The sequence below is a fragment of the Papio anubis genome, chromosome 2 (assembly GCF_008728515.1).
Source record: "Papio anubis isolate 15944 chromosome 2, Panubis1.0, whole genome shotgun sequence".
NCBI lineage: Eukaryota > Metazoa > Chordata > Mammalia > Primates > Cercopithecidae > Papio > Papio anubis.
Window position 1 is genome coordinate 188719311 of NC_044977.1, and position 288358 is coordinate 189007668.

The window sequence follows — 288358 nt, forward strand, 5'->3', positions numbered from 1 at the left end:
TTAAGTAATAGCTTATAAATCCCCCCTGATCAAAAAGTCAGCCATGTATAATGTTAAAATTATAACTCCAGCCTTAAGGCACTGTATTCTGTGCTTGAAACAGAAGTGATTTTAACCAATCTTCTGAACTTCAGAAGGACAGACTGGTTAGTAACTCAATGGTTTGCTTAAATTTCAGATAAGAAAAGGTATTGGACTACATCCCATTTCTACCCCTCTCAACATCTGAGCCAAAAGTCCTGCGTTATGGTACCAATAGGAAATTCCAGGAATTGTTTAAAGGATTTTTAAATTACTAGAGCCCAGAGGCCTTTGGACCTTTTTTGATAAGTTTAACCAAGAATTTGTACAGTGATCTTCACTAGGACTAGAAGTGGCAAAAACAAAACAAAAAACAAAACAAAACAAAACCAGGGTCAAGAGGATCTTTGAAACCAGTTTTGTTTTTTTTTTTTTGGCCTGTAATGGAATTTTATCTGAAAACACGGCACTTAAAATATTGCAAATATTGCTAAGTGTATGTGAGACACCAGTTCAGAGAATAGTTACGGTAGTTTATAGTTTAAAGGAACAGTTGCTGTAATATGCTTGCTACTTTGATGGTTTATAACTATTTTAATCTACAAAGTGTAATGTAATGGTCAAAGTATGATACATTTTTAACAGGCGTTAGCAGAAGCATAGTTATTATAGAGGCTTTTTTAATTAATCAAATCGGATAGCATAAACTAGCTCTTAGATAAAATACATGGTAACCCTGATACCTATCCCAAGAAAGAAAAGAGGCACACGACAAGTGCAATAGTTTAAATATACTGAAGTAGTTTGGTATACCAGTTTAAATATTTTGATGAGCCAACTTCAAACTGGCTAAAATAATTTAGGTGTTGACTCATTTCACTAGGAAGTCTAGAGGAGGAGAGATCTAAGACTTGGAGGGTGTGGTGGGTCATGTTTTAATTCCCAGCTCCCATAACGCCATCCAATGTCGGCGTCATCCTAAAGCTAGCTCTAGTCAAGATTGCCTGATACAAGCTTAGAAAACCAAACGCCGCACGTTCTCACTCTTCAGTGGAAGTTGAACAATGAGAACACATGGACACAGGGAGGGGAACATCACACACCTGGGCCTGTCGGGGGGTAGGGGGCTGGGGGAGGGATAACATTAGTGACGGGTTGATGGGTGCAGCAAACCACCCAGGACGTGTGTGTACCTATGTAACAAAACTGCACGTTCTGCGCATGTAACCCAGAACTTAAAGTATATGAAAAATAAATAAATACATAAATAAATAAAGATTGCATGATCGTTGTCAGTAGCAAAAGAATCCAAATGCTTTCTCTTCGGTATCGGGGAGAGTGTATGTTTCTGTCCCGGCATTCCAACTTGGAACGCTGAGCATGGCCCTGACTGGAGCGGCTTACATCCTGTGTCCCTTGCTCATGTTGTGGCCAGGGAGATGCTTTGTGCAGATCGGCTTTTCCAATTATGATGCGTTTCCAGTGCTGGGGATGAAATCATTTCCTGAGAAGGACAAGGATCATGTGGAGGATTGACACTAGTAGTCAAACTGGAGAACGAGGAAGACTGAATGTTGGATGTTCACTATATGGACAACTGGTCTGAAAGACACTAGCAAGCCCATGGCAGTATTTATTGAAAACTGCTGTTAGTATAATACTAATGAGAAAATATACTAATATATAAATATACTAATATAATACTAATAAGAAAATAATTCCCAGATTACAAACGAACAACAACAACAAAATTTCAAGGCCAGTATGTTTCCTTTTTTATTATTATTTTTGTGTTTGACTTAGATGGTTGAATGTTTTCATTTTCATTTATAAGCATTACATTAATTTCCATGCAAAAACCCAAGATCGCATATGTCTGATTTCAATTGGCCGAAATCCAACCCATGAGTTTGGATATTCAAGACCAAAATGAACACATTGCTTGACCTTTCCATGAGTAGACATCATGGGTGTCCTTTGAAAGATCAGCAGGCCTCCTGACCTCTTAAACACCAGTTTGCCATGAGTCCATACGAAAACAGGGAGCCAATGCCTTACAGCACCGAAATCAGGCAAGTAACTTCATTCATGAAGACAGGACACCTCTAGACCAAGGATTGCACCCACAGATATTTCCTGGTTCCTGCTCTATAGCGATACCTGCTTTTGAACAAACGTGGTACCTTCTATTTGGGGATTATAAGTTCTTCCCGCCCGTTTTCCTCAAAACTCTCAGGAAGAGTTAGAGATTTTACAAAAAAAGCTTACCTCGACGACCCCAAAAGGAATAAATACAAAGACACCTACTTTATCCAGTATGTATCTTCCCCAGCTTTAGATGGAGTCAACATGTATAAAGCTTTAAAAACTTCTCTCAGTAAGACAGGAATCAGGAATATCAAAGAGGGTAAAACAGGACCCCACTATTGAAGGAGAACGAGGCAAATGCAAAGAAGCATTCCACTGATCGAGAGAAATGGGCAAAATGAAAAAATGATAGAATTTCAAGAGTGGTTGTTAATTTATACTGAAACACACTTTGCAGTTCTGACGATGGCAAAGATTAGTGCAAATAATAATTATAATGGTATGTTCTTTAACAGGATTTAAATAAGGCTTCAAATAATTACATATGCTAAAACTAACATTTGGAAACCGTAATTCTGTTTGGAAAACTCAAACACACCCTTCCAACCACCCAGTGTTCTCTGATTTGAGGACAATTACATTCAATGAAGTTGCTCCAAAACACAATTTGTAGTATTATCACTTTCAAAGTTTACATTGTTTGGTGGAAAAGGGGGAAGCTACTCTGGTCACTGGTCAAAATAAATAAATCCAGCTAACACGCCAGGTAGTTCCCAGGTTCATATGATTCTCAAATATCAGTAGTGGTGAAAGCTCGCAAAAGACAAAAGCAAAATAATAAAAATAATACAATAGAATCGTTAAGCATCAGAGATTTGTTTCCTCATACCCATGAACAAATCTGCACCAAGCATGAAACAGAAAACAGCAAGAGGACTCATGGGCATTTTCATCTATGGCTCAAGATCTCCTTAAAAAGAAAAAAAACTCCAACAAACCAAAGAGCATGACAATAACCACAAAAAGTAAACAATGAAATCAGAAGCAGAATATGAAATAGTAATACACTGTTTCAGAGCCTGCACCATCCTGCAGAACCAGGAAACTTAAAATTTGTTCTTAACAAATCCAATCTAGGCTGGATATGTAAAAAACAGAAAGATAGCATCATAAACCAACATGACACATTATCAGAGTTTAAGAACCAGGAAAAAAAAAAAAAAGTCAGCTAACACTCAGAAAAATTTGTCATCAATTCTGAAATGGGGCCTTGTGACATCGTCAGGATTGATAAAGACAGAGATGGACTTTCCCGGGTTCTCAGTCACTAGCTGCTGCAGTTTTTTTGCCAAACGGTCATCAGGCTGGTTGGGGTCCCCTCCGTCGGACTGTGGGGAGGGGATGCTGGTGGTGCTACCTCGCCTCTGGAGCTCCAGTGTCAGCCGGTTGGCTGCCTTGACATGCTCAATGGCAGTGCGCAAGTGCTCTGCCGGGTCTGAGCGCACAGAGGACAGCTTCCGGGCGTGAAGCATGACTGTCTCCTCGGACAGGTGTTCCAGCATGTTGCACTGAGGGATGAAATAATTGGGGCACATCTTGTTGACCAGACAGTGTTGCAGGTCATCGATAAGGCCCAGCAAAAAGTGGGCTGCATAGTCTTCTTGCGCCAAGTAGTTGGCAGGAAGTCTGTCGCAGGCCCAGAGCATCATGCTCCGCAGGTGATAGGGGCTAATAGCCTTGGGCCGGGACAGCAGTTTAATGATGATGGCTTTGCAGGCCTGATAGGCCTGCATGAGGCTGCTGGAGATGCACTTCTTCAACTGCACCTCGCTCCTGGCAAAGGACAGCCGCCATTCATTGTCCTTCTTACCCTTGTAGGAGCAAGCAGGCACCAAGTAAAACCCACTGATGACCTCTTCCTCAGTAATCTTCCCATCCCAAAAGTGGTTCTCCATGAGCCAGCTCTGGGCCACCGCAGGCCAACCTTTGAAAGATACCACAGGGACAATATCATACAACATGCGGCTACTCCCTACACCCAGAATGATGGAGATGATGGTCCCATTTTTTTCTACCTTCTCCACTTTTGGCATCCCTCGCTGGGGTTTCTTCTGTATTTCTGATAGGACAATGCTGATAGAATCATAGAACCAGTCAGCCACTTTGGTAGGTGAGAAGAAGTAGTTGGTGGCACCATTGATGTGATCTACAATGGTGCAGCAGTCTTTCCATTTACTGATTGTCCCCTCATCAAAGAGCCGAAGGCTCAGCCAAGAGTGGCACAAGGCTGAGTGGCGCATGTCGAGTGTCACAGGCTGATTACGGTCATGCAGCTTGAGGGCTGGCACCAAGAGGGTAAAGTCCATATCATAGTCAGTCCCCCGGGCATAGACATTAAGCTCGTCTAAGTCCAGGTCCACCACGCCTTCCCGGACACCTCCAGAGAGCAACAGGTACTCATTAGCCACTGGAAGCTTTTGGTCCAGCTTTTGCACCATTCCTAGAAATAAAAAAGGGGAAAAAAAACAACATTATTATAGGAAGCACAGACATAAAGAGTCTTATGCATGAATACAGAATGTTCTGAGGTTCCAAGAACCAAAATTCATTATCAGTACAAAATCAGATCTCAGGCTGCTGCACAGATCTGGTCAACAGTACTTTTACACTAGTGCTAGAATCCACCCTTTTCCAAATGGAAGAATTATGATAGATTTTTCTCTCTTAGTGAAAAGCAGTATATCATTTTCAATAATAAACCAGGGCCCTTCTTCCCCCAGTCATCATCTCAGTTAACGGAACTGCCATCCACTCAGTCGTGCAGACTGAAAACCTCAGTACATTTCAACTCTTTGCTGCCCTTCTACTGCCAAATCTTTTCCATGAAACCTCTGCCAGGGTTCTCACCTCCTTCCCTGTTCTCCATCTCTCCTGCCATCATAGGAGGTTCGGCCTTTTTTATCTCTTGCCAAAGCAGTTTTCCTTCCCCAGGCTCTTTGCACTTCACTTTTCGTTGTACCAGCGGTTCTCAGTGTGGGCTGGAGACATTTTCAGGGGTAATGAGTTCATAACTCTCTTTATAATAATACTTACACATTGTTCGACTTTTTTTTTTAAGAGACAGGGTCTTGCTATGTTGCCCAGGCTGGTCTCAAATTCCTAGTCTCAAGCAATTCTCCTACCTCGTCTTCCCAAAGTGCTGGGATTACAGGCATGAGCCACCATGCCCAGTCTTGTTTGACTTTTTTACTGTGTTGCCATTGTACTAATGGCACAAAAACAAAGGAGGATAAAACTCCCAGTGCTTTAGCAGCAGCCAAGACACTGATGCCAAACTGTACTAGCAGTCAGTAGATTCTTTACCACTGACATGCATTAGCAATTTTTTTAAAAACCCAGTTTTACTTAAGAAAATCCTTGATGAAGAAAAATAAGTTATTTTATTGAATCTCAACCTTTGAGCCATTAGAAAGATTATTTTCCTAATAGTCTGTGTGAGGAAATGAAAGTAACCATAAGACCTCTCTTCCTTATACTGAAATGGGAAATCTGTTTTCAGGAAAAGCACTCACGTAACTGAGTTGTGAGCTGAACTAGCTTCTTTGTTCATGGAACACCATTTTTACTTTAAAGAACAATGGAAAACTATGGGCTATTTAGATTTGGGTATTTGGCAGACATTTGCTTCAAAAATGAACAAAATGAGCCTGGCTTCAAGGAAACTACTGACAACATTTATTGCCAATGATAAAACTGAAACTTCTAAGAGAAAATTAAATTTAGAAAATTCCGCACCATGAGCGTGACATCTTCCCGAATTGTATACGTTTCTGATTAAACTGGCGGTGATATTAACGAATGTGATTTCTGATGAGATTGTGAGTCCTTTTGAGAACCATGTCTCATGTATTAAGCAGGCATAGAAGACTCCGCGCATGCAGTAGGAACATAATTGAAGCTATGACTAAATGATAAGGGAACGAATGCATGAAATTAATAGGTGGATAGCATTAATAGATAGAATTAACATAAATACTTAAAGGCTAGACTTAAATGACTGTTCCATAAACAACATATACGTTTTCCCTCCTTCATTATATATGTGCTTATGCTTGATTATCTGACAAACTACCAGCATCATCCTGTGATTTATTTAACAGCGTTTCCCCAAAGATCATAAAGACCTACCACAAATGATTATAATATTTCATTATTCATTGTAATTCATAGTTTGCTCTTCATAGGACAATCCCAAATCAAATAAACCATATGCACGTGTTTTGTTACTATTATCGTTATACTCTGAATGTTTGTGCCCCCTACTCACATGTTGAAATCCCAACTTTCAATGTGATAGTATTAGGAGCTGGGGCCTCTAATAGGTGGTAGGTGATTAGGCGTGAGAGTGGAGCCCTCATGAGTGGGATTGGTAGCCTTATAAAAGAAACCTCAGAGCGCTTCCTCACCCCTTCTGCCATGTGAGGACACAGCGAGAAAACAGCCCTCTATGAACCAGGAAGCCATCCCTCACCGGACAATGAATCTGCAGGCACCTTGATCTTGGCTTTCTTGACCTCCAGAATGGCGAGAAAGAAATCCCTGTTGCTTATAAGCTACTCAGTCTAGGTCCTTTGATATAACAGCCTGAATGAACTAGACAATTATACTTTAAAATTTAACGCTCACTTATTAAATTGTGCTCTTTTTCACTCTTTAAAATCCTATTTTCCAAACCACATGAACCATGAAAAAGTCTTTTATTTAGTACCATTTCCTTACACACAGAAATATGGCACGTTACCATTTTCTTTTTAAAACCGTAAGTGGCACGTTACCATTTTCTTTTTAAAACCGTAAGTTAGCCAACATTATAGTGTCAACGATTCACCAGAAAGAACATCCAGCAAACCTGACTTCTTGGCTGTTTCTCACACTATCTGCACTGTGATATGGCATCCAGGTCCCTCTTCAATAAAGGACTTATCCCAGCTGCTTAAATGCTATCCCTTAAGGATTGTCTCAGCTGCAGAAGGCCGTCTTCACCAGGTCAGGTCCTGTGGCTGGGATGGTGGTTGCAGGTGCACATCGAGTAAATGATTGGTGTGGGAGTGTCCCAGCTCAGGATACTCTGAAGGGCCATTCAAACTGAGTTCCCAGTGGGGTTGGCTGTGGCGAATGATGCGCCTGCAGGGAAGCTCAGCTTCTCCTACTTGAACCTGCTTCCTTCCCCACTTCGACAGGTGTAGATCCCAAGGGTGCTGCCTCATAAACATCCTAACTCCATTTCAGAGGCTGCTTCCTGAGAAACCCAGCATACTAAATACTATCTAAGCAAAACAGAAGATACTACCTACTACCCAAGCAAAAACTGTCTTCAGCATGGAAAATATGTTTTCTTTTTAAGCCAAAATTAATCTGGATTGAGAGTTCTTATAAATGCCAAGACAAAGATCCGTTTCTCAAATGTCATTATCTTTTAATATTAACCTCATCTTTGCCAGGTAAAGAAATACTACCACCCTACGTTTTGGTTATTGCTTTAAAGGATAAAATTGATTTCTCAGATTCAGGTCAGGTTGTGAAAATCATTTTCATTATTTTATGAACTCACATGTCAGAACAGTCAGTTTCAGTGAGATATATTTGATAATGAAACAGTGTACTCTTCATTATTTCAAACATTCTTTCATTCTAGCATTCAGAATACCATAAATATACATGAGAAACACTGTGAAATGCTGTGTTGTGGTTAGTAAATAAGATCTGAATCTATTAAAGCTATATTGTTATTTGAGTACCACACTGTTGCCTCCTCTTAGGCACAACTAACTCAAAATCCTATGTATCCTTTTGTCCTGGACAGAAGAAAACTGGTTTTGAGCCCACCAGCTAAGACTTGTCTATCTAATCAGGGTAACTTGTGCATTAACAACCTAGAGATAATCTGTCTACAAAAGTGCCACTGAATTTTGCCTTGGATTGTCACAATTCTGTTTGGAGAGTCTTGGGTAAGCCATAGCTAAAACTCCCTTCTGCCCTCTGCTGGATATAAGAAGTTTTAATGTGTTTTCACTTGTCAATATATACACTAGAAAATTCCTGCCAATGATAAAATATTCTCTTTCCTCCCAACTGATGCTTATGCATCTCGTTAAAATGTTGATCCTTTATTCAAAGGAGTCAACATCAAGTATTTGGCTAAATTCTAATTTTCAGGAGGTAGGGTAATTTTGAACACTTCTTATTCCTTTTAAAGTGAAGAAAGCCCTTTAGCAGCAGAAAGAATACTGCAGACACACATTTACTAAGCCCCTGGAAGTTAGAAACAAAGTCCCTAAGGCCACACTGTTCCAGAAGCTAATCCCTTCTTACATCCACATTTCCATTTAGCCTCCCTGAGCGCATTAGTCTGCAATTTTACAAATGATACGGTAACACAACTGGAGCCTTCCCCAGCGTTATACAAGCCCAAATGTCTTCCTTGAAAACTTTCCTGGGCTAAGTTTAAGTGAAAATGAGCTGACATCAGCTATCATGGCAGATGGGTTGCCATGCAACCAAAACACAGGGCTGGAAGGGAAAAAGACAGAGGAGGGAAGCATTTCAACTGTACGCTTTGGCTGTACGGATCAGTTCCAACAAGTGCATCTCTGCAATGATCCAAGGTTTTTTGTGTAATTATGGGAGGATAAGATCGAGTGACCCTGGCTGTTTAGCTGTGAGATTATCCAAAGGCAGGCGTGGGAACAAAAGGAAGATGCACATACACCACTGAGCTTGTTAGCAGCAAAACAAAAAAAGAAGGATAGAGGAGAGCTAGTCCCTTGGGTGGGTCTCTTCTTTTCATGGAGGCACTGGCATATGCCTGCTCTTAAGTAAAACTGCCACTCAACCTCCTTTCCTGTGATTCTCCATTTCTTGGTTTTGATATATTTCAGAGTTTTTACTTAAGAATATCTTAATAGTACCCTTTTATATAGATACTCAAGTCCTAAGTTTAAGGAATGTGTTTCATGTCATGCTTTCAGTTATCTGCTGATTATCTTTAGAATATCAAGTGAAAAATGGAACTCTGTCCCTGACTTCTTTATGTTCTAGTGAATAAAACTATATCATATTCCACTAAATTGAAATTGCAAACCTTCATCATGCAAACATATAATGCCAGATTGCTAATACTAGAGCACAAAAACTAAGTATCATTTCTTGTTGTCTTTACAACCCCACTCCAGTAAGTCTGTGAAAGCTCAAATAGAGAGTTCAAGAAATACTAAGTAGATAAGTCAAAATAGTACTTGTATAGATTTCTTTAAAACACACACACACACACACACACACACACATTTGAAGGGAGAAAGATTTATAAAAAGTAAAATTTTTATGTCTTATAATTAAAGTTACAAAATTAGATAAATTTTATTTTTATATACTTTTGAAAATATATATATATATGCCTGAATATCTCAATATATTCATTGTTTCATATAAAAGAGCTTCCTTTTTTGGCTCCAACTCATGTAGCACACACCAGTAACAAACAGTGTCTTATTCCGGCAATGGGTTTTAATGGGAGGAAAGGTATAGGGTGGGATGATGTTGACAAAGTCCTTCTTTGATTCTGATGCATCCCCTAGGATAAGTCTCCTTGGTTGACAATAAACAATATAAAACCTTCCTATAAAAATATTATGGTTTATGTTTCCAGGGCAGAAGTATTTTCGTCAAACTTACTTGACATTCTGAGAAACATCTGAGAAGTGGGCATGGCCACCTTTTCCTAGAAAGTCACTCATCTATGAAATACTTAATGACCCCAGTTGGAAAAGGTTTTAGGCCTTTCCTCGTTCATGCCCAGAAATCATCTCTCTGAAGAAAAAACTGGTTCCAAGAAGAGAAATCACTCATTCGAGGTCATACGGCCTTAGTGACAGACTACCAGCATTGTTGCATTCCAACATTTGTGCGAAGATCAGAATGGCACATACGTACTGATCTCCCCACGACAATGCACAGTGGCTTCAGGGGGAAGCAGCAGACGTCTCAGGGCAACGTGCCGGCTTTGCATTTTTATTGGTCAAATCTTTAGCGGGACCTGGGACAAATGGCAGAACATGTCTGAGCATCCACACTTATCATAAGGAAGAAGGGGCCTGGCTTGCCTTGAGAGAGCCATTAGTATTCCCAAATAGACTGTGAGACCCTGGAAATACAGAAGACAAAAATGGAGCTTTCCAGTTTTTCAGTAATATTCTGAGTTATTAGTACTCACAATTATAGTATGTTTTATATGTCAAAGAGTCTGTTTTATTTTGCATAATTTGAGACAACTGCATATAATCTTACTTTTTAGAAAACTGATTAATTCACATATGGTAATGGCAATGCCCTACTGACCAAACTCTCTCTCTATATATATATACATATAGTAAGAGGGCTGATTCAAAAGATGTCTCTCAAAGGAGTCTTTCTTTGTATTTCCCTATTTTGATACTGATATGTATGCAAGAACATTGGACTCAAGACAGGCTTGGGCTTGGATCCTGGGCTTGTCATTTACTATTTAAGTGAGGCTGACAAATTAACCTCTCTAAGCAATTCTTTATCTATTAAAAAACAAACAAATTGATGAAAAGTAAGTAAATGCATATAAAAACCCACCCTTACAGGATTGCGATGAAATGTCTAAGCACATCGTCGATATTTAGCTCATTTTCCCCATATGTTCTTCCCTTTTCCTACCACACATAAAACTGGAAGAGCAAATAACGCAGATTCCACAGAGTTATTTCAAAGGTTTAATTAAACAAGATAATCTATTTAAAGCCTCTAGCACATGCAAGGCACACAAAACATGTCAGAGGAAGGGAAATGAATGAAGTATTCTCTCCCCCGGCTGTACCAAGACTGATGCTAGCCAAGGCTGCTTTCTCTGAGTGGATGCCATCGTGTGGCACGACACACAGGGTGGCAGGCAGAGGGCAGGCTGCATTCTAGCTCTTTCTTGTCCTCTCACCCAGGTATCCCACGGAATGAACACCCTGTACATCCTAGTGGAGGGTCTTGACCTGAACTCGTAAGTTAGCACTTTCGACACCTACTGTCATTGTGAGCTGTGTTCGTGGTATATCTTTCCTCCTAAACAAGATAACAATACACAATCATCCCTTGGTCCCAGGAATGCCTACATATGCCGAAACGTGTGCATACTCAAGTCCCATGGCTGACCTTGTGGAATCCGCTTACACAACAAGTTGGTCCTCTAAGTAGGTTTGATATCCTTTTCAAATAGTATATTTTCAACCCGCATTTGATTGAAAAATAGCCACCTATAAGTGGACCTGTGCAGCTCAAACCTGTGTTGTTCAAGGGTCAACTGTGAAGCATCTGGCACAGTAACTCACAAAAAGGCATGGCAAATGAAAGATCCTATCTTAGGCGACATCTATAACCTCCTTGTGGTCAAGATTTTTTTGCTGCATTGCTAGTGTAGACTTTAGATTAGAAGGCACCTGTTTTTTCTGTGTACCATTTCTTTCAATCAACTTGAATATCTCATTAACCATAACCTAGGATTATGGAATTTGCTGCACAATAGAATATGAAATCCTGTCAGCATATGTGTATAAAAGTGTTTACTAATAATCTAAAAGACGGGAAGAAAAAAATGCCTCTCTAATCTTCCATTATTTTCCTTCTTAAAAATTAAAACTGAAGGTCTTAAAAATGGGTGGGCTTTGTCAAAGTCTTACAAGCTATTTTAAACAGAATGAACATGAGTTAGACCTGGATTCAAGTCCAATTCATTCATGCCAACATCAACCACTGTGGACCTTGGTTTCCTTAAACAAAATTGTAGAATAACAACTGGTACAAGTTTGTTGGGTGGTCATGGGAATAAAATGAGAAAATGCACAACAAATTACTTAGTGTGTGGTTTTGTGCTTAGTTGGTAATCAGTAAACAGGGGTTGCTGGCACATGCATACACATACCAATATATTATCAATATTTTTTTTCCCATCAACTAAGTCCTGACCTTTCTTTCTTTTCAGTACTTAGGATAGTTTAAGAACTCATGGTTTTTGCCATTCAGAACTTACCGGCAAGACTCAAAAGAGAGTCGTATTAGCCCTACCTAGCAGCTTCCCAAAGTCACAATAGGGTACAAAAGTTACAGATTGACATTTTATAGGAATGGTGTTTGCTTGAGAAGGCTCATTCTTGAAAGGCCAAAAAGAAAAAAAGTGAAAAGCAAGAGTAATGCCAATATGGTGTCAAACAGCTACGTAAGGATACAGAAATGTATCAGGGATGACCACGTTCATGCTCCCCCGCTCTTCACAAGAACCCACAAGCTTGTGATGGAGATGTTCGGAACGAAGTCAACTGTACCCCATCACTGACCCTTTGCCCGGGACCAGCTGGGGCCGGTTTCCATTCCTTTCTCACTTGGAGATGTATACGTAAACATCTCAAATTACTCCGTATACATAAACATATTAATTACTCCGAAACTGGAAAGCTGTGTTTAATTGGGGAGGAGAAGGGGGAAGTCTACATTTTAGAAGAAAAATAATGAAGTAGGCCAAGTCCAAGAAATTGCAACAAAGATCAAGATAGGATTCAAACCTCAGATTTTACTTATTCACGCAGTAAGTATGAGCGTCTCCGATGAGCCAGTACTGTGCTAGACACTGAAGAGACAAAGGTGAAGAGAAACACACCACCCCCACTGCAGAATGCTGATTATTTAGTGAGAAAGCCAAGTGTTAACTGTGTCAATCAGGATGGGTGAAGTTACGCTGAGTAACAAAGCTAATACCTCAATGACCCGAAACAACCAAGTTTTATTTTTCACTCACACTAGATGACCCTCAAGGGTGAGTGGGGCAGGAGGGATTGGGGGTGCTTTTCTTTCCTTCATTGAGGACCCAGATGGGTAGAGCAAGCCATGTCTAGAAAGAACTTCACAGTCACTCTGCTGGAGGAAAAGAAGGTTCTAGAAGTTCTCTTTTTGGCAGTTAAATGCTCTGGCATGGAAATGACGTACATCATTTTCATACACAAATCATTGGTCAAACCAGTCACATGGTCCCATCCACACCCATGAAAGAAAGCACAATTTCTACCACATGCTGGGAGAACTGGGAATCTGCGACATGCAGCATGAACAGCTCCCACACTAATCAGATAATTACACACGAATCAACATATGATTAGAAACTGAGATAACAGCACTGAAGGAAATGAATAAGGTCCTAGCCAAAACGCATAACAGGAATAGGAGGAGTGAAAATTGTTTAGCCTGAAAAACAGAAAATTCAAAAAGGCTATGAGAGCCATCTTCAAATACCTGATAAGTTGTGCTAGTAAAGGAGAAATGGAATTTACCCATATGGTTTCGCTGAGTAGAACATACAGAGAAACGTTTTCAGTGTAATGTTGTGTACTCATTCATCCGGCAGAATTTTCTAGCAATGCTGCCTGTGGAGGCAGTACCTTTCCTATCCCAAGAGAGGATCAATCAGAATCTTCAGCAGGGATGGAGTCTCAGTATAGATGTCTTCCAAGGTGGCTGCCCATCCCAAGAACCTACTACTTAAGACAGACAACTGTAACGTAGACTTCTAGAGCCACCTATGACCATCCAGGGTGGGCCCAGTCACGGTGGCTGTAAGAAGACCATACTCTGAGCATTACACCCAAAGGCTGGATGCCGCCCTTCCTTCTCATCTGGCCTACCCTATGTCATTTGTAACCTGCAGCCCTGCTGCTGTCACATCCTCCAGGCGACTTCACCAACTTTACAAAGAGATAACTAGCACTAGCAATGACACACATAACAGCAAAAGAAGAGCTGAATTTATAGTACACGTTTGAAGTACATGCATCTCATGACAAGGACTCTCTAAGAAGGGCACAAACATTCATGCCACTACCATGCACTAAGGCACAGGCTGAATGCTTTACCTGTGTCATCTTGTTCAATCTTCTTGGCCCTTTCAAGTGGGCAATAGTGTCCCCCCTACTCCTTTTTTTAATGAGATGGAGTCTCGCTCTGTCACCAGGCTAAAGTGCAGTGGCGCAATCTCGGCTCACTGCAACCTCCATCTCCCGGGTTCAAGTGATTCTCCTGTCTCAGCCTCCCAAGTAGCTGGGACTACAGGTGTGCACCACCACGTCTGGCTAATTTTTGTATTTTTAGTAGAGACGGGGTTTCACCACATTGGCTAGGACGGTCTGGATCTTTTGACCTCGTGATCCACCTGCCTAGGCTTCTCAAAGTGCTGGGATTACAGGTGTGAGCCACCATGCCCAGCCTAGTGTCCCCATTTTACAGATAAGAAAATTAAGAAAAATAGCAGCCAAATAAATTGTTTATGGCCATGATAGCTGACCTGGGATCCAAATTCAAGTTGATCCTATGCTGCTTTCCTGTATTAAATGGGCTTTCCTAGGAGAGAATAAACAACGTAATACCTTGGGCCTTTAGAACTGCCACATAAACAGTATAGGAAACAGTAAATAGAAATTTATTTCTCCATCCAAAAATGGAACAAATTCTATTTTGGAGTAAACAGATTTCTAGAGCAGATTAAAGACGACTTTAGTCATCTCTGAGGAATAAAGTATATGAGCAAATGGGTCAAGGATCACAGGAAAGAGATGATTATAAATGACATTATGAAAAGATACTTAGTGCTGAGACACAGCTATGTGTGTGCACACGTGTGCGTGTGTGTGTGTTGCATACTTAGCTCTTGGACAACTTTCAAAGAACATTCCACCAGTGTTTTAATCACAACGGCATCCTTGAAATTCTTTCAGGCTCCCAGGACAAACTCTGAAAATATTCCCACGTATTCAGATGCGTAGTCTAAGATGTTATTTTAACCCAACATCAGAGCCTTCATTTGAAGGTCATACCCCCTAAGTTTCTACTACGAGATTGAGGAGGCTGGTGGAGGTAGCCAGGAACACGATTGCCAAAAACATACTAACCACAAGGCCAGGAGCTTTTACTGAACTCTGAGGCAAGAAAGTCTTTTCCCTTTACGGACACAGCAGTATCTATCACGGTCACATTATGTCTCTGTACAAAACTCTTATCAGGCACACTGAGATATGCAGAAAGAAACAAAGAATTCTGTGTCTTCTCTAAAAACAAAAACTGGTACCCATCGAACTGTGATAAGGGATTATGCTCCTTGTGACCAGCACCCTAAAAAAATGTGTCACTATCCATGTAAAAGCGACCCTGAATCGGTGATCTACAATACACATTCGAATTTGCTAAATTAGCTTAAAAATGATCCCAATTTATATAAAGAAGCCTCCTCCAAAGGACTTACAATCTATCATTGGCTAGTCAAAGAAGACCCTGTCTTACTTTAGACAAGTTTACTAACTTGTTTTACTGTTTACTTTAGAAACTTTCAAACATATACACTGGTAGGTATAACAGTATAATAAATTCCCACATATCCATCATGTTTGCCATTCTTATTTCATTTATCCTATTTTTTTTGCCTAATATGTTAAGGTAAATCCCAGACAATCTATAATTTTACCCATAAACAACACTTTCTCAGTTAGACAAAGACATTTGTCTAAAGACTTTTTAAGTATAACCACCACTCTCATATCTAAACAAAATTAATAATAGTTCCTTGTTATTACAGACCTCACTTGAATTTACATTGTTCCTAATATATGAGTACGCGTGTGTGTGCGCGCACACACACATGCATGTATGTGGCCTTGTTGATATCCTGCCCTGTGTCCCCAGCCCATCCCTGGGTCCACTTGCAGCTGTGACAGGCAGTCCCCCAGATGTTCCCAGTCCCTCTCCTCAAGTGCCAGTGACTCTGCCCCTTTGCCTAAAGGCAACCTCTCTCCAGCCACTGCCAGGAAGTGCAGGGGAGTTAATGCAAGAGAACTGATACCATTGGGGCAACTGTCAACCAATGGGGCAGAATCAGTAGATAAATGCCCTGGCTTCCCCAGACTCTGTGGGCGATTCTACATTGGGTTCTACACAACCTCTCAGATTAACCCGTTCAATTGCTCATTAATAGACAGAACCTTTATTGGCTTCTCTCCCTTCTGTCTCAATGGCTCTGTTCCCTCACTCCTCTTTCTTTGTGTCACCTCCCAAGTGAACCACCACAGCAAAGTAATTGTTGTTTCTGGAACTGTAGTGGGTGGGGGGTGTAAATCAGGGACAGACAGGCTCATGTCTGTTAATAATTCTTAATGAAATTATATTTCATATGGACAACTGGCCATGAGCCTGGAAGCCTAAGTTGTTGATAAGGGATGACTTCCTCCTTCCCACAACCAGTTATAGATCCATTACACGTCTTATAAAACTAGATCTGAGAACAATTCTCAAAAACAGTTCATTAGCCTTCTCAGAGCAGCAAGCTTGCTTTTCTGTGCATTTACAGCTGGCATCTTCCCTACTATTTCTTGCTTTGTTGTTATCTCAATTCTCACTTCCCAAGGGACATTTTTAAGACCTCTGGAAAGCTTTGGAGAGGTGAAAATCCGTATGTTCTTCAGATACAGGCATTTTTCCCCTTAAATTCCAAAGAGAACAATGGGGATTAAGGTTGGGGAAGGTGAATTAAAAAAAACAACTCACTCCAGGAACCAACCTTCAGAGTGGAGTTTTGTTCAAACAGCCTCACCTTACTCATACGTAAAAGCCTCAAGCCAAATTTAAAGACCAAAATGACGTTTCTCTTTCAGCCTCTGTTGACGATTATTCTGTCTCTATTCCTCTAAATTGTACAGAAATAATTCTAAATGATATGTTTAGTCTCTTTGTTCAATCACCTTTTGTCCGTACTTTCTTTTGTGTGTGTTTGGTTTTTTGGGGGTTTTTTGCATCATTATTATTATTATTATTTTGGAGATGGAGTCTCACTCTGTTGCCCAGGCTGGAGTGCAGTGGCACGATCTTGGCTCACTGAAACCTCTGATTCCCAGGTTCAAGCAATTCTCCTGCCTCAGTCTCCCAAGTAGCTGGGATTACAGACGTGCGCCACCACACCTGGCTAATTTTTGTATTTTTAGTAGAGACAGGGTTTCACCATGTTAGTCAGGCTGGTCTCAAACTCCTGACCTCAAATAATCCACCCACCTCGGCCTCCCAAGCTGCTGGGATTACAGGCATGAGCCACCATGCCCGGCCGTACTTTTTTTTAGTGTAGTGCTTACACTAATTATCAATTATGTGTTTACCTGTCAGTGTCCCTCTGATGGCTTGTGTATCTCCCACCCTAACACAAGAGAAGTTCAGCAGAGTAAGCTGAATCAATAAACAGATGGTGTAGCCTAATTACATAATTTGCTAAAATAAACTTTTTTTTTTTTTTTTTGAGATGGAGTCTCGCTCTGTCACCCAGGCTGGAGTGCAGTGGCACGATCTCGGCTCACTGCAAGCTCCGCCTCCCAGGTTCATGCCATTCTCCTGCCTAGGCCTCCTGAGTAGCTGGAACTACAGGAGCCTGCCGCCTCGCCCGGCTAGTTTTTTGTATTTTTAGTAGAGACGGGGTTTCACCGTGTTAGCCAGGATGGTCTCGATCTCCTGACCTCATGATCCACTGCCTTGGCCTCCCACAGTGCTGGGATTACAGGTGTGAGCCACGGTGCCTGGCCAATAAAGTCTATCTTTACAGAGGATAAAACCATCAGGTGCTATAGTTAGACTGACAACACTGTCATTGTCAGACATGATGAAAGGCTCCAGAGCCTCTCTATCTGCAAGCAAGGGAATCACATCACATGCTCAGAAGAGATGAAGGAGAAGCTAGCGGCTTGTTAATGAACTGTACTGTAACTACACAGACACGTCCCCTCTTGTTCTTTGAGGATAATTTAGCTCTAGGACATTCTCCAAAGCACCAATTTTTAGTCAACAATCTCATCAGGGAAGCAGGAGAAAAGTTACTATATAACTATAGTGTGATCTATGATCAAAGTCTAATACCTGATTTCTAAAAAGATTAAAACCATGTATTTTTTTCCCTTGATGTGTAAGTGGAGAACCTATAAATCAATGGATTCCTTACTAAGCCATTCCCAAAAACTGCCAGGAGATGGCATCCACACTCTACTCATTTACTAAGAGTTTCTAGCTGGGCTCCGACGTCTTACAATCCTAGAATAAAATCTTCGGGAAAACAAGCTCATCGATGGGCTAAAATATGATAAGCCTACATTAAAAGCATCAGTCCCAGGCCTATTTACTTTGAGGTTACACCCAGTGACTTACAACTTTTCTGTTTAGTTCCCCTGAGAAAATCCTCCTGATAATTTAGGAGCTGAAGGGATCATCTAGGTTGAGCCAAGACTGAAAGACGCTTTGTCTTGGCAAGCAACATGGCTGACAATGGGTTCCCAACGCATATTCAGGAGCTCTTCGCAAGGCAGAGTGGCCCGCTTGCACTTACTGCAGCTAATTTTTTTTTTCTTTAATGAATAAAGCTTCAGGTTCCAGGAACAAAAGAAAAAGAAGTCAGAGGAAACAGCCTTTGATGTTATGAGGTTAAGACACTACTCTTCCTTCTAGACTGTTTCATTCTGACTACAAGTGAATACATACACTGAAGACTTTAGGAGCTCATATGATTAATAAAAAGAAAAATTTTTAACCTGTCTTCAATCAAGTCAAAATAAACAATACATATACTGTGTGATGCTTTGCGGTTTCCAGAGAATGGCCACAATCATTTCCCATTTGCTCCCTATAATTACTTGAAGAGGAGCTCCAGAATTCCCACTGCAGGGACGTGGAGGCTGAGGCTCCTGGCCCTAAGTAACGAGTCAAGATGAGTACACAGAGTATCCACCTAGTTCTTTGGCCTAAACCAGACTAAAACTAATCTAGCCACACACAATTATGTTGAAGGAAAGATAGAGGATCATTTTTTTCCCCATCAAGTTGTCAATCTGTTGCAAGGTGGGAGAAAGGGCTCAAACTGTATAGCGTGCTCTATTGGGAGGAATCTATGACAGTTAGAGCCAGACTGCCTGGGTTACTGAGAAGATTCCCTTCTTTCCTTACCTATGCCAGTAAAATACACACACACTCTTCCTGAAAAATAACTTGTCTTTAAGTATCGATAGCCAAGTGCTTAATAGCTATTAATCAATTTTCCACACGGCTTATTCACAATGACCTCCTGCTTCTTCCACATGGTTTATTCACAATGACCTCCTGCTTCTATTGTTTTTGCCTTCATTTAAATAAGTAAATGTCATTTCAAATATTAATTTCCTCAATCTAGTTTTCAAATCACAAATCAGTAATATCCTAAAAACATGCTATTTTGAAAAATAATGAGTACATTATTAAGTCTTAGAAGTATTTCCATCGTGTAAAGCTGGAATGTTCGATACATCCAGAAGTTCGGATTAGTATAGCTACACCCATCACTGTAATTTAAGAAAGGACTAAGGGATCAAATGAGTTTTTCCAAGGAAAACAGACATAAAAAAAAAAAATACTGACAGGCTAACAGACTAATAAAGAGCTGAATCTACTGAGACAGAATTGCCCACCTGATAATTGCTTTCAGTATGTGGGTAAAAACATACTTTATTGTTTGAGCTTGAAAATGTTCAGACCAAAAGAAGTCAGACTTAAAATAATCAGCCAAAGCCCTCTGCAGAAGTTGAAATTTGCAGTTTAAAAGCACGGGTAGATCATTTAAGAGGGCAAAGCTGCAGTGTTTTTAAATCCACGCCTGCTCAATAAAAAAAGTCTTAGACAAAGGCAAAGATGAGTCTCGTAATGCTGACATGGGAGAGTCATATTCTGAGAGATGGCTTTTTTCATCTACTTTCCCCCAACCATCTAAAAATGGAGCAAGTCGGTGGATGAACAGTGGCATTCAAATATTCTAGCCAGAAATTATTAACCAAATTATGGCTACTAAGGGAGAAACGGAGCCAGAACTGACTTTCAAGGTTATTTATTCCAACTGCCATGGTACATATGAGGTTGCTAAGGCCCAAAAAGCAAAGGTGACACAGCACTGCACCTGGCACAGGTGCCAGAAATAGAACCCAAAGTCCTCGATTCTCAATCCAGAACTCTCTACTTCATATATGGCTCTCGAACCGCGAGGCTTGTTAAAAATGCAGGTTCCCATGTCTCACCCCACAAGGACGGAAGCATAATCTCCAAGGAGACATGTGTTTAAAACTAGCAATGTTGAAATGCTTTTAAAAATTGAGACTGCCTCTCTCTCAATTTCAAAGCAGAAAGTTTAACTGCATGAAATCAGTAAAGGCAAAGCTGTCAAGTTAGAGGAAGGAATTTACTGTCTCAGTAATTCTCTAAGATCTTGAAGAGCTGAGATTGGCTGCTCTTCAAATCAGGAAAGACAACTTTGGCGGGCTTTTGGAAACATGGTAGTAAATGAGATTCAGGAGGGATGTGGCAGGTCTCATTCTGTACCACCAGGGAATTCATTCATCTCTAACCACCCAGGTATTCATTTACTTTGAAAGAAAATGATGTTTTTGTGCTAGATTTCTGCTATTTTTTCAGGGCCTGTTATCTCCCTCTACCCATCAGATAGGGACGGATTTTTGTCCTCTATTCAACCTCAAGCATAGACAAAGTGATTGCATCACCAGCCGAATCCTTAAGGACAACTGGTGCTCATACCACACTTTGCATGGGAGCACATATGTGGGTCAGTGAGTATCAAGTGTCGAGATGACCTGGCAGCCAAGCAATAAACCTGCAGTGATGGGCACAATTACAGCTCAGCTCTCAAAACCAAAGATCACACAGTTTGAATAGAGGTATACAATTTCCAAAGCTATCAATTGTCCCAGAGTTGAATTTAGAGATGATAGATTAAATACAGACACCTGTATTTATACTGTGTCCCTTCCAAAAGTCCAGTTTGGGTTTTATAGTGAAGTGGCAAAAAGACTAAAGGACAATTTTTTTTTAAAGATGGTGCCGACTTGAAAAAGGTTATTAAAGGACTCAGGTGTGCTACGATTGTGAGATGCAAAAATCCCATTTTTAAGATAGTGACAAAAATGACATTTTGTACACAGACCCAAGTCTTGTTATGAGAGTAACTTTCGGATGAAAAATTCCGTAATTCCAGTCTAAAAAGAGGTGGTTTGAGGAGAAACTCGCCAGTAAAATCATATGAAGTTTTCAGTCTTTCCACTAGAGGTCATGCCTTCCTAATTTTTCTTTAGTTATTGGACTGGCTCCAATCCAAAAAGGCCTGAGGTTGAACATAAATTTTTAAAATTAATACCTGATTTTACTGGTATGCTTTCAAAGTGAGTCAGAACACAGTGCTTCTTGCTGGTGAATTTCAGATGCCCACATGCTGTTTGCAGCAATTCTGCTGTCATGATGGGATGTCACATCTGTCGTTGATAAGATTCACAGCTTTGAGGTGAACAAGGAAGACAGAAAAGAAGGATGCCAGAAGAGATGATGTGGATGACGTGATAGAAAGATTATTAATTTAGGATACAGGCAAGCTTGAATGTGGACCTTAGCTTCATGATTTATTAGCTGTGTGACATTTGGATAAGTTACTTGACTTTCTGAAACTTCAGTTTCCTCATTAAAAAAAAAATTGGGGGTAATATCAATCTTTCTCACAAGGTTCTTGTGACACTTGACTGAAATAGTTACATAAAGCTCCAAGTACAGTTTCTGGAACTTTGCAATACTGAGAAAATGTAATTGCATTTTTAAAATCATATTCTGTTCACACTTCTGTAAGTTAATGAATAACACTCTTCTTTATCCTGTTATTTGGGCATCTGACTTTTAAAAATAAATATTCTAATATTTTTTCTATCTATTCTACCACCTCCCTCCTTGTTTTTCTTTTAATTTTAGTTTTTAATAAGTAATGTAGTCATGTGGTTCAACATTCAACAGCACAGATGTGACTCTGGAGGGGAGGATCTGTGTTTGAGTCACCCCTTTATTACCAAGAGCTCCTCATGCAGTGCTTTGTAATGCAAGTAACTGTGTGTCAAGTAATGTGGGTTGAGTGGGTGAAACCTCTTGACAACTCTGTCAGCTTTGTAAGGGACAGAAAACACTTTGAATGAAAAATTACCACAAAGCACCTGGTAGATAGGAGAGAGGGAAGGAGGGAAGGAAGAAGGGAAAGAAGAGAGAAAGAAAGGAAGGGGAAAAGACAGACACACGGATTTAGCTTTATATCATCTTTTACAGGACTCAATGATGACAGCTAGCATCACTGCAAGCAGTAAATCTGTCATCATTAAACAGGTACCACCAGAGCCCTGCACCATCATTCAGGTGACAAATACTTCAGATTCTGTCCCTAAAATGTTTGTGGTGTAGTGTGCTCCCTGCACACCCCATGCCACTGTGTGTCCCTGTAACAGTCCAGCCAGGGTCCCCATGCCACTGTGTGTCCCTGTAACAGTCCAGCCAGGGTCCTCACATCTCTCACAGGGACAACTGCAGTACCTCCGAACTACACTCTGCTCCCACCAGCGCATCCAGCACGGGCTGCCAGAAGGAGCTTCTTGAAAGATGGGCTCTAATGACATCACTCACCTGCTCAAAATCCTCGCACGGTGCCCCCATCTCCGTAGCCAAGGCCTCCCACACTCTGAGGCCAACTTCCATTTTCGTCCCTGTCTTAACCGCTCCCCTATGTTCTGAATTGTCTCCAACCCCCAAATGGATCCCCCACAATATGCTAGTCCCCCAAATATGTCCAGTGCTTTCCAGTCCCCAAGCCTCTACTTGTTCTCTTCTGTGTACCCTCCCTCCTCCTTGCCTGCTGAAATCCTGCCAATTCTACCCACCTAAAAGCTTTTGCCTCCTCACCCTCCACAATCATACACATTATTTCCTGTCCCCCTTCGTACAGCATTTGTACTACAGCTATCTGAGCTCATTCTCATGTCTCACACAAGACCATGAGTTTTTTGAAGACAGGAATGGAGCCTGATTCACCTGCATCCCCGTGTGTTGTGTGTCTGAGGTTTAGGCCACTGAGATCTAGAAACAGTCTGACCTGCTACAGAATATGTCACGGTAACATGAACTGCTTATACAGGACTGGCAGACAGAAAAATGACGTCAGCACAATTAAAAGTTGTATTGCTTTCACATGCAGTTTTCCTAGAATGCTAATATTTTGTACAGTCAAGAACTAGCAGCTTTAAAAAATGTACTCAAACACAGAACACAGCAAGTCACAGAGTCCTCAGCTCAGACGGACATGTGGTTCTTGGTTCAGAAAGCATGTGGCGTTTCTTTTTGTACTGCTGCCTACTGTATCCTTGTCTCCAAAACTCAACAACTTAATCTCTTCCTTACAATCCATCAAGCCATCTTCAACCGTTTTTAAAGGTAAAGTCCTTTTTAGAGTAGTATTTCTTTTTTTTTCGTGTTTCTTTTGCTTTTGTTAATGTCCTGCTTACAAAGTCAAATAGGTTTTGGGTGATATGCTCATAAGCCTGCTTTTCCTGTAAGTCATGCTTGTTTTCAGAATGCAATTGTGCAGAATATGAAGATTTTAAGGAATATATATATTATATTGTTATATAAGTGCCTAGACCAGTGTTCCGTTGGAGATAGAAGGCCAACTGCTGGTCTTAATAAATGAATGATTACAAGGTCCCTCAATACAGTTCCCTTGAATGTCAATTGTTTGAGCCAGCTCTCACCTAACTGAATATCCGAGAGGCAGGAATGGAGCTTTTTTTTGCTAGAATCTGAACTGTCCATGGAAACGCTCTTGGGCAAGACAGGCGGACCTGACCTGGCACTGGAATATAAGTGACTCATAGTTTTCCTGGATAGCTGAGCATGTCTGAAGAATGCTAGGTCTCAGGGCTCCTGAAGAGGGAGAGGCCATCTGGGGGCAAAAGGGAAGGGAGAAGAAGAAAAGAGAGATAGGAATCCATGTTTACAGAGAATCTGCTAAGGCCCAGTTATATATTAAGATTTATATGCAAACATCTTTGAGACTTAATCCTCAATTGACATTTAGAAAGGCAGGCCCAGTGGTGAAGGGGTTTACCCACAGTGACTAACACAGGGTTGCCTGAATCCAAAACACTGGCTTTTCACGGCAATGGTGGTTTCCAAACCTAGCTCAAGGGCTGGACCTCCGGAGGAGCCCTGTAATAAGTGGAGGGTAGAGGTGGAAGATGAAGTGCAAGGAAAGAGTGTGAGAGTCAAGTGAGCAGAACCTGGGCTTCCTACCCCCGCTTCAACCACGTGGATCAGTTTTACACATTGGGCTTCCTCTTATGCTTCTATTTGAAGGAAGAGTCCTATAGTTTTAAAAGGGAGATGGGGAAAGGGTTAGAAAATCACTGCATCATATCGAGCTGCCTATTTCCCAATTCTGCCTGAGGCTGGCCCCTCAGCAGAAAAATAAATCAGTGCTTACAAAAGATCTTCTATGCAGACCACTGTTGGAGGGGTCCCCAAGTTCCTTCTCTAATCATACCAAAGCTGTCTAAAAAGACTTTACTTTTCAGCAACTATACTCACTCGTTCAACTATTTTTACCCATTTCCAGGTATTCCAGCTTGGGAGGCACCTGACATCCATCTGTAGAAGTGCAGGCAGCTTGGAGAGCAGGCCCTGCAGCTCCTGCTCTGGGGACGAGCTCTGAACCTGAAGCAGGACACCCAGGGCCTAGTCCCGGTGCTCCCTACAAGGGGGCAGGAGGATCACCTCCTCTCCCTAGGCTTCTGTTTCCTTGGCTACCAAGTAAGCTGGGTGGAATACATGGTTTTTAATGTCCCTCTGACTTTCAGGACTCTATACATAAGTAAGTGTGTTTGTGTTTCTGTGGGGGAGACAAAGGGGAGGGAGGTGCGCTATTAAGAGTGAGTTGTATAACAGCAAGTCAGGGCTAAGACGTATAAAAGTACACACCCCGCAGAAACACATAGAGGCATATGCAGATCCTTCAGACAGATTTCTCTAAAATTTATGGGTGTCACGAAACAGACTGTAAAAAAGAAAACAATGACATTATGAATGCTGATTTAACGTAAGCACAACAGAGGAAAGTAGACCTTGAACTCCTCAGAGATAACAACTTTGGATAATACAAAAGGTAATTTCAGATCTTTCCAAAGCCCTTTCGAAGTCCAGGGATGAGGTTCTGTGTTGCAGGGAAAGGACTCACACATAAGTTTTGTTAAAATGATTAGAAAGAAAATAACAGGCACTGGATTTACAGCCAGTCTCCGGGCAATGATTTGTCACCTTCTTCTTCCGTTATTGATTCTCGCCTATAGACAGACGAGGAATGACTGCTGATGAAAGTGCCTGTGTAGAGGCCACTCAGACTGTGTCAAACATTCCTCCAGGGTCCCGCCCCGGGCTGTCTGCAAAGGCCCAACCTCCTCAGAGATGCTCTGCTGCGTCATTCAGCCAGCATTTGGAGGTTCAACTTCTGACTACCTATCTCGCAGCTGCACCCCGCTTTCCATCCCCACAAATCCTATTTTCTAACACAGGGGCTCACTCTGTCACCCAGGCTGAAAGGCAACGGTGTGATCATGGCTCACTGCAGCCTCAAACTCTTGGGCTCAAGCAATCCTCTCACCTCTGCCTTTTGAGTATCCAGGACTACAGGTGGTGCCACCACACCCAGCTTTTTTAAATTATTATTTTTTGTAGCGATGAGGTCTTGCTATGTTGCTCAGATTAGTTGCGAACTCCTGGCCTCAAGCCATCCTTCACACCCATCCCTCACAAATCCATTTTAAACAAATAGAACATTATGTACCCTTCAAATAACAATGAACACATCATTTATTTGACTAATGCTGCTGCCTTCCAGAGCTTGCTAATGTCACTATCCACTGGCACCTGGGCTCTTAATAATATCACTCATTTACTGGGCATCTACTTTGGGCCAAAAGGTTTCTTGTGAATTGTTACAAATCTTTATAATGCCCTCTTATGATGAAGACCTTGAAGTTAAACAAATGCTCAAAGTTACATAGTCAGTGGATCTGATAGCTGAACCAAGCTGTCTGACTCCAAAGGTGGAGTGGACTCACAAACATCTCGTCCAGAGTAGTGTGGACTATCCACACCTGCTCCCGCCTCATTCCTCAACCTCATCTCGCAACTTCACTATTGCCCTGGGAGACAGCAAAGCACCTGCAGCTTTCAAAAACTACAGGATCCAGAAATGAAGGAAGCTGGGAGATCCAGGCACAAGCAAGGAGCACCAAACCTAGGGGCAAGTTCTCAGTCCAGAATTTTCTGCCCCTTCCCTCTCTTCTTGCCTAATTCTACCAATTAGGTTCACTGTCACACTGAAAAAGAAACTGGAAATTGCTTCCCGGAAGTTAAGGCGCTAATTTACATTTACTCTTTGGTTTCAACGTCTGGAATTGGAGAACAATATTCTTAACACAGCAGAGAACACCTGCCCTGCCACAATGGGAGTTTGATTCAGAGTTGACTCAGTGATTTGGAGGTTTACAAAGTACCATGATGGGCCGTCGGGGTCCTGGAAGGTCCTGAGGACAGAAGTAGGAGACAGGGAGGCAGCAAGAGGCAGCACCCAGGAAACGCTTTGTCAATTTCAAAACTGTGCTCAATTTTTTTTCTCTTCCTCTTCCTTTCCCTCCCCTCCTATATAGTCTCCTACTCCCCAAACCCAAGATAACAGGATGAGTACTGCATTCCAGTTGCAAACTGAGTTAAAATGGCACCTGTGAGGCCGAGGCGGGCGGATCACAAGGTCAGGAGATCGAGACCACAGTGAAACCCCGTCTCTACTAAAAATACAAAAAAAAAAAATGAGCCGGGCGCGGTGGCGGGTGCCTGTAGTCCCAGCTACTCGGGAGGCTGAGGTAGGAGAATGGCGTGAACCCAGGAGGCGGAGCTTGCAGTGAGCCAGGATCGCGCCACTGCACTCCAGCTTGGGCGATAGAGCAAGACTCCGTCTCAAAAAAAAAAAAAAAAAAATGGCACCTGTGAACCTAGGCATTATTTGAAATGTCTTTACAGGGAAATACATGATCTGATTCTAAACAAACAAGTGTATACCTAGCGCATTTCTAAATGTGAGGGAGGTATTATTCACAGCAAGTCCCTGAGAAGCTAATTCAATGCGCCACAAACAAGCATAAGAGTTCAAAAGAAAAAAGGTGGGGTGGGGTGGGAGGTTGGAATGGGGCATCTGCTTAAAGTTTTCATTCCTAATAGGAGATATTTCTAAATTGAGTTGAAGAAAATTTGTGATACATTGGAGAGTCACTTACACTGTTTCACTTTGATTACTGGTTTCTCCCCAAAATAAGATTCAACAGAAAAGGTAACAAGAGTTCACCTCAGATACCAGTCTCAACAGGCATGGAGGTAGAGACCTCATTAATAGCATAGGAACTCACCAAGTAACGTTATTCCTCCCACCCCTTTTGAATATCCACATAGAAGTTCTCCTAATAGATGTAAGAGCAAATGCAAATGACTCGCATTGTCAAGAATAAGGTCCACCGCAGGGAAGTTCTACCGGGGGACCACGAGGAAGCATGAAGGCCAAAACTTAGTCTGACCTATTCCCGATGAGCCAGTGGTTTTCCCCATGGCCATGGTCAGGTCACTTTATCCTTTATGGCTTTTGCTTTTCTGTGTGCAAAACGGAAACATTCCACTGATCACATTCATTCACCTTATAACTGCACAGGCCCTTAGAACATCTAATCTAACTGCTTCCTTGTATGGATGAGAACCCTGAACGCCAAAGAGGTACTGCTGGTAGTTACAGGCCACGCAGTGTCAGAACTAAGATTAGAGCAAGGTCTCCTGATTCTTAAGCAAGCACTCCGATACCCTGCTATCAGTCAACTATTACCATACAAAGGTGATGAGATGACCTGAAAATGTGTAAAGCTATATCCTTACAGGACGGTCTGGCCATCACCCTAATGGCAACATTCAGTTGACATTCAATCTCCATAGTTTCTACTAAATGGATATGATAAAATATAATAAAATATGCCATATCTGATACATTTATAAGCCAGTATAATATTCATTTAAAGTTAAAATTTACCTTTAAAATACATATCTGAATTATTTTCACACCAAAGATCCTATGTTCTAGTGTATTTATAGGTAGCATTAACCAAACACATTTAAAATAAAATCACAATTACCTGCAAAGAAATTGTTTAGGTTTCATTTTAATTAATGTCATACAAAAATGAATCCAATTTGCTTTAAAAACATTGAGTAAATGTCTGACAATCTCTATAATGACTTGCAGCTAGAGCATTCCTAACTGCATCTACTCACTGCTTCACAAAACCCATTTCTCTGGCCGGGCACGGTGGCTCACGCCTGTAATCTCAGCACTTTGGGAGGCCAAGATGGGTGGATCACCTGAGGTTGGGAGTTCAAGACCAGCCTGACCAACATGGAGAAACCCCATCTCTACTAAAAAGACAAAAAATTAGCCTGGCGTGGTGGCGCATGCCTGTAATCCCAGCTACTACGGAGGCTGAGGCAGGAGAATCGCTAGAACCCGGGAGGCGGAGGTTGCACAATGTGAGCCAAGGTCACGCCACTGCACTCCAGTCTGGGAAATAAGAGTGGAACTATGTTTAAAAACAACCACCACCACCACCAAGAAAAAAAAAAAAAAAAAGAAAGAAAAAAAAACCACCCTTCTCCAAAATAAGTCTACTCTCCTGGCTGAGAGCTTAAGAGACAGGAAAAAGAATATTTATGGCTAACTTGGACTGCAGGACATATATTCATGTGTATAAAAGGTTAACTTAGAACTCCGGTACTCATGTTAACCTGTTTTATTCAAATAAACTTATTTTTTAATAAAACTAACAGATTAAAAGAGTGGAAAAAAATTAAAACTGTGGAAATAATAATTGTTTCCTATGCCAAAACATAGCAGAAATACTTCTGTCTGAGGACATCCAGATGGTCTAACAACCTTTAAGGAAAAGATAGTGAAAATCACTGCATTTCAGGAACTTGTTTTTGAGAGACCTCAGTGAGTACAATTGGCAATGTCTAGTTTAGTAATATCTCCAGCTTCACCAAGAGAACACTGAACAGTAGGAACAGGGTCAGATCACTGAGGGACGTAAATTCCGGGGAAGAATTTAAGACTCTTCACCCCTTAAAACCATGTTATCCATCCTCCCACTTGGACCTGAAGCTTTTTCTGGGGACAAGAACAATGTCACAGCCCAGTGTCTAAGGCCCTCATTGTAAAAGTTCAATTTGTTGGATCAAAGAAAAAATAAATTGCTCAAGTAGGTTGGGAGATGTAGTTGCCACAAATAATGTGGCAAAACTTTCATGTATTTTTAAATTTTTTAATGATGGAAAGTTTAATTAAAGTTTGTTGTTCCTCTTCTATGCCACGTACAGAAAAGGTGCACAGAAAGTCCTGAGAGGTACACAAAACAAAGTCTACCCAAACGCTTATTCCTCCCAATCTTTACCTTCTTATGTAAAAGATCTGCCTAAAACATTACATACCCCGAGTAGCTGTCCTTGATTATGTCCAGCTTAGGGGTCCTCCTATGTGCTCATGTTCTGCCGTGTAGAAGAGCTCCAATATATTCTACTTTCCTGTCTCCCATTCAGAAAGCCAGCTCTTGAGAATCGAAGTCTGGTGATATTCAGGTCACTTACCTACTTAATTTTTTTGAGACAGGGTCTCACTGTCACCCAGGCTGGGGTGCAGTGGTGTTATCATGGCTCACTGCAGCCTGGATGCTACTTTACTTCTAGTTCCTAACACAGTAATTGACACATGGTAAGCCTGTTGAATGAATGAGTAAATTAGTGGTTTGGAAAACAGAGGACTGGATAAATGTGTGCGTAGGGGAATGCAGTTCATTTCAGGCAAATCCTCATGCCAGAGCAAGTCAAACAATGGAGTATGGAAGAGGCCTCAGCGATCATCTAGTCCAGTTCCCTCATTTTCCAGAAGCCAAGGAATGTTGGCATAGTGCCCATGAAATAAAAAGAAAAAAATTAGAAAACATAAAAGAAAATTAGGAAAAGCAAACATTCTCTCCTATTAAATGAAGCTTCCAGCCCACACGATCTGCAAGTGGAATTTAAATAATTAAAATTTTCACAACACTAATTGCATTTGGCCCTTATTAGTGACTTCAAATGTGTCCACCTATTACCTAATGGTGTCAAGTCTACATCTTCCAGGCTCAATTACTTAGTATGTAGATGAGGCAAGATTCTCCCTTCTCTCCTGTGTTTCTCCAGCCTTTCAATGCTCATTAGCACCTCCAACAGAAGGCAGAGGAAATGAAACTCCAATTTATCAATGTCAACTGTTGAACCAGCAAATTGCATCAGTCCCGCCCCCACATGGAAGTGTTTGGACAATTCTGAATAAACAAGATGTTGGCAGCTGTGTTCCAATGGTTCAGTAATTGCATTGTTTCCTACTGTGCTCTATGGGTTGTGAAATGAATTTATTAAATAACCTACACAAGGGGAATGTGGTGTGCTCTGGCAGACACAACTCTGGGCTGCTGCTGGGAAACTGTCCATAGTCTCCCATTTTGACCACTAGTCTTGACTCCAATTTTTCTGGTCCTCAGGCTCCTAAACTATTCACAAGGATAGTAATTCCGCCCTGGGCAGTAGAGAAATCTCTAGTACTTAAAACACTATGTGCTTTTTTCTCCCCATGCAGAGGTTTAACATTTATCATATTCTCTATATACTAGAACCTTGCATACTTACTTTCAGACCAAACTATGCCCTTTGAGTACAACATCCATAACACAAAATGGTACACAGGGCTTGTAGGAATGTAAGTTTAACTGACCACTTCATACTGGATGACAAGTCAGGAAAGGAAAATTGAGTCAAGGCACGTGTAGCAAATGGTGGAGGGATTTAAACATATAGAACGGGAAGCAATTCTATTGTCTTCAGTATGTTTGCCAGTTGGTATTTTGCCAGTTTTCTTGGGCTATTAAAACTAGTTGGTGTTTTGTAAATTTAGCCTGGCTGTGTGACAGAATGAGAAACCATTTTCAAGTGAAGATGGAAAACCTACTTATATATCATTGTGATTATAAAAGGGAAAAATAAATTAAGTTTTAATACAAGTCAACCCTAAACCTAGTTGACCCCATGTCAGCTAGTGTTAAACTGGCCTCTTCATCTCAGGAGGCAGACGAGTTTGAGATTACAGAGAATGCCCTCAGAGAGAATCTCCCTGCAATTCTGGTATTAGCTGGAACCTAAGTAGTCCAAGGTCTCCTGGTGGTTGGAGCATTTTTTCTAGACGCAGAAGGAGGCTGAGTGCAGATAAGATACGGGAGGACAGCTTCCTTTCAGCTGAAGTTTGGCACTCACTCGGCATTCCAAATTAGGCGTCAATTGTTTTCCCTTTCTTTGTTTTTTGAGACGGAGTCTCGCTCTGTCGCCCAGGCTGGAGTACAGTGGCCGGATCTCAGCTCACTGCAAGCTCCGCCTCCCGGGTTCACGCCATTCTCCTGCCTCAGCCTCCGGAGTAGCTGGGACTACAGGTGCCCGCCACCATGCCCGGCTAGTTTTTTGTATTTTTAGTAGAGACGGGGTTTCACCAGGTTAGCCAAGATGGTCTGGATCTCCTGACCTCGTGATCCGCCCGCCCCGGCCTCCCAAAGTGCTGGGATTACAGGCGTGAGCCACCGCACCAGGCCATCTTACCTGCTTTCTGCAACAAAAATGTTGGTGTTTATAGAACATTCTGTTCTTTCTAGACTGACTTAGTGTCCTTCAAGGCACTCTTCTGAATAAACTGATAATTTGCTTCCCCTTCCCCACCATAAAAGTAGAATGCCATATGTGCATAGAAGTTCCTGCTGTAGCTTTATGTTCCATATGCTTTGGCTGTGTCCCCACCCAAATCTCATCTTGAATTTCAGCTCCCATCATTCCCACATGTTGTGAGAGGGACCCGGTGGGAGATAATTGAATCATGGGATTGGTTTCCCCCATACTGTTCTCGTGGTGGTGAGTAAGTCTGACGAGATCTGACGGTTTTATTTGGGGAAACCCCTTTTGCTTGGCTCCCATTCTCTTCTCGGCCGCTATATAAGACATACCTTTTGCCTTCTGCCATGTTTGTGGGGCCTCCCCAGCCGTGTGCAACTGTGAGTCCATTAAACCTCTTTTTCTTTATAAATTACCCAGTTTTGGGTATGTCTTTATCAGCTGCGTGAAAATGGACTAATACAACGTTCTTTGGATTCTGGCTGAATGCAAGTTTGTTTTATTTTCTAATTAGGAGCCCTCCAGCCAAACTGTAGGTCAACAGCCCAAAGGGCAGCACAGTCAAGTGTGGGTTTTAAAAAGCCACACACAATGACGCATGGAGAAGTGAAGATCAGCATCTGAGTCTTACCTGGAGTGTGCTCTGGAATGGGACAGGAGACCAAGGATCCAGCGCACCTCTGCAGCAGGAGTGGGGCCCGAGATGCCTGTGTCCCTGACTCACAAGAGCTAGCAAGCCGTTTCCTCATCTGGGGCCTGTTTTCTCATTTGGAAAATGGTAGATTTGGACAGGTTGATTTTTTTTTAAGTCATACTTATTAAGGTATACTTAATATACAATAAAACTCACCCCCTTTTAAAGATGCAGTTGGATAAGTTTGGCAAAGGTATAAAGTTGTATAACCTCCACAATTAAGACAGAATATTTCCATCACCCCAAAAAGTTTTCTCACACCCTTTGGCAGTTAATCCCCTTCCCAGCCCCCAGGCAATCTCTGTTCTGATTTATGCCTGTAGTTTTACTGTTTCCTGAATGACATATAAATGACACAGTATATAGCCTTTTATGACTAGCTTCTTTCACTTAGCATGATGCTTTTAAAGTCCATGCACTTTGCTGAGTATCAATAGCTTGCTTCTTTTTGTACAGATGTGACACAATTTATCCATTCACCCGTTTCTGGGTTTTTGCTAATACGAATAAACCTTTTGTAAACATTTGTGTACAGGCCTTTGTGTAGAAATAAATTCCATTTATCTCAGATGAATACTTGGAAGTGCAATCGCTGTTCCATTTTTTAAGTGTGGGTGTGTGTTTGACTTTCTTATAAAGTGTCACATTATTTTCCAAAGTGCTTGTACCATTTTGCATTCCCACCAGCCATGTATGGACTGGATGACATTAAATGGGCAGCCTCAGATAATGACTGTTGTTCCTTTGACAAATCAATGCCTCATGTGTGCACTCTTCTGGAGCATTCCTCTGTTTATGTTTATGTTTCTATGTATGGTGTATCTATAAATGGTGAGACACGATCTCACTCTGTTTCCCAGGCTGGAGTGCAGTGGCACAATCACAGCTCACTGCAGCTTCAACCTCCTAGGCTCAAGTGATACTCCCACCTCAGCCTCCTGTATAGCTGGAACCACAGGCATGCACCACCATGTCCAGCTAATGTATTTGTTTATTGTAGAGACGGGGGGGGGGGGGGTCTTGCTATGTTGCTCAGGCTAGTCTTGAACTCTTGGGTTCAAGGGTCCTCCTGCTTCAGCCTCCCAAGTAGGTAGAACTACAGGTGCATGCCACCATACCCAGATAATTTTTTGTATTTTTAATTTTTGTAGAGTTGGGATCTTGCTATGTTGCCCAGTCTGGTCTCAAACTTCTGGCTTCAAGTCATCCTCCCACCTTGGCCTCCCAGAGAGCAAGGGTTACAGTTGTGAGCCACCACACCAGGCTACATTCTTCATTTTATTCAAAAAATATATTATGAACATAGAGTTTTTCTGACTCTTAGTATGTTAATGCTTCAAAGATGTGTGTGTGAGTGTGTGTGTATGTGTGTCAAAGGGAGAGAAGAGAAAAAAGATGAGGATCCACTGATGGACATCTGAGCTCTGAGTTCTGAATAATGCATTGACATGTTTCATTTTAAGCACTGTTTGGGTTCCATTCCGCACCCCCACTCCCCTGCAAGCTAATGACCTCACCACTTTGAGCACCCAGCTGTTGCTGTCTGAAACCTGACTTTCACTATGAACAGACTCACAGCTGCAATACTCTGCCTACCTAATAATGCATGGCTCTTATCTGCTTCATACATCCCTTTTGTTAATCAACTTCACGAGGCAGGCTCCTCTGTTTTTCTGGTTATTTCTCCCCAAACCAGTTATCTCTCTGCAAAAGAAAAGGAAGAGGCAAGTATATCTTGAGAAGGAGAAGAGTTTGGGTTGCAGTGCAAGTGCTATTGGAAGTCTGCCTGTCTGTTCATTTTGCCACTCAAAGTGTTGTTCATGGCCCAGAAGCAAAGGCATCATCTGCTTGCTAGAATGAAGAATCTCAGCCTGCATTTGGGACCTAATGAATCAGAATCTGTGTTTTAACGGAAGACCCAGTGGATCTATAGGCATGTTAAAGTTCTAGAAGCGCTGGAAAGGAACATAAATCACAGAGAGTTTCCATTTATTCAATTTAAGGACTGACCTGTGGGTATGAGATGGCCAAGCTAATAAGGACAAAACCATGTCTAAAAGGCTGGGTGGTCTGAAGGAAATAGCCGACACCCAGTGATCCTCACCTCCTGATACCCATAACTCTTGTGTAGCCCCCTCGAACACTGAATGAGGGTTGGCCTGTGTGGCAAATCAAATAGGTAAACGTGATAGTATGAGACTTCGGAAGCTAGGTCATAAAGACACTGCAACCTTTTCTTGCCTTGATTCCTTGGATCACATGCTTGGGTAGAAGCCAGTCACTATGTTGCAGCACTTCAAGGGAACCTTGTGGAGAGGCCCACAAGGGGATGAGCCGAGGCCTCCCAACACCAGCACCAACTTGCCAGCCATGTGAGTCCGGTGGAAACTCTAGCCCCAGTCAAATTTTAGATGACTGCAGCCCTGCAACCTCCTAAGAGACCACAAACCAGAACTACTCAACTACACCACTCCTAGATGCCTGACTCCAAGAAACTGTGTGAGATCACAAATGCTTAATGTTGTTTTAAGCCACTAAGTTTTGGAATAATTGATTACTCAGCAGCAGAAAACTAGTACAGGAACAGAAAGATGGATCTGAGGCTGGGTTTTCTCAACTAGTAGCAATTTTCCATAGTCGCATCACCTTCTTAGTATCTCAGATGACTCATCTGTGAAAGGAGCCATGGCAGTTCGTCAAATCTTCAACACTTTTGGATGTAAGATGCACCGTTACTTTACAAATCACTAGAATAGCGAAAAATACTCATATGTAGACAATCAATTCTAAGATGCATACTATTATGAGGGATGTACAATTGTGAGAAAGGGGAGCATCTTAAAAAAAAAAATCAATGAAATACAATTATTTTACTTGTTCTGCCCACCACACAGAGATGGTGTAAGGATCAATGGAGTAACAGATGAAAAGACACCTGGAAGGAACTTGATGGGCAGCATCCTGAAGCACCACAGCTTGAGAAGGGGAAATGCCATTACAGTTATCCAAAGTAGCTAATTAAACTGGCTCTGCTGGGCTTTGCCAACTCACTTTTAATGCTATTGCCTCAGGCTCCTATCACAATTTATACTCAAAATGACTGCTACAAAGCCCAGCTGAGAGGAAAAAAATAGTCAAGGAAAACCATCTACAGCAGTGTTCCTTAAACCTGTTTGAGCATAAGAAATCACTCGGTGCCTTTGTTAAATATACACCCAGGCCCCTTGCCTAGAGACTTTGATTCAGTAAATCTGCAGCTGGCATTGGAATCTGTATTTTAACAAGGGCCCCAGGCAGTTCTTACGAACATACAAGTTTTAAAACACTGATCTAAACAAGATAATATTGACACACTTACTGATATTTTTTCTTGGATCAAATTGTAATAGAAAATCACAAACTTAGATTGCCTTAGTTACGTCCCCTCCCCCATATAAAAATGTTTTCAACTAAGTGAAAGATTTTACTGAAGGCCAATGCAAAAAACTTGTCTTACCAAGTAAAGTTTATCATCAGCTGGAAAACTTAAGTGATGGCAAATTATACTATTCAATGTTTATAATATTCACAAATCTGCATAATAAAGATACGAAAGAGTATGTCTGGTCAGGTGCGGTGGGTCACGCCTGTAATCCCAGCACTTTGGGAGGCCGAGGCAGGCAGATCACGAGGTCAAGAGATTGAGACCGGCCTGGGCAACATGGTGAAACCCTGTCTCTACTAAAAATACAAAAATTAGCTGGACGTGGTGGCGTGCGCCTGTAGTCTCAGCTACTCGGCAGGCTGAGGCAGGAGAATCACTTGGACCCAGGAGGCGGAGGTTGCAGTGAGCCGAGAGATCAAGCCACTGCACTCCAGCCTGGGCCAAAGAATGAAACTCCATCTGGAAAAGCAAAAGAAAAAAAAAAAAACAGTACCTCTACTGACAGACCTGTCTCTTTTAAATCAATCAATAAAAGTTGCTAGGCAACCATTTTTTCCTTTTTTGCATAGACTGCCAGGAATCTTTTATCTAAAATGTATGCGCTCAAACAATAGCTATCTACCTATGTCAAATAAAACATGTCCTGCTACATAAACCTTCCTGTGAGACTTTAGCTTTGCCCTGTATTTTAATGGACACATTACAGTAAAATCTTTTTTCTTTAGACCTTTTTTTTTTTTAGAAGAAAGCAGAAAACAAATTTTAAAATCAATAATGTTAGGTAATTTTTGTTGTTGTTTCTAATCACATTCAGACTAAACAACTGTACCACAATTTCTAGCAATTCTTCCAGTTGCTTGGGTTGTCTCCCCTCATGGCAATCCCTTGGCCTGCTTTTAAAACACAAAACAAATGCTAACCCTATCTTGGCAAGGAAAGTCAATGACTCATTCAAGCCAAAGAGTTAAGAGACTAAACAAAAAATAATTTTAGAGCAGCTCCTCAAAAGGCTCTTCTTCTTTTCCTCCGACGTACAATATAATTTTCTGACAATCTGACGCAACTATGGCAGCACCTTCAAGCCATTAAAAATCATTTTTCTGCAAAAACAAAACAAAAACAAAAAACTTCCACTTCGTTTTTAAACATCTCACTTGTGTGCCTTCAGTTTCGCAACAGAAATTCATCCTTGACCTAAACTTCTAAATATTTCACAAACAATAATTAAGTCACTAGAACCCTGCTGTGAAAAGGGCATTTTCTGACAGATGGGCAAGGAAAGTCAGAGCACAAAAATAGATTCGATGCTTTTCCAGCCTTACAGAGCAAGGAGGCATGAGGCAAGGGTTTCCATATCAACCCGCAGATCAACCCTAGAGCTCTGGGGGCACGCAGTGTCTCAAAAGCACACGACTAAGTTGTCAATACTTTAGATCATGTGGTAGTGTTACTCACTGTTGTTCCAATGGAGTTTCTCAATCTCTATGATTCTTCTCATACCAGCCTGGCTGCCCAGGCTAACTTCACCTTCTTCTTCTAGGGAAAGATCTTTTCCTCTGTTGAGTCCTGCAGACTTCCCTCTCTTTCCATCAAGGCTAATCCCATCCTTATCTGTATTCCCATGACACTCACAACATGGCATCACAAATGGTTGTCTCCTATGTCTGTCTCTGCTACTGAACCAAGCAGCTTGAGGTCAATGATCTCAGTTCATTCATCTTTGAATTGCAGGATCAATCACACTGCAGGCACATGGTACATGGCAGGTACTCGGCCAATTGGTGTGCATGAATGAATCGAGTTCAGCGACACTGAGGTCCCTCAGATTCTCTGACTCAAATCCAGTTATGAGGCCGGGCATGGTGGCTCATGCCTGTAGTCCCAGCTACTCGGGAGGCTGATGCAGGAGAATCGCTTGAACCCAGGAGGTGGAAGTTGCAGTGAGCCAAGATCGTGCCATTGCACTCCAGCCCAGACAACAAAGCGAGACTCCATCTCAAAAAACAAAACAAACAAAACAAACAAACAAATCCAGTTATGATGCAAATAAGGACATGAAGACGGAGGAAGTAATTTTCCCCAAAGTTATATCAAAAAAAAAAAGACAAAAATCCAGATTTTCTCATCCCCATTCCACTGCTTTTCCCTCATGCCTCCTCTTTGCACATGCTGTTTCTCCTGTGGGGCCACTACTTTTTGTGTCTTCTGCCACTACTTTTCTGACCTTCCCAAGGTTTCTCCCAAGTCCTTCACATCTCAGCCAAGGAACAAAAACAAGGAAGCCAAACACAACAAGGAAGTGCCAGCTGTTCTACTGTGAGAGCAAGACAAACTGGGAACAATACAATGCTGGCAGAATTTCTTTCCGGGATAGACTGAAATGTTCCTTGGATTGTGCAGACAATTGCTTTCTATCAGCGGTACAGATGTTTGAGAGGACTGTTCATTTTTTTTTTTTTTTTGAGACAGAGTCTTGCTCTGACGCCAGGCTGGAGTGCAGTGGCGCAATCTCAGCTCACTGCAACCTCCACTTCCCAGGTTCAAGCGATTCTCCTGCCTCAGCCTCCTGAGTAGCTGGGACTACAGGCACCCGCCACCATGCCCAGCTAATTTTTGTATTTTTAGTATAGACAGGGTTTCACCATGTTGGCCAGGATGGTCTCAATCTCTTGACCTCATGATCAGCTTGCATTGGCCTCCCAAAGTGCTGGGATGACAAGTGTGAGCCACTGCGCCCGGCCAATTATTCACATTTTATTCGCCCATGGATCTTTAGAAAGTGTTGTTAAAAAAAAAAAAAAAATCTTAAAAACATACAACCACATTTGCAAATTTTATTCCACTTAATTCAGAAAAATGCTAGGCTCTGATTCCCAAGTCACTTATAGATTCCAGAAAAAAATGATAACAATTTGATCTAATTTCTTAAAACATTTTAACTGTCTGTTGGTCTAAAACTATTTATTAAGACATTAAGAATCATTTTCAGTCTTAACTCTGGAATTAAACTAAAAAAATCAGATGAATCACTTCTACTATTGTCTCTGTTCTACGTCTGTTTAAATATAACAAAACTCTGCCAACTTACAGATTTACTAGCCTTGATCCTAGAACTCATGGAGAAAAACCTGACCTCCTTTGGAAGATCAAGAAGAAGAAAGGATTGGAGAAAAAAAAAAAAAAAAAGCCTTCCCTCAGACAAAAAGCTTTTGATTACAGGATGCCACTATTTTCAGAATGTTCTTAGCACATTCCCAGTAAAGCACCATTATATCCTCCCTCTCCGGAGTTGAAAAAAAAGTCCCACCACTCCTAAGCTGGGTGTCTCTGAGGTGTTGGAGTGAGGCAATAGTGAGGTCAGAGAATATGGTTATATGCTCTGGTTTGTTTCTGAGTGGATGGAACTGGGTTATATATCAAGAGATCTAATTATAGACACAGCTCTATCCCTACCTGGACCTCAGCTTCCTTTAATATTAAATAGAGGGCATTCCTTGAAGGTAGCATTCGGTGACTCCCTAACACAGAGATAATCTCAGAGCGTGTTTCTGAAAAAGCAGAAAATGGATCAAATGTCTTTAGGGAGTTCACTCTATTTACTTCTGCTACAGAAACCCAAGGGTGCCTGGCACCCACCCCAAGCCATTGCTTCACACAGAACTCTAACACACAAAAGCAACCTGGGTGCTTGTTATGGGCTAAGTTGTAGACTCACAAATTCTTATGTTGAAGCCCTAACCCCCAGTAACCTCAGAATGTTACTGTATTTGGAAATACAGCCTTTAAAGAAGTGATTAAATTAAAATGAGGCTGTTAGAGTGAGTCCTAATTCAATCTGACTGGTAGCCTTATAAGAAGAGATATCTGGATGCACAAGGGTGCACATACACAGAAGAAGGCCATGTGAGGACACAGCAAGCAGGCGGCCGTCTGTAAGCCAAGGAGAGGGGCCTCAGGAGAAACCACACCTACTGACATGTTGAACTTAGACTTCTAGCCTCCAGAACTGTGAGAAAACAAATTTCTGCTGTTTAAACTACGCTGTCTGTGGTATTTTGTTATGGCAGACTTAGCAAGCTAATACAATACTGAACAGATTTAACTGTTTAGATGGTTCAATCATCCTGCCTAGGTTTCTCCTTTCTCTAAAGAAAAGACTTTCATCTTAATGCTCATAACTAATTTTCCCAAGGTCACACAGTTACTTAAGTGTCAGAAGAGGTACTCGAACACGGCTCATGGGAAGAAACAGGTACCCTCAGACATCTGTACTTTTTTCTTTTTAAAAAATGCAGATGATACAACAAAACACCAAAACACTTGGCATAGACATCCAAAGACCATACCCAGGGTACGGTCATAATGCTTGAAGAACCCATTTTAAATTAGGATTATGACACTGAAGAACTAAAAAAATACATGTTAAAATATGCCCTGTTTGAGCCCAGAACTATGTCAGCATCTGCTGACCACAGTAAGTATTAGCAGTTCTTCTTTCCCCCTAGAAAGCCCACACGTTTCCTCCTGAGAGAGCTCTCCATTGCTACGTATTCTCCTCTGAGTGGCTTTCTTTCCCAAAAGGGCCTTCTGAAGGCTGTAAACATGGAGAGACATTCCCACATAAACACGCCTATTGTTAAGAGTATTACCACACATCAGTGTCAACATTAGCACTGGAACATGTCTCCTTCTCGGCTCCTGGTCACACTCAAGGCCTGAACAGGCAATCCTCCATCCCTGTCCGACCTGGGCTCCCCACCAAGCACAAGACGCAGCTCAAGGGGAGGACAAGCTGCAGACTGTAACAGTTCATCATTCCAAGGCATGCCCCTCAGCGGAGAGGCATTAAGATGAGCTCCTGGGAGAGAACCCCAACGAAGGATTCCTGTAGCAAACCTTGATTGTCAGACCTGAATCAAGGAAAGAGCTCTCGCTCACTGGTTTCCAAATGACATTCCCTGGATGAGTCTGGGCTTTCTGCATCTGAATCATCTCAAAAGATTTTGCAAAAAAAAATATAGATTCCAAAATGCCATTCTAGGACATTCCACGTCATGAGTCTGGGGCTTTGGATTCTGTATTTTTAAATGATCCCCAGGTGACTGTCTAATCTGAGAAACACACAAAACTGCCACACATTTTTTAGTTGAAAGAAAACAAAACAACTGAGAAGAAGCCAATGCCAACAAATCACAGTTCTTATCAAGTCAGTATCAGAAACATCAGAAACCCGGACATCTACTTCTGTATTAGTTTTCGATTATGACATGACAGAACACCCCCAAACTGAGGCATTTCTAACAACAAACACTTCTTATCTTTTCGTTTCTGTAAGCTGAGAATCCAGGAGCAGCACAGCTACATGCCTGCCCAGGCTCTCTCAGCAAGCTGCAGTGACACCACTCATGGCTGGAGCTACAGCCACATCTGAAGGCTTGACTGGGGCTGAAAATCTATTTCCAAGTCATTGACCAGAGGCCTCAGTTCTTCACTGGCTGCTGGCAGAAGGCCTTGGTTCTTTCACACACGGGCATCTATAGAAGACATCTTAAGCGTGCTCATGATAGCAGCTATTTCCCCTACAGGAAGTGATCCAAGAGAGGGCAAAGAGGAAACCACAGTGCCTTTATTTATTTATTTATTTATTTATTTATTTATTTATTTATTTATTTTGAGACAGAGTCTCGCTCTGTCGCCCAGGCTGGAGTGCAGTGGCCGGATCTCGGCTCACTGCAAGCTCCGCCTCCTGGATTCATGCCATTCTCCTGCCTCAGCCTCCCGAGTAGCTGGGACTACAGGCGCCCACCACATGCCTGGCTCGTTCTTTTTTGTATTTTTTTTAGTAGAGACGGGGTTTCACCGTGTTAGCCAGGATGGTCTCGATCTCCTGACCTTGTGATCCGCCCGTCTCGGCCTCCCAAAGTGCTGGGATTACAGGCTTGAGCCACCGTGCCCGGCCACCACAGTGCCTTTAATGACTAGTCCATACAGTTGCACACTATTGCTTCCACTTTTGTCCATGCATGAAAAGCACGTCACTAGGTTCAACCCACCTTCAAGAGAAAAATGGGCTCCATCTTTTGAAGTGAATATCAAATAATTTGTGGACATATTTTAAACCAGCATACTTTCCAATGTTTCTGTCACGCCAAGAATGAACTAGAAATTAGAGATACAAAAATACATACACGATTTTGACTCTGCCTTCATGGAATCTTGGAGCAGGGATAGAAGGGACAACCGAAGTATCCACTGTATTATCTTCCTTTTTGGAAGTCAAACTGGTGAATGCCCATTTAGGTCAGGAGCAGAGGCACATCATGTACTGAATTAGAAGTCAAAAAAGCCTGGGTTTGAGACCCTGGTTTCCCACTTTTAGCTATGTACATCACTTAGCCACTAAGTTACGACCTTTTTCTTTTACAAAAGGAAAATTACTTATGACTTCATGGTGGTGAGGGGGGAGTGGGAGGCCCGGGTTTTGTGAGGGCTAAAGAAGATAAAGTACGTGGCTGTGCTGGAAAACCAGCTGAGTGCTGTAAATATTAACAATTACAATTACTAGCATGCTTATTAGAAGCAAAAATACATACATATCAGAAGGTGAAGAGGTCAACACACACAGGTCACCTTAATTCCTTTTGCATGTACCCACTCTGGATTTGTATACCTTCCTTCTTGGAGCAAAACAGCCTTCTGTTTCTCTCTGGGGCCCTCACCTCCCTGCTCCAAACTATGTTTTCCTTCTGCTAAACCTGTCCTACCTGTGGTGTTCCTGGCAATTAGAGCTGGATGGGCCCTGTACAATGTACTTAAACAAGTGCCCAAAGCTACTTCATCAAGCAACTCATCTTGAAGACTTACAGTTAACTGCTCCCTAAATGTTTAAATGTTCATTTATGTTGAAGGTGACAGTAAGAAGGAACAGCACATAAATATAGAAGTTTCTGGAAATGTGTTGTATTTGCAGATATGTCTACATATACATTTATGTGTCTGTATGTGTGTGTATCTATTATTTACCTAAGTCTAGATCTAGGTATATGTAAAAACAAACTACCAAGACACAATTCTACTGTCATCAGAATGGGAGCTTTCCCAGAGCTCCAGAGGAAGGAATTTGATTCAGAGTATAGCCGCTAAAGAAAATGTCAATCTATATGTCAGTCTATACGGAAAACACCTTCTAACCACCTAGGAATATAGATGTATTTGAGAAAGTTCATTCTCAATTCTTTTTCAAATCCGTTTCTCATCTTTTCCCAGTATGTTCAGACTCTTAAAAGAGATCCAAAAAATTCCGTTTTAGGGAAACTCACCGTGGAGAAGCATGTAACGTTAAACCAACCCCCGGCCACTGCGGGTAAAAAATAAAAAGCATCTCTATGCAGAGATAAGAAAGGAGGTTGGAAAACAATATTCAAAATTCCTCCAACCATTGGGGGGTAGAAGACATACTTCAATAAAAATGTTTCAAAAAGATATGTCTTTAGCGAATAAGCCAAAAATCTAAAGATCATTACAAGAATAAGTCTAATGTCCCCTGCAGATATAAAAGATGATCATGAGAGGGAACACAAAAACTCGAGGCGTTCAAGTTTCAGAAAGCCCCTGCAGTGTTCCCCTTTCTGCAGAAAAGGGCGAATAACTGAAATTAGAAACATACACATTACACATTTTCAAAGTCAACCAAAGGGACCAGTATTTTGTTCAAAATGAAAAAGAAAATCAAAGCTCCTTTATTGAATTCAACCACCATAACTTTGTGCTTGGGAGTACGCCAAAGACTTTTTTCTCTTTTTTCTTTTCTTTTCTTTTCCTAGAACCTCCCTCTGAAGCTAAGTCGCGGTATCCAGAGTGCGTTATTCGGAGAGTTTCCAATTGAATTTCCAGCACAGTCCTTCCAAACCTAGAAAACCCAGAGACTGTTCACAAGAGCATGACTTGTTAGAAACAGGTGAGCAAGGCGCTATGGTAGAAAGTTTCTTGTGGTGGGAGGAGGTGACCAGCTGAATCTCCCCAGATGACTTAGTAAGAAAAAAACTGCTAAAACACAGTATTCGTACGGGCCTCTTAAGCTCCCTTGATCAGCAGAACAGTCAAATAACTCAGAGGCTTTGGCTAGGCAGCTGCTGAACAGATGAAGGCTGGGAAGATGAGGTTTTAGTTGCTTAAGACAATGTCTCGGGAACTTTTCCCCCCTTAAAATTGTTATACACAAATACTTCCCTGCAATCACCGGGAGCTTCCAAGTTGTTCCTTTTAATGAACACCAAAGCTTACAGACAAGAGGCAGGTTGTAGAAAACATATTATAGAAAGTGAAATCAGCACACCATTTGTATAGTGGACAGAACACGGGTTTTAGATTTAAAGACTCAGGAGTGAATTCACGTGCTCTGTCACACGGTAGTTCACTGACTTAGATAACCAACCCTTCCGGGCCCCAGTTACCTCTATCTCTTAAAAAAGGAGGAGAGGGCAACAGATTATTCTGAAAACAAAGTAAGTATCTTCATGAAAAGCACTTTGGATGAAGGGAACCACACAGTCAAGGAGACCAGTCTGCAAACTTACACAGCGCAGGCTAGCTGGCAGAACAAACACACGCGTGCAAAAACAGTATCAGGCAGGTGTGGCAGCCTGCCTCCCCGGTGGCCCCAACAACCCCACCTTCTGGTGTTCACACCCTTAGTCACCTCTCACCTTGTATCAAAGGTAGCAGTCAGTGTGAGAAACAGGAGTGATAGTTTTTGCATCCAAGATTGGGTTATAAAAGGCATTGCAGCTTCAATCTTAGTCTTTTGTCTGTCTGTCTTTCTCTCATCACTCACTTTAGAAAAGCCACCTGACATGATGTTGAGTAGCCCTACGGAGAGGACGGAGAGGACGAAGTGAAGAAGTGAGATTTCCTGCCAACAGCCTCACAGGCGAGCTTGGAAGTGGGTGCTTTGGCCCAGTCAAGTGCTCCAAAGGCTGCAACTCTGGCCGATAACTTGACCACAGCCTCATGAGCAACTCTGAGCCAGAGCCACCTGCTAAGCCACTCCCAGATTCCGGACCCTCGGAAACTATGGGAGATAATACATATTTGTTGTGTTACAGTGTGGAGTAATCTGTTACACAGCAATGGGTAACTAATACATCAGGCTACGCTGGGGGTTGCTGGGGTTTGGAAGAGGAAGAAATCCCTGAAGGCTAGGGGTTCTTTGTCAAAGGAACAGGTTTTGAAGGAAGGATGAGTTTGTAAGAAGTGGCAGAGTCTAATGTGCTGTAGACATGAGTAGAAGTGAACCAGGCAGAGGGGTGAGAGGGTTTCAAAAAAGCTCCATGGGCAGTGGGTCAAGAGCCAGGGATGGCAGGCCAGAGTGTCTACACTTTATACAGGCAATGGAGCGCAAGTAGGGTCCTTAAGCAAGGAGATGACTGGGCAGTAGCTAGGAGTGCGAGTCACCACTCAGGGGGCATATAAAAGATGAAATAGCTGTTGTAAAACCAGAGGCAGAGAGGTCAACCAGGAGCCTTCCGTAACGACCCAGTGGGGGAAACAAAGAGCTGAACTGGGGCATAGCTGAAGTAGGAATGGATTGAAGAGATGAATGGGAAGTACAGCAAGAACATGGTCTACCGCGTTGAACACTGGCCTCCCGTGGCTGCCTGTCAGAGCCAGAGGTTTCTAAGCACTCACTTGGTCATTTAATATGTGTGCATATTTAGTTCCATGCCTGAGGACAAAGCTACCGCAGGACACATTTTTCAGTCAAAGCACCACCGTTCATGCATATAACATGCTGTTCTGGTACACAATGCATTGCACTACAAAATTAATGCCATAAATATTGTAGATGTTATAGACACAAAATTATAGTAAATATGTAAGCTTGTTTCCTCTTAAATCAACTTGGCCGCAAGAACTGACTCCAAATTACACTATCTTTAATAAAATGAAGTCAACTAATAATACTGATAATAAAAGAGAACACATGGAAGTAATACAGAGAAAATTCAAAAAATAATCCTTTATACCAGTGACAGGTCTGAGGAGGAAAGGCCTGAAGAACAATATTAGTATTATCAATCTCATCAAGTCATCCTATGCAACAAAAGAAAAATCATCAATGGAGATTCAAAGAACATTCCGATCCGGGAATTTTTTGGTTCTCTGGGAAGTGGACATGGTCCAATGACTCCGAGGTAGTCATATCCACTGTGCATGTTAAGTGCAATCAGGGCCATTCTAGTGGAAATTATGGCAGGAAAACTGACAAAAGGGCCCTAGCCTTTGGCAGACTGTGTCTTTGACCAACAGAAGTCTTAAGAGACTGGAGGTAAAGAAGTAACATGCCCTCGGGGTGAAAAGAACACATGTGGCCTTTCCTTCCCAGATATACGAGGTTAGTGCCCAGCTAGCTTAGTGTGCGTGGGAGGTCTTTTAGCCTACACTCATTTTGTAGTTAGGAAAGCTGAGGCTGAGAAATTAAAGCTACTAACTCAGGTCAGAGAGCCTGAAGATGAGATCAGGGCTGGCATCCAGATTTACTCAGGGAATAACATACTTCAACCCTGGGCAGCGAGAGGCTCAATCACCCACATCGGCAGCTTCGCTAAAGGATCCTCTGTCACTAAGTTAGTCCTGTCAATGGAACTACAAAAGACAAGTGCTGAAAGAAAGCTCCTTCCTGTCTCTGACACGTCAGAGTGGAATGTTTGTCAGCTTTCTTATGGGGAACATGTGCTAAAAACCCAGCTTGAGTAACCTATGCTTCTCTGCTTGCTATGATCAGACAAGGAGACTGTCATCACAGCGTAGAGGCCAGTCCTGCTAACATCATACTGTGCTGGGACCACAGAGATGCTCAGCAAGCGTCCTTTTAGATTAAAAAGCAATAGAGGTAGGGACATTTGCTCATGAAAGTTAGACACGATAAATTCACAGAAATATAAACATATCTCTACTTGGGAAACAGTGACGTCTGTATACAGTATGTACATATAAATAGCAAGACAGCTGGGTCAGGGAAGAGAGAGTCCCTCTCCATCCCAAAAATTGTAACAGAAAACCTATATTCACATCCTGGCTTTACCACTTAGCCATGTGACCTGCAGGTTACTTCACTTCCTGGAGCCTTGTTTACCCAAATTATAAAATAGAAATAAATATCCTCTTCTTTGCCAACCTGCCAAAAAGACTGTGAGAGAGAAGTACCTACACAGCCCCCAGCCAGGCTCACAAGCAGCCATGGCAAACCTCCATGCACAATCAGACAAGGAGCCTCCTGAAACGTATGCTCCATTTGTATGTGAGTCCCACACTAGCAGACTTGGGCCAGAGCACCTGTCCTCCCAGCCCCAGAACTCCCACTCCTCCTCTCCTACCATGCTTACTTCATCTGCTGATTATGAAATGTGCTATTTCTGTCCAGGGTTTGATTCCTGCTCAACTTTTTTCTTTCTAGTTCTGCCTCTCTCAGCTAGAAACCTGTCCTGACCCCACCTGAATCCCCCCGTGTTGCAGCCACACCAGCCCACGGGGCATCTAGTGCAGCCAGGCACTCTCACTTACACTGTCCTTACCTCGGTGATGATGAAGCCTGGACACACAATGCCCATTAACAGTCGAGCTTATTTTTATTTTACTTCCGTACTTTTGGAGGCAAGGAGCGTGGACAGCTTCGGCTGCCCTGAATGTCGCTTGGTGCTCATGTGAATTAGATGTCCCCATCTTCATCACCCTGTCAGGAGACGGATGCCCCCACTCATGTGGTTATTTCAGAGGCAAAAGTATCTCTTCCCTAAGACCTCTGCCAATCTCTAGTTGCCTCTCCCCATTGCTGTGCGCTCTTTAGCTTCCCCTGTCCCTTCCCTTCACCAACTGATTTGTAAATGAGCAGATGCAAAAGCTTAAAATCCAATCCATCGCAAGAACAGAAAACCAAATACCGCATGTTCTCACTCATAGGTGGGAATTGAACAATGAGATCACTTGGACACAGGAAGGGGAACATCACACACCAGGTCCTATTGTGGGGAGGGGGTAATGGGGACTGATAGCATTAGGAGATATACCTAATGTAAATGATGACTTAATGGGTGCAGCACACCAACATGGCACATGTATACATATGTAACAAACCTGCACGTTGTGCACATGTACCCTAGAACTTAAAGTAAAATAAATTTTTTAAAAAATGCAATCCAAAGACCACCCATCCACTTCTGTTTACAAGCTCATGTCTCCTGATACCTCTCCTCTGGCAGATGGAGCCAGCACAAGCTCTTGAGGGAGATTAGGTGGAGCCCTGGGACACCTCTAAAACAGAGCTCCCCAATTCTGATGGGCTGGAGACTCCAGGGAGACAGGAAATGCTTCAACACCCTTTCCCGTCAACCTGACCCCTTCTTCACATTAACTCTTACGGTCTGATTCCAGCCTGTTCCTTCACAAGGACACCATTCACAAACAACCATGTTTTGCCTGAAAAAGAGAAACCTGAATAAGCCAAGAGCCCTCCTTTGATGTGTAGGAGAAAGTCTGTTTCCAAGCCTCCCATCTCTCGGCCAGGCGGTTGGCAGCCTCTTTCTCTTTTCTCCTCCAAAGGAAGGCCAACATGATTAAAGCTCTGCCCCTTTCGTTCCCACTTGGAACTTTTACAACTGGTGATTAATAGCCTCTTAAACAAGAGTGATCCTCTACTCACTATTGATTTGGCTGCTAAGTCAACTTGATTCAAAAGTAAAAGAAACATGTATTCATTGTCTCAGTTCCTTGGGAAACTCAGAAGTTGCAGACTAAATGATGAAGAAACCTACAGAATAGTAACAGAAGGATGATAGGGTGACCAGCACATATTCCTCAAATGACATAAATTACTGAGTAAGGTTTTTTTTCCCTTTATAATTAAGAGCCAGGGTAAAAGTAACTCCAGCCGCTTCCATCAGTTACATGTCACAGGAAGGACAAGGTACCATTCCTAACTCGGGTAACTGCCTTTCGCATCCCCAAAGGTTCTCATTTCACTGTAGAGTCAAGGGTAAGCTTTGTGGTGGAGAACATTTTGCAGCTATGAATCACAATTCCCACAAAGAAGTGTTTCCTCTCCACTCCCTGACTTGCTGAGCATCCTCATGTATGCTCCAATTGTAAATTCCCATCCCAAGACCGAAGGGTCACAAAGGTGAGCAAATCCTCCAGCTCTGCTCCTTAGCCCATAATTCTTGCCTCAGGTCTGAAGGTTCCACACTCTAACAGGTTGATAATCTCTGCCTTCCCCACCAGAGTGCTCAGAGGGCCTTAAGGGAAGGAAAACAGAGACCGAAATGTCAAATATTACTCTGGTCTACTTCACTCCCCTCCACCAGAGGCTCAGAAAGAGTGGTACACAGGAGTCCACATTCTTTTATGCTCTAAAATAATGCCAGAGGCCAGGGGCCAGTGGCCGGGGGCCAGGCGCGGTGGCTCATGCCTGCACTTTGGGAGATTGAGGTAGGGGGATTGCTTGAGCCCAGGAGTTCGAGACCAGCCTGGGCAACATAGTGAGACCCTGTCTCTACGAAAAATAAAAAATAACTTAACCGGGCATTAGTAGCACACACCTGTAGTCCCAGCGGCTTGGGAGGCTGAGGTGGGAGAATCACTTGAGCCCCTGGAGGTTAAGGATGCAGCAAGCCATGATCGTGCCACTGCACTCCATCCAGCCTAAGACCTTGTCTCAAAACTGTATCTATGAAATAAAATAAAATAAAAACAATGCCTTTAGCTAAGTCATTGAAACATTCTGATTAAATGCCCAATCATCTGTCTGGTTTAGACTCTAATCACCGTCATTATCTCATCTTTTAGTTAAATGTTATAAAACTTACATAGCATATCTTATTAATCCATATAAGCCTTTCTTCCATGCACATCTGAGATACATACAATAACAGTAATAAAAACAAGAGCAATAACATTAAAAACAGTATTTATAGAGTGCTTACTATAGGCCAGGCTTGGACTAGTTCATATACATTACTTCAGTGAATCTTCATAACAAAGTTTTGGTATTTTGTTTATTTTGTTTTTATATATAGTTACCTGCTCCACTGTTCTTCCTTCCTCTCCTGCCCCAAGGCCACAAACCACGCCCTTGGCCCAATGCGATCACATGTACCTAAACAAATCCACCCCGCAGGGTCACTGGCAACACAGTTCCAACTCCCAGCCCACTCACAGCATCACCTCTTATGGAACCTGGAGATTTGGGGTCTCAGAAACATCTCTTTCTAAAACCTACCAAGAATACCCTGAACAGGAAAGCCATGCTGTCTCATTCAGAATCAGAGGAACAGCCATCATCTGACCAAGCCACATTCTGAACACGCACTACTGAAAAGCACTCCCTAGAATAAACAAAGCCAAGGACCACTTTTATCATTCCTGCTCCTCATACCAGAAACTTTGAGTCTGCGGTTTTCTTGAGGCTTCTCATTTTCACTTTTCTCTTGTACCTGTTTCAAGATAGGAGGTGTAAGCACAAACACTGGCAGTTGCACGCATGGGCACCTTCATCCCTGCAAACATTTTGATTAAATTCCAATTAATTTAAAATCTCCCACGTGGTCGATTTGAGGGTTCCCTAGACTCCTTTACTTAGAGGTAGCAATTAGAGCCCCATTGGGGGAAAACTCATCACCACATGGAAGCAGAGGCTCCGGAAATACCTTGGAAAGAGTCATCCCTGAGTCTTCATCGTCTCCAGGTCAAGGGAGCTGTAAGGAATCTAAGCCTTCATTAATCCCCCAGATACTCACACGATTATTTGTCAAACAAGATTCAGATGATTGGGGCTCAGAGACCCAACATTCCTTTGCTGATTCAATGTTGAAAATGAATTCATAAACGTGTAAAGGCATAGTTTCTCCATTTAATTATCTAGAGATTAAGAAACGCTAAATCTGTCAGACCCAATCATTTGGGACATGCTTGACAAATATCACCTTCTTCCCTCCCTGAAAACAACCAGAGACCGTGAAAAGAGAATGGGCTCTTCAATAGGTTGAAACTGGGTCCTTACCCTAGCTGTGCCACTAACTGGCAGTTAGGATCTTGCAAATGGTGTCTCCAAAAGGCGAATTTTCCTCATTGTAAAATAAGATCAACTCACATGAAACATTAGGATTAAATGAGACAGCCTGTGACACACAGCAGATACTTAACTTCCTTTGTTCTACAGTTATAACCATGAAACACCCCTCCCCACAGTGCTCCAAAATCAAAGTTCTTGCAGGAGAAACAGCAAGTCCCAGTTCAACACAGCAGCAAATCAGTTGTCCAGACTCTACAAACTCAGTAACTCCTCAGTCTACCTGACAACTTACTTTCTTAACTGGCTAAAACATCCTAAAGCTGTTTGCATAACACTCTTCCCTGGGGAACTAGAAGTGGAAATGATTATTTGGACATGATCTGAAAAACAAACAGTCGCATCCATTTTACATGGGGTAAAAATATCCCAGACAAGAAGGGCAGGTAAAAATCCATATAAATATGAAGGACCATCAAAAAAACATCCAAACAGAATTCAATGTGGGCTTAACTCTGATGAACTGTACATGCTCAAAAATAAAATATAACCAACCAAAATACACTGATGTCTATAGCTGTAACATTAACATTGGTGGCAGCTTGTTTACATTTTCGGCCAAGAAGTGTTCTTCCATCTGGTCACATACCCGGCATGACACACATATTTTAAAGTTATTTAAATATTTCATGTGTGAAAACAGAGAGGTTACTTCATGTAGGCAAATTTGGAAGAAGTCAAGTGCTAAATATGCTGCAAAGATCCTGCTTAACCCACGGAAACTGACATTTTTCTTTCAGCCTGCCAGTTAAATGCCTACTCTGCTTTTTAATTCATTCACCCACTTCTACAAACATTTGCACTGACATTTTGCCAAAGAGCTATCCCACAAATCTCTAATGGGGAGGGAAGAAAGGAGTACAACAAATATAACATAAATTTTAAACTCTGGGGGCATCTTCAAAAAACTCTGGCCCAGGTAAGGCTCCAAATCAAGCCAGATAAAATAAGTACTTTTGATTCTTTTAATTTTTTATTTCTTGAGCTAATCTATCTATTCTAATTGTGCTTAACATATCACAAATTCAGTTTCATTATGAGATTCTCAATGGGGCAACCCATTGAGAACTTTAAAGCACATGTCTACATACGGCACCCCTCTGCTCAGTCCTGAAACGGCTGGCATTCCACTATGAGGACAAACCAAGATCCTCTGGCTAGCCAGAGGAGTGACAAGCCGGCTTCCAGGCTTCCCACCACTCCTCGCTCCCATGTTCACACCTGCCTCCCAGCCTGTTACTTGAACCTTCCGAATTCTGCACTGTGAGACTCTTCCTCCAATGCTCTCGTGGCTAATTCGTTAACCATCTTCAAGTGCAAGTTTTTCACGTCTTTTTTTTTTTTTTTTTAGATGGAGTCTCGCTCTGTTGCCCAGGCTGGAGTGCAGTGGCACGATCTCGGCTCACTGCAACCTCTGCTTCCCGGGTTCAAGCAATTCTCCTGCCTCAGCTTCCTGAGTAGCTGGGATTACAGGCATCTGCCACCATGCCCAGCTAATTTTTGTAGAGACAGGGTTTCACCATGTTGGTCAGGCTGGTCTTGAACTCCTGACCTCGTGATCTACCTGCCTCAGCCTCCCAGAGTGCTGGGATTACTGGCGTGAGCCACCGTACCCGGCTGTTACCATCTTACTTTATTTAATATTTCAACCACTTTACATCCCTTTCTACTTTGCTCTACTTCAACTTTTTTTCATAACACTTATTTTATTAAATAAAAAAACATAATTTATGTCTATTGCTTATTATTCTGTTTGCCCTGCCGGGAGAATATAAAGACAGCAAAAGTCCTTCTCTGTATTATATTGTTCACTCACATGTCCCAAGTGCCTAGAACAATTCCTGGCACAGAATATGCCTCATAAATGTCTGTTGAGTGAATAACTAAACTGTCAGAGACAGAAACATTATGTCATAGAAAATTTTTCTTTTTTTTTCTCTTGAGACAGAGGCTCACTCTCTCACCCAGGCTGGAGTGCAGTGGTGAGATCTCAGCTCACGGCAACCCGTGCCTGCTGGGTTCACGCCATTCTCCTGCCTCAGCCTCCTGAGTAGCTGAGACTACTGGTGCGCGCCACCACGCCAGGCTAATTTTTTATATTTTTAGTAGAGAGGGGGTTTCACCATGTTGGTCAGGCTGGTCTCGAACTCCTGACCTCGTGATCTACCCGCCTCGGCCTCCCAAAGTGCCAGGATTACAGGCGTGAGCCACCGCGCCTGGCCCATAAAACAATTTTCTAGGGTTCCACTAAGAAAAGACTAAGCCAGGAATTCTGATCTCCCAGGAGATAGACTCTACACTGAAGGAAAGCACCTGGGTGATATCTCCTAGTAGATCTAGACAGCAAGCTCAGGCAGAGTAACAGAGAAGCGGACAGACTGCATCCCTCTCAAGGCAGGCCACTGCAGGGGCTCTTCAATTTGAGGTTCAAGGCTCTCAAATCTAGTACCCACCTACCACATCTCTTATTCATTCCATCATTCATCGCATGTGTGGTGAGCTGGGCAGCATGGTTAGACCTGCTTGTACTTCTCCACATTCCACAGAAAAGAGGTGCTTGCTATCAAGTCCCTGCGTGCACAGGCCAGGCCCCACCCAGATACACATACATGCTGAAAGCCTTTGGCCTCAGGCTCAGCCCTGCAGGCTGCTGAATCAGCCCTGAGCAATCCTGTCAGTGGACCGGAGCCCACCCCATCTCCCTGAGGCCCAGATCACTTGTGCTGCCCTAAATCCACTGTGCACCATAATCTGAAGGGCAGTACAAAGGACTCGAAGTACAGCACACTGTAACAGCCACCCCACACCACAGGCCACCCCCAACTCTGAGCTACTGAACTCCACAGTCAGTTAAGACCTTTGTAACTCCCTCCCACGTTTATAATCATTTTTAAATACGTCTTCTATCCGGTGACTCATGCTGTGTGCCGGGAAGAGTATGGTTAAGAGCGCAGACTCTGCAGTTAAACCAAGCTTGCTCTGCCACTTACTAGCTGTGTAACCTGTCTACGCCTTCTTCTGTTGCTGTGTAACCTATGTGTGCCTTCTTCTTTACTGGCAATATGGCAACAGTAACTCTACCTAGGAAGTCGAGTAACTGTGAAGACAAATGAATTTAAAAGGTAAAGCTCATGGAACAATGAACATAGAACACCCTCAAGATATGACTCCTATAAACAAAATGTGGTATAGCCATACCATAGCATATAATTAAGCTATAAAAATAAATGAAGTATTGTTATACGGATAACCTTAAAAACATTATGCTAAGTCAAAAAAAAGCCAGACACAAAAGGCCACCTATGATACAATTCCATTTATATGAAATGTCTAGAATAGGCAAATCCATAGATTCAGAAAAGAGATTTGTGTCTGCAAAGGGCTGCTGGGGAGGGGGGAGTAGAAAGGGACCACTAATGGGTGTGGGGTTTCTTTTGGGGGCAATAAAAATATTCCAAAATTAGATAGTCATCAATATGAATTTTGTATATATACTAAACCACTACATGGCACACTTTTTTCTTTTGTCTTTGTCTTTTTTTTTTTTTTGAGAAGGAGTCTCGCTCTGTCGCCCAGGCTGGAGTGCAGTGGCGTGATCTCAGCTCACTGCAACCTCTGCCTCCTGGATTCAAGCGATTCTCCTGTCTCAGCCTCCAGAGTAGATGGGATTAAAGGCGTGCACCTCCACATTCCGCTAATTTTTGTATTTTTTAGTAAAGACAGGGTTTTGCCATGTTTGCCGGGCTGGTCTTGAACTCCTGATCTCAAGTGATCCCCCTGACTCGGCCTCCCAAAGTGCTGGGATTACAGGCGTAGGCCAGCGTGCCTGGCCAATTTTTAAAAGGTTCTTATTATTTATCTTCCTCCTCTTTGAGCTACTCCAAGACAGTGCCCAAGTCTTATTGCTGTATCCTCTAAAGTATCCAACACAAAGCAAGACATGCTGTCAAATAAACTAAGGAACCACGATCAACGTGGAGCCAAAATTTTCTAGGAAACATCAACAAAGACTGGAACAACTGGGCAGCTTCGAGGAATGACTGGCAAACTCGGGCGAAGTTTTATCCCCCAGGCATCTGGAGTCCTGCCAGTGTACACAGATTCACTGTGGCCAAGGGTCAAGGGCAGGTTCTGCCAACAGGGGAAATGATCAGAAAGCAGAACTGAGACAGATCAGTTCAGGGAGAGAAAATACGGAGCGAGACGCCTCCTTCATCCTTTCACCAGGAATCACACTCAGAGACACTATTTAGGATGCACAGCACCCATTTCCAAAATGCAGACCTATATGTATGGTCACTCTTCGATCGATGTAATTGCTACAAAAGCGAAGACACTGGAAAGAAAGGTTGTGAGGCGAAAGAACGCCACAGGAAGCAAACAGCCCTTACTTCAAAGCCGCAGGTTTTTGTTGGCTTTGCTTTTTGCTTGAACTGGCAGTCAGCAAAGAATTCTTAAATCTATTCTAGCACTCAGCTGAACCACCCTTGCAACCTGTTTCATATACAGGTTCTAGAGGTCACTTCGTAGCAGAACATTTTAAAGGAGGAAAAAACAGAAGAGGGAGAAATAAGCAATTGCCTCAAACAAGGAAAACAGTCTCTTTACTTCAGAGTGAAAAGAAAAAATAGATTCAGTTTCTTGCATCTTTTTGAATCCAAAAGCAATAAATACAGGAAATGTTAAACAATGAGAGCAAAATAAAAATCAATGTCCATTTGTTAGCATGGCTAATGTAATTTGGAGATGGACGACTGCCAGAAGCAGGTGAAGACCAGTTGTCTGGCAAGTTCTCCAATTTTGCCCTAGAATTTTCAGAACGAGTTCCCCACCACTGACCCCCACTTCCCACTTCCCGTCACTTTAACCAAGATGCCCGCCATCCTCTGTCTGTTACAGTCTCGCTGCATTTCCAAATTACTCCAGGTTTTCCTGTTCCTACCTTCATGACTGCCTGGAAATCCAGATTCTAAAAGTGCTTTTTAAAATATCCCATCATCTTTCATTTCTGTTAACTACTTTTCTTTCTTCCTATCGCTGCCCTAAATCCAGTTTTCAGTTCTCTCTCTCTCTCTGAGACCATTTTCATGGCCTTTGACCTGGTTTGTATTTAGTATATTGACTCTCTGATCCCTCTTCCATATAGTCCCAGCATTATAAATGGACAAATGAATGAAAGCGGTCTAGACTCCTTAACCTGGCCTTTGAGACCAACCACACCCACCAACCACACTGCCCCTCTAGGGTCTCCTCCCACTTCAGGACCCCTCACTCCACATCTCCACACCAACCAACAGTCGTTCCATCCCACGCTGACCCTGTAAGAATTTAACACTCCTTTCTCTTTAGGAGGCACTTCTGTGACAAATGCTTTTTCACACTAAGGTAGCATTTAACATAAGGTAACTTTTATCATCGGACACCTGCGGAGTTTCAGCTCACCACTCACCGCAGATTTAACCATGTCTTATCTATAATGCCTTATTGTGCCCCTAAGTACCCATCATGGGACAAAATAGGGATTACAACAATAGCGGTGGTGTTCCCACTTGAGTGTCACTTAACGAATGCACACTGAATATGTAAATCAACCAATGAACCAAACAGAAAAATAGCTGAAAATATTTATGTTGCACTATGCTAGATGTTCCACATACATCTCTGGTGTTTTTTTTTTTGTTTTTTTTTTTAATTCTCAAAAGACTTACAGGTACAGGTGCACCTTGTTTGATGGTGCATTGCTTGATTGTGCTTCTCAGATAGTTGTGATTTTTACAAATGGAAGGTCTGTGGCAATCCTGCATCAAGCCAGTGAGCATCATTTTTCCAATAGGAGGGTTCACGTGCGTCTCTGTGTCACATTCTGGTCATTCTCTTAATCTTTCAAATGTTTTCATTGTTGTTATACGTCATGGTGATCTGTGATCTCTGATGTTACTATTGTAATTGTCTTGGAGCACCAGGAATCACATCCATAGTGTGTTCTGATCGCTCCACAACCAGCTGTTACCCCAGCTCTCTTCCTCCCCGTGGGCTTCCCTATTCCTCGAGACATAACAACTTTGAAGTTAAGCCAGTGAATAATCCTACAGTAGCCTCTAAGTGTTCAAGTGAATGGAAGAGTCACATGTCCTTCACCCTAAGTTGAAAGACAGAAATGGTTAAGCTTAGTGAGGAGAGCATGTCAAAAGCTGAGATGGGCTGAAAGGTAGGCCTCTTGTGCCTAACAGCCAAGTTGTGGATGCAAAGGAAAAGTTATTGAAGGAAATTAAAAGTGCTACTGCAGTGAACACATGAATGATAGCAAAGTTAAACAGCATTGTTGTTGATATTGGAAAAGATTTACTGGTCTAGATAGAATACCAAAAGCCAATGTCCAATCCAGAGCAAGGCTCCGACTCTCTTCAATTCTCTGAGAGCTGAGAGGTGATGAAGCTGCAGAAGAAAAGTTTGAAGCTAGCAGAAGCTGGCTCATGAGATTTAAGAAAATAAGTCATCTCTGTAACATAAAAGTACAAAGTAAAGCCACCAGTGCTGCCGTGGAAGCTGCAGCAAGTTATCCAGAGGCTTCAGCTAAAATAACGGATGAAGGTGGCTATAGTAAACAACAGCGTTTCGATGGAGATGAAACGGTCTTGTATTCAGAGAAGATGTCAATGCAACTTTCATAGTTTGAGAGAAGTTAATGCCTGGCTTCAAAACTTCAAAGGGCAGGCTGCCTCTCTTGTCAGGAGCTAATGCAGCTGGTGACTTGAAATGGAAGCCTATGTCCATTTACCATTCCGAAAATCCTAAGGTCTTTAAGAATTACGCTAAATCTACTCTGCCTGTGCTCTACAAATGGAAATGCAAAGGCCAGATGACAACACATCTGTTTATGGCATGGCTTACTGAATATTTTAAGCCCACAGTTGAGACCCACTGCTCAGAAAAAAAGATTCTTTTCAAAATAGTTCTGCTCACTGACAATGCACTTGGTCACTCAAGAACTCTGAAGGACATGTACAATACAATTAATGTTGTTTTCATGTCTGCTGATACAACATCCATTCTGCAACTCATGTACCAATGAGTAGTTTTGAAGTAAATGTGAAGGCTCAGATACTTATCAGCATTTCTTAGCAATGAAGTTTGTTTGTTTGTTTTTCCAAGATGGAGTCTTGCTCTGTTGCCCAGAGCTGGAATGCAGTGGCGTGATCTTGACTCACTGCATCCTCCGCCTCCCAGGTTCAAGCAATTCTCCTGCCTCAGCCACGCGAGTAGCTGGGATTACAGGCGCCCGCCCCCACGCCCGGCTAATTTTTGTATTTTTAGTAGAGACGGGGTTTCACCATGTTGGCCAGGCTGGTCTCGAACTCCTGCCATCGTGATCTGCCCTCCTCGGGCTCCCAAAGTGCTGGGATTACAGGTGTGAGCCACCGTGCCCAGTCAATAAAGTATTTTTAAATTAAGATATGTACGTTTTTAGACAAAATGTTATTGTACACTTAATACGGTATAGGGTAATGGGAAATAAAAAATTTGTGCGATTCACTTTATTGCAATATTCACTTTCTAGGGATGGTGTGGAAATGAACCCACAATATCTTTGAGGTATGCCTCTATGCGGTATCATCTCCATTTTACAAATAAGGAAACTGAAGTTCCAGTTTCTAAAATCAGAGTCAAAACACAGAAGTGCCAGGATTCAGTACTAGGTCCGTGTACTCTAGAACCCATTCTCTTGATGACTAACCTCCTCTCCACTTTCCCCCTCCTTTTCTACCTCTCCATTTACAGGACAGATAATGAAGCTTCAAAGAAGCTATAAAGCAAGACAGACTGGGCATGGCGGCTCCTGCCTGTAATCCCAGCACTTTGGGAGGCTGAGGCAGGCAGATTACCTGAGGTCAGGAGTTCAAGACCAGCCTGGCCAACATGGCGAAACCCCGTCTCTATTAAAAATACAAAAATTAGCCAAGTGGTAATCCCAGCTATTCAGGAGCTGAAGCAGGAGAATCACTTGAACCCAGGAGGCAAAGGCTGCAGTGAGCTGAGATCGTACCACTGCACTTCAACCTAGGTAATGAAGCAAGACTGTCTCAAAAAACAAATAAATAATTAATAAATAAGAAAATAATAGTAATAAAGCAAGACAAAGGCAGACTCAGAGACCTACATGCTGTCATGTTTCCAAAGTTCAGAATAAAATCAACCAGGAGGAGACTCTGACTGCATTCAGAGGGGATGCTCTGGTCTTATTAGAGGTCCGTTTGAGGCAGTAAGATACGGTCCTTTGTACACAGACTCTAACACTAGACCTGGAGACTCTACACTTAGGTTTAAAGTCCAGCTGCAATTCTTTTAACCATGTCACTTCACTACTCTAAATTTCAGTTTTCCCATGAGTTAAATGAGAATCACAATGCCTATCCTACCAGACTGCTATAAGGTGAAATAAGGAAACGGGGGAAATTAGGCAATAAGCACCATGAGGATGAGACCCAGTTAATCTTTCTCATGGCTCTACCTCAGCACCTGGCATTGCCCTTGCATGTTTTCTGAAATCTGAATCACAGGGGTTGTTTGTTTTTGTTTTTCTCTCTTAAGACAGTCTTGCTCTGTCACCCAGGCTGGAGTGCAGTGGTGCAATCTCAGCTCACTGCAACCTCTGCCTCCCAGGTTCAAGCGATCCTCCTACCTCAGCCTCCCGAGTAGCTGGACTCCAGGTGCACTCCATCAGCCCCAGCTAATTTTTGTATTTTTTGTAGAGGTGAAGTTTCATCATGTTACCAAGGCTGTTCTTGAACTTGTAGACTTAAGCAATTTGCACATCTGGCCCTCCCAAAGTGTTGGGATTACAGGTGTGAGCCACTGTGCCAGGCCAAATTACAGCCATTTTAAGTTTTTCTCTTATCTACTTATTATATCTTCTGTCTGTTTGAGATCTAAGCATAGTAACTGACTTAAAAAGAAAAATAATAACAATGATGATGACATTATTATTACCCTAAAACATAAGCAAAGGAAAAAATGATCACATACTACAGTCAGCAAACAAGAAAAAAAAAGGACTTGTACTTCATTATAGCTGCTATGACTGCATACTTTTCACAATAAAAGAGATTGAAAGGTAGAAAAAAGAAAGGCAAGCAGAAATATGAATAAATAGATTAAGAAACCCAGCTGATATTCTAACTGTCTAATCAAAAACAACAGCCCCTGCAAAATAAATTGAAAGATCTGCTCAGAGAGAAGCAATTGAAAGCTCAAATTGAACAGTCTCGGCAATTTGTGGGAGAAGAGAGATTCTGAAATGGGATAATGTAAGAACAAAGAACAAAGCATTTTTATCTGGCTCCCGAACAATTAAATGAACCTGCCAATTCCATGTGGAAGATGAGCTTTAAAGAACTGCAGTCATGTCAAAGGAACATTCAAAGTCAGCCAGAATTCATTAGATGCCAGAGGAGAAACAGCTACAGATTTCTAAATAGGCATCTCCAACCCAAGCCAGAAGGAGCCCAGGGCAGCCTAGAGCTGCTGGAGACTCAGAGAAACCACTCTTTTATCCCTTTCAGCGTGTGCATCTTGCCCAACCTCTGGACCCGGTTCCTCCCATAGGCACGACTAGTCCACATGTGTGAAATTACAGCAATTAGGCTAAAGAGAAAAAAACCCTGGTTGTGGGTTAGGAAGGCATATGATCAATCCTGACTGTCTTCCACGTAGACAGGGAGGAAGATTCTTTAAGATTCTTCCTTCTGAGACCATCTCATCTGTGACATGGGACAAAGGTGGAAACACGCTGCACGAGGAATTCAGTTCATAAGTCAATGGACCTGGCAAAATCACATACAATAAAAGTGGCCTTAGGCCGGGCGTGGTAGCTCATACCTGTAATCCCAGCACTTTGGGAGGCTGAGGTGGGTGAATCACCTGAGATCAGGAGTTCGAGACCAGCCTGGTCAACATGGAGAAACCCTGTGTCTACTAAAATTATAAAAATTAGCCGGGCGTGGTGGTGCATGCCTGTAATCCCAGCTACTGGAGAGGCTGAGGCAGGAGAATCGCTTGAACCCAGGAGATGGAGGTTGTGGTGAGCCGAGATCGCACCATCGCACTCCAGCCTGGGCAACAAGAGCGAAACTCTGTCTCAAAAAACAAAACAAAACAAAACAAAACAAAACAAATAAAAAAAAGTAGCGGCAGAAATCTGTAAATTCACTGAAAAGGTAAGGTTGACATGTTTTAATGCATATATATCATAAGAGACACATGGGACCTGAGGCCAAAAAAGAGAACAGACTTATGTCTCCCACCAGCCGCCTCCCTGCCCCTCAGGACACTGCCTCATGGCTGGGGCTCCCAACCCTATGTTGCCAGCGCCATTTCCACTGCTCTCACTCTCTCAATGTTTTCCAAGTCACATTCCTGGAATTTAAAGGACATGAAATATAACGTCATATTATAATTCCTATCGGAATCCTAGAGATGTCTGAAGATCAATACATCAAAACAAATGTGATTGCACCATGCAAACAACAAAGTACTTTACTAATAATGTTATTTCTTTGACAAGTTGTGAACTTCTGCAGATCAGGATTCACATTTCCCCCTCGGCATTTCTAGTATTTAATATTGAGTGCCTCTCATACTTTCTAGGAACTCAAAAAATGGACAGATAGACAGATGGAGCTACGAATCAACTAGCCCTGAACGCGCAGTCTATTGCAGGTTATAAAGGACACAAGGTATGTCCCCAGGCCTGTCATTTAACCGCTCACAATCTACTTGGAGAGGATATCCTCCCAGGAAGACGACAGTGTCCAAGACAATATACCTCTATTTACAAGTATACAGGTATTGCAATAAAGGCTCTATTTACAGCGTACAAACCATGGAACAATCTGTGAGCTGGAATCATCCACAAAGGATTCCTGCACACCATGAGAATTTTATCATACAAAATGGAAAAATTGGTGCCAGGAAAGCTCTTAGGAATCAGTTAGACAACTTCCTGATTTTAAGGTTGAGAAAACTAAGTCTTTGGTAGGGGTTCATGTGTGCTGGGCTCACAGAGCAACCCCCACAGCAAAGCCATGCTGGCCGACTCCAACAACATCATCACAAAGCCCGCAGACCCAGAGGGATCCCAACCCATCCCTGAGCAGTACTGCACAACACAGAGCAAGTCCTGTTTCATCTCAATGAGCAGAGCAGCAAAACAAGCCTGATAGAAATATTCACTCCCAAATCATGTATTAAGCACCATGAGGAAAAATGCTAGACGGCACTGGAAGAGTGGACACACAGAGATACATGCATACTCTCGTATCTTTCACTGTCTCTCAATCTCTCCCTCCTGTCAAACCACCCCCACCCCCGACATGGTTGCTGCCCACAATAGATCTGAGACAGTGCCGGATGAGGAGCGGGGGAAGAAGACAGCACTTTTGCCGTCAGATCCGAACTCAAATTTCACCTTCCCAGTAAGACCTCCCTCTTGGAACACTCTATTTAAAGTTGTAACGCCATCCCTGCCCTAGCATCTAACATCCCACACATACTTTTTTTTTCCTCTCTGCCCTGAGTAAAGCAACGGCTCTGGGCAATGATCTGTGTGTTTCCTTCAGCACTTCATCCACAGCACCAAGCAAAGAGCCTCAGACATATTAGGTACTCAATAAAATGTCTTCTGAAAAGGATGAATCAACGAATGAACAAAAACAGAAATCAGAGGCGGCTTTGTGAAGAAGACACCACTTGAAATCCCCTTTAAATGGATGGTGTTCAGAAAAAGGAGCCATTGACAAGGACTGGGACCACAGTTAAACATCCCAGGTGAAAGAAACAGTAGGGAAAAGTATTCAGACGGGGAAGTGTGGGGCTGGAATAACACCAGTGAGGGGCTCCTTCGTCTGACACGTAAGATGCATAGATGACACTAAAGCAGAAAGGATGTAGAATGAAGCCCAAAATGTGGAAAGCGTATAAGCAAGGGTGGAGGGCCACCGCTCACTCTCAGGAGACCACCTTCGTGTCCCCACAATTACACAGGCCCTGTTAGAAAGCAGTTCAGCGAGCTGGGAAGTGGGGGGAGGTGGAGGATGATTCCTGAAAGCCAACGAACGCAGGACAGGCCTCCAAACTGGTGCCCACATGGCCAAGTAGTTTTCTGAGCCAAAAGCCTACCTCCTCTTCACTCTTGGCGATGTGCTGACCCACCAGAGAGGCCAACAGGGTCTCCCCAGCACAGCAGAGCCGTGCTTTTCTACCTCCAGTTCAGATTCATGCCACAAACTGCCAGGCAGAAACTGACCCTGATGTAGAAGGCTCTTTTTAAAATGTGGGGGTTATTTTATTTATTTATTTATGTATTTATCGTAACGGTGCAAAGACTGATCTGGGAAACAAGTATATTTCAAAAGGAGAAAAGTCATTAACATGCATAAAAAATAAAGGCAGTAGAATATTGATGGTGGCAATTTAAGAAAGCTGGCACAATGCACCTCGCCAATTCACAGAAATTGAGAGAAAATATAGTCCACATTGCAAATTAAATGGAGACAGTGTGGCTTTAGGATGCAAGCAATTGCTGAATATGCAGAGACGGTCTGCACATGGTGCCAGCCCGCCCGGGGAGCCAGCTCTGCCAGCAGAGGTGGGAGACTTTATCAAGTCTTGAGAAAACGTAAGGACTGGGGCAACTTCCCCTCCTTATGTCCCTGTCTCAGAAGGCAACAATGTCTCCCCACTAATCCAGACACATCTGAAATAAATCCATAGACACCACAGAGGAACCCAACCAGGATTTTAGTGAGAAACGTTTTAAATACCAATTCTATGGATTTATCTTCCTTTATTCTGTAAACAAAAGCAGAATGAGAAAATAAATAACATAAGCTGATGATTTCTAAAGTGTTAGAGTAGTTTTTTAAAAAAGAGCATTAAACTAGAAACGAAAAGGCTGAACATGGTTGCTGGTTTAGGTGGACACACAAGTGGCCTCAGGCAAATCCCTGGACTTCTCTGGCTCTTAGATTCCCTTGGTGACTGCATCTTGGCTAAAATTAAATGGGAATTATTCTAACAACCCTACGAGTTGATACTATTATTAACCCAATTTTACAAAGTACTTTCTCCAAAGTCACAAACAAGAGATGGAGCCAGGTATGCAAATCCGACTTCTGGGGCTCGGTTCTCAATCCTTCAAGTTACCATTTCCAAGTCCCCTGTGGTTCTAGTTCTGACCATCTATGTATTCATTCAAATAAAAAGGGCTAGAATTGCCAGCATCTATGTGCATCTAATTAGTACCCAAGTGTCAGAGGAGACCCTGCTAAATGGTAGGAGAGAGCTGCATCCTCCTCAGTTGCCTAGAATAACAGTACAAAATCCTAAAGCCTTTTCCATAGCTATCCCCAAATTAGATCTGGGTCCTGTTCTGATAAGGTGTTTGGGAATGAAGCAGCAGCACAGTGACCTTTAACACAGACCCATTTTGGGCCGGGCATGGTGGCTCACTCCTGTAATCCCGGTACTTTGGGAGGCCGAGGCAGGCGAATCACCTGAGGTCAGGAGTTCGAGCTAGCCTTACCAACACGGAGAAACCCTGTCTCTACTAAAACTACAAAACTAGCCCAGTGTGGTGGTGCATGCCTGTAATCCCAGCTACTTGGGAGAGTGAGGCAGGAGAATCACTTGAACCCGGGAGGTGGAGGTTGCTGTCAGCCAAGATTGCGCCATTGCACTCCAGCTTGGGCAACAAGAGCAAAACTCCGTCTCAAAAACAAAAACAAAAACATAGACCCATGTCTATCATGAACCATGTCTCTACTCTCCCCCCACCACAATCCATTACCATGCAAGGTGCAATGAAACATTATGATAAAAGTGTTTCAACAAACTGAGGCAACAGGCCAAGTACAGCAAAGTCAAATATAATGATACAAGAGCCAAGCCCTGGTCTTGGGGCCAAAATGCTCAACGGTACAACGCTCAAGGAACATGGTTCAGCAACATTACATGAAACGAACGGTAAATTCCAATGTTTCAAGAGTGCGCTTTGGCGGCCAAGACTGTGGGAATGAAGCTGCATGAACAGAAGTAGACTGCCTGGAAGGAAATGTATCTGCTTTCATCTGTGCTGCTCTTACCACACCTGTTTCAACCAACATCCTGGAAGTTCTGCCAATATGGAGGAAGTGAGGTAAGGAAACGACAGACTGGATGACGATTTGAAGGAACTGGGAACATTCAGAAAGGAGGCCAGGAGCACCATCTTAAAACTCTCTCCTCTGAAACATAAGTAGGATTGGATTCCACATTCATGTGAATTGTAGAATAACAGAGAAAGCAGGGAGACAAATTTGGGTTCAATAATAATAATTCTCAGAAAGTTGCCGCCCAAATATAGAAATTCACCTCTAGAACAAGTAACTTCCTCAGGGTGCTGAAACAGATGCTGGGTGACCATTTAGAGGAGAGACTGAGGAGCTCAGGAGTCAAGATTTCATGATAAGACCAACGTACTGTTGTCAGTTGAATTGTGTCCTGCAAAACAGGTATGTTCAAGTCCTAACTCCCCCTGCTCCTTTAACTGTAATAGAGTCTTTGCAGGCTGCTCACTCTGAATTAGGGTGGGCCCTAAATCCAATGACTCATACACTTCAGAGAAAAGGGAAAGTTGGACGCAGACGTACACAGATGGGAGATGGCTATTGTGGTCCATTTGGGCTGCTATAACAAAATACCTTAAACTGGTAATTTATAAACAATGTAAATGTATTGTTCACAGTTCTTGAGACTGGGAAGTCCAAGGTCAAGGCATTGGCAGATTCTGTGCCGGGGGGAGGCTTGCTCTCTGCCTCAGAAAATGGTGCCCTGCTGCGGCACACTCCCATGGCAGGAGGGAGAGGCAGCTCCGGGAGGCCTCTTTTATAAGGGCACTAACCCCACTGACAAGGGCAGAGACCTCATGAGCTAATCACCTGCTGAAGGTCCCATCTCTTAATACTATTGCACTGGGGATTAGGTTTCAACACATGAATTCTGAGGGACACAGACGTTCCAGACCGTAGCAATGGTTACAGAGGCAGCAACTGAAGTGCTGCGGCTACAAGATAAGGAACACCAAGGGTTGCCGGCAGCCACCAGAAGCGAGGAAGAGGCAAGGAAAAAGCCTCCCCTAAAGCCTTCTGAGGGAGCACTGGCCTGCCGGCTCCTTGAGTTCAGACGTCTAGACTCCAGAACTGTGAGGGATACGTCTGTTTTGGGCCACCGAATTTGTGGTGATTTGTTACAGCTGCCCTGGGAAACTAACACATACACGAACACCCAACTCAGGGACATTCCAGCTGTATCTACGGGACTAACAGCTGTTTTCCAAGTGGGAATTGTGATGGTGCACTAACATCAATTCTTGAATCAAAAGGAATGTTAGCACATGGTGTAAGTTTAGTTTTTTTCTTTTTAACTCATTCATACACTTATTAAATATTTACTGAGTACTTAATATGGGACAAAACTTCTGCAGTGCCCTAAGGACAAAGAAGACATGATTCCTGTCCTCAAAGAGCTCATTGTCTACTGCAGTCTGAGTGTTTCTGTCTCCCCAAAACTCATATTGAAATCCTAATGCCCAAGGTGATCATTACTGGGGGATGGAGCCTCCAGGAAGTGGCCAGGTCGTAAGAGCAGCGCCTTCATGAATGGGATGTCTGTACTTGAGACTTCAGAGCTCCCTTTCTCCTTTCATCAGGGGAGGACACAGTGAAACAACAGCTGTCTGTGAACCAGGAAAGGGAGCCTCGCCAGACACCGAATCTGCCCAGATCCTTGATTTTAACCCTTCCAGATGCTAGAACTGTGAGAAATTAATTTCTGTGGTTGATAATCTACCCAATCTATGATATTTTGTTAGAACAACCTGAATGGACTAAGACACTCCCCGCCAAGAAAATGTAAAAACGTAACGTGACAGATCTCTTTACATCAGTAGTGGAAGCTGTGACAGAGACACTTACAAACACAGAGGTAAGAAAAAGTGAAGAATGATCCTCTGTGGCAGTGGGTATCAGGGAAGGCTTTCTGTAAAGTTTACGTTTGTGCTAGATCTTTAAAAAGTAGGTGTGCATCAGGTGAGCAAGGTGGGGAAATACTTTCTAGGCACGTCAAAAGGCCTTGGCCTAACTCTTCCAGATACAGATAAATGTGGGGAATAAGGAGGGAAGGACAAGAAATAAACCTCAAAAGCTGTGCTGAAGCATCTCAGTTTGTCTGTGAACTGGTCCAGGAAATCCCGCAGGTGCTCAGACAGTCCTCTTTTTAATGTTATCATTATTACCATTACTGTTACTATAGAAATGGGGTCTTGCTGTGTCGTCCAGGTTGCTCTTGAACTCCAGGCCTCACACGATCCTCCTCCCCTGCCCTCCTAAAGAACTGGAATTACCGTGCCTTTTTTTTTTTTTTTTTAAAGTGTGAACTACCCTGTCTTTTTTTTTTTTTCTTTTTTGAGACAGTTTCACTCTTGTCATCCTGGCTGAAGTGCAATGGCACGATCTTGGCTCACTGCGACCTCGGCCTCCTGGGTTCAAGCGATTCTCCTGCCTCGGCCTCCCAAGTAGCTGGCATTACAGACACCCGCCACCATGCCTGGCTAATTTTTGTACTTTCAGTAGAGATGGGGTTTTGCCATGTTGGCCAGGCTGGTCTCGAACTCCTGACCTCAGGTGATCCGCCCACCTCAGTCTCCCAAAGTGCTGGGATTACAGGTGTGATCAACAATGCCTGACCTCTAACTCCAATTTTTAAGAGTCGTATTCAGCGACTGCCCTCTCACCCAGAGCACTGTTTTTTCTACTGTTTCATTTTTAGAGCGACTCCAGTTCCATATTCCTCCTCCCACACTGCTTATATACCCACCTTACAGTTTCAGTGGGAATATTAAAATACTCGCAGATGAAAAGCCAGACAGAAGACACCTCAGATGGTTTCCCCCACCCCCCAACAGATTTTTAATTCATTCATTTCTCCTCAATCTGGCCTACGGAGAAGGGAGAGGCTGAAATGAAAGTAACAGCTGCTTCTCAACAGTGGAGGTGCGTGAGGATGTCAGTGTGTCGCACTTGACAGCTGTGAACGATCTTAGAACATAATTATGTAACCTCCTGCATGTGGAGCTCTCCACCCTTCCGGAACACTCTCATGTGTCCCTGGGCTTTATTCTTACAGCAACCCAGGGAGCCGATCAGCACGAACCAGGCTGGAAGGAGCCTCAGAGGGAGGTGAACTGCAACATAGAAGATGACCCAAGGTTCCACCTCAGTCTCCTGCTCCCGGGATGCTGTCGCCTTTCATGGTTTTGCTTGATTTTCATAAGAAGCATATAGAAGGGCTTGTAGGATTGTATATTGGAGAAACGGTTCAGCAGGAGTACGTAGAAATTCAAAGTGCCTGCATTAACATTCCACTGGAAGGGCAAAAAGAGCAAGTACTGCTTTGCTTCATCTCACAAGTAAGAGAGATTTCAGAAACATGATGAAAATAACCACACCTCTGCGTTCTGAATTTGGGAGTCCTAAGAAAAGTGTTAAGGATAAAGCGAGAATTGAAACTGTAAGAGGTCTATGGCTGTGATGAAGCTTAGAGAGCAGGTTTGGTCTACCAGGCCCCCTCCCCACCTTCCCCGACCCCCACCCCACCCCGCCCCCACCACTGTTCTGTGCGCAACATATGATTGTCTCTATCAGCGGCCTTTAAGAAGCTGCTGATCCCTAATGGAAATGACAAGTTAACGGGTGCAGCACACCAACATGGCACATGTATACATATGTAACAAACCCGCACGTTGTGCATATGTACCCTAGAACTTAAAGTATAATAATAATAATAATAAAAACAAAATAAAACAAAACAAAAAACAAACAAAACAAAAGAAGCTGCTGATCCCTGCCTGTCATCTCAGCACTTTGGCAGGTGAAGGTGGGAGGATCGCTGGAGCCCAGGAGTTTGAGAGCAGCCTAGGCAACATAGTAAGACTCTCTCCCTACAAAAAATTAAAGCATTAGCTGGGTGTGGGGGCTCATGCCTGTAGTACCAGCCACTCTGGAAGTTGAGGTGGGAGGACTGCTGGGGCCCGGGAGGTTGTTGAGGCTGCAGTGAGCCGTGATTGTACCACTGTACTCTGGCCGGGGCAACAAAGGAAGACCCTGTCTTAAAAAAAAAAAAAAAAAAAGAAGTTTCTGATTCCAAGGGTAATGATGAAATGAACTCATCAGAAACTGAGACTAGAGCCACTGAGCTTTGTGTACCAACAGATTTTTCTTCTTAAATATCATTACTTCAAGCTAATTGTTCATCTCTAAGGCTCCGAATTTCCCCAGAATGCTCAGGTTAGGAAAACACTTTCTAAATATATACTAAGTATATATTTAGTATATATGTTTAGCAAACTTTAAATATATACTAAAATTACAATGTACAAATGTAAGCGGGAATCACATTCTTCTTGAAAGAACTAAAAACATCACTGGCAAAGTCTCTTTAATTTGCTAGGGTTAAAGAAACAAAAGAACATCAATTAGATTGCATCTTCTGGTTAGAAGATCTCTCTTTCTCTGATTAAGAAGGGAAGGAAATGATGCAAGGAAATCAAAGACTGTTACATTTAATTAATTTATTCACCTCAACCTACTCTCCAGCCCAATATGTATGCTGTTGAGATTTCCTTTTGCCTGACTTACAATGTTAAAGATACAACGCATCTCAGCATGCACGTGTGCTCGTGTATGTAGACATGCACGGACACATCCACATTTAAATCTGAATTAATTTATTCTTTCTCAGGTCCCCTAGGTCGTAAATGAATTCTAAATCAACCTAACAGTCGGGCTTATCCATCAAGGCTGCCTGTTTTTGAGGCATGATACATGAAATGTAAGAATATTTAAAAAAATAAAAATTGTCCTCACACCAGGTAAAAGATAACTCAGGAGAGAAGAAAGTTCCCATCTTTAGAAGAGACTTCATTGGATTTCTGACCAGTTGCTGAAATACCCTCTATTACCATGTGCTCTGACCATCTCTCCCCTCCTGCTTCACACACCTAGAAACTGACAGCAAGTCCTACGTGAGGAAAGAATGTACATTTTCCTTCCTCCTAGAAGGGAGAAGGAACGGGTAAAGCTGTTTTCCTTCCCTCTCAGCTTTCTCCCTTGTGCGCATGCATGCACACCAGAAGGTGTGAAGCTGCAGGCTGGAGGGAGATAATAAACCCAGAAAATATTGCAAGATTAGGTTATAAAAGGACTGACTTTCCAACAGGCATGCATCAGTGGACCACTAATGAACGGGAGGAGTATTGGGTAAAGGGAGGAAAAGGCTGCTCAAATAAGGAGCTATAATCCTCAGTCCTTTGTACCCCAACCTCCACAGCCCTCCCAGGACACAAAAATGCAACAAGCAAAGATGCCCGCTACAAGGCAATCAAAACGGGCTCGCTCTTTCTCTCTCTGGCTGAGAAAGGTGTCCCAGCAGAGCCAAGGAGCCTGAGGCTGATGCAAAGCAGCTCCCTCAAAACTGACAAGCAGCATTTTGTCAGCATCTTACTTGCAAAGAAAAAACAATATACCCTGTCTGTCACCTCAGTATGTACCTCCATGGCTCAGTGACACAGAGCAAAAGGGGAAGGCGGCAGAAAGTGGTGAGTAGAGGTACTCGGGCTGCTTAGGGTATAGGCCTCTGTCCTGGTTGCTGTTTTTTATTTGATTTCTAAAAAGAGGGCTCAGAGAAATTGGACTAATTGCTGCTCCTCTCAGGCCTCAAGTTTTTCATCTGAGAAAAGGCTACATGATTAGATGGCCATGGCAGATGCAAGATGGCTGCATGCATATTCTTTGACACTCTCCCATCAAGAGGTTGGGGCTAGGTCCTGTGCCCTTGAATCTAAGAGGGTTCTGTGACTGCTTGACAAACAGAGTAAGAGGGAAGTGACGGTTTGTTCGTTTTCAGTGTCAGGCCTTCAGAAACTGGCGGCTTCCACTTCGTATCTCTTGGAATGTTCTCTCTGGGAGCCCGGATCTTCCACATAAGGAAGCTGACTTAGACTAAGGCTGCCATGCCATGAGAAAGGCCAAGCGAATCACACAAAAAGGCTGGGGGTGGGGAGGGAAGGAAGACTGGAATGAGGGAAGGGAAGAAATGTTTGGTCAGCTACCAGCTGAGGTCCAGAAATCATAGAGCAATTGTAGGCCATCCCCTTTGTACCCTGTCTGAATTTCTGACTCCAAGAATCACCAGATATAATAAGGTATTATTTTAAGCCACTAGGTTTGGGGGTAGTTTTATCAGTAACGGATACAGGGACCTATAAATGCTCTTTTAGCCCTAACAACTGTGACTCCGTGATCTTCATGTGTACCAGCCGTCCTCCACCTCTTAGCCCATCCTCACTACGGCAGTCATATCCAAAAGACAGAAGGGCTAGGTGCATGCTTACATGGGACTCTCATGGTCTGACTCTTCAGAATCCATGTCCCCACTGAACTTGAAACAGAAGAAGCAACTAAGCAGCAGGGGAGAGAATCTCTTTGAAAATGCAGTGGGAGACAGAGCCGAGTAACGGAAAGAAACAAGGACTAGTGACATCATTTGACTCCTTTGATCAAGCCAACTCTACCCATGAACTTATCACTGACAGTTCATAAATTAATATTTTGCTTAAGCAAGTTTGTATTAAGTTTTTAAAAAAATTTTGCTGCTGCTGACACTCCTGCTAGTTAATGGAAAGAGGGGTTTCACTTGCCCTTGATTTTTTTCGTTCCTAAATAATCAGTCATCAGTGGCAAAATAAGGAATCATCTTAAAGGGGGGAAAAGACATATAGGCAAATTTTTAAATATACCAAGGCTCCATTTTGCGGTCCACAAAATGAAAAGGTTGGTCTGCGCTATGCCCAGGGAAGGATGGTCTCTAATATCCCTAGGATTCTATCAGTGCAACTCTTTCATACAATTCACTGCCACATAAAATCATGAAAAATAAGATAACCCAACAGACTGACATGGGTGGCTAGCTAAGCAAACCATCATAGAAAGCACAGTGGGGAATGACGTAGTCAATGAAATGGTAAGTTTGGGGACTATGCTACTAACTGGAACTATGTCCGTGAAATGATACATTAAGTAATTAGGTAGGCCACAGACTAGTTGTTAAAAGAAATATACTGCATTTAGTGATGAAATAAGAGGAAGAGGGCAGACCACTTGAAGTCAGGAGTTCGAGAGACCAGCCTGGCCAACATGGTGGAACCCCATCTCTACTAAAAATACAAAAATTAGCTGGGCGTGTTGGTGTGCGCCTGTAATCCCACTTACTCAGGAGGCTGAGGCAGAAGAATTGCTTGAGCGCACGAGGTGGACATTGCAGTGAGCCAAGATGGAGCCACTGCACTCCAGCCTTGGTGACAGAGTGAGACTCCACTGCACTCTAGCCTTGGTGACAGAGTGACACTCCAAAGAAGAAAAAAAAGAGAGAGAGAGAGTGAGAGGGAGAGAGAAAGGAAGGAAGGAAGGAAGGAAGGAAGGAAGGAAGGAAGGAAGGGAGGGAGGGAGGGAGGGAGGGAGGAAGGGAGGAAAGAGGAATAATGTGATAGGCTTGAGTAGTGGAGGAGACTGACACAGTGAATAAAACAATCCAGCACCTGAAAGCTGGCTCCAGCTGAGGTCCGACGCTGTAACCATCCTGTCTCCCAGTCACTGGAACAAACCCCAAAGCACTGCTATCCAGAGTCATGTAGTATGTGTCTGACTCAACCCAGGCTCTAGTCACAGTTGGGTTTCCTGGCTTTGCCAAAGGAAACTAAAAGCTGCCAACTACCCATATTCTTACTGGCCTCTTGGTTCTGAAAACTCCCCTTTCTCCTCCCCATAAAAAGACACTTGACCTCACCTTGCACTTGGGGCCATGGCCAGTTCTGCAGGAAGGAAGCATATCTGCCATCAATGAGCCTATTCCAGCCTGCACAGGACACAGCAACAAGCCTGCCGCTGACATTATCAATAAGGAAAAACATCACTGCTCTTTGAGCAGCCATCAGCACTGTCTATAACCTGCTGAACTGAGCTAGGAAAGATACTCAAACAGCAGGAAATAAGGGAGCTTCAGCCTTCAAATTATATTACAGCCATGCAGAGCAACTCCAAGAAAAAAAAACAAACTGCATATCAGTAATACTTGGATGGATGATGTTTAAGCTTGGAGCAAGATGCTGAGATTTATCAGAAAGGCTAGCCGAAGAATAAGGCTCACAATTATCCTCAGGAAATAAATTACACAACCAAATACTGATGCTCTTGGCCCACGACTGCTTAGACACACAATAACCTCAAAACCACACAATCAGGACTGCCCCTCTGTCTCTTCTAATCCACAGGGAGGACTACTGTCACACAAATCCATAACACGGGTCAGGAAACCTAGTCAGGATTCCTGACTGTGTCTCTCTGGTAAATGGCAGCCTCTGACCCTCCGCTTCTCATCTGTAAAAGGATTAAATAAGCCAGAAACATTTAAAGCCCAAGACTAGTGAGCACGACGAGTGAGCACATTGGATCTGATGGGTATTTCTGTCATGCCTACCCTTATTCTCAAAAATGCAAAGGCTGGCCGGGCATACTGGCTCATGCCTGTAATCCCAGCACTTTGGGAGGCCGAGGTGGGCGGATCACCTGAGGTCAGGAGTTTGAGACCAGCCTGGAAAGATGGTGAAACCTTACCTTCACTAAAAATACAAAAATTAGCCAGGCATGGTGGCGCACACCTGTAATCTCAGCTGGACATGGTGGTGCAAGCCTGTAATCCCCGGCTGAGGAAGGAAAATCACTTGAACCTGGGAGGTGGAGGCTGTAGTGAGCTGAGATTGCACGACTGCACTCCAGCCTGGGTGACTCCGTCAAAAAAAAAAGAAAAAGAAAGAAAGAGAGGAGAGGAGAGGAGAAATTGCAAAGGCTAACAAGTTTGAGGAGTTAAAAAAAATGCAAAACCCACGTAGAAGCAGGCAGACAGTTTCTCATCATATGTCTTAAGGCCAAAATACATTATGACCCAACTGGGAATGGTTTCCTATAGCTATTTTAATCCCATGCCTCTCTCCTCCCAACCAGTGTGAGGACAGCTGGTCACTACCACCCTCAGAGCAAATGTTGGATGCAACTTCCCAACCAGACATTGTTGCTGTCATCACAAATGGATCTTAGTTGTAAGATGGGGATAAAGACGTCTGCTCTGTCAAGTTCAGAGGTTATTAAAAGGCCATCAATGGGGATTATGAACGTGAAAGCTTCCACCTGTGAAGCTTCAACTCACATGGAACACGGGCATATTCACGAAGGCAGGGGCTGAGTCCATCTATTCTCACAGAATCCACTTTCCACCCACCCCGCCCTTGTTGACAATCACCTGACATGAAAAGTTACACATACTTGCAGACTGAATGTACCCAGGCTTATTAGAAAAGGAAGGATACTAACTTATGAAAAATGACAGTTATTTAGGGGTTGATGGGACCTACTAAATATAGATTACTTATGCCAAAAGTGTGGCCCCTGTAAACTATATATTTCAATTTTTCAGCAAATCTCTCTTGAGCGTTGACTGTTTACCGGACACTGAGAGGGAGACAGGGATACAGTAGAACACGGAATAACATAGTTCGTCCTCATGGGGATTATGTTCTATAAAGAAGAGCTGATATTTTATAACAACAAATAGATATTAGAGGTGCAGGTATGGGAATAAAACAAAAACCTAGCCTCATTTACAGAGTCAGGGAAGAAAGCCAAAGAATAAGGAAGGCAGAGCATGTTCCAAGGTCTGAAGCCAAGAGTGGTCAGGATAAAGGGCCTCAAAGGAACTCAGAGCCAAGAGAATGAAGAGGGTGGAGGCCAAAGATGGGCTGCGGAGGTGGGGAGAAGCCAAGTGGCCCTAAAACAGGTTAAGAGGAATGCTTTTTGAGTTAACTATGGTGGGAACCATGGAAGCTGTTATGCAAGGGACATGATAGGGACAACACTGTTGGCAGCAAGGGGTGGGAGGGGAAATTACTCGGACTCTCCCGGGTGGTTTAAAAGGCCCTCCAGTAACTAGAAATGCCCTTGGGTACTGGATAGAGACACCACACGGTGCTGAAATAGAAAACCCACTGGTGCAGTAGATGGAGGTAGAGCCGAACTCATCTTACTACATATCCTAAACATTTCACTCATTTTCTTTTATATAATCATGATCCAAGTTTGTCTCTCATAAAACTGAGGTGTGGAAATAATCCTTACCTAGCGTTCTGGCTGTTTGGATTTGGATAAAGAAAAGTTTACTCATTTATTACGCAAAACCCCACCTGTTTCTAAAAAGGATTTGAGGTCGTTTACAATAAAAAAGGTAAACAGAGACCAACCAAATGTATCACAAGGTAAGGGAGATAATTGTTTGCCTTCTGCACTAGCCCCCTAGGGTCTAAGGATCAAAAGTTACAAAGCCGGCCGGGCGCGGTGGCTCATGCCTGTAATCCCAGCACTTTGGGAGGCCGAGGCGGGCGGATCATGAGGTCAGGAGATCGAGACCATCTTGGCTAACACGGTGAAACCTCGTCTCTACTAAAATACAAAAAAAAAAATTAGCCGGGCGAGGTGGCGGGCGCCTGTAGTCCCAGCTACTCGGGAGGCTGAGGCAGGAGAATGGCGTGAACCCGGGAGGTGGAGCTTGCAATGAGCTGAGATCGCGCCACTGCACTCCAGTCTGGGCGACAGAGCGAGACTCCGTCTCAAAATAAAAAAAAAATTAAAAAAAAAAAAAGTTGCAAAGCTCTGACTTTATGGCTAAATATTTCAACACAGAGAAAAGAATCATGGGTGAAGGAATGTTCTCTACGGGGGTGGCTAAAATTATGACACAGAATCAGGTTCTAGATTTTCTCTGGGCTCATCTTTGGACAAGCTCCTTCCCCAGTCAGGAGAGCAAAACAATAGAAAATTAATAACTCAAAAGCAGGGAGGTCCCCACCCTACGTCTTTAAAAACAGGGGTCCCAGCCAAGGTTTCATTCACACACACATTAGCGGTGCCATTAGATCCTGACCTCTGTTCCCTTAGGAAGCTCAGCAAAAGTGATTCATTAGTTCCCCAGTAGCTTAGTCCAACAGATCCCAAATTTGGTGATACTCAGCAAAACACTAAACATAAAATTCACAAGTTTAGAAGACACACACCCCCAGGCAAGCAACTCAAAATGCTGCGCCCCTGCCTATACACCCTCGTCCTCGACACCCATCGCGTGGGGACTGCTCGTGTGCTACCCTCCCCACTGTCTCCAGAATGAAACCCTAGTCTACCCCGGCTCTGTCTGCCTCCCTCCACCTCGACAAGGGCTACAATAGAACGGTCGCTGTACACACAATTACTATTAGTACGATTACATTAGAGTTAAGTGACGGTTAACAATACCCAAGTGTGTCACTTCCTATATTCCAAGGAGCATTTCTAGAATGACAGTACTCGACTGCACGGTCCCCTGGAAACTTCCCAACTTCATCACAGCACACACAGAGAGTGATAATGTAATTTACAATATTTATATGATACTAGGGTGAAGGGGAAGAGGCTCCTCAGGACCAGAAGTAACCAGTTGCAGGTCTTCACACTCATTCTCTACCTACAGCCCATCCCTACCCCAAACTGAAAAGCTCTGCCTAAGGAACAAGTGAGTTCACCATAACCTTCCCTTCTTCCCACTCCTACCATTCAGGCCACTTCACCACTGGAGAAACCAAGCAGCCCCTGTTGGGCCACTCTCCTGTTATCTTGTTATCCCTCCTCTACCACTGTCTGACCCGCTGTCCTAGTCTGAGGGCTTCACTCCCTGGAAACAGAAGGCTACCTTAGTGCATTTCTTTTTTTTTTGTTTTTTTTTTTAAAGTCAGAATCTCACTCTGTTGCCAGGCTGGAGTGCAGTGGGGAAGTCTCAGCTCACTGCAATCTCTGCCTCTCGGGTTCAAGCAATTCTCCCGCCTCAGCCTCCTGACTAGCTGGCACTATAGGTGCGCACCACCACGCCCAGTAATTGTATTTTTAGTAGAGACGGGGTTTCACCGTTCGCCAAGCAGGTCTCGAACTCCTGACCTCAGGTGATCCACCTGCCTTGGCCGGCCGAAGTACTGGGCCTTAGTGCATTTATTCTCTTCACTTTCACATAGAGCACAATGCTTGCCTAGCACACTGAAAGTACTGTAAAAAATGTCCGTTGATTCCCAATGGAAATGAGTGGTATTGTCTACTCAAAGACCAAAGAGGAAGTGAATGGGAAAGGCACAAAGAAGCATCCAGGGGGTCTAGCAGTTTCTCTCCATAGACCTGGGTAGTAGTAGTTACACAAGTGTATACTGTGTAAAAACTTACTGGGCTGTACATAAAAATTTTGCCGTTTACTATGCAAAAGTTGTACCTCAATAAAAAAAGAAGAAAAAGCATTTGTTGAATGAATGGCTGAACAAATGAATAAGTGAGTCAGAACCACAGCTAGAATCAAGGTCCATTCCCCAAAGCTCTGTCACTAACAATGACTAGGATACCTTATAAAACTTAAGCTGATAACACTAATGAAACCTTACGCTGTCTTATGTTTTAAAAAAATGCATCCACAAACATCAAAATTTACCTAAACGATGTCACTAACTCCCAGTTTCCCTATTCCAGCCCTATCCCCACCACTTACTTTTATAGTTGCTTATCCAGTGCTTCCTGTCAAAACACTCTTAAAAATAACTTTTTATGGACTGTCTGTGCTAGATATCCTGTGTGCCTCTTCATATTCACTTCCCCCCAGCTCCTTGCCCTGGAAAGCTGACCTCTACAGACCACATTGAGACTCTATAGCTTGCTGGCTTCTAGTAGGGTCCAGCCAGTAGGGAGGACAGCAGAAAAACAGAAAGATTCGAGGAAGACAGGAACGTAAGCCTGGAGCATCCATTCTCCTAACTCGTCTGCAAGGTCAACTGGGATGGCTGCTTTCCTCAACCAGTCTCTCAACGCATCCATTCTACCAAATGCTCTTCAGGGTTTCCGAAATCTCTCCCTCCCCTGGCTGTTAGGCCTAGGGGTGCTTTACAGCCACTGCACTGACGATGCACCATCCTGGTGGTTTCCTTTCACCCCAACCACACCTTTGTAAACTGTCCCTTTAAAAATAAAAAAATAAAAAAATAAAAAAATAAACTCTTCTATTTATCCTAATTTGGGTGTGCCACCTGACTTCTACTGAGACCCCGACTGAAACAGTGATTAACAAACAGAAAGCAGTTATGTTACATCTGCAACATGGAAAGACCATGCTACACCATGTTTACTGCCTCCACTGCAATTTTTATTGGTCATTATTTATTACTTAATGTGTAATGCATGCAGCCATTCCCCTACTCTCCAAGTGTCAGCTTCCTGAGGACTGACACTACTATACATCTTAATATCCTTCAGATTACCTGGCATCTAGAAGATACTCTGCTGTTTGCTGAACGAATGGATGAATGGATGAACAAACAGCATGGTAAAATCTATGGTGAAAGAAAAAAGTTAGAAAAGAGAATATAAATCAGGATTGCCATATGGATGCATAGAGAAAAGGATTAAAAGAACATAAAGCTTGAATTTTTCTTGTTGTTGTTGTTTTAGAAAGACTGTAGATGGATTTTTAAATTTTAATTTTTCATTAAATTTGCTATGTTTATACAGCAATAATACTTTAAAAAGAAAATATTTTGTGTCCCTGAAATCTGGAATGAAATGGAAATGTAGTAAATATGCATATATACATTTAATGGATGTACAAATGGAATACTAAATTTTTTTTATAGACAACCAAATGATTAAATATTAACACTTTCCCTCTGTACATAGCTATTAAAGAGTAATTAAGACTTTCCATGGTGTTAAGCAGCCACTTGCCTAACAAAGTTACCATAATCATGTTAAGACAGGGCAGGTGGAATCAAGTGAGATTACCTGGATTTATGGCCCACATTTTTATTATCAGCAGTTCTTCCCAAGCAAGGGACAACATGGCTACATACACTCATTTCTACACATTTTTCAGAGGTCACTAAACCAACAATAGAAGTGGAAGTACTCCCAGACAGATGCTGAAGACGTAGGTACTTGTCCCAGATTAACCAGGATGTACCTATGTGCCCCTAAGCCAGTTATTCTACCTCTCTCGAGTCCACTTTCCTCATGTGTAAATTAACAGTCCCTTGCCAAACCACACATCCCTACAGTTCTGACACTTTCTGCTCACTACCTCCAGTGTGAAGACATCCAATGGCAATGGTAGAAAGTCAATAAAATTCCTTGGATGTTCCCCCAGGCACTGCCAACTCAGCAGTCCCCAATGCCAAACTCTATCTCATCCTGAAACCTGCTTCCTTTGGCTGTCTGTAGTCCTTTCCTGAGAATGACCCCACTACGCATTCTTGCGCCCAAGACAGAAACATGGCTGTCATCTTGAATTTATTTCTGCCTTTGTCCTTACGACCCACATCAAAACAACTCTGCTCACTTTGCCTTCTAATTAGCTCTTGAATCTGTCTAGTTTTCTCCGTAATTGCTGCTCTTACTCCAGTTCAGGCTTCCTGGATTATTGCAGCAATCTTTTCTCCTGGACTATTTCAACACTTTCCTAACTGGTCTTCTTCGTTAGTCCATTCCACCCCTTCTCAACCTTGCGGCCACAGTGGTTGGTCTTCCGAAAGGGCATTTCACTTCCCCACTTAAAACACTGCCACAGACACTGCCCTTAGGATAGTGCCCTACGTCCTAAGGCTGATGCTTTATGATCTAGCCCCTGCTCCCTCTCACTTCTTGACACTCCCCTAGTTATACTAAGCTTCTTGTGGCTCCCCCAGGAGCCACGTTTTTCCTGGGCTCATAGCCTTTGAACATAATATGTTCTCTGGCTACAATGCTCTCTCTTTCCCACGCCTTCCTCCCTTTTGGTCTGGCTACCTCCTACTACTGCTCCTTCAGGCTCCGGCTTTCTCTAAAAACTTCCTTACAGGCTCCAAAGTGGGCTGGATGCTCTTCCTATGTGCTCCCATGGCACCTGCTATTTAATACCCAGAATTCTAAGTCTGCTGGTTGAGTGAAATGATGAGCCACCCTCTGCCCTCGAGTTTGTTTCCAGATTCTAGAACAGCGTCTGCCCACAGTGAGTAATTAATATATGCTTATGGGTGGAATGTATGAAAGAGAAGGAGAGAATCAGGAAGAAAGGAACGGAAGAAAAGCAATGGATTTCTAAGCAATCCCAAGACTCCATACTACAACAGGATTTGTGTCAGCCAGGGCCTGAAGGATTCCACAGAAACCATGGCTGAACACATACTTTCTTCATTTATTTAATTTAAAAGATGGAAGAAATTCCTGGAGGTTACCATCTCCTATGTTGTATTTAAACTGTATTACCCTCTCAAATCATTCAAGATGATTCTGAGCTCATTAAAACAAACACACACACAAAAAAGCTCATAACTCTCTAGGTCATAATTTGAGAAAAAATATGAAGTTAAACTTTCAAAATAATAAAATCCGACAATCATTTTGAGTGTTCAAACCATTTCAAATTAGTTACCCTTCACCACGCAGGTCATGCGTATCCTTTAACAATATCTGAAATTCTGTTCATGCCAGTCCCACTTCTCTACCCTGAGCTCTGCCCGTCGTGTCTACCAACTCATCCACAACGGCCTCCTTGGCCACCAGTGTCAGTGACACTATAGTTATCTCACTGTTCTGGCACAAGACCTCATCTAGAGGCTTTCCCATGGTGTACTGTATATTCATAATTATATATTTGACATACATATTGTACAACATGTATCTGTAGTTACTCAGCTCGAGGAATCTAGCTCAAACTCCCATCCAATGTGTCTTTATGAATAAGTAATAGCTTAGTGACACCAAATTACTCAGATTGGGGCTGAGGATCTAGCAAACGCACATGCAAGTACTGCAGACTGATATACGTGTTCTGCACATCTTTGTGTCCAGACGTTGCCATGTCTAAATTCTGATGGGCATTTCTGTTGTCAGAACTTGAAAGGGCCAAAGATACAAGTGGTTAGGGATTTGCGGGTTCCCAAATAAATCATTACTCTCCTTTCACATGAACCTGTTATTGAAAAAAGAAAAAAAAAAGAAACATTGAGAGGCAGCGATGGTGGGATAAGCCATATACTAGGCAGAAACTGCCCCTACGAAACGTCTTCAAGCAATTCTTCCTCTTATCCTCACCTCAACACCCAAAAAAGGAGGGAGCGACAAAATGACTCCAAAAGGCTTGACTCCGAGGTGTATTATCTACTTACGAGTTCTCTTCCCCCAGGCAAATTCAGTGGCAGGACAAGTCATTTAAAAAGTGGACACAGATGAACGCCTTTATAGACCTCTCTCCCCTTAGAGAGAAAATTGGAGAAGAAATAAAAAGCTTAACAATTTCTATGGTATTAGGTTTTTGCCTATTACTTTCAATAGAATAAAGACTTATTCAGCAGCATCTTCTGGTCTAGTTTGCCCTTTCATGAAAAATTAACTTTTTTATAGCCTTAAAAAACATCCATTAAGCAAGTGAGGTCTTTGAATGTGTCGGCACTTCTATAAGCTATGTCTTGCAGACCTGACTGTGAAGATTGCAATTCTACTTTTCTGTCCTCGCCAACATGCTAGCCATGGGATGGGCACTTTGTGCTGAAGAGCAAGGTGCGGGGGCTCAGGGCTATAACCCCAGCACTTTGGGAGGCCAAGGTGAGCGGATCGCTTGAGGTCAGGATTTTGAGATTGGCCTGGCCAACGTGGCGAAACCTGGTCTGTACTAAAAATACAAAAATTAGCTGGGCGTGGTGGTGCACACCTGTAATGCCAGCTACTGGGGAGGCTGAGGCAGGAGAAATCACTTGAACCCGGGATGCAGGGTTTGCAGTGAGTCAAGGCTGTGCCACTGCACTCCAGCCTGGGCTATGGAGGAACACTCTGTCTCTCAAAAAAAAAAAAAAAAAAAAAGAAGAAGAAGAAGAAGAAAAAAGAATCGCCATGTCAGCATAATTCTAAAGGCGCCCCCACTCTCCTCAAAAAGAAAAAGACAGAAAGAGGTGCTCAAGAAGCAATGGTCAAACTTCTGCAGGCGTTCCTTATCTCCCTAAAATTCACACTGATTCTAAAATCCACACAGCAGGGGCTGGTTAAGGCTCAAGGTTAAAAGCTCCAAATTAAACTGAGCTTCGTGGGCTAGAAGGAAAGATCAAAAATCTCTTTCTCTGCCTCCAGTGGTACTTTGTAATAAAGAGAAGAGATTCCAAGGGACCAGACAGCACCTGTGGCTCTCTTCACACCGATGTCACCAGCACCACAGCCTTCAAGTGAAGGGCGAAGTTCTGCAAGGGGACTCTGAGAAGATGGAGAGCCAGGTCCACCAATACTCCCAGTATTAACCACGGACACAAAGCATTTGAGCAAATGCAGTGACTAGAACAAACCCCCGCCGGGTCTCAAGGCCTGAACTGTGTCTTCATACTCCCATCTCCACATTCCTTTCTAGGTGATTCGTGAGATTACAATTTCCCCCAGAAATTAAAAAGTGATTGGAGAGGCTGTACAAATAGAGGGCTTCCCAGAAGACACCATTCATTAAGTGGCAGGTTGGAAGCAGGAAGGGGCAGAGAAGGGGATATCTGTTGGAGGCCAAAAAAGAAAAATCTTTGTTAATCAACTTTTAGGCAGAAGCTTTCAATTGTTCTAGAGAAATTTCTCCCAAAGCAGATAAATCTTTCATTGATTAATGTCATAAACAATTAAAATGGATTTTTATTGCAGAGAATACCCATAGCAAGAAAACCTTTTAAGCTTTTCCTTAAAACCACAAAGCAGTCAACTTCAGCACCTTGCCCAAGGCCAAATTCCTCAAATGCCAAACCTCTGACAAGGAGTAGACAAGGAGAGGATGAGCTCACTCGGAGAGGAGGAATGGATTGGCAGATCCTCAGCTTCCCAGGATTCCACCAGCTCCCAGGACCACTCCAGCAAGAGAAATGGCAGGATTTCTTGCCTCACCAATGGCTAGTAAACCACTCCAGAAACAAACAATAAGGCCGGGCGCGGTGGCTCACATCTGTAATCCCAGCACTTTGGGAGGCCAATGCAGGTGGATCACAAGATCAGGAGTTCGAGACCAGCCTGACCAACACAGTGAAACCCCGTCTCTACTAAAAATACAAAATTAGTATTTAGCCAGGCGTGGTGGCAGGTGCCTGTAATTCCAGCTACTCGGGAGGCTGAGGCAGCACAATCGCTGAAACCCAAGAGGCGGAGGTTGCAGTGAGCAGAGATCACGCCATTGCACTCCAGCCTGGGTGACAACGCGAGACTCCATCTCAAAACAACAACAACAACAACAACAACAACAACAACAACAAAACCACAATAAAATCCACTGTTGCAGGTTGGATTCTTCAGAAGCAGATGCTGAGACAAAGTTTGAGGTTCAACATATTTATTAGAAGAACTACCCTTTTAAAGGAAGCAGGATGAGGCAGAGAAAGCAACCCACGAAAGCCTCAAAGGGGTGTCTGGTGTCCAGTGAGCCTTAATACTCCAACCTTGCCTGTCACCAGATGTCTCCAGATGTGAGTCCCCCAGGAAAAGCATGGCCTAGGGCGAGGAGCTCTCAGAGGTGACGGATCCTCATGGAGCTGACAGGGAGCAGAAGGCTGTCTGCAGAGTGCACTACCTGCAACAGTCAGCCAGCCCTCCCTCAAAGGGAGCCAGGCTGGCACATCTCTGCAGTTAGCACATCCACCTGTTCCAAAGACATAACCTGTCTTTAGATTTACAGTGAAGTTTAAGAAGATTAAAAGTTTAAGTTATGTTACTGGGAATTTACTAATATGAATAAAATACAAACCAATAGGAAATATTTGCATTAGTGCTTAAGATGACAATCATTTTTCAGATTATAGAAAAACCAAGTGCAAGAAAATTTTGCTCTTCCCACTTACTGAAAATTATAAGGAACAGACACACACACACGTCTGTGTATAGATATAGATGTATATATTTATACACATGTCTGTATATAGATATAGATGTACGTATTTATATAGAAGATGGTCTGGATGTTCCGAAAATTGTTCACAGTAATTATCTCTAGGTGCTATGATTTCAGAAAGATTTTGCTTTCATCTTAATATCCTTCAGTATTAACTGCATTTTTGGTAGCAAGCTATCTGTCTTTGTAAACAGAAACAAAGATACAAACTTAAAACAAAAGCATCCTTTATCCCCTCTGGAAGACTTCTATATCCCACCCACGAATCCAGCTGAGAACCAGCATTATGGAGGAAGGACCCCAAAACTAGACAAAAGTCTTGCATCCAACCGTGAATCACCAGGAGAACAAAGGCTAATGACTGGTGGCTCTGCAGCTCTGTTTCTGAGGCAGGGGGAACCTAGAAGATCCCTATGGCTCCTTCCAGCTCGATGTCTTAGGGTTTTAAAACAAATGGCAGCCACCTTCCCTCCCCATTTTTTTTGTAATGAGAAGCTAAATTTAACTGACACACACACAAAATACCCTAAACGTATAGCGTTACTCTCAGAAAACTGTACTGACAGCTATGAAGTTTGAGCCGTCTACCAGTTACCAAAACCCTTCTGGGAAAACAGCAGCCTCGCTGGCACGTCTCTGTCTCAGAAGCTGCGGAAGCTTCTGTCACAAACTGGCCAAATCAAGAGAAATAAGCTCTTCGGTACCTGTGGAGGCCAAGAAAGGAAGGCTTCTGGAGAAACCTGAGCACTGGCCAAAGACGGCCCGTCATGTCAGATGGCCAACACAAAACCCCTGTGAAATGTCATCACTAGGGAGCTATAAATGCCACATGAACAAAACGAAGTGGCATCAATGTTTATCTGTTCTTGTCCCCAAAAGTATTGGGCTCTGGTTGTCACTCTCTGTGATATTTGCACTCTCTGTGATATTTGCATTTTATCCCAGTCTTACAAACACTGGGATCCAAAGGAACGGTGAGCCAAAAAGGATGATTCCTCTGGCTTATCCCACAATAAAACATTTCCCAAAGGGAACTCTTGCCTGGCTACTTCCTTTATAGGATGGAATAGCCTCTGAACGCCTTGAGGGCAAGGGTCGTCTGTTATTCAGTTATGTATGTCTAATGCCTACTCTAAGACGTGGCACAAAACTGACATTCAGTAATTTTTTTTTTTTAGATGGAATTTCACTCTTGTTGTCCAGGCTAGAGGACAATGGCGCAATGTGCAATGGCGCAATCTCGGCCCACTGCAACCTCCACCTCCTGGGTTCAAGCGATTCTCCTGCTAATTTTGTATTTTTAGTAGAGACAGGGTTTCTCCATGTTGGTTAGGTTGGTCTCGAACTCTTGACCTCAGGTGATCCGCCTGCCCTGGCCTCCCAAAGTGCTAGGATTACAGGCATGAGCCACTGCGCCCTGCACATTCAGTAATTATTAAACAAAATTGCCAAATGAATGAATGTGTATGCTCCTTGGCTAAATGCAGTGACACTAAGGATAAGACGAAACACTATGCAGCACTTGGAAATAAGGCAAAAGGCAGGCAGCATGTCCTTTCAATGCCATACTGGTGTACTGTCTAATAGGTGCGCCCAAGGGTTATCTGATTCTCTAGGAGATGATGCACCTGTGTATCACTGACCGTTTACCATTGGTTACGGTTCAGACTTCATGAAGTTACATGTTAACTTGGAGATTTTTATCCATTATAGATGTATATGATTTCTCTGCCTGGTAGAAATAAGATCCCCAGATGTTATTGGTTTATTGCCCTACAGGACATTAACAAGTTTCCTTTTTTTTCGAGATGGAATTTCGCTTTTGTCACCCAGCACCCAGGATGGAGTGCAATGGTGCGATCTCAGCTCACTGCAACCTCCACCTCCCGGGTTCAAGCGACTCTCCTGCCTCAGCCTCCTGAGTAGCTGGGACTACAGGTGCCGGCCACCACACCCAGCTAATTTTTGTTTTTTTAGTAGAGATGGGGATTCACCATATTGGCCAGGCTGGTCTCAAACTCCTGACCTCAGGTGATCCACCGCCTCAGCCTCCCAAAGTGCTGGGATTACAGGCATGAGCCACCACACTCAGCTAATTTTTGTATTTTTAGTAGAAATGGGGTTTCACCATGTTGGCCAGGCTGGTCTCGAACTCCTGACCTCAGGTAATCCACCCACCTCAGCCTCCCAAAGTGCTGGGATTACAGGCATGAGCCACCATGCCCGGCTAATTTTTGTAATTTTAGTAGAGATGGGGTTTCACCATGCTGGCCAGGCTGGCCTCGAACTCCTGACCTCAAGTAATCCACCTGTCTTGGCCTCCCAAAGTGCCAGGATGACAGGCGCAAGCCCGCGTGCCCAGCCTAACCAGTTTCATATCTAACCTAGCAATCTTATGCCGGTATTCTTCAGGGTCTATTAACTACACAGCTCCTCAAATGCTCTTTGAACCAGCTTTAGCTTCCTACTGGTTCCCTCATTAATGAGTTAAATACATCGTTGCTATGTACCTATTTTGTATTTGCATGAGAGTCATGTTTAAAACTTTTTAAAAATTACCTACTGACAAGAAAAAAAAATAAGAAAAGAAGATCTAGTTTGTAGCATAGCATGAAGACAGACATGTACATAAACGTTTATATTTTAGGTTAAAAATGGTAGGGTAGAAGACAGCTATTGACAGCTGCTGAAGTGCAGGGAATTTTAAAAATGGCTTGTAGCTTAGTTTACAACTAGGTTTCGTATTTATTGTCAGGAATATAAATCCTTGGCCATTCTCTGAAAGAATGGGGAAAAGGAAACGATCCATTAGAAGGTATCTGGAAACGTGACCCGGTAGTTGTAGTTGTATCTCTGTTAGAGTTTAGTGGGATCACTAGACCAAAAGACCAGAATTCCAGTCCCAGGAATGCCTTTGAATGCTAGTTTCTAGCTGCTCTCTCTGAATGCTAGTTTCTAGCTCCAAAGATATATAACTATTAAATAGTTTCCCGATTTGAGGCTTAAATCACCTTGATTCTGGCTTTCTTGATTCCCCTTTAGAGACATCTCACTGCCAGAAACAGGGGAGTCTTTTATTCAATTTAAAATAAAAAAATAAGTTATATTAATAGTGGTGTTGCTGCCTGAAGGCAACAATCAAATCTGGATGAAATCTCACAACGCTCTCAAGCTTCATCTGTTTCTGTGGTTGACTCTCGGCATCCGAGACTCCTTGTCACAGCAAAGTAGGTGAACGTGAGTCAAAACCATTTAGATTCACACACATGAAAAGCCATGTCCAAAGCCGTTGGCATGGGCATGTATCAGATGAGACATTCCCCTACCTTTCAAAGTTAGGGTGCAGTGTTCACGTGGGGATGGAGAACTGCATTTTCCTGCATTTCCTTCATTGCTATTGTTTACATTCTAAACCTATCATTCCTTAACTTCTCCACCATTCAAACACTGTAAATCATTCTTTAATTTTGCACTAATCCTCTCTCCTTTTTAACGATATGGCAACTGAAACTGAAGTGAACTTCAACAGTGTTGGAGACTCAGGTAGGTGGAGACTCAGGTAGGTGGAGGTGCATGTCTTGTTCCATCCTGATCAAAGTCGAACAGAAAATCTGAGGCTGAATGGAGCCTCTTTTTCTCTCGGCGCATGCACACATGTGTACATTTCTCCCCTTTCCACGCCTGCCTTCCCCATAACACCCACCACAGCACCCTACACATAAGAGGAGCCCAACAGATATCTGAATACGTGGACAAATCTGTGACTCACTCAGATAGAAAAGGACAGAGCGTCATTCCTGTTCTATAGAGGTAAAATCTGATACAAAGAGATTTAGTGTCATGCAAGAGCCAGGAAGCAATTCTTCTGCTACATCTGGCACGATTCAGACCCTTAAAAGATAATTATATATGTTTCTGGAAGATTAGAGATATTTGAGAGTTGAGGTAAGAGCAATAAATATGACTAAGAGGACAAAAATTGGTTCTGTGAGGGAAATAAAATCATAATAGCAAGGGTTAGACTAAAGACAGACTTCAAGCTGTCTTCAGATACCGGATGTGACTACACCGTAAGCCCAATTTAATTACTAACAATAAAACATCTACAACGAAGAGATCTTGATACAGACAACCTGCATAAATTGCACATTATTTAAACTCTTGGCAAGATAAATTCTATCATTTTCGTCAACGTGGCTTAATTAACAATATTTCTGCTCTCCACTCCCACGACACGCACTCTGATTTAAAATCCCAAATCTTCTCCGTTGCCAGAAAGAACATCTACAGTGATGGGTTTCAGTTCTCTACTCATGAATAAATATCAAATGTGTGACCTTTATCACACCCTTTAGGCGAGGATTATTATAATGAGAACACTGATCAGTTGCCTCCACACGCACAGCAGGAAAACCCTGAAGTGAGGGAGGCCAGCCTACAGGGAAAGGCAATTAAACACACAACAGCCCTCTAAGAAGCCCCAAGAATTCCTTCTCAATCATCTTTAAAACCAACATTCGCCTCAGATGGCTCTGAAGTAGTGCTGCCTAGAGATGGGACAGGCACAAATGACAGGGCGATGTGCAGGCTCTCTGAGTACAAGATGCTTTCAGGGCCACAAGGCCACAGCAAGCTGGGACTCTGCCACCTCAAATCTTCCTTGGAGGCAGCACAACTATACATTCCAATAAAAACAAAAATGACCACAGCTCACCATTATTAACTCTTTGGAACTTCACATGAGTCTCAAGTGATGAACAGAAGGCTTGTTCAAATTTTGGACAACCCCACACACGTCACAAATGGCTCTTTTTAATTATTTTCCTTACATCTTTAAACCCCACTAGTTCAATTATTTTTATAATTTTTTTTTCTTTGGAGATGAAGTCTCACTCTGTCACCCAGGCTGGAGTGCAGTGGCACGATCTCGGCTCATTGCGACCTCTGCCTCCCAGGTTCAAGCAATTCTGTGCCTCAGCCTCCCGAGTAGCTGGGATTACAGGCGCCTGCCTCCACACCCAACTAATTTTTGTATTTTCAGTACAGACAGGGTTTCACAATCTTGGCCAGGCTGGTCTTGAACTCCTGACCTCGTGATCCACCTGCCTTGGCCTCCCAAAGTGCTGGGATTACAGGTGTGAGCCCCTGCACCTGGCCTATTTTTATTATTTTTTTTACAAAGTCTCCATTGTTTTGTGATGAGGTGGGAGTATAAATAAAAATCATACTTGCTAACATTCTTGAGTACTTGAGTTCACAAAATATTTTCACATACATTGACCAGTTCTCTTCAGGTATTTCTTTTGTAGTATTTCCAAACACATAACAGAACTTAATACCACGAGTACTCATTCATCCATCAGCCACCTTTAGCAAATCTTGACACTTTGCTACATTTCCTTCAGGTTTTTGAATAATAAGAATAATAATAACAAAAGCTACAGATACAGTTATTCCATTCTACTCTCCTGTCATTTAGAGAGATGACTACCATCCTGAAATATGAGTGTGTCACTGTAAAGTACATTTCATACTTTTACCACATGTGTGCGTTCAAAAGCAATTTATAATATTAATATTCAATAAATGGTGTCATGTACTAGTCATTCTACAACTTGCTTTTCTAAACCTTACGTTTTTGAATTTTACCTTTGTTGGAAATATAACTCTAGTTCATTAATTCCAATTTAATTCAATTTTCACAGTAACTTTTTATCTAAAATAATGAAAGAGTAAATATCTTGCCTGATTCTAAGAAGCAATGACTAATTCAGATTTCGTTCTCATCCATAAGTCCATGTTCTTCTACTGTAAAACTCTGTTTTCTGAAATTAGAAGACTGGAAATTACTAAGTCTTCATTTAAAATCCCATCAAGCTGTAAGTTAAGGAAAGGGAAAAAAAAATCTCCACTTTCGCCACCGTCCCCAGATTCTTCACTATACAAACAGGGCTACCAATTCATTTCGAGAAGATGCTGAACTAAATTCTTTGGTTTCTTTATCCACTCTGGGAAATGTGAACACTAACCAGACATCTGATGATATCAACAAACTTTACTTTTTAAGAGACAAGGTCTCGTTCTGTTGCCCAGGGTGAAGTGCAGTGACGTGATCATAGCTCACCGCAGCCTCAAACTGCTGGGTTCAAGCAGCCCTTATACCTCAGCCTCCAGGACCACAGGGACACGCCACCACACCCAAGTATTGTTAACTTTTCTTGAAGAGTGATAATGGTGTGTTCAAAAGGAAAAAGAGGTTGCTTAATATTTATAGAGCTTCAATTTTACAAGAGGAAAGGGGTTCTTGAGATTGATTGCACAAAAATGTGAACGTACTTAACACTACTAAACTGTACACTTAGAAACTGTTAAGATCGTAATTTTATGCTATGTGTATTTTACCACAATATTCAAAAAAGGAAAGAGATATATTTAGGGATAAATTATATGTCTAGGTTTGATCTAAAATAATCCATGGTGGGGTAGAGGTTACGGAAAAAACAAAACTAACTATTAAAGCTCAGTGATAGGTATATGGGGGTTCATTATACTAGCCTCTACTTTTATATGTTTGAAGTTCCAAAATAAAGTTTTAAAAATGGCTTAGCCCAACCAAAAAATTTTTTTCACTTTACTAACAGGTTGCTTTGCTCTTAGGTTAAAAATAAAAAGCATTCTATTTTTTGAATGCTAGCAGCCCTAAGACCTGCTTTACCTTTTGCAGTTCTAGAAGGGACATGCTTCTCAAACTTGAATGTGCATTTGAGTCACCTTGGGATCCTATGGAAATGCAGTTTCTCTTCAGTGAGGCTTGGGTACGGCCTGAAATGCTACACTTCAAAACAAGCTCCCAGGTGCTGGTGCTGCCTCACAGGTCCCACATTGAGGAACAAGGCAACAGGGGACTCGAAGGCTGCAAGTATTTGCAAGGGGAGAACCTAGCAAGGCTTTATTTAAATTGCATATCTGGGGACTAGAAGAGCACCAACACTGCTCCTCTGTTCCGGGAAACAGTCTCCTGACTCCTTTGCACCCCAGCACCAGGCATCACTATTCACTTAGTGAGAACCTCTAAAATGGACAGCATCATACAAAAACATCCTAGCAATCAGCTTTATTCCTTCAGGACCAGCCTTACACACCTAAACTCCTTAAATAGCCATGAAAATCTAATGCCCTGAAAGATTCTGCTCCTCAATCTATTAAGTAATGACTAAGCCAAAGAAACACATCCAGAGACCAAAGTGCAGAGGCCCAGGCAAGAGCTGGGAATCACTAACAAACTATAGGAAGGTTAAACGCAGAATATCTTAGAAGCTCTAGTAAATTCCATTAAATGAAGAAATAACATTCATTGAAGCATGCACGCTCCTAAGCAACCATCGACATCTCTGAAGAATCAAAAGAATTTCTACCCATAGAAAATCTTATCCACAAAATACAGTTATTCCCTCTAATGTTTTATGGTTGTCAGGTTGACTTAACCAAAGTCTTCTGTCCTCACAGAAATGCTCTATTATCTGCTAGACTATGAATGCCCGGAGGACAGGGATTATCACTGACGATTCTTAAGCTCTTACCATAGGATCACACAGCTCCCATTTATTGTGCTTTCGAGGTGAGTACAAAGTAGTTTATATGACTTATTTCACCTAAAATACTCTGTCACTATTTTATTTATTGGGTCTTTACTCACTAAATCCCTCCCCTCTTTGCAAGTACTTTTCCTAAAATGTTAATTCTTAGCTTCTTTTTGTTTTTTTTTTTTTTGAGATGGAGTCTTGCTCTGTCACCCAGGCTGGAGTGCAGTGGCACGATCTGGGCTCACTGCAAGCTCCGCCTCCCGGGTTCATGCCATCTTCCTGCCTCAGCCTCCCGAGTAGCTGGGACTACAGGCGCCCGCCACCGTGCCCGGCTAATTTTTTGTATTTTTAGTAGAGACGGGGTTTCACTGTGTTAGCCAGGATGGTCTCGATCTCCTGACCTTGTGATCCGCCCGTCTCGGCCTCCCAAAGTGCTGGGATTCCAGGCTTGATTTCTTAGCTTCTTTCAGCAGAATGATGTAAAGGAGCAGGTGCTACCCTCTTTGACCTGTGAACTCCAGACCCAAGCTCTCTAGAGTCCAAGGGACTCGACCATCTCTACCAGCTCAAATCATGCCCCTTATGGTTCACACAGGAACGACAGGGAGCCAGCCACGGGGAGGAGCATGGAAAGAACCCACCCAAGTGCCTGCCCTCAGCACGCCCGCAATCCAGTGGAAGGCCACCAGGCAGAAAGATTAAAATCTATTTATGATTGATCCAACAGATATACACACACACATATATATAGGTAGTTCAGGCAGGCAGAGGAAACCCTTCCGACAAAAGGGTTAAGGAGTTCTCTTATTACGATGGTTTTGGGGCTGGACCTTCAGAGTACTTGTAACACATAAACAAGGGGAAAAATGAACTAAGACACTGAAGCACGTAAGAACAGACTAGAGCGTAGCTTGGAATGGTTGGAATGCACAGACTCAGACAGCAGGAGCTCCTGGCAGAAAAGAATCCAATGGGCTGGCTATTAAAAGAAGCCGTTTTGCTCTGAAGCTCTAACTTTGCAATTAATACTTAATTTTTACTTGAGAGTGTTATTCTTTTTAAAAAGTCTTATTGCACCTAGTTCCAGCAGCATTGCCTTGAGGCTGCAGCCTGTAGGGAAATTACAAGATACTTGCCCAGGACAGGTCCTACCTCTGCTGGCCCTAGAGTTTATCACAGGAAGATTTTTTTTTTTTTTTAATGTACAAATAGAGTTTCCAGAGGCTTGTTCCAGGGTGACTCTCAAGCCCAAGCCAAAATACCTAACAAAGAAGACAAATCCATGTATGCAGAGTATAGAGATGTGAAAAGTGTTTTGTGAATTATTTGTAAAGCCTGCAACATAACAATAAAACATTATAACTCTTATCACTGCTGGAATTAAACTCAATCCAACAACCTCCAATATAAAAGAATTAAGGTCCTGAACACCCACATCCAGAGTCAACACTTAGTTTAACAAAATAAAATAACAAAAGTGTTGGTTAGTCAGTTAGGAAAAAAAAAAAAAATCCAAGGACAGACATCAGAAATGACTTCACTGTGAAGGACATATTTCTTTTCTTTTTTTTTTTTTTTTGAGACCGAGTCCCGCTCTGTCGCCCAGGCTGGAGTGCAGTGGCCGGATCTCAGCTCACTGCAAGCTCCGCCTCCCGGGTTCACACCATTCTCCTACCTCAGCCTCCCGAGTAGCTGGGACTACAGGCGCCCGCCACCTCGCCCAGCTAATTTTTTGTATTTTTTAGCAGAGACAGGGTTTCACCGTGTTAGCCAGGATGGTCTCGATCTCCTGACCTCGTGATCCGCCCATCTCGGCCTCCCAAAGTGCTGGGATTACAGGCTTGAGCCACCGCGCCCGGCCGAAGGACATATTTCCAGAAATAAGAAATGTCTAATGCCATTTCTGAAACTACAACTAGTCAGAAGAAAAAAAGAAATTCTTTTTACTTTTATTTATTCCCAGAATAATAGAAACAAGAACCAAGGGCAACCTTTTCTTGACATCCTTCTGGTGTTTCTGGAAAAATCTCTTCACGGAATAAGCAGTGCAGCATGTCCCTGCTTCCCTCACAGAACAGGTATGTAGGATCATTTTCAGTATATAAAACGAGTTAACGGTAATGCGCAAACAGAAATTCTCGTTATGTAGATGATCTAGCTGCACTGATCACAGATGCCAGGGGAAAGTCCCAACATAAATAAAAAGACTAAGAAGGTTTTTTGCTGGTATTTTCAATGCGATATACCTAGGGAAATCATAATTTGAGCAAGTCTTGGAAACTCAAGACACCAAATAAACAAAGAGCTTGTACTTGTCCTTTAAGGAGGCCGGGCGCGGTGGCTCACGCCTGTAATCCCAGCACTTTGGGAGGCAGAGACAGGCAGAGACAGGAGGTGAGGAGATCGAGGCCATCCTGGATGGCTAACAGGGGGAAACCCGGTCTCTACTAAAAAATACAAAAAACTAGGCGGGCGAGGTGGCGGGCGCCTGTAGTCCCAGCTACTCGGGAGGCTGAGGCAGGAGAATGGTGTGAACCCGGGAGGCGGAGCTTGCAGTGAGCTGAGATCCGGCCACTGCACTCCAGCCTGGGCGACAGAGCCAGACTCCGTCTCAAAAAAAAAAAAAAAAAAAAAAAAAAAGAAAGCCTGGGTTTCAGAAGGGGGCAGGCTTAGCTTGTAATGTCTGATGGGGCATCCTGACAAAAGGGAAACCTGAACTTCATACGTGAAAATTTTCTAGGTACAGAAAAAGTCTGATGCAATCTGATCTGTAAGCAATGATTACAGGAAGGAAAAAAAAAATCCTACCTCTAAAGTTAACAGTTGGCATACCCTGCCACTCCTGACTGCGCAGGTACAAACTCGGAAATTCTGAAAGCCATGAAGCCAAGTGATTGTGCTATCTGGTAAAAGCCTTTGAAACAAGCGAATTTCAGCAAAAATGATATATGCTGTGAGGATATGGCATTACGTCATCATGATCCTCCTTACATCCTCCATGGCAGGAGGTTATTGACATAAGACGTACGTGCTTCTCAGGAGTCCCTAAATACTAGGTCCACGCAGAGAAACGGGGACAGGAAGAAAGAATGATGATTTTAAACATTACTCATAAAAACTCAGTTTATCCTAAGTGGGGGAAAAATGATGGCAACGTCTCCTATCCAAGTCTAACGTTGTATTTTTAGAGGTCATTTACATTATTTCTTAGCAGCTTATCTCAAAGAAAAGGAATACCATTCAGGGGAAGACTTACTTAAACTACAGAACACCTTCTTCTGACTTATACAAAGTTCTTACAGAAGTTTTCTGGTCAAATTAATTGGGTGAGTCATTGTATCTCAAACAGGTAGGTGTATTACGCAATTTTTCATGAGAAACCACAAATCCATATTTATATATGGTCACCTACACATTGCCAACTAATTCAACCATGCATTTGTAATACATTGAGGGTCAAAACACGACGAGGCTGCAAGCTAAATTCAGACTGCAGGCAGCCGATTCATAATATCTGGATTAGAATAATTAATGTAATAGAATGAGAGCAGGAAAAGCATCATCAGAGGCACTGACATTTGCTGTTTCCAAGCAGGTAAAAGAAAGGCAAAAGAGAGGTATTTGCAAATCCACTGCAAGAGAAGAGAGATGATAGGAGTCCTCCATCTGCATAACATTTTCAAGGGCTTCCCTTGCAGGCTTGGTGTGACACCAAATGAGGTTCTAGAGGACACTGTTTAACATGATGCCTGCCACCTAGCAAACAGCCAATACACGTTAATGCTTTTATTACTGTGATTAAGATAGGAAAAGCTTAAATGGGTCTTCCACACCAGCTGCATGACCTTTGGTAAACTACTTAACATTTCTACCTCAGTTTTCTCATCTGTAAAATGCGTCGGCAAAGACCAAGCTTCAGTAAATGTCAGCTGTAATTACTGGTATAGAGGTGATGGGAATCCCTTCCCAAAAATGTGATCCATGAGAAAAGAAAAGCTCTAAAACCTGTGAACACAAGGCAAAGTTTTAACAAATTATATATCAAATGGTTGATTTGATTTGAGGCCTATTATGTAACCTACCTGCACTTTTACTGCTTGGTTTGTAGAGTGGAGAAAACAAACTCATTTACTTCATAGAGTAGAATCATCCTATACATTTTCTTGTGTCAAACAATTATAACAATTATTAGCCCAGATATTAAATATTAACATTTCTATTTCATGACACACACACCCAAGAAGACCACTCAGAAATTCATGTGGCATTGGCAGCTCCTTTGACCCACACTTTAGGAATTTTTTGTGCTACATTATAACCCCCACCGCCCATGTTGCAGGGTCCACCTTCAGCTCCCAACGTGCCTTCACACCCAGCAGGCTCACTGGTCCCCACATCCAGCAACCGGGAGTTCAGACAATTTTGTCCCCATTTTACAGATGAGGATTTAGATACTGGGTCCTTGAATTAATAACCCAAAGCTCATCCCAGGTTATGACCTTGCCTGCCTCTAGTAGCAAATTAATGCTACAGAGAAAGGCTCAGTCTGCTAAACTTTAGTCATTGCTTTTTTTTTTTTTTTGAGATGGAATTTCACTGATGATGCCCAGGCTGGTGCGATCTCGGCTCACTGCAACCTCCACCTCCCAGGTTCAAAGGATTCTCCTGCCTCAGCCTCCCGAGTAGCTGGGATTACAGGCACCTGCCACCACACCTGACTACTTTTTGTATTTTTTAGTAGAGACGGGGTTTCACCATGTTGGCCAGGTTGCTCTGGAACTCCTGACCTCAGGTGATCTGCCCTCCTCGGCCTCCCAAAGTGCTGGAATTACAGACATGAGCCACCGCACTCAGCCATAGTCACTGCTTCTTAATACAGCTGGTACGAGCAGACTCAGGGCTAATATTATAGCAACTGAAAAGTAGAACGTAGCTCTATAATTACCCTAATGTTTCTAACAGAATTACACAAAGGGCATAGAATTATGTACAAAGGGGGGAAAATTGTATTAGACACCTCTGAACCTTTGAAATTGTATTACTTAGAACCTTGGCAAATGAGCAGTAAGTATTTAAAGAAGATTAAGATGAATTTCCCTTTTGGTGTCCTACTTAATTTGCACGACAATATTTGGCTTCCACAGTCAATGTAAACTGCTCAGGGCCTTTTTGGTGCCTTCCAAGGCACAGTTACATTCAGCCCAGCCAGCTGCCCAGAGCTTTCGCACCATCAGAAGCAGCAGGGGCCAACCTCCCAATGCAGGTCAAAGCGTCCCTGGAGTTTAATGAGTCACCCTTCTGAGAGTCACAGGCAGGGCTGTGGGCTTCCCCATGTGTCAAGTGACACGACGTCTTCACTTCTTCGCATGAGACCAGAAACTGCTCTCCAAAGATTTCCTGGAAATATAAATCACTGCCCTCAAACCGACCACCACTGCAAATCTCTACATCTATCCCATCATTTCAAAAGTATAGCTACCTGACACAGGTTTTGATATCAATAAGAGACGACTCTACTTATGGAGTCCTAAAATCACAGACTAGGAAGGGAAGCCTAATTTCCTCATTTTATAGCTGGGGAAAGTGAGGGCCAGAGAGGGGAAGTGATGAGCTGAAGATGACACAGTAAGTGACAGAAGAAGGCTGCCAACACCCTTGATTGCATGGGAGAACATTGCATTTCCTGAAACATCTGCGAAACATCCTTAACAATTCTCAGAACTTAGCACTCAGCCTCAGGTGGGCTTCCCTGCCCATTTCTCAGGGTCCGGTCCAGGCATTCTCCCATGTCCAAGCACTTTTCTCCCTTTCAAAACCAGTGCGTGATTCCCACCCCCCACATCTTTAAAGAGCCACCCCTGGCTGGGAGGCGGCTCATGTCTGTAATCTCAGCACTTTGGGAGGCCCACAGTGGGAGGATCGCTTGAGGTCAGGAGCTTAAAAACAGTCTGGGCAACATAGTGAGACCCTGTCTCTACTACATATTTAAAAATTAGCTGGGTGTAGTGGTCTGTGCCTGTAGTCCCAGCTACTCTGGAGGCTGAGGCAAAAGGATTGTTTGAGCCCAGGAGTTAGAGGCTGCAGTGAGCTATGATCGTGCCACTGCACTTCAGCCTAGGGAACAGAGCAAGACTCTGTCTCGAAAAAAGAAATAATTTAAAGAGCCACCTCGTTTTCCCATTCTGTTCCCTGTTCAAGCTCTTCTCTCCCCAGCAAATTTTTGTTGTTTCTGTTTTGTGTTGTTTTGTTTTTGAGCTCTGTCACCCAGGCTGGAGTGCAGTGGCGCAATCTGGGCTCAAAATGACCTCTGCCTCCTAAGTTCAAGTGATTCTCCTGCCTCAGTCTCATGAGTAGCTGGGATTATAGGCGCCCACCACCATGCCCGGTTGACTTTTTTGTATTTTTAATAGAGACAAGGTTTCACCATGTTGGACAGGCTGGTTTCGAACTCCTAACCTCTAGTAATCCACCCACCTTGGCCTCCCAAAGTGCTAGGATTACAGGTGTGAGCCACCACGCCTGGCCTCCAAAGAATTTTTGAGTAGAACATGGTTTCTGCAGCTTTTTGCCCAATCCTGTACCTGGCTTCCCTTGAAGACAAGCACAGGGACTATTTTCACCTGAGAGGTGTTCACCTCTCATTTTAATAGGGAGGCGACAGGTAATTGGAGAAACAAACTTGGGAACATTTCAAAGCTGCCAGTCTGACAAACATCTTGCCCATGTCCGTAACATAACATTTTTTTCTGAGAAAGCGACTGGAGTTTCCACTTTATTGCTCAAACTGAGATGAATCTCCACCCCTCCACTCTTTAAGAATCCTTTTGCTGCTTCCCACCCCATTCTTCCATCTCTCCCCTGAGTAACAGGTGCATGCATCGTAACTAGGGTGCACCAGTTTCACCAGGCAGCTCTCCTTCAAGGGAAACCTCCCTTTAGGCTTTTTCTCACCTCATCACAACACAAACAGGTAAGACTGATAAGAAAGCCAAACATTGATAAAGAAATCTCCTCTTCGTCTGACATCTCAGAGCACATTCCCAAGCTTGCCTCAGTCTAAGAGGGTTCTCTGGGCATCAAACTCATCACCAACTCTTTCTTCACCAACCCTCCCCACATAACCAGCCAGTCCCACACAGAAGCAGGAAACAGGTGGCCTGGGTTGGGGGGAGGAGGCCGAGGGGGCCTGCTAGGGAAATCACTCCATGGCTCCCACTTCTCGAGGGGCCTGAAGGAACAGGAGTGTTTTCTTAATACCATTCCTTCTGGTCCAGCGCTCACCTTCTTCATTTCACCAGCAGGTGCCCAACGCACCTCACCAGCTTCACCCTCAAGAAGATTAGTGGAATCTTAAATCTCATATGCGGACTTTCAAGAGGGAGTTCCACACTCCCACACCCAGACATAGTCCCATCATCTCCAAATCAGGTCTCCCTCAATTATCTCTCTTCTGTTCTAAGGAAAAACTACTAATACAAGCATCCGTTTGAAACCTCAGCTTTATTTCAATCTATTTCAATCACTTCAATCCAGCCAGGCAAGAGGTCCTCAATCAATGAAGCCAACGACTGACTGCAGAGAAGCAGAGACTCTGTTCCGCCTCTGAAGGCCCTCTTGGGCTTGGTTTACAGAGCGTCTGGAATAAGCACCCTGTTTGGCCAATTATATACCTTTTAAAACATCCAGAAAACTATTAAAGAAAAAGACAATTTCATTCAGTTTCCTAGAAAATCTAGCTTTTTTGTATTTATAAGATATTTAGAAAATCACTAGGAACTTCATTCTACCTACTCAAGTTGTTTGGGGGGGCTTTTTTGTTTTGTTTCGTTTTGTTTTTTTGAGGCCAGCTCTCGCTGTGTTGTCCTGGCTGGAGTGCAATAGCACGGCCCTGGCTCACTGCAACCTCCGCCTCCCAGGCTCAAGCAATCCTCCCACCTCAGCCTCTCAAGTAGCTGGGACTACCGATGTGTGCCACCATGCCTGGACTAAGAAACCGTTGAGTCAAATTCTTCGCACAAAGAATCACACTAGACCTTTATTCAGACAACTTCATGCTACTTTTCTTTTCACAGGCAACAAACTAATCCTACCTCAGGAGAGAGAAAAAAAGGATTTTCCGCAAAAACATGGAAGAGAAGTGCAGTTTCATGTACTCTGCTGCTCGATGAACACACGACACAGGCATTAAGTTAATCCTTAAAACAGCCCTATGAAGTTGGCATTCATCCTCTACAAAATCTTTTTTAAAAAACGCGGCTATAAAATTAGAAGATGAAACACATTCTCTTATCCCTACTACACTGACAAGGAAACTAATGCTCAGAAAGTATAGTTTGCCCAAGGTCACACAAGCTGTCCCACACTAGCTGTGACAGGTAGGTGGGCCTGACTCCAAAGTCCACGTTCCCTCTTCCCACTACACCACATCACCCAGCGTCCTTCGCCTTTTTTTGTTTTACAGATGGGGTCTTTCTATGTTGCCCCCTGTCGTGCAGTGGCTATTCACAGGTGTGGTCATAGTACACCGCAACTTCGACCTCTGGGCTACAAGTGATCCACCCACCTCAGCCTCAAAGAAGCTGGAACAACAGGTGCATGCCACCACACCCAGCTTTCCTTCATATTTATTTCTTCTTCTGTGGCATTGATGCTCAACTTCCCTTCCAGATCCACAAGGACAAAAGCACTGGTATTGTTCATCTCAAACAATGAAAACTTAACACAGAACCACAAATTTTGCCTCAAAGACATTGCCACTGGAAACCAAATCTTCCCCTACTAGCCCAGTATCCTGTTAGCAGTTCATGGATATTAGCAACACCAAAATAATTACCAGGCATGGCTAGTTACTGAGTATCTCAACAGGCAATAATCCAGCTAGAACTCTGATATTCGGAGAAAAGTTCCAGCTTTGGGGTGTCTCGGGTGTCACTGCAGGAGCTTGCTTATGGCTGTGGAGGAGCTCCTAGGAGGAGCAAAGAGCATGGGATGAAAGGAGCAGAGCGGCCTCCAGACACGACCTGTGGAAGAAACGGCAGGATGAGAAAGTGAGGGAAAACCAATGGTTGCCTTCTCGGATTTCTAAAATGAACCATCAAGGTGAAACAAGAAGTAAATTCCTCTATGGAAGGAGAAGAGAGACAAGCAAACAGAAAACAGGAAAACTAATAACAAACAAGTTCTGCAACTTGTAGCAAACAATTTTCCCTCAGTAGATTAAACAATCTCATGGGATCCATGAGGTATTTATTAGAATGTGGTAACAGGTGACAAAGGTCGCATAGCTTGTTCAAAGTCGTCAAACTAGTCAGAGAGACTAGTTTGATGCAACAAACTATGCAACAAACAGAACGGTTGCATAGCTCGTTCAAGGTCACCAAACTAGTCAGCAACAGTGGAAGACAAAGACCCAGGTTTCCGGACCCCTGACCCCAGGGCTCCTGCTCACAGCCTCTGTGGAGACTGACAGGAGGCCCCATGAACCTAGGGTTAAGGTCACTCGGTTTTGAGTTCCCATTTTACCAGTAACTTGCCATGAGATAGAGATTAGTGAGGACTGTGACAAACTGAAGAAAACGTGGCACGTCTGGAGGAGGCAGCCGCTATTCAGTCTGGGTGATTATGGCCATACAGGAAATCACGTCTAGTTCTTCCAATTTTTCAAGACAATCTCCCAGCTTTTAAATATTTGCTCCAAAATTTTAAAAACAGCATGCTGGTCAGATCGAACACATACGGGGGCAAGGGTGGAATAAGCTCACAGGTAACCAGTTCCAAATATGATGCATGTAAAATAAAAAACCAAAGGCTGAGCATGCTGGTTCACACCTGTAAACCCAGCACTTTGAGAGGCCGAGGCGGGAGGATCACTTGAGCCCAGCAGTTCGAGACCAGCCTGGCCAACATGGTGAAACCCCATCTCTACTAAAAATACAAAAATTAGCTGGGAGGGCATGTAGTCCCAGCTACTGGGGAGGTGGAGATGGGAGGAGCGCTTGAGCCCAGGAGCTGTGATCATGCACTCCAGCCTAGGTGACAGAGAAAGACCCTGTCCCAATAAAAAAAAAAAATTTTTTTTAAATAAAGGACCAATAGTAATAGCTGATTCCTGACTGAGAGACCACATGGGCATGGAGTTATTGGTGCTATAGTATTATCTCTCATGCAAATATACTACTACATTTTAAGTACATGTAGATGCTATTAAGATAAAATTTAAACTAATTTATATAATTAAATTCACAGTAGCATTTTATAACTATTTATTTTTTCAAAAAAAAAAAAAAACTGATAGCAAAAATACAACTAAAAATACATGAACCTCATGTATTTTTTTTCGGAGATGGGATCTCACTATATTGCCCAGGTTGGTCTTAAACTCCTAAACTTAAGCATCCTCCTGCCTCAGCCTCCCAAGCAGCTGGGACTACAAGTGTGCATCACTATCTCATCATTTTCTTAATTGAGAAAAAAGAAATTCTCATATCTAGAAAATGTTGGGAATAACTGGACTAGACAATTTCAAAAGATGTCAGTCTTATCATTTCATGATTATATGCTACAAAGAAGTGGGAGACCAGGAAGGAAAGATAAGTTCCCAAAATACATCAAAGTATATACTTAAAGCTCAGAACACTCATAGCCATCTTAGTGCCTCATCATGAGTGATGTACCACCCAATTGCCCACGTTCAAGAACGAAGGTAAAATAGCCAACAATACCAGCAACACTTGTTGATCTCCTTTTCAGGCAATTAAAAAAAAAAAGACAGAAACAGATACACAAAAGGCCATCACTGAGTTTCTATGGCAGTGTAAAATACCAGACATTAAGCACAAATAATTGCAAATTCATAACTGACTGGTACAACTAAGAAACCTGTGATGTTAGAAGGCCAGGGAAAAATTTGACCTGTTCTAGGCTAGCCTGAAAGGCCTCCCCAGAAGTGGAGATTTGACGGAGCTGAGATCTCACGGATCAGTAAGAGTTAAAGTGGGATGAGAGAGATGGGGCATTCCATCAAAGGCCTCTGTAGGCAGGAGGATGTGGTATTTTCAAAGAACTGAAAGGTCAATGTGGTCGAAATGAGAGTAAGAGCTTCTGAGATTTCAGTGTGTGGCTGAAGATGCAACAGGAGAAAGAGCATTGAGGACCTCTCAACATGTTCAGAATGTTTGTGTCTTTACCTTAACATATAATACAAGGCCAGTACCTCACACGGTGCCTATCTCATAGCAGGCATACAAGAAATATGCAGTAAAACTGAAGTGGTTACAGGAGAGGAAGCTAGAGATGTGGGCTGGAGCTGGGTTTCCAAGAGCCTTGTAGAACAGGCTAAGGAGTTTGAACAGCCGGGCGCTGTGGCTCACGCCTATAATCCCAGCTTTGGGAAGCTGAGGTGGGTGGATCACTTGAGCTCAGGCGTTCAAGACAAGCCTAGCCAACATAGTAAAACCCCGTCTCTACTAAAAATACAAAAATTAGCCAGGCATGGTGGCGCCCGCCTGTAGTCCCAGCTACTCGGGAGCCTGAGGCAGGAGAATCGCTTGAACCCTGCAGGCAGAGGTTGTGGTGAGCTGAGATCGCACCACTGCACAGCCTGAGCGACAGAGTGAGACTCAGTTTCAAAAAAAAAAAAAAAAAAAGACTTGCTGCACAAAGGTTTCCAAGGTCTCTGTTGAAGAAATTGATGAAGGATGGATGTATGAATGCAGGAAGGAAACAGGACTGAAAAAGAACTACAGATGGAGAAGGCAGCAATAATACCCAGGTGAAGAGCCCGAGATGGCAGAGAGGATGAAGCCAGGGTTGGTTGGTCTTGGATGACAGAGACATTAGGTGGATCATTTCTCATCAATCCTCTTCCCCAAGAAACAGAGATTTTTAAATTGTTTCCTATGAGGTTCTACAACGTCCAGATGGTTCACTATTCCATGGAGAAATCAATGTTTCCATTCCTATTAAGACTTTATTGCCAGAAAACCATGAGTAAGTACGGTGGGAACGAGGCTTCTCTGAGAATTTCAATTCCAATCCTCTGCATCATGAGCACCAGCATCTCAAGAAGTCATTTCACCCCAACAACCAATTGTGTACCATCCTATGAATATGCTTCAATGCTTTAAGACAAGTCAATGTACAAACATATGCCCTTGGAAAGCAGGAAAGCTGGGAGGGTTATTCATATTAACAAATAATTAGTCACTTTTTAGTCACTGTAAGAGTCACTTACAGCACTAAAGAGGCCAATCGCTTAGTTCACATAAAACCCAACTCAATTTATAAATTGTGGCCTCAAGGTCAACTTCCTAAAAATACATTTGGCATCTGCCTTTCCCTGAAAAATAGATCTGCTCCCCCATTATCCCCACAATGATAGACTACATTAACTATGTCCTAATTAAATGTTCTAAATCTGAAATTAAACCCACTGGGGGAGAGTAGGGGAAAGCCTGCATCTTCATAAGGCTGCCCTAATTTAGTTAGTGTCAAGGGCCCCATTGACCTTTATACCTCTTTAAATCAATCAGTTAGCTGGGACACACCTTCTTACTTTCAAAAGGAGGAGGCTGTAGCTAGGATGAGATTTCATACCAAGGACTTTTCAGTAAACAAAATCACAGGCATCAAAAAATGTTTGTCCTGGGAGCTGCCAAGGAAGACCAACCGATAGAGTGAAAAAGGCTCTGGACCAGGAACCGGAACCACATCAGCAACTGGTTTCCAGGAGAGCAAAACCGTCATCTCTTCCACCTGCCCACTACCCCTCACTTCTGTTCCGCTCAGCGTGTGGCACCACCCCACCTCTGTACACCAGCAACCACACAGAGCCCCGCACAGTCGGTTTTGTGAAGGTGCAAAGAGGGCAGGAGCCAGACTGCCGATGTTTGAATCCAGCCTCTATCACTAGCTAGAGCAAAGTGATTTCCCGGCTTTAGTTTCTCATCTATAATGTGTGGACGGGTAACAGCACTCTCCTTACAGGACTGTTGTGAGGATTCAATGGATTAATAATTCTAAGTAGTTGGAACATTGCCTAGCAAACAGGAGGGAAGAGTTTCTCAATTTCATCATTCTCATCACTACCATCACTGTTTGACCTTGAGCAAGTCACTGTTCACTAGGGGTTATGTCTCTCCATCAGTAAAACGATGGGGTGGATGAGCTGATCTCAGAAAGATTCCCACTAGCTTAACTCCTCTCTAATTCTCTGAATCCTATTACAACACCCTAAATCCTCCTAAGCCCTAAGCCCAGCCGCAGGGAGTGAAGGTTATGCTGGTTCTTTCAGGTCTCGAGGAGGTGGTTCAGCCCATGCAGCTGCAACTCCTCCCAGCCACAGGCTGGTCCCATAGTCCAGAGTCCAGCCCGCCAGCCTTGCTTATTATAGATACTAATTGTTCAGAGATCAAAATAGTCATCATGCTATTCAAAGCTGTGGAAACAGCACAGGCATAAGAAAAGGTCACACTTTAGAGGAAAGAAACCAGAGAGAAAGACACGAGGAACAAATCAAAAGACCAAAGCAAACACGAGAGACCAAAAATACACCTTGCCTATGAGGCTATTTATGTAGCATCCTTCCTCTAATAGCAATTAAGAGAACTTCAAACTACAAGGTGGCTTTGTAACAGGGGAAGTTTTCCCTACCTTGAAGTACAGCCCTCTCGAGGTGACTTCCCTTGTCTTCAAAGTCAGTAGAATCTTCCCTGGGGCACAAATGCTACGAAGCCAACTGTCTTGGGTACAAGTATCTTTCTTAGAAAGCATTACTTACTTCACATTCACTTAACCTCCATTCTGCCCAAAAGTAAAGGCAGTGTTCAGGATGATCGTGTCCCCTCTTCTTTTTGGCCCTCAGTTTCCATGTCTATAAAAGGAGGAGGGAGGAAGTCAAGCCACCTAATTTTCAAGTTTCCGGGCAGCATTAAAATTATAAGAATCTGTCCATGATTGGTACTTTGCATGGTAAGAGGTTTTGTTTTGCTTTTTCAAATGAAGTTTTGAAAAAAAACTTTAGTTATTTGTCAATTTCTGCCTGAAGCTAGACTTCTTGGGTTAAATCCTCACTCTACTAGTAGCTCTGTGACTTTGGGCAAATTACTTAACCTCTCTGTGTTTCAGATTTCCCATCAGTAAAATAAGGATAATAGTACTGATAGAGTTTGGATATTTGCTCTCCTAACAACTGGTATCTCCTGTTGAAACATAATCCTCAGCATCAGAGGCGGGGCCTGGTGGGAGGTGTTGGGATCATGGGGCAGATCTCCAATGAATGGCTTGGGCCACACCCTTGGTGATAAGCGAGCTCTCACTCTGAGCTGTTGAGAGATCTGGTCATTTAGAAGTATGGGGGCACCTTTCCCCCCACTTTTGCTTGCTCCTGCATTCGCCATGTGAAGTGCCTGCTGCCACTTTCCTTCCACCATGATTGGGAACTCTCTGAGCCTTCGCCAGAAGCTGAGCAGATGCCAGCACCATGCTTCCTGTGCCACCTGCAGAACTGTGAGCCAATTAAACCTCGTTTTAAATGACCAGTGTTGGTTATTTCTTCATGGCAATGCAAGAACAGCCTAACACAAGCACCTTCCTCACAGTGCTGGTGTTAGGACAGATTTAGCTAACACACATAAAGTACTTAGAACCACACCTGGAACATAGTTAGCAATATTTTAGTGTGGTTATTATTATTTTCAAACATTTTCCCATTCAAAGAGAAAACGTATTCAGAAGACAGTATGCAAGGACACACACACACACAGCAGGAAAACTGGCTTCTAGTCATGGTTCTGCCCCAAACTAGCTGTATGCTGTGGATGAACTCCCAGCCTTCTCTGGGTCTCAGTTTTCAGAGCAGGCTGCAAAGGCTCTTTCCTGAAAGGATTTCCGATCAGAGGCCATCAGCTGACAGGCAGCGTTCTGTTTCACTGACCGTTCTCAACCCCGCGGTGTTTCTTTACAATTCGATTTACTCTCAATACTTAAAACTGGGAGATTTTTCATAAAAATCCAAAACAGCCAACGTTCTATCAGCCCAGACCCTCAGCCCTGGGCCCCTGGCTGCGGTTCTTAAAGTGCGGTCCCTCAACCAGCAGCGGCTGCATCACCTGGAAACGCATCAGAAATGCAAATTCTCAGGCTCTGTTACAGAATCAGAAACCGTGGAAGTGGGGCCTGGCCATCTGCGTTTCAACAAGCAGGACACTGATCCACACTGACGTTCCAGAACCACTGCAGTGGAGGAACAACGGGCAGGTGTTGAAGGGCAGGGGCCCCATCACACAACAGGGACAAGAGGTGATCTCCATTTACCAACTTCCCCTGCCTCCCTGGCATCCCCAACTCTTACCGAGGAGTCGGCATTTACTGAGCCACCCACCACTCATCTTCCTTACCATCCAGTCCCTGGGCGGTCTTGGGCTCAGCAGCTCTGACCTAGGTGGACCATCTCTTCTCACAACAGGGTAATGAGCCCGCAGGCACCATATGCCCGTAGGATTGAGTTGTTCCAAATCAAAACTGTATGAAATGCAGGCTGTGCACACCAAGGGCACAGTTGAAAGAACAAACTGTTGAGTTGCCTTTATTAATCACAACACAATCCGCGCAAGCAGCTGCTATGAAGAACAGCTGCAGCTGCTAAAAGGGTGATCTGGAAGCAGCCTGAAACAGTGCTCACGGTTGAATGCCCATCAGGCACAGGCAGACTTGCAGTCTGCTGGCTTAGTTCTTCCTCCTGAGCCTTACCCAGTGCCTTTCTCCACACCAGAAATCATCCCCTTTCCATTCCTTGTGACAGGGTGGGATGGGGTAGAAAAGGTTTTGTTTTGTGTTTAAATTATTGCCAGCTTGGGCAACGTGGCGAGACCCTGTCTCTGCAAAATATTTAAAAATTAGTCAGGCGTGACCGGGCGCAGTGGCTCACGCCTGTAATCCCAGCACTTTGGGAGGCCGAGGTGGGTGGATCACGAGGCCAGGAGTTCAAGACCAGCCTGACCAACATGGTGAAACCCCGTCTATACTAAAAATACAATAATTAGCCAGGGGTGGTGGCGGGCGCCTGTAATGACAGTTACTCGGGAGGCGGAGGCAGGAGAATTGCTTGAACCTGGGAGGTGGAGGTTACAGTGAGCTGAGATCATGACATTGCACTTCAGCCTGGGTGACAGAACAAGCCCTGTCTCAAAAAAAGAAAGAAAAGAAAAGGAGAAAAGAAAAGGGAAAAGAAAAGAAAAGATTAGCCAGGCGTGGAGGTGTGTGCCTCCAGTGCCGGCCACTCAGGAGACTGAGGTGGGAAAATTGCTTTAGCCCAGGAGGTTGAGGCTGCAGTGAGCTGAGATCGCGCCACTGCACTCCAGCCTGGGTGACAGGGCAAGCCCTGTCTCAAAAAGAAGAAAAAGGAAAGAAAAGGAAACGAAAAGAAAAAAAAAATTATTGTAATATGAAGAATGAGGTGAGTTTCAAAGGATTTGAGTTTGATCCCACCTCCACCATTTAGTGACCTTGAATGAGTTACTTAAGTTCTCTTGCTTATCATTTCTTCCTGTGTTAAAATAGATACAATAATAATACCTCCTAGGGTTGCTGTGAGAAATAAATCAAATCAGATTATACATATGAAAGTATTTTGTAAATTGGGGAGGACTAGATAAAAATAGAGGCCTATCAGCATCATCCCATGAAAACTGCAGTTTGAACCATAAATCATCAAATGTAGAAGTCACTGTTTCTGGCCTAGGACTATCAAAGGTAAAATCTGAGAATCACAAGGCTACAGAGGGCCTTCTGAGGACTTGTAATCCAACTTTTCTACATTCCTCCTATCCACCCCCGCCAACCCTGAATGCTATTAACAGGAGTCTAGCAAAAGTGTGGTCCCACCTGGAAAACCTTACCCACAGGAAGCTCACTACATGCCAAGGCAGGCAGTCCCACCCCATCAGAGGACTTGTCTGAACACAGACCATTCCTCCTTATGGAGACCAAATTAAACTTGCTAAAATTTAAGCCATCTTGAAAGCTCCTTTCAAGTTTACCCCTCACCTCAGGGCCTTTACACCTGCTGTCTGTCTACCTGGAATACACTTCCAGCCAGTCTTCAGATGGCTGCTGCTGCTGCTTCCACTTCAAACGTCTCTGCTTCAGGGAAGCCTTCTCAACCATTCTTCACTCTATCCTACCCAATTGCCCACCATCATCATATTCTTTGCTTCTTGTTTTTTTACAGTACACACCCCTGTTTACTTGCATGCTTCATTTTGTTAAATCCTCCAGAGAAAAGAAGATCTATGGAGGTAGTGGTCTTGGTTCTCATTCATTACTCTGTGTACTTACACAGTAATTGCACCAATAATTACACTAGCACGTGGCAGGCATGCCAGCATATGCTGAATGAATTTATGAATGAATGAATGCTTAACACTATTCTACACACATTGTAGATATTCAAATAGTAGTTGGAAGAGACAAAAGTCTAAACAAGACTTATACCAACTCCCACTACTGACTTAACTCACAAGTCTTCTTGCGTTAAGGAAAAAATATAAAATATAAACAAATTGAACAGTTCCCATGCCAGCTTTATTCATAGCAGCACTGTCCCTAGTTATCTCTTTATCTTGTGTAGAGTGAATTCATGAAAAGGCACTTAAGTGGATGAAAAACAGACAGCTGTTTCCTGGAAACAGGGCCTCATAGAAGGGCATAATTATGAACAGTTCTTAAAAGAGATTACTCAGCGGGCAAGTACTTACCCAGGTCTATTGTAAACACTGTCACAAGCCCTAAGGACGAGTTGGGCAAGGCCTAAAAATCAGACCTGGGGAATGAATATGTCTATAGGGCTTGTATTTACTCATTCCAGTCTCAGTTAGACTGACCCCCTATATACCCTTGACTCAGGTGGAGAGCGGAGAGGTCCAAAGGGGAATGAAACCTATTATCCTTCCCTTGTCTGCAACTATGGAATCAACCCCCGCAACCCAAGAAAGATGGCGAAGGGTAGAAAAGTCTACAAGCTCTTTCCAGCTGATATACTGACTGTGGCAGAAGACACTGCGGCTGGTTGGAGTCTTGATCTACAACTGATTCTGTGACCTCGAACTCAGTCACATCAGCTCCCGGAGTGTCAGTACTCCCATCTAGAAATGGGGATTAACAGTTCCTCTACAACCTTTCTCAAAGGCCTCACCTAAGGATGATACCGTACCAGATGTGAATATTTATTGTAATCTATAAAGCACTGTGCAAAGGTAAATTGCGATTGATGGCAAATAACAGTAGTTTATAATAATAAAGGATTCCTACAACTTGCATTCCAGATGAACCATCCAAACACTTGGGAGGATGACTGATAAGCACGTCAAATGCCATAATGAGAAAGATAACGTGTGCCCACTGTGCATTCTGGAAAGCCCTGAGTGTGGGCATGCCAGAGGTCCAGAAGTGCCCTAACATGCCTGTGAGGAAACACTGGGGTCCACAAGGAAGGGAACATTCCTATGAGTCATGAGTTGCCGTTTGCTGTTCCCAGTCAACAAGCTACAGCAATCACTACGGACATTTCTTATATTGCCCTAGGATAGGTCTTAAGAAATGTAGAAAAACTTGCCCTGCACCCCTCTACCACATAAGGAGATAAGATCAAGATTTTCTTGATTCCAGAAAACATGATATAGCATTGCTCAATGGATTTTTAAAAATCTTAAAGAGACAAGGTTAGAAAGTGCTAATTTCTCAGAGACTGCAATAAAAAGCTTCACTGGGAAGAGCTCTTTTAAAGAGTGACTCAAGTCACATCACACTTAGTGAGCAACTACTAGGTGCATGACCCCCCGGGTGCTGTAAAGATATGTAAGCCAGGGATTCTTTCCAGCATGGGAAAAAATAGGCTAAGGGCCATAAAAGGGACCAGGCATTAGGCGGAAACACAGGAAAGGTAAATTTTCTTCTTCTCGAAGAGATATAGGAAGGCTTCTGAGTCAAGTGGCATCTGAGCTGGGAGAGAAAAATAAAGCATAGATAAGGTGTCAGAAGGCCATCTGTAGAAGCTGAGACATTTAATTGTTTCTGTGACGTGGATCCTCTCGACAGACTGTAGAAGCCTATAGATTCCTGCGGAGAATAGCATATTTACATGAATATTATAACATCACACAAGATTTCCAAGAAAATCAGTATTAAAATACAAAATGCATTTTAAAGTAAATTTGTGATAGAGTACCATATGTGATTATTAGTGCCTTAAATAATAAAATCTAGCAGCAAGCATAATATCCACCATAATTTCAAAGCAGCAGTAAACATGTTTTGAGATATCTGCAACAACTGTGATGTGAAATAAAGATGCCTGGGATTTCTATTGGCAACAAAAACGTGTGTACCACTAATAACACTATGGTTTCCCACCTTGAAAGAAAATGCTATAAAGTTAGAGGTTAATACAAATAAAGATGTCCTTTCTCCCCACTCAAGTTCACAGGCTCCATGTCGTTTCCATGGACCCAGGTGAGGGAACTCTGACAGAGAAAAACGGCTCGGCCAGGCGCGGTGGCTCACGCCTATAATCCCAGCACTTTCGGAGGCCGAGATAGGCGGATCATGAGGTCAGGAGATGGAGACCATCCTGGCTAACAGGGTGAAACCCCGACTCTACTAAAAACACAAAAACAAAATTAGCCAGGAGCGGGGGCGGCTCCTGTAGTCCCAGCTACTCGGGAGGCTGAGGCAGGAGAATGGCGTGAACCCGGGAGGCGGAGCTTGCAGTGAACCGAGATCGCGCCACCGCACTCCAGCCTGGGCGACAGAGCGAGACTCCGCCTCAAAAAAACAAACAAACAAACAAACAAACAAAAACACACAAAAAAAAATACAAAAAATTAGCTAGACATGGTGGCACGCAGCGTAATCCCAGCTATTCCAGACGCTGAGGCAGGAGAATCACTGGAAGCCAGGAGAGGGTGGTTGCAGCGAGCTGAGATTGAGATCGGCCACTGCACTTCAAGCCTGAGCGACAGAACAAGACTGTCGAGAGAGAGAGAGACAGAGAGAGAGAGAGAGAGAGAGAAAGAGAGAGAGAGAGAGAGAGAAGAGACAGAAAGACAGAGAGAGAGAGAGAAAGATCTGGCTGTGCTCTCCTGTGGTCCCAGGTACTTGAGGTGCTGAGGCAGGAGGACCGCTTGAGTCCAAGAGGTCGAGGCTACAGTGAGCCGTGATGGTGCCATTGCACTCTGGCCTGGGCAACAGAGTGAGACCTGTCATTCATACATTTATACACAAATAACAGAAAGTGCTCTAAGTTCTAGAAATGCATCTTCTTTGGAACAAAAAGAGACGAATGAAAGAAGCTAGGAAAACATCATTCATTCTACAGGTTTCAACTTATAGCTCCTCTTTTAAAATGCAGTAGATGACAGCATATTGATAAATTTACTATTTATAAAAGGGCATGGATCCCATACCATCCCTGTTATGTAAATGTACGCATATGTCTGGGTATAAGCATATGTATAACATAGATGTTTAGAAAAAAATATGCATCAAAATGTTAATAGTGATTGAAGTTTAGGAGTGATTTTACTTTTTCCTTTATATTTTCTATCATTGGAAAATGGGCAAAATTAGGCCCAACATAGGTCAGGAGACTTAGGGTAAAACACATACCACATAGTATAAAACAGAGCTGGTACAATAACTCAGAAATTCCCTTTTCTCATATTTTATATAAAAGCTTTCAGATTCAGAATTGAATGCACCTGAACACATGAAGTACATATAATTATTAACCCCAACTTATATATTTAGAAACTGAGGCTTAAAGTCTGAGTGACTTGCCCAACGTCACACAGCAAATACTAATAAATGCAGATTCAGAGGTAAAATCTGAGTCTCCTGGCCCTCCTGAGCGCAGGATATTGTCCTTGTTAAAAACCAGGGCTTTGTATTCATCCTGACCCTGGTTAAGTCCCACCTATGCCACTCACTTGCTGGTAAACTTAGAGGAATTCCTGTATTTTTCTAATTCTAGGCTTCACCACAGTTTTTTTTTTCCACCTCAAAGTGTAACGGTGATGATTAAATGATACAATAATGTAAAGTCCTATGAAAACCTGTGACAGAGTAAACACCCTTGTCTCACTCACTAGGCCGCTTTGTCTGTGTCCCAGGTGGAAGAACTGTTATTACTTTCCAGGAGCAGACAGACATTATCTGCTCATTAGGCTCAGTAGCTTGGTTCTACTCTCAAAAGTCAACTGGAATCACGCTCATTGTGCCTAGAACAGAGAATGCAGAACATCAGGCCTAACACAGGACAGGATGTCGAAATGCTGAGCAGCTCATCTGGGGATCTCCAGGGATTTGGACTCAATAGGTCTGAATGGGACCAGAGATTGTGAATTGTTAGAATCTAATATTTCTGTGAATTTAAAAGGGGCTCAGCCTAACTGCGAGCAATGCATTATCCAATGGGTGGCATGACAAGGAATGACAGGAAGATCCAGGACTGTCAACAGTTCTAGGCCTTTTCTCTCACGGATGAAAGGCAGCCACTGCCCAGAACCACGGAAGGGGAATTGAAACCAATCCAAACTAGCACAGAAATCAATGTTTAGAGGGATCCCCTGCCCGGGATACATAATGTTCTCAGAGATAGAACAAGCTTCTGAGATTATCCTGTCCACTCTACAGATGTAGCACGTAAGCGGACACAACTCTCGCGGACTTCCCAGGCACTTGGAGGCCCATGAAACACCAATGCATGATAAATTCCCACGGTAAATCCTGCTGGGGGAATTCATGAGGGGAAAAGCAGCAATCAAACACTGGAAAGGTAGGGCTTCAAAATTACTCACTCTGGCGATGTGGAAAGTGCCTAAAACTATGGTAGGTCCAGGAGCACCACACCGTGGTTTACATCTTTGAAGTGGCCACATGGCACTTACTGGCCTGGGAGGAGAAACAGCCAGCAAAATATCCTGCTAGAGTTGGTGGGCAAAGGAAACAGGGGAAGGGTCCCTAAAGGCCCTTATGAATTTCTCAAATTTTTGCTCACCATTTTATCCTCAGAACCCTGCATGCTGATTGGCAAACACTATTACATTCATTATTTGTCAGATGCGTGAAAAAAAACAGAGGGAGAGAAAGAGGTACAGACAGGAAGACAAAAAGAAATTATCTCAGGTGGGACATGGTGGCTCACACCTGTAATCCCAGCACTTTGGGAGGCCAAGGCAGGTGGATCACTTGAGGTCAGGAGTTCAAGACCAGCCTGGCCAACATGGTGAAACCCCATGTCTACTAAAAGTACAAAAGTTAGCCAGGCATAGTGGTGGGCACCTATAATCCCAGCTACTCGGGAGGCTGAGCAGGAGAATCGACTGAACCCAAGAGGCAGAGGTTGCAGTGAGCCGAGATCGTGCCACTGCACTCCAGCCTGGGCAACAAGGGCGAAACTCTATCTCAAAACAAAAGAAATTATCTTTGCTCCTCCAGGCTAGGCAGGCTACTGAGTGTAGTATGTCTCACCCAAAAGTGATGGAAACCAATTGCTACTACAGTAAAAGGAACATGAGCCTCTGAGTTAGGAATAACTGGATTCAATCTCAAACTCTGAATTATCTTGGCCTAAGTTCTTGACTTCTTTCTTTGAGCCTCACCATTTCATCTTTAAAAGGGGATAATAACACCTATTTCACTTCCAAAATAGTCATGATACTTACACTTACACAGTTGTGGAAAAAAGATTACATGAGCTAATGGATTTAGGCAAAGTAGCTAGCACCACGGTCAGCACATAGTACAAGCCAATATCCTCCTGGGCTACCCTAATTGTACTCCAAAGTTCTTTCAGATGTCAGCTGCAGAAATAATTCCAATTTAAGCAATGGATTTTCTAAGAAAGTACATTTTTATCCCAGAACTCTGGGAGGTCGAAGGAGGCGGATCGCTTGAACTCAGGGGTGTGAGACCAGCCTGAGCAACACAGCAAACCAAAAATACAAAAAAAGTAGCTGGGCACGGTGGCTCACGCCTGTGATCCCAGCACTTTGGGAGGCTGAGACGGGCAGATCACCTGAGGTCAGGAGTTCGAGACCAGCCTGACCAACATGGAGAAATCCCGTCTCCACTAAAAAATACAACATTAACCAGGTGTGGTGGTGCATGCCTGTAATCCCAGCTACTTGGGAGGCTGAGGCAAGAGAATCGCTTGAACCCCAGGGGCGGAGGTTGCAGTGAGCTGAGAGTATACCACAGCACTCCAGCCTGGGCAACAAGAGACTCCGTCTCCAAAAAAAAAAAAAAAAAAAAAAAAATTAGCCAGTTGTCCTAGCTACTTGGGAGGCTGAAATGGGAGGATCACTTGAGCCTGGAAAGTAGAAATTGCAGTGAACTGAGATTGCACCACTGCACTCCAGCCTGGGTGACAGAACGAGACCCTGCCTCAGATAAATAATCAAATAAATAAATAAACATTTCTTTAAATAATAAACTCATGTATGTATTTTTAGTTAGTAAAGTAATTTCACATTCTGACATAACAGTTCTGAAATACAATGCATTACTGTTATCCATGTTTAATAAATGAAAAAACTGGCCAGGCATAGTGGCTCATGCCTGTAATCGCAGCACTTTGGGAGGCCGAGCCAGGAGGATCACTTGAGGCCAGGATTTTGAGACCAGCCTGGGCAACACAGTGAGACTCCATCTATACAAAAATTAAAAAAAATAAAAAATTAGCTGGGCATGGTGGTACACACCTCCAGTCCTAGCCACTAGGGAGGTTGAGGCAGGAAGATCGTTTACGCCTAGGAATTTGAGGCTGCAGTGAGCCATGATCATACTATTGCACTCCAGGCTGGGAAGTGGAGCAAGATCCTGTCTCACAAAAGAGAGAGAGAATATTAAAACCACACAGCCAACAAGAGGCAGACTGGGAATGGAACTATAGATTTTAACATTTTATTATAATTACTATGATTTTCTCAATCAAAAATTCAAATAGGAGATCTTATTATAGAATACTTGAACTCAGACTGTTCCAGAAATCTACTTACATTATGCTAAAACGTATAGCTAAAATCAGAAACAAAATCCTGAAAGAAGTGATTTTTTAAACAAAGCCTCTCCTCTGGATTTTATGCATCTATTGTTAATAGTCTCAAGTAAGAGAAGAGGAACACGTCTTAGAGTAAGGCTGATCTGAGTTTTAGTAGCATCTCTACCATTTATTAGCTACGTGACCCTGGATATCCAGTTTCTTAACCCCACTAGATTTCAGTATCTTCATCTATGTAATGGGAAAGCAATACCTCCTGAAAAGTCTATGTGAGGGTCCTGGCCCTGAGAAGACAATTAGTAAATGATTAACTACCGTAAAAATCATGCCATGGTACCGACCACTTGGTCTGTAGGTTAGGTGACGGCTTGTCTCTTTCCTGCCTTCTCCAGCATTTGCATACCCCCTGTTCTGCATCTGTTCAATGGGGACACAAACCAGTCTCCATCCAGCCTCACCAGGGAATGAAGATAACAAAAGAGCTGGCGGAGACATTATGCAAATACCAAATATTATTAAAACATTAATGAACTCTGGCAATTTCCCTGAATTTTGATAAATGGTGTTTATTATGCACTGCCAGCCTCTCGCACAGTCTGGGCTCTCAAATATTAACTAGCTAATAACACCAGTCATTCTCCTAAAAGACCAAGGTATAGAGGAATAAGAAGTGAATCTAGACAATGGCAGCTAACACCTGCTTCCAAAAAAAATCAGAATCTCTACAAACAGAGAGCATCAGGACAGATCCCAGAGACCAGAGTGACCACCAGCAGGCTCAGATCAACCCCACAGCTTGTGCGGAACCCTGCTTTGATAAGACAGTGGAGTGTCTTGGTGTTGACAGGTCATTGATTACGACAGCTGTCTACCACCTCCTTGCTCTTCAGTGTAAAATTCCTCCAAACGAGACAAAATGAAAAGGATCTGTGAAGCTGGAGGGGCTTCAGACTTGGCTAACAATCTTACAGAAAGAGAGTAACATGCCTCACCCCTGCCAACTGCCTGAAACATGAGGCAGTATTTTTCTCAGCTCCACTAAAGAGGCTTGCACCCAATTCATGGTTGGCCACTTCATTCTGCGTGAGGGGATAATATTTGTAAGCTGCTAACAATCCTCAGGTGCAGCTCAGATACAGAACAAAGCCAAGAGGACTTGCCCCCCCACAACTCCCTGAAATGAGGGCCTGGTGCCACCCAAGTGACACCTTAACAAGCTAGGGGTCATTAAGAGACTTCATTTGCATATTCATTAAAGAACCAAGGCTGTGGCAAGTGAAACAAAGTGTACAAAAAAATGATTTTGTTCTTTAAGCCAAGCCAAAATCTGCTTTAGAAAAAGTAAATCCACATAGGAACCCTTGCTGCCGCCAAACCTCCACTTGTCTAGAGCAGCCAGCAACTCATTAAAGGAAAGCAAGGAACTCGCAAATGAATGCAGCACCACACACAGGCAAGCTCATTTCGCCATCTGCCTTCTAGTGTCCAGAGGGGCAAAAGGCTTAAATGACATTCTCCTGGCTTTTCTCTCCTGTAGGTGGAAATGCTAAATTCCCAGGGGGCAAGAAAGACTGCTTGCAAGGTCAACTGGGTAAAAAGGAATAGAAGCAAATCTAGTTTGCCTGTCAACACAATGCCACCCATGGCATTAAACACATGCAAAAATTAAGCACCCTAGAATAATTTACTTCTTTATATTTGGATAAAAGCTTTGCTGACTCAGTGTATCAGCTATGGAGTTAAGCACAGAAGTTCCTAATGAGCCAGGCACTTAAACTTACCCTCCCTACATTATCCCATTTCCTGACCTATGACACCTATGACTACCCTAACTGGTGGTGACCCAGTACCTTCTTCTAGTAAATGACCTACGCAAGTGACGTCAGAAATGATCTGGGGCTGTATTAACACAATGGCAGACTTCCATTATTTGTGCCACAGAGAAAAGCTATGATTGACTAAACAACTTAAATACCTGCCCTCAGCCTTCTGTGTGTGTCCCCACCTTCCCGACAATCACTATGTTGGCTTTTGGCTTTGTAAGCATTTTAGGCTTCCCTCTGGAAGCTCACTCCTACCAGGTTATGAATTTAAATATATATACATATATATATTTAATTCATCTATTCATCTAAATAGTTGAACGGTCGAATCTGTCAATAAAAAGAGTTTTTCAACCCCATACGCAACGTAGGATACACTTGGAGAGTGCGGCGCAAAAGGTAAAAACCATCCTAGAGTTTTAACATGTTTCATCCAACTTCCCAACGCGTGAACAACTACCAGCCGACACAGACACGTTCAGTCTGTATTACCCCCTCCTTGGGCAGTGAGGAAGAAGAAAACCTAGAAGGAAAAACGTATCCCAGGATAGAAGCAGCAACAGCTAACTGAAACCCAAGTAGACTGCAGGAGAAATAGAAAAGCCCTGTTTTCCTCTGTGGCCAAAAGACCTTTTCCAATCAAAAGTGGCTGATCTATTTGTAGAGAACACACAGAGACGAGCGTTAGAGCAGCACTACCCTGGAGTACCAGTTCTGCGGAATGTTGACCGCGGGCCACGCACCGCATGACAGCCACGGATCCACTGGCGGAGCCGCAAGCTACAACCCAGGCGCCTGGCAAACTCACACTACACCTCAGTAGCAATAATCCCAACGGCAGGACACCTGGGGAGGGTGGGCTCGGTCTCCCGGGCCTGGCTCAATTATGTTCCTTTACACAGCATTCAATCATGTTTCAGGAGCCGTAGGTGAGGGGCTGGAGGTGGGAGTGGGGGGCACATTTTCTAGCCCCCGACGTCTCCGGGGTTGGAAATTCTGGGCACCTCCGTCGGTCAGCGCTAAGACAATACACAAAGAGCAGGGAACCGGCGCTCCTCTGCGGCCAGAGCTCGGCGCCCGGTCACAGAAGAGCTGGGAATTAGGAATTCCGAGCTCAGCGAGAGCCCCGGAGAAGCACCGGAAATGCTTCGGAACGCTTTAAAGGGAAGTCAATTTGCAAATCAAAGTTGCAGGAACTCCGGACGCCCAGACTACTTCAGCGGGTTACTCGGGAACACCCAACAAGTTTGGCCACCGGGGGCTCGGCATGACAGCGCCGCGCCGCGAGACGAGAGAAGCAACTTGTCGCTCGGGCGCCAAGCCAGAGCCCTGAGCCGTCTCCGCTCCCCAGCTCGGGAGAGCACCCAAGAGCCGGCGTCGGGAAGGCGCAGGTCCCTGCCTCCGGCAGCCAAATCCCTCGAGTGAAGGCACCTCAGGGGCTCACCTGGACCGCACTCGCTCCCAGGGGCTTCCCCCAACAGTGCAAAGCTTCACCGCGAACGCCTCACCTGCCTGCCAGCCCCCGGTGGCGGAGAAATTAACAAAAGAGCAAGCGAACAGGGGGAAAGGGAGACACGGCGTAAAGTATAGTAAGGAGGGGAGGGCAGGCAGCTCGGCTTTCCGCGGAGAAAGAAGAGAGAGGCGGAACGGAGATGGCTTATACCCCAGGCACCGGCTCGGGAAGGAAACCGAGAAGGGGGAATAGGTTTTCTACTCCGCTTCCCACCACACACACACCTCCCCCTTTTTCCTCCTTACCCAACATGGAAAAGATGAAATCCTTGGCTGTGTGAATCTCCAGCGCTCTCTGGTCGTCGTATTCCCGCTGGTCGTGCTTCGTAAATTCTTGGATGAGTTTGTTCAATTCCTCCACCCGAGCTCCCGACCTGAAATCCAGCTCCGGGAACGCAGGCTTGTTGTTACAGCCCAGGGAGGCTGCCTTGCTGGCGGTGGGAGCCGCCATCTTCATGCAAAACGCGCCGAGTAGCAGCTCCGCGGCAGCGCAGCACCCACCCCCGCCCCCCACCCCGCCCCCCTGGGCCTCCTCCCCTCGCAGGCTCCCAGGCTTCGGCCCCGGCCCGTGGGCGGGTTGGCGGGCGGGCGTCTGGGCTGGCGGTCCCCAGCTCCGTGCGCTCTGGGCGTGCGAGCTTCGGGAGGAGCTGGACTGCAGCGAGGGTGCGTGTGTGGCCCCGACACCCTTTTCCCGGCCCCACGCCCGCCCCGATGCTGCGCGTCCCTGCCCTGCCCTGGCCCTCGCTGGCAGCAGCAGCAACAGCGGTCGTGGAGCCAACCGGAGCCTCCCCCCGAGCGAGGAAAGTGAAGTGGAAACAATGTGAAATTCACCAGCTCTGAAATCAACAAGCTGCCGGCTCCGGTGTTACGGAGCCAGCACCAGCGTCTCCATTTAAAGGGACAGCGCACCCAGTGGAAAGGAAAATAAATAAATGACAGAGGTCTGCGCGCATATGCCACTTGCCAATCCGTACTTGGGAAGACGCGCGAGGTGTGGATACATTCTTTCTCCACCTCCACGGCCGTCCCCCCATCCCCTTTCTGGGCAGGGTTCGTCAAGCGCTTTCAAGGAGAAAAAAGTCTTCCTCCGTTTGATTTTAAGGGCGGTGTCCTGGGGGAGGACATCTCTGTGCGCGTTTACCTCTCTATCCCAAAAACTCCAATACCTTTAAATAGTAAAGGAAACTGCCTTAAGGAATATGAAACCTGTCTTCTACTCTTTTCCTCTTGGATTGCCAAGATGATAGGATTGAGCGTATCAAAAAAGAGAGTCCACATCTAACCCAGTATTGGCACTCCCACTAACCCCTAGAATGTCCCTACCTTTGCCCAAGGTAATGAATGACCTGAATAACAGTTTATCTTAACATATAATGAGTTAATGAGATTCAACCTACTCTAGTATAAAGACAGGGAAACTAAAGTGTGGGTGTGGGAGAGGGGAAACAATGAATTGCCCCAGGTTCCAAGGAATGTTGAATGACAAGATGAAAATTTTCTCATTCAACGGATAAAATTTGAGTACGCACTATTTGCCAGATGGAGTGACAGAATGTGACAGTGATAGCCAAAAGACATGACTCCTACCATGGAGTTAGGCTTACATGACAAGGCAGGTTCAATCTAAGTCATGGTCCTTTAGGCAGAATAGAGTCTCAGAGGTGTTTTTAGTGTTTATGGGGTGTGTCACTCAAACACTTAGGAGGCCCATTGGCTCTGAGAAACATAGGTTATCTTATCTTCCTCCCTGATTCTCCAAAATCTCTCTTCTGTATCCCACATTCCCTGATTTAAATCAGGCCTTTCTCACTTTCTTACCCGAGTTCTGATGGCCGAGAATGCAAATTGTTTTGTTGGACATGGAAGGAAGTACACGCTCTTCCATGCCTTCCTTTATAAAACGGGAACAATAATTCCTGTCTCACAGGTTGTTTTAAGGATTACATGAGGTAACACAAGCACTTAGTACAAGGACTGACATAATAAGTACTTAGCTATTATCAGCTTCTACTATTGTTATTAATTCTTTCACTTTTCCTCAGTCTAGAAACGACTTGTTGCTATAGTGATCTTTAGAAAACACAGATCTGACCACTGACATCCCCCTGGAATTCCTCTCTTCTTTACTCCCTTTACACCAAAACCAGTTCCTCATCTGCCTTTTTCTTAAAGCTTTCCCAAGACCCTCCCCTCAAGCTGGTGGCAATTTTTCCTTCCTCAGACCCTACTCTTAGAAGCTTTCATATGATGCTAATGAATTTTGACCTTTCTTCATCGTTGTTTTTTGTTTTGGGTTGTGTGTGTGTGTGTGTTTGAGATAGGGTCTTGCTTTGTAGCCCAGGCCAGAAGCTTTCATATGATGCTAATGATTTTGACCTTGCTTCATCATTGTTTTTTGTTTTGGGTTTGTGTGTGTGTGTGTGTGTTTGAGACAGGGTCTTGCTCTGTAGCCCAGGCCAGACTGCAGCGGCACAGTCGTGGCTCACAGCATCCTCAGCCTCCTGTGGTCAAACAGGCCTCGCATCTAGGTCTCAAAGGGATTACAGGCATGAGCCACCACACCTGACCACTTCATCGTTGTTAATTTAAGTTTTAAACTAAAAGATTATTGGGGAAGAGGACTACATCTTATTCATCTTTGTATTTCCTGCAGCATATGGTCCTACAGAAGGGTCCTCTATGTTGATTGGATCAAGTAGTGAGTGAGGAACTTTGGCATAATGAGTTAATTTCTCTTACTTTTGGTTTCCTTCCCTTTGAAACACACTTCCTCACCCCCTCAGTATGAAAGAGAGAGGATCCATGCCTAGATAAATGCTAGTGGACTGATAAGGAAGTGACTTAAAAGCTCTGGTTTTTACGCCAGGCATGGTGGCTCACGCCTGTAATCCTAACACTTTGGGAGGCCGAGGCGCGTGGATTGCCTGAGCTCAGGAGTTCAAGACTAGCCTGGGCAACACGATTAAATCCCATCTCTACTAAAATACAAAAAATTAGCCAGGTGTGGCAGCATGTGCCTGTAGTACCAGCTACTCAGGAGGCTGAGGCAGGAGAATTGCTTGAACCTGGGAGTCAGAAGTTGCAGTGAGCCAAGATCGTGCCACTGCACTCCACCCTGGGTAACAGTGAGACTCCGTCTCAAAAAAAAAAAAAGAGGCTCTGGCTTTTGCAGCTCTGCCATGCTGCTGCCCTGACTTTTCATCCTGAGAGGATATTAACATTACCTGGGCAGTAGCCGAAGCCACACAGTTGTTTGGAACTCCAGCACAAATTGATTCACTCCCATCTGTCAGTGCTTGGCTAGTGATCAACGGCAGGCACCTGTGCCACAGCTGGCTGAGGCCGTCCTTCCATAGCGCAGAATGGTTCTAGTTACCTCCAAACCACGCACAGCTAGAAATACTTCAGACAACAAAATCAGAACACTTTTTATTGGTTAATTTCCAAGCATATGAATGAGGCATCATTACTCTTCCCTTACTTTTACCTTTTTTTTTTTTTTTTTTGAGATGGAGTCTCGCTCTGTGACCCAGGCTGGAGTGCAGTGGCGCGATCTTGGCTCACTGCAAGCTCCGCCTCCCGGGTTCACGCCATTCTCCTGCCTCAGCCTCCCGAGTAGCTGGGACTACCGGTGCCCGCCACCTTGTCCGGCTAATTTTTTTTGTATTTTTAGTAGAGACGGAGGTTTCACCGTGTTAGCCAGGATGGTCTCGATCTCCTGACCTTGTGATCCGCCCGCCTCGGCCTCCCAAAGCGCTGGGATTACAGGCGTGCGCCACTGTGCCCAGCCTATTTTTACCTTTTCTTGTGATATTTATATCCATAAAGAAACAACAGGTTGTTAGCAGAAAGTATTCCTGTTGTGCCGTAGTGCTGGGCCTTGGGGGTTTGAATGAGTGAGTGGTCTCTTTGATGTTCCTCATTGTCTGTTCTCCTTCCCATCAACCAGATCAGAATTCTACGAAGCATGGACCCTCAGTGAGCCTGCATATCCAGATAATGTGGTTGGATGGTAAACTAACACCTTCCTAGGCTCTAATAGAATGCTGGTAAGATGGTGTCAATATCCCTTGTTGAATTCGAAGAACAGAGAAAAAAGATCAAAAACCATAATTTCCTGAATTGATCTATTGGGATACTTTAACCTCTGAGCTTTTCGAGGGCAAGTACTCTGTGTCTTTACCTGTGTAAACACTGCATTTAATTTAATTATTGACCCATCTTATGACGTTAGCTAATATGTTCAAATGAATATATAAAAGAACGAATGAGGCCGGGCACGGTGGCTCACACCCATAATTTCAGCACTTTAGGAGGCCGAGGCGGGTAGATCATGAGGTCAGGAGTTCAAGATCAGCCTGGCCAACATAGTGAAACCCCGTCTCTACTAAAAATACAAAAATTAGCTGGGCATGGCGGCACGCACCTGTAGTCCCAGCTACTCGGGAGGCTGAGGCAGGAGAATCGCTTGAACCCGAGAGGCAGAGGTTATGGTAAACCGAGGTTGCACCACTGCACTCCAGCCTGGGCAACAGAGGGAGACTCTATCTCAAAAAATAATAATAATAAAAAAGAGTGAATGAACTAATACCATCCCTCAAAGTCCAAGAAGTCAGAATTTACGTCATTTTTGCTACAATTTACATATCTTAATGTAAGCTATCTATGGTTTCCCAGTATTTAGCTAAGTGTTGTTATAAATGAAAATATTTCTGCATGCATTTAATTAAATGCCCCAATTTTTATGCCTTTTCCCCCCTGTGTATGTTATATGACCTAAGAGAAGAAAGGGAGATAGAGGGGAAAGTAGAGAGAGAGAGAAAATAATTATTAGAAGATGTGAAAGAGTATCTGAGCCTTGTAATAAAAATGCATATCTCTAGAATTTTGACAGATGGACAAAGGTCAGTGGAGTCTACCATCTAAACAAGCACTAAGGTAGGCTTTTCCTTTGCTGGCTCTTGCAGCATCAAACAGAACCGAGTAACAGCCTGCATCTCCAAGCTGCAGTCACACTTAGAGGTAGAACTTGCCCTTCTACTCCCAACTCCCGAATTTTATTAGCATGTGAAAGAAGTCTTCATCTTGCTTCTCTGGAGCTGTTTGTTGTTAAATACAGCTCTGAAGTTCTGTGGCAAACTCTCAGCCATGAATAACTGGGCTGTGCAGAGCCTGCATTAAAAATAGCAAGCTCCACATCCACATGACGGATTAACAAAATATAATTTTAAACAAAGATTCTCTGGTCTGACGGAGATTTAAATAGCAGCCTAGGCTACAAGATCTGGCCTTCTTGGGCAGCTGGGTTTTCAATAAAAGTCTAACAAATGGAAGTGCCCTGGTTTTTTTATGATTTGAAATGCAGGCAGGAAAAAGAGAGGCAAACATCACAGACGTGTGGAATGTTGACAGTAGAAGGAACTTAGATGATAAATTCCATCTACCACCCTTATTTAGCAGATGGGAGAATGAGGGCACAGAAAGAGAAAGGAGACTTGACTAAATAGTAGAGAAATTCTGTTTCAATTTTTCATACTAACTTTAAATTTACTAAATATTTGTTATTGTGTTTCCAGACTGCCAGAGGAACATGAAAAATGCCATGAAATTTCATCAAAATTATAATTAAAAAATAAAAATTAAAAAAGGAGAGTGGCCCTTGGGCAAAATGCACTCATTGCACTTGGAAGTTAAATCTCAGTAAACCAGAAATTGCTGACATTTGGAATTACTTGGCTGTGATTTTTCCTGGCAATAGGTAGACAATCAAGACCACAGCTAAATCTCTTTGGTAGTCATAAACAAAGGTGCGCATGTCCCTGCTTGGGCAAATTGAGCAGTTTTACTTCTGATGAGATTAGGCCGTTGAATTTTTTTTTTTTTTTTTTTTTTTTTGAGACAGAGTCTCGCTCTGTCGCCCAGGCTGGAGTGCAGTGACACTATCTCGGCTCACTGCAACCTCTGCTTTCTGGGTCCTGATTCAAGCAATTCTCCTGCCTCAGCCTCTGGAGTAGCTGGGATTACAGGCACATGCCACCACACCTGGCTACTTTTGGTATTTTTAGTAGAGACGGGGATTCATCATGTTGGCCAGACTGGTCTTGAATTCCTGACCTCGTGATCTGCCCACCTCGGCCTCCCAAAGTGCTGGGATTACAGGCATGAACCACCGCGCCCGGCCTTAGGCGGATGAAATATTAGTGAGGTCCCCAGAATAGTATAAATAACCCTCTCTATTCAGACTATTCAGTCCCAATAAAGTGAGGCCCACGTGAAGCCCACCTGCTCTGATGTGTTCACGTGGTTCAGAGGGCCTAGTCCCAGCTTCTCCCTCAACCCTGTATCCTAATAACCTTGGGGGTGTGAGTGATCTAGCTATAGAGAAAAGTACAGGAATATAAATCTCTCCACCCAGTCTCTCATTTTATTCTCTGCTCTCTCTCTCTTCCCCAACCCTGTACCCTAATAACCTTGAGGGCGTGAGTGATCTAGCTCTGGAGAAAAGTACAGCAATATCAATCTCTCCATCCAGTCTCTCGTTTTATTCTCTGCTCCTGCTATACTCAGGGAAGCAAAATCTGTGCATGTGAAAAGAAGGAAATGAACTCTAGGGATGGAAATAACAATATCTGATAGCAATTATTAACGATTCCTTATGATAATAGAGCACTTTACAGTTCAACAAAGCACTCATCGTAAAATTCATTTATCAGTTCCTCACAACCTCCTACTGAAGCAGGTTAGTGAGGACTATTATTATTGTTTGCATTTTGGAAATAAGAAACTAAAGCTCAGAGAGATAGTGAAGTTTGTGGCTAATTGTCATCCTTCAGCTCTCTATTTAGATGTCATTTCCTTGAAAACAGCTTTTTTCTGGATCTCCTACACCCCCACACACCCAGGTCTAGGTCAGGTAAACTCCTTTGTAGACTCTCCTTCCCTTTGGACTTATGTCACTGTTCATTCTCACACTTCCTTGTATCTGCCTGATAACTTATCTGTTTCCCTCACAAACATGTATGCAACATTGTCTCTCTTGATCACAGATGTATCACCAGTACCTCTTACTGGATGTGTAGAACATAGTAGATATTCAGTAAATGTTTGATTAAAAAATAAATGCATGAACAAGGTGGCAGGCTCAGACCTCAGATTTGAGTCTTCTGATTTATGATCCAAGTTCTTTCCGTGAAACTTCACTGAGTCTGTTGTTAGCAACCATTGAGTATACAGAAAAACACCAATAATCTCTCACATTTTAGAGAATGGGTACAGTTTATCAGCATTTCACATACACAATCTGATTCCAAATTTTGATTCAAATTTCTTTATTGTAAACAAAGCCTTTTGCTCAATAAAATTTATGACAAAATAACTTTAAAAATTAAGTTCATATTTTCAGTCCTTCTCTCTTTTGGGAAAACCCATTTGACTTAAACTTTACACATGGGGTAAGAAAGGGCATAGTAATAATTGCAGGTAATTTTAAATAACTCTAAAAATCCTCTTTGCGTATTACGACAGCCTTAACCCCATCAGCTGTTCTGGTGAAAAGGTGGGTCCCTCATAACCAACCAATCCCTTGATACTGTTACATTTTGTTCTGACCCTTGAACTTGCCAAAAGGCCCTGTTTTTGGTTCTCCACACCAATCCATATCCTACTTTACATATACCCTGGGTACTAGATCAAGTGCCAAGGATAGACCATAATCCTTTGTCATGGGAAAAGTGGAGCTGTTTGGCTCGCTTTGCTGTGGTCAATTAGTTAATTAAAAAGAAATTAATTTAGTTTTTTTTTTCCTATGTGGCTCCAGAGGGTGGAACCAGGAGGGACTGGTGGCAGCTACAGACATAGAAACTTTGGCTGAGGATGTGGAAGCATTTTCTCACAATGAGAACCACTCTTCACAGAATAGGCTGCTTTATGAATGAGTAAACTCCCCACCACAGAAGGTGTTCAGGGCTGTGTTATCCATCCATCAGGATTATGCTAGAGGAGGTTCCTAAGTTAGTAAAGAGCTTAGACTATGACCTCTGAAATGTCTTTCAGCTCTAAGAAGCTCTGACTCTATGATCCATTTTCAGTTAACAGGAAAACCGAAACTAGCTTCCTACAAGGATACACTGCATGACAGAGCTATGTTCTGCACTAAACACAAGGCATTTGAGATCAATTTTCATGTAAGGCCCAACGAAGATCAAGGATTGTGTATTTTTTTTTTCTAGGCTTAAAAATACTTATTTCCTTGTTTCTGGCTTTTTGTTGTTGTTTTTATTTTGTTTTGTTTTGTTTTTTGAGACAGAATCTCGCTCTGTCGCCCAGGCTGGAGTGCAGTGGCGCCATCTCTGCTCACTGCAAGCTCCGCCTCCCGGGTTCCCGCCATTCTCCTGCCTCAGCCTCCCGAGTAGCTGGGACTACAGGCGCCGCCACCACGCCCGGCTAATTTTTTGTTATTTTTAGCAGAGATGGGGTTTCACTGTGTTAGCCAGGATGGTCTCCATCTCCTGACCTTGTGATCCCCCTGCCTCGGCCTCCCAAAGTGCTGGGATTCCAGGCGTGAGGCACGTGCCCGGCCGTTTCTGGCTTTCTTACTGTGCAATTCTAGCAGGTTATTTCATTCCACCCGATACAAAGAAGTTCTGCGGTACAGAAACATGCCACAGACATCAGATACATACCGTGCGACCCAAATTTATATTTGGAGAAGTTCTCAGTAAAAAGAAAGGGTCTTCCTTTAACATATTAATTTACATGCTCATTGTTTAATGATAGAAGGCAGTTCTCTGAGCAAGTCTATACCATTGACAAAGGAATTGCTATAATGCCTGTTTTGTTTTCTAGATCTTGTCAAAAAAAAAAAAAGCTGGGCGCGGTGGCCCACGCCTGTAATCCCAGCATTTTGGGAGGCCAAGGCCAGCGGATCACAAAGTCAGGAGATCGAGACCATCCTGGCTAACACGGTGAAACCCCGTCTCCACTAAAAATACAAAAATTAGCCGAGCGCGGTGGCGGGCGCCTGTAGTCCCAGCTAGTCAGGAGGCTGAAGCACCAGAATCGCTTGCACCCGGGAGGCCAAGGTTGGAGTGAGCCCAGATTGTGCCACTGCACTCCACCCGGGGCAACAGAGGGAGACTCCGTCTCAGAAAAACAGAAGCAAAAACAAAACCAAAACCTCTCTAAACCCTACACTGTAAGAAGTTTATTGAAAAACTTGGCTTTCGTTTTTTTTCTCTTCCAACCACGCTCAGTGCGGTACAAGAATGGCAGGAGCTGTTTCCCCTGATCCGAGACCTGGTGTGTTCCGTTGTGGTCCAAAGCTAATTTTAAATTCCAAGTGTAAAACCTGGAGAGAGGAGAGAGAGAGAGAGAGAGAGAGAGAGAGAGGATTTGAGGAAAATTCTGATGTGCCTTCAGCTCTGACAGTATTATCACACACACAGCCATAAATATACTTCCTGGACCATGACTTCTAATTCTGCTTATTCTGTTAGTACTTTCTAAGCAGCAGAAAAAAATACCCTCACACCCCTTATGTTCTCCAAGTTTCTATATAGTTTAATAGAAAAAAATGAGAGGAAAAAAGGAAGAAAGACTAAACGAGAACACAGCTCCCTTATTCTATTTAATTTGTGATTATTCTTGTCTATTTCAACTATCTTGGGGATATGAGTACATACATTTTATTGAGATTTGCCTTATTATTATTATTATTATTATTATTATTTTTGAGGCAGAGTCTCGCTCTGTCACCCAGGCCAGAGTGCAGTGATGCAATCTCGGCGCACTGCAACCTCTGCCTCCCAGGTTCAAGCAATTCCTGTGCCTCAGCCTCCCGAGTAGCTGGGACTACAGGCACACACCACCATGCCCAGCTAATTTCTGTATTTTTAGTAGAGAAGGGGTTTCGCCATGTTGGCCAGTTTGGTCTCGAACTCCTGACCTCAAGTGATCCGTCCGCCTCGGCCTCCCGACGTGCTGGGATTACAGGTGTGAGGCACTGCGCCAGCCTGCCTTAAATTTTTTAAAGGGGGCTAGATAGGAATATATCAGATATACATTGTAAATAAATAAATTCAGACAAAAGCCGAAAGTCAGAAGATTTCTGTTCTGGTTCAGCTTTGGCCATTAGTTTCATGATCAGAGAAAAATCCTCTCCTTTTCTCTGAATCTCCTTTTCCTCTTGATAAATGAATAAATAAGGTGTCATCCAGGCGTGACATTCTGAGGCTACAGCTCTAACATGAGAAGACAAATAAAGCAGTCTTGTGCTCCCTACAAATTCTTAACACAATGTGTTTGCTTATTTCCCCCAGTCTATCCTTGCACAGCTGGACATTCCATAGTTGAATGTTCTAATTTTTTTCTAAGGATCTTTGCTCTAAAAGAATTAGCCTGAAATCAAAAGAGAAGAGAATCTATAAGTGCATTAAGACCCCCTCCTTGACACGTCTTGGCTAATGGCCTCTTATTCTCTGCTGGTGGGGGTTGAAGCAAAGCCTGCTGATGAAATTCACTCAGCAGCTTGGCCCTAGGGCATGGCTACCTGGCCTCTGGGTTCTTAGGGCCCCGCCAGGGCCCAGCAGGTTTGTCAGACTCCAGAAATCCCTCTCCCCGCAGGGTGAGCAGAACAGAAGGTACCCCAAGAAAGTACCCCAGGATGTATTTACAAGAGGTTGCAAAACAGTTATAAAATGGTTTTCTGGCCCTAAAATTAGAAGCCAAGGATGATGTTCTAAAGCCCAGGTGTGAGATCAATATAGGTATAGAACTTTATAACCAGGCTTACAAAGCAGTTGACACAGGAAATTGTGGTTTTGGCAAAAAAGCATTAAGGAGTCTGTATTTCTTCACAACCAAGATATGGAAGAAATCTGGTCCTAGGAATCTGGGCTGCAGTTTTCTTTATGTATTTTAGAGAAGAGCAACTTTATAAATTTCAGATAGTAATTAATGATAGTAATAAAAAGACATAACAATCTTCAGGCAATAAATAACATTCAAGTATGTCTGATGACAAAATTATATGCAAAATTAAGGATATAGCCATGCATAAAAATCACAGATCTTAAAGAAGGGTGGAAAGGAGTTTCCAATTTTATCATCACATCAAAATCTTAATAATACAGTTGAACAAGATAAGGTAAAGAGAACAGAAGTGACTTGCCTGTGGGAACACACAGAATGGCAGGACTGGAATTTTTTTCCACACATGTCAGCACAAAAGCCAAAGAATGTGAGGGCCTGTGCATCAATTCTCAATAAATGGCTACATGTTGCAGTCCATAGCTATATGTTTGCAGTCCATAGCTATATACTGCAAAACTATAAATAGCCGAATTTAGCAAAAACCTAGTAAATAGCCTAGTAAATGTTCATAACCTAGTTAATATGGCATTTTTCATAAAGTTGTCTTTTTATGTCTTCATTCATTGAAAAAATATTTATTGAATCCCTGTTATGTGTCAGGCGCTGTTCTTGACAGTGAGGATACAGCGGTGAACAAAGCAAACATTTTCGTCCTACTGGAGCCCTAAAGATTTATTTTTAAAACTACTTTATGCAGTTGTGAGGACAGACGAGTTCAAAATCCGTAGGGCAGGCAAGTCTGAAAACTACAGGGCAGGCTCCCAGGAGCTGATGTTGCAGAATTGCTTCTACAAACTTCAGTTATTGTTTTTAAGGAATTTCAACGGATTGGATAAGTCTCATCCACAATATCTAGGGTAATCTCCTTTACTTAAAGTCAACTGGTTGTAGAGGTTAACCATATCTATAAAATACATTCACAGGAACACCTAGATTAGTATTTGATTAAATGACTGTGTACTAGAGCCTAGCCAAGTTGACACATAAAACTAACTGGCACGCCATCTACCCGATAAATATTTATTAAGTGTTTATCACATGCCAAGTTCTGAGATAAATCACACGCAATCCCTGCCCTCTACAGGAAGAGCATAAGTCATTTAATTAAAGACATTAAAAATGTTATTCAACAAATCTATAAGAGATAGAGAACAAGAGCTGTCTTTGCAGGTTTGGAAGAAGGAATAGTACTTCCGGGTAAAGAAGCGGAAAAGCTGAAAACACAAAAGGCAGTTGACCTTGTCCTTGGAGAACAGGTAAAATAAGAACAAGACAGGACTGTGGCATTCCTAGTGAGAGAAACGGCATCAGAAAAAGTGTGGAGTCAGGAAAATGTGTGATGTTTATAGAAACATTGAGTGGTTCAGTTTGGCTGGTAATATAGAGCATTCATCAGAACCGCTTTTATTTAGCCAGTGATTACTCCATGCTTGTTCAAGTACTCATTCCAAAGCTATTAGCACACTTGCAGATGAAACCGAGAGATCCAGAGATTCCTCCAGAATCACACAGAAAACCTTGAGGGCACGACACATACAAGTCGATGCCATTTCCTTTTGGAAGCTAGATACTGCTGACTCTTCAAAACAAGTTTGCCATCCTTGAGAAATAAGAATGCTTCATCTCTGTTTTTCAGTTTAACTGTCTTTGAAAACGCCGCTATTTCTTCAATAAATGGAAGAAATGTATTAGGCCCTAACTTTTAATGAACGTATAGGTATCAATGCACCAAATAGTATGTTCAGGGATTTATGTATCACAAAATGCAAACCTTACTGCTTTTACCACTCAGTCAAAGGTAGTTTTTGATTTTTGTTTTTGTTGTTTGGTGTTTTATTTTTTTGGGGGGGGGGCATGATACATAAATTACTGTGGTCAGGGGTGCATAGAGAAAATATAGGAGTCACAAGGTTCTCAAGAAAGTAAAATTAATCTACGACTCTTATTATTTCAGTTTTGTGCCTTATAAATTCATTTTATTACAATTCCTCTCAGGCGTCTTCTTTCCATGCTCCAAGCCGCTCCCACATTTCGAAGAATTGTTGGTTTAGCACGCTACTATTAAGAAAACATGATGTGTGCCTTACTTATTCCACCACCAGCCTCTCCCATCCCTGCATTAAACTCAGTCATCTTTTTGCCCACATAGGAATTCATGTTTTCTACTGATGAATTAACTAGCCATGGTTTTGTTCTGAAAATTAATGGTTTTATGGCATTCAAAAGAATGTGACTGGTTTTGAGGCTAATGTAACATTTTTTAAAAATAAGATAATTATAGGAATTATAGGATTCCAGACACTTTCTGGACCAGTCTTTATTCAGCTTCATGCCACTGTGAATTGAGCAGAAGCAAGTTGTACCCTTTCTTCCCCCTCCCCGTCCTAATTTCTGCTTTATAAAAGGGAAGCTGAGAACCTGCACCAGGAAGTGACATAATCAAGTGCCTGGTTTCATATCCCCATAAAGTGCATTACTTTAATTGAATCTACCAAAGAGGCTAGTAAAAGAGAGACTGGGGAGAAATGAGGTTATTGATCAGAGGTATTAAATAAATGGACATCATCGAGAAATGGATGTTAACAGATGTGTGGAACGCTCAAGAAGTGTCAGAGTTCAACTTCCTCAGTGAACAGCAGAACATTTGTCTTGTGGTGACATTCTTCTATTATTTTCCAAAGATGGAAAATGTCTAGAGGCTTAGAATCATAATATTACCTTACATATGCATAATGCATTAGATTTATTGTATATGATCTCATTTTAATGTTCATCCCCATAATAATCCTGTGGGACACGCAAACCACAGATTCACAGACTGTTGAATCACATTTTGGAGGGCAGAGGTTACCCTCTGCAGCACATCAATAACACCTGGGTAGGAGGAGTGTGTCTAGGAGGATGTCTTTGTGTGTCTCAGAAGGGCAGGTGTAGAGAGATAGATAAGGAGCATGGATAAATGGTAATCATGCCAACTAGCTAATGACCTTCATTAAGAAACACTTCCTCTCCCAGGGTAGGTGTCGATCTGTTATAAGAAGATTTAGTTTATCATGTTTCACTCTAGTCTGAGGACAAGATCATATCCCATTGGACAGGGAGCAGAGTCTCCCCTTTAAAAAGTAGCATCTGGCCGGGCACAGTGGCTCATGCCTCTAATCTCAGCACGTTAAGAAGCCGGGGAGGGCAGATCACCTGAGGTCAGGAGTTTGAGACCAGCCTGGCCAACATGGTCAAACCCCATCTCTACTAAAAATACAAAAAATTAACTGCGTGTGGTCGTGGGCGTCTGTAATCCCAGCTACTTAGGAGGCTGAGGCAGGAGAATTGCTTGAACCCGGGAGGTGGAGGCTGCAGTGAGCTGAAACCGCACCATTGCACTCCAGCCTGAGCTACAAGAGTGAGACTCTGTCTGGGAAAAAAAAAGGAAAAAGTATCCTCAGAAACAATCAAGGCAGAGGCGGGGCCTTAAAAAAGTACCTAAGGCAAATCTGAGGCAGTAGAAAAGAAGCTTTGTTAGCTCAGGTTTAGATTTTGAAGAATGTGAAAAGTCAAAAGTCATTTCCAGATTGGCAAGGCTCCTGGGAGGCCAGCAGTGGAATGTGTGGGGTGTGGTCAGCAGGTTGAGCGTCTGTGTCTTCCAGGGCTTAATCCTACCAGAAACTGTAGCAGGAAAAGCTCCAGGTGTCTCCTGATTGTTAAAGGAGAGCGTGGTGTCACGTGGGAAGAGTGCAACAAGTACTTTAGCAAGAAGTTTCTTCAAGAATAGGAAATTTCAAGTGGCATGTGATTGGTGGAGATCCAACTCCTCCACTCCAGAATTCTAATGCTGCAGTTGCCCTCCTTGGGAGAGCTTAGTCTGAGTTTACTTAGACAGCTCACCTCATGTATGTATCCAAAGACAATGACTCAGTTCATTTCAATGGTAAACTCTGGGGGCTCCTATGGAGGTGAGGGCTGAATGCCAGTTCTCTCTTCTTCGTTTTTGTTTTGTTTTGTTTTGTTTGTTGAGGTGGAGTCTCTCTCTGTTGCTCAGGCTGGAGTGCCATGGCACGATCTCAGCTCACTGCAACCTCCGCTTTCCTGGTTCAAGCAATTCTCCTGTCTCTGCCTCCCAAGTAGCTAGGATTACAGGTGTGCGCCATCACACCGACTAATTTTTCTATTTTTAGTAGAGACGGTATTTCGCCACGTTGGCCAGCCTGGTCTTGAACTTCTGACCTCAGGTGATCTGCCTGCTTCCGCCTGCCAAAATGCTGGGATTACAGGTGTGAGCTACCGCTCCCGGCCTCCAGCTCTTTCTTCTTATGTTCAAAGAGTAAGTATTTCCCACAGTGGGTCTTTCATAGTATATCACATAGACAAGACCTATGTAGTCTAAATGGAGATGTCAGGTCCGGTTTTTAGACCTGTGGTAACTACCCCCTGTACCTGGGTAGATCCCCATTCCCTCAACAACTTCATCTTTAATAGCTAGTATTTGTTGAGCACTTAAAACATCTCAGTCTCAGTGTCAATCAATCTTCACAATTTCCTTAGAATTTGTAGCATCATTTCATTTTCAGAGTAGGAAACTGAGACTTTAATGGATTATGTAATCTGTCCAAGGCTACATAGTAAGCAACAAACCAGGACTTTCACCAATGTCTACTTGAATCTAAGTCTATGGTCTTGACCACTACACTGCGTGTGCTGCTTTCTGGTCACTTCCCAGAGCACGTGGGTAGGGTACCATGGGAAAAGGCGTATGGCCGTGTTAGGAGGCCTAACACCTTGGGTTTGTCCTCTGCCAGCTATATGATCTTTAGGTACCCTTGCTTCTCTGAGTGTTAGTTTTCCTTCTCTGCAAAATGGACATTATTATTTCCTCCTAGCTACAAAGTTATCGTGGAGGGCAAATGAAAAGATGGAATGTGAATAAAAACTATAAAAATGCTGTAAAGGGCCGGGCGCAGTGGCTCACGCCTGTAATCCCAGCACTTTGGGAGGCTGAGGCGGGCAGATCACGAAGTCAGGAGATTGAGACCATCCTGGCTAACACGGTGAAACCTTGTCTCTACTAAAAAATGCAAAAAATTAGCTGGGCATGGTGGTGGGCACCTGTAGTGCCAGCTACTCGGGAGGCTGAGGCAGGAGAATGGCGGGAACCCGGGAGGCGGAGCTTGCAGTGAGTGGAGATCGCGCCACTGCACTTTAGCCTGGGCGACAGAGCAAGACTCCGTCTCAATAAATAAATAAATAAATAAAAACGCTGTAAAGATGGCTGGGCATGGTGGCTCTGTCTTGTAATCCAAGCACTTTGGGAGGCTGAGGCAGGCAAATCACCTGAGGCCAGGAGTTCGAGACCAGCCTAGCCAACATGGTGAAACCCTGTCTCTACTAAAAACATAAAAATTAGCCAGGCAAAGGTGTGGGCGCCTATAATCCCAGTTATTCAGGAGACTGAGGCAGGAGAATCACTTGAACCTGGGAGGCAGGGGTTGCAGTGAACCGAGATCACGCCATTGCACTCTAGCCTGGGTGATAGAACGAGACTCCATCTCACAAAAAAAAAAAAAAAAAAAAAAAGGTATGAGGAACTGATACATGTCAATTTTATGTCTTCCTAATATTTCTGGAATTGATGAGGCCTGGAGGTGGAGGAAAAAGGCCCAAGGGAAGGGAGATATTATTTATTCTTTCAACAAATGCCATAGACCATAGTGTGCCAGGAATAAGGAAGAACAGATATTCGACAGCTTCCGGATGGCTGATCTGTGAAGTGCTTGATTTCTTTTTCACATCTCAAAGAGATTACCACTTTGGTCAATTATTGAGAAACACTCTCTGAGTTGGTACCTGAGCGATAACTGTGTTGAAAATGAAATAAAAGAAAAGGTGACCTTAATGCTGGCCTCCAAGAAGGCTTTGGTCAACTCAGCACCTTTTGCAAGCTGTAAATTTACTCCCCAAATTGTCTACTTAGATAGTTTTCCTCTCTCAGACAAAAAAAAAAAAAAAGTAGCCTGTTCAAAATTAAAGTCTACTTCTCAAAGAAATATCACTGTGGGAATGTAATTCAACAAGAATTTCCAGAGTGTTTTATGGTTTCTATAGCATGCTAAGATTGACCTGCTACAAGGGGTAGAGAAGTGGATGGTAGTTGAACACCATTACAATTAACAATAAATTAAAAATAATTTATTCTGTGTGTGTGTGTGTGTGTGTGTATATATATATATATATACACTTTTTTTTTTGATACAGGTTCTAGCTATATTGCACAGGCTGGTCTCCAACTCCTGGGCTCAAGCAATCCTCCCATCTCAGCCTCCTGTCCTGATTGGCTAGGGCTACAGGCACATAGTCTGAAAGACATGGTCCCTACCCTCAAAGCAGTAATAATTTCCATGGGAACTGTCCTAACATATGTGGAATTTTATAAGTTGAAACAGGTTAAGACAGAAATGGACTGAAACCAGATGTCAGAGTAAGAAATAAGTGTTTGGACATTCTAAGGTTTATGTTCTTGGATTAAGAAAAGTGAACCCTTATTGTGGAAGGCTCTGAAAGTGAAGCAGAGGAGCTTTAATTTGGCTTTATAGGCAATTAATAAGCTAATTAAAAGTTTTATTTATTTACTTACTTACTTTTAAGAAACCGTCTCACCCTGTCAGCCAGGCTGGAGTGCAGTGGCATACTCACAGCTGACTGCAGCCTCCACCTCCCTGGGCTCAGGTGATTCTCCTGCCTTAGTTACGTGAGTAGCTTGTACTACTGGCACGCACCATGATGCCCTGGTTTTTTTTTTTTTTTTTTTTTTTTTGAGACAGAATCTCACTCTATCACCCAGGCTGGAGCACAGTGCCATGATCTTGGCTCACTGCAATCTCCACCTCAGCATCCTGGGTTCAAGTGCTTCTCATGCTTCAGTCTCCCTGTTGCTGGGACAACAGGCACAAGTCACTACACCTGGCTAATTTTTGTATTTTTAGTAGAGACAGGGTTTCACCATGTTGGCCAGGGTGGTCTCGAACTCCTGGCCTTAAGTGATCCGCCTGCTGAGGGCTCCCAAAGTCCTGGGATTACGGGCATGAGTCACTGCGCCTGGCCCAGTGTTTTACTTTTTGTGGAGATGGGGTTTTGCCATGTTGCTCAGGCTGTTCTTAAACTTTTGGTCTCAAGCCATCTGCACCGGCGTTGGCCTCCCAGCATGCTGGGATTACAGGTGTGAGCCACCGCAGCCGGATTCATTAAAGGTTTTAGAGCAGAACGGTAACCATGATGAAAAGATGGAAAATCCAAATCCGGTGTCATAGTTAGGGCCCTTTAATTTGAAGCTTTTATTATCAGAAGTAATTCAAATCAAATTAAGCCAAAAAACAAATTGTAAGTGGAGAAATGAACAGACTCACGTAACTAGAAAGCTCCTGTAGTGGGCTTTGCTCATGACTGCTCAGGCATTCAAATAATGTCCATCAGCTCTCTGGCTCCATTATTAGGCCATTTCCATGCAGCAGTAAGATGCCTACAGACAACTCCGTTTACATGGGGTTTAGAGGTTATGGGCTCAGAGTAAGAGTCTTTGGAAAAGGCACCATAAGGAGTTCTGATGGGCCCAGCTTAGGTTTCCATCCCTGAAAAACCCACTGTGGCTAGTAAGGTGAAGCCATTTGATCGGCCAGGACCAGGTCATATGCAACTGCTGAGGTAAGGAGGTGACCCGTGTCAGTCCTTCCTTCACCTTCTTTAACCACATAAACCAAGATATTTACAGAAGGAGTATGGAGTAGTTTCTTAAAAGAAGAGATACTGGGCCAACACACACACACACACACACACACACACACACACACACAAGTGCATTACCTAAATTTGACGTTAATACATTTACAATCTAAGATAGAAAATCTCTTTAAAAAAAAGTAGTATATTTATTTTAAAATTGTATTTATGCATTCATTGTATAGACACGCAATGCTCTATACATAGTCTATATACATATACTATACATAGTCATGGCTCCTATTTTTGAGTATCTACCACAGAAGTTTCTCTATTTCTCTACAAGCAAACAGAATAGGTTCTGAGAAGTTAGTTATAAATCCTTCTGTTCATAACTGAAATCAGAAAGTGGGGGGGATGATAAAGTGAGAATGGTTAATGAGTACAAAAATGCATTCAGAAAAAATGAATAAATAAATAAAAAGACCTAGTATTCAGTAGCACAATTGGGTGACTACAGTTAGGACCCTTTAATTTTAAATTAACAATAATTGTGTGTTTGTGTGTGTGTGTGTACATATATATACACATATATATTTGAGACAGGGTCTAGCTACATTGCCCAGGCTGGTCTCGAACTCCTGGGCTCAAGCAATCCTCCCACCTCAGCCTCCCAACTAGCTAGGGGTACAGGCACATGTCACCACTCCTGGCTAATTTTTAAATTTTATGTAGAGACACAGTCTCTCTATGTTGCCCAGGCTGATTTTGAACCCCTGGCCTCGAGCAATTTTCCTGCCTCAGTCTCACAGTAGCTGGGATTGCACAGTATATTTAAAAATAACTGAAAGAGTGGAACTGGAATGTTTCTAACACAGAGAAATGATAAATGCTTGAGGTGATGGATACCCCAGTTACTGGGATTTTACCTGTATCCAAATATCACATGTACCCCATAAATGTACATAGCTGTTGTATACTCATAAGAATTAAAAATAAAATGTTTTCTAAAAAAGAAGGTGTAGCTGATATCGTTTGGATATTTGTCCCTGCCCAAATCTTATGTTGAATTATAATTCCCATTGTTGGAGGTGAGCTCTGGTGAGAGCTGTTTGGGCCATGGGGTTGGATCCCTCGTGGCTTGGTGCTGTCCTCACAATAGTGAGAGAGTTCTCGTGAGATCTGGTTGTAAAGTGTGGCACCTCTCTTCCACTCTCTCTCTTGCTCTTGCTTTGGCCTGTGATGTGCCTGAGGCTTTCAGAGGCCTGATCAGAAGCTGAGCAGATGCCAGGCACCACGCTTCTTATATACCCTGCAGAATGATAATCCAATTAAACCTCTTTCCTTTAAAAATTACCCTGTCTCAGGTACTCCTTTACAGCAACGCAACACAGTGGAAGAACAGCTTAACACAGTAGCAGAGATAGATAGCTGACCACCAAAGACTCCTTCATAGTGTAGGTTGTTGCTAGAAAGTGATATCCAACTAGGGCATATTTAATGCTCCTGCTCCCCTGCATCTGGGGTGGAAGTCACATGGCGAATTCTTGCCAATGGAAAGAGAGAGGAAATGATGTGAGTCAGTCACTTTGGGTGGAATAGTGGAGTGGGTGTGTCTTCACCACAGCCCCTCTGTATGTCTTTAAGTGAATGGGGAGGATTCCTTGGATCCTGCAGGAGGAGTGGGCCACAAGATAGAGTTCTTGGTTCCCTGAATAACTGCATGAAATATCACCCAACAAGAATCATCCTAACTGCATTCCCAGATGATTCAGATGTAAACTTTTCTTGTGTTAAACCTATGGGAACTAGAGTCTTTTCGTGTGTTTGTTTGTTTTTGAGATGGAGTCTTACTCTGTCGCTCAGACTGAAGTGCAGTGGCACAATCTCGGCTCACTGTAACCTCCGCCTCCCGGGTTCAAGCAATTCTCTTGCCTCAGCCTCCTGAGTAGCTGGGACTACAGGTGAATATCACCACGCCCAGCTAACTTTTTGTATTTTTAGTGGAGATGGGGTTTCACCATGTTAGCCAGGATGGTCTCGATCTCCTGACCTCATGATCCACCCGCCTAGGCCTCCAAATATCTATAGTCTACACATGAGAGAAATGAGATTGAGAGAGGCACATAACAAGTTCCTGATGACATGGCTAAGAATTTAATCCAAATGTAAATGAAACAGAATTTAATAATATGTGAGTGTTTTTCAGATTATTTTTTAGTCTGCCCTGCCAAGTTTTAACAGACATTTTGTTTTCACCAGCTCAGCTTCTCCCCTCAGTCTTCTAAGAAATACCATCTTAGCCTTGTTCATAGGACAAAGAGCGGAGAGATTCATCTGGAGACATACAGGAAATGGTGTAGATTCTTGTATGTTTTTTCAACTCTTAGGGTCTGGGCAATTGGAAAATAAGCAAAGAAGCTGAATAGATCTATATGATCAAGTGCTGTGAAAGAGAAAACAGAGAAAGATTGATATGGCGTGAAAAATTGAAGGACTCCGAAGGAACTGATACTCTTGGGAGAATTTAAAAAGTGAACCAATCACTCTTCCCCTTGCTCTCAGAATCTAGTACGAGTCAGTTTGAAATATATCCATTTCTGAGTTATAGCCAATTATTCCCAACATCACTGAAAATTCCAAGTATCACTGAATAAATTATTGTGGAAAGTGCTGCTTTTCAAACTTTTATCTGAGACACCCCTAATGCCAGTGGCAACTTTAGCTCTGGGCACTGGCTGTAGTTACTTTGTAAGATGCTAGAGACTTTCCATCTTTTCCATACAATTTATCTTTGGTAATAATGTCTCTTCTTTATTCTGATTGGTGGTAAAACTCTTAAAATTGAGCCCTGAGTGGATCACGAGGTCAGGAGATGGAGACCATCCTGGATAACCCGGTGAAACCCCGTCTCTACAAAAAAATACAAAAAACTAGCCGGGCGAGGTGGCAGCGCCTGTAGTCCCAGCTACTCGGGAGACTGAGGCAGGAGAATGGTGTAAACCTGGGAGGCGGAGCTTGCAGTGAACTGAGATCCGGCCACTGCACTCCAGCCTGGGAGACAGAGTGAGACTGCGTCTCAAGAAAAAAAAAAAAAAAAAAAATTGAGCCCTGATACTTGTTTAAGGGATGGAGTAAGAAGTAGAGCTAATATTTAGAAGAGAAAAGACAGTGGGTTAAGTTCTTTGAGATATAAGTAACAAAGATTCAAAGATCCTAGTGTGTCTGGAATTTATTCCTTCCGGTGGGTTCTTGGTCTCCCTGACTTCAGGAGTGAAGCTACAGACCTTCGCAGTGAGTGTTACAGCTCTTAAAGGTGGTGTGTCTGGAGTTGTTTGTTCCTCCTGGTGGGTTCGTGGCCTCACTGACTTCAGGCATGAAGCTGCAGACCCTCGCAGTGAGTGTAATAAAAGTAGTGCAGACCCAAAGAGTGAGCAGCAGCAAGATTTATTGTGAAGAGTGAAAGAACAAAGCTCCCACAGCATGGAAGGGGAGGCACAGGTTGCCCCTGCTGGCTCGGGTGGTCAGCTTTTATTGCCTTATTTGGCCCCACCCACATCTTGCTGATTGATCCATTTTACAGAGAGCTGATTGGTCCATTTTACAGAGTGCTGACTGGTCCATTTTACAGAGTGCTGATTGGTGCGTTTACAATCCTCTAGCTAGACAGAAAAGTTCTCCAAGTCCCCACTCAACCCAGGAAGTCCAGCTGGCTTCACCTCTCGCTAGGTCTGAGAAATGGCCCCATAACGTAATTTTAGAAAGATACATATAGGGGAGGGGTGTTCCCGATGAGGCCTATATGACCATGAATACCTGTCCTTGAAACTCTGGGTCACAAAAGTGAAAGTACATCCATAGGCATGTGGATATTGCCAGCTATGTGGGTAAAATCCTTTAGATGGAATGAGTTAAAGCTAGAATGAGCCCCTTGCAGGTATGTGTGGCATATCCTCCTATGGTACTCTTGACTCTTAAAACCAGTGCCCACCAGTGCCCAGGAAAGAACAGTCTCATGAAAGAAGAAAAAGATGACTTGAAACCCAACTGGTAAGAGAAAAATTCTGTCACTGGGTTTCTCTTAAAAATCCAATTTGGGGCTGGGCACGGTGGCGCACACCTGTAATCCCAGCACTTTGGGAGGCCAAGGTGGGCAGATCACAAGGTCAGGAGATTGAGGCCATCCTGGCCAACACATTGAAACTCCGTCTCTACTAAAAAATACAAAAAATTAGCCTGGCGTGGTGGTGGGCACCTGTAGTCCCAGCTACTCGGGAGGCTGAGGCAGGAGAATGGCATGAACCCCAGAGGTAGAACTTGCAGTGAGCTGAGGTCGTGCCACTGCACTCCAGCCTGGGCAACAGAGCAAGACCCCATCTCAAATAATAATAATAATAATAATAATAATAATAATAAGTAAAAAAATCCAATTTAGTTCAGGGAGCAGATTTTTCTATTTCTTAGTCATCTCTCAAAAAAAATTTTTTTAAGCCAAATCTTGGAGAAAAAGGACCACAGACAGGAAAATATTTTATCTATTCCAGAGTCATATCAAGCAATATGTGTTCAGGCACTTATTTTAGTTCCAAATGTGTGTCCCTTGATTCTTGGGTGAAATCAGTTACTTTTCCTTCAATCTTGGTCGCTACCAGGACTTTAGAAAGAATGCTCCTTGGATTTTTAAAAGATAATTAGCAAACTGGATATCTATATGAAAGTAATTTTGTACCTGTGCAAAAGAGTGCATTCAGCAGACAATTCACTCTTGTGGCTTTTCATTAGCTAACTTTCCCTCGGGGCAATTGAGAGGTTAAGGCCCTACTCATCCACTTTCTCAGCTTCTGTTAGAATTACTGCTGTAATTCACCAAGGGGAGTCAAAGAAATGGCACCTCTCACCAGAACTAACCCTTGTAATTGAGGTAGATTCATTTAATAAGCGTCTCATATGTTAGTCATTTAAAGGATATTATGTAATCCTCTCAACAACCTTATAAATTAAAGCTAATCTCAAGAAACTGGTTTTGAGAAGTTCAGTGATTTCTCCCAAATCACACACTTAATAAATGGCAGGGTGTCATAGTCTTTGTAACTCTGAAGTCCATTACCTTTCTGCTCTGCTTATTGGCTTTACATATCTCTCTCCTTTAATATCACCCATAGGTTAAAAAATACCAAGCATCATATGTCTTCTGGGATTAGAAGAGTCTAAAAGGAAATGCACATACTTCATCTGCCAGGAGCAATATGTGACCTCACTGCTTTGGTGGCTTACATACTTTTTAAAATGCAGTCAAATCTTACCCAGATTTCTCTAGGTAGAAATCTTACCATAGTAGAAATCTTATCTTTCTTTTCTTCTTCCTTTTTTTTTAAAAAAAATTTATTCATTTATTTTTCTTGAGACATGGTCTTACTCTGTCACCTAGGCTGGAGTGCAGTGGCACAATCATGGTTCACTATAGCCGCAACCTGCTGGGCTCAGTTAACCCTTCCACCTTAGCCTCCTGAGTAGCCGGAACTACAGTTGTGGGCACCACGCCCAGCTAATTTTTATATATTTTGTCGAGACAGGGTTTCACCATGTTACCCAGGATGGTCTCGAATTCCTGGGCTCAAGTGATCCACCCGTCTTAGCCTTCCAAAGTCCTAGGGTTACAGGTGTGAGCCACTGTGCCCAGCCACAATCTTATCTTTCTACTTATAAGACAGAAATACACTTTATTAATATACCTTTACTTGGAACATCTAATTATAATAGTTGCTTACTATTAAAAAATGAACTATTTTTATAAATATCAAAATTTAACATTAGGGGTAAAGATAACATTTTAATTTTTAAATCAGCTTGACTATTAATAAAATACAAAATATTTCCACATCCCTTGAAGTACCTTCTGAAAATCTTTACTTTAGAATTATTTCTTTCTTCTTCCCCTGCCTCCCTCTCTCCCCTCTTTTCTCCCTCCCTCAGTCCCTTGCTCCCTTTGAAATACGTACCAAACATCTCCTAAGAACCAGAAACTGGGGAGTGAGAAAGGGTCCCTGCTCTTAAGAGCTCATGTTCTAGTCAAAAGAGACATAGCATGATCACAATTTCCGGAAGAAAAATATCAGGTGAAGCGCAAAGTATTATGGGAGTTTGGAGTGGGAGGGACTATTCTGGCTGGGTGTGGAGTAGGGATCTTGGAAGACTTTGGAAAGGAGGTGGCTTTTCAAGAGAGGTGGGAATAATATATGCTGTGTTAGAAACAATGGCTTTTCAGATGGAGGGAAAAAGCACGCTGGAGAAGGAGAAGGACAGGCCACGGAGTTAAGGACAAGGTGAGGAGTGCGTGGAGGGGAGTCATGAGAGTAAGACTGGAAAGGTGTGCTGGGATCACATGGAAAAGTCAGTGAAGGTCCCTCTGAGGAAGAGTAGCCCTTAGTCCAACAGGTAATCGGACCATGAAAAAGTTTTTCAGCACAGGAGTAAAGATATCCAAGCTGTCCTTTTTTCATGAGATTAGCCTGACAGCAGGCTCCTGTGAAACATGGATTACAGGAGGGACAGCCTATCGTCAAGGAGAACAATGAGGATAATAATTTCGACTCCAGTGAAGGGAAACCATCCAAGGGAAGGATTACTCACGATGAAGGCAAGAGACAGCTCCAAGGTGATGTGATGCGAGAAGTAGGGTGTAGAGATATCCTAGTGTACTGGGTTGAATAGTGTCCCCCTAAATTCCTGGCCTCCTGGAACCTGTGAATGTGACCTTTTTTGGAAATAGGGTCTTTGCAAATTTAATTAAAACAAGGTCATACTGGATTAGGTTGGGACCCAATTTAATAATTGCCTTTATAAGAAGAGAGCGATTTGGAGCCACGGAAAGATACACACACAAAGGGAAGAATTGCCGTGTTAGGATAAAGGCAGGGAGTGCAGCGATGCAGTTACAAACGAAGGAACACAAAAGATTGCCAGAAATCCTAAGTAGCTAGAAAGAGGCAGGGAATGATTATTTCCTAGAACATTCAGAGAGAGCATGGTTCCTTGGAAACCTTGGTTTTAGACTTACAGCCTCCACAACTGTGAGGGAATACATTTCTATTGTTTTAAGCCACCAACTTCGTAGTAATCTGTTGCAGCAACTCTGGGAAACTAATACACCTGAACAACCTTAGAAAGATCAAATGACGGTGGTCACGTTCAGGAACAAGGAGAGATTCATTAGAATTTGTTACACTAAAGAGGAAAGAGCATGTTTATATGACAAATTATATAGTGGGCCTTTGTGGAGGGCACAAACATAAACAAGGCATTCCTACTAATTCCAGAATCTTACAGACTCATTAGTGAAGACTACGAACAATCAGTGGAAGGAGCCGTAATCACAGAAACAGATGAGGAAACAGACTCAATGACGTGAAGTTACTTATGAAAATTCGCAGAACTATAAAGTGGCAGAACTGGGCTTGCGCTGCTCTCTCCCGCCTCCTAGTCCAGTTCTGAACACAGATTTTCACAGGAGAGTAAAAATAAAGAGGAACACCGTGGAATAAAGAAAGAGGCTTAGAAAAAGGAGGCTGGCGCTCTCCAAGGATTAGTCCCTGCTTTAAAAAAATCTCTGTCCCAGAATGGAAACATGGTAATCTGTTTGCAAATTCCCAGTTTCCCAGCCCCCTAACTCCGCCCTAGTGTTTGAGAGCGCTGTCCTATTTCTCTTAAATCTCCGAAGACTGACAATGATGACATCATTGCTTTGGCCATTTTTAATTTTATCTGCTAAAAGATTGAAACTTAGAATAAGTAGGTCACCATAAGTTGGAACAAATGCGTCAAATGTTTCAGAAGCTCCAGCCTTAGAGCAAAACTAGAAGTGTTAGTCAACCAAGATGAGCACCACCTTGGGAGAGGCATTTGATAATGTGTTTCTCGTCATGTAATAATATTATAAACTGACAGGATCAGGGAAAAAACATGCAGGTCATTTAAGTTCATCTCTCTTTTAGGAATGATTAAAATATGAACCATCTAAGAAGGACAGAATCCGGTTGACTAGACATTTCTTTTTCTTTTTCTTTTTTTTTTTTTTTGAGGCAGAGTCTTGCTCTGTCGCCCAGGCTGGAATACAGTTGCACAATCTCGGCTCACTGCAACCTCTGCCTCCCAGGTTCAAGCGATTCTCCTGCCTCACCCTCCCAAGTAGCTGGGACCACAGGCATTCACCACCATACCCGGCTAATTTTTTTGTATTTTTAATAGAGATGGGGCTTTACTATGTTGACCAGGCTGGTCTCAAACTCCTGACCTCAGGTGATCTACCTGCCTTGGCCTCCCAAAGTGCTGTGATTACAGGTGTGAGCCACCGTGCCTGGCCCAAACATTTCTTAAAAGCCTCTGGTCAGGGGGCCTGCTGGCTGGTTCTTAAATTCATAGAAATGCTAAAAATAGAACAGCCCTTACTTAACTAGTTACTAAATTGAGGTAGGACCACTATCGGGTCTGCTTCTAGGTTGTCGCACTTAACCCTCAAAACAGCTGTAGAGATCTCAGTCTACCTTTTCATTTTAGGGATAACAAAGCTGATCCCATAGAGAGGAGAAGTAACTTGCTAAAAGTTAATTTACACAAGAGGAAATCATATGAAAAACACTTAGAGAGATGTTTGGCTTGCTCAGTTACTAAAGAAATGGAATAAAAGACCATTCTGAGATGCTCTCAAATCATCAAACATTAATATTTTCTATCGAATTTTGTTTAATCCCAGTGATGATCAGGCTGCAAAGAAAGAGACACTCACATTTGTGGAAGGTGTCGTAAACGCATTCAATTGCTATGGTTGTTTTCAAAGGCAATCTGCTCATTTAAACCATGACTTATACAAAGGGTCCTACCCTATGACTGAGTGATCTAGTTTCTGGATTTACATCCTAAAGTTTGATACATTTAAAACAATTATTTGCTCGGATTTTTAGAACAGCGTTATTCAATATTTGAGAACTCTAAGATCGTGTAGTCTGAACTCTTCCAAAAACAGATAAACAGATTGAGACACATGAAGAAATGATTTTCCAAGGGTCTGAGCCAGGTCAGAAACCACGATTCTTGTCCAGTGATATTTTATTATGCTCTGGAGCATTTTGGTGAAAAAGGGAAAATAATTCACATCTTCCCCAATGAAAAGGCTAGTTTAACAAAATTGTGAAGAGCCTGGCTTCCTGGACTCAAATTGTGACTCCATCAGTCACTAGCTGAGTGGTTTAAGGGAGGCACTCACTGTCTTTGTGTTTCACCCCCAAACCAGTGCAATATAGAATCTCTTGTATGTCCCAGCCATTGCTGCCACAACCAGGTTTTATGTAGGCTCTGAATGACTTCGTGAAGTTGTGCAGGCAAACTAGAGTACCTAGCTTCAAGTCCTCATGCCTGCCTTTGTTACCTAGCCTGAGGCTTCCCTGTTGATTACAGAGGTGTGACATGCACCAGCCCAGAAGTGTGTGTGTGTGTGTGTGTGTGCGCGCGCGCGCGCGCTATGTGTATGTCTCAGGGTAGTGGTGGGTGGATAAAATATTTCATGGGGCAGATGGAAACAGGTGGACAAACTTCCTCCTCCCTCCCGCTATAGAACTGTCTAAAATGCAGCTTACGCAGCCTTTTGGAGAATTGTCTCCTGGGAAGACAGTCTTAGATAGATGGATCTATCTATCACACTTGCTGGTAACTAGATTAATCACATAACCTCAAATGGATTCTTCCCCATTCCCTGCCTCACATTACTTTTCCTTCACTCTTGCCTCCCTGGAATTGCACCTTAAATAAAGTAGTGTATGGAATCTTTTGCTTCAGGATTTGCTTTATTTTGAAGCCAGACTAGGGAGATGGGACCCACCTCAGAGGGCTTTAATGAGAAAACATTTAATAAGTAAAAATGGGTAAAGTGGTTAGAACAGTGCCTGACAAAGAGTAATTACTATGTAAGTGTGAGCTATTCTTATTATAGTGTATCACTGTGTCGCTCTGGAAAATAGCAAATATTTAGACTGTGCTGCTACATAGGAAAATATATGTAAAATGTTAAGCAAAAACAGAACATTAGAAAGCAAGCATCACAAGGATAATAGTCCCATAAAAATTACATATACACAGTGAAGATAGAAGAAATGACATAGAGTTGGAAATCGTGATTCTGTAATGGGGAAGAGGTGCTATGTTTACATTTCCACAGAGGTCGTTATTTATCCAAAGTGGAGTTTAAATAAACAGCATACATACACTCTTTTCCCTCTGCTCGGAAATGCAGTCCAGTGCTTATAACTCCTCAGAGCTGGAAGGTCTTTCCATGCAAGACTTTTCTTTATACTGTAATTTTAATCCAATTTCCTTTAATTCTTGGTTTATGAAGATTGGGAACCGTGGAGCAGTAGCAGTGATGAAACAACTCACTGTCTCCGCAAACAGAGATCTCTGCTTCTGCTTTTCATGGGGCGGTGAGATGATAGGCTCCTCTTTTGGGGCTGCTTTGTCTCACACTCAGGGCTCAACCTGCTCTGTAGTGGGCCCTCAGCAGCACCCAACACGCAGCAAGAGTCTGAAAACGACTTTTCTTCCTCTCTCTCCTCTTCCCTTTCCTCTCCTCAGGCTCTTGGAGTCCAGACTAGGAAGAAATGATATGCAAGTTGTGAAAGATGGAGTCCTGAACTTGACTTCATTAGAATTTCATGCACATCATTGTGTGTGCACAGAGAAAAGCTTAATGTGGGCAGAAAACATTTTTCTATGGGGATGGGGATTGGGAAGACTCATTATGCTCCCTATTCTCATTTGTTTATCTTTTTTTTTTTTTTTTTTTTTTTTTTTTTTTTTGAGACGGAGTCTCACGCTGTCGCCCAGGCTGGAGTGCAGTGGCGCGATCTCGGCTCACTGCAAGCTCCGTCTCCCGGGTTCACGCCATTCTCCTGCCTCAGCCTCCTGAGTAGCTGGGACTACAGGCGCCCGCCACCGCGCCCAGCTAATTTTTTGTATTTTTAGTAGAGACGCGGTTTCACCGTAGTCTCGATCTCCTGACCTTGTGATCCGCCCGCCTCGGCCTCCCAAAGTGCTGGGATTACAGGCGTGAGCCACCGCGCCCGGCCTCTCATTTGTTTATCTGGGAGTCCAGTTCTGTGTTTGGCCATGTGACCGAACTTGGTTTAAATTCTCTAATGGCCTCCCCTAGCACTTAGAGTTAAACCCAACTTCTTGTCCTGGTGGCAGAGCCCTCCTGCACCCTGCCCCTGCTCACCTCTCAGAACTTGCCTCACACCGTTCTCCTTGGCTCACCACTTTCTAGCTAACTCAGTCATTTTTGTTTGTTTGTTTCTCAAACCTGCTAAACTTGTTTTCATCTACAGCTTTTTAGACTAACAGTCCAGAATACTCTTCCTCTCCATGTTCACTCATTTGGTTTCTTCTTGTCTTTCAAATCTCAGTATAAATGTCACCTCTATAGAGAAGCATTCTCTGGCCGTGCAATCTAAGATATATGACTCATTCATTTACCTTACCCAATTCTGGTTCTCTGAAGAATAGCCATCTGGTTTTGTGTTCTTTGTTTAGATAGTATTTGTTTGCTGTTTGACATAATCTTTGAAGGAGGGAGAACCTTGTGTGCACTGTTCTTCTGTTCTTCCCTAAATTCTGTAATAGAGCCCAACACAGAGACACACTCAATAAGTATGTTGCATAAATACATATGAATGCACAGTGAATGTTAGGTTAATGGGGGCTTCCAGGTGGCTCAGGAAGAGCAAAAGCTGCAAATGACAGCTGGACCTTTCTCTCTTGAGCTGAAAAGCAGGGCAGACCCATTGCTTTTCCACCCCTTTGTACATCAAAAACCATATTATTAACACCCTCCAGCTGGCAAAAGAAAAGAGGACACTGAGCTGATCTATCTGTGCCATATAGTTTGTTGGTTTAGAGTATTAACTACTTGAAGAATCACACACATACACACACACACAATCAGATTTAAAGACTTACTATAAAGCGACAGTAATCAGGATAGTATTGGCGATAGAAATCACCAATACCATACTGACCAATGGAACAGAATGGAGAGCACACAGACATCCGTAGAAATATGGCCAATTGATTTTTGGCAAGCTTCCAGAGGCGATTAATTGAAGAGACAATTTGTCTGTTCAACAAATGATGATGAAACAATTGGTCGTCCATATGTAAAGCCAAGAGCTTTGACCAAAACTTCAAACTTTATACAAAAATAATCCAAAACGAATCATAGAACTAAATGTAAAACATGAAACTATAAAGCCTTTTTTGGTACTTTCTTTGTTGTTGTTGTTTTTATTTTTCTTTTTGTTTTTGAGACAGGGTCGCCCAGGCTGGAGTGCAGTGGCAAGTACACGGCTCACTGCAGCCTGGGGCTCCTGGGCTCAAGGGATCCTTCTGCCTCAGCCTCCTGAGTAACTGGGACTACAGGTGGGTTTCATCACACCCAGCTAATTTTTTATTTTTTGTAGAGCCAGGGTTTCACCATGTTGCCCAGGTTGGTCTCAAATTGCTGGGCTCAAGTAATCTGCTGCCTCCGCCTCCCAAGTGTTGGGATTACAGGCACGAGCCACCACACTCGGCCCTATAAAACCTTTTGAAGAAATGATAGGACCAAAATGTTTTTGACCTGAAGTTAGGCAGAGAGGCTTTTTGTTTTATTTATTTTTTAAAATGACTTAAAAATATTTATTTATTACAAATTTATTATCTTACACTTCTGGAGGTGAGTCTTAAATGGGTTTCCTTAAGCTAAAATCAAGATGTCAGCAGGGCTGCCATCCTTCTGGAAATTCTAGGGGAGAAATTATTTCTCTGTCTTTTCCAGCTTCTGGAGAGGCCTGCATGCCTTGGCTCATGGCTCCTTTCTCCATCACCAAAGCCAGTACTGTAGTGGCTTCCAATCGCCTTCTCCTTCTCTCTGACCCAGACCCTCCTGTCAGAGAGTTCTTAAACAGGACCCTCCTGTCAGAGTTCTTAAACAGGACACCAAGAACATGATCCATTAAAAAGAAAAGCTGATAAATTGGACTTCATAACAATTTAAAAAGTTTGCTTTGTAAAATACATTATTAAGAAAATGAAAATACAAGCTACGAACTGGATGATGAAAATAGTTGTGAATCATATTTCTAACAAAGGACTCATACTTAGAATATATAAAGAATTCTTAAAACTCAATGGTAAGAAAAACACATTTTTTAAACGGGCAAATATCTTGAATAGACACTTTGCTAAAAGGAAATATAGATGGCAAATAAGCACAGAAAGGGATGCTTAACATCTCTTTAATAAACACATAAAGAAGTTCAAATAGAAAAAATGCAAATTAAACCACCATGAGATACTATTAAACACTTACTAGAAAGGCTGAAATTAGGCCAGGCACGGTGACTCATGCCTGCAATCCCAGCACTTTGGGAGGCCGAGGCGGGCGGATCACCTGAGGTCGGGAGTTCGAGCCCAACCTGACCAACATGGAGACACCCCATCTCTCCTAAAAATACAGAAATAGCCAGGCGTGGTGGCGCATGCCTGTAATCCCAGCTACTTGAGAGGCTGAGGCAGGATAATCACTTGAACCCGGGAGGTGGAGGTTGCGATGAGCTGAGATCGTGCCATTGCACTCCAGCTTGGGCAACAAGAGCGAAACTCCAACTCAAAGGAAAAAGAAAAAAAGAAAAGAAAGGCTGAAAATAAAAAAATAAAAAAAAAACAATAACTGACAATACCAAGTGCTGATAAGGATATGGAGCCACTGGAGCTGTAATATTTTGCTGGTGAGAAGTCAAGATATAACCATTCTAGAAAAGGTTGGAGGTTGTTATAAGGTTAAACAAATGCTTACCATGTGACCCACCAACCTCCCTCCTAGGTATTTCTCCCTCAAAAAGAAAAACTTCCCTTTACACAAAATCTTATATGTAAATGTGTATAGCAGCTCTATTCACGATCTCCAAAACCTGAAAACAACCCAAATTTCTTTCAACAGATGACTGCATAAATAAATGTGATGCATCTGTATCACAGAAAACTAATCAACAATGTAAAGGAAGAGACTATTGTTACATGCAACGGCAAGGATGAAGTTCAAAGCATTACACTGAGTGGAAGAAGCCAGTTTGAAAAGGTTATATACTACAAAATTCCATTTATATCACATTCTCACAAAGAAAAAAACTGTGTGACAGAGACCAGATCACCGAGTTCCAGGGCTTAGCATGGGAGGAAGGTGTGATGACGAACGGTAAAGTGATAGAACTGATTTGTATGCTGATTGCGGTGATGGTTGCATGAATCTACACATGTATTAAAATTCTTAGAACTGTACATCAGGAAGGCAAATTTTATTGTACAAAATTAAAAAAATTAATGAAAGAACTAATAATTATCAAGACCTTGAATCCAGATTCCATTACTTTCTAGCTGTGCTATATTGAACCAGGTACTATTTTCCTTAAGCTTCAGTTATCTCATCACCTAAAATGTGTATAATAAGGGTATTCCACATCTCAGCACTTTGGGAGGCCGAGGAGGGCAGATCATGAGGTCAGGAGATCGAGAACATCCTGGCCAACATGGTGAAACCCTGTCTCTACTAAAATACAAAAAATTGGCTGGGCATGTGGCACACACCTGTAGTCCCAGCTACTCGGGAGGCTGAGGCAGGGGAATTGCTTGAACCTGGGAGGCGGAGATTGCAGTGAGCCGAGATCGCGCCACTGTACTCCAGCCCGGAGACAGAGCAAGACTCCGTTTCAAATAAATAAATAAATAAATAAATAAATAAATAAATAAATAAGAGTATCCACATCTCATAGGGATATTTGGTGAATTATAGGAGGCAATGTGTATATAGTTGCATGTACAGTGGCATATTAGTGAATACACAATAAATTTACCTGTTAATATGGGGTCATTATTTTCAGAAGAAAAATCTTTAGAGGAGGCTGAATGTTATGGTAATAAGGACCAAACGCTTTAATAAACAGTCATACTTAGCTTTGAATTGCTTATCATCTTGGACACATTAATCACTCTCTCTGAACTTTAGTTTCCTAATCCAAGAACAGTGATGTAATATTCACTTTATTATATTGTGATGAGCATAACCATTAATATATATATAATGTCTGGTACTCAGTGAGTGCTCAATAAATGATAGCTGTAATTATGATTTCGAGTGGTTCAGTAAGTAAAATATGATTTCTTCTGACACTGAAAAATTATGTTTACAAATATGTAATTCTAAATGATTAATTATGCAACAAAAGAAAGAGCTGACGTTATGCAAATGTTTTCATTTGTACTGGGCTGGCCATTCACACATATTTTCCTATTCATAGCCAAAATGGTAATTGACTGAAATGAGCACTGTTGCATTTTAATGAGCCCTTAAAAGGGCAAAAAAATTCTTCTAGTACAATACAGAATGGATTTTCCATCACAGTGTGTATTTTTCTATTTTGTTATTTTAATTCGCAAATGGAGTCCACAGGTCTATAAATGGCTTCCTTCATTTCATAATGCTTTCCATCTCTCATCTCAAGGATGTGTTTTAAAGTGAATTAAAGTTAGAGCCAATGCCACCTAGGGCCGGCTAGAAAGGCCTGGTGGCCCCTATGGGCTAGATGTGTAGAGACAAGCTGAATTTCTCCTGGGTTTATGTTTTTTTCAGTTTGTTTATCATCATTGTCATCATCATCATCATCATCATCATTATCATCAACTGGGCTCTGATTATCCAAAAAAGGCTTTTTGGTTCTATAGCACCTCCGATCACATTGAACATTATTTAAGCTGTTTTTTTTTTTTTGCTGTTTCTCTTCATTCATAGATCCATGAAAAAGGAAACTGTTGCTTTAAGATGATAACAGATGCACATTTTAACAAAGGACACCAGTCTGTCAGCCAGATGTATAAAAACACACCTTCAGCCAAAGACATTGCTCGTAAGTTAGATTATCTTTCATTGTGAATTAAAAATGTTCTGAAATGGCTGATATGGTTTTATTGCTGCTGATGAATGGCATTATAGAGGTTATTGATGGGAATGGAAGAACAGAATACTTGAAGCACAAAGCTGGAAAAGATCTTAGAAATTTAGCCTAATATTGCTATCATGTCAAAGAGGAAAATGGAAATCTAGAGAAGAAAGTACCAGGCACATGTTATCCAACAGGCAAGAGGCAGAGTCAGGATGAAAACCCAGGTCTCTTGCCCGAAGGACAGGTTAATTTTCTCTCTACCACATCATCTCTCCAACAATATCTCTCCGTTTTTTCTGTTCTACTTTTTAACCCCAGGTTCGCGAAGTTTATTTAATTACTTTGATTCATAGAATACTATCACCACTAATGCATACTAATACTCTTCCATGCTTTATTATTGTTCATTTTTTCTCCACTCATAATTGCCATTCCCAGCCCTTTCTCCCCCTTCAACACTTATTCTACTGTATTTGATACGTCCTTAAGTATGAAAATGCTGCTTTATCTATGGATTTTTATTTACTCAAACGTATTGTGCTAGAAATTTTCATTCAGTACTGTGCTTTTAGGTCTATCCATGTAGCTACATGTTAATTTACTCTGACCAGGGCTTAGAATTCCAGACTATTAACTTACCACATTTTTACTTATCTATTCCCGTCTGGTGGATACTAGGTAACTTCTGTATTTGATAGCACAAACAATGCTGCCACAATTAAGTTCTTTCGTTTAAATATGGGGTCTCCTTATGTTGCCTAGGTTGGACTCAAACTCCTGGGCACAAGCGATCATCTTTCCTCAGCCTCCTGAGTAGCTGGGACTGCAGGTGTGTGTCACTGTGCCTAACTTTATCTTGTATTTGTCTCTTAGTGAACTCATGGGAGAAATGTTCTGGGTACACCCATTGTTGGGATTGTTAGGTTATAAGGTATAACCATTCCTTTTTTTTTTTTTTTTTTTTTTTTGAGACAGAGTTTTTCTCTGTCGCCCAGGCTGGAGTACAGTGGTGTGATCTTGGCTCACTGCAACCTCCGTGTCCCTGGTTCAAACGATTCCCCTGCCTCAGCCTCCCAAATACCTGGGATTACAGGCATCTGCCACTACTCCTGGCTAATTTTTTGTATTTTTAGTAGCGACTGGGTTTCACCATATTAGCCAGGATGGTCTTGAACTGATGACCTTGTGATCCGCCTGCCCTGGCCTCCCAAAGTGCTGGGATTACAGGTGTGAGCCACCATGCCTGGCCCAGCCAACCATTCTCAATTTTGCTAAATATTGCCAGATTTCTTTCCACAAAGGCTGTATGTTTTACACTCAAAACCAGCAGCACTTTGGGATGCTGAGGCAGGCAGATCACGAGGTCAGGAGATGGAGACCATCCTGGCAATGGTTAAACCTTGTCTCTACTAAAAATACAAAAAATTAGCGGGGCGAGGTGGCGGCGCCTGTAGTCCCGGCTACTCAGGAGGCTGAGGTAGGAGAATGGCGTGAATCTGGGAGGCGGAGCTTGCAGTGAGCGGAGATCGCGCCACTGCACTCCAGCCTGGGCGACAGAGCGAGACTCCATCTCAAACAACAACAACAACAACAACAAAAACCCAGCAGCACTCGATCGTTCCCATCTTCTCATATCCTTGTCAATCAGTCTTACCTTCCTTTCTCTTCTTCCTCTCTTTCACAAAGCTATCCTACATTTTCTTCTGATGACTTTATAGTTTAAGATTTAGGTCCTTAATCCACATAAAGTCTGTTTAGACATGGTGCAAGGTAGGGCAACATTTTTTCATTTCTTCATATAATATTAATGTTTCAGTTTTCTCAATACTTTCTGAGTAGGCACTTCGCTCTTGCACCTCTACTACACTCCAGTCACATTTCTTTATTTTTATTTTATAATTTAAACCTTTATTTTGGATTCAGGGGGTACATTTGCAGGTTTGTTACATGGGTATATTGTGTGATGTTGAGGTTTAGGGTATGATCAATCCCATCACCCAGGTAATGAGCACAGTATTCAATAGTTTTTCAACCCTTGCTCCCTCCTCTCCCTCCCTTCTATAGTGGTCTCCAGTGTCTATTACTGCCCTCTTTGTGTCCATGAGTGTTCAATGTTTAGCTCCCACTTATAGGTAAGAACATGAGGTGTTTGGTTTTTGGTTCCTGCACTAATTCTCTTAGGATAATGGTGGCCAGCTGCATCCACATTGATGCAAAGAACATTATTTCATTCATTTTTATGATTGCATAGTATGCCATGGTGTATATGTACTGCATTTTGTTTATCCAGTCCACTGTCGATTGGCATGTAGGTTGATTCCATGTCTTTGCTATTGTGAGGAGTGCTGAGATGCCCATATGAGTCCATGTGTCTTTTGGGTAGAATGATTTCTGATGGATATATAACCAGTAAAAAGATTGCTGGGTCAAATGGTAGTTCTGCCTTAAGTTTTTTGAGAATCTCCAATCTGCTTTCCATAGTGGTTGAACTAATTTACATTCCCGCCAACAATGTATAAGCACTCCCTTTTCTCTGCAGGCTTGCCAGCATCTGTTGCTTTTTTATTTTTTAGTAATAGCCACTTTGACTGGTGTGAGATGGCATTTCATTGTGGTTTTGATTTGCATTTTTCTGATGATTAGTGATGTTGAACATTTTTCCATATGTTTTCTGGGCCACTTGTATGTCCTCTTTTGATGGTGTCTTTTCATGTCTTTGCCCATTTTTTAATGGGGTTACTGGTTTTTGCTTGTTGAATTGTTTAATTTATAGATTCTGGACATTAGATCTTTGTCAGATGCATAGTCTGCAAATATTTTCTCCCACTCTGTAAGTTGTCTATTTACTTTGTTGATAATTTCTTTTGCTGTGCAGTAGCTCCTTGGTTTCATAAGGTTCCATTTGTCAATTTTTGCTTTTGTTGCCATTGCTTTTGAGGACTTAATCATAAATTATTTCCTGAGATCAACGTCCAAATGGTGTTTCCTAGATTTTCTTCTAGTATTCTTAGAGTTCCAGGTCTTCCATTTAAGTCTTTAATCCATCTTGAGTTATTTTTCATATGTAGTGAAAGGTAGGGATCCAGTTCCATTTTTCTGCATATGGCTAGCCAGCTATCCCAGTCGCATATATTGAACTGCTTATTTTTGTCATCCAGTCCCATTTAAAATGCTTCAAGATCTAGACATTTTCCACTAGGTTCAGGAAGATATCTTGATTCACACACACATTTCTTTTTTTCTTTTTTTTTAGGCAGGCTCTCACTCTGTCACCCAGGCTGGAGTGCAGAGGTGCAATCACAGCTCACTGTAACCTCTGCTTCCTGGGCTCAAGTGATCCTCCTGCCTGGGCCTCCCAAGTAGCTGGGACTGTAGGCTCATGCCACCACGCCCAGCTAATTCTTGTATTTTTTTGTAGAGATGGGGTTTCACCATGTTGCCTAGGCTGGTCTCAAACTCTTGAGCTCAAGTGATCTGCCGGCCTTTGCCCCCCAAAATGTTGGGATTATAGGCATGAGCCACCACAGCAGGCCCCACAAGCTCTAAATTCTGAGAAGAATAGTGGTTGTCCTAATTAGACATTTTGTTGGCAAATGTGACCAAGGACAAGGATTCAGGATTCCAGGGTTTAAAGTTGATAGACTATTCATGGCATTAAAGACAGCTTATAACAATAAGGGAAACTGCAATTCAGCAGGTAAGCACAACTGCTTGTGGGTATGGATAAGAGGACTAGACCTGATGCACTCCATGAAGTGGTTTGAAGATACTGGCCAATCTTGACTCCTCTCTCAAGTTCAGCCACCTCAATTAGAATATGACCTTCATTTGATGTAGTGAGCTCCCAATTAAAATTTTATGTGAAGAGGTTTTGAAGCTAAAGAAAATTTTAGAAAACCATGGGTATAGATAGTCCCATGAGTTTTTCTAAATTTTTCTGTTAGGGTACAACCTCTGCTTTGAATATTAGTTTTAATTCATTATTAATATGAATTCACTTTTACTTCTATCTCCAACTTGGCTATTCAGAATAATAGGTAAGAAGTATTACAGTATACTGCACTCTGCACATTGAGGGTCAATAAATATTTGATGAGCAAAAGAAGGTTGATGATACTAGGAGAAAGGAATGGGTCAAGTCATTTTCATTTTTTTACTGTCAGTAAGCCATAGAGGAATAGGGCAATTTTTTAAAAAAAGAAGTGAATTGCTGTTTTCCTTTTTTCATAAATTAAGTAACACTGACATGCTTTCTTAATGTTGCATTAAAACAACTCAACTTTATGAAGGGATTCTCACTCTAGTGAAGAGTGATGAGCAGATGATAGAAATGGCTTATATAGTGACTCAAAGAATGCACACACTACTAAATTGTGAAGATTTCTTTGCTTTATGTTCAAGTGTATGAAAATCACTTGAGTGGGCCCTAAGATCTGGCTGCTTTTGGAACAGATGACTGTGTGTGTGTGTAAGCGTGCATGTCTATGTGTGTGTCTGTGTGTAAGAGTGTGTGTCTGTGTGTAAGCATGTGTGTCTGTTTGTGTAAGTGTGTATGTGTATGTTGTTTGGAGGGAATTCTGTGTCACAGTTGTGTGGTCATAGGAAGTCGGAGAGAAATAAAACCTTACCCTGAGCAGGGATGGCTCAGATGATTTCTCAGATGAGGTGACAGAGATTGTTGAGAAAATGTACTTTGAGCCCACAGAAAACCCATTGTAAACACTCCAATTCCTGGCTACAAACTGCACTTTATTCTTCAGGAAAATATCCTGGAATCAATCTTTAATCCTTATTCAAATTCCTTCCTTCCTTTCCTTCCTTTCCTTCCTTTCCTTCCTTTCCCTCCCTTCCTCCCTCCCTCCCTCCCTCCCTCTCTCTCTTTCTTCCTCCCTCCCTCCTTCCTTCCTTCCTTCCTTCCTTCCTTCTTTCTTTCCTTCTTTCTTTTGATAGGGTCTCACTCTGATACCCAGGCTGGAGTGCAGTGACGCAATTTCGGCTCGCTGCAACCTCTGCCTCCTGGGATTCAGTGATTCTCCCACCTCAGCCTCCCGAATAGCTTGGACAACAGGGGTGCACCACCACAGCTGGCTAATTTTTTGGTATTTTTTGTAGATACAGGATTTTGTCATGTTGCCCAAGCTGGTCTCTAACTCCTGGGCTCAAGTGATCCACGTGCCTTGCCCTCCCAAAGTGCTGGGGTTACAGGCGTGAGCTGCCGTGCCTGGTCCATTATTCAATTCTTAATGATATCTTTAGGCAACAGTGTAGCTCAGTAAAGAGTACAATTTTGCCCTCAGACGTGTGGAGAGAAGCCACCCAAGGCAGGAAAAGCACCTCAATCCCTGGGGTAAATGTGCTGTGAAGACCTGTGCATGAAAAGCTTCTTTTGGTAGACGTTCACAAGCTCAATGCTTAGACGTAATGTATCTCTAACTGCGGAGGACTGTTTCTCTGGGGAGAGTTCTGCAGATGTATGGGGCCTCAGTTACCATGGCAGGTAAAGTTCGGGGAAATTAAACCATGCCAGGAGGGAACAAATGGGCGAAGGAGTCGTTTACAGCCAGAAGTGAATGCCCTTATGGAAGCCTGAAACTAATGTGGGAAAAGGCAAGCTAAATGATTCCTATGTGGTGATTTGTTTAAAATGTTTTGATGAAGGTTATGGAGAGGAAGACTCCAGTTTCATCATCCCAGAGCCATTGGATCTAAAAGAGGTGAGGCGTCTTCTGCTGGGAGCTCGACCAGTTAGAGAAACCCAATGCAGACATGATTCCTCTGCTTTCCATCTCTTCACATAAATCCAACAGAATATCTTCTGCCTGGAGCTGTGCTTTCAATGTGGGCAATCATTCATCCATTTCCTCAATGTGTGTTAAATACACGCTGTGTGCCAGGCACCATGACAGGAGCTGGGGAATCAGGGGGGTATGGGCCATACCATCAAGAGCCCCACAGTTTAGTTGGAGAGGAAGATAAGAAAACCTGCCATGACAGGATTTCCATGCAACAGAGAAACAGTGACATGAAGGTAATCAGGGAGGCAGACTTGGGTGCTGTTCACAAGCACAGACTCTGGTAACAGCTCTGTTCTTATCCCAGCTCTGCCATTTAGTAGCTTTGTGATCCGGAGCCAGTTACGTCAACTCTCTGTGTTGCAATCTCCTCAATTGTGAAATGAAGCTCGTAACACCAACCTCAAGGATTTGTTGTATGGATTAAATGAGTGAATACGTGTGAAGTGTTTAGTTAAGCACCAGCATGTACAATGTGCTCACAGCCCCCCGAGAACTGCAAGGGCAGGGACCCTTTCAGCTGCAGCTTAACTCTCGCTCCCTGTCTTTAGTTCTCAGCTGAGTCCAGCAGTTTCTGGGCAAGATGAGGAAGAAACAGTTTCCATCATTTCCCCACCAAACCAAAGGGAAATGAGTGACTCACTCCAGCATCACGGAATGTCTGAAAGGGGATTTCTCTTTTTATCTAAAGGAAATTTTGGCAGGAAAAGTAGACTAAAACTATTCCCCAACGTAGGCAGCTCTTGTAAAATGATTTGTTAACTTAATATTTCTCTGAACTTATATTAAATACTTACCATATGCTGGGAACTGTGGGCTATAGGATAACAGCCTGCATTTATTGATCCCTCACATGTGCTAAGCACTGTAGAAAGTACCGTATTTATCTAATGTTCACAATACATCCTCATGAAGTAAGTTTATTATTATTCAAAGGAAGAAACTGAAACAGAGAGCGGTTAACAACTTGCCAAGTTTCTACAGCAAGGTAGGAAATAGTGGAGCAAGGATTTGAACTTGGGAAGAATGAGTGGAGAGGCCAATGCCTGACCACTCCTGTCTCAAGAAAATATAATTGCTTTCTGCAAGGAGTTCTCACTCTAGTGAGGAAGCCAGAAAAAGAACAGATAATTAATATACAGTGTAATCTATGCTCTATAAAGGTGTGAACAGAGTTCTGTGGAAGCACAGAGGAGGGAGGGAATTACTTTGGCTGGGAGAACCAGTTTTAGCTGTAATAAGCAAAGTACTCAAGATTACACAAAATTTCCAAAATATGTACAAACCTGGAATGATGAAAATCTGTCACAGTGAAAGAAAAGCTTACATTCAAAGATGACTAAAAACTATAAATCTGTCTAGGTAAGCAGCCTCTAAATGAGCAAGAGTCAAAGTTACATTTTTGAATCTATGATGTCAGGTGTAATATACATATTACTGCTTTGGTGTGACAGACCACACTTCACTTTGCTAACTGTCAAAACCATATCTTTCAAGTCCCAGCTCAAATTCTATCTTGGAAGGGAGTGGCCACAACCTAATAGTCTTTATTCTTTTTGGTATCCTCTGTCCCATTTATATTAGGTGCCTATCTCACTGCCTGGCTCAAGATGGGAGCTCAAACATGTTCATTCTGAGTCTTTTAGAAGTTGATTAATCTGTTTTTGTCTAGTTCAATACCTTATTTTTTCTCTCTCACCTTTCTCTGTTTTCATTTCACACCTCATTTATATTTCTCACAGATGTTATAAGGAGTCAAACTCTAAAATTCACCCATTTCAACATTTGGGAAAGAGTGCATCAAAATGAGATCTCAAGATGAATTCTGGTGGTAACTTTTGGGTTTTCTTTATCAATGTCCCTCTTTGTCAGTCATAGGAAAAAATTAGCTTAAACTTAGTGGGGAAAAAGATTGGGTCCACATTGCTTAAGATATGTCCTGACTACCTATTCAGGTCTGATTTTTGAGTAGTAGGTAACAACCAGTATACATCCTTCTCCAGCTCTTGACATCAAAACTGTCTGTTCACAACAAGAGGGAAGAGAAACAGAAAGGGGAGAATGAGCATGGGAAGAAATGAAGATAGAGAAAAAGATTCTGTCAGTCTAGGATCAAAAATAAACGGAGGAGGCAAGAATGTCCTGCAAAATGCTTTGAATAATGTTGTTATAAATTAGCAATGCTTACGAGGTTAAATGAATTGTGTCCCCACTGACATTAAGTAAGGATTTGAGGTAGAATATCAATCTTCAGTAAGCGTCATCCTTTTGAGCTCAAATCAGTGGGCATCATTTTGTCTGATCAAGCACCAGTCCAGTTGTAGCTGATAACTAGCTGTTACCTATAGTAACAGCTGATTTGTCAGTTACCCTGCTCAGCTGCCCAATCATTGCAGAACTGCTCCTGAAAGTAGTCTTTGACTTTGATATCCTTCAAACTCACTTCCAAGACACCTAAAATCCGTCCGTTAATTCAAGTCTCTCATTGTGTTTATAATAGACTTCTGCTGCCCTAACCTGGCCCTACTCCATCTGCATTAGTCTATTCTCATGCTACTAATAAAAACATACCTGACACTGGGTAATTTATAAAGGAAAGAGGTTTCATGGACTCATAGTTCCACATGGCTGGGAAGGCTTCACAGTAATGGTTGGCAGGCAAAGGAGAAGCAAAACATGTCTTACATGGTGGCAGGCAAGAGAGTTTGTGCAGGGGAACTCCCATTTATAAAATCATCAGATCTCATGAGACTTACTCACAATCACGAGAACAGTATGGGGAAAACCGCCCCCATAAATCAATTATCTCCACCTGGTCCCACCCTTGACATGTGGGGATTATTACAATTCAAGGTGAGATTTGAGTGGGGACACAGAGTCAAACCATATAACCATCTGTTGTTAAAGATTTTTCTTTTTCATAGTGCTCTAGTAATTAATGTCAAAATGCTAAGATAGGATCTCAGTATATCTCAGTATCTCATAAGAGGTTGCAAGTTTATTCTTAAATACTTTATATAGAATTTACTAAGATGAAAGGAGATTTTTTTTAACCTGTGATTTAAAATCCAAATTTAGTAATGTAGTTTATTTTGGTTTGAAAATATTTGTTAATATCTCTTTAGTGCCAAAATCTGTATTTAGAACACCCCAGATCACAAAACCAGCTAGAATGATGTGGGTTTTCAGTTTTGACTTGTTGTTTCTTTTAAAAATCAATGATTAATTAGGGACTCTTTTTATTATTATACTTTAAGTTCTAGGGTACATGTGCACAACGTGCAGGTTTGTTACATATGTATACATGTGCTGTGTTGGTTTACTGCACCCATTAACTGGTCATTTACATTAGGTATTTCTCCTAATGCTATCCCTCCGCCATTCCCCTACCCCACGAAAAGCACTAGTGTGTGATGTTCCATGCCCTGTGTCCAAGTGTTCTCATTGTTCAGTTCCTACCTATGAGTGAGAACATGCAGGGTTTGGTTTTCTGTCCTTGCAATAGTTTGCTAAGAATGATAGTTTCCAGCTTCATCTATGTTGCTACAAAGGACATGAACTCATCCTTTTTTGTGGCTGCATAGTATTCCATGGTGTATATGTGCCACATTTGCTTAATCCAGTCTATCATTGATGGACATTTGGGTGGGTTCCAAGTCCTTGCTATTGTGAACACTGCCACAATAAACATACGTGTGCATGTGTCTTTATAGTACCATGACTTATAATCCTTTGGGTATATACCCAGTAATGGGATGGCTGGGTCAAATGGTATTTCTAGTTCTAGATCCTTGAGGAATTGCCACACTGTCTTCCACAATGGTTGAATTAGTTTACACTCCCACAAACAGTGTAAAAATGTTCCTATTTCTCCACATCCTCTCCAGCACCTGTTGTTTCCTGACTTTTTAATGATTGCCATTCTAACTGGTGTGAGATGGTATCTCATTGTGGTTTTGATTTGCATTTCTCTGATGACCAGTGATGATGAGCATTTTCTCATGTGTCTGTTGGATGCAAAAATATCTTTTGAAAAATGTCTGTTCGTATCATTTGCCCACTTTTTGATGGGGTTGTTTGATGTTTTCTTGTAAACTTGTTTAAGTTCTTTATAGATTCTGGATATTAGCCCTTTGTCAGATGAGTAGACTGCAAAAATTTTCTCCTATTCTGTAGGTTGCCTGTTCACTCTGATGGTAGTTTCTTTTGCTGCGCAGAAGCTCTTTAGTTTAATTAGATCTCATTTGTCTATTTTGGCTTTTGTTGCCATTGCTTTTGGTGTTTTAGTCATAAAGTCCTTGCCCATTCCTATGTCCTGAATGGTATTGCCTAGGTTTTCTTCCAGGGTTTTTATGGTTTTAGGTCTAACATTTAAGTCTTTAATCCATCTTGAATTAATTTTTGTGTAAGGTGTAAGGAAAGGATCCAGTTTCAGCTTTATATGTATGGCTAGCCAGTTTTCCCAGAACCATTTATTAAATAGGGAATCCTTTCCCCATTTCTTGTTTCTCTCAGGTTTGTCAAAGATCAGATGGTTGTAGATGTGTGGTGTTATTTCTGAGGCCTCTGTTCTGTTCCATTGGACTACATCTCTGTTTTGGTACCAGTACCATGCTGTTCTGGTTACTGTAGCCTTGTAGCATAGTTTGAAGTCAGGTAGCATGATGCCTCCAGCTTTGTTCTTTTGACTTACGATTGTCTTGGCAATGCAGGCTCTTTTTTGGTTCCATATGAACTTGAAAGTAGTTTCTTCCAATTCTGTGAAGAAAGTCATTGGTAGTTTGATGGAGATGGCATTGAATCTATAAATCACCTTGGGCAGTATGACCATTTTCACAATATTGATTCTTCCTATCCCTGAGCATGGAATGTGCTTCCATTTGTTTATGTCCTCTTTTATTTCGTTGAACAGTGGTTTGTAGTTCTCCTTGAAGAGATCCTTCACATCCCTTGTAAGTTGGATTCCTAGGTATTTTATTCTCTTTGTAGGAATTGTGAATGGGAGTTCACCCATGATTTGACTCTCTGTTTGTCTGTTATTGGTGTATAAGAATGCTTGTGATTTTTGCACATTGATTTTGTATCCTGATACTTTGCTGAAGTTGCTTATCAGTTTAAGGAGATTTTGGGCTGAGATGATGGGGTTTTCTAAATACACAATCATGTCATCTGCAGACAGGGACAATTTGAGTTCCTCCTTTCCTAATTAAATACCTTTGTTTCTTTCTCTTGCCTGATTGCCCTGGCCAGAACTTCCAACACTATGTTGAATAGGAGTGGTGAGAGAGGGCATCCCTGTCTTGTGCCAGTTTTCAAAGGGAATGTTTCTGAGTTTTGCCCTTTCAGTATGATACTGGCTGTGGGTTTGTCATAAATAGCTCTTATTATTTTGAGATACATTCCATCAATACCTAGTTTATTGAGAGTTTTTAGCATGAAGGGCTGTTGAACTTTGTCGAGGCCTTTTCTGCATCTATTGAGATAATCATGTCGTTTTTGTCTTTGGTTCTGTTTGTGTGATGGATTACGTTTATTGATTTGCATATGTTGAACCAGCCTTGCATCCCAAGGATGAAGCCAACTTAATCTTGGTGGATAAGCTTTTTGATGTGCTGCTGGATTCGGTTTGCCAGTATTTTATTGAGGATTTTTGCATCGATGTTCATCAGGGATATTGGTCTAAAATTCTCTTTTTTTTGTTGTGTCTCTTCCAGGCTTTGGTATCAGAATGATGCTGGCCTCATAAAATGAGTTAGGGAGGATTCCCTCTTTTTCTATTTATTGAAATAGTTTCAGAAGAAATGGTACCAGTTCCTCTTTGTACCTCTGGTAGAATTCGGCTGTGAATCCATCTGGTCCTGGACTTTTTTTGGTTGGTAGGCTGTTAATTATTGCCTCAATTTCAGAGCCTGTTATTGCTCTATTTAGTGATTCAACTTCTTTCTGGTTTAGTCTTGGGAGGTTGTATTTGTCCAGGAATTTATCCATTTCTTCTAGATTTTCTAGTTTATTTGTGTAGAAGTGTTTATAGTATTCTCTGATGATAGTTTGTATTTCTGTGGGATTGTTGTTGATATCCCCTTTATCATTTTTTATTGCGTCTATTTGATTCTTCTGTCTTTTCTTCTTTATTAGTCTAGCGGTCTATCAATTTTGTGGATCTTTTCAAAAAACCCAGCTCCTGGATTCACTGATTTTTTTGAAGGTTTTTTTGTGTCTCTATCTCCTTCAGTTCTGCTCTGATCTTAGTTATTTCTTGCCTTCTGCTAGCTTTTGAATTTGTTTGCTCTTGCTACTCTAGTTCTTTTAATTATGATGTTAGGGTGTCAATTTTAGATCTTTCCTGCTTTCTCTTGTGGGCATTTAGTACTATAAATTTCCCTCTATGCACTGCTTTAAATGTGTCCCAGAGATTCTGGTACATTGCATCTTTGTTCTCATTGGTTTCAAAGAACATCTGTAATTCTGCCTTCATTTGGTTATTTACCCCGTAGTCATTCAGGAGCAGGTTGTTCAGTTTCCATGTAGTTGTGCGGTTTTGAGTGAGTTTCTTAATCCTGAGTTCTAATTTGAGTGCCCTGGAGTCTGAGAGACAGTTTGTTGTGATTTCTGTTCTTTTACATTTGCTGAGAAGTGCTTTACTTCCAACTATGTGGTCAATTTTGGAATAAGTGTGATGTGGTGCTGAGAAGAATGTATAGTCTGCTGATTTGGGGTGGAGAGTTCAGTAGATGTCTATTAGGTCTTCTTGGTGCACTTGTTAAATTTCTGTCTTATTGATCTGTCTAATATTGACAGTGGGGTGTTAAAGTCTCCCATTATTGTTGTGTAGAAGTCTAAGTCTCTTTGTAGGTCTCTCAGGACTTACTTTATGAATCTGGGTGCTCCTGTATTGGTTGCATATATATTTAGGACAGTTAGCTCTTCTTGTTGAATTGATCCATTTACCATTATGTAATGGTCTTCTTTATCTCTTTAAATTTTTGTTGGTTTAAAGTCTGGTTTATCAGAGACTAGGATCTTCCTCCATCCCTTTATTTTGAGCCTCTGTGTGTCTCTGCATGTGAGATGGGTCTCCTGAATACAGCACACTGATGGGTCTTGACTCTTTATCCAATTTGCCAGCCTGTGTCTTTTAATTGGGGCATTTAGCCCATTTACATTTAAGGTTAATATTGTTATGTGTGAATTTGATCCTGTCATTATGATGTTAGCTTGTTATTTTGCCTGTTAGTTGCAGTTTCTTCCTAGCATCGATGGTGTTTACAATTTGGCATATTTTTGCAGTGGCTGGTACCAGTTGTTCCTTTCCATGTTTAGTGCTTCCTTCAGGAGCTCTTGTAAGGCAGGCCTGGTGGTGACAAAATCTCTCAGCATTTGCTTGTCTGTAAACGATTTTATTTCTTCTTCACTTATGAAGCTTATTTTGGCTTGATATGAAATTCTAGATTGAAAATTCTTTTCTTTAAGAGTATTGAATACTGGCCCCCACTCCCTTCTGGCCTGTAGGGTTTCTGCTGAGAGATCTGCTATTAGTCTGATGGGCTTCCCTTCATGGGTAACATGACTTTTCTCTCTGGCTGCCCTTAGCATTTTTTCCTTCATTTCAACCTTGGTGACTCTGACAATTATGTGTATTAGGGTTGCTCTTCCTGAGGAGTATCTTTGTGGTGTTCTCTGTATTTCCTGAATTTGAATGTTGGCCTGCCTTGCTAGGTTGTGGAAGTTCTTCTGGATAATGTCCTGAAGAGTGTTTTCCAGCTTGGTTCTCTTCTCCCTGTCACTTTCAGGTACGCCAATCAAACATAGAGTTGGTCTTTTCACATAGTCCCATATTTCTTGGAGGCTTCGTTCATTTCTTTTTACTTCTCTAAACTTCTCTTGTCACTTCATTTCATTAATTTTACCTTCAATCACTGATATCCTTCCACTTGATCGAATCGGCTACTGAAGCTTTTGCATGCTTCACATAGTTCTCTTGCCATGGTTTTCAGTTCCATCAGTTTTTTTTTTTTTAAATATGGAGTTTCACTCTTGTTACCCAGGCTGTAGTACAGTGGCATAATCTTGGCTCACTGCAACCTCCACCTCCCAGGTTCAAGCAATTCTCCTGCCTTGGCCTCCCAAGTAGCTGGGATTGCAGGCACCCACCATCATACCTGGCTAATTTTTTAATTTTTTGTATTTTTAGTAGAGATTGGGTTTCACCATATTGGCCAGGCTGGTCTTGAACCCCTGACCTCAGGTGATCCACCTGCCTCAGCCTCCCAAATTGCTGGGATTACAGGCATGAGCCACCATGCCCAGCCTAATTAGGGACTCTTAAAAATGTAGTTGGGATTTTAAAATGAGGTCTTAAGTTGTTAATTTTCTTTAAAAATTGAGATGACGGTGAAACCCCGTCTCTACTAAGAAATACAAAAAACTAGCCGGGCGAGGTGGCGGGCGCCTGTAGTCCCAGCTACTCGGGAGGCTGAGGCCGGAGAATGGCGTGAACCCGGGAGGCGGAGCTTGCAGTGAGCTGAGATCCGGCCACTGCACTCCAGCCTGGGCGACAGAGCGAGACTCCGTCTCAAAAAAAAAAAAAAAAAAAAAAAAATTGAGATGAAATTTACCTAATGTAAAATTAATCATTTTAAAATGAATAAGTTCAATGACATTTAATACCCTCACATTGTTATACAACCACCGCCAAAACATTTTCATTACCCCCAAAGGAAATCTGTCCCCATTAAGCAGTTACTCCCCATTCTTTCATCTACCTCACTGTTGGTAAACACCAATCTACTTTCTGTCTGCATGGATTTACCTACTCTGGATATTTTATATAAATGGATAATAGGATATATAACATTTTATGTCTTACTTCTTTCACTTAGCTTGATGATTTTTAGGTTCATTCATGTCATAGAATGTATCAATGTGCCCCAATCTTTTTTATGCTGAATAATATTCCATTGCATGTATATATTATAATTTATTTATACATTTATCTGTGGATGAATATTTGGGTCATTTCCACCTTTTGGCTATTGTAAATAATGCTATTGTGAACATGCCTATACACGTATTTGTTTCAACACATGTTTTTAGTTCTTTTGGATATATACCATGTTTAACATTTTCAGGAACCACCAAATTGTTTTCCATAGGAGCTGCACCATTTTACATTGTTACCAGCAGTGTATGAGGGTTCCAGTTTCTTTACTTCCTCACCAATACTTATTATTATTATTATTTTTAATTATAACCATCCTCATGAGTTTGAAGTGGTATCTCATTGTAGACTTCAATTTGAAATTTCCATGAGTAATGATGTTGAACATCTTTTCAAGGACATATGGATTATTTGTGCACCTTCTTTTGAGAACTGTCAATTCAAGTGTTTTGCCCATTTTTTGTTGGGTTGTAGCCTTTTGTTGATGAATTATGAGTTATTTACATATTCTGGATAGTAGACCCTTATAGATATATGATTTGCAAACATTTTCTCCCATTCTGTCAGTGTCTGTTCACTTTCTTGATAATGTTCTTTGATGTAAAAAAGTTTTTAATTTTGTTCTTTTGTTGCTAATGCTTTTGGCATTGTAGCTTCCCAAATTCAAGGTCATGAAGGTTTATCCTATGTTTTCTTCTAATAATATTGTGGTTTTAGCTCTCATATTTACAATGTTGATCCATTTTGAATTAATTTTTGTATATGGTATGAGGTAGGGGTCCAAATTTATTCTTTTGCATGTGGATCTACAGTTGTCCCAGCACAGGGCTTTAGTTGCATGTACACATATGTGCTATGGGTAACTTTAAATGAGAGATTAAGAAAACTTTCAGGGTGAACAAAGAGGGATTAAGGAGTTTTCTTAGGTGAACAAAGACTAAGCAGGCCAGAACCAAAGTCAAATCCTTACCAAAGATTAACAGGCCTCTACCTGTATTCCTTGTCCTCTCCCACTAGCTGTTGACAGATCACTAATTGTTGAGGAACAAGTAAGGAGGGAAGAAAGGTACACTAGCTAGATGTGAGAAAAATGGTTAAAAGTATAAAAGACAGGTCATTGTGATTATCTTTCAACCTAGTGCCTAGGGCAGAGATTATCTTTCAACCTAGTGCCTAGGGCATGTATGTCAGAACTTAGGTAATTACTAAACGAAACAATAAACAAACAAAAATTCAAGATGATAAACCTAACCACCAAAGACACTTCTGCATGGTGGAGTGTTATCAATAGATGAGGAGGGTGAAGGGGCAGGAGATATGTATCCTGTTTGCTGCCCCATCCTGACCAGCATGGGCTATTTTCTTTCTCCCCAGGGGCAAAGGAATCAGCAGAGTCTTGGAGGCCCCTACTCCCTGTCAGCCAGGATAGTGTCTATGAGAACGCAATGGCAGAATGGCTGTGACAAACTCAGGTTGCCTGATGGTGTGAGGTACATTAGAAACTGAAGCTGTTGTCAGGACAAAATGTAAACTGGAACAAATTCTACCAAATGGGTAAAGAGTATGACACAGACTCATTTTTGCCCATGTGAGTCACACCATGGGAACCAGAATGAGAGATTTAGAGCCTGCCTTCCAGAGATTTTTGCGGAGACAGGGAGTTAATGATGTGCCCTTAAAAAATTCTAGTTATATAAAGGTAAGTTTCAAAGTGGCATTTTCCATGATGTAACTGTGGGAGAGATGACCAGCTGCACATTAGAAATTTGTGTTCTCCTCCATGGTATACAGCTGTTGCTGAGAAGTGGCTGTCCGATGAGGACAACATTTGTCAGCCTTCTTCCATCTAAATGGGGTCATATCGGGGTGGGGCAGGAGGCAAAGCAAGATGGCTGAGTAGACCACTGCAACAATCATCCTCCTGCAGAAACACCAAAGGTAGACAGAGAGAGATTAGGGTAGAAAGTTTATTCAAAGGGATAATAACAGAGAACTCTCCAAACCTAGAAAAAGATATCAATATTCAACTACAAGAAGGTTGTAGAATATCAAGCAGATTTAACCCAAATATGACTATCTCAAGACATTTAATAATCAAACTCCCAGCCAGGCACAGTGGCTCAGCACTTTGTAATCTCAGCAATTGGGGACGGCAAGGTGGGCAGATCACTTGAGCTCAGGAGTTTGAGATTCAGCCTAGGCAACAAAGCATAACTCTGTCTCTACTAAAAATACAAAAATTAGCTGGGTGTGGTGGCAAATTCCTGTAGTTCCAGCTACTCTGGAGGCTGAAGCAGGAGAATTGCTTGAGCCCAGGAGGCAGAGGTTGCAGTGAGCAGTGATCACGCCACTGCATTCCAGCCTGGGTGACAGAGAGAGACTCCATCTCAAAACAAGTAATAATCATCATCATCAAACTCCCAAAGGTCAAGGACAAAGAAAGAATGCTGAGAGCAGTGAGAGGGAAGAAACAAACAACATACAAAGGAGCTCCAATATGTCTGGCAGCAGACTTCTCAGTGGAAACCTTATAGGCCAGGAGAAAGTGGCATGACATATTTGAAGTGTTGAAGGAAAAAATTTGTATCTTAGACCAGTGTAACAATTGAAAATATCCTTCAAACATGAAGGAGAAATAAAGACTTTCCCAGACAAACAAAAGCTAAGGGATTTCATTAACACCAGACTTGTCCTCCAATAAATGCTAAAGGGAGTTCTTCAATGTGAAAGAAAAGGACATTAATGAGTAATAAGAAATCCTTTGAAGGTACAAAACTCTCTGGTAATAGTAAGTATACAGACAAACACAGTTATATATTATAATATGTAATTGTGTAAGTATGTAAATATGTAAATATTATAACACTGTGATTGTGGTATATAAACTACTCATACCTTGAGTAGAAACACTAAAAGATAAACCTATCAAAAATAATAACTACAACAACTTTTCAAGACACAGACAGCATAGTAAGATAAATAGAAAACACAAAAAGTTAAAAAGTGGGAAGATGAAGTTAAAGTGTAGAGTTCTTATTAGTTTTCTCTTTGCTTGTTTTTTTTTTTTTTTCAATCAGTGTTGTCATCACTTTACTTATTTATTTATTTTATTTATTTATTTATTTTTTGAGACGGAGTCATGCTTTGTTGCCCAGGCTGGAGTGCAGTGGTGTGATCTCGGCTCACCTCAGAATTTGCCTCTTGGGTTTAAGCAATTCTCCTTCCTCAGCCTCCCAAGTACCTGGGATTACAGGTGTGCACTACCACACCCAGCTAATTTTTGTATTTTTAGTTGAGACAAGGTTTCACCATGTTGGCCAGCCTGGTCTTGACCTCAACTGATCCTCCCACCTCAGCCTCCCAAAGTGTTGGGATTAAAGGCATCAGCCACCACACCTGGCCAAGTTGAAATCAGTTTAAAACAATGGGTTATAAGATGTTATTTGCAAGCTTCACAATAACCTCAAATCAAAAAAAACCTACAACAGATACACAAAAAATAAAATAAAATAGAGTAAAATATACTATATTAGCAGAAAATATTGGCTTCACAAAAAGGAAGGAAAGAATGAAAGAAGGAAGGTCACAGAACAACAAGAAATCAAATAACAAAATGGCAGGATTAAGTCCTCACTCATCAGTAACGAGAATGAATGCAAATAGATTAAACTCTCCAGTCAAAACACAGAGTGGCTGAATGGATAAAAAACAAAACCCAACAATCTGTTGCCTACAAGAAACATACTTCACCTATAAAGATACATACAGACTCAACATAAAGGGATGGAACAAGATATTCCCTGCAAGTGGAAACCAAAGAAGAGTGGAAGTAGCTATATTAGTATCAGACAAAATGGATTTCAAGACAAAAGCTATAAAAAGAGACAAAGAAGGTAATTATGTAATGATAAAGGGGTCAATTCAGTAAGAAGATAAAACAATTATAAATATACATGCATCCAACACTGGGGCACCCAAATATATAAAGTAAATACTATCAAAGCCAAAGAGAGAGAGGCAGAGATTCCAATACAATATTAGCTGGAGATTTTGACATCCCACTTTCAGCATTGGACAGATCATCCAGACAGAAAATCAACAGAGAAACATTGGACTTAATCGTACTATAGACTAACTGAACCTAATAGATATTTATGGAACATTTTATTCAATGGCTACAGAATACACAAACTTCTCCTTAGTACATGGATCATTCTCAAGAATAGACAATCTGTTGGGACACAAAACAAGTTGTAAAATATTCAAAAATTGAAATTATATAAAATATCTTCTCTGACTACAACGGAATAAAACTAAAAATCAATACAAAGAGGAATTCTTAAAACTATACAAACACATGGAAATTAAACAATATGCTTCTGAATGTCCAGTGGGTCAATGAAGAAATTAAGAAGGAAATTTAAAATTTTCTGGGAACAAAGGAAAATGGACTCAGAGCATCCCAAAACCTATGGGGTACAGCAAAAGCAGTAATAAGAGGAAAGTTCATCGCAATAAGTACCTACAACAAAAAAGCAGAAAAATTTCACATAGGGCCAGTCGCAGTGGCTCATGCCTTTAATCCCAGCACTTTGAAAAGCCAAGGTGGGCAGATCATGAGGTCAGGAGATCGAGAACATCCTGGGTAACATAGTGAAACCCTGTCTCTACTAAAAATACAAAAAATTAGCCACACGTGGTGGCGGGTGCCTGTAGTCCCAGCTACTTGGGAGACTGAGGCAGGAGAATCACTTGACTCTGGGAGGCAGAGGTTGCAGTGAGCCAAGATTGCACCACTGCACTCCAGCCTGGGAGACAGAGTGAGACTCTGTCTCAAAAAAAAAAAAAAAAAAGAAAGAAAGAAAGAAAAGAAAAATTTCAAACAACAACCCCATGATGCATCTTAAGGAACTAAGAAGGCAAGAGCACACCCAACTCAAAATTTGTAGAAGAAAAGAAATAATAAAGATCAGCGCAGATATAAATAAAATTGAAACTAAAAAAATACAAAAGATCAACAAAATGAAAAGTCAAGTTTTCAAAAAGATAAAATGGACAAATCCTTAGCCAGACTAAGAAAAAAAAAGAAAATAGCCAAGTAAATAAAATCAGAGATGAAAAAAGAGACATCACAACTGCTACCACAGAAATCCAAAGGATTATTGGAGGATACTATGAGCAACTATATGCCAATAAATTGGAAAACCTAGAAGAAATGGATATATTTCTACACACATACAGTCTACTAAGACTGAACCATGAATAATCCAAAACCTGAATAGACCAAAAATAAGTAGCGAGATTGAAGCCATAATAGTCTCCCAGCAAAGAAAAGCCCAGAATCTGATGGCTTCACTGCTGAATTCTCCCAAACATTTATAGAATATCTTACTCAAAATGTGCTGAAAATTGAAGGAGGAGGGAATACTTCCAAAATCATTCAAACAACAACAACAACAATAAAAAATTACAGGCCAATATCTCTAATAAACATTGATGCAAAAATCCTCAACCAAATGCTAGTAAACCAAATTTGATAACACATTAATAAGATCAGTCATCAAGATCAAGTGGGATTTATCCCAAGGATGCAAGGATTGTACAACATACACACATCAATCAATGTGACGCATTATATTAACAGAATGAAGGACAAAACCGTGTGATCATTTCAATTGATTGCCGAAAATGTATTTGATAAAATTCAACATCCTTTTATGATAAAAACCCTAAAAAAAATTGGGCATAGGAGGAACATACCTCATCACAGTAAAAGCCTTGGGCAGCATACTCACAGCTGGTATTCTACTGAGTGGAGAAAAACTGAAAGCCTTTCCTCTAAGGTCTGGAAAAAGACAAGAATGCTCACTGTCACCTCTGTTATTCAACATAGAACTGAAGTTCTAGCTATGAGTAATCAGGCAAGAGAAAGAAGTAAAGGGCATCCAGATTAGAAAGGACAAAGTCAAATTATCTTTGTTTGCAAATAATATGATCTTATATTTGGAAAAACCTAAAAACTCCACCAAAAAAACCTATTAGAATTGATAAACAAATTCAGTGAAGTCGTATGATACAAAATCAACATGCAAATATTAGTAGCATTTCTATATGACAACAGCAAACAATCTGAAAAAAGAAATCAAGAAAACGATCCAATTTACAATAGCTACAAATAAAATAAAATAACTAGGAATTAACTTAACCAAAGTAGTGAAAAATCTCTAAAATAAAACTATATATCATTGATGAAATAAAGAGGACACCAAAAAGAAATGAACAATATTCATGTTCATGGATTGGAAGAATATTGTTAAACTGTCCATACTACTCAAAGTAATCTATAGATTCAATGCCATCCCTATCAAAACACCTGTAACATTCTTCACAAAAATAGAAAAAACAATCCTAACATTTATATGAAATCACAAAAGGTCTAGAATAGGCAAAGCTATCATGAGCAAAAGGAAAAAAATGGAGGAATCACATTATCTGAATTCAAATGATACTACAGAGTTATAATAACCAAACAGCATGGTACTGGCATAAAAACAGACACATAGATCAATTGATCAGGATAGAGAATGCAGAAATAGCCATACATCTACAGTAAACTCATTTTTGAGAAAGTTGCCAAGAACATATATCAGGGAAAGGACAGTTTCTTCAGGGAAACTGGATATCCATATGCAGAAGAATGAAACTAGATCCCTATCTCTTGCCATGTACAAAAATGAAATCAAAATGGATTAAAGACTTAAGTGTAAGATATCAAACTATTAAACTATTGACAGAAAACATAGGGAAAACCCTCCAGAACTTTGGTCTGGCAAAAATTTTTTGGGTAGTACCCCACAAGCACCAGCAATCAAAGCAAAAATAGACAAATAGGATCACATCAAGTTAAAAAGCTTCTGCATAGCAAAGGAAGCAATCAACAAATGAAAGGACAAGCCCATAGAATGGGAGAGAATATCTGCAAACTATCCACCTGACATGGGATTAACAACCAGAAAATATAAGGAGCTTAAACAACTCCATGAGAAAAAATCAAATATTCAATTAAAATATAGGCAAAAGATATGAATAGATATTTCTCAAAAGAAGACACACAAATGGTACACAGTTATATGAAAAGGTGCTCAACATCATTGACTATCACAGAAATGCAAATCAAAACTGCAATGAGTTATCAAGTCTCCCCAGTTAAAATGACCTTTATTCAAAAGTCAGGCTATTATTAATAACAAATGCTGGTGAGGATGTGGAGAAAAAAGGAATCCTCATACACTGTTGATGGGAATGTAAATTTGTACAACTACTATGGAGAACAGTATGAAGGTGCCTCAAAACCTAAAAATAGAAGTACTGTATGATCCAACAATTCCACTACTAGGTATATACCCAAAAGAAAGGAAATCAGTATGCCAAAGAGATATTTGCATTCCCATGTTTATTACAGCACTATTGACAATAACCATGATTTGGAAGCAGCCTAAGTGTCCATCAGCAGACAAATGGATAAAGAAAATGTGGTACATATACACAATGGAGTATTAGCTATGAAAAGAAATGAAATCCTGTCATTTACAACTACATGGTTGGAACTAGAGAACATTATGTTAAATGAAATAAACCTGGCACAGAAAGACAAACTTTGCATGTTCTCACTCATCTGTGGGAGCTCAAAATTAAAGCAAGTGAACTCACGGGGACAGAGAGTAGAACAATGCTTACCAGAGTCTGGGAAGGGTAGGAGGTAGGTAAATGGATATTTGATAGCATAAAGGGGTGATTATTCTCAACAATAATTTTTGTATATTTAAAAACATCTCAAAGAGTATGATTAGAATGTTTGTAATACAAAGAAATGAAAAATGCTTGAGGTGATGGATACACTATTTTCTCGTATTACTCATCGTATGCCTGTATCAAAATATCTCATGTACCCCCTAAATGTATAGATCTACTATGTAGCCATTAAAATTAAAAAATTTTAAAGAATGGGGCCATATGACTGGTTGTGCCCAGTGGGATGTGAGTGGAGGTGTTACCTGTCACTTCTGAATCGTCGTGCTTAATAAGCTGGCATACTGTCCCCATTATCTCTACTCTATTCCTTCACTAGATACCAAAGTCCAGGGCAACCTGGGGAGCCACACGTCACAGTTGGCATAGCCTCTGTCAGCTGAGGTCCCTGGCAGACATTCCCAAATAATCTGGTGGAGCACCCATGTTGGACTGCTAACATGAGTGAGAAATAAACTACGGTGATGAAGGCATGTGACATTTGAGTTTGTAGGTTACTAATGCTAGTAATATCCTACAGCAGTGGTTCTCACACTTTGGTGTAATCAAAATCACCTGAGAACTTGTTAAAACACAGATTGTTGGCCAGGCATGGAGGCTCACCCCTGTAATCCCAACACTTTGGGAGGCTGAGGTGGGCGGATCGAGACCATCCTGGTCAACATGGTGAAACCCCATCTATACTAAAAATACAAAAATTAGCTGGGCATGGTGGCACACACCTGTTGTCCCAGCTACTGGGGAGGCTGAGGCAGGAGAATAACCCAAACCCTGGAGGGGGAAGTTGCAGTGAACCGAGATCATGCCACTGCACTCCAGCCTGGCGACAGAGCAAAACTCCGTCTCAAAAACAAACAAACAAACAAACAAACAAACAAACAGATTGTTGGGCTGTATACCCCGAGTTTCTGATTCAGGAGGTTTGGGTTGGGGCTCAGGAATCTGCTTTTCTAACAAGAGATGATGCTGATGCTGCTGATCCAAGGACCGTACTTTGACACCCAGTGTTGGATAATAAATGCAATAATACAGAAAGAAGTTAAGTGAAGAATGCTTACCAGTCTGATCTGAGGAGTAAGAACATTTAAAACAAGCTTGAATTTAGAAAATATTTCTTTAACTGTCTTTTGTGCCAGGCAATATACTAAGTCCTGGAGATACGGTGATCTGCTTCTTGGTGAATTTACCATCTAGTGTAGAAGAAATAAATGGATCAACACATACAGGTATATAATAAACTGCAAAGTACAATGAAGGGAAAAGGTAGGGGAAGATGAGACCGAATAAGAGGGAACGTCATTTACTATAGGATAGGGGGTTGCAATGCTCAAGAAAGACTTCTCTACGAAAGTGTCATTTGAGGTGATATTTGAATGTCTGTAAAACCTAAGGGTTTTATTTTTACGTTTTAGGGAGAGGGGTGTGTTTCAAGGGAAGAGAATGCATGAGGAAATCAAGAAATTGGAAGAAGGCCAGTTTATCTGGAATAGGGAAGTGAGGGGAATAATGGCAAGCAATGAAATTAGAGAGGTGGAGGGGAGCCAGATAATGCATAGGATGACAAGCCACGTAAGGATTTGGATTTTGATTCCAAGAACGGTGTGAAATTAGAGTGTAAAGGAGGGAAAACAAGAGTTTGTACTTAGAAATACTTTACTTCATTTTCCCCCATTTTAAAATTTAGTCTTTCTTATTAATTTGTAAAACCTTTTAAAATAAATTAATATAATTTATAATTATAAATTTATAAAATCTAAATTTGGCTGGGTGCGGTGGCTCACACCTGCAATCCCAGCACTTTGGGAGGCCAAAGTGGCAGATCACCTGAGGTTGGGAGTTTGAGACCAGCCTGACCAACATGGAGAAACCCCGTCTCTACTAAAAATACAAAATTAGCCGGGCGTGGTGGTGCATGCCTGTAATCCCAGCTACTCGGGAGGCTGAGGCAGGAGAATCACTTGAACCTGGGAGGCAGAGGTTGAGGTGAGCTGAGATTCGGCCACTGCACTCCAGCCGGGGTGACAGAGTGAGACTCCGTCTCAAAAAAAAAAAAAAAAAAAAAAACCCACTAATATTTTAATTAACTTTATTTTATTATAAATTGATTAAATTTATAATTATAGTTTTATGAGTTAAAAAATTAGCTTTTTGTATTTTATATGTTTTGCTAATATTTAATATTTTTTCCTGGTTATTTATTTTGAATTTGTTTGTATTATTTTTTAACAACTGGAAATTTCGATTTTTATATACTTAAATTTCTCACTTTTTTACAATTGAGTTTTGTGTCATTCTTAAAAAGGTATTGCCTATCTCACAATTATCTTTTTTTTTTTGAGACAGAATCACCCTGTCACCCAGGCTGGAGTGCAGTGGTATGATCTCGGCTCACTACAACCTCTGCCTTCCTGGTTCAAGCGATTCTCGTGCCTCAGCCTCCCAAGTAGCTGAGACTACAGGTGCCCGCCACCATGCCTGGCTAATTTTTGTATTTTTAGTAGAGACAGGGTTCACTGTGTTGGCCAGGCTGTCAAAATTATCTTTTATATGAAGTTCACCTTGGTTTTTCCTAGTACTTTTATAAAGAACAGGCAATTTGAAAATGTAATAAAATATAAATTTTAAACTATGAAACAGACAAAGATCAAAAATTTGAAAATGCACTGTGTCAGCTGGGGTGGACAGGAGTTTCTGGTAGGTGCTTAAATTGAAACATTATAATTTGGTAAATTGACTGTTGGGGTGAAGGCAGTGAACAAGGTAGCTTTAATGTGCCCTCATCAGCCTCCTGTTGGCCTGCATCTATCCTCAGCTACATCCATGGATAATTTCTTTCTCAATACATTTATGCAACAGTGATTTGGTTCAGGGGGTTGACTTGTGTTGATTAAAGACACAAGAAACCCCATTTATATCCTTCTTTTTTTAATGATTTCAGATGATATTTTAATTTAGTAATGAAGTCATACATTCTATGCATTATTTTGGATACCCAAAGTGCACTGACAAGGAGTTAAAAGAAGTTTCTCATTCCTATCTCATTTTTTCCTAATTGGGAAGTAGAGTCCACTCGCCTGAGCCAAGGGCAACTCCCATCTTGTTGTCCTGCACCTCAGTTTCAATGGAGTGTTTGAAAAATATACATTGACTATATCTCGGATTTTATAAATCAAGAGAATAGCACAGCCAATAAAAATAAAACAGATATCACTTGATGATAATCGAAGCTTGAAGTGAAATAAGATTGAAAAGAAAAAATAAACAGAAAAGCTGGAGAAATTCCATTAGGGAATTACATTAGTCCCCCTTTCCACCCTGACACAAAGGCAGGACGGGCTTTGCAGGACTAGAGACCTCTCTGAGAACCAGGGCTCTCTGTACTCCCATTGAAGCAGTTAGCTCTGCTCTATGTCTGCCCTCACACGCTGCTGAGATACACTTTTAAAGACCTCCAAGTGTATATGGGAGCAAAAGCCTTACAAGCATAGTAAAATATTGATACTGCTTGTGTCCAATCCCCCGGGTTTTTCTGTTGATCTTGCTTCTTTTAAAAACTGCGAGTTCCTATCCCTGTCCTTTATCTGTTTTTTTTTTTCCCCCTACACCAAACCTGCCTCTGGTTCAGCCCTTGAACGTTGGAATAGGGAATAAGACAGCGAGTAACTCTCCTAGAGTTGGGTGACAATCATGTTGCCCATTACGGACATTTCAATGATACCTTTTTTTTTTTTTTTTTTCTGAGACAGAGTTTCACTCTTGTTGCCCAGGCCGGAGTGCAGTGACGCGATCTCGGCTCCCTGCAACCTCTGCCTCCTGGGTTCAAGCAATTCTCCTGCCTCAGCCTCCCAAATAGCTGGGATTACAGGCACCCGCCACCACGCCCAGGTAATTTTTTGTATTTTTAGTAGGGACAGGGTTTCACCATGTTGGCCAGGCTGGCCTTGAACTCCTGACCTCGTGATTCACCCGCCATGGCCTCTCAAAGTGCTAGGATTACAGGCATGAGCCACCGCGCCCGGCCCCCAATGATATCGATTTGTATTCCATTCCTCACAGGAATGATATAATAAGGACATAAGAATCAGATTGTAGCTCTGGAACGTAAAGGTCTCTTCCAGTCCTAAAATTGAATTATTCCAAGCATTTGAGAAATGTTCTCTTCTAGAACTAAGTATTATATGAGGATTTTAATTAGTATGAAATGAAAATGTGTTTTCTCCATTTCAATTCCAGTAACATTTTTCTGAGGACGCACGGTATGAAAGTGACAATAGGCTGGGAGTGGTGGCTCATGCCTGTAATCCTAGCACTTTGGGAGGCTGAGGCAGGCGGATCACTTGAGGTTGGCAGTTCGAGACCAGCCTGACCAACATGGAGAAACCCCGTCTGTACTAAAAATACAAGATTAACCGGGCATGGTGGTGCATGCCTATAATCCCAGCTACTTGGGAGACTGAGGCAGGAAAATCGCTTGAACCCAGGAGGCAGAGGTTGTGGTGAGCTGAGATCGCACCATTGCACTCCAGCCTGGGCAACAAGAGTGAAACTCCGTTTAAAAAAAAAAAAAGAAAACAAAACAAAAGAAAGTGACAATAGTGGAATTGAAGAGGATACAAACCTTGGTTAGGAACTTACAGTTCAATGGGAGAGGCAGAAGCACTTCTGAACATTTTTTTTTTTTTTTTTTTTTGAGTCTAAAGCAGAAATGTGAGGAATGGGATAGAGTGACCAAGACAGAACTCTGGAAATATTAGAGAGAATGTAACCATTCAGTTTTCTTAATTGCTTGCATCAGAAACTTTAATCAATAAAATGAATAATTTATTGAGGGAAACCCAACAGTTCTCAGAATTGAAGGAAGGGTTGATAAGAAGATTTTGAAGACAGGTCCGGAGAGGTGACCCTTATGAGCTCAGTGGCCTGAGGTCATGGATGCTGCTCCTGAAATCACCCGAGACTCTAGAGCTCGCAACACGATGGCCCTCTGTCCGTGAATCAACTCCGTATTCTTAACAGAGAGGCTTTTTGCTTGGTTTAGGTCACATGTCCAATTTTGCACTTGTGTATAGTGGTGATGGTGAATTCAGGACACATTAGGGGAAAAACTGGGCACTGTATTTGATAGCCCCAACAGGACAATTTGAAAAGAGGGTTTGTTGATCACATAATAAGAAAGAAAGGATACTAGCAAGGCAAAAACTATAGCTGTCCTCTTCAGACATCTGCCAAAGGGACCTGGGGAGGATTTGGAAGAGAAAAGATAAAGTTAGGCCTTGGTCAATGGATGGGACTTTTTAAAAAGTAGATTTAGAGGACTAGGAGAAAGAAGCCATATTCCAATCAGAGAGAACAACTTGTGCAGAGACATGGAAAAAAGAACAGTGTAAGTACAACTTAATGACCTGAGAGTTGGGAGAAGTCTAACAGGATTAGAGTGTGAGAACACAAAGTGAGAAAAATGGGAAGAATGACTGAAAAGACATAGAGAGTTCCAACTCACTGTAGAGGGTTACTAGATGATTGGATGAAATAGTGAACGTGAAAGTGTTTTGTAAATTATCAAGTGCTTTGAAAACTATAAAATGTTCATATCCATAAATTTTTTTTTAATAAAACTCTGTTTCTTAGTAAATTGAGATTTTTACATTAGCATTCTCTGTAACAATTCATCATATGCAAAATTAAGAATGTAAGTAGAAAATCTGGCCATAAAATTCTGTAATTTCTACGTATATAAGCCTTGATATAATATATACAACCATGAAGAAATACATATATATAGACATACATATATATATAATTTTTTTTTTTTGAGACGGAGTCTCCCTCTGTTGCCCACGCTGGAGTGCAGTGACGTGATCTTGGCTCACTGCAACCTCTGCCTCCCGGGTTCAAGCAATTCTCCTGCCTCAGCCTCCCAAGTAGCTGGGATTATAGGTGCCCGTCACCACTCCAGGCTAATTTTTGTATTTTTAGTAGAGACGGGATTTAACCATGTTGGCCAGTCTGGTCTCGAACTCCTGACCTCAGGCGATCCGCCTGCCTCGGCCTCCCAAAGTGCTGGGATTACAAGTGTGAGCCACCACACCCAGCCTTAAAAGATAATTTTTAATAAATCAACCCATTTCCAGGAATAATAGCTGCTTTTATTTATGTCTTTTAAACATCTACTAATGTGGAAGTAATTTGAAAAAAACATATGGCCTCAGTAACCTTCAGTGACTGTCAAGTAGGAACTATTATCCCCATTTTTCCTAGGAGGAAACTAGGGCTTAGGAAACAGAGATCCCTTTTCCAGGTCACATGGCTAGAAAGTGTCAGAGCCAGGATTCATCACGGGATCTACCTGTTTCTAAATCCAGTGCTTCTTTTATAGAGACCAGATTTTGCTCTGTTGCCCAGGCTGGTCTTGAACTCCTGGGCTAAAGGGATCTGCTCACCTCAGCCTCCCAAAGTACTGTCATTACAAGTGTGAGCCACTGTGCCTGGCCTAAAACCAGTGCTTCTTATTAGGTACCAAACTACCACTCCTTCCTCCGCTCAGTATACCACTAAGTCCCATCTTTACTCTCTAAAGCTACAGGAAGAATGTCAAGGCATTTACAAGGCAGGAACATGTAGTGTCTCTGGTGTGGACTGAATTGATCAGAAGTGAGATGGCTGAGAGATTCTGAACATTTAGAAGAAGAGGGTCAGTAGCTATTGAGTGCCAACTTGGGGCCCAGTACCATGCAAAAAATATTTCTGTATTATTATAGAAATTACTCTGCCCATGTTGCAGATAAGAAACTCTAGCTTAAAAGTATGTTAATTGTTCACAGTAAGTGACGGATTCAGTTGGTATTCTGCTACTCATTCAAAATATTTACTGAGCACTCTGGGATCTTGGGATATGTATGTGAACCCAGCAGACAAAGATAATCCATAGAGCTTGCATTACAGTGTGGAGAGTAGGGTCATATGCAAAAAGCTTAATTAGAAATCACACGGGGCTGGATGTGGTGGCTCACACAGGTAATCCCAACACCGTGGGAGGGCGAGGCGGGAAGATTGCTTGAGCTCAGGAGTTTGAGATCAGCCTGAGCACGTGGAGAAAATTAGCAGGGCCTGGAGGCATGCACCATAGTCTCAGCTACTCGGGAGGCTGAGGCAGAGAACTGCTTGAACCTGGGAGGGAGGCAGAGGTTATGGTGAGGTGAGATGGTGCTACTGCACTCCAGCCTGTGCAACAGAACAAGACTCTGTTTAAAAAAAAAAGTAAAATTACATGGTAAGTTAGAAAGTCATAAGTGTTATAGAGAAAAAGGAATTAGAGCAGGATAAAAGGAGGAGACGGAGCGGGAGCCAGAAGGGATAGCTTGAAATTATATTTTATTTATTTTTAATATTTAATTTTAATTTTGTTTTTATTTTTTGGGATGGAATTTCACTCTTGTTGCCCAGGCTGGAGTGCAATGGCATGATCTTGGTTCACTGCAACCTCTGCCTCAGTTCTCCTGCCTCAGCCTCCCAAGCAGCTGAGATTATAGGAATGCACCACCATGTCTGGCTAATTTTGTATTTTTAGTAGAGACAAGGTTTCACCATGTTGGTCAGGCTGGTCACAAACTCCTGACCTCAGGTGATCCACCTGCCTCGGCCTCCCAAAGTGTTAGGGTTACAGGTGTGAGCCACCATGCCCAGCCTGAAATTGCATTTAAAATAGGGTGATTTTATCACAATATCCAGAGGTCTAGAAGTCGATTTGTCAAGTAATAATCTAGACTTTGCTTATAGGATCATCAGATTTAAGGTCTTTCTTAGTTTATAGTTGCATCCAGTAAACTGATGGAATTGGAGAGTCTTTTCCGTAGACAGTACTCTACATGCCTGGGAATTTAAGGAACTAAAGACCCCACACTCACCCACCTTCAGCATTGCTCTCCACCACACTGATTTGAAGATTGCCTGGGATTCCTCCTTTAATTCAACAAGTAACATTGTGACAGGCCATTTGATGAATTGGAAAAAGCACTTGCCTAGGGGCTCGGAAACCCGGGGTCTAATGCCAGGTTTGTCGTTCATTAAAATCTGACCTTGAAAATGTCTACTCTGGGCTTATTTCCCCAATTGGCAAAAGGACAATTCCAACTTTAACACCTTGTGGCTACGAAGCCCTGCTGAACAATTTTTAGGATGCCCCAGTTAAAATCATTTTGGCAGAGATTGGAGCCCAATGGGAGAAATTTATCTTTTCAGATTTTCTGACAAAATGTCAGCATCAAACTTTTCTTTCAAAATCACCTAGAAATGTCAGCTGGCCCAGACCACTGCCCTGCTGCCTTCTGGGTGGATGTTAGAAGCAGGTGTTTGGCCACGGACTGAGCAGCCTAACAGGACTGCCTGTTCATTTCCAAGGGTAGCTCAAGGTGTTGGAATGACTCTGCAAAGCCCCATATGGCTTGGGACCCGGTTACTTTAGCAATTGGTTCCCTCCCCATGCAGTGTCAATTAAGAGGCAATTAAAACTCTCCACTGCTCCAGCTAATAGTCCCCAGATTGTAGTACCAGGAAATGAGACGCAGGAGGTTTTCATCCTTTTTTTCTTCTCCTTTATTTTAAAACTATTTTATTTTTATAAATTATGCCCTTGGATCTGAAACCTGCCATATTTAAGATTTTTTTCCCTTAACTTGTCATTTGGTTTGTACATTTACTGTATTATTTATCGGCTTAAAAATCCTTTAGTGCCTGTAATTATTCATGGAAACAAATCTGAAATGTTCTGCTTACCTCTCCCTAAACTTTTGATAATACAGTTCTACTCCTACTATCCAATTATACTTCCCACACATCCTTTCAGACACTCATTATTTGCTTCCTTTCTACGTAAAGGTCTTTTCCTTTGTCCACCATCAACACTTGCCCATTCTGCAAAGCCTGGCTTAGAGTCCATATTTGATGATCACCCTAGTTCTCTATTTTGAATTTTCTTCTGAGTTTCAGGTGTAACTAGAATTAGAATAATTTTATTTCCTCCTTCTTCATGCTAATTAGCCTTATCAAATTTTCTCTCCACAAACAGATTAAGATTCAGTAAGGGTAAGAACCATGCTATACATTTTTCTTTGCTTCCTCAAACCTTACCTAGCACAGTGCTACTCATTACTGAAGGCCACCTAATAGTGAGTTTGGAAATTGCTGCTGTTATATGCAATTTGACAAAATTGGACATTTGAACAACTTGGACAGTAAGCTTAGAATCTTGCAATATTAGAACTTTAAAGCATTAGGGACCTCAGGGATTAATATACTAAATTCTCTCTTTTATAGACAAAAAAAGCCAAGAGCTAAATGGAAGCAGTAAATTGGCCAAAGTTAAACTGTAAGTAAATGAAAAGCTTGGCTCTAATCTCATGTCTTTTCACTCAAAATCCACGCCCGTTTTCATTCTCCAGTAGTTTGAAAGTTTTCCCTCATTATGACACATTTGATAGATGATATTCCCCTGAATGAGACTCACCCATGGGCGTAGGTGGGGCTTGCCCACTGCTGGAGAGAACAGTGCAGTGTCTTCTCTATATCTACCACTTGAGACAACGTTATGATGTATGACAGTCACACTAATATAAGTATCATCTTCTTTAATTTTTTAAAAGTTGCAAATGTTAAATATTAGTAGTGTCAGTATGATCCAGCAATCCCACTACTGTGTATACATCCAAAGGAAATGAAATCCATATGTTGAAGGGATATCTACCTTCCCATGTTCATTGCAGCATTATTCACAATAGCCAAGATATGGAATCAACCTAAATATCTGTCTGTCAGTGGATGAATGGCTGAAGAAAATCAGTGTAGGGTAGTTTCATTCTTTCCTCCTTTTTTGTTCAAGCAAACATTCTTTTTTTTTTTTTTTGGTTGGGGTTTTTTTTTTTTTTTTTTTTTGAGAGGGAATCTTACTCTGGGCCTCAGGATGGAGTGCAGTGGTGCTATCTCTGCTGACTGCAACCTCTGCTTCCTGCCTCAGCCTCTGTCCCTGCCTCAGTCCCTCAGCTGGGACTACAGGCATGCACCATGACATTGGGCTAATTTTTGTATTTTTTGTAGACACGGCATTTCACCATTTTGCCCAGACTGGTCTTAAACTCCTGGGCTCAAGTGATCCTCCTGCCTCGGCCTCCCAAAGTGCTGGGATTACAGATATGACACCATGCCCGGCCCAGGCAACGTTCTTAAGCATTTGCATGTGATAGACACTGGCAGAACAGAAGTGGAGATACAGGGATGAAAGAACACAGCCCTCTCTCCGCAGCTCACAGTCTAGTCCAGCAAGACAGACAGTTAGATGAGCAGCAGTGCAGTGTGAGGGTGTATACACACAATGGAATATTTTTCAGCCATAACAAAAGAAGGGAATCCTGTCATTTGCAACAACATGGATGAACCTAAAGAACATCATGTTAAGTGAAATAAGCCAAATACAGAGAGACAAATCTTGCATAATCTCATGTGTGGAACCTAAAGAAATTAAACTCACAAAAGTTGAGAGTAGAATTGTGGTTACCAGGGGCTGGTGGGGGAAGATGAGGCAAGTCTGGGAAGACGTGGTCAAAGGGTGAAAAATTTCAGTTGGATAGGAGGAATACATTCAAGAGATCTATTGTACGACATGGTGAATATAGTTAATAACCATCTATGGTGGTCCTGAAAATTGCTAAGAGAGTAGATTTTAAGTGTTCTCACCACAAAAAATGGATAAGTATGTGGGATAATGCACATGTTAGTTAGCTTGATTTCACCAATCCACAATGTATACATATTTCAAAACATCATGTTGTACATGATAAATATATATAACTTTTTATTTGTCAATTAAAAATAATTTAAAAATAAAAGTTAGAAACATATTATTAGTGCCAAGTGAATTATAAAAATCTGTTCTTCTATATATGCTGCTATATCTAAAACTGGTATCCTTTGGCCACCATTTGGTAATACAATCAATGAGTATGCACTGTTAAAAGTTTACTTTGTGTTGTCAAATAGGTGGAGTGTCAAGATGCCTAAGGTCAGGCCAAGCCTGGTGCTTTCAGATAAATTTTAAGGCACAGAGCAACACAGAAAGTTGGAATTGTAGGGACATGGAAGAGGTGGCGGTAAAGGGGAGTGCAGGGGATGACACTGCAGGGCTGTGGGGGAGGATCCAGCTGCAGGATGGTCCCAGTAGTAGTAAATGAACTCTGAAGTAGATGGAAGGGGAAGCCAAAGGGAATTCAGCATCATGTTGCAGAGATACATAGACACTTTTGGGATAGGAATTAGTAATCACATTTGGTTAGGAAATGGCTAGAAAGGCAGAAAACAACATCACTATGAAAGTAGTAAGATTGAAAGGCTGAGTGTGAAGGAGGAAGGAAAGACAGCTGGAGGGAAAAAGGGCAAGAGAAGGAGGGAAGGCAATGTTTTTAGAGTGTAAGATGAGCTAGTTGGGGCTGGGTGAGTTGGCTCACGCCTGTAATCCCAACACTTTGGGCAGCTGAGGCAGGAGGATTGCTTGTGCCCAGGAGTTCGAGAACAGCCTGGGCAACATGGCAAGAATCTGTCCCTATAAAATTTTTAAAATTAGCTGGGCACGGTGGTCGTTCCAGCTCCTCAGGAGGCTGAGGTGGGAGGATCACTTGAGTCTGGGAGTTCGAGGCTGCAGTGAGCCTTGATCACACCACTGCACTCCAGACTGGGTGACAGAGTGAGACCCTGTCTCAACCAGCCAACCAATCAGTCAACCAATTAATCAATAAAACAATCCAGTTTCTGTGTTAGGCACTTTCACATACCTCCTCTCATTAATGAGGGGGAAGGAGACGATATAGGAATAGGGGAACAGAAAAAACTAAAAGGGTTCCCCAGGAATTCCCACTGGTTGCTCAAGGGTGGGTGTTGTGGGTGTTGTATGTATGTTTGTGATTGTGACACAGACTCCCTGTTGTTTCACCATCTCAGATGGATGACTGCAGCTTTTTCTGAGATTTTTGTTCTACCTACCCTACTAAAAACCAGATTCTACAGACTAATAACCTAACTCTACCCATTATGAAATTTCAAAGGCTGCTTATATGTCATTCAGCAAAACAAAATAAGTATCTCAAGAGTAAAATATATCTTAAGTGTTTCAAATGATTTTGTGCCTCAGTTTCATCATCTGTAAAGGGGATAATAATAGTTTTGATATAAATATATTATTAGGGATAACGATAGTGCTTACATAGTAGGATTGTATCGAGCAGTAAGTAGGTTAATATTTGTAAAGTGCCTAGAATAGTGTTTGACATACAGCTCTCTATATATTAAATCAATAAAAATAAAATAGCAGTAGATTCATAGATTGGCAGCCCTGGAAGAGAATGTAGGGACCATGACCCAAAGCATTTCTTTTAAGAGATGCAAACGGTTCCAAAGAAGGACAATTATTTACCTGCAGTCTTCACAATTGATTAAGTTGGTGGCAGAGGAAGTAGGAAAACTCTCCCGATTTCTAATCAAGTGTCTTTTTTAACTAAGAAACACATGACAGGCAGAAACATAACACAGATTTGACAAATCCTGACTTTAATATTTAACTAGATTAGTAGCTCCTGAAGGGCTGTGTCTTGTCTGTCTCTATATTCACAGTGATCATCTGAATGTTCTTGAGACAAGAGTTTGGCAGGACTGATTTCAAAAGGTACAGGTCAGAGACCCAGCTGATAAAACAGGCTGTGGTAAAGAAGCAAGGCAAAATCCAGCAAATCCCAGATGACAATGAAGTGACCTCTGATCGTCCTCACGGCTCGTTATATGCTAATTATAATTCATTAGCATGCTAAAAGACACTCCTACCAATGCCATGATGGGTTACAGATATCATGGCAATTGCTAGAAGTTACCCTATATACTCTAAAAAGGGAGGAACTCTTGGTTTTGAGAATTCTCTGCCCCTTTCCTGGAAAACTCATGAATAATCCACCCCTTGTTTAGCATATAATCAAGAAATAACCATAAAAATAGCCAACCAGCAGTCCTTGGTGCTGCTCTGCCTATGAAGTAGCCACCAATTTATTCCTTTACTTTCTTAATAAACTTGCTTTCACTTTACTCTGTTGGCTTGATGTGCAAAGCCAAAAAGCCAGGAACCCTTAAGTGGCCTCCCGGGCTGAACCCCAGCTCTGGAATTTGCCCCGCGACACCCATACACAATAGTTTTCTATAAATGTTGACTTAACAAACTCTGGGTAATTTGATAAATCAATTCACATTCAAAGCACTAAAAGGTAATGGAGGCTTAGAATTGATGAAGTAGAAATGTTTGGAGTAAAGGATAAACTTTTCAGATACAGTGATTTTTTTCTAGCTTCTTTTAAAATCTTGCATGTAAAATCTACAGCCCAGTGTCTAATACATAATGACACTCAGTAATTGCTAGCTATTATTTTTAGGCAGTTGCCTCTTAGGCCAATATATGATGGTATATAACTTGGCCACTAGCACAGAGGTACTGCCAGGTCCGATTCCCATTCTTTACAGGGTGTTGGCAGGTAGCAGTTTTGAGACAGGGTTGCCAGTAGGCAGTAAGCTGTTGCTCAAATGTTGGTCACTGTTCTATTTAACAGTAATTGATTATATTCAATATCAATTAAAAGTCATCAGTCCTGAAGGATTTTCTCAATCCATACTGTCCTCTGTTCCTTCTCTAAAGTTTTAAGATGTTTGTTTCCTGTCAGTGCTATTTTTATTCAATTAGATCCTGTTGGGGATTTTCCTGTTTATTTTTCTTCCTGTTTCTCAAAATAGGAATTAAAAGATAAAGATGACCAATCATAAGAAGTTTGTAATGAGCTTTACAACATTGTTATTAAATCTTTAAAAGCTTCCCCTTCGCTAATCCCTTATCACGTAACATTTAGGAAGCAAATGAGTCAAAACTGAAAACGACTCTGAAGCTTCAGGGCTGCCATGAAAACTCACTCTTTCTTGGTCTGAATCCTTTATCCCTGTTATTTCCTTCACAGGAAGCACTTTTTTCTTGGTTCAGTCATTCAGCCGTTTGCCACACATCTCATCCTCCCTCCTGGGTAGCCAATGAATCCATTTTCTAGCTGTTTAATTTCAGGAAGTGTTCGATGGTGAGGAAATTAGGAGAAAAGGGGAGAATTGAAGGAACAAGTAAGACCAGAAGGCAGAGAAGTTATCAGCACTGGTGGCTATATCGGAGAATACTGGCTATATTGGAGAATATTAGCTATATTGGAGAATATTGGCTATATCGGAGAATATTGGCTATATTGGAGAATATACAGGAGAATATTGATGATGACCAAGGCATTGCAACCATGTAGACCTGGACTGGAAACTAGCTGTGCCACTCACCACCTCTCAGGCAAACGACTTAACTTATAACTATTCCCAGTCATAACTCTTGATTTCAACATCTCATAGGCAATTCCTCCTCTGAGTTTTATAATCTCCATTCTTGTAATATTTTTGTTCCCCTCACCCCCATATCTGAATCACTCTTTCATCATATTTTGGTGATTACCCATAACTGCAATCTCTTTGTCTTCTCGATTTCAAGCATTTCACTCTGTAGTTCAATTTTACAGATTTACAGCCCACTCCTTTTTTTTTTTTTTTTTTTTTTCAGACGGAGTCTTGCTCTGTCACCCAAGCTGGAGTGCAAGGGCGTGATCTCGGCTCACTGCAACCTCCACCTCCCGGGTCCAAGTGATTCTCCTGCCTCAGCCTCCTGAGTAGCTGGGATTACAGGCATCCGCCACCGCGTCCCGGCTAATTTTTGTATTTTTAGTAGAGATAGGGTTTTGCCGTGATGGCCAGACCGGTCTCGAACTCCTGACCTGGTGATCCGCCTGGGCCTCACAAAGTGCTGGAATCATAGGCGTGAGCCACTGCACCCGGCCCGTTCACTCCTTCTTATACCTCTTCTCTAACAATTTTTCAACCCTATTAAGATCAACAATCATTGAGCCTCCATCTTTCTGCTCTTTTTATACTCCCTTATGTTCTCTCCTCTCATCTTACTCATCTTAACTTCCAGAGTAGTCCATTATTATAATCATCACCTTGCCAATACCTTCAATTCTGTTCACCTCTCTCTTTTGATCAAACTTGCCTGGAAATACCTCAAATCTGGTTAAATCCAATACTCCATGTACTTTGTGACTGCACACACGCAGCTAAATGTAGCTGGAAAATAGCAACTAAGCATGCTGCCTGGTATCACTTTATTGTTTATTTTTAATAATTTCAACTTTTATTTTAGATTCAGAGAGTACACATGCAGGTTTGTTACATGGGTGTATTGCATGGTGCTAAGCGTTGGGGTACAATTGATCCCGCCACCCAGATAGTCAGCATAGTATCCAGTAGTTAGTTTTTTCATCCTTGCTCCCATCCCTCTGTTCCTCTCCGTTCTAGTAGTCTCCAGTGTCTATTGTTGCCATTTTTATGTCCATAAGTATCCAGTGTTTAGCTCCCACTTATAAATGGGGACATGCAGTACTTGGTTTTCTGTTTCTGGGTTAATTTACTTAGGATAACGGCCTCCAGCTGCATCCATGCTGCTGGAAGGGACATGATTTTGTTCTTTTTAAGGCTGCATAGTATTCCATGGTGTATATGTACCACATTTTATTTATCCAGTCCACTGTCGACAGGCACCTAGGTTGATTCCATGTCTCTGCTATTGTGAGTAGTGGTGCAATGAACATGTGAGTGCATGTGTCTTTTTGGCAGAATGATTTCTTTTTCTTTTTCCTAGTAATGGGATTGCTAGGTGAAATGGTAGTACTGTTTTAAGTGCTTTGAAAATCTCCAATCTTCTTTCCATAGTGGCTGAACTAATTTACATTCTTACCAACAATGTATAAGCATTCCCTTTTCTCTGTGGCCTTACCTGACATACGTAGTTTTTTTACTTTTTGATAATAGCCTTTCTGACTGGTGTGAGATATTTCACTGTGGTTTTGATTTGCATTTCTCTGATAATTAATGATGCTGAGCATTTTTTCATACGTTTGTTGGCCTCTTACATATCTTCTTTTGATAAGTGCCTGTTAATGTCTTTTTTTCCATTTTTTAATGGGGTTGTTTTTTTGTTTGTTCAATTGTTTAAATTCTTTATGGATTCTGGATATTAGACCTTTGTCAGATGCACAGTTTGCAAACATTTTCTCCCATTATGTAGGTTGCCTGTTCACTCTGTTGATCATTTCTTTTACTGTGCAGAAGTTTGTTAGTTTCATTAAGTCCCATTTATTCATTTTTGTTTTTATTGCCATTGCTTTTGAGGACGTAGTTACAAATTCTTTCCCAAGGCCGATGTCCAGAATGGTGTTTCCTAGGCTTTCTTCTAGGATTCTTAACGTTCGAGATCTTACATTTAAATTAATCCATCTTGAGTTAATTTTTGTTTGTGGTAAAAGGTAGGGGTCCATTTTCATTTTTCTGTGTATGGGTAGCCAGCTACCCCACCATCATTTATTGAACAGGGAATCCTTTCCCCATTGCTTGTTTTTGTCAAGCTTGTTGATGATTAGGTTGTTGTAGGTGTATGCCTTTATTTCTCAGTTCTCTAGTCTGTTGCATTGGTTTATGTGTCTGTATTGGTACCAGTACCATGCTATTTTGGTTACTGTAGCCTTATAATACAGTTTGAAGTTGGGTAGTGTGATGCCTCCCACTTTAATCTTTTTGCTTAGGATTGACTTGGCTATTTGGGCTCTTTTTTAGTTTCATATGAATTTTAGGATAGTTTTTTGTAGTTCTGTGAAAAACGATGTTGGTAGCTTAATGGGAATAGCATTCAATCTGTAGATTTCTTTGGGTAGTATGGACATTTTAATGGTATTGATTCTTCCTATCCATGAGCATGGAATTTTTTTTCTATTTATTCATGTTATCCATTATTTCTTTCAGCAGTGTTCTATAGCTTCCTTATAGAGATCTTTCATCTCCTTGGTTAGATGTATTCCTAGGTATTTTATTTTTGTGTCTGTGGCTATTGTAAATAAAATTGTGTGTGTGTGTGTGTGTGTGTGTGTGTGTGTGTGTGTGTGTCTTAAGGTTTCTGGAGTAGCACCAGAATATTTATTTCTTTTATTTATTTAAAACAATTTTTTCCATAAGTTTTTGGGGTACAGGTGGTATTTGGTTATATGAGTACTTTTTTTTTTTTTTTGAGGCGGAGTCTCACCCTGTTGCTAGGCTGGAGTGCAGTGGCACAATCTCAGCTCACTGCAACCTCTGCCTCCCAGGTTCAAGCAATTCTCCTGCCTCAGCCTCCCAAGTAGCTGGGACTACAAGCGCATGCCACCATGCCCAGCTGATTTTTATATTTTTAGTAGAGATGGGGTTTCGCCATGTTGGCTAGCATGGTCTCAATCTCTTGACATTGTGATCTGCCTGTCTTGGCCTCCCAAAGTGTTGGGATTACAGGTGTGAGCCACTGCACCCAGCCACATGAGTAAGTTCTTCAGTGGTGATTTGTGAAATTTTTGGTGCACCCATCACCCAAGCAGTATACACCATACCATATTTGTAGTCTTTTATCCCTTACCCCCATCCTGCTCTTCCCCACAAGTCCCCAAAGTCCAATGTATTATTCTTATGCCTTTGCATCCTCATAGCTTAGCTCCCACGTATCAGTGAGAACATACGATGTTTGGTTTTCCAGTCCTGAGTTACTTCACTTAGAAAATAGTTTCCAGTCTCATCCAGGTCTCTGTAAATGCTGTTAATTCATTCCTTTTTATGGCTGGGTAGTATTTCATCATATAAATATACCACAGTTTCTTTATCCACTTATTGATTGGTGGGCATTTGGGTTGGTTCCACGATTTTGCAATTGTGAATTGTGCTGCTATAAACATGAGTGTGCAAGTATCTTTTTTGTATAATGACTTTTTTCCTCCGGGTAGATACCCAGTAGTGGGATTGCTGGATCAAATGGTAGTTCTATCTTTAGTTCTTTAAGGAACCTCCACACTGTTTTACATAGTAGTTGTACATTCCCACCAGCAGTGCAGAAGTGTTCCTTGATTACTGCATCCATGCCAACATCTGTTTTTTGACTCTGATAATGGCCATTCTTGCAGGAGTAAGTGCTGTCACATTGTGGTTTTAATTTGCATTTCCCTGATCATTAGTGATATTGAGCATTTTTTCATATATTTGTTGGCATTTGTATATCTTCTTTTGAGAATTGTCTATTCATGTCCTTAGCCCACTTTTTGATAGGATTGTTTTTTTCTTACTGATTTGAGTTTATTGTAGATTCTGAATATTAGTCCTTTGTCAGATGTATAGATTGTGAAGATTTTCTCCCACTCCGTAGGCTTTCTGTTTCCTCTGCTGACTGTTCCTTTTGCCATGCAAAGCTCTTTAGTTTAATTAAGTCCCAACTACTTGTCTTTGTTTTTATTGCATTTGCTTTTGGATTCTTGGTCATGAAATCCTTGCTTAAGCCAAAGTCTTGAAACGTTTTCCCAGTGTTATTTTCCAGGATTTTTATAGTTTCAGATGTTAGATTTAAGTCCTTAATCTATCTTGAGTTGATTTTTGTATAAGGTGAGAGATGAGGATCCAGTTTCATTCTCCTACATGTGACTAACCAATTTTTCCAGCACCATTTGGGGAAAAGGATGTCCTTTTCCCACTTTGTTTTTGTTTGCTTTGTAGAAGATCAGTTGGCTGTTAGTATTTGGGTTTATTTCTGGGTTCTCTATTCTGTTCCATTTGTCTATGTGCCTATTTTTATACCAGGACCATGTTGTTTTGATGACTATGGACTTATAGTACAGTTTGAAATCAGGTAATGTGATGCCTCCAGATTTGTTTTCTGCTTGGTCTTGCTTTGGCTATGTGGGCTCCTTTTTGGTTCCATATGGATTTTAGAATTGTTTTTCTAATTCTGTGAAGAATGATGTTGGTATTTTGTTGGAGATTGCATTGAATTTATAGATTGCTTTTGGCAGGATGGTCATTTTCACAATATCGATTCTACCCATCCATGAGCATGGGATGTGTTTCCATTTGTTTGTGTTGTCTATGATTTCTTTCAGCAGTGCTTTGTAGTTTTCTTTGTAGAGGTCTTTCAACTCCTTGGTTAGCTGTATTCCTAAATATTTTTTTTCAGCTATTGTAAAAGAGGTTGAGTTCTTGATTTGATTCTCCACTTGGTTGCTGTTGGTTGGTGTATAGAAGAGCTACTGATTTGTGTACATTAACCTTGTATCTGGAAATTTTGCTGAATTCTTTTAGCAGTTCTAGGAGGTTTCTGGAGGAGTCTTTAGGGTTTTTCAAGGTAAATGATCATATAATCAGCAAACAGTGACAGTTTGACTTCCTCTTTATCGATTTGGATGCCCTTTATTTCTTTCTCTTGTCCGATTACTCTGGCTAGGACTTCCAGTACTCTATTGAAGAGGAGTGGTGAAAGTGGGCATCCCTGTCATGTTCCAGTTCTCAGAGGGAATGCTTTCACCTTTTCCCCATTCAGTATTATGTTGGCTGTGGGTTTGTAATAGATGCTTTTATTACATTAAGTTATGTCCCCATATGCTGATTTTGCTGAGAGTTTTAATCACAAAGGATGCTGGATTTTGTCAAATGCTTTTTCTGCATCTATTGAAATGATCATGTGATTTTTGTTTTTAATTCTGTTTATGTGGTGTATCACATTTATTACCTTGCGTATGTTTTTTTTGTTTGTTTTTATTTTTGTTTTTTTTGAGACAGAGTCTCACTCTGTCACCCAGGCTGGAGTGCAGTGGCACGATCTTGGCTCACTACAAGTTCCACCTCCTAGGTTCACGCCATTCTCTTGCCTCAGCCTCCCGAGTAGTTGGGACTACAGGCGCCGCCACCATGCCCGGCTAATTTTTTGTGTTTTTAGTAGAGATGGGGTTTCACCGGGTTAGCCAGGATGGTCTCGATCTCCTGACCTCGTGATCCACCCGCCTCGGCCTCCCAAAGTGCTGGGATTACAGGCGTGAGCCACCACATCCGGCCTACCTTGCGTGTGTTAAACCATCCCTGCATCCCTGGTATGAAACGCACTTGATTGTGGTGGATTATCTTTTTGATTTGTTGTTGGGTTCGGTTAGCTAGCATTTTGTTAAAGATTTTAGCATCTATGTTCATCAAGGATATTGGTCTGTATTTTTCTTTTTTGGTTATGTCCTTTCCTGGTTGTGGTATCAGGGTGATCCTGGCTTCATAGAATGAATTAGGGAGGATTCCTTCTTTCTTTGTCTTGTGGAATAGTGTCAAAAGGATTGGTACCAATTCTTCTTTGAAAGTCTGGTAGAATTCTGCTCTGAATCCATCTGGTCCTGGACTTTTTTTGTTGTTGGTAATTTTTAAATTACCATTTCAATCTCACTGCTTGTTATTGGTCTGTTCAGGGTATCTAATTCTTCCTGATTTAAGCTAGGAGGGTTGTATTTTCCCAAGAATTTATCCATCTCTTCTAGATTTTCTAATTTATGTGCTTAAAGGTATTCACCATAGCCTTGAATGATCTTTTATATTTCTGTGGTGTCAGTTGTAATATCTCCTGGTTTGTTTCTTAATGAAGTTATTTGGATTTTCTCTCTTCTTTTCTTGGTTAATCTTGCTAATGGTCTATCAATTTAATTTATCTTTTCAAAGAACCAGCTTTTGGTTTCATTTATCTTTTGTATTTGTTTTTGTTTCAATTTCATTTAGTTCTGCTCTGATCTTGGTTATTTCCTTTCTTCTGCTGCATTTGAGTTTGGTTTGTTCTTGTTTCTCTAGTTCCTTGAGGTGTGACTTTAGAATGTTAGTTTGTGCACTTTCAGTCTTTTTGATGTAGGTATTCAGGGCTATGAACTTTCCTCTTAACACCGCCTCTACTGTATCCCAGAGGTTTTGATAGGTTGTGTTATTTTTAGTTTCCATCTTGATTTCATTTTTGACCCAATGCTCATTCAGGAGCAGGTTTTAAAATTTACATGTATTTGCATGGTTTTGAAGGTTCCTTTTGGAGTTGATTTCCAGTTTTATTCCACTGTGGTCTGAGAGACTGCTTGATATAATTTCAATTTTCTTAAATGTATTGAGGCCTGTTTTCTGGCCTATCATATGGTCTATCTTGGAGAAAGTTCCATGTGCTATTGAATAGAATGTGTATTCTGCAGTTGTTGGATGAAATGTTTTGTATGTATCTGTTAAGTCCATTTGTTCCAAGGTATATTTTAAATCCATTGTTTCTTTGTTGACTTTCTGTCTTGATGACTTGTCTGGTGCTGTCAGTGGAGTAATGAACTTCCCCCACTATTACTGTGTTGCTGTCTATCTCATTTCTTATGTCTATTAGTGATTGTTTTATAAATTTGGGAGCTCCAGTGTTAGGTGCATATATGTTTAGGGTTGTGATATTTTCCTGTTGGACAAGGCCTTTTACCATTATACAATGGCCCTGTTTGTCTCTTTTAACTACTGTTGCTTTAAAGTTTTTTTCGTCTGATATAAGAATAGCTATTCCTGCTTGCTTTTGGTGTCCATTTGCATGAAATGCCTTTTTCCACCCCTTTACTTTAAGTTTACGTGAGCCTTATGTTAGATGAGTATCTTGAAGGCAGCAGATAGATGGTTGGTGAGTTCTTGTCAATTCTGCAGTTCTGTAACTTTTAAGTGGAGCATTTAGGCCATTTACATTCAATGTTAGGGTTGAGATGTGAGGTACCATTGCATTCATTGTACTATTTGTTGCCAGTGTACTTTTTTTTTCTTTTTAACATGTATTTTTGTTTTATAGGTCCTGTGTGATTTATGCTTTAAAGAGGTATGTTTTGATGTGTTTCTAGGATTTGTTTTAAGATTTAGAGCTCCTTTTAGTGACAAATTCTCTCAGCATTTGTTTGTCTGAAAAAGACTGTATCTTTCCTTCGTATGTGATGCTTGGTTTCACTGGATACAAAATTCTTGACTGATCATTGTTTGTTTGTGGAGGCTGAAGATAGGGCTCCAATCCCTTCTAGCTTGTAGGGTTTCTGCTGAGAAATCTGCTGTTAATATGATAGGTTTCCCTTTATAGGTTACCTGGTGCTTCTATCTCACAGCTCTTAAGATTCCTTCCTTCGTCTCAACTTTGGATAGTCTCATGACAATGTGCCTAGACAATGATCTTTTTGCAGTAAATTTCCCAGGTGTTCTTCCTGCTTCTTGTATTTGGATGTCTATGTCTGTAGCAAGGCCAGGAAAGTTTTCCTTGATTGTTTCCCCAAATATGTTTACCAAGTTTTTAGAATTTTCTTCTTCCTCAGGAATACCAATTATTCTTAGGTTTGGTCATTTAACATAATCCCAGACTTCTTGAAGACTTTGTTCCTATAGGATTTTGTTCTTGATTTGGTTCTCAGCTAGAACGTTATTGGTGTATAGAAATGCTACTGATTTTTGCACGTTGATTTTGTATCCTGATACTTTACTGAAATTGTTTATCAGTTCCAGGAGCCTTTTGGCAGAACTTTTAGGGTTTTCTAGGTATAGAATCTTATCGTCAGCAAAGAGAGATAGCTTTACTTCTTCTTTTCCACGAATTTCCTTTATTTCCTCCTCTTTCCTGATTGCACTAGCTAGGACTACATGGTCTCACCTTACATTCATGATTACTAATCTCAACAGGGCCTTTAGTGCTGCCTGGAAAGACAATTACATTCCCCATCCTCTATCCAATCTCCCATTTGCTTATGTTTCATGCTCTTTCCTATCTCCTCAAATTTCAAAGATCTCTTCCTCCTTTCTCACTCTCAGTTGATGACTTTACTTTTTACTTCACTTTGATAAGAGAAATGCACTTGGGACAAGAAAGCACTTCCCTACGTTTCTCCTACTAAGCCTCACACCTCACCTGCTTTTGTACTCATGTGCTCCACTTTTCTCTAGTTACAAAGGTTGAATTTTGTCTTTTCTTATCTAAGGCAGATTGTCAGCCTGGTGTCCTACATTCTATCATTTCTCACCTACCCAGGGACATCTCTTTAGTATTTCTCTCCCCTCCCCCATACCATCAGTTTTTCTCTCTTTACTGGATCATTCACATAAGCATACCGAGATGCTTCAACACTCTCATCTTAAAAATGAATAAACATTTCCTCACCTCCACCTACTATCCCATTTCTCTGTTTACTTTTATAGCAAAATTTTCTGAAGAGCTTTCTGTACTAGCTGTTTCTGATTTCTCTCTCCTCAAGTTCTCCTTTGTACTCACTGTGCTTGACTTTTGTTCCCACCATCTCACTGAAAACAAAACAAAATAAAACAAACCCCAACAACTTTGAAAGGGATCAGTGACCTCTATCTTTCCAGTCACTCAAGTCAAAACTCATCATTGGTTCTCCTCTTTTTCTTATTTCTCACATCCAATCAGTTGGACTACTCCAGTCAGTTCCACCTTCAAATAAATCCAAAATTTTCACTATCACTTTGTTTTAAACCACCATCATCTCTTGGTTAAATGATCATAATAGTCTCTCAACAGATCTCCCTGCTTGCACCCTTACATACCTGCAACCTGCTCTCAAGATGATACACATGTGTGAAATGTTCTTTTTCTTAAAATCTTTGAATGACTTCCTATTTCACTTGGAGTAAAAGCCAAAGTCCTTACGGTGGTTTATACAGCCCAAAACCCTATATGACCTGGCTCCTCTCCCCTCTCAGACATCATCTCCTGACATTCTTCCTTTCATTCTCTGTTAGGTGCATTTCAACTTCTTTGCTATTTCTTGAACACAAAAAGCACTTTCCAGCCTCAAGGTCTTTGCACTTCCTGTTTTGCTTCTTGGAATGCTTTTACCTCATAGCCTCATGGCTAATTCCCTCACTTCTTTTAGATTTCAACTAAAACATCCTCTTCTCAATGAGGCCTTGTCTTCTCTACACAGAGTGGTGCATGCGTGCACATATACCCACTCCCCACCCTCACTCATAACCCTGCTTTATTTTTTCCATAGCACTTACTGTTTGGGTGAGGGAGAAGGGACAAGATGGAGGAAGGTGAACGAGAAGACACAGTCCCTGTTGTTTCCGGGGTCTTCATCACCGACTTACCCGGGCGCGGGAAAGTGCAGCCCGCGCCGGGAAAATGCAGGTCAACTGCGCATGCGCAAGATGGCGTCAATCCGGAGAAATCGAAACTTACCCGGCCACGCCTATGGAGACGCCCCTATCACGCCCTTATCCCGCCCACTGCCCGTCCCCTTCCAGTGCCAATGCATAAAAGGCCGCTGCCGGCAGAAGCCGGCGCGACCTGTCTGGCGCCTTTTCCCGCGGACCAGTGAGCCTCGCCGCCGGAGAGTGTGTGCATATTTGCAAATAAAAAGGCTGCCACTTCCTTCGCTTGTTTTGGCCTTTATTGATATTTAGTCTTTGCGTTATTAATAATAGTAATAAAGAAACAAAACACTTACCATTATCAGACACAAAACATATTTGCTTATCTTTTTTCTGTCTTCTGCGTTTATTGTGTTGACTGCTGTATTTCTATTATCTAAAACAGGGCCTTCAATGCAGTAGCGTTAAATAAGTATTTGATGAATAAATCAGGCTGATGTATTACATTAATTCGTATCTATGTGATGGAATCGATGTTTCCTCTGAGCATTTCCAAGCTTTTCTTGAACTACCCTCTGCCTCCTGTAGTTGCTCTGGGAGGTACTGTGGAAGCAGCCATGCACTGTGTGATTCTGACCCTCTAGCTACAGTTGCTGGACCAGAGATAAAGACTCTGAGACAATTGCTTCTTCCTTGAGATTTTGGTACTGGGATTAAAAGAGCTGAGCCATCTGTTGAAATTCTAACACATCTTCCCACAGCTGTTGCGACGGTTCCACAGTTGTCTTCCTTTCAGCCAGGAGGACCAGATGCAGAGGTATCTATCAAAAAGGGAGAATAAAACAATGATCAGAAAAAAAGCAGAAATAATAGATGGTGAGAGAAGCTCCACAGTGCTCTAGTCCCCATTACCCGGTGTTCCTCAGATGCAAACAGATCCCTGCACCTCCTGCTGCATTAAGGAGAACACTAGTGCAATGTCTGCCATTACAGCAGGTGGTTAATACGTACTAATTGAGTCAGAATCTGGAGGGGAGCGGATCTAATGTGTTTAATACCAAAACCTTCGCAATAAATCAAAACAAGCTAACTTGCAAAAACAAATATGTTTTATGAACATTTGGCATCTTACTTCATTTGACAAAGAAGGGATTCTGTTCTTTGTTTTAGAAGGCATGATGTAGTGGGATAATTGGCCCAAAGGCAGGAAACTTAAGTTCTGGTCCAGCCGACAAGCTGGTTATCATCCCTTTTTAAATTCAATTTCCCATCTGTAAAATGAAAAGGCTAGATTAGGTGGGCTGCAGTCTATTTTCCATGTCCAGATTTTAGAACCTAGAGTCCTTTATGATATAGGGCAACACATGAAAGCATGTTCTTTTCTACCGATGTTAGTGAGATGTTTAAAACATTTGTCTTATCTTGTGGCTGTGGCATAACTGAACCCCTTCATCTGTGGAAGAATTTTTCACTATATAAGTTTTAGTGGGAGATAGAACTTGTCTTCTCTATAGATGCTGAAAACCTCAAATATTCACTCTCCTATTTCTCTGGTGCCTGGAACTAGGTTGACAGGAGCTAGGCCCATCAGACTCAGCTGCCAAGACTGAATTGGAAGCTTGTGACTCAAACAGCAGGGGCAGCCAAGAGCCCATTCCAGAGGCAGGTGTTGGCAGCAGCTGCTACAGCACACAGTGCTGCCAGTTGTGATCTCCTGTGTCTGTCAAGGCTGAAGGGGACAGGATACCGGCATGGCATCCTGTGTTCCTGGAGGGAATGTGGGGTCTTCCAGGCACCAGATTGAGAACATGATGGCTGTGATCCTGGCTGGCCCTAGGCCCCACTTTCTCTCCTGCCTCTCCAATCTTCTGTGATTCTATGAGCTGCCTACAATCCCTTCAGTAAGCTCCCTTGTTAAACTTAAATCTGTTGCAGGTTTCCCCCATTCCCCTTCTGCAAATAAGCACCTTGATTGAAAAACTAGATTAAAGGAGGGCAAGAGAGTCCTAAAACCAATTCCTCACAGAAGTCAACATGGAGATTAAGCAATGTGGTCAAAAGTTCCCTAACACTGACCTTGTCACTTTCACAGGAAGGATGTAGGAGTGTCACAGGAATAATAGAACCAGAGAGCTCCTGAGAGATCACTTAATCCATTTCTCATTTTTTTTCATAGAGGCACATTCGGTTAGAAAGGAGAAATAACTTGTAGAGCATCACGCGGTCAGGTCCAGAGGTGGAGCTAGCATTCATGTTCCCCGATGCCATTTTCAGGATTTGTCTGTCCAAAACTGCTCCCAGTTGGTTTGCACACGTTTTGGTTTACATTTTATTTTTCAGTTTGTGTCTCTTTTTTTGTACTTAGTGAATCCAGGCTTCTTACCTGTTACCCCAACTTCAGTATTCTTATCCCTGTGAGTGGCATTGGCCCAGGTGAGGCATTTCACCTTCAGATTTTAAGAGAAAGCCACATTTCTCTGGCAAGAGTCAAAGATTCAAGGAGGGTTAGTAAAGTCCCATATTCACAGCAACACCGAGGATTTTTCCTTCCCCAGGGTTCTGCTAGCTTTGTCTCAGTACTATATATAGGGTATATATAGTGTGTATATATATATACACCCTATATATAGTGTGTGTGTGTATATATATATATTTTTTTTTTTGAGATGGAGTCTCACTCTGTCACCCAGGCTGGAGTGCAGTGGTGCATGATCTTGGCTCACTGCAACCTCTGCCTCCCAGGTTCAAAATTCTCCTGCTTTAGCCTCCAGAGTAGCTGGGACTATAGATGGCTGCCACCACGCCCAGTTAATTTTTGTATTTTTAGTAGAGATGGGGTTTCATCATGTTGGCCAGGCTGGTCTCGAACTCCTGACCTCGGGATCCACCTGCCTTGGCCTCCCACAGTGCTGGGATTACAGGCGTGAGCTACCACGCCCGGCCTCGGTACTATAAGTTTTTAGATGGCAGAGAAGATCTGCAAACTGTGGAAAAACACAAAGCTATGAGAAAATGCAAAATCATCAGAATTCTTTAAATGTGCCTGAAGTTATGCTTGTGGGCTTCTCCCTCAGAAATGCCAACCCTGACTACTCATTGACTCCTGGGAAAGAATGTCCTTAACAAAAGACAGCAAGTGAATGATTGCCTGTGAAGCCAGGGAAAGACATCAATGTGAGATCTAGGCATATTCAGGCAGGCAAGGTATGGTTCCCTGCAGCCATTGAGGATCTACCCTTAATCCAGGAGCTCTTTGTGATCCTTCTAGCCCCTTCAAGCTACAAATGTAACCATCAACCTTTTAAAAGAGCCAGCTTTTGACTTCCTTTAATTTCTTTCTTGTGTTTCTGTTTTCTATTCTATTGATTTCTGCTCTAATCTTTGTTTTCTTTATTCTGCTTTCTTTGGGTTTTATTTGCTTTTGTTTTTCTAGTTTCTTAAGATGGAAGCTGAGGTCACTGATTTGAGACTCTTCTTTTTTTTCTGTCATTTATGTTCACTGCTATAAATTTTCCTCTTACTATTGCTTTACCTGCATCTCACGCATTTTGATAGTTTAGTTTTCCTTTTCTTAGTTCAAATCATTTTCTAACTTCTAGTATGATTTCTTCTTGACTCAGGGGCTATTTGGAAATGAGTTATTTATTTTCAAATATTTGAAGATTTTCCAGTTTTCTGTTATTAATTCCTAATTTAATTGCAAGGCAGGCAGAAAACACACTCTCCGTGACTTGAGTCCTTTAAAGTTTATTGACACTCTCTTCATGACCAAGACTATGGTCTGTTTTGGTAAATGTTCCTTTCATACTTGAGAAGAATGTATTCTGCTGTTGTTGGGTGTAGTATCCTAAAAATGTAAATTAAGTCTAGGTAGTCAATGTTTTTTTAAAGTCCTCCATATCCTTGCTGATTTTCTGTTTACTTGTTCCAGTAATTTTTGAGAGAGGGTTGTTGAAATCTTAATCTATAAGTGCGGAGAAAGGATAAATGCATGAGGTAAATGATACCCCATGTTCCATGATGTGGTTACTATGCATCGTATGCACGTATCAGAACATCTCATGTACCCCATGAATATATACACCTACTATGTACCTACAAAAATAAAACATGAAAAATTATTTTTAAAAATTATAAGTGTGGCTTTCTCTATTTCCTCTTGTGGTTCTATCAGGCTTTCATCTCTACTCTTAAGTGCATCAGCATTTAGGATTGTTAATCCTGCTTGATGAATTGGCCCATTTATCACTGTGAAATGATCCTCTTTATCTTTGGTAATATTCTGTTCTTTCTCTAAAATTTTCCTGGACTGCTATTAATCAAGATACTTTAGCTTTTGTTTTTTAAATTTAATGTTAGCATGCTATATCTTTTTCACACTTTGACTTTTAACTGGTTTATGTTTTTATATTTAAACTGATTTCTTTTAAGCAGCATATGGTTGAGACTTGCTGTTTAATACAATCCGAACATGTCTGTCTTTTAATTGGAGTATTTATATTATTTACATTAAATGTAATTGTTGATATGATTGGGTTTAAGTGTACTATTTTGCTATTTCATTTCTATTTGTCCCATCTGTCCTTTGTTCCATCCCCATTTTTTTCCTGCCTTTTTTGGATTACATTATTTTTTTAAAGAATTTATTTTATTATTTTTTTTGTTGGCAAATTAGCTGTTACTCTTTTTTGTTTTATTTTAATAGCTGCTTTAGGGTTATTATATTAACCTTAACTTTATTCCAGTTTTTCTTCACATGATATCCCATGTCACATCGATTATTTAAACCTTGCAAGAGTATGCCTACATTTCTCCCCTCTTGGCCTTTGTGCTGTTATTGCACATTTAACTTCTACGTATGTTATACATCCCACAGTACATTGCTAGTATTTTTGTTTTTAAAAAGTCAATTATCTTTACAGAGACTTAACGACAAAAATGTTTTTATATTTTTTCCTGTTGTTGCCATTTTCCCCGTTCAGGACCCTTCCTGCTCACTACCTCCTTCAAAGCAGTCTTAGGACTACTCTTTATTTATGTATTTACTGTTTTTTGAGACAGAGTCTTGCTCTGTCACCCAGGCTGGAGTGCAGTGGTGTGATCTCAGCTCACTGCAATCTTTGCCTCCCCAGTTCAAGCGATCCTTATGCCTCAGCCTCCAGAGTAGCTGGGATTACAGGGGCACACCACCACACCTGGCTGAATTTTTGTATTTTTAGTAGAGATGGGCTTTCACCATGTTGGTCAGGCTGGTCTTGAACTCCTGACCTCAGGTGATCCACCCACCTCAACCTCCCAAAGTGCTCGGATTACAGGCGTGAGCCACCACACCGGCAGGAGTACAATTTAAAAACAAGGGTTACAAATTTCTCTTCTTGCTGTAGCCAGAGTTGGTTTATCTTGCTTTGCTGTCAATGAAACTGGGGATCAGCTGGCTATTAAAAGCACATTGAGGGTTGTTTATTACTCGATATTGTAGGAGCAATAAAAGTACATCATCTTTCCTGAAAATCACCAAGCTCCTCACAATTTTCTGAACATTTTGCATCTCCTCTATTCGCTGAACTAGATGATGTTTCTAAAATACAATGCACCTGGAATAACTTTCATATATCCTTCAGCATTTGGGTGTTGGAACTTCCAAGAGGAGGTAATGAGACAATTTGAACACTTGTCACCCCCTGAGTTCTTGGCATTGCCATTATACCCTGAGAGTGCCAAGGTCTTGGCATCTTCCAGACTTAGTTGTTTGAGCTGCAGGTGCTATGGACAGACAGCCCAGCAGATGACCATTATGAGCTTGGCACCTACAGACCAGCTTTTGGAGACGAGAGAAGGTGCAGTCATTCCCTACTCTCACCATAGGCCTTGATACAAAATGCAAAGCTGGCACAAAAAGCTCATCTAAGTGGGCCAGGTGCCTGGTAACATCCTTTTCACATTAGCCAGCTGTTTTTTCTTGGCTGGCATCGCCAGGAAAGCTTGTCCTGATCCCATCAGACACATGGTGGTGTGCAGACACGGTGAAGCTCTGGCATAAGTAACTCACCTAGGTTAGCAGAGGAGCACAGGAACAGGTCAGGGTGCCCTTTCCCCCTGCTGCCTGCACAGTGAAAGCTGGATGTCTCCCAGAGGGGGCTGCCACGCTTCTGGTTGACAATTCTAATCCCATAGTTTCCGAAAAGAGCACATATAACCATATAGACACTAAGGAGTATCATAAGGAGTATAGTTTAGGCTAGAGCTCAGGAAGAAGCTACACTAAACCCAACTAACATTTACTGATTGGCACAAAGACATTGTGCCAGGGACTAAGTGTAGTTCAAAGAAGTGTGATCCATGTCCTGGTCTTTCATGTATTCCAATCTGGCTGGAGAGATAGGACATAACGGTCAAGAGATAACTGATAATAATAAAAGGAATGACTTAATGAGGCAACACGTGCATTGGCAAATGAGGACAGTAGATGGTGGGTTTTAGAAGGTGGACATTTGCTGGTTTTTAAAAGGAATCGGACCTTCAGAGTGATTGGTTAGTACAGAAATAGTGAACCAATTTGAAGGAGATAATACTATGTACTTAAGACCAGAAACCAAGTGTTTGGGGCAGAGGGAGGCCAAGGAGGAGGCTTAGCATCACTATATTGGTTTTGGTAACTGAGATGTTACTGGACTACTACTGCAGAGGTGAAAAACATGGGTTGTGAAGCTCTATAATTTACTGGCTGTTACAACCTTGAGCAAGTTATTTCACTCTCTAAATCTCAGTGTCTTCATCTGCAAAATGGGAAAAAGTAGTATTACTAGGTTCCTTCAAGGGGTTGTTATAAGGGTTAAATAAATGAATACCTAGTAATTAAGCACAAAACAGTGTCTGACGCAGAATAAAGATTTGATAAATATTAGCTCATAGTGGTGGTTGTATCAGTGGTAGTAAAGTTCATTGGGACTATACTTTAAAATAAAATCTGTGCGCTGCAAGATCTTAATAGTATCCTCTTTCCACATGAGGCACCTGAGGCTGGAAGATTATACAACTAGCTAGTGGCAGGGCCTGTGAGTAGACTCAGGTGTTCTGACTTCCCGTCTCATGCCCTTCCCACCACACTGCGTCATAGCCTATACTTGAAAAGCCTGGAACGGGTAAGTGAGACCAAGTAGGGGCAGAACGGGGGCAAATTTGACTTTGTTTTCACCTTAATTTGTTATTATCCTTTTGATTCTGGGTAAACTGTGATATTTTGTTCAGGGTTCTTGATGCAGTTGCCTGCCAGCTCCGATAACCGGCTGGAAGGCAGCAGCAGAGTCTGGTATTTGACAGTGAAACTGCCAGTACATCTCACAAGGGCCTGGCAGTCAGCCCACAGTTGGCCTGGGCAGGCACTCCCGGGCCAGGTTTCAGGTCAGCATAAAGTGATTCATTTTTGTTGTGCATTTGAAGGAAGCAGGAGAATCACAGGGCTTTAATGAGCATATTTAATTGGAGCTTTTTCTCAGGAGAAGAGAATATGTTCTCTTGATGTCTGTCATATGAAGAGGAAAGACAAGAATCCTAATGACCTGAGCACAGCAGGGCTCTATTTGAAACACTGAAGACTTGGCTGTGGGGAAGCTCCAGGATGTCAGGAAGAGACACTTCCAGTAGAGAGGCTGCCTGAGAAAGAGGAGCTCTCTCTACAGGAAACTGGGGAGGGAAGCATGGTTAGGTGTTTTTCACTGGAGTGAGGATGTATCGGCTTGGGTTTGAGGTTTTCCAAATAACCAAAAGCAATGCAAACTCCTACTGCTTATTAGTTGTATACTGTAGCTTTCTTGGCCTAGTTCAGTAGGCCTGGATAAAAAGAAATAGTAGATCTAATACAATTCAAATCCACGAATGTGCATTAGGTGTTTATTACACAGAAGGCAAGGAAAATGTTTGAAAATACTGTATAAAGATGAAGGTGACATGGTCCTTGCCTTCTGGAAACTCCCGATCTACTTGGGAGATACGTAGTGAAATGTAATACATACCTTTTGGGGCTGCTGCTCTGTTCACAGTGATTCCTTTTTCTTTAGGGACAGCCCCTGATGCTCAGATAAAGGAGGTCTCTAGTGGAGCTGTACTGTGTGGGTAACCTTCCAATTCTCACAATAGCAAATTGGACACTGGACATTAGCTGAGCTGATCTATTCTCTCTCTCTCATTTAAAACCAAAAACAAAAGAGACAGAGACTGGGTGTCATTGATAATGGCAGTACAGAGAAGATTCATGACTCCCAAACAGTTCTTTTCTTTAGAAAGTCCTTCACAATTTCACTTCTTTGCCGCTAGAAGATGTGTCGCAGTCTTTCCCAATAATTGTTCTTTGCATAAATTAGTTTGAGTTGGCTTTCTGTCACCTACATCCAAATAAGCCTGATTCATAAAAAGTGATCAGTTGAAAATCTGTGGAAATAGCCAGAGAGAGGGAGGTGAAGGAGAAGGAATAGCCAGTATCTCTAAATGCCTCTAACAAATATAATGGGAAGCTATATATCTAATTACCCTTACAGAATAGAGCTCAGAATGCCAAAGATGTCACATATTGATGAGTCTCTTGGTATTTACTAACAGTACGGTAGACCAAAGGGAATTCTAACTTGGGAGTCAGAAGTAATTTTCTGGTGCTAGTTTTTGTTTGTTTGTTTGTTTTTTTAATTTATTTTTGGTTTTTTTTGAGATGGAGTCTCACTCTGTCACCAGGCTGGAGTACAGTGACATTACCTCAGCTTACTGAAACCTCTGCCTCCTGGGTTCAAGCGATTCTCCTGCCTCAGTCTCCCAAGTAGCTGGGACTACAGGCATGTACCACCATGCCCAGCTAATTTTTATATTTTTAATACAGACGGGGTTTCACCATGTTGGCCAGGATGGTCTCGATCTCTTGACCTCTTGATCCACCCACCTCCACCTCCCAAAGTGCTGGGATTACAGGTGTGAGCCACTATGCCCGGCCTTCTGGTGCTAGTTCTATTATTAAAAACCTGGGTGACTTTGGACATGTTGTTCCTTCTTAGTTTCAATATATGTAAAATATACGGATGAACTTAACAATCTTTGAGGCCTCTTCCAAGTCTATGATTATTGGCTGGTATAAATAATAGATTGTGATATCCATCTACGTAAGCAATAGCAAAAGTAGATCCAATAATCCAAATGATGTAGAAAAGATAAAGGAAGGTGTGATGCTTAAAACTGAGTGTCAACTTGATTGAATTGAAGGATGCGAAATCCTATTCCTGGGTGTGTCTGTGAGGTGCTGCCAAAGGAGATGAACATTTGAGTCAGTGGACGGGGGAAGGCAGACCCACCTTCAATCTGGGTGGGAACCATCTAATCAGCTGCCAGCATGGCTAGGATAAAAGCAGGCAGAGGCACGTGGGAGGACTAGACTTGCTGAGTCTTCCTAGTCTTCATCTTTCTCCCATGCTGTGTCCTTCCTGCCCTTGAACGTTGAACTCCAGGTTCTTCCGCTTTTAGACTGGCGGACTTACAGCAGTGGTTTGCCGGGGGCTCTCAGGTCTTCAGCCACAGACTGAAGGCTGCACTGTTGGCTTCCCTACTTTTGAGGTTTTGGGATTTGGACGGGCTTCCTTGCTCCTCAGCTTGCAGACGGCCTGTTGTGGGACTTCACTTTGTGATTATGTGAGTCAGTTCTCCTTAATAAACTTCCTTTTATGTATACATCGATCCTATTAGTCCTGTCCCTCTAGAGAATCCTGATTAATACAGAAGGGTAAAAATGGATTTATGCAAAGAGGATTTAACAGTCGATAGATTCATTTGCCATAGATATTTTCTAAATAAAGCTTAATCGGAGAATGTGAATGTCTATGAAAACATAGTTCGATGTTACACTTGGTACGTCCTCATTAATGGAAAGTTTAGTTCATTTCCACTCAAATATTTATGTAGCCTACACCAAGTACTGTGTTATGCACAAGAGATTGAGAGATGGACTAAGAAGCTTTCTGCCATCAGGCAGAGGTTTTCTATTGCTAACTCTTTCAACAAGTTATTTCATCCTTCTCCTTCCCGTGTACGTGCCTGATAATTTTTCAATTGAAGAGAGCGTTGCCAGAAATAATTATTGATGGATAATATTAATAATAGCTAAATATTTTGAGTGCTTACTGTGAGTCACTGTACTAAGTATTTGACTTGCATTATCTCATTTAATAGGTAATACATGTAAGGTTGGAGCTATTACTATACGTTTTATGAATAAGGAAATTAAGGCCTAAGGAATACTTTGCCCAAAGTTACACTTTACTTTAGGCATGCCTGCCTTCAACATCCATGGTCTTAATATTCTATAGGGAATTGTTTCAGTATAATCCCTGTGTTATAATTAATGTTTATCAAGTACTGTGTGTGAGGAGCTGGGCCAAAAGTTTATAAATCAAGGTAACCTAGGTAGGAAGACATTTTGGACTCATGATTCTTTGGAACTTTCTAACCATTGAAGCTGGCTGAAAATGGAAAAGATGGACTCAAGAATCAGGAGTTTCTTGCCACTTAGATATGTTCCTCTAAGGGTGATACTTAGAAAAGTTTTAAGACTATGTGAATCCTTGTACTGGAGAAAGACAGTTAACATAGGAAACTCCTTAGATCTCTTGCATCCCTGGCTCCTATGAAAATGCTGAAGTTGGTTCTTTAAGTTGTGGCCTGGCAGGGGGAAAAATAACTCTTAGACCTATCAGAAAACCTGTCAAGGAGCATAGAGTATTACCAGGGTTAGCCATGCAATCATAGGACTTTTATCTTGCACAGACTGTAGATCAATAAAATTAATGCAATGAATTTGAGCCCAGCTTCTCATGGAGAGAAGGGGTACAATTTCTCACATGTGGACTGCACAATGGATAGGCCTCCTGCAGCTCAAGTCAATGAATGATTTTTCTACTTTGCAATGCAAACTCCAATTCTTGTGGTATGGCTTTCCCTGAGTGTCAGATAAAACCCTGTGCTTTGGTGTATTTCCCAGTTAAGGCAAAAAGCATAGCTTAAACTAGAAACGGTTCCTTGGCTACTGAATTTTCACCATTGGCAGGAATAGTAAGTATTGCTCCCACTTAGTTCATTGTCAGCCTCTGGCTTTTTTACTGTATAGCACATGAGCGTGCAACGAGTTATTTTCTCATCTTAAAAAACATATGAACAGGACTTCTGATATGAGCATTTCTTGGATTGTATAATCTTAAATGGACTCAAGCTTTGAATGCATGAATGAGCATGGGATTATATAGGAACCGTGTGAATGATCAAATGAAATGTAACCAGGGCCAAAAAGTTAGTATTTAGTATTTCTATTATATAAACTGTGATTTAACACGTCAAAGGGGTTACCAGGTCTAACCACTTTATGTATAAATGGGAAAAACTGAGGAACAAGTGGAGAAAGTGACTTACTTTTCCAAGGTCATGTGGACATCTCACTCCATGGAACTGGCGTGAGAGACCATGGAGTTCACATTCACCCCAGGGCTCCTGTCTCCACCCTCCTGCTCACTCATCCAGTTCCATTCCACTGCGGCGGAGTCTGAGCTGTGGACCTGGTCAGTGATGTGCCTATAGGAGCACTGATGGTACAGGAAGCGGCAAATGTCTCAGCCCCAGCCTCAGAGCTGGACTAACTGCGTGGCTAATTGTGGATCATTTCTCTGAAACTTCTGGGGCTCCACTCTTCTTCTTCTCCCTCCTCTTTCTCCTCCTCTTCTTCTTCCTCCTCCTCCTCCTCCTCCTCCTCTCCTTCTCTTCTTCTTCTTCCTCTTCCTCCTCTTCTTCTTCTTCTTCCTCTTCCTCTTCCTCTTTTTTTTGAGATGGAGTCTTGCTCTTGTTGTCCAGCCTGGAGTGCAATGGCACGATCTTGGCTCACTTTAACCTCCACCTCCTGTGTTCAAGCGATTCTCCTGCGTCAGCCTCCCAAGTAGCTAGGATTACAGGCGCCCACCACCACACCCGGATAATTTTGTATTTTTAGTAGAGACAGGGTTTCTCCATCTTGGTCAGCACGCTGCTTCTTAAGCCAATGAATGTAGGATAAGTCAGGGCCTGAAGCAATGAATAGCTAATGAATAGCTGGCATGGCAGAGTTCTTGTTTAAGGGCTTTGGGAACACAGGTGAGGTGTGAGTGAGATCTTCAAGCATAGATTTTCATAATGTTTTCTTCTGAATGTGGAAGAGGTTTGCAGTGTATCTGGTGGAAAAAGGATAAGGAGAAAGGACAAGACGCCAGACAGAAGGTGAAATAACTGTTTTCTTAAAGTTCTCTAGGAGACAATACACATAAACATATTCTTTCTTTGAAGTCAAGTGATGTGGTGCAGTTTCCTCAGTCTCTGAGGATCCAGTGTCCCGAGGCCATCTGGCAGCTTGAGAATGTAGCTTTGGGAGCTTGTGAGAAAGGGATTGGAAGCCTCAGTCAAGGATCAAGACAGCTAGAGTGGCAGAGCCAGGTACCTCAAGGGGCTTTTTGGGCAGGAGACCATTGATAGGAAACTACAGGGTCACCTAAGACAGCTATTTGTAGATGGTGACGGGATTTCATAGGAGGGTGGGTTCCTGCATTATGCTAATGGCTTCTGAGAGCCTGAGGAATATAGATTATCTAATGAAAAACATGAGATAACATAGGATAAAAGTCACTGTTCTTCCACGTGAGATAACACAGGATAAAAGTCACTGTTCTTCCACGTGAGATAACACAGGATAAAAGTCACTGTTCCTCCCTTTTTCTACCTTTCTCAGCTTCTCAAGAATGTTCCTTAGGAACGTCTTCTTTTCAAGGCTGCCCTTGATGTCCATTTATTTTTAAATATGTAATTAACTGGCTATGCAGAGGAAAAGTACCTGATATTATTTACCATCAACTCTAAGCCCTTTGGTTTATGATCTACTTGCTTTTAAACATTTTAAAATTGCATTTCCTTGCTATCTACAAATTGCATGCCTCTATAATAGATACTGCAAAGCACAAAGCCATGAATAAGATAAGGTTCCTGGGCTGCAGGAGCTAACAACACTAGAAATGAGAGAGAAGATGTATTCACAGCTGCCATAGACTGCTGTTGTGGTGAGTAGCTTGAGTGATACGAAAGAAGCACTTTAGGAATTCAGGCAGAAGGAAGCATATCTTGCAGGTGCCAGCAAGGCTGACTTGATGGAAAAGCTGACATTTTTCTTAGACTTAAACCCATCCAAGTGGGATAATTTGTTTTCATTGCAATAAAAATATTTAATTATAGTAAGTGCACGCAAGTCTTTAATAATAGCAGTATATTTATTTCTATAACATTTGTTCAAGAAATGCAAAAATGCTGATTGTCTTCTGACTTGAATAATTCTTGGCAGACTGGCATCAAGCAGTATGCAACCACAAGGTCCCGAGTGATCAACCCCAAACTCAGTTTGACCAGAGGGCTCTTTCCCTGCCATTCCATGTGTAGTTGTTGAGATTGGACAGGGTCCAATAAATAGCACCCTTCTTGTTCACTTGAGCTCTGAACCAAAGGGAAAATAAGGCTTAAGAGTAAGGTAGGTTGGGAGCCAACATATTATTTTTACCAATGAAGTTGATGTTGGAAAATGTAGTTTCTGGCCGGGCGCGGTGGCTCAAGCCTGTAATCCCAGCACTTTGGGAGGCCGAGACGGGCGGATCACGAGGTCAGGAGATCGAGACCATCCTGGCTAACACGGTGAAACCCCGTCTCTACTAAAAATACAAAAAACTAGCCGGGCGAGGTGGCGGGCGCCTGTAGTCCCAGCTACTGGGGAGGCTGAGGCAGGAGAATGGCGTAAACCCGGGAGGCGGAGCTTGCAGTGAGCCGAGATCCCGCCACTGCACTCCAGCCCGGGCTACGGAGCAAGACTCTGTCTCAAAAAAAAAAAAAAAAAAAGAAAATGTAGTTTCTAATTATAGGCTGGCAGGCTTACTAATACTGAATCCCAGAAGTAGCAGGACTTAACCATAGCACCCCTGCTCTGTGCCTGCCCTTGTAAGACTCAAGGGATGGAGAAGCAGGGCAGGTGCATGCTTTCTGCAGAAACATCAGAACTCAAAGTGAAAAAGAAAAGATGAAGGGCCAAGATTATGCAGATTCATTTCTTAGTCCCAACCAATCAGACACAGCCCTTTTCCCCAAAGGGAGGAGTAAGTAAAGAGTGAAGAGGGGACAGGGCTTCTATGGTCATGAAGTCTTCTCATGGAAGGGCAGGGTAGAGAGAGCCTTTCTCACTCCCAGCCCCCCACAATAATTGCCCTGAGAAACTAGCTAGACTCAATGCAGCAGATACAATATTTATCTTATTTTCACTTCAAAGAACCTGTCACACACTAAATGAAAGGCAATGAAAAAAAACCTCTAAAACAAAACAAAGAACCCCAAACCAAAGAGACACACTCTTTTGTTCTCTCTTCTGCTTCCTGGAGGACACTTCTTCATTTCCATGTTTATTAAATCGTGGTCACAGAAAATCCAGACTCAGTTTACTTTTCACTTCATTATGCTTTAAGACTGTCATTTAATGGGCGGTGTCACGCAGAGGCATCATCTCTCAGGATGTGATGGTGAGGGAGATGGGTCTTTGAAGTCAGCTGTTTTTTAGGACATGTGTCTATCTATCCATCCATCATTTTACCCCATATTGTTAGATCCTCTTGCTACCTGAGTTGCGAGGCTATGTGTGTTAGTGTGTGTGCAGACCTGTGTGAAAGAGAGAATGAGAGAGAGAGATCCCAGCTTCCCATCAGTCCTTACTGTTCTTAGTGAGTTCTTGCTTACTCAAGAATTCTCTGGCCCACTCTAAATTCCCCAGATTCATCCCTTTGTACTCCCACAACTATAGAAAAATATACATTTTTTCTTTATATTGAGAATAGCTCCATACATCTTATCCTCACAATCCACACCTTGCAACCAGATATAGATTTAATACATAAGAATTCACACATGCAGCAAAGGATACCAGTGTGCTGACCTCTCTAGGAGCCAGTATCCCAGCTCCTCAGGAAACCTGGGTTCATTCTCAACCAGCCATGCAATTTTGATAAAGTGTCCTTCAACCTCTGTGGCCTTTGCTTCCTTCTTCTGTAATAAGGGAGTAGAATTTCATTTTTTGTTGTAGGCTAATGGGTAGGACTTACTGGTTTACATATTATGTAAAATGTTACAATTATGCATTTTGTATTTTGCTTGTAAAAATTCAAACAACACTCAAGTAAAATGAAGAAAAAAGAGGAGGCCACTTTTTTATGCTTACAAATATTTATTCAGCGAGTCTCTCTGCCCATCTACTCTCTATCACATTGCTTATTGATTTTCTTCATCGCTCTTAGAATCCAAAATTGTATCTTGTTTAATTATTTGTTTGCTCTCCCACCTACAGTTAAATTCTATCAAAACAGGGATTCTATCTTTTCCTTTGTCCCTCACATATAGTAGATGCTGGACAAATAGATGCTGACTGAGTGAAGAATGTCTTTCTAGTGGGCGTAATACCCATTGCAGGGAAGGCCCAGAGACAGAAGAGCGCACTGGGTGAGGACCAGGGAGAATCAAAGGTAGCTGAGTAAGGAGAGCTGGGAAGCAGATGACAGGAGAAAGACTGAAGTCCTCGTCGGGTTTCAGAGTTCTACAGTGAGTTTGTCTTCTGGGTCCTCCAAGCTCTCTAGTTTGGTTCCTCATCAAATCACATTATATTGCCACCAGCAAGAAACTCATGCCTGAGGGACAACTCCACACATCCTAGGATTTGAAACTTGGTCTAGGGTTTTATTTTTTGCAAGTAGCTCTTAGCACATCTATTTTATATTTCACTTTCAAGAAGACCTCAAGAAGGGAGTCTCTTTAAATTCATAATGTATTTTTCTAGATTTGTTGTGATTCGACTTTATTTGGTCACTTGGAGTTGGAAGAACTTAATAGAGTAGCTTTTCAAAAACCCATTATGGTGCATTATCTCCTTTCTGTAAGTTAACAAATGTACAGATTTCTTTAACAGTTAAAAAAGAAAGGCCGTGGTGTCTCCAGAACCATTAAGGTACGTGATAATCTCATTAAATTTCTTGGTACAATTAGCTTCTTCATTTTCCTTAAGGGGTATTCATATTATCTCCAATTAAAGGTATTTTTAGCTTTTCTGAAGTATGTAATTTTCTTTATAAAAGAAAAAGGCTCCATTTATTTTTGTTGCTTGAACAAATTCCATTTATCCATTTCAATAATTTTAGGTGTATGTTTCTTACTTGAAAATATAAATGGCATTTAAAGATCAAGAATGATTTATTTACAGCACTGGCATCTCATTGAGAAAGTGCTGAGGCCTCTGAATTCCGGCGTCTGTCTATTGTCAAGAACATCAGTCATTGAGTGGGAAGAGCAGGGAATCTTTAATCAGGCCCCGAGTTCAGACTGCAGCCAGAGCCTGGCTGCCTATCCTCCGAGAACCTTCTAATCAACCCACTTCTCACTATGGTTTGGAGTTTGCAAGAACTGCTGGAACAAACTTGTTTTTGCTATTAAAATGGAAATCAAAAGAAAAATGTGATTTTTAAAAATAGATAATTTCTCAAGAGCATTTAGCTACAATAGAAGTGCCTAAATTCGTTAGATATATTAATGAGGTTAATACAGAAATTCTCACCATAAAGGACCATCTTATTATTGTTATAGGAACAAATTTTAAGCAAAACATAATTTAAAATATCAGTCTGTAATCAATGTCTGTGAACATAGAAACTCTAAACTCTAAAATCTAAGCTGCATTTTTCGTCTTCATTCCAAAACTTTGTTCTTTGTTGTTCTATCACCATTAGACTAAAGAAACTCAAAGTGGTTATAATTGAGATGTTATTTGATTCTTATTTTAGCCTTAAGTTAGCATATTAATAAAACAGCATATGAGTATCCTGCTGTGTAAATCGTAAGCTAAATTTTCAGAATGGGCTTGTAGCCTAGTAACAACAGATTACTTATTGGAACGTCACTAACTTTTCTTCATGACTTAGGCCCTTTATTATTATTTATAAATAAATAATGTATTCTTCAAGCTGTAATTTTGGAGACGAGATTAATATTGGAGGAGAAAAAAGAAAAAGCAAGAGAGTGGAAGAAAAAGAAAGAAAGAATACAGAGAAGATAAGAGAAGTAAGGAGAGAATAAAGCAATTTTAAAAAAAGAAAAGAAAAACTGAGAAATGTTTTCCCTTTTCTAGGACCTAAACTGCCTTTTGAGTCATATAGTAATAATGGAATTGTAGGACTTTTTTTGGTAACAATCCATTTTATTTTATTTTAGTAGGTTTCTTTTAAAGAAAAACTTTATTTTGAAATAATTATAGATTTACACAAAGTTGCAAACATAGTACAGAGAGGTCTAGTGTGTCCTTCCCTCAGTTTTCTCCATTGATGCCATCCTATTTAACTGTAAGACGATATTGAAACTAGGAAATTGACATTGGCACAGTGTGAGTGTATAGCTGTATACCCCTTTTCACGTGTAGATTGATATATCTACTGCACTTAAGATACAGAAGTAATCCATCACTACAATTATCCCCCTCCTTGTACTACTTCATACTCAAAACTCTCCACTTTTCCTCTTTCTCTCCCTTTTTTTTCTTTTTGAGATGGAGTCTCCCTCTGTAGTCCAGGCTGGAATGCAGTGGCGTGATCTCGGCTCACTGCCACCTCTGCCTCCCGGGTTCAAGCGATTCTCCTGCCTCAACCTCCCACGTAGCTGGGATTACAGGTGCCCACCACCATGCCTACCTAATTTTTTGTATTTTTAGTAGAGATGGGGTTTTGCCATGTTGGCTAGGCTGGTCTCGAACACCTGACCTCAGGTGATCCACCCATCTTGGCCTCCCAAAGTGCTGAGATTACAGGTGAGTCACCGCACCCAGCCTCTTCCCTCATCCTTAAATCCTAGAAACCTTTGATCTATTCTATCACTAGAATTCTGTTTTCCAAGAATGTTACATAAATGATTTCATACAATATATAGTTTTGAGATTGGCCTTTCCTACTCAGCATGATTTCCTTGAGATTTATCTTTCTTACTGTTTGTGTGTATTGCCAGTTTGGTCCTTTTTATTGTTGAGTAGTATTTCAAGAATTGTGTTTAAATGAGCTGATGAATGCTAAAATGCTCTTTATGCAATAAAGCACTGTTTCAATAACCCTATTCTAACTGAGAAAATCAGTAATCCTATGTGACATAGTCAATTTGTTTCATATAGGTCTCTGTGCTTTGCACACGCTAAGTGCTCTCCTCTCCCACATGCTTTGTCCAAGGAGTTGTTGCACGCTTGTCCTCTGCACTCTCACACTGCATCCTGCTCTTACCTTTATCAACTGTGTGTCCCCATGTTTGTACTCTGGTGTTAGACTCAGTGCCTTTCGGGGTAGGGAGCATCTTCTTGCAATCCCCGACAATGGCCTGTTCTCAATAAACGTTGGCTGCATTGATTCTGAGTTTAAGTTAATTAGGCTATGGGTTCTGACTTTGCTGGCACATGGAAGTCACCTGGGCAGGCTTTAAAAAATTCAGATGCTGGGTCTCACCTGCAGAGATTTCAACTCGATCGATCTTAGGTGCAGCTAGGGTACTGGAATTTTAAAAGCTCTGCAGATGGTTCTAATGTTCAGTCAAGATCTGGAACCACTGCCTTGGTCAAGATAAAGAACAAAACCACTGTATTGGATAGGATTTAATCTATATAGGAAACACTGTAATGGTTGTTTTTTACTTGCCCATAGTACTTTTTTGTTGTCGTTAAAAGCAAGCATTTACTTGCATTGTGATGTTTAGATGTCTCCTATTGTTAACAGAAAGGTTTTATGTTTGAACCAGAATACAATCTTGAGAATTTTGCCCATCACTTTGATTCTATGGAATACATTCTGCAGGCAGGAAATGTGTGTGCTATACCTTCCATAAAATTTAAATCAATTCAAAACACATTTCTGAGGCTTCTAAAAGTAGTCATTAACCAGTGGTTCTCAACCTTGGCTGCACATTAGAGTCAGCTGGGGAGTTTTAAACAGTCCAACGCCCAGGCTGTACCCCACATCAATTAAATGACATTCTCTGGAGAGAAGACCCAGGCATCAGCACTTTGTAAAGCTCCCCATGTGATGACAATGCATCGCCAAGACTGAAAAACCATTGTCCCGAATGAACACAGTTCCTACATGAATATATTCCTAAGTCATCTTTATAAACATATTCCTTAACCCTAGATGAATCCATTCCTAATTCATCTTTATAAACATGTTCATTAACACTTTTTGGATTACATAAATTAACAATGATATTAATTAGGTGAAAAATAGAAAGTGTCCCTTATTCTATCCTCATGCTTTAAAAAAAACCTTAGTTGTTATTAATGTATACATGACATTGTGCTATTAAAATGCGTTCGTGTCCACTAGTTCATTTATTTCCTACAAATAAAACAAAAAAGCAAGATAAAAAGGAGCAATGGTTATTAACTTTGTACCTTACTTTTATAGATGAGAAAACCAAGCCATAGACAGATAAAGCCATGCAGGGCATAGGATGAGACATGAAAGGCTCCTAGAGCTTGAAATTTAAGGAGGCACTCACTCTCAGGGTTGTGCAAATACAGGTTGGCACCTGAGTGGGGGGTTCTACCTTAAGTTGTGTGCCTTAGTTAACTCATTCGCTTTAGTCCCAGCCCCGAAAATGGCTTACCCCAAATCATATGGCTAGGCAGTGGGAGGATAAGTGCTAAGATCAGAGTCTGGGGCAAATATACCTTTCTCTCCCTACCATGCCTTATAGATTAGGAAATACACACTTACATTAGAAAATGCAGAATTCCACCTGCTTTAACTTAGTGTGGAGGCTTGAATAATACCCCCCACCAAAGAAGCCCACATTCGAATCCCCAAACCTGCGAACAGGTTATCTCATATGGAAAAATGGACTTGATGAGCATGATCAAATTAAGGATCATGAAATGGTAGGATTATCCTGAATTATCTGATGGGACTGGTGTAAACATAAGGGTCTTTATAAGAGTGAGGCAGGAGAGTCAGAGTCAGAGAGGGAGATGTGGAGACAGAAGCCGAGGGGAACGTGATGCTATTCGTGAAAGGAGGTCATAAATCAGGGAATGTAGACAACCTTTAGAAGTTGGAAAATGCAACATCCTAAAGCCTTCTGAGGGAACACGGCTCAGCTGATACCTTGACTTTAGTCTATAATACCTGTTTTGGACTCCTGACATTCCTGAACTGTGAAATAATATATTTATGTTGTTTTAAGTCAATAAGTTTGGGTAATTTGTTATAGCAGCAATAGAAAACCACATACTTAGTTTAAAGTATTTGGTCAGTCTAATAAAACCATATTCAACTATAGTCACTAGTAAGACTCCTGGATGTAAAAAACTAATTTAATGATTGTCATTTACTACAGACATATAAGTAGGCACTTAATTTATGTATGACTAACAGGTAAGCTCATAGAAAACACCTGGATCCCTTCTCCTTTACTAAAGGTCTGTATTTATTTTGGCTATGTAATGAGGCTTTGATTTGCTTCTCTCTTCCCCAAATCTGACTAATTGCTGCCCTCCTTAAACTGGAGGAGCTGGTATTGCTCTTCTTGTGTCAAATAGCCTTTGATCATATGTGCTTTCCTGCAAAGCCATACAAATTACAAAAACCACAAAAGTGTCAGTTTGAAGCAAGGGAGATCTGAGTATTTCCTCTTAAAAAGAGAACGTGAGAGGTTAGCCATAATGTACACCCTGGAATAACTTCCATGCATGTGGAAAAAGGGTGGTTTCTAAATTCAGTGTGGCACAATACACCACTCACATGTAGCCAAAATTTTCTTTGATTATTTTCTAGAAAGAGTCCATGTTGGAGACTAATATACCACCTCTCAGTAGGTTTAATACAGTGAGTTTTTCTCCAAAGATGGAAATGATTGCTATTTCTTAGTGGATAGCCAAATAAAGTAGTTGGCTCATGTTTAGGTGCCATGTTTTATACAAAAAATCATCTAAAATACTTAAATCACGTTCAGTGTGGTAAGCTGTGTATACTGTGGGAGACACCTGGGAACTGAGCCAACAGAGGGAATAGATTCTCGTCTTCTGCTGGTGTGTACACTCACTGGGGAAAATGGTAGACAGAATCATCAACATTCCTTAGGATGTTATTGCTTTTTCTCTTGCTTGCTGTTCTTGTTTGCTGTTCTCTCTCTCTCTCTGATAAGCACATGCAATCGAATTTGAAAAAAATTAAAAATTAAATGTGACATAATGCTACTCCTTCATAAAATTATTGTTTTCCACTGCACCCTGCAAAATCTCATTCACCAATATAGCATTAGAGAGATTGTTGGTGGCAGTAGAATTCAGGCAGGTGGAAGGCTGGGAAGATGATGAAATAGACTTGGTCTGTGAGTCCCGGAGTTGGAACTCGTATTGGTAGAGAACTGGAGACACAGACTCAATATGTGTAAGAACTTTCTTTTAGTCCAAATCTTTCAGAAGTAAAAATATTTTTATCTGAAGATGATGATATTCCCAATACCCCAGATATTCAAGCAGAGATTAGCCAACCACAATGTAAGGAATTGACTAAAGCACTGAATGAAAGATACGAGAGTTTTTTAGATCCCTTTTAAATGAATATTTTTCATTATGATATTTATACTGTTCCATTTCTCCAGAATATTTGGTTCTCTCTTTTTAAGACTGTACACTGGCCGTAAGTAAAAATACATGTTATTATGTTATATCTTATTCCCTAGGTAAGATTATTTGCTCACCATAGAAATTCCAAAATTAGGCCGGGCGCAGTGGCTCATGCCTGTAACCCCAGCATGTTGGGAGGTCGAGCTGGGTGGATCACTTGAGGTCAGGAGTTTGAGACCAGCCTGGTCAACATGGGGAAACCCCATCTCTACTAAAAATACAAAAAAATTAGCTGAGAACAGTGGTAGGCACCTGTAATCCCAGCTACTTGGGAGGCTGAGGCAGGAGAATCGCTTGAACCTAGGAGGCAGAGGTTGCAGTGAGCCGAGATTGCGCCATTGCCCTCCAGCCTGGGCGAAAGAGCGAGATTCTGTCTCAAAAAAAAGAAAACAATTCCAAAATACTACAGCAAGGTGCTTCTTCTTGTGCAAGATACAATGCCTGTTAAATGACAGCTTTTCTGTAGAATGGAATTTAATACCAGATATTTTACTGTGGGCACATCCCATGAAGTTGAGTGTGAATTTTACCAGTTTCTTTGTTGTGAGGTCTAAATTCTACTACTGAAGAAGGAAAGGAAGTGTGGCAGGGAGGTGATTGGGGCTGTCCCTATTTCTTTCCCTTAATGTAGGTGCCACAACATTTTCCAAACAGTGGGTTTTGTGTTTAAGAGACCGTGAAGGAGAAACCTTCTTCAGAACCCTTGTGGGGCTGGCTGCAGTCCCCGCCTGTCAGGGTCCTGCCATGTGTAAATCACACACCCAAATACATCCAGACAGAGCCTATCCATCACATGCTGGCTGTGATGTGGGCTGCACTGTCTGTAAATCTGGTGAAAATAATGTATTTGTGCTGTGAGATGACATCCCATAATGAGATTGTGATATTCCATAGCATGCGATTTGCTATTTGTGACAAAGATGAATTTCACAGTGAGCACAGCTGCTGAGAAGCTGCTGGGGCTGGCGGACATGTGTAAGGTAAGGCCCCTCTCAGGCCATCCTGTCATAACTCTTCTCTCCCGGAAATAATTTCTCAGGACTGCCAAGAACGAGTTGCCAAATTGAATTTTCTCTAAAGGATAGCTGAGTATTTAGGCAGGGCGAAATCTCTGAAGGGAAAGAAGGGTCTAGAAGACATTCATCAATATTCTTTGATTGCATTTATTGTTTGTGGTAGCAGAATCCAACAGTCTACAACTGATGCTATCTAACAGACTCTTGTGCCCTCTGCACATGCAATCGATGCAAAGTAAAAACTGTCTTTATGTTCAAAATAAAATAAGTAACCTAAGATGTTCAGATTCGTACTCTCAGAGTCATACATGGAGCCATTTTATACAGCTATCATTTTTAAGGGTCCTAAGTTGCACTGAGTCCTTGCTACATAGACTGGCGTCTCCAGACTAGCAGTACTGTTAATCACCTGGGAGCTTATTACAAATACAGACTCTTCGGTCCCTTGCCAGATCTACTAAATCAGAAACTGTATTTTAACAGAATCCCCAAGTGGTTCTCGTGCATATATGTTTTAGGAGCACTGTACTAAATGATGTTTAAGATGTTCTAGTATGCTCATGAGCATGGAAAATACTACTACTACTAATAAAACAGGAGTCATTCCAAATATATATGTGTGTATTTTTTTGCATATTACAAAACATTTTCACAATTATTACCAAATTTGAGCTTTCCCATAACCTTGTAAGGTAGGTGGGTGCTATTATCTTCTTTTTACAGTTGAAACAATTGAAGTTCACGGTGATTAATAGTTTTGCCCAAGATATATGCAGGTGACGAAGGAGCCTAAATTCAAACTCCGATCTGTTCTCCCTAAGTGTATATTTCTTTCTCATTATTGTTAGAGCGTGTGCTGTGAGTGTGTCTGCTTTGGTCCCCAGGAGTAACAAGATTCTACAAAGCCACGCATACACTCTCAAGGTATAAAAACAAGAATAAGCATCTAAAACGATCAGCTAGACCTGTGGTTATCGTATGTGGCTGAGTTTGTGCAGGACTTTTCTGATTCCAGTGGGATCAAATTTGACCCTCAGTCATGTTAGGTCTAGATTCTGAAAAGTCGGGCACCAGCTACTTCACGATATGGCTTGATTTAGGATTGATCACACAGGTCAACTTGGTGATACCCAGACCTAGTCAGACTATGAACTTACAATTCTTTTAGGGACTCTACTGCTCCAAAAAGATTTCCCAGGCCAGCCACTGAAACACAGACCAGTAGAGCAAACACTCTGTATTATACACCTCCTCTGGCAAGAGATGCTCAAAAATGCTTTTGATGATGACAGCAGGACCTATTAGTCACTAAGTGTCATGTATAATGTAACCGTTGCTCTAGGAGCTTTTATGCTTGGTCCTGCAATGCAGAGGGCCTTGTGACAAGTAAAGCCAGAAGTCAAGGATGCTAAGGAGACACAGGCTAAAAGAGTTCTCCAGCCTCCCTTGGAATCTAGTAACGCTGAGAAACCTGAGACTCTTTTTGGTGAGACAGAGTCTTGCTCTGTTGTCCAGGCTGGAGGGAAGTGACGTGATCTTGGTTCACTGCACCCCACTGCCTCCCAGGTTCAAGTGATTCTCCTGCCTTAGCCTCGAGTAGCTGGGACTGCAGGTGTGCACCACTATGCCTGGCTAATTTTTATATTTTGAGTAGAGATGAGGTTTCACCATGTTGCCCAGGCTGGTCTCGAACTCCTGGGCACAAGTGATCCTCTTGCCTCGGCCTCCCAAAGTGCTGGGATCACAGGCGTGAGCCACCGTGCCCAGCTAGATACTTGAGACTCTTGAAGACACTCATGGGCTTATAAATACAGGGGCAGTAGAATTGGGAAAGGATGTCTCAGGGCAGGGGTGCAAGGACAGGCTAAGTGTAGCAGACATGTCTTTTGTTGCTGTAGTGCATAAACAAATTTATAATGCAAATATTTTTATAAGAGCTTGATATACAATTTTTAGCAAAGTAGTTTTGTGTCCATGTGTTCATATTTGAGAGATTTTAAGAAGAGGAATAAACTCACTGAGCCTCTCATTTAATATTTTTAATTAACATCTTTGAAAATTAATCAATTTATTTGTAATGGGCTACACAGGTCCATAAAGAGATTTTTAAATAAAAAGGAGTTGTTGATAACACAGAACTTTTGCCTGACCTGAGGAGTGGATGTCGCAGAATATACAAGAACAGTAACGGCAAAAATAAACCGATGCTAACTCAAAACTTAACCCCTAGTCTTATGGATCAGTGAATCTCCCATTTAGATTTTGGAAGATTCAGTTCCTACATGCATAATTCACGCAAGGTCCTTCCTTAATTGTATACGATCTATCTGTTTTTTCCTAAATATAAAGCATTCCCTTGGGATATTGAAATACTAATTCTTATGCTCTACTGACTCACCATTTCTTTCCTGTAATTCTGAGATGATAAAAATCAAATTCTGACTACATTTCTGTCCCTTTCTTTCTGCATTCTCCAAAAGCCTAATCATGCAAAAACTCACAGGCACAACCTTTCTGGTTTATGGAATCCCATTTTGTAATGACGTTACTTATGCCCACATTCTTGTTAAAACATTAAACACGGTGACTGACGTCAGTCTCATCTGCAGACACACTGGGAGAAAGTCTGTTCTTTCCTGGGCGTGATTTTCTCTTTAGAAGCTGACTTGCCTTACGGATTTTCATCTATCATTTTCCCCATTTCCTTCACTTAGGAGAGAAAAAGCACAATCTATGGCAAACCAGAAAGAAAAAGAAAATGCTGTGTGTTAAAAGCTTTTTTATAACAATCTTCCTTGACCAGTCCCCTGTGCATTAGAGAAATGTTCCTGCTTGATGTGATGTATGTGCTCGTCTTGTGCAGACTTCAAGACATACTTGGTTCCTTACCATTTTATCACAAGGCATCTTGGGGAAACAGTATGGCAAAGACATTATTTAGATTAAAATAGTGATGATTTTTATGACAGAATATGGAAAAATTTGGTGTTTTCATGTGGAAAAGAATTATCCAAAATTTCAGAGTAGATTAGTACAGGTAAGAAGGCCCTATGTGGGCACCCATGCTTCAGATTTTTCTCTGCTTTTTGGTTTATAGTTAAGACATTACTATAAATTAGGTTCCAATATATGCTCAACTTTAGAGGTGAGAAAATGGAAGTTCAGAGAGTTTGGGTTACTTGTCCAAAATCACACAGCTAGCTACTAGCAAAGCTAGGATTCAAATCCAGAACGGATGATTTAAGCCATTTATACTACAGCACTACTTACGTGAGATGCTATAGTGCTTTTAAATTATAAAGCACAGGCAAAGCTGTTATCTCCTTCAGGTTTATGCTGCCAATTTTTTCCTCCTGGCTTTTCCTCCATTCTGGAATGTATGCTTCTATCTAAACCTGTTGAAAACCTCCTTCTCATCTTGCAAAAGCCCGCTCTACAAAATTCCGCTTCTCCCATTCTTCCCTCATTTTCCTCATTGGTGGTAATACCTCTCAAAAAAGATACACTAATGTATGTTGCTAAAAGAAATCCTAAGACTACCAAAAAGGCTGAATTCCTCCTCCCTGTGCCCTATCCCAACCCCTTTCCTTGAAATAACCATGTTACTTTTTGCTAAGCATTTCCTTGAACACATATACATAGAAATACTGTTGACTCTCGAGCAACATGGGTTTAAATTGTTATAGACCACTCGCACACAGAAGGTTTTCGATAAACATATAGTACATTTTTTTGGAGACTTTTGACAATTTGAAAAAACTCACAGATGAATCTCTTAGCCTAGAAGTATTGAAACATTAAGAAAAAGGTATGTCGGGAGTTCGAGACCAGCCTGACCAACATGGAGAAACCCCATCTTTACTAAAAACACAAAATTAGCCAGGTGTGGTGGCGCATGCCTGTAATCTCAGCTACTTGGGAGGCTGAGGCAGGAGAATTGCTTGAACCCGGAAGGCCGAGGTTGCAGTGAGCCGAGATGGTGCCATTGCACTCCAGCCTGGGCAACAAGAGCGAAACTCCGTCTCAAAATAAATAAATAAATAAATAAAGGTATGTTATGAATGCATAAAATATATGTAAGTATGAGTCTATTTTATCATGTACTACTATGACATAGGTATAAATCTATTATAAAAAGTTAAAATTGGTCAAAACTTATGCACATAAACATTTAGTTACCATGCATGGCACCATCCGCAATCAAGAGAAGTGTAAACAAAAGTAAAGATGCAGTATTAGATCGTAACTGCGTAAAGTTAACTGTAGTACATACTGCCCTACTGTAATAATTTTGCAGACCCCTCATGTTACGATGCAGTGAGGAGTATAGCAAACATCTGCTTGAAACACCCAGTGCCATGGGTCTCCACGTGAGTGGTTCCTCTCTCCAGCAAATTGCATGTGGCAGTAAGAAGTGATCTCTCGGGTGGTTCTTCTGTATTTCCCGTGCAATATAGTAAACTTTGAATAACACCAAGAGAGCCATATGAAGTGCCACTAGTAATGCCAGTAGTGCTCCCAAGAAGTGGAGAAAAGTCAAGACTTTAGAAGAAAAAGTCGAATTGCTTGGTAAGATTGAGATCTGCAGCTATGGTTGCCCACCATTTCGGACAGATGATTCTGTTTGTAAACAGATATATGTATCTATAATACAGTACACTACTGTAAAACTATTTCCCTTTCCTTATAATTTCGTTAATAATATTTTCTCTAGCTTACTTTATTGTAAGAATGAAGTATATAATTCATATAACACACAAGATATGTGTTAATCAACTGTTGATGTTATCAGCAAGGCTTCCGTTACCAGTAGGTTATTAGCCATTATGTTTACAGGGAGTCACAAATTATACATGGCTTCTCAACTGTGCAGGGGACAGCACCCCTAAATCCTGCGTTATTCAAAAATCAACTGGACATGGTTTTGTTGGGTTTTTTTAGAAAAATGAATAATTTCTTTTTATATTATTCTGTTATATTTTTTCCCCACTTAATAGAATGTCCAGAAAATCTTTGCATCTCAGCACGCCTGAAGCTTCCTTGTTCTTATTTATTTATTTATTTTTTATTATTATACTTTAAGTTCTGGGGTACATGTGCAGAATGTGCAGGCTTGTTACATAGGTATACAGGTGCCATGGTGGTTTGCTGCACCCATCAATCTGTCACCTACATTAGGTATTTCTCCTAATGCTATCCTTCCCCTAGCCCCTCATCCCCCGACAGGCCCTGGTGTGTGATGTTCCCCTCCCTGTGTCCATGTTTTCCCATTGTTCATCTCCCACTTATGAGTTAGAACATGCGGTGTTTAGTTTTCTGTTCTTGTGTTAGTTTGCTGAGAATTATGGTTTCCAGCTTCATCCATGTCCCTGCAAAATGTGTGAATCCATCCTTTTTATGGCTGCATAGTATTCCATGGTGTATATGTACCACATTTTCTTTATCCAGTCTATCACTGATGGGCATTTGGGTTGGTTCCAAGTCTTTGCAATTATGAATAGTGCTGCAGTAAACATGCGTGTGCATGTGTCTTTATGGTAGAATGATTTATAATCCTTTGTGTACACCCAGTAATGGGATTGCCTCGTTCTTTTAATTGTTCACCTGGCGCTGCTTATTTACAATGAGTCTTCCCTTCTTGGAATACGGCTTGTCTTTCCATTTTTTCAGGTCTTTGTTTATGCATTTTAGTAAGTCATACAGTTCTTGCATTTCTAGAAATTTTATAGTTTTGGTTGCTGTTGTGATTGTGATTTTTATTTTGTGTTTTCTAATTGGCTTTGCTCATGTGTAGGAAAGCTATTGATCTTGAATCTAGCCACATTGCTGAACTCCTAATCTTTATACTTTTAAAAATTGATTCTTGTAGATTTTCTAGATAGGTGATCCTATTAACTGAAAAAATATCTCACCTTTTCCCCCATAACTAATAGATTTGTTTGTTCCTTTATTTTGTCTTGTTTTTGGGTAAGATCCCTAGGATGATGTCAAATAAGAGTGGTGATTGTAAGGGGCACCTTTAACTCGTTTTGTATCTAACGGAGAATGTTTCTAATGTTATTACCACATTTACTTTAGGTTCTTGGTACATGGCCTATTTCTAGTATGGGAATTTTCTGATGGCTTTTAATCAATCAGGAATAGCTGTTAAATTTTATCAAATTATTTTTTCTGTACTAATTTTGGTACCCATTGAGATTACCTTACAGTTTAACTTATTTTTTTTTCGGTTAATATAGTGAATTACCTGAATGAAGTTTCTGCTTATGCCATTTTGTACTCCTCTTACTGGCTTCCCAGTTTTAATCTTTTAAATGGTTCTTGTTTGCATGCCTGCCACCCTCCTCATCTGCATAAAAAAACCCTGAAAGTTCCTTGAAAACCATGTAACTTTCATATTGTGGATTCTCAATTAATGGTGATTGATACACCTTTATAAAAATTCACATTTATTATGTCAGCTGAGTAACACTGCGGCCATGCCGTTAGATGATATGCTTCAGTTTTAAATATGATAAACTGAAGTCTGGCTTTGAGGACTCAAACCAAGTTAGAGCCAGAGCTAGGTCCAGAGCTAGGTCTCAAATTTAAGTTCTATTACTTAAGGGCAACTGCTCTTTTTGCTGATTTGTGGATAATAGTTTTTCTGGATTTGTGGCATTCATCATCAGAGGCGGTGTTCACATTTTCCACATTTGTTGGAGACCCTGGGCAGCTGCGAACTGGTGTTCTCACTACCTGAATGGTAGTGAATGATGCTTCCTAACTGGAGGGGAAAGGACTGATTTGGTGATAGTTTTGTTATTAGGCCCCATTATTGACCAGTACCCAACCAGCCTCATTCAAGTGCTGTTATAAATACATACCGCAAAATGAGTTTCATTAAAAGGACTCTTGACGCTCCTTACAGGGGCCTGATACTGAGTCCCAGGCAATTGTCAAAACTTGACCTTTTTTAGAATGACAGAAGGCCCAAGTTGGCAGGGTCCTTAGCGCTAATCTGTGCCGCCATCCTTGCGCCCTCCCCACCCCGCACTTTTAATAGATGGGAAAAATGAGATTCAGGGGAAAAATGACTTTCACAAGTCATGTTGTGCATTACCAAATATCTCAGGAAGTCTAGAACTACCTTATTTTAATATGGTTTAATTATTTGTTTGCTCTCACAGACAAAAGAAAGGGTTAGCTATATACATCTTTGCCCCTTATTCTGAGATAGCAGGGCACTTAAGTGGATGTTGGGCAAAAATGAGATCAATTCTAAAACAAATTTGGAAGCCGGGCGCGGTGGCTTATGCCTGTAATCCCAGCACTTCGCGAGGCCGAGGCAGGCGGATCATGAGGTCAACAGATGGAGACCATCCTAGCCAACGTGGTGAAACCTTGTCTCTATCAAAAATACAAAAATTAGCTGGGCATGGTGGCGCATGCCTGTAGTCCCAGCTACTCAGGAGGCTGAGGCAGGAGAATCGCTTGAACCCGGGAGGTGGAGGTTGCAGTGAGCTGAGATCGCACCACTGCACTCCAGCCTGGCAACAGGGTGAGACTCCATCTCAAAAAAAAAAACAAATTTGGAAATGAAAATGGTGGCAGTGGTAATTGACAACCGCATGGGCTTCAGGGGAAATTTTGTAGACCTAGATACTTTCCCAGCTCCTACCAGGGAGGCAATGGTCACAGAGATTGAATCCCAAGTGGAGTCCTGTTCTTTTTCTTAGTGAAACCAAACCTGATATGCTGTTGGTTTTGGCTTCACAGCCTTTTGTCACCATGTAAATAATAATTTCTTAAATTAAAAAATCTTCTTTTATTGTCCCAACATGTGATAAGACAATAAGTATCAATCGGACTGTACTTCACGGCTGACACGTTCCCTCACAGCACCGGCATTATTGTATGATCCTCACTGTTAAGACGGAAAGCAAAACCAAGTCTAGGGAACACTTTAGTTATCCAAGTAGAGTATTGGAACGCAATTTTTTTAAAAGGTGGTTAAAATGACTTGCCACAAGCCTATGTAGTTTCACTAGACACACTGCAAAGATATTTAGATAGATGTAGTCTCTGCTCTCTGAAACCTTAGTTTTGCAATATATCCAGAAGACTGTCGTATCTCTATAAGAAGTAACAGGAAATAATACATTTTAACAAACTCAAACATTATTTTAATAAATATACATATAAATAAATAAGACCTTTAAAAATGGTGAGGTATAGGGTGTTTTCGGTGTGTGCGTGGTGGAATAGGTTATGAAACATCACAAATTTTGATGTGAAATAACAAGTAGAATATATTCCCTCCCGAAAGCCTCACCACCCTCCTCTCACTCTGATCATTGTTTTTTGCATTTTCAGGACCCCCAATTCTGTTGACGGTATTGTTGCTTATTCATGTTGATACGTTATTTTGTAACCATTTTCAAGTTCTTTCATACCTGATCTTCTCAACAACACTTACTGTAAGATCCTGAAAAATATGACCATGTTTAGAATTTTCTCCAGAATCTCTGCAGCCAGAAAGTGCTCCGTTAATGCACGTGTTTGAATATGGTAATGTGGATTAACATGTAGGAGACACAGAGACAATCCAATAAAAACATTAATCAGATCCAAAATGTACATCTCTGCTTCAAACACCAGACAACAATAAAAGCTTTTTTTTTTTTTTTTTTTTTTTTTTTTTTGAGATGGAGTCTCGCTGTGTCTCCCAGACTGGAGTGCAGTGGCATGATCTTGGCTCACTGCAAGTTCCACCTCCCAGGTTCATGCCATTCTCCTGCCTCAGCCTCCCAAGTAGCTGGGACTACAGGCGCCCGCCACCACACCCGGCTAATTTTTTGTATTTTTAGTAGAGACAGAGTTTCACCGTGTTAGCCAGGATGGTCTCCATCTCCTGACCTCGTGATCCACCCGCCTCGGCCTCCCAAAGTGCTGGGATTACAGGCGTGAGCCACCGCGCCCAGCCTAATAAAAGCATTTTAAAAGGCTCCAGCAAATGGGAGGCTCAGGGAAGGGCTTATGCTGCAGCGGTGGGCCAGGAGAGCAAATGATTTTCCCATAACTGAGCTTCTAAGAAGACTTTGTTCCTTGTAACTTTTCTATATATTAATCTCCCTGTAGTTTAAAACAAAATAAGACAAACAAGAATCAAAGTCTTCAGCTCATATATCTCCCCATGAGATTTCCTTGGTTGCCTGAAGAAGTCTCCAGAAAAGAGCCACTAGAGTTAACACAGACAGGAAATGCCTAGCAAACAAAATGCTGCCACCTTCTGGTAAAATAGTACAGAAGAGTTTCTCCCCCTGTCATTTGTACACACACACACACACACACACACACACACACACGAATTATCCTAGTAACAATAACATTTATATCATGCTTTATAGCTAGCAAACACTTTCATGTGCATGATCTCATTTAATGCTCACAAAATCCTTATGAGATAGCTTTTATTACCCACATTTGACAGAAAAAGAAACTGAGGTTCTCAGAGGGTATGTCACTTCCAGAAGGTCACACAGTGATTGGCAGACACATACTTAAACCTTAACACAAGTGAACCTGCATTACACTTTAACACAGATGAAGAGTGAACCATTATTTCATGCACTGACAAATACTAAACATGTTGGCCATGCACTCAGCAGCAATGTGTGGAGTCTTTGGTCTGATCACATCGTATCACAGCTTTGTGTTATAGCACGTGGCTCACACATAACTCTCTCCTGGCTCTGCAGACTGCAACAGTGTCCTCCTGAAATAAATTTAGGAGATGGGGGTAGAGTGGGGGTACAGCAAACCCTTCTCTGTCACCCTTGAACCAGGCAAGATACATATTCTACTCTTTTACCCTTAACATTTTCTCAGTAGTCTTAAAATGCAAATTGTTGTCCTTTTAATAATTCAAAATCCATAGTACTGGCTCCCAGACCCAGCTTCATCTCCCATGACATGCCCCATGCACCCTGTCTCGGGCATGAACCCTGGTCATTCTTTTTCAGATGTGAGGTACTTTCAGCAGCTTTTCCATTTGAGTCTGCTTAGCAATATCCTATTCATCCTTCAACTCTACCTCCTCTATTAATGCTTCCCTGATCTCTTTAATGCATATTCAGTGCCTTCCCAGCCATCAGTGAGGCTTAGTTCCTTCAGTTTTTATGATAGCCTGTTGTTTTCCTTTCTGTGAGTCTGTCTCACTAGTGTGTCCACCTAGAAGGTAGAGAACGGTCCTCATTAATTTCTGTAACCCCCAACAAAACTCTGCATAAGTGTTCAGTAAATATTTGCCTGTTATTGAATTGTCATAGAAAAGCCTGTGAAACACCACCTGATTCTAAGAGCTAGGGTAAATCTTTTACTAAAATGGGAAGCATAAGGGAGCTGTGTCACCATGGTCATTGCTTATAACATCAAGGAGAGACCAGCAAAGGTAGGAATCCCACCTCCATTTTCACATTTGTTCTTCTCTGTGTAGGACCAATAATTTTTAGGAAGATGTTTCTAGATTTCCTTCCTTCCTCATCCTTAGCTGTGCACCAAATTGTCAAACTCCTGCCAAGAGAAAACATTCCTGTTAGGGTCCCCTGTTGGATTGACAGTATTTGCAATCAGAATATTGATCTCCAAGAAGGCTTTTCTGGTCCTGTGCCTACACAATATTGGCTGCAGGATAATACTCATGTAAATATTCTAGTGTTATCTAGCCTTGTTATGAGATTTCTCCTTACTTTTTTTTTTTTTTTTTTTTGAGACGGAGTTTTGCTCTTATTGCCCAGGCTGGAGTGCAATGGCGTGGTCTCAGTTCACTGCAACCTCCGCCTCCCGGATTCAAGTGATTCTCCTGCCTCAGACTCCCAAGTAGCTGGAATTACAGGCTCCCGCCACCATGCCCGGCTAATTTTTGTATTTTTAGTAGAGATGGGGTTTCACCATGTTGGTCAGACTGGTCTCGAACTCCTGACATCGGGTGACCCACCCACCTTGGCCTCCCAAAGTGCTGGGATTACAGGTGTGAGCCACCTTGCCTGGTCTTCTCTCTCACTTTTATTTTGAAGTAATTTTTAACTCAGAAAAGTTGCAGAAATAGTACGAAGAATTCCCATAATTTATTCCCATTAATTTACACTATGGTCTTTTTGGAGGGCATTTTGCATCTAAAAAATGATTTACCAACATACAAGGATATTAAAAGCATTATTTATGATAGCAAAAATTGAGAATGACCTAAATATTCCAAAAAATAGAATTAGCTACATAATTATATCAAAATGATGAATCTTCAGCCATTAAAAATAAAATTATTTAAAAATATTTACAAGGAAATGCTCAATGTATTATTTTCCTGGTGCTGCCATAACAAAATACCACAGACCTTGTAACATAAACAACAGAAATTGGTTTATCACAGTTCTGGAGAACAGAAGTCCACGATCAAGGTGCCAGCAGGGCCGCTGTCTCCTGAGGCCTCTCTCCTTGACTTGCAGCTGGCCTCCTTCTTGCTGTGTTTTCACATGGTCCTTTTTCTGTTTGTACATTCTTGGTGTCTCTCCCTTTTCTTTTTTGCCTTTTTTTGAGATGGAGTCTCACTCTGTCACCCAGGTTGGAGTGCAGTGGCATGATCTCGGCTCACTGCATCCTCTGTCTCCTGAGGTCGAACGATTCTCCTGCCTCAGCCTTCTGAATAGCTGGGACTACAGGGGCGCACCACTACGCCCAGCTAATTTTTGTGTTTTAGTAGAGACGTGGTTTCACCATGTTGGTCAGGCTGGTCTCGAACTCCTGACCTCGTGATCTACTCACCTCGGCCTCCCAAAGTGCTGGGATTACAGGCGTGAGCCACCGCGCCCTTGCTCTCCCTTTTCTTATAAGGACACCAGTCATATTGGAGCAGGGCTTCACCCTTATGACCTCATTGAACTGCAGTTACCTCTTTAAAGGCCTTTTCTCCAAATGCTGTCATATTGGGAGTTAGGACTTCCACACAGGAATTTGGAGGGAACACAATTCAGTCTATTACACTCAAGATACTTAAGTGAAAAAATGTACGTCTTAAGCCATGTTTATAATGTGACTTCAATTTTTCCAACAAAATGCACCCATATACAGAAGACAAATAGTGTGGAAGTTCACACGTCAAAATTTTAACAGTTGATATTTCTAAATTGTGAGATTATGAGTCATATTAATTTCCTTTCTACTTTATTGCATTTTCCAATTTTCCATAATAAACTACCATTACTCCTTTAGTTAGAAAAGAATAGATTATAAGTAGCACAAAATACTTTTCAAAAAGCTTAAAGTTTTATTTAAGATGTATATAATATCAAATATATTAACATATTTGATCTCTGTAACAATGCTATGAGGCAGGAACGGGAATAATGCTTTTGAATTCATACATAACAAAATTGAGGCTTAGAAGAGTTAAGTCATATGGCCAAATAGCTTAATAGTCAGAATAGGGCTTCTGAGTATTAATCTAATCTCTCCATTATAGCACAATTCTTTAAAATACCTTCCTTTGGACTGAGTGTGGTGGCTCACACCTGTATTCTCAGCACTTTGGGAGGCTAAGGTTGGATGGTCACTTGAGTGCAGAAGTTTGAGACCAACCTGCGTAACATGGCAAAACCCTGTCTCTACAAAAAATAAAAAAAAGTAGCCAGGCGTGGTGGTGTAAACCTGTAGTCCCAGATACTCAGGAGGCTAAGGCAAGAGGATCACTTGAGCCTGGGTGGTTGTGGCTACAGTAAGCCATGATCTTACCACTGCACTCCAGCCTGGGCAACAGAGTGAGACCCTGTCTCAAAAACAAATAAAACAATAAATATTAAAATGCCTTCCTTTCATACACAAAGAAAAATAGAACTATTCTCTTTAATTATCCCCAACAATTTATTAGTGATACATATGAAAGTAGAAGAAATAATAACAACAGCAGTAATATGTTTCATGGAGATCATTTAAGCTTAGTCTTAAATTGAAAGATTTGGGATAAAAAATATATATATATATATAAATATATAGTGACTTGGAGATCATTTAAACTTAGTCTTAAATTGAAAGATTTGGGATAAAAATATATATAAATATATAGCGACTGGGTATATACCCAAAGGAATGTAGGTCATGCTATCACAAAGACACATGCACATGTATGTTCATTGCAGCACTATTCACTACGGCAAAGACATGGAATCAATCTAAATGTCCATCAATGATAGACTGGAAAGAAAATGCAGTACATATACACCATGGAATACTATGCAGCCATACAAAGGAGGACATTATCCTTAGCAAACTAATGTGGGAACAGAAAATTAAATATTGCACATTCTCACTCATAAGCGGGAGGTAAATGATGAGAACACACGGACACATAGAGGGGAACAGCAGACACTGGGGCCTACCTGAGGGTGTGGTGGAGAGTAGACCTGAGGATCAGGAAAAATAACTAACGGTACTAGGGCTTAACACCTGCGACAAATAATCTTGTACAACAAATCCCCAGGACACAAGCTTACCTAAATAAACAAAACCACGTACACCTGAACCTGTGTTAAAAACGAAACCTAAGTTTCATACAAAAATACATAAATAAATGAATAAATAGTAACCTGGGATGAAATCTGTCAATGAGTTTCTTTTTGTTTTTGTTTTTTTTTTTTTTTGAGACAGACCTTGCTCTTGTCACCCAGGCTGGAGAGTGTAGTGCTGATCGCTCACCGTGCTCTGCCTCCGGTTACCTCCATTCTCCTGCCTCAGCCTCCTGAAAGAAGCTGGGACTACAGGCGCCTCCACCACTTCTGGCCATGTATTTTAGTAGAGACGGGTTTCACTCAGGTGAAGCCAGGATGGTCTTCGGGATCTCCTGACCTTGTGACTGCCCGCCTCGGCCTCCCAGAGTGCTGGGATTACAGGCGTGCGCCACCGCACCTGGCCCCGTCATGGAGTTTTTACTCCACAGCACATTCTTATGGTTGTCCATTTATGAAGACGAAGCATGGAGACTCCTTTACCAGACTCTACTGGGTATTTCAATAATATTCCTACCTGTGAGAATGCATGCACAGACCACTCATCTAGGCAGAGGCTCCTCATCCGGAGGAATGAAAGGAGAATCAGGGAGACAAGAAATGATTACAAGAGTTCCAGAGATCTTGAAGTATAAATATTTTGTCATTCCAGGAATGTAAAAAATACGGCCACAGCTACGTATGCGTGTGTGGTGGGGTGGGGCATGGTTCTGCATATATGCGGTGTTCTTTTGTTGAAAAAGTTGGGGATTATTGCTATAGGTCAATAATATTAAAAATCCCATTTATAATATATTCTTTTCCACTCTCCATTCCTATGATAAAACCCACCATCCCAACAATCGCAATGTAAATGGATGTTTTCTGAGATGAATTCAGTTTTCTAGTTGTGAGTGAGTTGAACTCAACCAGCTTCTACCTGCAAGATATGCTGCAACTGCTTTGGACCTCACTCTGGGGAAGCAAAGATGGGGTAGAATAAATAACTTTATAGAAAAGTAGCCAGAGAGACTCTTCTTCAAGGAGCAATGTCTGTTCAGCACCTATCACAGACCCTGGATTATATGCGGTGAAAGTGTTTGTTACCTGTGGCTTGTGGATGGAGCTTTGGGGCCAGTCATCAGTATCCGTTTCAGTGGTCAGAGCCTCTTTGCTTCGTGCTAACTAAACTTCATCCAGGTTTTTGTGGTACCCTTGTGATTTATGAAATGACAGACAACTGAACTAAAAGGAATAACAAAGTATATTTCAAGACTTTCAAAAGGGTTCCATAGTTTGATGCCAATTGTCTTGAGGTGAGCAGCTGGGCATTCCCTTCCAAAGAGGATCGTGAACAGCTGTCAGGCCTAATCTGGGTGAGAGATGAAAGGGTGACCTACGGGTTAAAGTCTCCACTGCCTGTTGCAAGTCCCCTGAGTTATCTAATCTGTCCAGTCACACAAGCTTTCTGCAAAGAAAGCATTATTTTACAGCTGACCCTTTAACAAAGGGGAAATAGAAACTGTTAGAAAATCTAGTAAGTAGTTGTCCTGAGATAATGCTGCTTGAATAGATTCTATAGAGTTTTTTAGTTAAAAATTCTTCAAAAGGACAGATAAATATCTGGAAAGCCCACACAGACTGTGTACATGAGACGTTGCATTGCATTATGGAATATTGTCTAGGTTCTTTTTTTTTTTTTTTTGGTGTGACAGAGTCTCACTTTGTTGCCCAGGCTGTAGTGCAGTGGTGCGATCTTGGCTCACTGCAACCTACACCTCCCAGGTTCAAGCGATTCTCCTGTCTCAGTCTCCCGAGTAGCTGGGTATACAGGCATCCACCACCATGCCCAACTAATTTTTGTAGTTTTAGTAGAGACGGAGTTTCACCATGTTGGCCAGGCTGGTCTCAAACTCTTGACCTCAAGTGATCCACCTGCGTCAGCCTCCCAAAGTGCTGGGATTCCAGGCATGAGCCACTGCACCCGGCTGTCTAGATTCTTAAAGACACACACACACACACACACACACACACACACACACACACACAGACAGAATACGATAAGCCTAAAGTCCTGTACATGGGCTAGTTGCCTCTAACCAAAAGTCTGCCTGGGATAATTGCTGTGATGGTTAATATTGAATGTCAACTTAATTGGGCTGAAGGAAGCAAAGTATTGTTCCTGGGTGTGTCTGTGAGGGTGTTGCCAAAGGAGATGAACATTTGAGTCAGTGGACTGGGAGAGGCAGACCCACCCTCAGTCTGGGTGGGCACCACCTAATCAGCTGCCGTCGTGGCTAGAATATAGCAGGCAGAAGAAGTTGGAAGGATTAGACTTGCTGAGTCTTGCAGCCTTCATCTTTCTCTCATGCTGGATGCTTCCTGCCCTTGAACATCAGACTCCAAGTTCTTCAGCTTTTGGACTCCTGGACTTACACTAGTGATTTTCTAGAGGCTCTCAGGCCTTTGGCCACAGACCGAAGGCTACACTCTTGGCTTCCCGACTTTTGAGGTTTTGGGACTTGGACTGGCTTCCTTGCTCCTCAGCTTGCAGACGGCCTATTGTGGGACTGTACATTAGCCCACGTACAGGACTTTAGGCTTATCACGTTCTCTCTCCCTCCTTAATAATACTCAATACTCCTTAATAAACTTCCCTTTATACATTTATCCTATTAATTCTGTCCCTCTGGAGAGCCCTGACTAATACAATTGGCGTCTCTGCAACATTTGTGCAAATTTGAGTAAGTCTTTCTCTGGGCTGCAGTATTCTCATTTGTAAAACAAAACAAATAGCCAGAAAGAAAAGACAGGATTTGAATTAGATGGCAAATCCTTGGCATACCATCATTCTTCATTCTTGTGCCCATAACAGTCATAATTAATTGATTATGGCACTTTCCACCAACCTCGCACAGCCTCAGAATTCCCAATAGCAGTTGGTCTGAATTAGCATGTGAGAGGAAACGTATTTGTTCTACTTAAAGTTGACAGAGGGATACCTATGGTCCTCTTCATCAAGAGTCTCAGAAGGCTGAGTGGCGTGGCTCATGGTGCTACCCCGGCACAGCACAGTACAACTGGCATGAATAGGACATAGTGGCAACAACTACACCAAGATTTTTTGGGAGAAAGTGTTGAGTTTCAGAGGTGACATATGTGTTACTCATAAGAAGAGGAGTGCACATCAGATCCAGAGCCTGAGCAGAAAAGGAAAAATCCAGAACTTGAGCAGACAGAGAAAGCCGCTACAATGGAGAGAGGCTGTTTAATGGTGTACATCCCCAGTGAACTCCCAACATTTTGGGGAAGTGGGGATTTGAAGAGTCTGCAATAGCAGGAAAGGGTAGAGACAGAGGATTTTTTTTTTTGTCAGTTTTTTCCCTCCCCTTTTCTAAATCTAGGCTGATATCATCTGATAAAAAGATTACATTTATGACTACTTGTATAATTGCCAACATAAGAATCACAGCAAAAAAAAAATTTTTTTAAACAAAGTCTTGGTGTGTTGCCCACATTGGAGTGCGGTGAACATTCTCATTTATAGGTGGGTTCATAGCCACGAATTTGTGGGTTCAAGTGATTTTCCCGCCTCAGACTCTCGAGTAGTTGGGCCTATTGGCACATACCACCATGCCTGGCTTGCAGAATACATTTCTTAAACAGAATTTTAAGATCTGGAGAAGACAGTAGAGATCATCTAGTCTATTGGTTCCCAAACATGTTAACTTGGACCAGATCCTTGCTGGCTTTAAAAGAGGACTCGAGAGCTTGTTAATCATCTGATTCCTGAATCAAGTTCCCAAAGATTCTGCTTCAGTAGGTTTGGCAGGTTTTTTTTTTTTTTTTTTTTTTCTTAAGCAAGTCATTTTATTTCCTTTGGCCTAAGTTTATTAATCTGTTACAATTGTGTAATGGCATGGGACTTTCCTACCTCCGGGTCTTCTCTGAGTATAAAGTCAAATAACTTGTGGAAGGTACTTTGAAAAAAATCTTATCTATAAATTCTCACAAAAGCACCATACGTTATGAACATTTTCAAACATACCATGAAAGATGTTGGAAGACCCTTTTCAAGTCTTACCATGGACTCATTTTGCTACTACTACTCTTACCATTACTACCCCAATAGTATAGAGGCAGGAAATTGTCTTTGTTTTCTTTGATGTTCCAATTTTTTTAAAATTATACTTTATGTTCCAGGGTACATGTGCACAACGTGCAGGTTTGTTGCATATGTATATATGTGCCATGTTGGTGTGCTGCACCCATTAACTCATCATTTACATTAGGTATGTATCCTAATGCTATCCCTCCCTGCTCCCGCCACCCCACAACAGACCCCGGTGTGTGACGTCCCCCTTCCTGTGTCCAAGTGTTCTCATTGTTCAATTCTCACCTATGAGTGAGAACATGCAGTGTTTGGTTTTCTGTTCTTGCTATAGTTTGCTGAGAATGATGGTTTCCAGCTGCATCCATGTCCCTACAAAGGACATGAACTCATCCTTTTTTGTGGCTGCATAGTATTCCATGGTGTATATGTGCCGCGTTTTCTTAATCCAGTCTATCATTGATGGACATTTGGGTTGGTTCCGAGTCTTTGCTATTGTGAATAGTGCTGCAATAAACATACGTGTGCATGTGTCTTTATAACAGCATGATTTATAATCTTTTGGGTATATACCTAGTAATGGGATGGCTGGGTCAAATGGTATTTCTAGTTCTAGATCCTTGAGGAATCACCACACTGTCTTCCACAATGGTTGAACTAGTTTACAGTCCCACCAACAGTGTAAAAGTGTTCCCATTTCTCCACATCTTCTCCAGCACCAGTTGTTTCCTGACTTTTTAATGACCGCCATTCTAACTGGTGTGAGATGGCATCTCATTGTGGTTTTGATTTGCATTTCTCTGATGGTGAGTGATGATGAGCATTTTTTCATGTGTCTGTTGGCTGCACAAATGTCTTCTTTTGAGAAGTGTCTGTTCGTGTCCTTTGCCCACTTTTTGATGGGGTTGTTTGTTTTTTTTCTTGTAAATTTGTTTGAGTTCTTTGTAGGTTCTGGATATTAGCCCTTTGTCAGATAAGTAGATTGCAAAAATTTTCTCCTATTCTGTAGGTTGCCTGTTCACTCTGAAGGTAGTTTATTTTGCTGTGCAGAAGCTCTTTAGTTTAATTAGATCGCATTTGTCAATTTTGGCTTTTGTGGTCATTGCTTTTGGTGTTTTAGACATGAAGTCCTTGCCCATTCCTATGTCCTGAATGGTAATGCCTAGATTTTCTTCTAGGGTTTTTATGACTTTAGGTCTAACATTTAAGTCTCTAATCCATTTTGAATTAATTTTTGTATAAGGTGTAAGGAAGGGATCCAGTTTCAGCTTTCTACTTATGGCTAGCCAGTTTTCCCAGCACCATTTATTAAATAGAGAATCCTTTCCCCATTTCTTGTTTTTGTCAGATTTGTCAAAGATCAGATGGTTGTAGATGTGTGGTATTATTTCTGAGGGCTCTATTCTGTTCTATTGGTCTATATCTCTGTTTTGGTACCAGTACCATGCTGTTTTGATTACTGTAGCCTTGTAGTATAGTTTGAAGTCAGGTAGCATGATGTCTCCAGCTTTGTTCTTTTGGCTTAGGATTGTCTTGGCAATGCAGGCTCTTTTTTGGTTCCATATGAACTTTAAAGTAGTTTTTTCCAATTCTGTGGAGAAAGTCATTGGTAGGTTGATGGGGATGGCATTGGATCTATAAATTACCTTGGGCAGTATGGCCGTTTTCACAATATTGATTCTTCCTATCCATGAGTATGGAATGTTCTTCCATTTGTTTGTGTCCCCTTTTATTTCATTGAGCAGTGGTTTGTAGTTCTCTTTGAAGAGGTCTTTCACATCCCTTGTAAGTTGGATTCCTAGGTATTTTATTCTATTTGAAGTAATTGTGAATGGGAGTTCACTCATGATTTGGCTCTCTGTTTGTCTGTTATTGGTGTATAAGAATGCTTGTGATTTTTGCGCATTGATTTTGTATCCTGAGACTTTGCTGAAGTTGCTTATCAGTTTAAGGAGATTTTGGGCTGAGATGATGGGGTTTTCTAAATATACAATCATGTCATCTGCAAACAGAGACAATTTGACTTCCTCTTTTCCTAATTGAATACCCTTTATTTCTTTCTCCTGCCTGATTGCCCTGGCCAGAACTTCCAACTATTCAACACTATGTTGAATAGGAGTGGTGAGAGAGGGCATCCCTGTCTTGTGCTGGTTTTCAAAGGGAATGCTTCCAGTTTTTGCCCTTTCAGTATGATATTGGCTGTGGGTTTGTCATAAATAGCTCTTATTATTTTGAAATACGTTCCATCAATACCGAATTTATTAAGAGTTTTTAGCATGAAGGGCTGCTGAATTTTGTCAAAGGTCTTTTCTGCATCTATTGAGATAATCATGCGGTTTTTGTCTTTGGTTCTATTTACATGCTGGATTACGTTTATTGATTTGCGTATATTGAACCTGCCTTGCATCCCAGGGATGAAGCCCACTTGATCGTGGTGGATAAGCTTTTTGCTGTGCTTCTGGATTCGGTTTGCCAGTATTTTATTGAGGATTTTTGCATCGACGTTCGTCAGGGATATTGGTCTAAAATTCTCTTTTTTTGTGTGTCACTGCCAGGCTTTGGTATCAGGATGATGTTGGCCTCCTAAAATGAGTTAGGGAGGATTCCCTCTTTTTCTATTGATTGGAATAGTTTCAGAAGGAATGGTACCAACTCCTCCTTGTACTTCTGGTAGAATTCGGCTGTGAATCCGTCTGGTCCTGGACTTTTTTTGGTTGGTAGGCTGTTAATTATTGCCTAAATTTCAGAGCCTGTTATTGGTCTATTCAGGGATTCAACTTCTTCCTGGTTTAGTCTTGGGAGAGTGTATGTGTCCAGGAATTTATCCATTTCTTCTAAGTTTTTCAGTTTATTTGCGTAGAGGTATTTATAGTATTCTCTGATGGTAGTCTGTATTTCTGTGGGGTTGGTGGTGACATCCCCATTATCATTTTTTTATTGCATCTATTTGATTCTTCTCTCTTTTCTTCTTTATTAGTCTTGCTAGCAGTCTATCAATTTTGTTTATCTTTTCAAAAACCAGCTCCTGGATTCCTTTGTTTTTTGAAGGTTATTTTGTGTCTCTATCTCCTTCAGTTCTGCTCTGATCTTAGTTATTTCTTGCCTTCTGCTAGCTTTTGAATGTGTTTGCTCTTGCTTCTCTAGTTCTTTTAATTGTGATGTTAGGGTGTCAATTTTAGATCTTTCCTGCTTTCTCTTGTTGGCATTTAGTGCTATAAATTTCCCTCTACGCACTGCTTTAAATGTGTCCCAAAGATTCTGGTATGTTGTGTCTTTGTCCTTATTGGTTTCAAAGAACATCTTTATTTCTGCCTTCAGATCGCCTGAAGCCTTCTTCTCTCAACTTGTCAAAGCCATTCTCCTTCCAGCTTTGTTCCGTTGCTGGCGAGGAGCTGCATTCCTTTGGAGGGGGAGAGATGCTCTGATTTTTAGAATTTTCAGCTTTTCTGCTGTTTTCTCCCCATCTTTGTGGTTTTATCTACCTTTGGTCTTTGATGATGATGACGTACAGATGGGGTTTTGGTGTGGATGTCCTTTCTGTTTGTTGGTTTTCTTTCTAACAGTCAGGACCCTCAGCTGCAGGTCTGTTGGAGTTTGCTGGAGGTCCATTCCAGACCCTGTTTGCCTGGGTATCAGCAGCAGAGGCTGCAGAACAGTGAATATTGCTGAACAGCAAATGTTGCTGCCTGATTGGTCCTCTGGAAGCTTCATCTCAGAGGGATAGCTGGCCGTGTGAGGGTGTGAGGTGTCAGTCTGGCCCTAGTAGGGGATGTCTCCCAGTTAGACTACTTGGGGGTCAGCGACCCATTTGAGCAGGCAGTTTGTCCGCTCTCAGATCTCAAACTCCATGCTGGGAGAACCACTACTCTCTTCAAAGCTGTCAGACAGGGACATTTAAATCTGCAGAGGTTTCTGCTGTCTTTTGTTTGGCTATGCCCTGCCCCCAGAGGTGGAGTCTACAGAGGCAGGCAGGCCTCCTTGAGCTGCGGTGGGCTCCACCCAGTTTGAGCTTCCAGGCTGCTTTGTTTACCTACTGAAGCCTCAGCAGTGGTGGGTGCCCCTTCCCCAAGGCTCGCTGCCGCCTTGCAGTTAGATCTCAGACTGCTGTGCTAGCAATGAGGGAGGCTCCGTGGGCATGGAACCCTCTGAGTCAGGTATAGGATATAATCTCCTGGTGTGCCGTTTGCTAAGACCCTTGGTAAAGCGCAGTATTAGGGTGGGAGTGACCCAATTTTCCAGGTGTTGTGTGTCACGCTTTCCCTTGGCTGGGAAAGGGAATTTCCTGACCCCTTGCGCTTCCCAGGTGAGGCGATGCCTTGCCCTGCTTCGGCTCTGGCTCAGTGGTCTGCACCCACTGTCCTGCACCCACTCTCCGACATACCCCAGTGAGACGAACCCGGTACCTCAGTTGGAAATGCAGAAATCTCCCATCTTCTGTGTCACACATGCTGGGAGCTATAGGCTGGAGCTGTTCCTATTCGGCCATCTTGGCTTTTTTTTTTTTTTTTTTTTTTTAGATAGAGTCTCGTTCTGTCATCAGGTTTGAGTGCAGTGGCACGATCTTGGCTCACTGCAACCTCTGCCTCCCAGGTTCAAGTGATTCTCCTGCCTTAGCCTCCTGAGTAGCTGGGACTACAGGTGCACACTGGGGCAACTGATGCGTGTCCTCAGGGCAACTGTGACCTCCCCACTTCTGAAATCTTTTCTGTTCTTGATGTCTACATATTTTTGTATATAGATACACACTTACTTGTTATTTAGCTATTTCCTTTGTGTTTACTTTGTATCCCCAGTTAGATTGAAACCTCTTATAGGACAGTATCATATCTTAGCCACGCCTAGCTAATTTTTATATATTTAGTAGAGATGAGATTTCACCATGTTGGCCAGGATGGTCTGAAGCTCCTGACCTCGTGATCCACCTGCCTTGGCCTCCCAAAGTGCTGGGATTACAGGTGTGATCCCCCGTGCCCAGCCTGGGATAGTTTTAACAAGTTCACTGGGTAATGGCAATGACCATCAAGATTTGAAAATTAATGATCTAGTTACACTTCATCATTAAAAAAAAAGTATGGTCAGGCAGAATAACACTTCTTCGTTTTTAAGATGAGAAAACCAAAGTAAAATTAGAAAAAATGACTTGCCCGATATCACACAGCAACTCAGGGACAAATTTGGAAGTGGAATCTAGGTTGTCTGACTGCCAGTCCCATGCCAAGGGGAAGGCTAATTCTTCTGGGGTTTCTTGAAACAAATGGCCAGTTACGTCGGTGTGCCCTGTATTTTAATAAAGCCAGTAATGCCGATATGGAACAGGCTCCCTTAGAAGGTAGTGGAGACGGTCAAGTATAGGACAAATGCTACCTAGAAGGACACCTGTAGATAAATGCGTCAGATGGGTAGTTAGAATTTACCTTCCAGTTTTATAGAAATCTGTTCTCTGCCAACTCATTTGTTAGAAGGTTGTGAGGAATTGAGGCCATTTTTTTAAAACACAAAAGTTTAATCTCTAATTATGAAAGGGAAGCTGGGAGAAGGATAGATAACCTATGGCAGTGATTTGAGCCTCTGGAAAACTGTTGCTGTTTAGTCTAACTCCTCACCACCTCTCACCTCGTGGTTACTGCATCAGCTCTCTAACTGGGATCCATCCCACTGACATATCCCCACAATACATTCCACTCACTGTTGCCAGAAAGATCTTCCAAGTGCACTGATTCCATCACGTTATTCTGCTGCAGAATCTTCAGCAACTCCCAATGGGGCAAAAGTCTAACCATCACACTGGCAGTCAAAATCTTTTTGTAATGTGACTCTTATCCCATCTCTTAAAATTCTTCTCCTAGTATGCTGAACATCAACCCTGTTTGAATCTAAATAGCTTTTTACATGGTTTCTACTTTTTTTTTTTTTGAGACAGAGTCTCACTCTGTCGCTCAGACTGGAGTGCAGTGGCACAATCTCAGTTCACTGAAACCTCCGCCTCCCAGGTTCAAGCGATTCTCCTGCCTTAGCCTCCTGAGTAGCTGGGACTACAAGTGCCCACCACCACACCCAGCTAATTTTTGTATTTTTAGTAGAGACGAGGTTTAACCATATTGGCCAGTCTGGTCTCTGACCTTGTGATCTGCCAGCCTCGGCCTCCCAAAGTGCTGGGGTTACAGGCATGAGCCACCACGCCTGGCCTGTGTCTACTTTTAATGGCAACATATATTCAAATTCCTCCACAAATGCTTTTACCTTAAAAGGTCCACTTCATATTACTTATTCATTAAGAAATACTTACTGTTCACTAACTACATGCTATGCACTGGAGATTCTTAGGAGAATAATTCAGACATGATCTGTACCTTACAATCTGGTGGAATAGCGTGGCATTAAATAGCTAACTACCAAAGATGTAAGGAGTGTTTCAGAAAGAGAGTAGGTGCCATGACACATGGAACAGGGAGACATGCCATAATATGTGAGTTTTTTTCCTCAGAGCAACTGTGACCTCACCACTTCCGAAATCTTTTCTGTTCTTGCTGTCTACATATTTTTGTATATAGATACACACCTACTTGTTACTTAGCTATTTCCTTTGTGTTTATTTTGTATCCCCAGTTAAATCGAAACCTCTTATAGGACAGTATCATATCTTAAACACTTTTTATAGCCCAGTTAATTACTAATGTAGTCTAAATAGGCACAAAAAATGATTATTAAAGACAGCATTTCATTGTGCATGACAACTTTAAGGTGCTTTTACTTCTGTTGTTTTATTTGATCCTCCTGTAAATCTTATGAATTAGGTATTATGATCCCTGACTTACAGACGAGAAAACCGAAGCTCTGAGAATATGAGTGACTTGTGTAAGACCAAACAACTGATAATTTATGGAGTCTGAACAAAAACCCAGAGACTTTCATTTTTATTTAAAACTCTTTCCAGTGTAATGTGAATAAATAACGATAACATGTAACAAATGGATGAATAAAGGAATGATTCTCTTCTCATTTCTCACCATTCTTCTTCCTTTTTCCATTTCTTTCTCCGCCTCACTTCCATGCTCATCCATCTGCTTTATATTCTTTCTTTGTCATGCCTTCAGCTTGTTAGTGACAATTCATCTCGCTTCTGGGCTATGATCAGTTGCTTTGTAAGAGGTTCAGTAGCAAAGAGGCTGTTGACCCCATCCGGCTGGCATTCTGTAGGCAGTTGTCTTAAGAAAGGTTTCCCAGAAAAAGACCCTGAAAGGAGGATGTGTGTGTGTGAGTTATTAAGAAAGTGCCTCCGGGAGAATCCAGTAAGGTGGTGAGGGAGACAGGACATGGAATGCAAAGAAGCCCAGCAATTTCTGGCAAGGCTCTGACTTCAATTTGATTCCACAGGGTATGCTGGAACGTAAAATACACGTCAGCTTATCCCCACTGAGGCAAGGGAGCTGGGCTTTCATACTTCTTCACTAGTCTGTCATTGGCTAAAGACAACCCCAAGAGGATATAAATTCCAGATATTCAGCTTTCTGCACAAACAAAGCTCTTCTGAAAAGAGTCATGGTTGTGAGCCTTTAAAGCCAAAAGCCCACTGGAATTGGAGGAAGAGTATGCTGAAATAGTAAACAACAACAACAACAACCAACCAAACAAACAAAAAATCCAAGGGGAATCTGGCCAGAGCACCAACAATATCTGCTAGGTCTAGGAACAATAATGTAAGAATTTGTCACATTTTAGAGCATCCCAAATGCCTTTAAGGATCTGATGCATGCATCAGATGCTTACCTCAGAAAATTGCAAACGTTTAGAGTTGGCCAGTATTCATAGGTCCGCAAACCCATGGGTCCTGATTAGCACTTCTAGTGTATCTGAGAATCTTCAGTGAAGCTGTTCTACCTTAAAACTAACTTCCCAGGCCTCCATTTCTAAGACTCTGCTCTCCAAGGAAATGTCATACACTAAGCTGCATAATCTCACATTACTTCATTACTCTAATAGTTACAGAGCAGAAGGAGAAGGCATTTTTTCCAGCTTGCCTGGTTTTAAGGTGGAGTAGTACTGCCATATGACCTCAGGAGAATCTCAGTCCTATTAGCTAGAATGACATGAGGATAATGAGTAATAACCTCCGTTAGCTGAGAAGTATCCCTTGGGAGAGAAGGCACATAGACTGGAGACCCAGAGAATATAGATTGCTATTCTCCATGGAAAGCAGGGTGTAAACTCAGAAAATCAAAAGCAAGCCTGTGGGCTTTACTGGTACATCATATGAGGCAGCTTTTCACCAGCCACCACCTCTCTGGCTCGCTCATGAACTCCCTGGGCTCCACATCTATTATAATAAAAGAGGCAACATTTTCTTTTTTCCTCATTGTGGAGAGGTCCATTGGGTTTTGTCTTGACAGGTCAGGCACAACATGACAGATGGGTCTGAAGTCACAATCTCCTTCCCCCAAACCATCAGAATTACTCTATTACCCCCCTCTTCCAATCTTGGAGGGCGAGGCCTTGTTACTAGGCAGCTGCATTGAGGAAATGTTGAGCCTGACCTGATTGGAATCTTGATGGCAATTAAGGAAAGACTATACCTTGTCACCTGCATTTGAATCTCTAGAGTTGTCTCTAATTAATGATTTATTCTTTAATTTATAAGCTTATATTTTTTCCACTATCATAACAAACTATGTTTAAAATAAAAAAATCTGGTTATAAAACAGAATGCAGAATATGGTCTCATTTATGGAGAAATATGTGTGAGTATGGTTGTATATGCATTAAAAGTCTGGAAGTATTCCAGCAGCTTGTTATAAGTGGTTATCCCTTGGGACTGGGGAAGGAGATGAGATCATATAAAGATTTTTACATTCTCTGCATGGTTTGGATATTTAACAATGAGAAGAAATACAATAATATTTTTCATAGAAAATTATTATTAAATCAGTTTCTCAAAGAAGTATATCTTTATTCTTTTTATTTAAACAACTATTTTCATCATTCCTATATTTTAATTCTTTCCACATATAACCATTGTAATAATTATAGAGTATATATAATAATTTGTATTAGACATTTTTACTTAATGCTATTTCATTTACACTTTCCTAAGAACATAGTCTGCATATTTTTATTAATGGATGCTTAATTGTCCATTGATTCAATGTCTATTTTTATGACATAGTTTCCTTTGGAAATTATATGGTAACTTTTTGCCAATAAAATATAAAAAGGGTAGCTAATGGGAAGGAAAGTCTCAAATCTCAAGCAAGGACCCCTGACTTACCATCAGACAAAGAAGGGCTAGGTCATTTGGAAAACTGCCCTTGGCTTGTTTCAAGCACGTACTTCCTGGTTTGTGGTAGACATTTACTGGACACCTATATACCAAGCCAGTGTTAGCCTTTGTATTTTATCTATGTTTCATGAATTGTAGCATTATAAGAATTTCTTTTAGAAATCTAATTGGTGAAGGTCATCTGAGTCCCAGTAGTCTACCAGCCAGCCCAAAGAAGTAGCCTGAATTTGAAGACCAGCCTGTATCCTGTTTTACCATGTCAACCATATAAGTCAAAGAGGAGACAAGAGTACAGTTCTCCAAGGATGGGGATAAGATGAACATCAAGCATTATCCTCTTGTTCCCATAGAAAGGTTCTTTCCAGGACCAGGCCTTTGGGCTTGTAGAAGAGCTTCCTTCTTCTCTTATCTCTGCAATGCCCACCTTAACCTTCCTCTGCTCAGGAATATATGACAGATCTCTCTTCCTTCCCTTGGATTTTTTTTCTCCCTTTGGCTCAAAATTTAATCAACATATAAACATAGAGCTATAGACTATTGATCCTACAAGCCATTCCTCCAATTTATAGAAATATAAATTGCTTCTACCAGCCCTGTGAATGATGGAGGTTAGGAGAACCTCCTAAAACATGTGGCTGTGTGTGGGTATCCATGTTTGCTTGTTAATATGTACCTCCATTTTTACATTTCCATATTAAGCTATCTCTGGCCTGTGTTCATGAAGATTCTCTGGTATCCTCAGCCGGAAGTTAATTCTCTATCAAGCAAAACCCATCTGTGCTTCTTTCATGATACTTACCATTTTTTGTTGTGTTATGATTATTCTTGCATTTGTATAACCTTTATGCTTAGATCCCAAGTTCTTTAGGGGAAAGAGTTCATATTCTTACATATACATTTCCTAGAAAGCATAATAAAATAACTTGTTTAGTGATGGTTGAAGGAAAGTGCATAGCTTTTCTTCTGGAAGGGTTCACAATAATTTTTGGTAGAACAGAATGATATAAAGGCTTAGGAAATTGGTCTATCATATTACATTAGTTAAGGCTTTGGAGTCTCAAAGACCTGTGCTGAAATGGCAGCTTCACATTTAGTTGCCACAATGCCTCAGGCAAGTTACTGAACTCTATGAGCTTCGATGACCTAATCTGTACACTAGAGGAAGTAATACATATCTCATGGGGTCATAACTGTTTTAAATGAAGTGTAATTAGCACACTTATTTGCATAGAACATGCACTTATTAAATTATACTTATCATTAATTACTGTTAGACACTGGTAGTATTAGTAACATGATTTGCTGGCAAAGAGCATTAGGCTCAAATGTTTAAACTGATGTGGGGGAAAAGAAAGCAAGTGGCTTGTACTCTAATTTACCTGCCACTGCCCGTCCTAACCAGTTCCTTTGACACTTACCCTAGTCTCGAAATTAACATCTTAATGCTTATCATAGATACTAAAATAATGGTAGGACCAAGAATTAGACTGGCCATTTGGCAGGAAGAACAAATATCTTCCTTCTTCTAGTATTTGTTTTACCACCTAAAATGCATTCAGGCTACAAAAATTAGCCGGGTGTGGTGGCGCGTGCCTGTAATCCCAGCTACTTTGGAAGCTGAGGCAGGAGAATCGCTTGAACCCGGGAGGTGGAGGTTGCAGTGAGTTGTGATTGCGCCATTGCATCCTGGCCTGGGTGACAGAGTGAGACTCCATCTCAAAAAAAAAAAAAAGGCAAGGAAGTTAGTGTATGCTACCATGGACAGAGATGACATGGTTTCTCTTGGGTTCATCCAAAACACTTCAAAAACTCTCATAGGAAGTCAGCGATGAAAGACAGTGGAATATATTTTTTTTCATTTTCTCTTCTTTTAAGTGTTAGGAGATAGACAGCCTGCTTAATGATAAATGAGTATGCCCCTCCTCACTCCAGAGTGAGAGGCATACATTTAATCCTAAAAATACAGGCAAAATTACCAAAGTGAAATGTATTCCCTGGAGAAATAGAGATAAGAAGGCTGATGCTTACTAAAGTGCTGTTCCTTGTGGATTTGTGAGGCTGATGGAATACTGATGTTTACATTAAGAACATCTTGCGATTGTATTGGAAACAAATGCTTACCATTGCATTACTGAAATGAAGACATATGCAATAAAAATGTTCTGCATAGGAATGTACAGATGCATAACAATTATCATTGTGAGACTATAGCTGCGTGATTATGAAATTCCAAGTTTCCATAGAAAATGAGAATAGGAAGCATAAACATTGTCATTATTTAAATTGCAATAAGCAATTACATTAGATATTAAAAGATGAGAGCAAAAATATTTCAATGTAGCTAGCATAGATGCTACAAAAATCTTCCATTGTATAACAGTTTTTTTCAAAACGACATTGATAGTTATATACAACATTTTAAATAATCTCAATAAATTTTGAGAACGTGAAGGAAAGTAAAATAGCCAGAAACGGCCGAGGCGGGTGGATCACGAGGTCAGGAGATCGAGACCATCCTGGCTAACATGGTGAAACCCCGTCTCTACTAAAAATACAAAAAACTAGCCGGGCGTGGTGGCGGGCGCCTGTAGTCCCAGCTACTCGGAGGCTGAGGCGGGAGAATGGCGTGAACCCGGGAGGTGGAGCTTGCAGTGAGCCGAGATCGCGCCACTGCACTCCAGCCTGGGCCACAGAGCGAGACTCCGTCTCAAAAAAAAAAAAAAAAAAATAGCCAGAAACCCGAGATGCTCAAATCCTGACCTCCTACAAGACCTCTCCCCCACCTTCTCCACCCTCTCTGATGAGATTCCCAGGGATCTGTAGGCAGAAGACAAGGTCACTTGTTTTATTACAAGGAGTGTTTTATTCGAAACCTCAATGTAACCTCTAGTAATTTTGTTTATTCAGACTTGAAATAGAATGAATCTATGGCTTTTTTTTTCTTTCTTAGCAGCAGCAAGCTTTTTATGGTTGTCAGTGCATACATAGCACTATATAAACATCTTTTAGGTAAGGTAAACATAATGTACAACATTTAAATGTTAGTAATTATTGTTTCATATAGGTTTAATAGACAATATCATTTTATTTCCCCAAAGTGTTGATACTTGACTACCAGACTCCATAATGAATATACCTTGAACTGCCAGTCACGTTTCACATCAACTTGGTTTATTTTAATCTTTTACAACATGAAAACAGAAAATCTTAATATGGGCAGGCCTGTTGGCTCATGCCTGTAATCCCAGCACTTTGGGAAGCTGAGGTGGGTGGTCACCTGAGCTCAAGAGTTCAAGACCAGCCTTGGGCAACATGGCAAAACCCCATCTATACTAAAAAAAAATAAAATACAAAAATTATCCAAGCACCATAGGGCACACCTGTAGTCCTAGCCACTCGGAAGGCTGAGGCCCGAGAATCGGTTGAACCCGGGATGTTGAGGCTACAGTGAGCCAAGATTGCGCCACTGCATTCGAGTGTGGGTGAGAGAGTGACACTGTCTCAAAAAAAAAAGAAAGAAAAGAAAGGAAAATCCTAATGTGCAATTATAAGTCATCAGAAATGGGAGAAAGTGCAGTACCCAAAGTGCTGGTGACTTGTCAGTAATTATAGACATTGAGATCAGTGAAGAGCCCGGAAAGATGGAGAGAGATTTCACTGAAGGTTACTTCAACATTCTTTCACATACTAATTTGGATGATCATATCCAAGCTGGAAGGTGGATATTTTAACTTGGGAGAAAGCAGGAAATGGATTAATTATCCACTTTTCAGTTGCTTTAATTCTTATTTACATTTTGGTGTGACATTTGTATGCATTTTTAAAAGGTGCTCAGTTGGTTATTGATCTTTCTGATGGAAGAAAAAAAATCATCAAGTTCTGAGAAAGAACCAAATTATTGATGAAAAAGCTGGCTTCACCATAATTCAGTCTTTTACATATGTTTTGATGTATTTTCCTAAACATTAAACATTATGTTTTATCTTTAGGATGATAGATTCAAACTATTCAGATATTGACTATAATGTTGAAACACCTCATTTGAGTAAGCCCCTTAAAATCGTAGAGATGGTCTTTGCTGACTTTAGCAGTGCCATGAAAAAAATGTCTCATTTCATCCTGTATTCAACCACTCAATGCAAGCACCTTTTCCCTCAGCAGTTAGCCAACTTACATATTGTGACAGTCTTGTACTTGCTACTTATTTCTTTGAACAGCAGGCTGAAAAGGCATACACTCAGGTTCTACAATTGAATTAGAGTCATAGGTTTTATGATTTCTTTCAACACTAAATTAAGATCAGAAGGTATATTGGTGACTTCCAGTTGGTGACCTGTTCTCTGAGAATAAACAGTGTGTGGACTGGTATTCAAGAGCAGCCCCCATTATCCTTGTGGTAAAGCCCTTCCTTACTGCACACATAGCTGGTGCACCTTTGGTTCTGACCCCAATGTGCCATTTCCAGTCTACCTCTTGGCTCACAAAAACAGGTGTTATCTAAATGAGAAATCTCTCTCCCATAGTGTGTGTTTTTAAGGGTAAGCAAAATAAGAAGTCATTGGGCACTTTTTCCTATTCAAAGTACATTTGCCAAAAGCTGATCCACACTCTGCATTAAAAAATGCTTTGATCTCACTGTAAAGGGCAGCATGCCCGTGGGATGCTGATTGCTCAATCACATCCTATGCCATTGGCAGAATGTAACATCAAAAAGGTGCCATTTGATAAGTTTGCCAATAATTCATTCTTCTTTCTCTGCACATAAAATATTATCAATGACTTTGTTTCTGGTTTTATAGACTTCTTGGAAATCGAGTGACTTAAGCCTATTTTTGCTCTATGTAATGACAATTACTTATTTTGATGGCTGAGTAGTTTAGATGCATGAGTCATATTGTCTCATTTCTCATCTTAATAACAAATTAATCACTTTTCTATTTGAAACATTTATTTTTTTGCTTCTTCCAAAATATTGTGATTGGTTTCTCAGGGAGGCTGCTGTCCTTTGTTTTGGAATGATGTGAAAATCTCATTGCTCCATGCATTATATGACATGACATAGACAACCAAACTGGGAAGCAGATGGATCACTTGTCCAGTAGTATCTGATTTTCAGACATTCACTCTTTACTTTCTATGTGTAGTTCCCATTTCCAGATGCTTATGTAAAATCATCACACCTTCTATACATTAGAATTGTATTTGTCTTATTATTATTACTATTTTTAGAGACTAGGTCTAACTCTGTTATACAGGCTGGAGTGCAGTGGCATGATCATAGCTCGCTGCAGGCTTGAACTCCTGGGCTCAAGGGAGTCTCCCACCTCAGCCTGCTGAGTAGCTGGGGCTATCGGCATGTGCCACCAGGCCTGGCTAATTAAAAATATGTAATTTTTTTTTCGCAGAGACAAAGCGATCCGCTGTATTACTTTTTACATTAACTTCTTCAGTGCTTTAATGACCCACTTTTGAACCATTTTCGAAGAATATAATGCAACATGGTAGGAATAATTAAAACTGTTGATTTGATGAAAAAATTAATAACATGCAAATGATGGGGAAATTTGTTTGCTTTTTAAAAAGCAAACTGTTAATTAATATGAACAATCAGGCTGGGCATGGTGGCTCATGCCTGTAATCCCAGAGCTTTGTGAGGCCAAGGCAAGTGGATCACTGGAGGCCAGAAGTTTGAGACCAGCCTGGGCAACATATTGAGACCCCTGTCTGTACAAAGAAATAAAAAATTAACTGGATGTGGTGGTGCACACTTGTAGTCCCAGGTACTTGAGAGGCTAAGGCAGGAGGATCCCTTGAGGCCGGAAGGTTGCAACTGCCATGAGCTATGATTGTATGCCCTGCACTCTAGTCTGGATGACAGAGCGAGACCCTGTCTTAAAAACAACAACAACAAAAAAGCAAAAGCAAAAAAAAAAAAAAAAACACAATTTAGTCATTACAATACCTTGTATAAATTTTATGAATATAATTTGGAGAATATAATTTCATTCTTCAAATTATTTTCCTAAACTTTATATAATAAAGTTTCTGAGAAAAATAACTTCAAATTTGTGAAAAGTATATTGCTTCATCTTTCTGTCTTTAAACTGACAGCTTAATAGATCTAAGTAACAGGCGCTGCTGATAATGGTCTGAGGACCACATTTTGTTCTGACTTCAGTTCACTGTGCTTACCGTTCCTCCATGGGGAGGAAAGTTAAGTCTGAGAAAAGCAAACCAAAGAAAGGAATTTCTCTCTATGTTCCACAGTAGGGCTGGCCAGAGGTGTACGGAGGGCAGGGCACAGGGAACAGTTAATCTGCCCCTCCCAGGATAGAAGGAATGTTTGATCACAGATATCATTTAGAGTTATTGGTGCATGCTGATAATAAACAGAATTTTAGTTGTTCTGTTATTGCTTTTAAGTTATTTACAGATAATTCACACCTTTATTGTTTATACCTGGGGCAGACCACTGTCACTCCCAGCCCTTAGCAGGGCACATCAGCTGGCCTAATAGGAGCACTCTGTGCTAAGAGGGCCTGCGAGAGACTCACATGGGATAATCCGAGGCCTGTCTTACCTTGATAGCTTCATAAATGAAGAGAGACAGCCTACCAAGAGTGAAAATACATACACACACACACACACACACACACAGAGAGAGAGAGAGAGAGAGAGAGGGTCGTTGAAGGAGAAAGAGAAAGATGATTTTGGTTAGCACAGGACCTGATACATGATCCTGATCTTGACCCCTTCATGTCTGCACCATTTCTACTCTTTTGAGGGGAGTGAGGTACAAGTGGGAGTAAGGGGTCCAGCAGAAGGGGAACAGAGAAAACTCTGGAGATTTTCTGAAAGACGGTGGGAAGAAGTCTCTGAGTAGTTTGGGTGCAATATGGTTCTCAAACAAAGTGTAGGCATTGGTTCATTTTTCACAGGATTTCCGAGATGAAATGCAAATTTGCTAAAGTTTATGGTACTGAGAATGTGCTTAGTCAACAGAGTGTATCAAAATCCTGAGCTGAGGTGAAACGGGGAAGTCAGAACGCCAGTGGGGACCCCAGGGAGGCTGCTAAGAACATAACCACTTCTCATATTGTGTCTCCAGAGTCACAGATTCGCTGGTCTGTCTTACCATATTACCCCTACGCTGAGCACGGCACAGACAACCAGTGGCGCTAGTGGGCTACCTGTAATGCACTAAAAATCCAACTCATGACATTTCCATTTTTAAAAAGCCTTTTTAATATTCAGCTGTTTTCACATTAGGTTTTCCTAAAGTGACATACACTTGCACACTCGGAGCATTGAGTTTCACCAGTAAGTAAGTGGAAGCTGTAGTAACCTGAGCTTTTCTTATTTACTTAAGGAAAACTGATGACCTGGGAAATTGCTTGGTGATTAAGGAAAGGGTATTCTGTCTCCTCCGTGGAAGTGCTCCAACCCTGTGGTGAGCAAACGTTGTATCAGAGCTTTTGAACAGCAAGTATTAGTCCCCCACCACTATTCTGGTTTTAGTCAAGAAAATTCAACTAATTCAATAAATAACTCACTGAATGGTTATTATGAGCCAGACCTTAGGCCAGGAGCTAGAGGTATGAAAATGTGTCTCACAGATGTACACAGGTAACTATATTAGAAGGCAAAAATTAACCAGTGCAATTAAAAAGGCACAAACAAAAGCTTCAAGATTGAGGGTGTGTGTAGGGGGGGACATGCATCATTTTCAAGCTCAGGTAATTTATTTGATCTCTCCGTCATCACCCTTATAAATATGCAGACAAACTTAATGACTTTTATGAGGCTTAAAAGAGATAACATTACAGGTTCTTAACAAAGTACTGTTCCCTCCTCCTCCTATCTCCTCTACTCCCACACTATAGACGTATTGTGGGTAGGGACTGAGTCGTGCTTGTCACCGTGTCCTGTATGGTATCTATTCTAGTGCTTTGCTTTAATTATGCTCAATAAATGTTGACTTGGATGAATAGTTCACTGATTGTGTTTAGGAAAGGGCCAAAAATGAAAAATAGGAAAAAGGAGGAAAAAAAAAAGAAAGAATTGCTCCAAGCACTGTTGATAAAACACAAATAATCAGGTAGGTAGGGCAAATGGAGGCATTATGCAGATGGAAAAGATGGGTTCAACAAATTATTAATACCAAATGAGTATAGGTTATCAATATGAGATAATAGTATCCACTTTTCCATCTGTGTTTGGCCAGCTGGTATTACTGAGAGCACATTAATAATGTATAATTAGAAATGGTATTTTATAGCAGCACAGCAATTTGAAGCATACATTCTACCACATTTATCAGTGACACTCCACACCTCTCTTAATTCCTACCTGCTTCTCTTGAAGTACTGAATGAGTATCAGTCACTTGGAGAGATCTCCTAACGTCACCAGATGATCTTAAAAGAATTGGCAAAAGAATTTGAAAAGGGAAAGCTTCAGCCCCAACAGTTATTGTCATTAAAAAAAATCTATGATATCAAACAGTGAATCTGTCTGATTTTACCTGTAGAATAAACTCATTATAGAACAGTCACTTAATAGACCAAGTATTTCAGTGTGTACAGACCTATGTGAGAGGACATTAACTGTCTTCTTTGCAAATATTGTGACCACCATCAAATCCACACCAGCCTGGATTATGTACACCAACCTATGAAAAATAAGTCAAAACAACTTCAAACAGAGAGGCAGGATGTAGTTAATCTCTCTTTCTCTACACTAGTATTCTAACTTTTTTGAGGTCAACCTTTAACTCTCTCAAGTGGCATTTCTAGGAAGCTATATAAGCTGATGAAGGAATTGTCTTACTGACAAGACTGGTCTTAAAATTTACTTCTTTTTATTGGGCAGCATTCAGCATCCATTTGGTCTACAATTCTGGATGGACTCTCTTCATACCATCCAGGTCACTAACGAGAATGTTAAAATAACCCTCCAGTCCTCACACACACCCCTTTACCCCAGTTCCAACCTTGAGACTGTTCACTTCCACCCACCATCTATTTAGCACTCCCCTGCTCTGCTCCCTTGAATTATTTATGTATTTGTATCCCTGATTAGAATGTAAATTATTTGGAGGGCACAGACCATGTTTCATTCACCTTTATATTTCCTAATTGCCCTTTGTACAAAGATTTTGAGATATGTCAAGCATTTGCTAAATAAATATTCAGTAAAGTAGGCCAGATTATATTGTCAGTGAACACTGGAGTCCCAATTATACAAAAGAATGTTCATTGCCATTCTAAACTTAATCCTAATTCAAGTTGTGTATTATTGTTTGAAAAACATTCAGACCAAAAATTAATCTGAAATTATAAACATATTGGATATGTCTATATATATCCCATATTGTTGGATGAGGCTTTTCCTGGTCTAATGCCCATATGTTTGAGTTGACTTCAAAGAAATTCTTAAAAAAAGAATTAGGCACTTGCAATCTGTACTAACAAGATAACGTTAAACTGCTATAAGCATATTTCATTAGATAGAAGTAAATCCCTAATTAGCTTAAGACTGTAACATGTTAAACAAATTATAATATTTATATTGTCAGATAATGCCATACTGAAGAAAAATTATACATGTCAGCCAGATAAAATTACAGCATATATTACTCAACTTCAGAGATTTAAGACATGAGAGCTAAAATATCCCTTAGTATTACATAAATGCAGAAGCCAGAAATTCAAATGCAGAGGTCAGGCCAGAAACCTAAATTTTTACAGTGGGTGGGTAGAACACCATGCAGAGAGGTAGGGCCTATCTCTCTAAAGGGCAGTGGTTGCCAGCTCCAGGTTATGGTTACCTCATGGAGATAAAGCCTGGATATTGTCACAGAAGAAGAAAAGTTGCAAGTCTAGACACTTGTGAGAAACGTCTTGAGTTTAAATGGCTGCAAATTCAATTTTTTGGAGTCAAAATCAAGTGTAGGCCAAAGAAAACCCATCTGTAGGTCAGATTTAGGTCCATAGGTCATCAGTTCCTAGATGAGCCATACACTGTGCATGGTCTTTAAGGTGCCATTTGGCCTCAGATTGTGCTAGTACATATTTAGTTAGCAGTTTAATATAGTTAGCAAGAGTTCTTCCATATTTTCTGCCAGATGTTGCTTATTTTACTAAAATTATCGAGTCATATTTAAACAATACATTGCAAACTATTTTTGGGAAAAGAAAGATAACTACAGAGAACAACCGATAGGTGTAACCACGTAAAAACTTGGCCAAATCTCAAGCACCTACATGGAATCACTTACAGATTTTTATCTTCACATTTTTGTGTGTTTTCTAGGCTAGATCTCTGCATTGAAACTGCTAAATGAGATTTCGAAAAGAAAAAATAAACGGAAATGGAATCACTTATTTTATTCCGACCTCATGCTTTCTTTGGGTGTTTGAGAGGAATGTCACAACGGTAACTATGCAGCTGGAAATGTCTGGTGGCTTTAACACAAGAATTATTAATTTGTCGGACTTACACATATTCACTTCTCCACGCTTATATTGAGTACACTATATCCAAAAGCGGATGTCAATGAGCAATTAATGTTTCTAAATGCAATGATATTCTAAAACCACACTAACATCTTCACATTTTGATAACTGTTCATTATCGCACACACACACACACGCACACACACACACAAAGAGTAACAGCAAGTGCTTATGCCGATGTCTTGGAAAATTCATAGGCCAGAGTCTAGAAAAGACACTCTGAGGCTAGGTCTAATAGCATAAATTAGTTTAAATGTTACGAATGGTTTGATTAGTTAAGTTAGTTTGAAAAATAGAGAGATGTCAAAAAGCTCCTCAATCTTCCTTCAGATTATTCAAATCACACTTCCTTGACGTTTCTTTTACAAGGCAGCAGCCTCTCCTAGCATGCCTACTCTTTCCATAACTTTCCAGTAAATCCAAGTAATTCGGTAATTAAATAACTTCATATTCTTTCCGTAAACAGTCTCTGTGTACTTACTACATGGAAAGCTCTTCATGAGGCAATGAGAAGAAGGGTTAGATGTGACACTTGTCCTCAAGCAGCTTAGAGAGTGAAAGATTCCTAGAATCCTAGAATAATGTGAAAGGCCCTTAGCAATCTCTACCCTTCTTCATTCAAAAAGCCTACCTTATGCCAAATAGAGTAGAGAAGAAGATGGGCATGTTCTTGCCTTTATAGGACATAAAAGGTCTCATAAAATTAAACAAATAATAAACTCTAGTCTACATAAAATTAAACAAATAACACAACAGTTTTCAAGTCCATAAAGGGTTACAAAGAAATCTAGAAATGTATAGGAGCTTCTTTGTCATCCCTTTAGCCTCTTCTCTTGTTATGACCTCCTTAAATTTTTATTCTGCCAAAATAGAGCCGCCTATGGATCCCTGTACACAACACGTTCCATGCATTGGTATCTTTCCATATGTCAGTCTCTCCACTTGGAGTCCCCCAGCTTTCTATGATTTGTCTACCTGTCAACTCTTATTCATCTTTTCAAAGCCATCTGTTTCAGACATCTCTCGTGCAGCACTTCAAACTCTCTCAGCCTCATTTGTCTCTTATTCCAATTACTGCAGCTACTCTGTGAGGACTTTGACCAGCTTCCTGCATGTGCGTTTTGACAGTGACTTGGCTCACACCCCCACCCTGTGCCTCTCACTTTCCACATTCAATGCCCACATATGCAAATGCAGAAGTGCCAGGAGTTAATGCTCTAAAGGACAAATTCTGGGCAGTCTTAAGAAAGTTTGTATGGCTCCTCAGAGGATCCTCTAAGGAAAAGAGAAAGGAAATAAAAGGAAAAAGAAAAGTGACAGGAGGAAATAGGGGAGGGAGGGAGGGAGGAAGAAAGAATCAGCAAAGGAAGGAAGGAGGAAGAAAAAGGATGTGGACATAAATAATGAAGTCAGGCTAAGTCATGGTGGATGCCATCTGAAAGGTACTAACACAGAATGTGTACTGGGAATTTAGAAAAAATATATAAGTGATAATGTGAATCTAGTGTGATAACAGGTGTGAGTCAAACATCACAGTAAAATAAGAGTGGTAATTAGTAATTAGTAAGTGTTATTGGACTGAGTGCAGTGGCTCATGCCTGTAACTTTGGGAGGCCAAGACAGGGTTGCTTGAGCCCAGGAGTTTAAGACCAGCCTTGGCAACATAATGAGACCCCGTCTCTACAAAAAATAAAAATAAAAAAAAATTGGTTGGGCATAGTGGCATGGGCCTGTAGTCCCGGCTATTCAGGAGATTGAGGTGGGAGGATTGCTTGAGCCTAGGAGTTCAAAGGCTACAGTAAGCCATGTTCACACCACTGTACTCCAGCCTGGGTGACGGAGTGAGTAAGACCCTGTCTCAAAAAACATATGTAATAAATGTTCATGACTGGCTGGAAATTCTAGTTCTAAGAGAAGAACTATCATCCTGTGGTGTGAGTACATCTAATGTGGCCAGTGGATCAGAGAAGCAGAAAGGATAAAGAAGCATCAGTTCTTGGGATTTGCACAATAATTTCACCTCTTTGGAAGCTGTTTCAAAGATGGCACAGTGGCAGAAGATCTGAGCCAGTGATAGGAGCATAGGGATTGGCAGAAGCTACTTAAGTCTTTATCTCAAGTGGTATTACAGTGCTATAAAAATGGGGCTAAAATTTCACAATAACCAGCATTTCAATAGGAATTCAAGTAGATTTACTGCACTGGTAAAAAAATCTGATTCTGCTTGCATTTTATCAGGTTTTGATTTTGTATTTACATTTAAAAAAAACCTCCAGTGTTTCAGTTTTGAGCGTCTACAGTAAGTGACGAAGCTCACTTTTTAAGGGAATTTTTAAAGTGATAAATGTACAACATATGGAGAAGCCTCTGGCAGTGATTCTCAAACATTATTGATATAATAAACACAAAGGAGGTATTGAATTGCAAATTTCTGAGCCCTAGACTAGCCCTTCTAAATCAGAATTTGGGGGACATGACTCAGGAATCTGTATTCTTAATGTGTACCTTGTGTTATTTTGATACAATCCTAAATTCTTGGAATTTTGAAAAACACTGGTTTAAATAAGCATGCAAAATTAGTGTAAATCAGTCAAAAGTATACGCGTGTGTTAGTCTGTTAAAGTCAAGTAGTGCAAAGACTAACAGCTAATAACTTTTGCTATTCATCATAATTAGTCGAGTAAGTGAAATACTTACAATTTCAAAGAGAGGAAGCATCTTTGACTATAGCATTAGCCTAATGAGAATGTAAATCTGAAAAACACTCTTAATTTAAAATGAAAATTGATCCATGTTGCAAAAAAGAATCTACAGCGATAAAAACTCACAAAAGTCTCACAAACAAATAAAAAGCATGGAGTTTTAATTTTCACTCTGTAGTGGGCTATTTTAACCATGAAAACTTTTCTGTTGTGTTCTTCCGATGTCTGAGGATTCCCCAGTCTGTGAGGTCCCTCTGTACTTTCATACCAAAGTCACAGTCAAGGGTCTCCACGACACCTCTGTGCTGGAAGAGCTGAGGTTAACAAGCCTACCCTTGTCAAGAACTTCTGGAACCTCCTTGGGGGTGGTAAGCTGTTGCCACTCCATCCAGGTTGTTGTCTGTCCCTCTAGCCAGCACATTGCTTCTTACTAACCTGAAAACTTTGCTTAGGCTGTTGCTGCTCTCTTAGCACCATTTCAGACAGACCATGAATGGAAACCCTTTTATTAAGAGGTGAATTAGAGGATTTTTGATGATAATTGGAGGAAATTACAATACAGAGAACTTAAACATAGATATGCTGCTGTTAGAAAGAGACCATGGTCCTAAGATCCTCATCACTGATCCCCTAGTAGGCAACTTCTTGTCTAGCTGCCTGTGATCTCACTGTTTCATAGATCTGCCAGGCTATTTAATCTCTGGACTGTAACTGTGATGGGGTTCAGACTGCTTTGCCCAGTGGAAGACCCAATATTTATACTCCCTTCTCCAGAATCCTAGCTCCAGTTCCTTGAATTCCAGAAATAAAATCGTTTTCCCCCTCCTCCAGTCAAAGCCCCACCTCCTACAGTCATTTTTATTCAGGATTGACTATTTTCTGGGATATTTTTTCTTGGGAATGCCATTTCCCTTGAGAGGCAGTTCCAACTTTACACACAGTGATATGCTCTTTGCCCTTTCATATCCAAAATATATTGGACCATAAGATATATTTATAATTATCATCAGTATATATCTCAAATATGTTATAGGGCATCATTATAATTTTCAGAGTCCAGGTCATTCAATCTTGAATAACACCATCTGGAAGACTTTAGTCCTTCCGTCAAATTGAACAAAATATATTTCTATATCAAAGCTTGTTCTCCAGCATGAGATTATGACCAGGCCTATGCAACCATCTAATTCTTTCTGAGATCTTTTCCTTACCTCCTGTGTGCAACAGTTTAGGTAGTAGCATGCATATCTACCAAAATCCAGCAATATCATATAAGCATAAATTCTACTAACATAATCTGGAATGACAAAGATCTATTAAAAATTAATCCTATTTATATTACTAACCAGAATTTTAATTTCTCAACCCAAAGCATCAGTATTTGGGTTATTATACTGTAGATAAAAAGCCTTCCCCCAAAACAGTAAATAGATACTTGATCTTTCTAGTAGCTTCTTCACATATTCCTTTCCCCAATAAGGTAATTATCTCCAGAAAGTTCCAGTTTCCATGCCTTAGAAAGCAGAAGTAGTCTGTATCTTTAAATAACATTTTTTCCAGTTTCTCCCTGTCAAGAGTTAAAAAAAAAGTATAACCTTTTAAACTTGAGTTATTTAATTTATTTACCTGGTTAGTTGCTTTGCTTTGATGGTTTGGTTTAGTTTGGGCTTAGGAAGTACATCCTATAAGTGGGATGATTACCCACGCACATTTCTTCTTTAAACGACTGCTGTTCTTTCTGCTCTACAGAGTTAATCTTTGTCCTCGTTTCCCAATTGTTAAAAAGAGAACAAGATAATACTTGCAGGGAATGGATTAATCTATGTAAGCCACAAGCCACATGCTAAGTAGCTTTCCTGTTGCTACTTATCTTCAATGAGAAATTATCTTAATGCTATGTAGGTGACAGTAATTTGTTGAAGCCTGGTGAGAAATAGCACAGTAAACACATGAAAGTGACATGAAACCGTAATAAGCATCATGGCCCATTCCTTATAGATTGAATATTTGAATTGGACATATATGTTCAAACTCTCTGCGAATATATTGAGTGATTTGACATAAAATTAATATGCTTATTAATTGGCAAATGACATTATCTTTAAAATTTTGTAAACTTCCATTCTTGATGGAATAATGAGTAGAAATTTAAATATTATTCCCTTTATGCTTCCATTTTATATTTCTCCTTAAATTCTATCATCTAATATCTATCTATCTATCTATCTATCATCTATCTTAGTACAGAACCTTGAATGTTGTAGAAACAGGAAAGTACTAAGTAATATAAGACTTTTGCTTCCAAGAACTCATGGCTGACTTACTTTCAAATTATTTCTTGTTTCATAATAGCTACATAAGGTGAATGTACCAAAGACATCCTTTGCCATTTTAGTACAAACTTATTTTTGACCCCCCTTTTTTATTTACATGACATTAACCAAAATAGATTCAAAGAGTAAATGTACAGTTTTGGCAAGTAGAATTTTGCTGGTCAAATAGTACCCTAATAAAATTAATTTGCAAGCCAGAAGTAAAAGAAGAGTAAATGAGAGAGACATCAATGCTATCTGCATTATAAATTCCTAGAGAACACAAAAGAAGTTCTCCTAATTATATAATCTTATTACTAGAAACAATTTCTGTCTTGCATTTATGTACTCCTCACCTATGCAATTCAGAAAACAAAGAGTGTACTACTGCTTCTAGATTAAAAGGATTAGTTTATATCAGACTAAACTCCTGCTGAAAATAACTATAAAAGCTGAATAAAACAGACAATACAGATGTTGAAATCACCAGGCAGCAACTAAAGCAGCTATAATGTGAAGGATCATGACAATGAATAAAAAAACTTTAGAGAAGTAAACCCAACATCTACACATGATTTCCACTGAAGCATTTGATATTACTTAACTTTCGTGTGTATAGGGAAAAAGGCCAAGCACAATGTAGCTACTCAAAGACTAAAATGCTAAGCAGACATTCTGGCAGTCTCACTGGGTTGGGCATGTTATCAACTGAATGTTTATACCTCCCTCAAATTTATATGTTGCAGTGCCAGCCTTCAATAAGATGGTATTTGGAGATTAGGCCTTTGAGAGGTAGTTAGAATGAGATTAGATGATGAGGTTGAGCCCTCATGATGAGATTAGTAGCCTTATAAGAAAAGAAAGAGAGCAATCACTGTCCACATGCAGGCACTAAGGAACTGCCATTTAAGACATAGCAAGAAGATGACCATCTGTAAGCCAGAAAGAGAGCCCTCACCAGAACCTGACAATGCTGGCACTCTGGTCTCAGATTCCAGGCCCCAGAACATTGATAAAATAGGTGTTGTTGCTGAAGCCATCCAGTGTATGGTATTTTGTTACAGCAGGTTGAGCTGTCTAAGACAGGGAGAGAAAAATAGGAATTAAGAGTCAGCCAGAGAAAAAGCCACTTGGAATATATTCAAGGCTTCTAGTTGGGATGATTGAAGGATTATGTTCGAGACATAAAGGCAAACTGAGAATAGACAAACTATCAAAAAACTTGAAAGACAACCCTGAAGCTGTGAAATTCCAATTGGATCATAGTGATCTGCTTGTACTGTATCTGCCAACTAGAAGAAAATTAAAACTTCTCTGAAGGAAGGTGACATTATGCAGAGATTCTGCCTTTTCTTCATATATAATATGCAGCATTACCTTAAATAAAAGTAAAAAGTAAAAAACAGGCATGCCAAGACACAGACCATAAAACAAAAAACTCAAGAGGGAGGAAACAGCAGATCTATAGGTTATGCAGATGTTGGAGTTAAGAGATAAAGACCTTAAAATATTCAGCATTATGTAAAATAAAATAGAAGAAAATATGAATAAGGTAAAGATATAGATACTTTTTGTTTGAAACACAGAGAAAAAAATGAAGAGGTAATGAATAGTGCCAAGGATTTTCCCAAACTGGAGTAAGACATTAATCCAAAGACTGAAGAAGATTTACAGACTACAAACAAAACTTAAAAATACAAAAATACAGCCCTTTCCTCAGGCATCCCGCGTCCGCCGATTCCTCCTCCCTGGTCGCCGCATCCTTGGCTGGCGTAAAAATGGCTACAAACTTCCTAGTACATGAGAAGATCTGGTTTGACAAGTTCAAATATGACGATGCAGAAAGGAGATTCTACGAGCGGATGAACGGGCCTGTGGCCGGTGCCTCCCGCCAGGAGAATGGCGCCAGCGTGATCCTTCGTGACATTGCGAGAACCAGAGAGAACATCCAGAAATCCCTGGCGGGAACCTCAGGCCCCGGGGCCTCCAGCGGCGCTAGCGGAGACCACAGCGAGCTTGTCGTCCGGATCACCAGTCTGGAAGTGGAGAACCAGAGCCTGCGTGGCGTGGTACAGGAGCTGCAGCAGGCCATCTCCAAGCTGGAGGCCCGGCTGAACGTGCTGGAGACGAGCTCGCCTGGCCACCGGGCCACAGCCCCGCAGACCCAGCACCTGTCTTCCATGCGCCAAGTGGAGCCCCCGGCCACACCAGCAGAGGATGACGAGGATGATGACATTGACCTGTTTGGCAGCGACAATGAGGAGGACAAGGAGGCAGCACAGCTGCGGGAGGAGCGGCTGTGGCAGAACGCGGAGAAGAAGGCCAAGAAGCCTGCACTGGTGGCAAAGTCCTCCGTCCTGCTGGATGTCAAGCCTTGGGACGATGAGACGGACATGGCCCAGCTGGAGGCCTGTATGCGCTCTATCCAGCTGGACGGGCTGGTCTGGGGGCCTCCAAGCTGGTGCCCGTGGGCTACGGTATCCGGAAGCTACAGATTCAGTGTGTGGTGGAGGACGACAAGGTGGGGACAGACTTGCTGGAGGAGGAGATCACCAAGTTTGAGGAGCACGTGCAGAGTGTCGATATCGCAGCTTTCAACAAGATCTGAAGCCTGAGTGTGTGTGCGCGCGCGTGCGTGAGGCCCTGCCACGATTAAAGACTGAGACCGGCAAAAAAAAAAAAAAAAAAAAAACCAAAAAAAAAAAATAAATAATAAAAAATAAAAAAATACAAAGAAAAAAATTCCATAACCACACAACTAGGCACATTATGTTAAAATTGTTAAAAAACAAATCTCAAAAAAAGATTTTTAAATGAGACAGGGAAAAGAGTAATGTCATCTTAAAGAAGCAACAAAAAGATTCATGACTGACCTCTGAATGGAAAGAATGAAATGTCGAAGGCAATGATATGACAACTTTAAAGTGCCTCAGGAAAATCAGTGGAACCTATACTCTATACCCAGCAGAATTTTTCTTCAAAATGAAAGAGAAATAAATATATTGTAAGAGGAAAAAAAGAGAAAGAATTTGTCACCAGCAGTATCCACTACAAGAAATTATACAAGGATATAGAAATACAGAAAGGAAAAAAGAATAATAATAAGAAAAAATACATGGTTAAATTTCAATAACTATTCACGTTACAAAAAAACAGTAATTTTGCATGGAATTTCAAATTACCTAGAGTTGGCCGGGTGCAGTGGCTCACGCCTGTAATTGCAGCACTTTGGGAGGCCCAGGTGGGTGGATCACGAGGTCAGGAGATCGAGACCATCCTGGCTAACACGGTGAAACCCCGTCTCTACTAAAAATACAAAAAATTAGCCGGGTGTGGTGGCAGGTGCCTGTAGTCCCAGCTGAGACAGGAGGCTGAGACAGGAGAATGGCACGAACCCAGGAGGCGGAGCTTGCAGTGAGCAGAGATCATGCCACTATACTCCAGCCTGGGTGACAGAGAGAGACTCCTTCTCAAAAACAAAACAAAACAAAACAAAAAACACCTAGAGTTAAAATTCATAAAAAATGTAATGCAAAAGGCAGGAGAAGGATGAATGAAGTTATCATGTTCTAGGATTCTAGCAGTACTGGAGAAGTAGTAAAAAGTAATACACGTATTAACCTATAATGAGTTAAGTATAAGTATGTACACAGTGATCTCTAGTGTAACTACTAGAAGGATGAGAAAAATGTATAACTAACTGTATTAATCCATTTTCACACTGCTATAAAGATGCTACCTAAAGCTGGGTAAGTTATAAAGAAAAGAGATTTAATCAACTTACTGTTCCACATGGCTGGAGAAACCTCAGGAAACTTACAACCATGGTGGAAGGTGAAGGGGAAGTAAGCCATGTTTTACATGGCAGCAGGAGAGAGAGAGAGTGTATGCAAGGGCAACTGCCAATTTTAAACCATCAGATCTCATGAGAATTCCCTCACTGTCACAAGAACAACATGGAGGAAACTGCCTCCATGATCCAATCACCTCCTACCAGGACCCTCCCTCAGCATGTGGGGATTACAATTCAAGATGAGATTTGGATGGGGACACAGAGCCAAACCATATCACTAACCACTTATTGGGAGGAAAGTAATAGAATAATAAATTTTTTTGATTAATCAAAAAATAAGGCAAGAAAGAAAAAAGGAGCATAAATGTGTTAAATGGAACAAAAAGTAATTGTGTAAATAAATATGAACATCAATAATTACATTAAACATAAATAGGCTAGATACTTCTATTAAAAGACAACATTTTTAGAGTAGATTGAAAAACCCCAATAGCTATATGCTGTTTACAAAATGAACACTTTAAATACAAGGACTTAGTTTCCAAAAAGAAAAAAGACATACCATGTACAGACTAACCAAAAAAAGTTGTCGTGACAGTACTAATGCAATACAAAGTACATTTTTAAAGACAAAAACATTACTAGAGATAATGACCAACATTTCATAAGGCCAATGGGTACATTAATCAATAAGTTACAACAATTTAAATGTTAATGTACCCAATAGTAGAGTTTCAAAATATATAAGCAAAAATTAATAAGATTAAAATAAAAAGTAGATAAATTTACAGTCATAAAGATTTAACACATTTCTGTGTACAAAGATATAGATACAATAAACAAATTCCTTGATAAATACAACTTGCTAAATTTGACCACAAAAAATAATATACCTGAACACTTCTATATCTATAAGATATATGTAATTTATTGTTGAAACTCTACCCTCAAACAAAACAAAGCAAAAACAATAACAAAAAAAATTCCCAGTCCCAGATAGCTTCATTGGAAAATTTTCCCAAATATTTAAAAAAGAAAGAAAACCAATCTCACAAAATTCTTCCAAGAATTAAAAAACTGGGGAATTCCTCTCTGTTTTTTTTTTTTTTTTTTTTTTTTTGAGACGGAGTCTCACTCTGTCGCCCGGGCTGGAGTACAGTGGCGTGATCTCAGCTCACTGCAAGCTCCGCCTCCCGGGTTTACGTCATTCTCCTGCCTCAGCCTCCCGAGTAGCTGGGACTACAGGCGCCCGCCACCTCGCCCGGCTAGTTTTTTGTATTTTTTTTAGTAGAGACGGGGTTTCACTGTGTTAGCCAGGATGGTCTCGATCTCCTGGCCTCGTGATCCGCCCCTCTCGGCTTCCTCTCTGTTTTTTATGGGCCAGCACATCCTTGATTTGAGAACTGGCAATAATATTACCAGAAAGGAAAAATACAGACTATAGACCAAGATCCTGAAAAGAAAAATATAGATTATAGATAAAGTATCAAAAGAAATTATAAGCAATGAAATTAAACAGCCTGTAAAAAGGCATACATCATGATAAAGTAGAATCTATTCTAGGTATCAAGAATAGCATGATATTTTTAAAAAACATGTATTTTAGCACATTAATAGAGAAGTACAAAAAATCTTGATAGATGCAGAAATTATATGATATAATTTACCATCCATTCATGATAAAAACAAACTCTTAGCAAACTATGAATAGAAGGAAACTTTCTTAATTTGACAAAAAATATTTTATAGAATGCCTACAGCAAACATCAGATTTAATAGCAAAATATTTAAAACTTTGCCCTTGAGATAAGAAAGAATGTAAGGATGACGCTATCATCACTTCTATTTAACATTATATCAGAAATCCTACCCAGGGAAAAGTCAATAAAAAAGTAAAAGTTTGTACATACCTAAAAACACAAATTCCAAATATATAAAGGAAAATTTGACACTATGGACAGATACGCACTTATAGTCGGTGCTTTAAACACATTTTTCAGAGTAACTAATAGAACAAGCAAATAAAACAAAAACAACTGAAAGAATAGAAAAGACTTGAACAACATGGTGATTTAATTTGACCAAATTGGCATTTGTAGAAACTGAAGAAAATCCATTTTTTCCAGATGCCACAAATGTTTACAAAAAAGGGAGTATATGCTGTGCCATAAAGTGAGTCTAAAAAACTTTCAAAACATTAAAGTTGTGTAGAATATATTCTCAGACAACAGTAGAATTAAACTATAAATCAATAAGAAAAGATTTCCCAATTAATTTGAAATCAGGTTATATGCTTTAAAATAACTTGTGCTTTAACATAAAAATCTTGTTAATGAATAAAAATGAGAACATGGCTATAAATCCTAAAGACGTTGAAATGATAGTAAAAACTGCACTCATAAGTTGAAGAAAATACACAAAGAAAACTACAGGCTCTGATAAAAAAAAGTGATAACAATCCTACATGACATATTTCAAAGAAAAAAATAGAGGATGCTTTCAAACTCATTTTATTGCAATGGTATTAGAAGAATGGAAATTTACAGGTTAATCTCTCTCATGAACATAGGAACAAATATCCAAAACAAATCATTAGCAAACTGAATAAAATGAGTAAAGAAGATAATCATTACCTAGTAGGATTTATTTCAGGAATGAAAGGAATGTTTAACAATAGGAAATCAATCAATATTGTTTTCCACATTAATACACTCACAAAGGAAGATTTCAACAGAATGCTTTCAGAAATTGATAACTCTTGCAGAAAAAAAATAGTAGGACTGCAGTAATATAAATAATACATTTCATTAGTTTGAGCTAGCACTTATATAGTATTTAACATCAAACAATAATGGGCCTAAGTTATTTTCAAGCATACACGAATAAAACATTCTCTTGAGTCCACATTCTTTAAGAGCACAATGGGAATTCCAATAGATTCCCAAGAGTTGATATCACACAAAACATAGTCAATTATTAAAATCAAGTAAATAAATAAGAAATTAATTAACATTTAAAAACAAATTTATTTAAAAGCAAAGCAACATTTAACAACTTATAAAGAGATAATTGTAATATAAAATATAAGATAGTTTTAAACAAAGGAAGTATGTATAAACACTGTGTGATGCATTTGTTTTAAGAAAAATGCTATAAACAAATAGGATAAGGTTTCAAGTCAAAAAGCTAAAAAATAAAAAAGCACAAAGAATGTAAAAATGGTAAAATCAGAAATTAATGAAATGAAAAAGGAGAAGAAATTATCAGATATAAAAAGCTGATTATTCGAATAACTAATAAAACAGACATATGTGAAAAAAATAATTGAGAAAAGGAGAGCAATCCCAAATAAATACTGAAAGGAATATGAGAAGAAAAATATTATAAATACAATTTAATTTAGAGTATATATGAAAGATACCATGAACAATTTTTGCTAATAAATTTAAAAATTTGGATAAGGTACAAAATATAAAATATATAAATGATAAAATTGGCAAAACAAGATTTTTTTATACTGACAGACTGAAAACTTTAAAAAATTGTATTAATAGTAAAAAAATTTCTCTAGCAGTTTTGTAGGTGAATTCCTTCAAATCTAAACGGAAAAGATAATTCCTTTTATTTGCAAACTGTTTCAGAAAATAGAAAGAAGAGGTAAATTATGTAACTCATTTTAATTTCCTGGACATATACAATTTTATTCAGATTGAATAATGAAGAAATAGAAAATCTCAATATACCAATAAGTAACAAAATTACATCAGTGATAAACAGTCTTAAGGCTACAATTATAGTCCAGCATTACTAACAAACATAGATGCACAAATTCTAACTAATATAAGACCAAGTAGAATTTAGCACAGTACTACATATATAAAAATGTGAACAAATAGGGGCAGGCGTGGTGGAGAACTTTATGAGGCCAAGGCAGGTGGATCAGGAGGTCAGGAGATCCAGACCACAGTGAAACCCCATCTCTACTAAAAAAAAAAATACAAAAAAATTAGCCGGGCGAGGTGGCGGCGCCTGTAGTCCCAGCTACTCGGGAGGCTGAGGCAGGAGAATGGTGTGAACCCGGGAGGCGGAGCTTGCAGTGAGCTGAGATCCGGCCACTGCACTCCAGCCTGGGCCACAGAGCAAGACTCCGTCTCAAAAAAAAATGTGAACAAATAACATTTATTCTAAAACAGTAATTCAGCATTATGAATCTATTAATGTAATTTATCAGATGTACAGGTTTAATGAAGCTATGGGAAAAGGTAGGCAAAAAACAGAATTCAACTTGAAAGTAATATTTAATTTATTTTATATATTAAAAAGATCTGAAGCAATTATGACAAAACCTTATCCCACCTGGGTGTGGGTACTTGTGCCTTTACTATATTACTCTCTGTAGTTTTCCAATTTTGTAATTTTACAGCCTATTCTCTACTAGATTGCAGCAAGGTTTTCTACATTATCAATAGATAAAGCTATTTCTTATTGAAGAAAGCCTGTAAAAATCAACCTCCTACTCTTTTGACCCATTCAATTACAACGGGGCTTTTGCCTTTGCTTATAAAAAAAAAAAAAAAGCCATTTTATTGCTGTGAATAAGAAAATCAGTTCAACCTCAAAGGTCATGAGTGACTTTCTCTGAGGTTTCTTTGTTCTTAGCTCAGTTCAGGGATTTAAAATGACACCTCTTTCCCTGAGAAAGGACAGCCTATTTTCCTCTGGGAAAGCACTGCTTTATGTGGTGTGAGGAAATGGCAGATCACAGTACCTCAGTCAGGCTGTGAGGTAAGATGCTGCGGCTCACGATGTGGCAACTCCCTTCTGCCTTCTCTTTTAATGTAAGTATTTGATTCCATTAAAGGCCACTGGCCTCATATGAAACTGCCTCTGAGCCAGATTCAGAGATATTCATCTCCACAGGATCTGCTTTCACCTGACACACCATCTGTCTCTCTCCTTAGAGAGACACAGAGGAAAAGCAACTGTGGAATGTAATCACCGAGGTCGCTAGGCTATTGAACTCCCAGCTTGCTGAGATTCAGCTAAAAGCCTCCGTTCCTTTGCTGCGAGAAGGAAGAAGAGTCATTTTTGCACTTAACTGAAACTGTATTCTTAAAATGATTGATTCTCTTATTCATCAACATCACTGAATTAAACTAAAATGATGATGTTGATGATGGTACTAATTTCAGCAAAAACAAGAAGTATTAGTCTTTTTCATTATCTTCAGTCTTACTAGGATTATTTGTACGATTTAGGTTTCTACTCTTGATTGAAGATGGCCCAAGAGCATTGAATAGGATAATGTACCTAAAAATTTAGCACAGTGGTTGACGATGATACGTGTTACTTTATAGTTTCTACCCCTAACCGCATCAAGAACCTCTTTGGTTTGTAAGAGTTCACACAAGGTGGGATTAAAAGACAGGTGGCGGGATCATTGAGGGATTGAGGAGAAGACAAATAGACTTTGAATTGGCTTCGTGATAGTTTTAGAAGTATCTGGGTTATCCTAGGGTACATTGCCCCTAGATTCAAGTAAGAGGGAAGCTTCACATGAGTCTTAATATAGGGTTAGGGAAATTTTTTTCTGTGAAGGGCAAGATAGTACATATTTTGGGCTTTGTGGGCCACTTGGGATCTCTGTTACCTATTCTTCATTGTTTTTTGTTTATTCTGTTTTGTTTTGTTGTTTGTTAGTTTATTTTTACAACTCTTTAAAAATGTAAAACCATTCTTGACTGGGCACAATGGCTCACACCTGTAATCCCAGCACTTTGGGAGGCTGAGGCGGGCGGATCATTTGAGGTCAGGAGTTCGAGAATATCCTGGCCAACAGGGTGAAACCCCGTCTTTACTAAATATATAAAAATTAGCTGGGCGTGGTAGCACATGCCTGTAGTCCCAACTACTTGGGAGGCTGAGGCAGGAGAATTGCTTGAACCCGGGAGGCAGAGGTTGCAGTGAGCCGAGATTGCGCCACTGCACTCCAGCCTGGTGACAGAGCGAGACTCCGCCTCAAAACAAAAAACAAAAAGCCACTCTTATCTCAAAGGATATATAAAAACAAGTTGTGGGCTAGATTTGGCCTTCAGGCTATAGTTTACTGATTGCTACTGGAAATGACCCCCCTCTGCTTATTTTGTGGTTGCATGCCTTCATGCGGTACAAGGGGTCCTTGCAACCAAGGGAATGTATCCTCCTAGTATTCATAACACGTTTCTAGGCTTTGCCCTATGTACCAAAGAATATTATGCTTAAATGATACATAGTCCACTTCCAGGGCCTGTACTGGATTCTTCATCAGCTCCTTCCTCAAAAGGCTTGACTGGTAGACAATGAAGATAGGATAGGAAGAGATGCTGATGAACTGTAGGGAAGTATCCTGAGGCTAACATTCATGCTACATTGTTCTGGTCTGGAATTCCAAGATGTCTGAGAATTTTAAATTTAAAACTGGCCTTAGGCCAAGTGCAGTGGCTCATGCCTGTAATCCCAGCGTTTTGGGAGGGTTAAGTGAAAAGATAGCTTGAGTCCAGGAGTTTGAGACCAGCCTGGGGAACAAAGTGAGACCCCCCTCTGTACAAAAAATACAAAAAATTAGCCTGGCATGATGCCATGGGCCTGTAGTCCCAGCTACTTGGGAGGCTAAGCTGGAGGATCCCTTGAGTTTTGGGAGGTCCAGGCTGCAGTGAGCCATGATTGTGACACAGCGTTCCAACCCGAGTGACAGAGCAATACCCCGTCTCAAAAACACAAACAAATGAACAAACACACTGGCGTTTAATGTTATTTAGGTGTATCTTTCAATGGAATATAGAACTTTATTTTGATTAATAGTTTTTTAGTTTGTATTTACAACTTCAAAATATTTAAACATATAGTATATGGGCCTTTATTTGTACTCCTACTCTGAGCTGCACAAATATTGAAAGCAAACCTGTCCCAGGATATCCAGTACTCTTTCTTTGGAAAAAACTACCAATTCCTAAGTTACTCTCAGAGTATCCATAATAAATCTATTGCAGATATATATTCCCAACAGTTGTCCTTTGCATAAATTATACCCAATCAGAGAGGCTAGAACTGAGCCAACCTCTATATTCCACACTTTCGTCCCAGAAGTTCCACCTTAATATATGCAATCTAAGAGTCGTATTCTCAGATCCCTTTATTCAGTATCACAAATTCAAATGCCTACACAAAGGAGAGGGAAAGCACCTTCTAAATGGAGCAACTACCATTCGCTTCCAGTGACCACTATCATAAGAATAACACTGGTCAGGAGTTTAAGACCAGCCTGGCCAAGATGGTGAAACCCTATCTCTACTAAAAATTCAAAAATTAGCCGGGTGTGGTGGCAGGTGCCTGTAATCCCAGCTACCTGGGAGTCTGAAGAAAAGAATTGCTTGAACCCGGGAGACAGAGGTTGCAGTGAGCCGAGATCATACCACTGCACTCTAGCCTGGGTGACAGAGCGAGACTCCGTCTCAGGATAAAAAAAAAAAAAGAAGAAGAAGAAGAAGAAATCTGGAAATCTGAGTTCATATATCAAATCTTCAAATTTTTAAAAGTTGACACTAATTTACATTTTTAAAAGTGTATGTTGTTCAAGCAAACCTCTTTGTAGACTGCATTTAGTCTTCAGCACAGTTTGACTTTCACCTTAATGCTTTCTGCGGTATTCCGATGGTTAATTCTGTGTGTCAACTTGGCTATGCCAAAGGGTGCCCAGATGAAACATTATTTCTCAGTGTGACTGACAGCATTTCTGGATGAGATTAGCATTTGAATCAGTGGACTCATTAAACTAGAGTGCTCTTTCCTATTAGATGATGTATGTTGGCATCATTTAATCTGTTGAGGGCTGGGATAGAACAAAAGGTAGAGAAAGGAGTGATACAGTTTGAATGTTGTCCCCTCTAAATCTCATGTTGAATTATAATCCCCTATGTTGGAGGTGGGGCCCAGTAGGAGGTGGCTGGATCATGGGGATAGTTTTCTCATGAATGATTTAGCACCACCCACTGGGCTATCCTCATGGCAGTGAGCAAGTTCTCATGAGATCTGGCTGTGTGGCATCTTCCTTCTCTCTCTCTCTCGCTCGCTCACTCTCACTCTCTCCATGTGATGTGCCTGCTCCCACTTCACCTTCGGTCATGAGTAAAAGATCATTGAGGCTCCCCAGAAGCTCAGCAGATGCAGGTGCCATGCTTCCTGTACAGCCTGCAGAAGCATGAATCAATTAAATCTCTTTTCTTTGTAAATCACCCAGTCTCAGGTATTTCTTTAAGCAATGTAAAGAATGGCCTAATACAGAAAATTGGTACCAAGAGTGGGATATTGCTATAAAGATACCTGAAAATGTGGAAGTGACTTTGGACTGGGTAACAGGCAGAGGTTCGAAAAGTTTGGAGGGCCTAAAAGAAGGCAAGAAGATGAGAGAAGGTTTGGAATTTCTTAGAGATGGTTAAATAATTGTGAGCAAAATGCTGATAGCAATATGAACAGTGAAGTCCAGGTTGATGAGGTCTCAGATGGAAATTAGGAGCTTATTGGGAACTGGAGCAAAAGTCACCCTTGTCACACCTTAGCAGAGAACTTGGCTTTATCGTGTCCATGCCTTAGGGCTCTATGGAAGTATGAACTTAAAAGTGGTGACTTAGGGTATCTGGTGAAAAAAAAATTTCTAAGCAGCAGTGCTTTTGAGATGTGTTCTGGCTGCTTCTAACAACCTTCATTCAGATGTGGTAGCAAAGAAATGATTTAAAGTTGGAAGTTAACATTTAAAGAGGAAGCAGAGCATAAAAGTCTGGAAAATGTGCAGCCTAGCCATGTGTCAGACAAAGAAAAAGCACTATATGGAGAGGAATTCAAGGAGGCTCTGGAGCAGCCACTTGATAGAGGTATTATCCTGACTAAAAAGGAGTCAAGTGCTAATAACCAAGACAATGGGGGAAAAGGCCTCAAAGGGCATTTCAGGGCTCTGTGAGGCAGGCTCTTCCATTACAGACCTAGAGGTCTAGGAGGAAAGAACGGTTTTATAGGTTAGGCCCAGGGCCCTGCTGCCTTGTGCATCCTTGGGACATTGCTCTCTGCATCCAGGCTGCTCCAGCTCCAGCTTTGGGTCAAAGGGCCCCAGATACAGTTCTGGCCATGACCCCAGAGGGCACAAGCTGTAAACCTTGGAGGCTTCTACATGATGTTAAGCCTGTAGGTTCTCAGAATGCAAAAGAGAAGAAGGCTTGAGACCTCTACCTAGATTTCAGAGGATGTACGGAAAAACCTGGAAGTCCAGGCAGAAGACTGCTGCAGGGGCAGTGCCCTTCTACTAGGGAAGTGCAGAGGGGAATTTTGGACTTAGAGGCCCTATACAGAGTCCCCACCAGTGAACTGCCTGGTAGAGCTATGGGAAGAGGGCTGCCACCTTTCAGACCCTAGAATGGTAGATTCACCAGGAGCTTGCATCCTGCACCTGGTGTAAAGAAAGACTATAAAACATTTGAAAAGGCATATTCTGAGCCAAATATGAGGGCCATGACTCATGACACAGCCCTAGGAGATCCTAAGAACATGTGTCCATGGTGGTCAGACTACAACTTGATTTTATACATTTTAGGGAGACGTAAGACATTGATCACTGCATTCAAGATGTATACTGGTTTGGTCTGGAAAGGGGGGACAACTTGAAGTGGGGACTTCCAGGTCAAAGATGAATTCAAGAATTTTCTAATTGGCAGTTTGTTCGAAGAGTTATTAGCTAAAGACCTGAATTCAATAGAAAGACATATCTGGGTTAAGATAAGGGGTTGTGGAGATGAAGTTTTTGTGGTTGTTGTTGTTGTGTGTATTTGTGTGTGTGTGTGTGTGTGTGTGTATGGAGAGAGACAGCAAGAGAGAGGGAGAGAAGAGAGATAAAAAAATATATATAGTTATGTTTCTCTGGAAATCTCAGTTTTCCTCAGAGGGAAGCTTCTCCACTGTTCTTGTTAATCCAGTGTGTGACCTTCTCATGTATACTCTATGAGCTACAGATATAATGGAAAGAACATATAATTATGAGTTGGGAGACTAAGGTTCTAAGTCTATTGCCTGGGACTCCAACTTTTCACATTGAAAGGCTCATGTCCCAGGAAACCCCTCAGTCCCCAGCAAATCAGGAGAGTTGTCTTCACTATTATGCGAGAAGATCTGGAACAAGTTGCATGTAATAGTCTTTCATTCTCTGAGCTAAAGAGATTGGCTAGGTGATACTCTAATTCTCATCCAGCTTTTGTATTTTTCAATTTTAAAAAGTTTTATAGTCAGACAAGTGAGTTAAGAAAAATTTAAACATGCTAAACTTGGTTTTATAGCATTGTACTGCCTTAACACTTATAATAAATTTATAATCTGTTTATCACTTTTTTCAGATGTGTATATAGCAACAGAAATTGGTTAAAACTTTGAGTTTTCAAGTCATGGCAATACAGAATTATTAACATCAAATGTCAATAGGAAATATCACCTTTATATTCCCATTTCACACATGCAGAATATTTCCTTATATTGTAAACAACTCCTAATGGCCAGAAAGCATTATCATTCCCTCCTTTTGTCCCAGCAGAGAAAATGTACCAAGGATACACAACAGGTAACTTATGGCAACACATTTGACATAATTATTTCCTATATTTTGTTCTCAAGAGTAACCTGTGTACAACATCCCCTGGTTTCTCTGCTGCTAGGATAGATTATTAGACTCAAGTAATCCTGCAAGTGTAATGGTGTTGACTATATTTATAGAGATGTGATAATGTGCCACAGGGATGGGTCACAATCTAACAGCAAAGCAGGACACAGAGAAGATTTAAATCCTGAACTGAGTGCTGGGCAATGCCAGAGAACACCTTTGGAAATAGAAGATTTGGGTAGACATCCAAGGCAAGTTTCTGCCAATTAATTATGAGCAATGCCACCAACCATTCTTTTTTCTAATATCAAGTAATGTTTTTCCTTTTAAAAACGTTATTGAGATATAATTTACATGTCATAAAATTCACACTTTTTTAGGGGTACACTTAAATGAATTTCAGTATATTTAGAGAGTTGTACAACCATCCCCCAAATCTAATTTTAGAACATTTCCAACACCCTAAAAAGAAACCTTGTACTCATTTAACGTTACTCCCTATTCCCACTCCCAGCCCCAGGCAACCGCTAATCTACTTTCTGTCTTGATTTATGTGCCTTTTCTTGACATTTCATGTAAATGAAATAATGTTCTATAAGCAACGCTGTTTGCCTTCTTTCACTGAGGGTAATGTTTTTTGAGGCTTCTCCATGTCGTAGTGCTTTGTTCCTTCGTATTACTGAATAGTATTCAAGAATATATCCCATTTTGTTTACCTGTTCGTGAGTCGTTGGACATTTGGATTGCTTCCACTTTTTGGCTGTTGAGAATAATGCTGTCATGAGTGTGCATGTATGAGTCTATGTATAAGAACAAGTCATTCTTGACTTGATCGTTACAAAATTGAAGTTTGTAGCTAAGTTGGGTTTTTGTTGTTGTTGTCATATAATAAATTTCAGGGAAATAAACAAGTATCCCTGTAAGTCTCACTCAATTCCATCCTGTTGGCAAGAGTGAAAACAATGACTTTTCAGAAATCGAATAGGAAGAGGGAAGTAACCTTGAGGGCAGCCCTGGGAGTTTGCCAGGCGTGGGAACATCATTTTTCAATTGTGTTGTAGAATGAAAAGGTTGAGAGTGGTTCTATTCAGTCACTAATTTGGCTGCACTCATTTCTGGAGGATTTGTCTCTGAATGGACAAGAGAATTTTTCAGTGGACCTACAAGGGGAACGCTTTGGTTCTAGGCTGCTGCTTTGTTTCACTCAAAGCTAGGTCTAAGAATGACATTTTCCCTTTATATATGCTCAAGGAAGCTAGCATTCTATTGTCTTCTTTTTACAGATCCTGCTAGAGATTCATTTCTCAACCTCCCGCTTTCCCTAGTCCAGAGATGACTGTGGAGCAGAACAGTCTCACTAGTTTTTCTCCCTCTGCTCACGACTTAGGGTTTTATTATTAACTTCAACAGCTAATGAGAATGAAAAACAAACAAAGCAATGTGGGCAGTGGCAACATTACCTCAGGACTGACAGCATCATAATAGTAGTCATTCCCTGAGATACAATAAAATATAAAGAATCGCTTTCCTGTTTCATTCTAAAATATCCCTGGCAGCTCAGGCAGTTTCTCCTTCTTAATGATTTCTGGCTAGTACTGTTATTCTTTCTTTCCTTGGAGTGGAGCTTCCCCTCTCCTCCCATTGTTCTTTCAGCCCTTTCTTTTCAATAGTCCTTCTCTTTAGCACCCAGGACTGAAAAAGATAGATAAAGATAGATGCAGGACAGATGTATGAATTGTCTGAGATTTCTTAGTTCCAGTGGATTATGGGGACCTCAGGTGAACCTCAATCTTCTGGTTTTATTATTCATTCGGATCATTCCCGCCACTTCTCCAGTAAATGCAGAAAGAATCAAATACGGTTAATCGCAGACTGTAATCCAAATGTCTTTGATCGTCCAATTGTCAGTCTATGCTTTGAACACTGCCAGAGGTTGTAGTAATTTTTTTTTGCAATGACTTTTAAAGCATAGATTCCTCCCTGAAGTCCTTTGTTAAGAAGACTTGGGATGAAAACCGATTACAGCCCTGATGATACTCCATGCCTGGGGCCAGTCATTGCCTGCTGCTCCTTCCCTGTGTTCCACAGTCATTCTAAACACAACACACAAGTCAGAGATTTGCCTTTGCTTTAGAAGGGCAGCATCCTTCAAACTTCCCAGAATTTCAGTGGTCATAACGGCGTCCTTAACAGGGGCAGAGAAACTAGCTAGTTAAAAGTATTGGCTGGCGTGGTGACTCATGCCTGTAATTCCAGCACTTAGGGAGGCCAAGGCAGGCAGATCACAAGGTCAGGAGTTAGAGACCAGCCTGGCCAATATGGTGAAACCCCGTCGCTACTAAAAATACAAAAATTAGCCAGGCATGGTGGTGTGTGCCTGTCGTCCCAGCTACTTGGGAGGTGGAGGCAGGAGAATAGCTTGAACCTGGGAGGCGGAGTTTGCAGTGAGCCGAGATCATGCCACTGCACTCCAGCCTGGGCAAAAGAGCGAGACTCTCTCAAAAAAAAAAAAAAGAATATTTGACATGCCAGACTAAATTTCTTTTAAATAGAAATCCAAACTGTTGTGAGAGATATTAAAATAATATTACCCTACTATGATACAGTGACATTGGCAGAGAGGTTTTGTGTTCACGCCTCTCTTTTTATTTTTCATTTAATTGGAGTTCTCTTGGTTCTTTTGTCAGTCAGCTCTGTGGTTGAGTGTTGGCTCCGCTGAGCTGCTGCACAGCCTTTATAAGATTCTAAGACTAATAAATAGGGTGATCAACTCTCCTGGTTTGCTCGGGACTGAGGGGTTTCCTAGGACATGAGCCTTTCAATGTGAAAAGTTGGAGTCCCAGGCAAATGGACAAGTTAGTTACCCTATTAAAAACATGAAGGATTAAATGATACCTATCTACAGGTTGTGGTGAGGATTCTGAGCCAATAACAGAAAGCCTAGTGAAAATAAGTTTTAAATAAATGAAAACTGGTTTTATTCAATTTGCTTTCACAGTCTTTCTACTTGTTTATTTCTCCACTTGACATCTGCTTCAGTTGGTGAATCAAACCTTCCAGAAGACCAGAATCGTATCAGTATGATTTTTTCAATGAAGATTTTTGAAAGTTTTTTAATTGTGATAAAATGTACAGGACATAAAATTTACACTTTTAACCATTTGAAAATGCACAGTATAGTAGTGTTAAGTACATTCACATTTGCTGTGCAACCAGTCCCTGGAACTCCTTTCATCGTGCAAAGCTGAACCTCTGTACCCATTAAACCATAACTTTCCACTCACCTCTCCCGCTGTCCCCTGGGAACCACCATTCTACTGTCTGTCTCTATGAATTTCGTGTTAGGTACTTCATATAAGTGGAATAATACAGTATTTGTCTTTTGTGACTGGATTATTTCACTTTTCATGTCCTCAAGTTTCATCCATATCGTATCATGTGTCAGAATTTTTTCTTTCCTTTTTAAAGGCTGAATAATATTCCAATACACACACACACACATACACACATACACATACATACACACACACATACACACACCGTTATTTTGTTTATCCATTCATCCACCATGGACACGTGGGTTGTTTCTATCTTTTAGCTATTGTGAATTATACTACTATGAACACAGGTGTACAAATATCTCTTTGAGATCTTGCCTTTAATTCTTTTGAGTATATACCTAGAAGAGGAAGGTCTGGATGGATTCAGGCTTCCTAACCTTTAATGCACGTACAAATAACCTCAAAAGCTTGTGGAGACACAGACTCTTATTTGGTAAGAGTAATAACAGAGAGTCTGTATTTATAAAAAGCGCCCAGGTGATGGCCATGCCACTGTTGGGGAGATTACACTTTGAGATGCAAGGGCATGGAGAAAAGTAAAGTAGCTTGGAAGTGAAGAGACTTGAGTTATATATGACTCTGGCTCTGCCAGTAACTGGAGGTATAACCATGGGTGTCACCTAAACTCTCTGGGCCTATTACACTATTTTAAAAGTGAAGGGCTTGGACTAGATGACTTATAAGGCCATTTTCTTCTGATATTCCTTGATATCACATCTGCCTAGGATAAGTTTTATTTTATGTTATACACTTGCAATAAAATACACGGAAAATAACTCATGTGCTGTAGAACCGAAAGGATTGCTGTGGGTCTGGAGAGCCATGAAAATTAGATCAATAATTATAAATTATCAGACGGATGAGGAAAAAAGAGCAAATAGACTTGCACAGAAAGTGGGGCCTTCTCAACTCTGCCAGTTCATATTTATGAAGGTATTTATCGGCTTCACCCTGGGCTACTGTGGCGGCCATTTCTATTTAAAAGAAGAGGATGCAGAACAATTTTATGGCGAACTATAGGGAAAAAACTTTCATCTGATCTTCATTAAAAGGAGAGTGCCTCTAGTTACATGTAGATTCTGATTCAGGGACAAGCAAGGTGAAGGAAAATGAACTAAGGGTTAGAGCAGTGTTGTACTGGTAAATGCTTTGCCATCAGCTGGGAGGGGGAAACACTGATTTGTAGTATTCGCCACTGTGTAAATTATCCCACGCATCTACTTTTCATTGACCAAAACAACACCAATGGGTTAACAAAGTTTCTGAAATTTTAGCAATCAGCTTTCATAAACTATTGTAAGTCAGCTCTAACACACTACTGAAAAGTAAGTGTTCTGTAACTGACTTATTGAGAGTAGACAGAAAAAAAACTCTCCTAATAATCTCATTTTCCCCACTATTGCAGTAGTCCTCAATCCTGGCTGAATATTAAAATCACGAGGTAGCATTTAAAAAACAATCACAAGCAGGCTCCATCCCAACTCAACTAAATCAGAAATTTTCGGGGTAGAGGCAAAGGGAATTTTTAATGTTTAGCCAGGCACACAAAACAACGAGAAAATGAACAATAAAATGTCAGGAGTAAGTCTTTACTTATCCATAATAACATTGGTTGTAAATGGAATAAACACTCATTCTACAAGGCCAGTATTACCCAGAAAAAGACATACAAATAAAAGAAAAGTATAGGCCAATATCCCTGATGAACATTGATGCAAAAATCCTCCACAAAATACTGACAAACCGAATTCAACAACACATTTAAAAGACCATTCATCACAACCAAATGGGATTTATTCCAGGGATGCAAGGATTGTGCAACATATGCAAATCAATCAATGTGACACATCATATCAACAGAATGAGGGACAAAAACCATGTGATCATTTCAAATGATGTAGAAAAAGCATTTAATAAAATTTAACATCTCTTTGTAGTAAAAAGCCTCAAGAAACTGGATATAGAAGGATACCCAGAAAGGATAGAAAGAATAGAAAGAACATACCTCAACAAAATAATAGCCATATACAACAGACCCATAGCTAGTATTATAGCAAATGGGGAAAAACTGAAAGCCCTTTCCTCTAAAATCTGAAACATGACAAGGATGCCAGCTTTCATTACTAATATTCAACATAGTACTGGAAGTCCTAGCTGAGAGCAGACAAGAGAAAGAAATAAGGAAAAAAAGAGCATCCAAATTGGAAAGGAAAGAGTCAAATAATCGTAGTTTGCAGATGATATGATCTTTTATTTGGAAAGAACCTGAAATTTCCACTGAAAAACTATTGGAACAGATCAACAAATCCAGTGAAGTTGCTGGATACAAAATCGGCATACAGAAAATCAGTAGCATTTCTGTATGCCGTCAGTGAACAATCTGAAATAGAAATCAAGAACTTAATCTCATTTATAATTGCTATAAACAAAAGAAAATAACCAGAAATGAACTTAACCAAAAAAGTGAAAGATGTCTACAGTGAAAACTATAAAACATGGATGCAAGAAATTGAAGAGGACACCAAAAAAAAAAAAAAAAAAAAAAAAAAAGGAAAGATATCTTATGTTTATGGATTGGAAGAATCAATATTGTTAAAATGTTTATACTGCTCAAAGCAATCTACAGATTCAATGCAAGCCCTATCAAAATACCAAGACATTCTTCACAGAAATAGAAAAAAACAATTCTAATATTTAAATAGAACCACAAAAGACCCAGAATACCAAGCTTTTCTGAGAAAAAAAAGGAACTGGAGGAATCACATTGGCAGACTTCCAATTATTCTAGAGTTATAGTAACCAAAACAGTATGGTACTTTCATAATGACAGACACAGATACCAATGGAACAGAAGTAAATCCATACAGCTACAGTGAACTCATTTCTAACAAAGGTGCCAAGAACATAAGTTAGGGAAAGGATAATTTCTTCAATAAATGGTGCTGGGAAAACTGGATATCTTACATAAAGAAGAATGAACCTAGACCACATCTTTTGCCATATACAAAAATCAAATCAAAATGAATTAAAGACTTAAGTGTAAGACCTCAATCTATGAAACTACTAAAATAAAACCTTGGGAAACTCTCCAAGACATTGGAATGGTGAAAGATTTCTTGAGTAGTATCCCACAAGTGCAGGCAACCAAACAAAAATGAACAAATGGCATCATAACAAGTTAAAAAGGTTCTGCATAGCAAAGGAAGCAATCAGCAAAGTGTAGAGAAAACCCACAGAATGACAGAAAATATTTTCAAACTACCCATCTGACAAGGGATTAATAACAAGAGTACGTAAGAAGCTCAAGCAACTCTATAGGAAAAAAATCTAATACTCTGATTTAAAAATGGGCAAGAGATCTGAATAGACAATCCTCAAAAGAAGACATACAAATGGCAAACAGGTGTATGGAAAGGAGCTCAACATCATTGATCATCAGAGAAATGAAAATCAAAACTACAATGAGATATCATCCCACCCCAGTTAAAACAGCTTTTATCTCAAAGACAGGCAATAACAAATGCTGACGAGGATGTGGAGGAAGGGGACCCTGTAGTACACTGTTGGTGGGAATGTGCAACCCACTATGGAGAACAGTCTGGAGGTTCCTCAAATAACAAAAAAAAAGCTACCATATGATCCAGCAATCCTACTGCTAGGTCTATACCCACCCCCACCCCCCAAAGAAAGAAAATCAGTATGTCAAAGAGATACCTGCACTCTTATGTTTATTGTAGTACTAGTCACAATAGCCAGGATTCGGAAGCAATGTGGGTGTCCATCAACAGACGAATGGATAAAGAAAATGTGGTACATATACACAATGGAGTTCTATTCATCCATAAAAAATAATGAGCTCTGGTGAGGCGTGGTGGCTCCCGCCTGTAATCCCAGCAATTTGGGAGGCCAAGGCAGGGGGATCACTTGAGGTCAGGAGTTTGAGACCAGCCTGGCCAACATAGTGAAACCATGTCTCTACTAAAAATACAAAAATTAGCCAAGCGTAGTGGTGCAAGCCTGTAATCCTAGCTACTTGGGAGACTGAGGCAGGAGAATCACTTGGATCTGGGAGGCAGAGGTTGCAGTGAGCTGAGATTGTGCCACTGCACTCCAGCCTGGGCGACTGAGCGAGACTCTGTCCCAATAATAATAATAATAATAAATGAGATCCTGTCATTTGCAACAACATGGATGAAACTGGAAGTCATTAAGTTAAGTGACATAAGCCAGGCACAAAAAGACAAACTTTGCATATTCTCACTTATTTGTGGGAGCTAAAATTTAAAACAATTGAACTCATAGAGGTAGAGCGTAGAAGAATGAATACCAGAGGCTGAGAAGGGTTGTGGAGTGGGGAAAGTGGGGATGGTTAATGGGTACAAAAATATAGTCATGTAGAATAAATAAGATATAGTATTTGATAGTACAACAGGGTGACTACAGTCAACAATTTATTGTACATTTAAAGTAACTAAAATAGTATAATTGGATTTTTTTCTACATAAAGAAAAAATTATTGAGGCAATGAATAGCCCATGTACCCTGATGGAATTATTATTCATTGTATGCCTGTATCAAAATATCTCATGTATCCCATAAATATATACATTTACTATGTACCCACAAAACTTTTAAAAATATTTTAAACTTGTGGTATATTTACACAACGGCATGCTATTCAGCAATAGAAAGGAATAAACTACTGATACAGCCCACAACACAGGTGAATCTAAGAAACATGTTGCACCAAAGAAGCTTGACACAGAAGAGTATACATTGCATGATTCCAGTGATACAGTGATAAGTTTTGCCAAACATACATCAATTACTACTCCATAATCAATTATTATGAT

The 288358-nt window shown here is 41.3% G+C and overlaps 2 protein-coding genes across 2 annotated transcripts; one reads left to right on the top strand and one right to left on the bottom strand.

The window, feature by feature from the left end:
• Positions 1–1772: 1772 nt before the first annotated feature.
• On the bottom strand, positions 1773–120136 carry MB21D2 (Mab-21 domain containing 2). Its single transcript, XM_017956071.3, has 2 exons — positions 119490–120136; positions 1773–4609 (listed from the first exon to the last, which is right to left on the bottom strand). The coding sequence occupies exons 1-2, from the start codon at positions 119698–119700 to the stop codon at positions 3345–3347; spliced, it is 1476 nt and encodes a 491-aa protein (XP_017811560.1). The 5' UTR covers positions 119701–120136; the 3' UTR covers positions 1773–3344.
• Positions 120137–267385: 147249 nt separating this feature from the next.
• Positions 267386–268391, top strand: LOC101002545 (elongation factor 1-delta-like). Its single transcript, XM_021934989.2, is given in 2 exon segments — positions 267386–268147; positions 268150–268391. Coding segments are annotated over 2 exon segments (828 nt in total). The 5' UTR covers positions 267386–267477; the 3' UTR covers positions 268308–268391.
• The last annotated feature ends 19967 nt before the right edge of the window (positions 268392–288358 follow it).

Excerpts from the sequence above, each read along its gene's own strand:
- MB21D2 (XM_017956071.3), bottom strand. The coding sequence starts at position 119,700 with ATGAAGATGGCGGCTCCCACCGCCAGCAAGGCAGCCTCCCTGGGCTGT. Across the intron at positions 4,610-119,489 it reads TTTCATCTTTTCCATGTTGG|GAATGGTGCAAAAGCTGGAC; the intron begins GTAAGGAGGAAA and ends TTTTATTTCTAG.